Genomic DNA, 287,755 nt, shown 5'->3' with positions numbered 1-287,755 from the left:
GATAGTCGGGTGGGGACAAGAGGCACACACCCATCCCCTCCCAGTCCTAGGAGGAAATTACCCTCAGAAGGAAAAAGACCCCATCCTGTTAGGCTTTACTCAGTGCTCCAGCTTTTAGTCTTCCTACAGTGAGGACTTACAACTTGATCACAGAAAGGAAGGGAATGGCCTTGGGTGCCCTAACCCAGGCTCAGGGCCCAGCTCAACAGCTGGTGGAATATTTAAACAAAGAGTTTGGGATGCCTGGGTAGCTTGGTGGTTGAGCATCTGCCTTCAGCTCAGGTAGTGATCCCAGGAACCTGGGATCGAGTTCTGCATCAGGCTCCCCACAGGGAGCCTGCTTCTCCCTCTGCCTGTGTCTCTGCCTCTCTCTGTGTCTCTCATGAATAAATACATAAAAACTTAAAAAATAAATAAACAAAGTGCTTGATCTGGTGACCTGCTGGCATGAGGCCACAAAACACACCACCCTGGAAGAAGCCCCCCCCCCCCCCCCCCCCGTGATTAGTAAATGACAAAAACCTAATTGAATGACAGGCACATGGAGGGTTAATCAGATTAAAACAGCCCACCCACACCAAAGATCCCATAAAAACCCCTAGATTTAAACGCCAAACTGACACCCTCTCGGGTCCCCTCCTTCGTCGGGATATTTGTACTGTATCCCCCAATAAATTTTGCCTTGCTGCCCGCCACTCTTCATCAGGTCTGCTCTTCATTCTTTGAAGAGGAGTGACCAAGAACCGTGGGCACTAAAGGAAAAAAAATCCTACAATGGTTACACCTGTGAGGGCTGGCCTACCTTCCCCCAATTCATCTCACAGTCTCCTAAATGCTAGGGAAGCTGAGTCCCAGAGCCACGGTTCCAGAGCTAGAGTTCCTGTGTGTCTCTCATTCTACTGACATTCACTGAGCCCAGACCCTGTCCAGGTGCTGGGCCGTGTCACCGCGTCTTAGCCTCCCAATGATCCTGTGAAATAGACACCATACCCGTTTTATAGGTGGGCTGGTGGAAGTGCAAAGAATACAAGGCAATTGGTTTCAAGGGCCACAAATTTTATTATTATTTTTTAAGATTTTATTTTTAAGTAATCTCTACATACAACGCGGGGCTCAAGCTCACAACCCCTAGATCAAGGGTCACATGCTCTACTGACTGAACCAGCCAGGTGCCCCAAAGCACCACAATGTTTAAATGGCATAGCCTAGCTAGAGATCTTTGAGGTCTTCTACTTTAAAACCACCGGGCAGCCCGGGTGGCTCAGTGGTTTAGCACCTGCCTTCGGCCCAGGGCCTGATCCTGGAGACCTGGGATCAAGTCCCATATCATCGGGCTCCCTGCAAGGAGCCTGCTTCTCCCTCTGCCTGTGTCTCTGCCCCTCTCTCTCTCTGCCTCTCATGAATAAATAAATAAAATCTTAAAAAAAAAAAAAAAACAATCTATCATTACATCTCAGGTTGTCCAGCAGGCAGACAGTTGAAGTTTGTGCCCAGAGCAGAATAATTTACTGCCGGGCTCCAGCCTGGGCCTTATACCCATACCCATCTTCGGAAAGTTTGAGTCCAGTTTATAATTGAATTTGATGTTACTGGCACAACATAAAAGACCCCAAACACAAAGACAAGCTCACTAGGTGCAGCGTGCCTGGGGTAACTATCTCTCAGGAGACTTTCTAGAAGTAATCTATGCTAGAGTGAGATTTTGAATTTTCTTAAATCATGACATGAAGGTCCACAGCCCACAAAGCAGCCAAGCTAAAACGTAGTTATGATAAACCACCCCTAAACGTTATAAGATTACTGCCTCTGAAACTGGATTCAAAGAAGCATTTGAAGGGACCCACCGGCTTGTGTATAATAAGGTCTAACACGGGACTGGAAGGTAAGCAGGGCCGCTGGAGTATCCAGAGGGAAAGAGAAGCCGGGGAATGAGAGGCATTCCTGCTGAGCCCAGGGCTGTCTGCATTTCTGGTGGGGATCCAAGGTCCTGCCTTGATTTTATTAAGGGAAAGGCGGGTTCCCTGCAGGTGCTGAAATGAATCAAACTGGAGTGAATTTTGAGATACATGCGGAGCCTAGACTCTAGCCTTGAGTGCTTTCGAGTCTCCTGAGCATCTATTAAAATGCAGACTCTGGCTCAGAAGGTCCCCATGGGGCCCTGCAACTTGACGGTGCATTTCTAACAAGCTCCCCGGGGATGCCCAGGCTGCTGGGCTTTTGAGCACGTTTGAGTAGGTTGGAGAGGAATGAAGTTTTTGTTCACAGCTCCTCCAGCACACCCTGCAGACAGGCAGGTTGCGCTGTGTGGTCAACTGGCTAGCAAGTGGTTTCTTTTTTTTTTTTTAAGATTTTATTTATTTATTCATGATAGTCACACAGAGAGAGACAGAGAGGCAGAGACACAGGCAGAGGGAGAAGCAGGCTCCATGCAGGGAGCCTGACGTGGGATTCGACCCCGGGTCTCCAGGATCACACCCTGGGCCAAAGGCAGGCGCCAAACCGCTGCGCCACCCAGGGATCCCTTGCAAGTGGTTTCTGCTTGGCAGCTATTTTTCTGTGACTGTAGTGGCCTATATTTTACAAAGCTTGTCAGTGGACAAGGGCAATTCTGGGGCTCTCACAGCCTAAATAAAATAGCCCTTAAGACCATTCCGCTCCTTTGCTGGGACTCCACGGATTGCCAGACAACAACCCACTCATCCTAATTCTTGAGCGGACACTAGACTCCAGTATGAAGAATCAACCCTGCCAGCAGTTCTCTGGCTCTACACAAATTAATCGATAGGCCCCGTGAATCAGTGTTTTGTGCCCTTGGGTAGCAGATTTCCTCATGACCATAGGTGAACTGATAACACGGAGTTTCTGAAACTGAATTAGGGGAATGACCTCCTGTGAGCCTCACTGAGTACTCCAGGGAAGAGCAGCTGGATAGCCAGTCCCCGCAGACTGCCCCGGGAGCCTCCCCACCCGCAGACCCAGCCAGGGCTGGAGCAAGGGTAGGATTTTTTTTAAATGATCCAACACCACCATCAATCCCTCTCCTTCAAACAAAACAAACAAAAACTCTTACTGAGAAACTAAAGGGAAGCAAATATTAAATCACTCCTCCCTGCCCCCCTCCGACCCGTTCACACACCCACAAGAAATGGAGCAGACCACAAAGTATGCATTTGGCAACCTAATTTTGGAGTCTAGTTAAAGGTTGGCCGAGTAGGGCACCAGCCTTGACCTGCCTCCTTTTCTTCACCTCTCTGAGTAGGAAAGAGGAAGGTGGCTTCTGACCAGGGCACTCATACTTGGAACTGCAGATGGCTGGGCCTGGCACGGCGCAGGGGCATTGTTGGTCCTTGCCTGGGAACCTGCTCTCAAGACTAGCCTTTCTGCCCCGGGTAGTCTTGACCTAAGGCGGCCCAGGCCCACCAGGCCCCTCAGACGCCGAGCCCGCAGACACAGCTTCACCCTGTCTGGAATCTCAGTGCAGCCAGCTCCTGGGAGGCCGGCCCTTGCCCTGACCCACTTCTCTCTGGCGTCACAGCCCCAACCCAGCATTCCTCCTGGGTGCCGGGAGGCACCGATCTGGGCTCTTCTGCGTGGTATCAGCTCCGTCTGCAAGAGAGACTGTGTTGTCTCATCCTGTGTCTAAGCCTGAGCCTGCTCTGGGGCCATCTGTCCGGTCCTTATTCCCTGTCTGGAGGATGCTTCTGGTTTCCACGTGGTCACAGAATAGAACCAGTCTGTGAAGGAGTGAGCCTTTATGGTTCCTGTTCCCGCTCCTCTCCTCCTATTGATGACGTATTTAATGAATGTTTATGGAGGATGTGCTGTGGGCCAGGCCCTGTGCAGAGCCCCGGTGACAAACAGATGCCTCAGAATGCCTCCCTGGAGCTCCCGCTGGTCACTTACCCATCTCCCAGAGCCTATTATTGCATTTCTACAGCAATAAAGCCTTTGAAACATTACAAGAAGCATCCTTATTTCCTGTTTGGTTATCACTTAAAACAGACCAATGGCCATTACAACGGATCTATAGCAGTGCTTCATCGTTAATCTAATTTCTTCTTTTTTTTTTTTTAAAGATTTTATTTATTTATTCATGAGAGACACAGAGAGAGGCCGTGACACAGGCAGAGGGAGAAGTAGGCTCCCTGTGGGGAGCCCAATGTGGGACTGGATCCCAGGAGCCTAAGGCAGGTGCTCAACCACTGAGCCACCCAGGTGCCCCTCATTATCTAATTTCTAAGATGTCTTATAAAAACAAGCTGGTGGGATCCCTGGGTGGCGCAGTGGTTTGGCGCCTGCCTTTGGCCCAGGGCGCGATCCTGGAGACCCGGGATCGAATCCCACGTCGGGCTCCCGGTGCATGGAGCCTGCTTCTCCCTCTGCCTGTGTCTCTGCCTCTCTCTCTCTCTCTCTCTCTCTCTCTGTGACTATCATAAATAAATAAATAAAAATTAAAAAAAATAAACCAAGCTGGTCAATAGATATGTAAATGCTGTGAATTACCTGAGAGGTGTGTGATGAGTTGAAAGTCAGGTACCCACACTCTCCCACCTAGGTCTCTGCAATGAGGCTCCTTCTGCCCACTGTACAAATACCAGTTTGTGTCTCCTCTAAGTTCCAGATCTTTATTCCCACGTGCCCAAGGACACCTCCACCTGGATAACCCCCTCAAATTCAACCTATCCCAAAGAGAACCCGGCATCCTCCACCCCAAAGCTGGTGCCCCTGCCTCCTGTCTTCCCTGCTCTGGGACACTCACTGGGTTTTACAGATTTGGGAGACATCCTGACAGTTGTGGGGATTCTCCCCAGAGCCACCTGATGGGTGCTCCATAAATGTTTATGGGTGGAGCTTTGGCATCTGTCTGTTCCTGAGCTCAGACAAAGCCAGCTTGTCCATCGGATAACTTTTCCAAACCAGTTGGCCTGAAGAAGAGATGATCACAAAGTGGGTGCTGCAGGTGACTCGCACAGAATGGATTCTCCAATCTCCGTCTTTGTTTTTGTTCTTCCTCAGAGCTCACTCTTGAGAGAGTTTCAAGTTTCCCCAAGGAAGGAAAGGAGATACTGACACATCCCGCTTCGAGATCTCAGCCTGTCGTCCCAAATCCCTGTCCCCGAGGGAGAGAGCAAGGGTCTCACTGTGGCCTGGGGCCACGATATGTGGCCTGTGTTGAGAGAGGGTTTCTCTCAGCCGAGCACCAGGCTAAGCTGTGTGCGGAGGCCGAGACACACTAAACAGAACTGTGTCTCTGGAAGTATGTTGATGTGTACGTTAGTGTGTAGAAAACAGTCAAGAGGGAGACACACCACACTACCACCCCACTACCAGACACACACTTCTACCAATAATAGGGGAAACTGAGAGTGGAAGCTATTCAGGAACACTGTACTGTACTGTCTTTACCATGTTTCTACGAATCTAAAACTGTCCTAAAAAATAAAGTCTAGGGTTGCCTGGGTGGCTCAATTGGTGAAGCGTTGACTCTGGGCCTCAGCTTGGGTCTTTTTTTTTAAAAAAAGATTTTATTTGGGATCCCTGGGTGGCGCAGCGGTTTGGCGCCTGCCTTTGGCCCAGGGCGCGATCCTGGAGACCCGGGATCGAATCCCACATCGGGCTCCTGGTGCATGGAGCCTGCTTCTCCCTCTGCTTGTGTCTCTGCCTCTCTCTCTCTCTCTCTCTGTGACTATCATAAATAAATAAAAATTTAAAAAAAAAAGATTTTATTTATTTATCTGAGAGAGCAAGAGAACAAGGTGGCGGGGGGAGAGGACAGAGGAAGAAACAGACTCCCCACTGAGCAGGGAACCTGATGTGGGGCTCCATCCCAAGACCCTTGAGATCATGGCCTGAGCTGAAGGCAGACACTTAACCCATTGAGCCACCCAGGTGCCCTGGGGTCCCAGTTTGGGTCCTGACAGGGTTATGAATTCAAGCTCTGCATTGTGCTCTATGCTGGGCATGAAGCATACTATAAATGAATAAATGAATAAATAAATAAAGTCTGTTTGAAAAGGAAAAAGATTAGGGAAAAAAAACAAATGAAAAAGCAGACTGTGGGCAGCCCGGGTGGCTCAGCGGTTTAGCACCTGCCTTTGGCCCAGGTTGTGATCCTGGAGTCTCGGGATCAAGTCCCATATCGGGCTCCCTGCATGGAGCCTGCTTCTCCCTCTGCCTGTATCTCTCTGTCTCTCAAGAATAAATAAAGTCTTAAAAAAAAAAAAAAGAAAGAAAAAGCAGACTGTTAGAAGTTCAGAAGTTGCATAATAAATGCAAAAGCTGCAACTCAAGGCAAAATGTGCTTGCCAGGGAGCTATTGACAAAGACTAGTGGGGGTCAGACGCAGGGAGATTGGCCACAGACATCCAGGGGAGCTCCTGGAAGAAATGAGGCCTGGGGAATCCAGAAGGTTCCATCTGGGCAGACTGAGCACTTTGATACCCCCCTGCCTAAGCATAGAACATGTTCAAGAGCCCACAGAAAAAAAGAAGGTACCTTGGAACCAAACAAACCCGGGGTGGAATCTCAACTTAAGCTAAATGTCTTAGAGATACTTATCTCTAAAGTATCTTTAAATTCTCTAAACCTCTAAATCATCTCTTATCTGTAAAATGTGAGTAACGGTGCTCACCATACAGGTTTGCATGAAATAATGAAGTGCAGTGTTTAGGACAGGCGTGGGCACCTATTAGTGTGTTAGCTGTTGCGGATGCTCCTGTCAAAACTTCAGGTCTCAATGATTCCTAGACTAACTGAAGCCCCGGGTTCTTCTCTCCAAGCTTCTCACTCTCAGCTTCCATTCAGGTCAGACCCCAGTTGTTCTCCCCTCCTGACTTTCTAGACTGACTTCCTGTCTCTTTCTTCTTCTCTACCCCCTCTGGTTCAAGCACAGGGGCCTCTCTACCAGGGGGATCACCCACCCCTGCCATGGGCTCCTTCCTTGTTCCCCAGATAAGTTCTTATTCTTTTCATCTCTCCCATCACTGGTCATCCTGACCCCCTTTCCCCAAACTTGTCCTAGTACCTGTCAGTCCCACCGAGTGCCACTAAAGCTAGGACTCCCCATGCCATATTTATTTGCCCCTGTATTTAAGATACATCTCTAATTGGAATTCAAAGATAATAAAAAAGGGACCAATTTACCCTAAGACATTCAACCCAAATGTATACTTTTTCTCCTATAAACAACAAAATCAAAAGGGATAGCTAAGGCATTTTTTTAAATAGACATATATTATCTGTAGTCCCCTATAGCATTGAACTATCAGGATTATTGGGAAAGGGTGCAAAATATACGTGGCCTGGGGGAAATCTCACACAAGATATTGACATTATCAGTTCAGTGAGGAAAGAACTTTTCTCCTCTCTGACTATAGCCCTTTACTGTTAACAGAATGAGATGTCCTTGGACATCTGGTGTTTATAAGGTTAGCCATTGGCTGAGAGATTGATAAGATGAATTAAAGGGTCCATACCTCCCAGGCACACAGCTTTTGATCCATCAAAGCAGCAAAGAGCAAGATTAATAGAGGGCCATAAATTTAAATTTGGAGACTTTTTAGCTGAAAAGTCCTCTGTCATAATGTGTAAGAATTTTCATTTGTTGCTGGTGGGAATACAAAATGGTAGAGCCACTCTGGAAGACAGATTGGCAGTTTCTTATAAAGTTAAAAATAGTCTTTCTTGCTATTCAATCCAGCAGTCACACTCATAGGCATTTATTAAACAGCTTTGAAAACTTATGTACACAAAAATCCAAACACGAATGTTTAGAGCAGATTTATTCATGATCTGCAATAACTGGAACAACCAAGATAGTCCTCAAAAGATGAAAGTATGGGAAAAAAAAAACAACAACTATGGTACATCCATACAATAGAATACCACTCAGCAATAAAAAGAAATGAACTATTGATTCCTGCAACAACATAGAAAATATTGCTAAATGAAATGCATATTGCTAAGTGAACAGAGCCAGTCTTCAAAGGCGATTCCATTTCTAAAACATTCTGAAAAATGTAAAAGTATAGAACTATAAAATATAACAGTAGTTGCTAAGGGTTTGGGGGGTGTAGAGGGTTGAAGAGGTGAACTGTGTTTTAGGACAACAAAACTACTCTGTATGTTACACGAGACTAGGCATTTTTCAAATAAATATATTTATTCATCAGAGACACAGAGAAAGAGGCAGAGACACAGGCAGAGGGAGAAGCAGGCTCCATGCAGGGAGCCCGATGTGGGACTCGATCCCAGGACTCCAGATCACACCCTGAGCCAAAGGCGGATGCTCAACTGCTGAGCCACCCAGACATCCCAAATAAATAAAATAAAATTAAAAATTCCCATAAATAAAAGCTCAGGCCTAGATAGCTTCACAGGTGAATTATAACAAATATTTAAAGAATGAATAGCAATTCTTTACAAACTCTTCCAAAAAATAAAAGTGGAGGAACACCTTCCAACTCACTCTATGAGGTTAGTCTTACCCTGATAACAGAATCAAAGACTTTACAAGAAAAAACAGAGCAATGTCTCTTATGAATATAGATGTACAAATTCTCAACAAAATACTTGAAAACTGAAACCAGCAACATGTGAAAAGGACTCTACACTATGACCAAGCAGGATTTTTCCCAGGAGTGCAAGCTTGGTTTAACATCCAAAAATTGGTGAATAATATATACCATAATGATAGCATAAAGGACCAAACTCACATGATCATCTCAGTAGATGTAGAAAAAGCATTTGGCAAAATCCAGCCCTTTCATTATAAAAACACTCAAAAAACAAAAAGAAACTACCTCAACCTGATAAAGAACATTTACAAAAAACCCACAGCTAACATCATACGTAGTGGAGAGATGCTGAATGCTTTCTCCTAAGATCAGGAACAAGACAAAGATGCCCATTCTCACTACTTCTATTCAACATAAGGCAACTAGACAAGAAAAAACTAATAAATAAAAAGTACCCAGATTGGAAAGGAAGAAGTGAAACTATGTCTATTTGCAGATAATAACATTTTGTATGTAGAAAATCCTAATGAATTCACTAAAAAACTATTAGTATTTACATGTATATTTCTTAGTTCTGTCCACTGAGAGGGCCCAGAAGCAAGAACACGCAGGTACGATGAGCATCCCCAGTGCCCAGATCTTGGTTTCTAATACCATTCCCCAATAGAAAGAAAGTAGGCTTCTTGTGGAAATGTCTGGGGAGGGAATATACGACATAAATAGGGAGCATTTTCTGGTGCGGAAAGTAAGGAAGTGCTCAAAGAAAACCTACAAGGATATATCCATGGCACAGGACCCAACTGAAGGAGCTTCCAAGAGCCAAAATTGGAACAATGTTAGCAACAAAACAAATAGCATAATACTGGATTATGACTCAAAGTATAAAATACATATCCATGAGATGCCTGGGTGCCTCAGCGGTGGAGCATCTGCCTTCAGCTCAGGCATGATCCTGGAGTCCCAGGATCGAGTCCCACGTCGGGCTCCCTGCATGGAGCCTGCTTCTCCCTTTGCCTGTGTCTCTGCCTCTCTCTGTGTCTCTCATGAATAAATGAATAAAATCTTAAAAAAAAAATCCATGAGATCCTATTACTGAAATCAATAAATTATTGACTAAATAAATAAATAGAAAGAAGTCAAATCTCCTATACAGAAGAATTCCAAACAATATATGTAGATGGTATTTCATTAAGGAATTGGAGCGTGACTTCCTACCCTTAAAGTATTGGCTGTGCATAGTGATCTTTTTCAAAAGAATATGGTATGAGGTGGGGGGAGGAAACTTTACAAATAGTACCTCAACTAGGTGATCAAGGTCAATACCCACAGTGATAAGTTATGTTGATATTACCATTGATATGATGTGATAAGATGGCTCTTTACTTCTGTGGTTATCCTTCCCCAAACCCATTACCCCAGTCTAATGATGAGGAAAATATCAGATGAATCCCAATTGAAAGACATTCTACAAGATACTTAACCAGGACTTCTCAATACTATTAAGTCCACCAAAACCAAGAAAAGTCTCAGAAACTCTTATATTCTAGAGGAGTCTAACGAGACATGATCTTTGCATGTAATGTGGTCTCCTGGATGACATCCTAAAACAGAAACGAAACATAAGTAAAAACAAAGAAATCCAAAACCAGTATGGACTTCAAGTAAGAGCAATGTGTTGGGGTATCTGGCTGGTTCAGTTGGTAGAACAGCAGACTCTTGATCTTGGGGTTGTGAATTCATGAGTCATGTAAGGCATAAAGCTTACTTATAAAAAATAATTTGTCTATGTTCAATAGTTTGATAAATGGTTTCTTTATGTACCACAATGTACCACGGCAATGTAAGATAACAGTAGGAAAAACTGGGTGTGAGGCATATGGCAAGTCCCTGTATTATCCTTGTAACTTTCCTGTAAACCAAAAAACATTTTAAAGTAAAAAGTTTATTTAAAAAAAATATATGGGGGCGCCTGGGTGGCTCAGTTGGTTAAGCAGCTGCATTTGGCTCAGGTCAGGATTCTGGGGTCCTGGGATCGAGCCCTTCATTGTGCTCCCTGCTCAGTGCAGAGCCTGCTTCTCCCTCTCCCTCTGCAGCTCCCTCTGCTTGTGGTCTCTGTCTCTCTGACAGATAAATAAATAAAGTCTCTCTCTCTCTCTCTCTCTCTCTCTCTCTCTCCCTCCCCCCCCCTCTCTCTCTCTCTCTCTATATATATATATATATATATATGGATGAAGGGGGCAAAAGGTATAAACTTCTAGTTATAAAATAAGTTCTGGGGACATAATGTGCAGCATGATGACTATGGTTAATAATAATAATTGAAAGTTGCTAAAAGATACACACATATACACATAGTTGTCGGTAAGGAATAGAAGAAAAAACTACCAAAAAGTTAATAGATAATTTTTGAAACTTTTCTTTTTTCTTTAAATGTTCCTTAATGAATATGTATTACTTTGACCATTAAAAAAAAAAAAAACCTGTCATTTTCTCCCCAGCTTTGAGGTATAGCTAGCTGACAATTCAAAATTGTATATATTTAAGGAGTACAGTTTGATATACATGTGCAGTGAAATCATTACCATGATTAAGCTGCTTAATATATCTCTCTCCTCCCATAGTTAGCATCTTCTTCTTCTCCTTCTCCTTCTTCTTCTTTTTTTTAGATTTTATTTATTTATTCATGAGAGACACAGAGAGGGAGGCAGAGACACAGGCAGAGGGAGACGCAGGCTCCCTGTGGGGAGCCCGATGTGGGACTCCGGGTCACGACCTGAGCCGAAGGCAGGTGCCCACCCACTGAGCCACCCAGGCATCCCCCCCCCATTTTCTTCTTGTGGTGAGAATGGTCATGATTTACCCTCTCAGCAAATCTCAAGCATATAAAACATTCTTATTACTCATAGTCATATTGTTGTACATAAGCTCTCCAGGGGTTATTCATCATGCAGAACTGAAATTCTGTATCCCTTGACCAACATCTTCCCGTTTCCCTCCCCCATCACATTTTTTTAACCATGAAAAAAGAAAATGATTATTTATTTAAAAATAAACCCTGGCTTTCTCACGTCTATGTTATGTCCACTTTTATTACATAATAAGAAGAACACCTCTCTCTCATGCCGATCACAGTGCAGATAATAGATTCCTGCAAATAGCTGATTCATGCTGAGCACATACAATGTGTGCTGCGCTGCCTGTACATTGTGTCAGTCAATTCTCAAAACAAGCCGATGAGGTGGGCCCTTATGTAATCTTCATGCCCATTGTACAGCTGGGAAAACTTAGAGTGGTTAGGAATTTGCCCAATTAGTCAGATGTACAGCTAGAATTTGAATCCAGGTTGACTGACTCCAAAGCCCACACTGGCCTGGCCTAGGATGTAGCGCATGTGCTGAGGGCTGCCTGGTTGGCTAATACTCAATATTTGGGGGGCTTTCTGGTGCCCTCACCCCCACCCCACAGCGCAACCACTGCCGAGGCTTGGGGCTGGAGTGGAGCCTTGCCTTCCTCCTCAGCAGAAGGCCCCCTTTTTCCAAAGAGAGAGTGGGGAAGACAGGGTCTCTGCACAATAGTCACGTCTGTGGGTGGCGCTCCCTGGACTTGTGCAACTTGTAGGTTTGGTGGTTGGTAGCACCGTCTGTGAGAAAGGACTGCGGCCTCCAGCGAGCTGGGATGGGGCAGGGCAGGTGGACGCAGGCCCCCCAACCGCGAAGTCACCCCATGCCCTCGGCATGTGTATGCAGTAGCAGCTTCCCTATGGCAAGGGGTCTAAGCCCGAGAGCAATCCCATTTGGGAACCCTCAGGAGCACTGAGTATGCCAACTTTTTTTTTTTAAGATTTTATTTATTTATTTATTTATTTATTTATTTATTTATTTGAGAGAAAGAGCGCGCATGCCCCCGGATGAGACTGGGGAGAGGCGGAGGGAAAGGGAGAAGCAGATTCCCCGCGGAGCAGGCCCCCAGGATCCAGACCTGAGCCCAAGGCAGGCGCTGAACCCCCTGAGCCCCCAGGCACCCCCGTGAGTGTCAGTTTAATAATGAGAAAGGGAACCCAGAGCTCTGCCTTGGGACCACACTGGAGCCCTCTCAAGGCTTCACCAAATTCTTCTCTAGCCTCAGGCCGCGGCCTTCACTGAGGGACAATGAAAAGTCACGTGAAACTCCATATACCGATTAAGCTCCTTGTAGTTGCTGTGAGGGAAGACCCTTCAACACGTCACACACAGGGTCTGTCCTCTACGGCTCCGGGAATTTTTCTAGGGCTTCGGTACCAGAAAAGGCTGAACTTCTGATCAACTGGGTTGTTTTATTTTTGACAAAAATTTTGATGATTTTTTTATACTTAAGTATAACACGCATATACTAAAGTGCACAGCCCTTAAGTGTATGATTTTTTTTAAATGTTCTTACATACTAAAATCTGTATAATCAGTTCCTAATTCACAACGCAGGGCATAGCCGGCACCCAGGAGCCTTCCACCTGTCGCCTCTCAGGAGGTCACCCACAAACGTACCCGCTGTTCTGGCTTCTTCCATCACCGGTTTGCTTTTACTGCAGAGGTGCAGCTGGGAACCTTGTTCCTAATTGTGTTTCTGTCTCTACTGCTGCCCCAGGAACTTAGAATCAATCCTGGAGCACTAGCCCAGGGACTGTGCAGGACTTCAGGGCATCTGGTTACATCTTATTTCCCCTTCATCCTCAATAGGACAAATGGTTAAAGCAACAGCCTTGGAGGCAGTCCAACCTTCTGCATTTTGGTTCACCAATCGTGGGGCCTTAGGCCTCCTAACCTCTTTGCGAGCCGCCTCTGAGCTAGACTCTCTCCTACCGCCCTCCTCCTCTGCAGGTATTCATCCCGAGGGCATCTTCGATAAACTTCTTGTGTATAAATCTCCCTCTTGATCTGCCTCCCAGACACCCTACCTGCGACAATGGTCCTCATCTATAAGATAATATTATACCTACTTCACAGGGTTGTTCTGAGGATTAATAAAATATTACATTCGAGTCCCGCATCCGACTCCCCGCATGGAGCCTGCTTCTCCCTCTACTTGTGTCTCTACCTCTCTCTGTGTGTCTCTCATGGATAAACAGCCCAGTACACAGCCTAGGGGAAGACTAAATAAATGGTAGCTAATAGAATAATGTAAAAGTTGTATTGACCTCCATTGCTACCTCAAATCCTCTTTTGAAATGATAAAGGGGCAATGATAAAGGTAGTCCAGACTTGTCCCATGTAGCTCTGTGGGATAGCCTTTTCCTATTGAAAAAAAAAAAAAAAAAAAAACAAATATAATTGGAAAAGTACATGATAGAATGGATTTAAGCCAAGAGAAGTCTCTCTGGAGATACCCAAGACTGAAGAGACCTGCCTCATGTCCTCCCCATGGATAGGGTCACCCAGCTCCAGAGCTTCTCGTTCTAGGACTGGCTGAGGCCTTAGCGTCACCTGCAGCCCAGGCCAACCGCTCCTGACCCCGCTACCCTCCCTCCTCTGCAGGTGTCCTTAATGCCCGCCTGTGTGCCAACCTTCCTCTTGGTCTTCTTCTCAGACACCCTCTCTGTGACAATTGTACGGTTTGATTATGAAACAGCCCGACTCTGACAGTCTACTGTATTTGTCTCTGCAATAGGCATGTACCTTTCTGGGGCCCCTGACAGGACACCATCTCCTCCAGACTTGGTAATCTGTAGAAAATGATCAAAGTTGGAGACTGGGAGAAAATATAAAAGTCCTAATGTTTCATCCACTCTTAAGCAAGTGAAAACAATGTTTTTTTTTAAACAATCCCACAAACCACCGAAGAGGAACAATCCAAATCATACTTCTCAGAAGTATTTGTCATTAAACTTGCTTCACTCTGTAAGTCTCCTTAGTAAAAACCGCGCTTTTGTTTTTGCCCTGAAGTCTCAAGTTAAGCAAAAAGGAAAAGCCCACTGTTTGTGCTGAGTAAGAAAAGGGGCAAAAAATCTTCAAGACTAATCAAAATTTTAAGATTTTTAAAAATATTTTTAAAAATTATTTTTAAGTAATCTGTACACCCAACATGGGGCTTGAACTCACAACCCCGAGACCAAGAGTCATGCGCTCCTCCTACTGAGGGAGCCAGGTGGCCCAACAGTTTAAAATTTTTAATAATAAGTTCCTTAATGGAGTCCTAACAGGAGGGATTTAAGGAAAGAGGAAAACACAGAGGTGTCAAATTCCAGTTTGCAAAATGAAGCATGCCCCCTGAAAACACCAGGAGAAGTAATGCTGGTACTCCTGGGTACCTGGCAGCTCACTGATTCAGCTGCACAGATTAGAAAGAATGCATGAAAGTCTATGGGACTCAGGGATGACTCTCCTACATTTCTCTCTCTTTTCTCTTTTGCTTTAGATTCAATTTGCCAGGATGCCCGGGTGGCTCAGCGGTGGAGCGGCCACCTTCAGCCCAGGGCGTTGACCCCGGGATCGAGTTCCACGTCGGGCTCCCTGCATAGAGCCTGCTTCTCCCTCTGCCCGGGTCTCTGTCTCTCTCTGTGTGTCTCTCATGAATAAATAAATAAAATCTTTTTAAAAATAGATTCAATTTGCCAACATATAGTATAACACCCCAGTGCTCATCCCGTCAAGTGCCCTCCTCAGTGCCCATCACCCAGTCACCCCATCTCCCCACCCACCTCTTCTTCCACAAACCTTGGTTTGTTTCCCAGAGTTAGGAGTCTCTCATGGTTTGTCTCCCTCTCTTAATTTTTCCCATTCAGTTCCCTTCCTTTCCTTTATGGACCCTTTCACTATTTCTTATATTCCCTGTATGAGTGAAACCATATGAAGACTGTCCTTCTCCAATTGACTTATTTCACTCAGCATCATACCCTCCAGGTCCATCCACCTTGAAGTAAAAGGCAGGTATTCGTCCTTTCTGATCCTGAGGAATATTCCATTGTATCCATAGACCACATCTTCTTTATCCATCATCTGTCGATGGACACCAAGGCTCCTTCCACAGTTTGGCTATTGTGGACATTGCTGGTGTGAATACTGGGGTGCAGTTGTCCCAGCATTTCACTACATCAATATCTTTGGGGTAAATACCCAGTAGTGCAATTGCTGGGTCATAGGGTAGCTCTATTTTTAACTTCTTGAGGAACCTCCACACTGTTTTCCAGGGTGGCTGCACCAGCTTGCATGCCCATCAACAGTGCAAGATGGTTCCCCTTTCTCCACATCCTCTCCAACATTTGTTTTTACCGTCCTGCATTTCTAAGGAGAGTCCTCAGAAGTCCATGACACAGTTTATAAATGTGTACACATAAAGAGCCGACATGTCTTTAAATATGTATTTTACCACTTTTGGGGGGCCATAGTAATAATAATAGTAATTTAATCAGGAAAAATTTCCCAGTATGTATTATTGGGATGCAGAGCAGTTGCTCAAAAATGTGGAGCAGGTGAGAGAAGCTCTCTTCTCACTGGAAATGGCTGTTTCCTCTGGTCCTGTCATCTGGATGGCCAGTTTTAGCTTTCTTTATTTTTAGAGACATATGGTGTTGGATCTGTTGACCAAGCTCATCATGATAATCTATTGTCAGATAAGAAACGTTCTGGATTTCCAACTGACATTATATGTGATAGACACCAATTTCGTGCATAAAACTACTCTAGTTATCAAGATCACATTGGTTTTATTTTGATATAACTTAATTTTATTATTTGCTTTGACTTCTACCAGAAGCAAATATTCGTTTACTCTTCCTGTATATAAGTTAGATGGCATATCAGCCATTCCAATATACTACATACTTTATTAAATATCAAAATAGGCTTACCTTTTCAAGAATTTATTGCTAGCAGTGCCTCTACTTCAGTCTGTTTTTGTTGGTTATTTTTTTTTAAAACCTTCAGATTTATGTCCATAATTATATTTATTTGCCTACATAGGAAGATCCTTAGCACTCATCTTATCCCTCCCCTTATCCAGATGCATGGAACTGAGGTCCAGTGAGTTCCTTTGAAGATGGGGTAGTTGCTGGTGCAAGATTTTAGAAATACTGTAGTTGTTGGTAGGATTAATAGTGCCTACGTTTTTCTCCTGATGATGATTTTTAAATAATAGAATCACCTTACATAGATAAAGCAGGACTTGGAATTTCACTGGTGAAGCAAAGGTTGCAAACTCGGTCCAAAGAAAGGGTCCCTGTTGAGACAGAGGACCCTGGGGCTTCATTCTGAGAGATTGCCTTGCTGTCACTTGGAATTTAGTGCACTGCATTGATAATTGTTTGTACTTTTTAAATTAGCATTCCTAATATTTGTCTATAGGGCACTCTGATGCATCCATATCATGCATACTCTACAACTGTTTAAGAACAAGGTGGGCTTTCACAGTAGGGCCAACGACATTAGCTAGCACTCGCTCTACTCTCTCTAAAGGGGAAATAGAAGACTACAAGATGGACTGTATCTGCCTCTATTTCTAACAGACTCACATTCAACTCTCACTCACAAAAAAAAAAAAAATCCAGGAAAATCTTATTAATCCTTTAAAAAACAGTATGTAAAATTATAGCAAAAAAAAAAAAAGGGGATCCCTGGGTGGCGCAGCGGTTTGGCGCCTGCCTTTGGCCCAGGGCGCGATCCTGGAGACCCGGGATCGAATCCCACATCGGGCTCCCGGTGCATGGAGCCCGCTTCTCCCTCTGCCTGTGTCTCTGCCTCTCTCTCTCTCTCTCTCTCTCTGTGACTATCATAAATAAATAAAAAAAGAAAATAGGAACCTGAACTTTAGTAACACAGTTGGAACAATCTGCAGCGGCGGGAGAAGAAATTTAATTTAGTTGATTTTCTGTGGTTGGCGGTTGTTCACTAGTCTCACGGTGATGGAAGCTGCACATTTTTTTGAAGGGACCGAGAAGCTGCTAGAGGTTTGGTTTTCCAGGCAGCAGCCCGACGCCGACCAAGGAGCAGGAGATCTTCGCACCGTCCTGGGATCCGAGGGGGACATACTTCTGTAAGGTGTGCATTGTCCAATCCTAAGTGTGACAAAAACTGACAAGCAGGAAGCTTATGCACTCAGCGAAAGTAGCATGTTTATCTCCAAGAGACATTTCATTTTGAAGACACGTGGTACCAGCCTCTTGCTGAAAGCACTGGTTCCCCTGTTGAAACTTGCCAGGGATTACAGTGGGTTTGACTCAATTCAAAGCTTCTCGTATTCTCGCAAGAATTTTCTGGAAGTTTCTCACCAAGGGTATTCACACCTGAATTTCCAGGAAGAAATAGAATTTCTTAATGCAATTTCCCCCAAATGGAGCAGCATATTGGGACGTATGAATTCTGAGTGTTGGTACTTGTCTGGTTTGGATTTCCCAGAGACTCGGGTAACCAGTCAGCCAGATCCAACCCCGGAAATTCCGCCCCAGCAGTGTGGGCCCAGTTCTACATAAAATATGGTGTTACTGTGAAGGCTGTCACTTTTAAGAGTGGAATTCATGACCTGAGCTCAGGTTCTGTCATTGTTGCCACACTGTTCAATCCTCGGGGGTATTGGATGAATGGAATGAAATCGGATGGAACTTATTGGACTATTCACATCACTACACAACCAGAATTTTCTTTTTTTTAACATTTTATTTTATTTATTTATTCATGAGAGACACACAGAGAGAGGCAGATACCTAGGCAGAGGGAGAAGCAGGCTCCATGGAGGGAGCCCAATGCGGGACTTGATCCTGGGACTCCAGGACCATGCCCTGAGCCAAAGGCAGACGCTCAACCACTGAGCCACCCAGGTGCTCCTTAAAAATAATTTCTGAAATGACACGTTTCTGATAATGATTAGCTCTCGGTAGGAAAGAGGGAAAGATAAATTTGTTTTATTTATTTATTTCTTTTTTTCTTGAGAGAGAGAGAACAGAGCAGAATGAGCAAGAGAACATGAGTGAGGGGAGGGACCAAGGGAGAGGGAGAGGCAGCTCCCCGCTGAGCGGGGCTCAGTCCCAGGACCTCAGGATCATGACCTGAGTGGGAGGCAGATGCTTAACCGACTGAGCCACCCAGCGCCCCAAGAAATTTATTTTTTATTTTAAAGCTTTCTGTAGTATTGAGATACTTTCTTCCCCTTTGTAAGTGCCATTTTTTTGTGTGAGAGGAGTTTGGCTGCAAAGGCCTTCCAGGAGGCTTTGCTTAAACCCTCACTACAGTGACTTTATAATAAAAGGAATTTTTCATACTGGATGACAAAGAACTCCTCTAAATACCTCCATTCTACAACTGCAAGCATAGTGGACTACCAGCTTTGAGTGGTTTCTCTAGAAACCAATGGTTGGTTTACTAGTAAGCCAATTGTTTGGGCTGGATGACTGAAACATGGCCCAACTGATCTTAACCATACTAGCTTCTGAAGCACACAGCCACATGAAGCATTTAGTTGTTCATAAACACCTCTCTCTCTCCTTATGGAAAAGTAGAGGATCACTGTAGGATCTCAAGAAGAATTTCTGGACCATAGCATATCCCTGTGGAGAAATATAAGTAATGGAATGTGAACAAGAACCCAAGGATTACCACACCACACCAGTGCTTACCAGACTCACTTCACACTTGATCGTAGCCAAAAGGCCAAGAAGCCATCATCAGACTCATTTCAAAGGAAGTGGGTTTGGGAATCCCCAGTGACCCACAGACCCATAAACTATGTATACCCATGTGAAAGCAATCAATCAGGAAGCTAAAAAATATGTGGTGTTCTCAATAAATTCCTAATTAATGATTCAAAACATTAGTAATCTGGGCAGCCCGGGTGGCTCAGTGGTTTAGCGTTGCCTTCGGCCCAGGGTGTGATCCTGGAGACCTGGGATGGAGTCCCACATCGGGCTCCCTGCATGGAGCCTGCTTCTCCCTCTGCCTGTGTCTCTGCCTCTGTCTCTCATGAATAAATAATAAATAAATAAATAAATAAATAAATAAATAAATAAATAAAATCTTTAAAAAAACAAAACAAAACTTTAGTAATCTGTAATTTCCTTTTACCCCTATTCAGGACCTGCTTCTAGATAGGCCCACAGTAGGCACTAAATAAAATCTTGTAAAATTTAACCGAAAGAAGGAAGCCTGGTTTGTGTAGTTCCTGTGTGAGTTTAGAGACCACACACACATACACACACAATGTCTGTAACTTAGCACACCTTACCTAATGCTTCAAAAAACCCTCCCAAAGACCCCCCAAAAATAAATAAACCACCCCATACAAAAGATCTCTAGCTTGTTTAAAGATACAAAGATGAAAGGCCAAACTAGAAAACAATATAGAAAACAATCTTTACAAATTTGGAATAGGAAATGAGTTTTTAAGTATGCTATGGAAGGCACAAATCATAAAAGAAAATATTGATAAATTCTATCTCATTTGGGGGCACCTGGGTGGCTCAGTGGTTGAGGGTCTGCCTTTGGCTCAGGTTGTGATCCTGGGATCCAGTCCCTCATTGCGCTTCCCGCAGGGATCCTGCTACTCCCTCTGCCCATGTCTCTGCTTCTCTCTATGTCTCTAATGAAAAAAATAAATAAAATATTTTTTAAAATCCTATTTCATTTAAACTAAGAATTTGCTTTTATTAAAAGAATTCATAAAGCCAAAAAAGCTACAAATCACTAAACTGTGTAACCAATGTATTATTTGTATATAAAATATATGTTGTAATGCATTACATCATTTATATGTGTATATATACTATTTTTTAAAAAGATTTTATTTATTTATTCGTGAGAAACACAGAGAGAGGCAGAGGGAGAAGTAGGCTTCCTGCGGGGAGCCCTATGTGGGACTCGATCCTGGGACCCGGGGGTCACATCCTGGGCCTAAGGCAGACACTCAACCACTGAGCTACCCAGGTGCCCCAGTATATATACTATTTTGAGAACATATTTTACAGTTAAAAAAAAAATCAAGAACAACAAAATGCAGACTTGGAGCTGGAGGGAACTAAATCCCTGAATATCCTCAACTTCAGTTATGTCATGTTCTCTGTGACCTTAAGAGCTCTGCCCTTGCAGGGCTTCCAGACCTTTATTTATTTATTCTCCTAGAGCTTTAAGTGACAGTAAGTGTAGAACACCTGACACATGGCAAGAGCGCAACAAATGGTTAATGATTACAACTATAAATAAATAATAGTGTCAGAGCAAGACTGGAATCAAATTCAGCTTCTGATCTAAAACTGGACTGTTCCCAGGATGCTGGCTGGAGTCAGGTGGCCCTAGCTGTGGAGGGGAGGGGGAAGCAGGGCCTGCCCCAAGGAGCTCGGCCGCTAGGGACCTTCCCACTGCTGGCTCTGAAGCCTGAGCTGTGCGCCCTAGACATGGGCCGTGGCCGCCTCTCGCAGTGAGTCTCTGCCTAAAGCCACCAGCTGGGCTGGGCCCAGTTGGGGGAGGAGAGGTGGGGTGGGGTGGGGTGGGGTGGGGTGGGGTGGGACACTGACAAACATACTCGGGGTGGGTAGTCACCTTACATTTTTAAATTGGAGAAACCAAATGTAAAGCTCATGAGGCCCTGGCTCAGCCACACTGAAACCAGGAGCCCTTAACTCTAAACAGGTTTAGCCTCTGAGACAAATTCTCCCAGACTCTTGGCCCATTAAATTGTCTATTTTGTTTACACACTTTGAACTGTCAGGTAAGATCATGCAAGAGTGAAAAACAAGGGACTGGCAGAAAAAGAAAGAGAAGAAAGAGAAGAAAGAAGAAAGAAGAAAGAAAGAAAGAAGAAAGAAGAAAGAAGAAAGAAAGAAAGAAAGAAAGAAAGAAAGAAAGAAAGAAAGAAAGAAAGAGAGGCCTGAGTGATGCTTGTTTTGATGCTGATGCCTGAGACGATTGGGGCCAGGCCAGCAGAGACAGCCCAGAGCTCCAGGGCCACTTGGTTCTGGAAGCACCAGAATCAGGACCGCTCCCTCCCTGCGGGGACTGTGCAGTCAGGAGTCCCCTCCTCCAGACCTTTGCAATAGAAAGCTGGGTGTTCAGTGGCTGGGGTGGAAGGAGCAAGTGACTTCCATGGAACGAACAGACCGCTCCGTTCACACCACAAATAAGTTCTTATCTGATCCTCTATCTGTACGTTTTATTCCAAAAGTATAGTCACTATGACCCTTTCATTCTAGGGCTTTTTGAGGAATCATTTGTTTGTACAATGAGAGCTTAGGTCAAGGGAGTTTGGTTCTTCTCCAAAACACTGAGAGAAAAATGGGCTTATTGTGAATGGCCCAAGAACTGTCCTAAAGGGCACAGACCATGCAGTCCCAGTGCCCCACTGGCCATGGTTGGGGGGCAAAGGGTACAGTGGCCCCATTCACATTGTCCCGTGCTTAATAGCCAAGGGTTCAGAGAACTGGGGTAGAGTCAGCAGAACCCAGGAGTGGGAGCCACTCTGGATCTGCTGGGCTGTAGCTTGGCAGGAGGCTTCAGCCGGGACCAAGGGAGGCCCAAAGCTGACACTCAAGCAAGTCCTCGTCCTCCCTTGCGCCCTGGCCCTCCTTCTAACTGCCACTTTGGTCCCCAGCCTAGGCAACCCCTGCACAGAGCAAGGGCAGATGCGCTAGAAAGAAGAGGCATCCAGACCAGGCCTCCCAGAATGGCAGCTGGTCCAGGAGGTCAGGAGGCCCCAAGGTGAGGAGAGGACAGATTCACCTGGCAGAAGACTGATAGGGCTGCTTTGGGGAATTTCATGAGAGGAAGTTGATCCACATAGGCATGGTCTGGTAACTTCCTTCCTGTAAGCTGCTGCTAACGTTTTGCTGCTCTTTCAGTCTTTTTTTCTTCAGAGACCTGGCCCTGGTTCACAACCAGATGAGTTCTAGGTCAAGCTCCAAACATCGAACAAGTGATACATGCAAATGGACATTTTAGGGAGGTACAAGTAAAATCTAGAACTAGATTAGAATATCTGTAGAACTATCCCTCATATTCCTCCCAATGGATAATTTCTATGATGGTTAAATTTGGAGTGATTCCAAGAGTGCACTATTCAAGGATAAAGCCGTCTTTGGTTTCACCCCTTTGCTTGGAGAAGTTAAGTAGCTCTGGAGTTAAGTAGCTCTGGAGTTAAGTAGCTCTGGATATATAATGTAATTTAATATGTAATTTTAAACCTTCTAGAGGCCACATTAAATTAAATTAAAATAAAATAAAATAAACAAAAAGAAACAGGTAAAATTAATGGTAATAACATATGCTGTTTGGCCCAACATATCCAAAATATTGCAATTTGAACATGTATCTACATAATCCTAATGAGATATCCTACATTATTTTTGTCATGCAAAGTCTCAAGATACAAATACAAAAAGATGTATTTTGCAGTCGCAGCATATCTCAGTTCGGAGTAGCCAGGTCTCAAGCGTTCATAGCCACAGGTGGCTGGTGGAAACCATATTAGACATGCAGGTTTAGAGCGTCAAGTCTGAATTTTACAGCGTGGCCTTCCAGGTCCTTTGTAACCGGACCCCCATTCAGTGAATCAGTTGGATTTATTTTACTTCGGAACAGAGGGAGGGCAACGTAGAGAACTTCCCTCATCTTACAACTAGTCCCTTGTGAGCCCAGACATGGAAAATGAGCTGCTTGAGGTCACACAAATATTTAGTGGCAACACCAAGGACTTCCTGACTCCTAGAGCAAGTGGAACTATTGGAGCCAGTTAGCAGAGCACAGTCATCCATTTAAAAAAAAAAAAAAAAAAGTTCCTGGAGACAATGAATGAGTGAACCACACCTGCTCTGCGTTGGTGAGGGCTTTAGTTGACTTCAGTTTCTCAGAATTAGTCACCCACCCCAGCCAGTCCCATGACCATCTCAGTGGCACAGTGGACTGCCCTTTGGATGGCCTGGGGGGGGGGGGGGCTTGAGCTCTACGTGAAAAAGGAATTTGTGGAAGGTCCCCCGGGGGGTTAAGCGAGAGGTTCTACAGAAGGTGCGCACCAATTCCCTCTTCCAGGCAAATGCAATGCAAGGCCAAGGTCTCCCATGTGCCCCCACCCCCCACCCCGCCCCGTTGGACTCAAGCCGGAGGACGGGAAAGGGGAGTCACGTCCACACAGACTTGCAGAAAGCCGGGGTCAGGCTGGACAGGCCTCCCTAGCAGGCAGGAGGGAGACAGCACAGCAGCTCCAGAAGCCCCGGCCTGGAGACCCGAGGGCCAGAAGATCCCTGCCGCAGACAGGCCGAAGCCCTCCACTTAGAGATGCCTTCAGTACTCCTTTCAGGGGCCTGTCTCAGTGCTCCTCAAACTTGAATGCTCACCTGAGTCCTCTTGAGGATCTTGCTAAAAATGAAGATTCTAGCTCAGTAGGCTAAGGGTTCGGGCCTCGGATTCAGCCTCCGTAACCAGCTCCCAGGTGACCGTCACTGTCGTCCAAGGACCACACGGAATAGCAGGGGAGGGGCCGGTGAGTGGGGAGGCCCAGTCAAGCTAGATACAGCTGGGTTCTTTCTCCCCACCGAGATTTCTAGAACGGGTGATAAGGAACACCAACAAAGCGCAACCATTGCTCTGGGCCTTACCGCCAGCTCCCTCCCTTCGTCTTCACAGCAGCTTTGGGAGCTGGGGACTGCTACCATCCTCATTTATGGAGAAGGAAGCCAAAGCACCGAGAGAGTAGGTGACTTGCCTCCAGCTGGTAGGTGACGACGTTGGGACCAAAGCCAGCCGGCCTGCGCCGCCCCGCACACACACGAGGGCCTTGCACCACGAGCCAGTCTTGACAGACCGAGGCCCCTGCATGTTCTCTGGGCTGGGTGCTGCCTAACGTGCCTGTGGTCTCACGCAGAAGCCTTTCAAAGTGTGATGAGCTCTCCGAAGTTTGTTTCAAAATACGTGGAAGCCATTCCCTCACCAGCCTTGGCCCACAAAATACTTTTTATCTTAAGACAACTTCAAAGCTTGTTTGTTGTTGTTGTTGTTTTTACAATAAAAGTTTAGTTTCTTAGGAATTCTGAGAGACTCTTAAAGGCAATCGGTGTGGCTGAAGGAATTTTATCTTTAACTTCCTCACTCTGGGGGACAGGCCCTATTAATATGCTTCAAACGTTGGTCCTGTCTTCTTTTTGTTTGAGGGAAGGCAGGGCTGTGTCATCCTGTTGGGCCCGGTTTTCTCGTCTGTTCTCTGTTGGATCCGTGGCCACTTATAGTTACGACTGGAGTTGAGGATGGTGGGGCTGAGCGGTAGTCCTAGGGTCAGGCTAACCAGGTTCCAATCCTGCTGTGCGTCCAGGTGGCCATGTGGCCTGTCGGCTCACACTCCTTAGGCCTCCGTTTCTCCATGTGTTCCACAAAGGGTCTAGCCAGATGCTCCAAGTGCTAGTGCCTGGTATGGTCTTTCCCAATTAGCAATAATCATGCCTCAGATAAACCTCATCAGCTGTTACCATCAGTGTGCAAAGCTGGCACATTTGTTTTGAGAGTTCCTGACCTTTATAAGGTTTTTCCCAGGAGTTGCTGGTGTGACTGACTGTTCTCACCAATGGGATGACCGGTTCCTACCAAACAAGCAGTCCCCAGAGAAGGCCCAAAACAAAGGTGAATAATTCTTTGGTAAAAAAATTCTTGGTACTGCATCTGGCTCCCTCTCCGCAGTCTGGGTCCCTTTGACTCCTCAGCACTCACCCTTCCTTGTGGATATTTGGCTAGGCCTGGCTCAGGTGCCCACACTGGCTCCCTATTGCCTGCTCCACAAGTCCGCACTTACCCTGGCTCACAGTCCTCCAGATGCCTTCTCACATCCCAGCCCTCTCAGTGACGCCTCTGGCCTGCACCTTCCTTCCTGCCTCCATGCCATTTACACGTGCTACCCTCTGCCTGCCATGCCCTGCCTTCCCCTGCCTGCCTAGTAAACTCCTACTCATCCTTCAAGACCCTCCTCAACGGTGTTTTCTAAGAAGCTGGTTGTGATCCATTTGGGTAAAACAAGTCATCCACCTTTGTGCTTCACTGTATCTTCCGCGGCCCACCACGAGGTGCTTTCATTTAGTCCGTGTGTAGGCACCCAGCTGCAAGGAGCAGACATAATGGCTTAGGGCATCCGGGGCGGCTCAGCAGGTCTGCGCTGCTTTCAAGGCTTGGGTGCGATCCTGGAGACCTGGGATCGAGTCCCACGTCGGGCTCCCTGCATGGAGCCTGCTTCTCCCTCTGCCTGTGTCTCTGCCTCTCTCTCTCTCCTATGTCTCTCATGAATAAATACATATATATATATATTTTTAAAAGAACATGATGGCTTAAACAAGAGAAACATTTCATCGGCTGATGGCGGAGATGGTGACTCTCCAGGGTTGGTTCAGGGACTCCACTCTGTCCTCAAGGACCTAGGCTCCTTCCCTCCTGCCATCCTCAGCATGTTGGGCGTGACTTGCCTCATGGCCAAAAGATAGTGCCTGTAGCTCCAAGCGTCGCATCAGCACGCCTCGCATCCGAGAGCATAAAATGTCCCCTTGAGTCCTCCGCTGATGATGGCTGTTGTCTCCTACCCCTGCTCCCTGCACTCCATCAGATGCTCCAGGTTTAACTACTCAACCCGACCAGGCGCACCTAAATATCTACCCTCAAGGCCTGACCTTTCAAGTACCTCAGCTCACAGACCTCTTCTGTCCTTAAAAAAAAACAAAACAAAAAAACACTCCCACAGTCTGAAAATCTTGAAAGGTTTTGACAGGCCATTTATTCCCTTGTGAATAGCTCTGTTGTACGTGTGGCCTTTGCTGTGAGCCACCTCACCTAGGTTTTGGAAGTAGGTGTGGTATAAATAATAAATAAATCAATGAATATCTGGAAGTGTGGTTGTTTTTATTTTGTCTTGGGAGAGCGTGGTTAGCTCTGTGATAAGTCCCTCTGGCCCAGAGTAAACAGGATGGCATGACCCCTGTCTAAAACCTAAAAGCTGCCCGCTGGTGTTGGGGGTAGGGCCAGTGGTGGGTGGAGGTACGCGCGGCTGTTTGGCACTTGAGCTTACTTTTTTGTGTAGCTAGTTGGATGCCTTGTGTGACTTTTATTTTTTTTAATTAACTAATTTATTTATTCATGGGAGACACAGAGAGAAAGAGAGAAGCAGAGAGACAGGCAGAGGGAGACACAGGCTCCATGCGGGGAGCCCGACCCGGGACTCGATCCTGGGACCCTGGGGTCACGACCTGACCTGAAGGCAGCCGCTCGGCGGCTCAGCCCCCCCCCCCCCCCCGGGCTTCCCCCCTGTTCCTAGACCTAGCTAGGTCTGGTCCCCACCGAGAAGCTGGTGCGCTCCCCGTCTCTCCAGGCTGAGGGTGGCGGGGATTCCTGCGGGGTAGAGTAGTGCTGGGGGAGCCGGCAGCCCTGTCCAGGGAGCCCTCCAGGCCACCCGGCACCTCCGGAGCGGGTCGGCCACGTGCACAGTATAATCCCGGTCCCTGGTCCATAGCTGAGAAAATCAAGGCTCACTGCGACCACTCCCTTCCTGTTGTTTCCGTCCCAGGGCAGCACAAGGTTACCGGCTCGGCCCACGAGCGTTATCTCCCGCCCCGGGCAGACGGCAGGACAGGCCGCAGCCTGCACCAGCTGACCCCCTGCTCTGCTTCGCAACACCAAAGTCAGCTGTGGCAGGGCTGGGCTCCTTTCTGGAGATTTCGAAGCTGAATCTGCGTCCAAGTCCAGCTAGGTGGCAGGAGGCCTGGCCCCAAGGGCTGCCCCCCCCCCTTGCAGCTCCCCTCCTCCAGCCGCCTGCAGCCTTGGTGGCCGAGCTCCCTTTAGGTTTCAAAGCTCCCCGCCCTCCCCTCGGGCCTCATCTGCCTTCTTCCCTTGGCCACAGGACATCCTCTGCCCCTGGGCCGTGTGATTAGATCAGGGCCACCCTGATGACCCAGGACAATTTCCCCATCTCGCCTGTAAACCCGAATCCCCCGAGGGAAGTCACCTTGCCAGACAGTGTAGCGCACCCACGGTTCTGGGGGGAACCTGGGGGATCCTTCTGGCGCAGAAAAGTTTCCAAAGTTAGGGCTCAGCGAGGAATCGGCAGAGGCGGGACCCGAACCCACATCCTCGGTCCACAAAACATTTGCTCTCCCCGCCACGTGCCAGCTGTCTCGGGAACTTTCACGGCATCATTGAATTCACCCCATTTCTTCCAGGTTAAGACGCGGCCGCCCAGCCGGGCTCAGCAAGAGAAGGATGAGCAAGAGAGAACCGCGCGGGGGGGGGGGGGGGGGGGGGGGCTGGGTGGCGGTCCGGGAAGTCCCCCGAGATCCGGCCTAACGGGCCGCAGACGGGGCTAGGGTGGGGCGGGCACACCACCTGGTCCCCTCCGACGCCTCCGGACACTTGTCCCTGCACAGCAGGCAGGGAACGAGCTCCAGGTCCCAAAACTGGAAGCTCAGGCCGTGTGCAGTTTCCTCCCTCCTTCTGCCTCTGGCCCCACATAAAGGTGCACCCGCTCTTCCCCGCAGGAACTTCCTCCCTAAGCACCCCCTGTTCAGGTCGGTCCTTACCTTATCCTGCTCCGAGCCGTAGACACTCAGACCTATCAGTGAACAAGAGGGACGAGGTCCCTGCCCACCCGGGGGGGGGGGCATCTGGACGGTAAAAACCAGATGTAATAAACGAGCTCGTTATGTAGATTGTTGGAAGGCGAGAGAGCAATAGAAGGAGGCGCACAGGGCAGCATGGGGGTGCTGGAGGGAAGCAGCTGCACTGCCACACATGGGCACAAAGTGGGCCTCACTGAGAAGCGGACGTTTGAGCAAAGGCTTGACGTGGCCAGACGGGCAGCTGAGGGCAGAGCCTTCCAGCTGGAGGAGGCCGCCAGGCCAAGGCCCCGAGGCAGAAGCCTGCCGGATGCTTTTATTAGAGGAACCTGCGGAGCCAGAGCCGGGGGAGCAGAAGATGCCCTTGTAAGGAAAGGACTTAACTTTGAGTGAAGTAGGAAACCACCCTCAGGTTTTTGATCAGAACAACTTGTGAAAGAATTTGCACCTCCATGGAGTGTGTTGCCGGCAGCCAGTTAGAAAGGAGTTTGCGGATTGTGATAAACCAGAGGCAAGGGACGCCTGGGGGCCCAGCAGATGAGTGTGTGCCTTTGGCTCAGGGCGTGATCCTGGGGTCCCAGGGGGTCCGGGATGGAGTCCCACGTTGGGCTCCCTGCAGGGAGCCTGCTCCTCCCTCTGCCTGTGTCTCTGCCTCTCCCTCTCTCTGTGTCTCTCATGAATAAATAAATAACTTCTTTTAAAACAAAACAAAACCAGAGGCAAATGGCTGAATTGGAGTAAACATTTTATGTTTTGCATAGTGTAGCCTTGGGGGAAGTAAGGGAAGCTGAGGAAGGTGGGCCCTGGCCTCAGGCTAGCTTAGTGGGCTTAGTGGGTAGGTCGCCAGGTGGGGCCCATCGAGGGCTCTGTGTCAGCCTGCATGCTCTGCCATCCTGGACGGGGAGGACAGACACGGAGACTCTCCAGGGTCTCACAATGTGAGCGAGGCCCACAAATGGCCCAGTGCTCAAGCCGGGGACCCTGTTCCCAAGTCAGAGAATGAGCAGCAGGCTGAGCTGTGTGAGAGGGACACCTCTGACCTTCCTGCGGGTCACCAGCAGCAAAGCCACGCAGAATCACGATGGTCTCTCGGCAGCTGCGAGGAGGAGCCCGCAGGACCTGCTGTGTGAGTGAAGGATGCGCCCCCACGAAGGTGGTCACGGCGTCCCTTTGTGGAGGGTGCTGCCTCGGTTATTAATAATATCAATTATTATATATAATGATAATTAATTAATCATTAACAAACAAGAAAACATGATTACAGGGAATTTTATGGTCTTAATCTCAACTCTGTGCCTTTCTTCTCCACGCGTTGTTTCCTGAGCATTCAGTCCACGGTTGAGAGTCTTGTTCCTTGAGGGTTTTCAGGATCTACACTGCAGGCCGCAGTCCTCAGGGCGGGTCCAAGCCCTGCCTGGGGAGCCGGGCCCAAGGAGTGGGGCCAGGAGGCCTTTCCCTGGAAACTGGGGAATCTGCGCTCTTGACGGTAAACGAAGAGATCAGGATCCCATGGGCAGGCCACGGGGGATGCCAATATGCCCATGTATATGAGCTGCGGTATAGAAGGAAAATTAACTAAAAAAAAATATCTTAGGGGTTCAGGTTTATCAATCACGTTTTTCTTCCTCGGTATACATTTTTAGTTATATATATATATTTTTTAAGACAGAAAAAATTTATTTTACATTTCTTTCTTTAAATTTATTTAAAGATTTATTTATTAATAAAGATTTATTTGAGAAAGAGGGGGGGAGAGCACGGAGGGAGAATGAGAGGGAGAAGCAGCCTCCCCGCTGAGCGGGGAACCCAAAGTGGAATTCCATCCCAGGACCCCGAAGTCATGACCTGAGCTGAAAGCAGACATCCAACCACCTGAGCCACCCAGGCACCCATACATTTATTTATTTCTTAGCAATCTCTACACCCAACGTGGTGCTTGCACTCACGACCCTGAGATCGAGTCGCAGGAACCAGCCAGGCCCTCAGTACAAGGGTCAGATACCCCAGTGCCTGGAAGGGCTGGCACTTGCCTGGAGGCCTGGCGCGGAGCTGGTGCCTGCGGACACCACCTGTGGCCCTAGAACCAATCTTGCTTTTTTAATCCCATTATCCCCACACCTGGCAGGCTATGCCTTGAGCTGAGGGTAATGGAGCTGATTAGCGCTAGTTGACTGGGTTTCAACACCTGCTCTGTTTGAGGAGGGTTCCCTGTTCCCCCTGAGGATCCCTGGGGCCCGAGGTTTCTCCCCTAGGAATATTGCTCCCTGGGAATCCCAAGTGCTTTTCCCTTTAGTCAATTTACACCTGTCGGATCACACTACTAACCTCCATCCCTAGAGGACAGTGTAGATCTTATTTATTCTGATTTTCTTTTCATGTTTATTATCTGCACCAGCTATATTTATTGCAGGAAATTTTTCAAAAATAAGCAAAAAAAAAAAAAAAAAAGAGAGAGAGAGAGAGAGAGAGACACACACAAATCATCTGTAGGCCCACCAACCAGAGCTAACCAATATATTTTTTGTCTCATACTTAGATATAAAACAGTCAAAATGAAATGTCATCAAACACACTGCTTGGAAATGTGGCTTTTCGTGCAATATGTATCTCGAGCACCTTTTCAAATCTGTAAGTACGCAGGTCTCCACATGCCGTTTAAGGACTACATACCATTTCATCATGTGACTCAGGCCTTAGGAACCATCCCCCTGCGGCTGTGCAGGCTTTTTGCGGCTTTTGGCCTTATCAACAATGCTGTAATGAAAATCCTTGGACTCACCTTTGCTCTCACTTGTCATTATTTGCTTAGGCCAAATTATAGGAGATAAACTGCTGGTCTGAAGCATACACAATCTCTTTGGCATGCCTCTTTAAAACAGGGTGTTTGCCTCTATGGGCTCAGGGGCTCCCTGTCAGGCCCTCTCGGCCTGGTTTCTCTTCAGAGTCAGGGCTAAGGCCAGGATCTCTGCCTCTAAACCCTCTGGTTATTGGTCCGTTGTCCTAGTCACATCTCTTCTGGGTTTGAAGGGTGTTGACAGTGTGATCTTTGGCCAAAGAAGCACATCCCCTTCCCTTTCTCAAACTGTCCCACATGCGACTTCTTGACTTCTCTGCTCTCTTCTCCTCCTGAAATGATCCCCTTGGTTCCCCGCTCTGCTCAGCTCTGCAAGTGTCTATCATGAGGCCTACAACGCTTTCATTCATTCAGATGATTCAGTGAACAGTAAACATTCATGGAGCATTTACTCTGTGCTAAATCCTGGGAAATACAGAGGAGAGTGAGGAAAATAGAGTATTAAAGTGAATGTCTTCACTTAGAATTAACTTTTGTTATCCTGTTTCAAAACCAAATGTAGAATATATTTCTGAGTCAGTTGGGGAATAAGAGTATGGGCTGGTTGTAAGATGATGTGAAGGCACTGTTGTTAAGGGGGGGCACGTAACAGCAAGTAAATGTGTAATTTTAAAAATAAGCTTAACAATTAAGATGCTTACTGGAGCATTTACAGGAAAATGCATGTGAAATCTCAGATTTGCTTTTAAAAACCCCAGGACCAAACAAACAAAAGATGGAGAAAATTGGATAAACTAAATTGGCACAATGTCAATATTGTTGAAACCAGGTGATGTATAGGAACTCATTTCATTGTTCTCTCTGCCTTTGCATATCTTTGAAATCTTCTGGGATGAAAAGTCTAAAAACATCTTTGGGGGGTTCTTGCAGGCTCCCCTACCTAAAATTCCCTCCCCATCTAAGTGACTCTCATCTCGTCCTTTTCATCCCCAATTTTTGTTTTCCCTTCATGGCATTTTATTACTATCTCCCATACTAACCATGGTCTGTGTCATCTGGTGAATTGGGCTTGTGACCCGTCTCCAGCTGGAGTGTAGACTCCATCAGAACTTCTGTTTCTTTTTTTTTTTCTTTTTTTTTTTAAAGTATATTCTTTTGTTTTTTTTTTTAATTTTTATTTATTTATGATAGTCACAGAGAGAGAGAGAGGCAGAGACACAGGCAGAGGGAGAAGCAGGCTCCATGCACCAGAAGCCCGATGTGGGATTCGATCCCGGGTCTCCAGGATCGCGCCCTGGGCCAAAGGCAGGCGCCAAACCGCTGCGCCACCCAGGGATCCCCGAACTTCTGTTTCATTCACTGCTCTTCCAGTCAATAGTGACTGGCTACCCAAATAACTGGAACACAAAAAAATCACTGATAACATTTCAAAATTACAGATATTCATTTCAACTTAAATTTAACAGAAAGAAAAAAGATACTGTGGTAGAATGACGGCGTTGCTGAACATCAGGTCATCATTCCTAAAGGACTCTTCTAAAGAAAATTTGGACAAAAACTATCGAGGTTGGAGATGTTAGGTTTTTGTCTTTTTTTTTCCTGCTCATTTTATTTTTTAAGTGCCTAGCATGGGGCTCGAACTCATGACTCCGCGATCAAGAGTCAGATACTCTACCGACCCAGCCAGCCAAGGATCTCTCTCCTCATTTCTTTTCTTCTTTTTTTTTTTTAAAGATTATTTATTTATTTGAGTGAGACAGAGAGAGAGAGAGAGAGAGAGAGAGAGAGAGAACAGAGGGAGGAGGAGAAGAAGCAGACTCCCCACTGAGCAGGAAGCCACATGAAGGGCTCGATCCCAGGACCCTGAGATCACGCCCTGAGCCAAAGGCAGGCCCTGAACCGACTGAGCCACCCAGGTGCTCCTCTGCTCATTTCTTAATGGGCATAAATTTCCAGGCAGTAAGACTTAATAACTGCTTCATCAACATCAGCATAAATATCACTGATATTTAAAGAAACAAACACATCTTACTGTTTTTACTTATGCGTACACCAAGAGCAAAGTGGAAAACATATGCCTCCTTTTAGAAGGACTCTCGGGGTGCCTGGCTGGCTCAACTGGAGGAGCACATGACTTGATCTTGGGGCTGTAAGTTTGGGCCCCATATTGGGTATAGAGATCGCTTAAAAATAAGATCTTGGGGGGATCCCTCAGTGGTGCAGCGGTTTGGCGCCTGCCTTTGGCCCAGGGCACGATCCTGGAGACCCGGGATCGAATCCCACATCGGGCTCCCGGTGCATGGAGCCTGCTTCTCCCTCTGCCTGTGTCTCTGCCTCTCTCTCTCTCTCTCTGTGACTATCATAAATAAATAAAAATTAAAAAAAAAGAAAATATTTAAAAATAAGATCTTGGGGTGCCTGGGTGGCTCACTTGGTTAAGCCTCTGACTCTTGGTTTTGGCTCAGTTCATGATTTCATGGGTCGTGGGTGCTCAGCAGGGAGTCTGCTTGAGATTCTCTCCCTCTTCCCCCCACCCCCGTCTCTCTCAAAATAAATACATAAATCTTGAAAAAAAATAAGATCTTTTTTTTTTTTAATTTATGATAGTCACAGAGAGAGAGAGAGAGAGAGAGAGAGAGAGGCAGAAACACAGGCAGAGGGAGAAGCAGGCTCCATGCACCGGGAGCCCGATGTGGGATTCGATCCCGGGTCTCCAGGATCGCGCCCTGGGCCAAAGGCAGGCACTAAACCGCTGCGCCACCCAGGGATCCCAAAATAATATCTTTAAAAAAAAGAAGAAGAATGGACTCTCTAGACAAAACAAATAGGGAAAGGCTGATCCATGAGCGAAAGCCCCTATGAAATATCCCAGCTGAGGGGAGAAAGCCACCTGTTATGAAGAAATGATTAGAGCTACTGTGTTTCCTTTGTGGTTCTTTTCCTTACTTTTTGAAAGACTCTGTCCCAGGTTATCAGTCGCTAGGCAGCCTGGAGACAGGTACGTGGGCAGACCTAGTCAAGAGGCAGGTGAAAGGGCCCTCTTGTTTCCCCCTTGAGCCAACTTCCTTCGCCTTCTTCCCCACCTTGGGGAGCGGAGTCTTCCTTTCCAAAGTGCTCTCCATCCTCGGCTCTCTCTGCTTCTTCCCTCCTGACACACTGGTTTCCAGGCCCAGGGGGGCGGGGTGGGGGGCAGGCCCCCACCCTCCCTCCCTGGCCCCCTCTTGTAGAGCCTGCCTCTGTAGGTCTGCGTGGAGGTTGGGAGGCTCTTTTTTGAAGCCCTCCATGTAATTCTGATGCCGTCACCCACTGGTGTCTTTCATTCCTCATTACATGCCCCAGAACGTACCACTGTGCCTGGCAAATTGTAAGTGCTTAATAAATATGTAACAAATGAACCAAAGAATGCAAGTTTTAAAGTCCATGTACTAGAGCACCTGGGTGGCTCAGTGGTTGAGCATCTGCCTTTGTCTCAGGCATGATCCTGGGGTCCTGGGATCAAGTCCCACGTCGGGCTCCCTGCGTGGAGCCTGCTTCTCCCTCTGCCTGTGTCTCTGCCTCTCTCTCTCTGTCTCTCATGAATAAATAAAATCTTTTTTAAAAAAGTCCATGTACATGTGTACAGGAGTCAGTGTCACCTCTTTGGATTTTCACAACCATCTCATGAGGCAGAGAAGACAATGGATGGTTCCTGTTGCACAGCAGCTGAGAGATGGAGGAACTTCCCCCAAGGTCACAGATGGAGGACCCGAGGCTCAGGGAGAGGGCCAGAGCCTAAGGAGGGGACAGAGGAATTCCCCTCCCCATTACTTGGTGCGTAGAGGGGAGCAGAGGCAAGGCGGAAAAAGAAGAAAACAAATAAGGGACCAGAGAAGAAGTAGAGGAAGGTTAGAGGAGCCTCAAAGTATGGACACTTTCAAAAAAAAAAAAAAAAACACCCCAGAAAAGCAAGACCCCAATTCAGGCAGAGGTGGGTGGGGAGCTTGTAGGATTACGAAGGGGCGGGGAGCTGGAGGGGGCGAGGCCACACGACCTATTTGTAGGTGGCAGGCATGTGCCACTGGCGCCCAAGTCTGAGGGTTCTCTTGGGGTCAAAGTGCTTGGGGCAAAAGTCCCCACGGAGAACACATCCTTCATCCTTCTACTGACCGCGGCCTCTGCCCCCGGCCTCCTCCTCCTCCTCCTCCAGGACTGTGTGTTTAGGCAGCCGCACTGCATTTTTAGAACAATTTTTAACTTGCAGGCTGTACCTGTGGAACCAGAATGTCTGGTCAAGACTGGTTACATAATGCCCTCAGCCCTTCTGGGGGTGGGCCGGACCTCGTCTGAGGGGCAGGAGGTGGAAGGAAGGGGTCCCCTTCCCACCTGGAGACCTGAGCCCCCGCTGCCGGAGCAGGAAAGTTAAGTGGGACAAACCCAGGTGAGTCTTGTACCCAGGAGCCCCGAGAATGAAGCTTGTTCTGGTCTACAGCTTCCTGGAGGATGCGGGGGAGACCGAAGAAGGAGCGTCACCACTGAGCTGGGCAAACTGTTGCACGGAGGCTTCTGTGCCGATTAAGGATCCCCTGTGATGCACGCCCAGAGCAGGGGTGGGTGCCCTCCGGAGGACCGGCCCCCTGCGGCTCCTGGGGTTCGGGTGGATCCAGGCGGGACACCCAGATCCTAGGATCCGAGTGCTGGCCTGGGAGAGACCAAATTCCAAAAAAAGGTCTGCAGGCTTCAGAGGGGGGGCCAAGCTCCCTGCAGCCCCTGCAGCTCCGCAGGGCAGGCCTGAGAAGGGCCCGGGGGTCGGGGGCTCACAGCCCTCAGGGTGGCCGGCGCAGGACCCGGGGAGCCGCCGCCGCAGCCCCAACCCGTCCCCTCGGAGAAGTGACTGAGGAGTGACGCACTTGCCCGCGGTCACGTAGAGGAGAAGGCGACGAGGCTGCTGGCAGATGAGTGAGGTTAGGTCAAGGCCTCAAGGTCTTTCACAGGCCTCAGGAGGGCGGGGTGAGTCTGACCGTGGAGTGGGACTGAGGGAGGATTTGAGAAAGCCCTGGAGGGTTCTACGGGCTCTGGAGCTGAGCCGGGGGGCTCCCACAACGGGGGGGCATCCAGAGGCCTGGAGGACGCACCACAGGGCCTCCTGCGGCCAAACCGGGACCCAAAGGGGTGGTGGCCATCCCCACCCTGACCTTCCCCCCAGGCTCCCATTGCTACTGGCTCCCCCCCACTCCCCCGCAAAGGGAGGCCAGCCTCCAACAGGCCTGGAGGCCCCTCACTCACATCAGGCCCCCCACGGGCCTGGCCTCCCCTGGACGAGGGGCTGCTAAAGCACCAGTCTGCTCGCCTGGCTCTCTCGGAAGCCAGGCCCAGCCCCTGGAGCCCCAGGATAGCACTCTGCAGAGCTCCAGGATGCGCACCCCCCAGAGCCCCAGGATAGCACCCCCGGAGTCCCAGGATAGCACCCCCAGAGCCCCAGGATAGCACCCCCCAGAGCCCCAGGTTAGCACCCCCCCGGAGCCCCAGGATAGCACCCCCCCGGAGTCCCAGGATAGCACCCCCCAGAGCCCCAGGATACGCACCAGCTCCCCGGGGCGCGGGCAGGCCCTTCAGGAGCAGTCCCCCCCCCACCGGGTCCTGTGCTCACCCTGCTCGGGCTCTGCTGGGTAGCTTCCAGAACCCACTGCGATGCTTCCCACACCTGGCGTTCGGCATCTTCCCGCGGCCCGGGATGCTCTCCCCTCCGGGTGCACCTGGGCTACGGCCCACTCCTCTGTGGGGTGTCCGTCCACAGCTGCTGCTCCCGGAAGCCCTTCCTGCCTGGCGTCGCGGGGCGGGGGCAGCCTGTCCCCTGCGGAGCTCCTGCGGCCGCCGCCCTCGCCTCACCCAGGGCCCAGCTCAGCTGGTCACCAGCTGCCCGGCCTGGGAGGCGGCTCTGGGTGCGGGCCGCCGAGCCCCTGCCCCTTGGCGTCTGTCCGGCAATGCCCTCGCCCTGAGGCAGCCGGGCCTCGGAACCCTTGTCACCACAGGGCCTGGCAAGGTGAAGGGCTGTCACCTCCCAGACTGTATGTGGCTTCGGGTAGGTCGCCCTCGTTCGGGGAGGCCGCCGCCAGGGGCCTAGGCCGGGAGGGCCCTCGTGCTGCGGGCAGAGGTCTCCAGGCCGCAGTCGGGGCGCTCGAGGGCGGCCGCCGCTGAGTCACCTGGAAGCACAGCCCTCGTGGGGTGCGTGCCCGGGGTGCTGGCTCCGTGTTGCTGCGGGCGGCGGGCGGGCGGCCCCCGGCCCAGCTGTGCCCAGGTCCCGGACCCCTGGGAACTGCCCCTGCAAATGACTGTTGTTCAGGCCTTTAACCTCCGGGGAAGTTTACTACACAGCGGCGGGCAACCCCGACACATCCTCCCCGCGGGCCTCGACCCCCCCAGGGACCCACCTGCTCATCCTTGGAGCTGCTAGGGCCGCTCACTGGGGACAACGAGAAGACGAGTTTCGAGGATGAAAACAATTTTTTTAAAAATCAGTGACATCAAGGTTGCGTGAGAAGGGCTCCCGAATCAGAATGGCATCAGCTTTCTCAGCAGTGACCCTGGAAGTTAGAGTACGATGGAACCGGACCTTCCAAATTCTGAGGACAGCGATGTCTGACCCGCAGCAATTAAGTGGGAACATGAAACATTTTCAGGAAAGATCTCAAAAATTTGCCTTCTGCGCACCTAGCCACTGTCTCAGGAAGCCACTCAGGGTGTGCTCTGCCGAAACAAGATTGTAAACTGAGAAAGAAGAAGGACTGGGACTCAGCCGGAAGCCAATAAAATGAGGAGCAAAGGGACTGTCTAGCAGTTGATGAGGGAAGAGCCCAAGGCGGCAGCTGTGGCCAAGGCCTGGAAGGGAACTAGTCCAGATGGGAGTGGGTCAGAAGGCCGACCAAGGGACGGGTCCGTCCAGCACGACGCAACCTTGAGAGCAGCTGGTGTAATGAGCACATTGACTAGAGACCTGTACACAAACGGGGGTGGTCAGGGTTGAATTATTAACAGGTACATGGAATACTCAGCAAATGAGAAAAGTAAAGTGATTATTAACTCCAGCAAAAACAGTGTGTTGTACAGGAAACAGTGATCGTAGTATACTACGGAGGCCGTGAATAGAGTTTACAAAGACAAAAACATTAACAGTGAATGTCGATCTAAAGAAAATTACGACATAACTAAATTAGGAGTAAGCGGGGATGGGACGTGTGTTGTGCAGTGGGGACAGGGAGGGGAAAATGAGCTAAACCCTCATCTTCCATAGTGAGAAGTCCATAGACAAAGAATTAGCTGGAAAAGTGGAAAGTGGTTGCCTCTGAGGAGTTGGAAACGGGGTCTGAGTGGCAAGAGATCATTGTTTTTTTGGGTTTTTTTGGGGGATCATTGTTTTTCATAACAAGTCTTACAGAACTATTTAACTCATCAAACTACATGCAAGTATACTTTTAAAAATTTATTATTTTTTTTATTTTTTAAAGATTTTATTTATCCATGAGAGACACATACAGAGAGAGAGAGAGGCAGAGACACAGGCAGAGGGAGAAGCAGGCTCCATGCACCGGGAGCCCGACGTGGGACTCGATCCCGGGACTCAGGATCACACCCCGGGCAGAAGGCAGGCACCAAACCGCTGAGCCATCCAGGGATCCCTACTTTTAAAAATTTAACTTAAAATAAATGTCTACTGGGGCACCTGGGTGGCTCAGATGGTTAATCGTCTGCCTTCGGCTCAGGTCATGATCCTGGGACAGAGTCCTGGGACAGAGCCCCTGCATTGCTGCTCAGCAGGGAGTCTGCTTCTCCTTCTCCCTCTCCCCCACTCATGCTTGCTTGTTCTCGCTCTCTGTCAAGTGAATAAATAAAGTCTTTTTAAAAATTAAAAAAAAATAGAAGTCTACCACAATTTCTACATACAGAAGATGCTCAATCAGTGTCGACCATTACTATTCCCTCGGCATGACATCTTCATCAGACGCCTTGCCATACTCACAGGTGGATATGATGTGTTAGGACACTTGACTGCAGATGACGGAGCCTCAGCTCAAGCTGGTGAGTGCATAAACGAGGATTGCATTGCGTTGCGTCACAAACAAGCCGCAGTCATGGTTGGATCCAGGTGTTCACATGGCACCAGCAGAGATCTTTCTGTCTCCATTTCTTGGCTCTATTTCCTGTGTTGACTTCATTCTCAAGTGGGCTCTTCTCACACCTTGGCAAGTTGGTCTCACACCCCAGCTATCTGGGCTTCTATCCTGCCAGCTTTGTGATCCTAGGGGAAGGAGAGCATCTGTGCCTGGTATAGACACTAACTGATCTGGCTTGGGTCCCATGCCCATCCCTGAACAGATTACTATGGCTGAAGAGATAGAGCACAATGATTGGGTAAGCCTGACTCATGTGCCCACCCCTGGAACCATGGACAAAGTGAGGCGGAAATGGTCTTGTAAAGGAATTCTGGGTGCTGTTACTAGAAAAAGAGAGGATAAACGCTGCAAGACCAGTAGCTGTGTCCTAGCCTGAAGCCCGAGACTGCTGCTTGCCATCATCAGCGAGGAGCGGCTAGTTAGGAACCCCCTCTCTGAATACTATATAACTGGCCTGGGTCCCTTTACGTCACAAGAGCCATTCAGTATTTCAAGACATGTCCCATGTCCCCACATCTTGTCTCCAGGGAAACAAGCCTAGATCCCCTGATCTTCCTTGCACGACTGTTTCTAGGCTCCTCACCTTCCTGGCTCCCTTACCCTGGATGCTGAGTAGCGCCAAACACTAAAGTGTGGTACCCAGAGTTGAATGAAGCTCCAGATGTGGCCTGACCAGTGGATTGCTCCTCTCATTTCTCCTGGTCAATGGAGCATCTTAAAGGGGCATTAGCTTTTATAGCGACTGCAATGACTTGTTGGCTCATACTCATCTTTGGCCAACATATATGAGCTGCCATTAAGCCAGAGCTTCCTCATTCTGCATTCATGCAGTTGGTTCTTTGAACCAACTAAATAAAGGAATTTGTCTTTGTTAAACTTCAACTTATAAAATTTGGCCCATTATTGCAGTTTCTTCAGGTGTTTTTGAATATAGATCCTATCTTCGGTGCTAAGCATCTCTCCAGGTTTTGTATAACCTACCTATTTGATTGGTAGACATACTCCTGATTTTCATCCAAGAGAACAATAGGATAAATTAGGGTCAAGGATGAAGCCCTCTGTCCTACTACCCAAGTCCACATGATATCTTGTGATTGTGCAATCAGCTATGGAGCAACCCAGTTGTTTTAGTTTCCCAGGGCTACCAGAACACATTACCACAAACTGAGTGGTTTGAAACAACAGAAACTCACTCTCTCACAGTTCTGGAGGCCAGAGATCCTAAGTTAAGGTGTCACTAGGGCCACATCCCCTCCAAAGACTCTAGAGAAGAATCCTTCCTTGCCTCTTCCTAGTTTTTCTTGATTGCCAGCAATTCTTTTTTTTTTTCTTTACTCATTTGTTTTTATTGAAGTTCAATTTGCCAACATATAGTATGACACCCAGGGCTCATCCCATCAAGTGCCCTCCTCCTTGTCCATTACCCAGTTACCCCAAACCCCCGCCCTCCTCCCCTTCTGCAACCCTGTGTTCGTTTCCCAGAGTCAGGAGTCTCTCATGGTTTGTCTCCTTCTCTAATTTTTCCCACTCAGTTCCCCTTCTTTCCCTTATAATCTCCTTTATTATTTCCTATAGTCCATGTAGATTGTCAGCAATTCTTGACATTCCTTGGCTTAGCTTGCATCCCTCCATTTCTGCCTCCATCTTTACAGTGTTCTTCCCTCGGTGTGTGTCTTCCATGTGTTTCTGTGTCCAGATTTCCCTCTTATATGGCTACTGGTCATCAGGCTTAGCGCTTGCCCTGTTCCACTACGAGTTTGTTCTAATTAGATTACATCTACAAAGACCCTATTTCCAAATAAGGTCACATTTACAGGTACCAGGGGTGAGGACTTCCAATGTATCTTTTTGGGGGACACAATTCAATCTACTACACAAGTGGTATCAGACTTCATCTCTTATATCTCCTTCTTGACCTCCCAGCTCTATCCAGATGGCCATGGGAGTCCATGCACCCCCATAAGCTGCCACCCTGATATACTCACCCAGGTTGGAGTGGTATATGTGGTTGCTCTGTCCCTTTCCACCTTTCCAAGATTCTGACAGACTGTTCCCCTGGGGGAGGCCAGGATCTCCTGGACTGGGGGTAGTTGGAGGAGGGAGGCCACAGACTGGCATGGTTCAGAGCTTGGGCTTAGGAATGAGACAGACCTGTGACTTGGGGCTAGCTCACTCAACCTCCCTTGCATCCCCTTTTCTTCACCTGTAAAAAGCGAGTGATAAAACTTCCCATGCCTATAGGAGGATTAAATGACATCCCAGGATAGAAGTGGCTATTACCATGGTTCCTGCTGCTGCTGCTGCTGCTACTCCGGGTAGCTGCTTGGGATCCAGGTGAACCTAGATCTGAATCCAGATCTTCCGTGTCCCCTGAGGCACGTTCCTTGACTCGGCTAAACCCTTTTCAGGCTTCCGCATCTGTAAAATGAGAAACCTGCCTCTCCGGGTGTTGTGAACTCTGAGTACACCCGGCACACAGCCTGGGGCACAAAGCAGCATAAATCTTTGCTTCTTTCTCTCCCCTTCTGTGAACAAAGGAAGTAATGTTAGTCCGACATGACCTATTCTTAAGAAACTCACCGTGGCTCCTTTATAATAGCTCTATTTTCTCCGTCCTTGGGGAGAGACCTTGGATTTTATTTTGAGACCATCTTTGTAAAGACTCAAAATTGTTTTTAAAAACAAAACGCTAATTATAACTAGATATATATACCTTTCTCCACCAGGCCACTGAGTTCTTTAGGAAGCCCCCTTGATCACTGTTTTTATCTTTGTGCCCATTTACCCAAGCGGTAAGTAAAGGCAGGGGATTAATAATGGCCCTAGTCGCCAGATGGAATCAAGGGGTGATGGGGTGGAGCAGGGCTTCGATCCCCAACCTCCGACTCCGAGCCCTATGCTTTGCCTTTACACACAAGAAATTAGATTTCTAAAAATAAGCTGAATTACATATGTAAGTTAATTTTCTTAAAAAAAATTAGAACATTACTGCTAAACCTAAAGTTTCTTTGTCCATCACTTTCTATCAGAACTTGTCCTTGTCTGGGATGCCCGGGTGGCTCAGCGATGGAGCACCTGCCTTCCTCAGGGCGTGACCCCGGGGTCCCGGGATCGAGTCCCACGTCGGGCTCTGTGCGTGGAGCCTGCTTCTCCCTCTGCCTGTGTCTCTGCCTCTCTCTGTGTGTCTCTCATAAATAAATGAAATCTTTAAAAACCAAAAAAGAACTTATCTTTGTCTCCTCATCCCCAGGGGTTACTATTTATGGGTTTGATATGTACGCCCTAAAATTTAAAAAAATATAGACATTTCCGTTCCTTTATTTATGTATAAACCTACACAAAATCTATTGTAATGTGTTTTGGGGGGAGTGTTTTCATGGAGATGGCATCATGTATCCCACATGGTTTGGCAACTTGCATTTTTTACTCCACAGAGCATTTTGCGAGTTCTTCTGTTGAAACACATAAATCTGGTTTGTTCCCTTGGTCCCCGGGATTCCATTGAAATGTGCTGTGCTTGGCCTTCCCCTGATGGGTGCCCCGAGCCCCCACCCCATTTCCCACCGCTTCTGAGGGCTGGAGGCTCTGTGGAGTAGGTCCTGAGAGGCTTTCTGGAAGCCTCTTAGGCTCACACACTTGCTCAGCTGGCAAGGCCAAAATCCTGCGAGGTCGCTTTGAAAGCAGGACCACCCGCAGACCTTAAGTGTCTGGAAGTCAAGATCAAGGGCTTCCCCCAGGCCACCTGCTGCAGAAGTAGGAAGGCCCAGCAGAGCCCCGGGAGCTCACACCGGGCCTCCACAGCTCTGCTTGCCAAAAGGACCTGCTAACAGTGTAACATAAAAAGAGAAGTACAATAAACACGATAACCAGGCTGCTACTGAAGAACATGGCAGCAGTAAAACAATAAAAACAAACCAGCTAACTACGGAGCAAATACAAAAACAAAGAGAGATTAGACCGTCCTTGACTAGGCCTTGATCTAAATTAGGACTCCCCATGAGCAAGGCCTGAGGTTGGTGGCGGTGAGCACCTCCCCGCCAGAGGATTTCCTCTTTCCTGCAAGAATCCATCCTTCCTCCCAGAATTGAGTCTGGGGTCCTGCTGAGCCGTACGTGTGTACCTATGGGCACGTAGTCCTCGTTAGGGCCCATTGCAGTGAACTCCCAGCCCGGACTTCCAATTCGAATCGCCCAGGAAGATCGAAAACAAACAGATAAACCACCACTTTGTCAGTGGTTTGGGGGCAAATCCGTGCGGGGGTGGTGGTGGTGATGGGGTGGTGGAGAGCTATGAGTTCACACTCCATTAATTTGTGGTTCTTGCTGATTTCCAGGGTGTAAATACTACCCCCCTCCCATTTAAGTTGCTAAGCTGGTTTACCAACTGGCTTGCAAAACCATTCAGTCAGTATTCAAGACAGTGGCATCAATTTAGAACTCTCTGCAGCTTTTCTCGCTTTCCAAGAATTTCCAATATACACCGTGGTCCCTGGAAAATCAACCAATCAAATTTCAATGCTACTTACAGCCAAATCACTTACAAAGCAACTTCCATAAATCTCTTTCGGAAAGTTTACAGCAGAAAATATTCAAGGGGGGCTGCAGGCGTGTTTTATCGTGTTTGGTGTGATCTGCAGGGGCTGCCACGAGGAAGTGCTTCCGGGGCCTACGGCTATAGGAATCCTCCTCTGCACGCACCTGCCACCTGTTCCCAGGGCACCTTCACAGGGTCGGCGGCTTCTGAGATTCTGAGAGGTAAAGCAACTTGCTCCAGGCCAAATGGCCAGGTCTCAACCCAGGACTTGATCCCAGAATGAGGCCTCCCCCCAAAACACACGTGGAGTCCGAGACCTCGACTCAGGTCCAGAAGCTTTAAAGTCGGGGTACTCCCTCCCTTTGCTCCCGTCTGGCCCCTCAGCCATGCCCTGCGGGGGTTGATCCACTGGGAGCCCACACCTGCTGACACCCAGGAGGAAGCCTTCACCACCCAGCCGGCTCCCAGCCGCATCCCGGCAAGGCTTCCCAGGCTGGGAGGGGTGCCTGCGGGGCAGGAGTCAGGGGAGCCAGGAAAGCTTCCAGACCTTTTGCAGAGTGAGGAAGCCGCCGGGGTGGTTTGAGTCAGAGCTGCTGATCCCTTGGCCAGGCCCCCACACAGGGAGCTCTTCCCAGCAGCCCAGGTCGCCAGGCAGGTAGCCGGTGCTGCATAGGTGGGGGGCTCCCCTACCCCTTCGGTGAGCTTCGCCCCCTTGAGCTCCTTACAGACCACCCTTTCAGCGGCAAAGCCACCTTCCCCTTCTTGCACTGGGTTGGGGACCCCCTGCCTGGTCAGGGTCTCCTTAGCCAGAAGGAGGCATCCCCAAATAGCAGCTCAGGGTGGCCTGGGGTCCTGGCCTCCAAGGTCAGCACTGCCGCTGAGGACCCTGGAGAGGCTCTGCCCCCTGCCCTGGTCGCATGTGTCCCCGGGGGCAGGCCAGCTGGGCTTCGCTGGAAGGAAGACAGGGCGGCCCCCCGGCACTGGTGAGGGTGTCTGCTCCCCGGGCCCCCCGCACCCCCCCCCACCCTCAGATGACACGCGCATTAACAACACTCCGGCTGGCAAGAGCAGATGGAGTCGGGCAGATGCATGGTCAGGACGCTGGATTTCAGCCCCGCGGCTCTCCTACACCGAGAAGACGCAGCAGGCAGAAGGGGGGGGGACGTGTGGGATGAGGGGGTGTCTGTGTTGGTGCAGGTGCCACAGGATGCGGAGGGGATGCTGACTCCGTGCGTGTGATCGGAAGGTGGGTGTGCAAGGACTCATCCAAGGAAATGAGAACCTGAAGTCAGGACAGATGAGGGACCTGAAAAGCGGGGCCGAGTCTGAAGGCTGCGGCGCCCCCAGGCCCAGCAGGTCGGGTCAGGAGAGTAGAGGCCCGGCCTTGCTGGCGGCTCCCCAGCCGGGGGGTGGGGGGGGTGGGCGGGACAGGGGGGGCTCTTGGCCCCGCAGCTGCAGCCCCAGGGTACCCTCCTGGCCAACGTCTTCCGTGAAGATGCAACTAATGTAGCCAAGTCTGAGCCGAGAGTCCCTGGGAAAGAGCGCGGCCCCGCCTCGAGGATGGCAGGCCACGCGTGCTGCCACTGCGACGGTCGTCCCTCAGTCCCTGGTCTACACAGCAGCCGCCCCGCGGCTGTGCTCGACCTGCCCACCTGCAGGCCCGGAGGCGGGGCGCTTCGCAGGACTAGAGTCAAGACTGCTCAGGCTCTGATGCCCACACTCCTCGGCCTTTGGGTCTGCAACTATTTGCTGCTTACTGCCTGGGGCTCAGGTGGTTAAGCGCCGCCTTGAGCTCGGGTCATGACCCCAGGGTCCTGGGATGGAGCCCTGCTAGGGGCTCGGCAGGCGCCTGCTTCTCCCTCCCCGTCTGCCCCCGCCCCGCCCCCCATCCTACCTCCCCACCCTAGCCCCTACCCAACCAGCAAAGAGGCCTTTGAAGCCAGGCAGACCTGAGTGCAAATCTCCCCTCTTGTACTTGTCAGCTTGTGGCTTTGGGCAAGCTCCTGAGCTCTCTGGCCTCCTAACCTTAGAGGTCTTAGGATGGCGTGGACTGTGCCCTAGGGCACCCAGCCCAGTGCCTGCAAACGGCAGGGGTTTGATAACATCCGTGCCTTGCTAGAGACACAGCAACGTGGAAATTCAGCCGTGGAGCCACTCCGGTCTTGCATACTTCCCACTTCCCACGCATTTTCCTGACAAAATCTGACTCTATCATCAGGGGTCCCCTGTTTTATTTTCCTTTGCCGCTAAAGCACTGACTCGGCGTGAAGTCCCTGGCAGTTACTTCAGCTAACACGGAGCACCTGCCATGTGCTAGGCACCCCGATGCTCGGAGTGGGTCCTTACCCACTGCGGGAGGGGGTCTAGCCACAGAATGGCACACAATGGCAAGCAAATAGTTCTAAAACAAGGCAGGGTATAGTGAGATTCAAGATGCTAGGACTTAGGAGGCGGCGGGCACCATCTGGGCACGGTGTGCTCCTACCATTCCTTCCTCAAGGAAGAGTTCTGCAGGGCTCCCGTGGAAAAGGCAGCTACGTACTTGCTATATAACTTGCAGGGCCCCTTATTAAAGAAATGAAGAGTTTCAGTGATAGCAGAGCCTTAAACCAAGCGTGGAGCCAGTGTGAGCACAGGGCCCCTCATGGTGGTCACAGGCCCACCAGCCAGCCCTGAGTGCCACCTCTCCATGACTCCTGTGCCAGCCCCTCAGATCCTGCAGAGACAGCAGCTGCTGCCTCCAGGAGAGCTGGGCACAGGGCAGACCCTGTGGGCGATGGGCCCGCAGGAGGCCAAGCTAGTGATCATGCGTCACGGCTCCTCACTTCTCCCCAAGGAGACTCATTTCCGTCTGATGAGAGTCACTGGGGGTGACGCTGGGTTTCCACAAGCTGAAATGGACAGCAATTTCCTCGCCGTGAGAAAGAGCCACCCTGCAGTTGTCTCGGGGTGCTTGACAATGTCCTGTCCCTCACTGTGTCTTCTCCCCATCACCACAAACTACCAGCCCAAGGTCAGGAGCCAGGAAAAGCGACGGGAGCCACTGATGCTAACAACCCCTAACGTGAAAGTTCCATGGACACTCTGTCCTCAGACATAGATGCCATGCACGGAAACTGAAATAGGACTGTCATAAATAATACACATAAAATACATAAATATTTATTTGATACCAGCATAAAAGTGAGATATCAGGTGACATCCTTGTGCTGCTGGTTGGGCCCTCCAGAGGTCAACTAGGCCATCCCTCTGCCTCTAGCTATTTCAAGGCAAAAATAGAAAATTCTGTGATGCTCCACCTCACTGGGGCAGTAGTCGTCTAGGAGGCCATCTCACAGCTGCGGGGATGCACGGGGCTGCCGTTGCTGCTTCCTGCCCGCTGCTCTGCTGCCCGTTTCTGACTTATTTTGACCCTCTTCAGAGCCCAAAACAGGTCCCTGCTGATGCCTCAGTTTGGTTGAGGACCTTTTTTTTTCCCGTGCACTGCCTTTGGGAGCAGCTGCAGGCAACCCAGCCCCACTCCTTTTGCTCCACACCAGACGTCAGGCCAGAAGGACGTAAGGCTAGGCATGGGATCCTCCTGGAGTGACGCCACACGTAAGGAAACAAGAGGCGTACCATGTTTAATCATGCTGCACCTGCCAGGTCAGGCCTGACCTCCGCCCTCTACAGCCCTCACGTACAGAAAGGGTTATAACCCTGCTCTGCAGCCTCAGCTCTGGCATGAGGACATCCTGAATGCCCCTACTTTGAAATTAGTTTAGGGCACGCAGCCAGGTCCCTCCAGGGGCATCCCTAGTGATGGCTCACAGCCAAGACGGGTCTCCTGGCTGGTCTATAAGCTGCAGGGGAGCTGGATGCTGGGGCCTGTAGTGAGCCTCTGTGTATCCCCTTTGTGTGCAGCCCAGGAATCAGCATCGGGAACTCAGAAGGTAAAGGTAAGATTTCAGCGTGGCCTGCCCTCTTTAGAAATGACATTTTTTGGCTACTATCAAAAACCAGGAAAATAACATGTGCCAGAGCGTGGAGAGAAACCGAGCCCCTCGTGTACTGCTGGTGGAATGTAAGATGGTGCAGCTGCTACTGCAAACAGTACGGTGGTTCCTCGGAACATTAAACTTACCATATGACCCAGCAATTCCATTTCTGGGTATGTTTCCAAAAGAACTGGCATCTTGAAGAGATATGCGGAGACCCGTGTTTACAGCAGTAAGATTCACAAGAACCAAAAGGGGGAAGCAACTCAAGGGTCCACTTCGACACAAATGGATAAACCAAATGTGGCATACGCATACAGCGGAGTATCATTCAGCCTCAAAAAGGAAGTAAATTATGATACACGCTACGACAAAGATGAACCTGGAAGGCATTACGCGAAGTGAAATACTCCAGTCGGGAAAAGGTCAATACTGTACGCGTCCACTTACATCAGGTACCTGGAAGAGCCAAAGTCCTAGACGGAGGGTACAATGGTGGTTGTCAGGGGCGGGAACGGAGTGTTCTTATTCAACGGGTACAGGGCTTCAAGATGAAAGGGTTCTAGAGATTGGTTACGCGACCATGTGAATATGCATCATGTCACTGAACTGAGCAAACAATCCTAAAACTTCTCTGGAACCACAAAGACCTTGAATTGCCAAAGCAATCTTGAAAAAGAAAAACAAAACTGGAGGCATCACGCACGATTCCAGATTTCTAGCTCTATTACAAGATGGTAGTAATTAAAACAGTATGGCACTGGCATAACAATAGACGCACAGATCAATAAAATAGAACAGAAAATTAGAATTAAACCCACAATTATATGGTCAGTTAATCTTCCACAAAGGAGGAATGACTATCCAATGGGAAAATACAGTCTCTTCAACAAGTGGTGCTGGGAAAACCGGACAGCACATGCAAGGAAAGGAACCGGACCATGTTTCTTACACCACACACAAAAATAAACTCAAAATGGATTAAAGACCTAAATGTGAGATCTGAAACCGTAAAAATCCTTGAAGAGAGCACAGGCAGTAATTTCTCTGATATCAGTTGTAGCAACATTTTTCTAGACACGTCTCCTGAGGCAAGGGAAATAAAAGCAAAAATAAACTATAGGGACTACATCAAAATAAAAAGTTTCTGCACAATGAAGGAAATAATTAACAAAAAAACTAAAAGGCAGCCTACGGAATGGGAGAAGATATTTGTGAATATCTTTTATCTTTCTTTTTTTTAAAGATTTTTTTTCTTTTAAAGATTCTATTTATTTATTCATGAGAGACACAGAGAGAGAGAAAGAGCATGAGAGGCAGAGACATAGGCAGAGGGAGAAACAGGCTCCGTGCAGGGAGCCCGACATGGGACTCCATCCCAGGTCTCTAGGATTGTGCCCTGAGCTGAAGGTGGTGCTAAACCGCTGAGCCACCTGGGCTGCCCCCATCTTTCTTTTTTTTTAAGATTTAAAAAATTATTTTAGAGAGAGAGAGAGAGCACAAATTGGGGGAGGGCACAAGGAAAGGAAGAGAAAGAATCCTCAAGCAGACTCCTCCCTGAGCAAGGAGCCTGATCCAGGGCTTGATACAGGGCTCGATCCCAAGACCCCAAGACATGACCTTTGCCAAAACCAAGAGTCAGCTGTCTAACTGACTGTGCCACCCAGGTGCCCCTGCAAGTGACATTTCTGATAAAGAGTTAGTATCTGAAATACATAAAGAATTGATATATATAAAACCAAATAATCCAATTTAAAAATGGGCAGAAGGCATGAACAGATATTTCTCCAAAAAAGACATACAGAGGGCCAATAGGCACATGAAAAGATGCTCATCATCACTCATCAGGGACATGCAAATCAAAATCACGTATGAGATATCATCCCACAATTGGCGGAATGGCTAAAATAAAAAAAACACAAGAAACAACAAGCGTCAGTGAGGATGCGGAGAAAATGGAACCCCCATGCACCGTCGCAGAGAATGCGAATTGGTGCAGCCATTGTGGAAAACAGTATGGAGGTTCCTTAAAACACTAAAAATAGAGCTACCTTCCAATCCAGGAATAGCACTGGTGGATATTTATCCCCAAAATAGGAAAACACTAATTCAAAGGGATACACGCACCCTTAGGTTTATTGCAGCGATATCCACAATAGCCAAGATTTGGAAGCAGCCCGATGTCCACTGATCAAAGATGTGGTATATATCACAATGGAATATTTTTCAGCCATAAAAAAGAAAAAAATCTTGCCATTTGCAATGACATGGATGGAGCTAGAAAGCATAATGCTAAGGGAAATAAATCAGTTAGAGAAAGACAAATAAGCATATGACCTCACTCCTGTGTGAGATTAAGAAGGAAAACAAACAAGCAAAAGAAAAAAGAGAGACAGACCAAGAAACAGGCTGTTAACTATGGAAAACAAACTGATGGTGACCAGAGAGAACCTGGTGGAGGGGACAGGGGATGGAGGAAATAGATGATGGAGATTAAAGAGCACACTTAACTGTGATGAAAAAATAAAATAAACAAATAAACATAACAACAGCAAAAGACACTACTGAACTCTACACTTTAGAAGTGGTTAAGATGGGAGGCACCTGGGTGGCTCAGTGGTTGAGTGTCTGCCTTTGGCTCCGGGTGAGATTGAGTCCCGCATCGGGCTCCCCGCCAGGAGCCTGCTTCTCCCTCTGCCTGTATTTCTGCCTCTCATGAATAAATAAATTTAAGAATCTTTTTTTTTTAATTTATTTATTTATGATAGTCACAGAGAGAGAGAGAGAGAGGCAGAGACACAGGCAGAGGGAGAAGCAGGCTCCATGCACCGGGAGCCCGATATGGGATTCGATCCCGGGTCTCCAGGATCGCGCCCTGGGCCAAAGGCAGGCGCCAAACCGCTGCGCCACCCAGGGATCCCTAAATTTAAGAATCTTTAAAAAAAAAAAAAGAGGAGTGGTTAAGACGGTAAATTTTATATTGCATTTTACCACTATTAAAAGTATTTGCCACTATTAAAAATAAAAATATCAACAACATTCTGTTGTTTCTGCATATAAAGGAAATATTTATTAAAATTCTTGACCTGGGGTCCCCAGGTGGCTCAGCGGTTTGGTGCCTGTTGGCCCAGGGCGTGATCCTGGAGTCCTGGGATCAAGTCCCACGTCAGGCTCCTGGCATGGAGCCTGCTTCTCCCTCCTCCTGTGTCTCTGCCTCTCTCTTTCTCTCTATGTCTATCATAAACAAACAAACAAACAAATAAATAAATAAATCTTTATAAATAAATAAATCTTTATAAATAAATAAATAAATAAATAAATAAATAAATAAATAAATAAATGAAATTCTTGACCTTATACAAAGGTTTAAAGAGACAAAGATGCAATATATCCCATATATTACATGAAAAAACTCAGAATGAAATAAAAAACTACTACAACCCCACTACCCAGAGACAACTGCTTTTGATGACACGATAGACCTCCTTCTGCATTTGAACATATACCTGCGTATACATCTCTGTCCATCTATAATTTACAACATTCAATAGGTATAACTACATATGCCAACTTTTCACTTAATGCATCCTAAGTATTTCTGAAATCTCCTGTAACATGACGTCTTATGGCTTCCTGATATTTTAATCATAGGGACATAACCACAATTTATTCAACCTTTGTTCTATTTCTGAACATTTAGGTTGTTCCAAGTTCTTCAATATTTTAAATAATATTGTGATAAACATCCTTACGTATATACTGTTGTCCATATTTGCAGTCATTTCCTTAGAATCATTTCCCAGAGGTGAAGTTACTGAGTTTAAGGCTGAGTGTGGGGGATCCCCGGGTGGCTCAGCGGTTTAGTGTCTGCCTTAGGCCCAAGGCATGATCCTGGAGCCCCAGGATGGAGTCCCACGTCAGGCTCCCTGCATGGGGCCTGCTTCTTCTGCCTCTCTCTCTCTCTCTCTGTCTTTCATGAATGAATAAATAAATAAAATCTTAAAAAAAGAAAAAAAAAAGGCTGCGTGAGTTAAGCCTGGCAGTGGCACCCCCCCCCCCCGGGCCCTCCCTCACAGCCCTGTCTCGGCTCCCAGGGCCAGGGCTCACCCCGTGCTCCCCGCTGTCCCTGCCAGGGCCTCCAAGACTGGAGACTCTCTCTCCTTTCACTTCTACTGGATTTGACTCCTGCAGGTGCTGGGGAACTAGATGCTCTGGGATTTCGGCGAAGTAAAACAGGACCCCTGTGTCACTCTGGGCTTAACTTTGTAGGTTCAAACATCTTACAAAAAGTCCAGAATCTGTCGTGGGAAGGGATTTAGAGAGATGGCCTCATCCAACCCTGTCATTTTACTGAGCAGGAAAATTAGGCACACAAGGAGGATGATATTCCCTCAGCCCGATGGACAGTTAAAATGGAACTTGGCCTATCGCCCCAGGGAGGTTTGGGGTCACAGCAGGGAGCAAATTCTGCAGCTCACTGCATTGCCAGGCTCCATAACAGCTGTGGGGGCAGCTGAGGCCACCTTCTGACAGCCTGAGTGACAGCTGCCTGGTGACCACTCAGGAGCCATAAAACTCTCTCCAGAGCAGCAGCTCGGCCCCCCTGCAGTCAACTCAGGGAGCCAGGTCCCAGACGGATGACACTGGCAGCCCTACGTGGGCCGGCCTGTGGCTGTGGGGTCTGCATTTGGCCAGTGAGGGGCAGAGGGGACCCAGGCCTGCCTGTTCAGGACACGGAGCCGGGAAGGACAGGGACAGGAGGCCCCGTCGCCGAGCAGCTGCCGTGGGCCAGGTCCTGGTTTGCCCCCGACCCGAGCGCAGCCCTACCAGGCAGGCATTGGCCCTGTTGGCAGATGAGGCTCGGAAAAGGTCAAGAACTCGAGCAAATGTCGACCTGAGAGCAAGTGAGGACCGTGGAGCCGCTGGCCCTCTGACAGCGCAGTGTCCTTTCTTCCCCCATAGGCTCATTTATTTATTTTTTATTTTTTAAATCAAAATAACTTTCTGTTGAAGTCGAGTTGCCATGCGTAGCGTTAGTTTGAGGCGTACACCGTGGTCACTTCACAGCCCTGTACGTTGTGCCCTGCTCACCGCAGGTGGCCACCGCCTGTCACCACAGCGCGGGGATAGGGCCTCCGTGTGCTGCTCCATCCCCCCCCCCTGGTGGCCCCCGTGTCTGTGCCAGCCCGCTCATCGCTCACGAGAACCCCAACACACGTTGTAGAGTAAAAGGCACACACGTGATCACACACACACGTCCGCAGGCGGGTTTCAGGTCACAGTGCGGGGCGAGCGGGCAGAGGTCAGTGGAGGACGTCAGGAGGTGGCAGCGGGGTCCCCGAGTCCTGCTGGGACAGGGACGGGCCGCCGAGGGCCGATCCGCGGTGGGGAAGCCCGACGCACGGAGCTGGCAGCCGGGGCTGAGAACCGGGCCGGAACCACTGCACCCCCCAAGCCCAGCCCTGCACGACAATGGGACGCTGCCCTCATTTTCCTCCAGACACCACCCCGTTCCTCCACGGCAAAATTCCTGCAGAGTTGTCTACACTCTCATCCAAGTCCTTTTTTCTGATTCTATTTTTAAAATATGCCCTTATTAATGAATTACTGCTTTTTTTTTTAAATCTTTTTTTTTTTTTTTTTTTTTTTTTTTTTATGATAGTCACAGAGAGAGAGAGAGGCAGAGACATAGGCAGAGGGAGAAGCAGGCTCCATGCACCGGGAGCCCGACGTGGGATTCGATCCTGGGTCTCCAGGATCGCGCCCTGAGCCAAAGGCAGGCGCCAAACCGCTGCGCCACCCAGGGATCCCTGCTTTTTTTTTTAAAGATTTTTTTGAAATTGTATTTATTTATTCATGAGACACAGAGAGAGGCAGAGACCCAGGCAGAGGGAGAAGCAGGCTCCCTACGGGGACTTGATCCCACGGGATCATGACCAGATCAACCCCTGAGCCACCCAGGTGCCTCCTCTCCATTGACCTTTTAGGTATTTAAGGATCCCTAAACTTCTTATAAAGGGTATCTCGTTGTAATGTGTTCTGGCACTTTTTTATTTGGTGTGGATTGAATTGTGCCCCTCCCCCCCAAAAGACTGCTGTGAGTCCTGTGCTCACTACTCCGGAGAATGTGATCTGTAAAAGATCTTTTACAGAGATAGGGCCTTTGTAGAGGTCACTGGAGTGGGCCCTACACCAACATGACTGTTGTCCTTATAAAAGGGGGACATTTGGACACAGAGACACATATAAGGGGAGAACGTCCCATGTGGACTGGAGTTCTGGCCCAGGTGCGATCACAGTGGTGGGACACATCCGTCCCTGGGCTCTCAGAGTGAGCGCGGCCCCACCAGCACCTTGACCTTGGACCTCTGGCCTCCAGAACCGTGAGAGGACACATGGTCTGTGGTACTTTGTGATGATGGCCCCAGGAAATGAATACGTCATCCGCTACCATATTCTTGACATGCACTTGTTAACGAATGAGGCTGAATGGGGCCGAGGGTTCCTTGTTTCCTCTCCCCGTCCCATTATACGGTATACCCGGTTTATCCATTTACCCTGAAAAGCTAAATGGCTCACTTATGGGCTCTTTGACAGCGCAAAGGGCGGCGGCCCCATCCCCGATCCCGCCCTGCAGGGCCCTACAGGGGACGGGGCCCTCGGGTCCTGGCGCAGCAGTCAGAGCAGCAGCATGCATGGCGAGGCCATCCTAATGGCTAAACCCTTGGCCTGACTGGTGGGTGGAAAGTGGTATTTCCTGGTGTCTTCAAGTTGCATATTCCTGATTCCTAAGGAAGCTAAGCATCTTTCTCCGTGTTGGCTGACAATCTTTTCTCTTGCAAAACACATGGTCGCGTGTTCCTTGTCTTTTCTTCTTACTTACTTCCAGTTCTTCATGTATTCTGGACCCTAATCCTGTGCTGATTTATGTGTTGCTAGGATGTTCTCTTATTTCACACTTTTTTGCTTTATTTATGAGCGTCTTTAAAAAAAAAGATTTTATTTATTGGTTTGAGAGAGAGAGAGCAGGAGAGCAGGGGAGAAGTAGAAAGAGGCTCCCTGCCAGGCAGGGACCCCCAGTGATGCAGAGCTCGGAGCTCCACCCCAGGGCGCTGGGGCCATGACCTGAGCCCAAGGCCGAGGCCTAACGGACTGAGCCCCCGGGTGCCCCAAAGAGGCTTTATTTTCCAGGGCAGTTTCGGCTTTACAGAGCAGAGGGTACAGGCCATTCCACGCTGCACCCAGACCACTGGCAGCCACCGCACCCCCCCCCCCCAGCCCGTGGTGCAGTGGTGCATTTGTTACAATCCCTTTACCCACGCGGGCACATCATTACCGGCTTCTCAGTTTAACATAGAGACCTGTTCGCCGTAGCAGTCAGCGCTCTCCCTCCGGAGATCCTCGTCGGAGCCATGGCCCGGCTCCTGCTAGCTCTAGGCTTTGTCTTCGCCCCTCGCAGGCCGCCGAGCTGGGCTCCCTTCTGGGGCTGCTGCACCCGGGTCCTTACGAAGGTCAGAACAGGGGGCACGAGCAGAGGCGGCGGCCCCAGGACTGGAAACAACGCACAGATGCGGCTCATCTCACCGGAGGGAGACCGAGCAAGCCCTGGGCTGCTGCCCGCCCTTAACCGGTGGCGTGTTGGGCCGCCTCCAATAGGCCGCGCAGAAACCCCACGGCCGTCCCCCTTCTGAGCGGAGGACACATGTGGCCTTTGCAAGAAAGCAGGTTCCAGGAAAAGAGCTCGGTTGGTCTCCCCCTCCACCCACGCCGCCCCGCTGCACCTGCCACTTTACATGAGCGACGACGCTGCAAGTCTGGCCTGAGTCATAGGGAGAAGATTGAGTGACGCTCAGGAAATGCTGCTCACGGAAGCGCTAGAGTGGTGAGAGCCACGGAGATGTCTGTCAAAAGTGGCCAACAAGCCAGGCCAGCGAGCCAGGCCAGCGAGGCTGCGTCACAGGGGCCTGCCACACCTCCGCGCCATTGGGCAGCTCCATCCCTGTGCCCCGCTCCACCTGGGGCAGCTCCATCCCTGGGCCCCCCTCCACCTGGGGCAGCTCCATCCCTGTGCCCCGCTCCACCTGGGGCAGATCCATCCCTGTGCCCCGCTCCACCTGGGGCAGCTCCATCCCTGTGCCCCGCTCCACCTGGGGCAGCTCCATCCCTGGGCCCCGCTCCACCAGCACTGGCTGCCTGGGCAGCCAGACAGCCGTGGCTACACAGGCCTGTGGCAGTTGCCACCAGGGACACCTGCGGGCTTCCCAGGAGAGGCCACAGAACCCAAGGAGGGGGGAGGCAAGTCCAGGGAGCAGGGAAGGGGGAGGGGTGGGGGAGGCAGATCTGAGTAACGGAGGGGGAGAGCTGAGAGCTGGAGGAAGGACAGGAGCAGGCCCACTGGCAAGCTGGCCCAAGAGCAGAGGCCGGAGCTGACAAGATCGAGCGCCCTTTGACCCACAGGTTTATGGCTTGTGCTCCTTGAAGCACCGTGAGACAGAGCCAGGGCTGATGTGGGGCCCTGGCCAGGTTCCTGCCACTCAGGCCTGCGACACGGGCGGGGACTCCCCGGTTCAGGATGTGAGCCCTGGGGTAGGAGTGGAGGGAGGCAAGGCTACCAAAGGGGCTCGGGGACCCTTGGTGGGCGCTGCACGTGTGCTGTGTCTTCATTGTGGCGGCGGCTTCCCGGACCTCCGCGTGTGGCAAAACTTACCAGATTGTTCATTTTGTTATTATTAATTACTTTAAAGAGAAAGAGTGAGTGAGAGAAAGAAAGCACAAGCAGGAGGGGCAGACGGAGAAGGAGAGAGAATCTCAAGCAGACTCTGCGAGGAGTGTAGAGCCCGATATGGGGCTCGATCTCACGACTCTGAGCAGAAACCAGGAGCCGGACGCTTAACTGGCGGCACCACTCAGGCGCCCCAGATCATGCACTTTAAATATGTCCAGTTTAGTCAATTATATTTTTTTCTTAAACATCAGTGATTTCTTTCTCTTTGTTTTAATTTTATTTATTCATGAGAGACACAGAGAGAGGCAGAGACACAGGCAGAGGCAGAAGCAGGCATGCAGGGAGCCCGACATGGGACCCAATCCTGGCACTCCGGGATCACGCCCTGGGCAGAAGGCAGGCACTAAACCGCTGAGCCACCTGGGCTGCCCAGTCAATTATATTTCTAAATAGTTGTTAAAAATGACGAAATGAGGGGTGCCTGGGTGGCTCAGTCGGTCTTGATTTTGGCTCAGGCCATGGTCTCAGGGTTGTGAGAGTGGGGAGTCTGCTGGAGAGTCTCTCCCCCACCCCTGCTCTGTCTCCTGCGCACACACCCTCTCTAAATAAATAAATAAATAAATAAATAAATAAATAAATAAATAAATAAGTTTCTTTTTTAAAAACTACAAAACCTGTGTGGTGGCGATATTACATATGCCTCTTGATAGACGGAGGAAAGACAGGAAGGCTATTCCCCAAAATGTTCAGTGATTAGTTCTGGGTTGTGGGATTACCGAGAACTTCCATTTTCTTCTTTTCTATACTTTACAAATTTTCCAAAATAGGTATGTTCCACTTCTGTAGTCAGGAGAAAAAAGCGTTTACGTCACCATAAGAGCCGTCTCCAAGTTGCGGGGACCTTGGGAAGAGGGGCGGCGGGGGAGCCCGAGGCTGTGCGTGGGGGGGACGCTGGGTGCTCGGGGCTGGAAGAGCCTGGCCCGGAGGGAGCACCTGTCGCAGCCCAGCTCTGCCCTTTGCTGGCTGAGGGGCCCGGAGGCGGGGACTTGAGCATTCGGTGCCTCGGTTTCCCCAGTTATGACACGGAGAGGACTCCCGCAGCCTCCACCGGGGGCCGAGGGATTCCGGGCCAGGCAGGTGGCTCCCAGCAGCCTGGGGCCCCCACGGTGGAGACCCGGGAGCGGCACCTGCTGCTCCCCCCATCCTAGCTCCCAGGTATTACAAAGAAGAGAACTGACTTAAGAAAAGCTTTTTTACTTTTTTTGTTTTTTAAGATAAAAATAAGGAGGGTTGAGTAATCTCTGAAACCGAAAGCTAACTCTGGAACTGGAGGTTTCGGGAGGCTTCTCTTAACCGGTACCAGAGGTCCCTCTCTCCCAACCAAGCGCAACCCCCCGGCCTCCCGCCCGTGCCCCGCACCTGGCCACTGCACCTGCACCCCTGCCTCACCCGGTCAGGGTACCCGGGTACCAGCCACTGCTCCTCCTCCTCCTCAAGCCGCTCCCCCGGCCCGGGGTAACCTGTGCCTCCCCGGCCCCCGGGCCGTCTTCCCTTGGCCTCCCCCTGGGGGTCCGGGCGCTGGCCGAGGGCCTGAGCCGGTGCCCAGGGGGTTACCACGCTTCCCGGCCTCGTGCCCCTCATCTGTCTGGGGGCCCCTTACCTGCCCCCCCCCACGCGGTGTGCAGGAAGCCTTGCACACAGGCGTGCCCTCGGCCTCCTCGCTCACACCCTGCCCTTGCCTGCAGGTGCCTCCGGGCCGGGCGTCGTGCCCTCGGTTATGACCCCTCCATGGCCTGTCGCCTTCAAACCTCCCTGCAAGCGGCTGGCCGCGGGCGGTCACCTCGGGCTCCTCGTGCGGGCTCCCCGTCCTGGCCCTCGGGGGCTCCCTGTCCCGGGAGGCCAAGGCCGCTCGCACTCGGGGCTCGGCCCCGGCTCTGGGAGTCTGTCTGCATCCGGGCAGGTGCGGCGGCGAGGCGTGGCCATCGGGCAGGTGAGCACCGGGCCGTGCCCCAGGTGAGAGCCCTTGCCGGCAGTGTTTTCAGAGGCACCAGGCCCAAGGACTCTGATGGCTCTTCCAGCAGGAAGGTCCCCGCCCGAGCCCCCTGGGGGTGTGCGGGGTGCCGTCCCCAGGACGGCGTGGGGGAGCCGGGCAGGTGGGACGCACCTGCGCGGGTGCAGCCGCCAGGCCTCCAGTCCTCCCACCCGCCGTCGGGTCAGCTTCGGGGAGCCCCGCAGCCCGCTCTAGGCTGCACCAGTGCTCCGGCGGCGCCTGCCCGCGGCCCCCTCACGCCCACCGCGCCCACCGCCAGCTCCCACCACCCTCGCGGGCCGCTCTGCCCCAGGCCCTGCTCGCAGACCAGCCCGCCGGCACCTGCCCTGGCTCCGCTGGGTCGGGCCCCTCACTCCCTCGCCCCGCCACCGGGCAGCCGCCACTCTGTGCCCATCCTCGCCCCGGGAAGGGGCCAACGACACATCCTCCTGGATGCTTGAGAGCATCACATGGAAAACAGCATTTCCCCGACTTGAGACAGGGTTTCCATACCTGCACATCACCTGCTCTACCTTGCACTTGGGATGCGCCATCAAATCAATGTTAAACCACCTCATTTTGTGGGAAAATATACTTTGCTAAAGAACACAGAGCCTGGGAGGGGGACAGGGGGATGGGGTGACGGGCATGAAGGAGGGCACATGATGGGACGAGCACTGGTGCTATGTAAGCCCGATGAGTCACTGACCTCTACCTCTGAAGCCAATAATACATGATCTGCTAATTAATGGAGTTTAAATTTAAATATATATATTGGAAAAAAAAAACCACAGAGCCCACACGATAGGTTAATATATGCAGCCTCTCTTGTGCCTTTTAAATAACCCATTTATACAAACTCCCACTTTGGGACATCCAGGGGGCTCAGCAGTTGAGCATCTGCCTTTGGCCCAGGGTGTGACCCCCAGGGTCCTAGGATGGGGTCCCACATCGGGCTCCCCCGCAGGGGGCCTGCTTCTCCCTCTGCCTGTGTCTCTGCCTCTCTCTCTCTCTCTGGGTCTCTCATGAATAAATAAAATCTTTAAAAGAAATAAAAAAATAAAAAAATAAAAAAATAAAAAAAAAAAACCCCATCTCAAAAAAAACAAACAAAACTCAGTCTCCAAATCCTTCTATTCTTGGTCAGGGCAGGCCTCTCTTGAGCTAGATATATATTTTTTTTCCCATGGCCATTACAATAAATATTTACCTATTGAAATCCAACGTCCTCTGGGGGAGAAATGAGCAGGCCGTGGCAGCATGTTTTGGGAGACCCTGAGGTAAGAGGTGGGCAGCTTAAGGCCACACCCACTGCAGCAGGTGTGCAGGGGCTATGGGCAGGAGGACCTCTGCCTGGAGGACTCACTGGCTCCCCGCTGGAGGCCAAGGACCAGGTCCCCCACTGCTCCACTGGGAGAGGGGTGCAGAGGACAAGGCTAGGGCCTCACTGTGCCATGAGAAATTCACTCATCCTGGGAGTCCCGCCTTCAGGCCACCATCAGAGCACGTACCTCCTGCCAGTCGGTGAGCTCAGAATTTGGGACGTTCAAGCTCCGTGGGGCCTGGCCGAACCGGAACTCAGTAGCTGGGCGCTGGAGGGCACCTGGGGGGCTCAGTCGGCTCAGACGACTGCCTTTGGCTCAGCTTATGAACTCAGGGTCCTAGGGTCAACCCCACGTCGGGCTCCCTGCTCCATGGGGAGTCTCCTTGTCCCTCTCCCTCTGCTTGAGCTCTTTCTCTCTCTCTCTCAAATAAACAAACAACATCTTTTTTTAAAAAGTTTGGGGACTGGAGCTTTAACTCTTTAAAAACAGGTCAGTTGGGTATCCCTGGGTGGCTCAGCGGTTTGGCACCTGCCTTTGGCCTAGGGCGCGATCCTGGAGTCCCTGGATCAAGTCCCGCGTCGGGCTCCCTGCGTGGGGCCTGCTTCTCCCTCCTCCTGTGTCTCTGCCTCTCTCTCTGTGTGTGTCTATCATAAATAAATAAATAAATAAATAAATAAATAAATAAATAAATAAATAAATACATCTTTTTTTAAAAAAGCAGGTCAATTAAGTGGTAGAATGGGGGCACGCATATCGCAATTTCTTAATGGTGCCCTGCACCTTCAGCATAGAAAGTACGTCCACACCTTGTGCTTGGCACCTCACTGCCACCTCTGAAGTGGTCAGAGCCACTCCAGGACTGTTGACCCGGTTCACATAGGAAAAAGCTGGGGCTCAGAGAGGCTCAGGCCTGAGCCCCCAGGACAGCGTGCAGTGGTGAACAGCGTGGGTACTTTACTCCCTAGAACAGTACCCTGAAGTCTGGACGAGCAGCCAAATAAGCAGGGTTAGGGATCCCTCCCAAGACGTAGCAGATTTGAACTTGTTAAGAATTAACAGGCACCCCTCGAATTCCAAGTACATTGTATTTCAAGGTGGGGTCTAAAGACGCTTCACCCCGAAACAGGATTCGTAGGGTACATAGGCCCTCGGATTAGCCTGACGAGGGCCGGTTAACCCGCAGACCCCTGAACGCCCGCAGCGGGCTTTCAGAAAAATATTACCGGTGCCGGTAGTCAAAACAGGAAGGTGATCGAGTACTTTTTCTCTCCAATGCCTGCCTAAGATCTGAGGCCAGATAGAGGAATGCACATAATTTCCCCCTGCCGTCCTATTTTAGAATTAGAAGACAGAGGGTGGTGTGGGGGGCAGGGAGCAGGCTGGGGAAGCAGACAGTTGGGAAGCAAATAGGGAAGCTGCGAAAGGAAGCAGAAGGTCCCTGGAGCCAGCCAGCTCAGCGGGAGGTGGGTGGCGGGAGGGCTGGGGACCCTAGATCCTCTCCCATTCAGGAGGCTGCTTTCATCACAGAGATGACACGAGAGAGGACCTGCTAACTGCGGGGGGGGGGGGGGGGGCGGTCTGGGAGACTGAGAGGCCCCAGAACAAAGAGGGGAGAAGCAATCCTGACAGTGGGATTTTCTAGGGGAAGACAAACGGGTTTGCAATGGGCGTAATCAGAAATGGGTTTAACCCCCTGCTACTGTCTGCAGGCAGCCGGGGGGGGGGGGGGAACCCCTGCCTCGGCCCAGGGACCCCCTGCCTTGGCCCAGCTCTGCTGCCGGCCTCACCTGCTGCTGCACGAGGAGACGGTGGTAACTCGAACCTCCCTGCGGGGCAGCGGTGGGGAACGAATGACCCGGGCAGTGGGTGTCAGGCACGCAGGGGACACATACACACACCTTCCCCTGGCAGGAGGTGAGGCTGGCGCCCTCACCTCCTGACAGAGGCCTCGAGGCCACCGAGGCTGTGAAGGCAGCTGCTCTGTCACCCCCCCCTTGCACCCAGCCTTGAGGCCACAATTGAAGGGTCCAGGAGGCCTTTCATGATTCAAAATGGGGCTAAAGAGATGAGGGGTGTGATTCCTTTTTTTAAAATTTATTCATGAGGGACAGAGAGAGAGAGAGGCAGAGACCCAGGCAGAGGGAGAAGCAGGCTCCCTGCAGGGAGCCCGACGGGGAACTTGATCCAGGGACCCCAGAGTCACATCCTGGGCAGAAGGCAGATGCTCAACCCCTGAGCACCCCCGGGTGCACTGAACACATTATTTTTTTTAAAAATCATTAAATTACCTCCTGAATACACTGTAGTTATTCAGTATTTGCTGAATGAATGAAGTTTTAGTCCCACTATCCCAGGTCTGGCCTCAGTTTTTTGGTTAGCTTTGTTCAGCAGCTCTTCCCTAGATGCCAGCGCCAAGCCCTCGACTGGTTTCCCCTCTAGAAGCTCCTTTACCCAGACCCTCCCTCCGCCCCCCCACAGGAACCCTGGAGGCAAAGAGGGCCAATGAGGCTGCCCAGAGGTTTCCTCCCACTCTGCTCCCTCTTGCTCAAGGCCAGCTATGGGACACCTTCTGGATTCGGCTCGGGAACAGGCGGGGACACCCAGGCGCGTCTCCGGGGATCCAGGCCCTGGAACCCTGCTCAGCTAGCTGTTCCCTCAGGCTAACAAAGAGCTCCTCTCCCTCGATGGCTGACTTCATCTTGCCTTTCTCTCCTGTCCCCACTGTGCCGGGATATGGAGAGGCCCTGAGCCTCGGGTGGGACCCCAAGGGAACCATTCGACCAGAATAGTTCATTCATGAGAGACACAGAAAGAGAGGCAGAGACACAGGCAGAGGGAGCCCCATGTGGGACTCGATCCCAGGCCCCGGGATCACTCAGTCAGAAAAGTAAGGCCAGTTCAATGGGGAGAATCCTTTTACAGTGCATGCAGATCAGAAACTACCACGTTGTACACTGAATACCTTATAATCATATCTGTCACCTATATATACTCCAGGAAAACTGGAAAAAAGAAAAGAAACGAAGGCCAGAGCCGGGGCACGGGCAGGGTCAAGGCTATAGAGGGCAAGGGTGTGAGCTCTGCAAGAGGGGGCGCCGGACAGAGCCTGGTAGAGGCGAGTGGGAGGCAGAGCCGGAGGAGTCAGGAGGAGGCAGGTGTGTCCAATCCCCGAGGTCAAGGATAAAGGGAGCGTTTTCAGGGAAGAGGGCATGGCCAAGGGTGCCGACGCGGCGGAGGATGGAGGCAATTGCCTCCGCTTCCTGAGCTGGGTGGCCACGGTCCGCCCCTGGGACCACGTGCGGGGCCAGGCCCTCTGGCTGGATCCTGTACTGCGGAAACCTCCCGGTGGGGCTGGACGGGTGGACCCAGGAGGGTGCGGACCCACCACCCAACCCCAGGGACGAGTCCCTGAGACCCTACTGAGCAGAAACAGGGTGGGACGGAAACTAAACAAATTGTTCCTTTAAAGTCACCTGATATTTACGTCTCAGTCATGTTTGATTTTTGGCTTCTCTTTCCTGTGGCAGGATATTCAAAGAAAACAAATCTTTAGAAGCTTCAACTCCAAAGCAAAGAGGCCTCTGTGTGCCTACTTCTGGTCTCTGCTTTAGGAACAAACCTCCTTTGCTCTTTGGTCTGAATTGTGTCCAAGGCAGACAGAGCCTCCTGGCCAAGACGGGGTGCAGCCCGAGTGTCTGCTACAGCATCAGAGAGCCCGGCCGGACCAGCCTTGACACCTTGCCCGGGCTTCCACTCCAGGGGCCCAGACGGACCGACGGATGGTGGTGCCAGCTGGAAGCAGAGAGCACGGGGCCACATCCCTGCCCCAAACTGAAGTCCTGCCAGCTCACCCCCTAGGGACCAGATACTTGGTGGGGAAGACAGGGAGCTGAGAAGTCACCCAAGGAAGGCAACCCAGGCTTTGCCTGGGATTTGAAAACAGGTGGTCCATTCTTGGCTCTGGTCATTTCCAAATGACCCAAAAAGCTAGGGAAGGAGGCCCGAGGAGGGGAAATGGAGACAAATACTGGAGCCTAAGCAGGCCCTCCTCCTGCTCTCTTGACAGCAACCCCACAGCCACTGGGTTGTGGCCTATGCTAGGTGGGGACCATCCCCACAACGCCGCGAGGTGCCTCCGAGAGGCTAGAGGCTTTCCAGGGCCGCAGGACCCTAAGCAGCAGGGCCTGCTTTCCAACTCAGCCCCCCGATGCCCAGCCTGTGCCCTCTCCTTTGCATCGTCCCACTGCCCGGCCAGCAAGAGGGCAGGCAGGACAGCCTTTCGGGTCTTGTCAGTGGCTAAGGAACAGTCATCTAGTGAACACCGGGCAGGGGATTTTTGCAGAGCAGATGGCCAACGGTCCTGCCCAGGGATCAGGACCCTTGTTTGGTGACCTAATGTAGCCCCTGCAACGGGGGACAGATGAGGTTCAGGTAAAGGACCCTAATGTGTTGTTCAAAAAGCCCTGCCAGGGGCCCTATCTACCTCAGGGTTTGTCCCCACGCCAGGGACCCTCCTTCCTGGTCACTGCGTCATAAACTTCTAGGAGGTCAGGGCAAGAGTAGCCCAAGGAGCCTCCAGAAAATTCTGTACTTGTAGACAGGAAGACAGAGACCCGAGGCCCAGGGTCACGTCCACAGATGTAATAGCAGCACCTTCCTCGCAAGTCGTCTGAGGATTGAGACCCTGCAAGCCAAGCAACCCGCAGTCAGTCCTCCACTGTCCCTGGTGTCCTCATGATCTTGCCCACTGGAGCCACGGCCCTAGGGCTCTGGAAGGAAGGGTGCCTCCTGCTCTACAACACAGGCCTCTGACCCACCTGGCTGCGCAGGTGGGGTGACAGGAGGAGAGGGAGGGAAGAGGGAGGAGGGCTGGAACCTGGCCTCACCTGCCTCTACGTAGGAGGCGACCTGGGGGTGCCCTGCAGAGCCCCCCCCCCACCTGGTGCTTTGGGTTTCTTCTGGGAAATAAGCTGGCCGTTGAGGAGGGAGCCTTCGGGGCCGGGAGCCTCCAGCTGCACAGCAGGACTGCCCTGACCCGGCAGCTGAGAGCGCGGGCCTGGGGGGAGGAGGGGGCCCCACACGGCCGAGCCCCCCCACCCCAGGCCGCTCCGCCCCTGGCCGGGCCCAGAGCCTGCGGGTTCCCCACCCGCTGGGCTTCCAAGAATCACAGGCAAAGGTGTCACTTGACAGTTGGCAGACAGTTAGCTCTGTGTTCCTGGAAGCTGCAGTCCAGGAAGGGGGGCGGGGGGGTGAAGAGGGGGCAGGGCAGAGAGGGGCACGAGGGGAAAGGCAAGAAGCAGGAGCGAGGAGGGCTGAAGCCAGACTGAGACGCCCGCACCGTGCTCCGAGGCTGCCGGGAGAGGAGGCCAGGCCGGGCCGTGGCCCTGAGCAGCCCCACAGGGCGCAGGGGACTGAGTCCTCGGCCTCCTTCTCCTGGGCCACTGGTCACAAAATAGGAGCAACGTGGCGTCAACGGGAGACCCCGCAGCACGGGAGGCAGGGCCCGCGGGGGCCATCCTGCCGGTCCCTGGAGACGCACAGGCCTCCCCTCCTTTGGCCCAGACACACCAAGGCTGGCTGCTCCCCAGGGGGCACCGCGGACGCCCCTGCAGCCCGCCAGCGGGGAGCCCACAGCTGCCAGGCCGGCACATCGGGAAGGCCTGCCGAGGCCGCGTCCTATAGCCTCCCCCAGCCTCCCGCAGCCTCCTGCAGCCTCCCCCAGCCTCCTCCAGCCTCCCCCAGCCTCCACTGGGGAGGCCGTGGTCACTGCCTTGGATCAAGCACCTGCGGGGTGCTGAGCCGGCCCCACCCCTGCCCCCCGGGGCCGGTCCCCAGGACGCCCCCCCCCCCCGCTCCCCAGCAGGGCACCAGCCCAGTGGGAGCCACAGCAGCAGCATCCTCGTCCGAGGTCGCGGGGCTCAGCTGCCCAGGCCAGGGGCCGGTAGGAGGCCGCGTAGCCCGACATGACGTTGCAGCACTGACGCCACCGCTCAGGCAGCCTCGGGGGCTACCCCAGCCAGTGGGACGGTCTGTGAGACCCAGACGCGGCCTGGGGGGCCCTGGGTGGTGGACACCCTACGGCTTGCCCACCCGGTGGGCGCCCACCCAGCCCTGGGCCCCCGTGTCACAGGGCGGCCACCACCCCAGGAGGCAGTCTGCTCCCCCATCTCCAGGCAGCGGGGCACCTGCGGGGAGCTTGGGGTCGGGGCACAGGCCCGGACTGGGCACTCCTACTGGGGCCCTGCACACCGTCACCCCACGCTCCGGGCTGGGGCTCCAGGGGAGCATCCCTGGGTGCCAGGCTGCGCACCTGGGACCCAGCAGGCCCGGCCCGCCCCCACACGGAGGAGCCTCCGGCGCCCAGCACCTGCCTCAGAGGCAGGGCCCCGGGCGGGGCACCAGGCATCGTTATCACCCCCGGCGCAGGGCTGTGGGCAGGGCTAAGCCGGGCCCTCTTATCACTCCCCAGGCCCTGCACCGCAGTGCACTGCTGGCCCTGAGGATGGGGGGCTGCAAGGCGGGGCCCAGGTGGCTGCCCAGTTCCTTGCTCTTCTGGAACGGTCCCCGGAGCAGGAACGCGCCAGGCAGTCTGGCAAACAGAGGGAGCACGGCCCGGCTTGGACACCATGTCATTCTAGGCAAGCCCTTCCTTCCAGGGTCCCTGCCTGTGAAACTGGGGGGGAGGGGCTGAGGAGGGTCACCCCGGAGCCCCGTGTGTCTCTAAAGAGTTAGGGTCCTGCGACCAACCACCAGGGAGGAGGCCATGCAGAGGGAAGACACTCCGTCCCATAGCAGACCAGCTGGTAGCAGAGTGGCCCCCAGCCCAGTGTGCTTCCCGGCCCAACACCCTGACCTTCTAGAAGGCCTGTGGAGGAAAGGTTTGCAGAGGAAGGGATGGCTGCTTCCGGGCTCCCCATCCCAGATCCAATCCACACCACCAGGCTCCAGGTGTGGACTGGGAACATCTCAGAGGGGCTCATGGGGACTTGGCACCCTACCGGGTGGGCGCTCACTCCTTGGCTCCTGTCCAGGGACGGCAGGGCTTCCTGGGTGTGTGGAGAGCTGGCCCCAGAATTGGGCCCAGATAATAGCCCTGCTCTTATCAGTGGGCCAAGGGCTCCAAGGGGGGTGTGTCTGAGAATCAAGGGCAGGTTCAGCAGAAGAGGGTAGGGGGTGCAGACCAGCTGAGACCTCCAGCCTGGAAGGAAGGACTCCCTGAGGGCACATCCAAGGCTTCAGGAACTGGCGTAGTGGGAGTCAAAGGAAGGGGCAACCTAGGTCCCTTGAGGAGCAGGGAAGCCTGATCCAAGGCACCTTCCTAAAGAAATCCTAGGCATCTCAGGTTGGGGGGTTGAGACAGACCCAGAAGCTATGTCCCAGAGCAGAAGGGGTTATGGCCACCTTTGAGAACCTGAGAAAAGTTATGATTCTGTCCTTGCCCAGTGGGGAAACCAGGGCCCAGGCTTTCTGGAAGATGATTCACACTTGGCTTAAGCCTTGGAAGACCCTGGGGCGCCTGGGTTGGCTCAGTCAGTTAAGCAGCCGACTCTCAGTTTCAGCAGAGGTTATGATCTCAGGGTTTTGGGATCAAGCCTCACGTCAGGCCTTATGCTCAGTACGGAGTCGGCTAAAGCGTCTTTCTTCCTCTCCCTCTGCCCCTCCTCCCCGCCCCCCATCTGGCCCAGCTCACGCCTGCCCTCTCTCTGAAATAAATAATCCTAAGGAAAAAAAAAGACTTGGAAGGCCCTGCTAGACAGGGGCCGAGTCCCCTGTGCGGCTAGAGGTGCGGACCCCGTTGGCAGCGTCTGACGACCGGTCACAGGGCTCTGAAACCTGGTAGAGCAGCAGGGAGAAGGCAGGAGGGCCAAGCAGGACCAGGCCAAGGGTCTGGGGCTCCAGGCCGGCACCCCCTGGGTACCCAGCCAGCTGCCTCAGCCTAGGTTCCTGGTTTCTCTTCCCCTCTGGCCCAGGCTCAGACCAGCCCAAGGATGCCCATCTGGGAGGGAGCCTGGGCCTGTCCTCACTGCTGGGCTGCCTGAGCTGAGCTGCATCCTCTGAAACCCCCCAGCCAGGTGACAAACACAGACGTGTGTGCCATCCTGGGGTCGGGGGCTCAGGAGGCCTCGCGCCCTCTTCTCCGCCTGCAACCGGGGACGGCAGGCTCTCCAGACACACAGGACGGCTTCCTTATGTAGCGTGGGCCCAAGCGTTTTAAGCAGGCGGCGGGAGCTGCTTAGGACAAGGCCGAAAGCCAGGCTCCTTTCCGTAGGCCGGGGAGTAGCCTGCACCCCTTCCGGAGCCCAAGAACCCGAGTTCAGCGGGGAGGAGAGCGGAGGAGAGGCTTGAACGTGGAGGGGCCTGGGCACGGAGAGGCCCTGAGACCAGGGCAAAGAGGACAGGCAAGACCTGGAGGCCCTGGGCTTGGGTGGGGAGCCCAGACAGCCAGAGCCATGGAAAAGTGGGGGCTGGAGAGGAAGGGCTGAGGCCGCCAGGAACATTCCAGGTGGGAGCAAGAAGGAAGAGCGGCCTGGAGGGGCCCTGCACATGGAACACCGACGTCTCCGTCACCAGTCACCCACCTCTCCAGGCTGGGCTGACGCCGCCGGAGGGTGGGCTCCTGCCCCTCACCCCCATCCCAAGCACGAGCACGTGCACGTAGGCACACGCGCCACAGGACATGATCCCTCGGCGACATCCCTTCCTCTCACCGTCACCACACCCTGATTCCACCCGGACACCAGGATGGCAGGAAGCAGTGTGGCTGCTCTGAAACTTCAGGGTGGCAGCATCACAGGGGGCCCTTGATAAGACTTCAGATTCGGATTCCTGCCCCCCCCACCTCCGTCCCCGAGATTCGGGTCAGCATTCCAGGGACCCTGTGATCCCGGGGGCGGAGGCCCTCGGGAGAGCACGGGCTCTGTTAGCTGCTTGGCGGAGGAAGGGCCACAGCCACAGCGCTGCGTTCCCTGTGTGCCCACCGCACCCCTGCCGCTTGGCGCGCCCCCTGCTTTGTCCTCTGATGGCCTTTCAGGAAGTGCCACCATTTCTATCCCTAAAGTCACACACTGGCCTCCAGAGAGAAGCCTCAGTTTGAGGCGGTTCCCGCCCCTGAGCCCGCTTCCGACCCCGGGGGCTTGGGACCCGTGCCAGCGACAGGACCTGGACCAGCAGGTGACCCCCCGGGCAGGAGGCAGCCGTCAGGATGGCACCACTGGCAAGAAGGGCTGCAGAACTGTCCCACGATGGAGACCCCCCCAGGGATGAGGAGCCAGGGGCCCCCCCAGGGATGAGGAGCCAGGGGCCCCCCCAGGGGTGAGGAGCCAGGGGGCCCCCCAGGGATGAGGAGCCAGGGGGTCCCCCAGGGATGAGGAGCCAGGGGGCCCCCCAGGGATGAGGAGCGAGGGGGCCCCCCCAGTGGTGAGGAGCCAGAGGGTCCCCCCCAGGGAAGAGGAGCCAGGGGGCCCCCCAGGGGTGAGGAGGCAGAGGGTCCCCCCAGGGGTGAGGAGCCAGAGGGTCCCCCCAGGGAAGAGGAGCCAGGGGGCCCGCCAGGGATGGGCCAGGGGGCCCCCCCAGAGATGAGCCAGGGGGCCCCCAGGGGTGAGGAGCCAGGGGGCCCCCCAGGGATGAGGAGCGAGGGGGCCCCCCCAGTGGTGAGGAGCCAGAGGGTCCCCCCCAGGGAAGAGGAGCCAGGGGGCCCCCCAAGGATGAGCCAGGGGGCCCCCCCAGAGATGAGGAGCCAGGGGGCCCCCCAGGGGTGAGGAGCCAGAGGGTCCCCCCAGGGGTGAGGAGCCAGGGGGCCCGCCAGGGATGAGCCAGGGGGCCCGCCAGAGATGAGCCAGGGGGCCCCCAGGGGTGAGGAGGCAGAGGGTCCCCCCGGGGATGAGGAGCCAGAGGGTCCCCCCAGGGGTGAGGAGCCAGGGGGCCCTCCAGGGATGAGGCACCCAGAGGGCCCGCTCCCAGCCTGAGCCCCCCACCCCGAGGGCCCCCTGCGACGAGGCAGGCGGGGCGGAGAGTTCCCGGCGGCGGGCGCCCCCTGCAGGCGGACGGGGGTGCGGCGGGGCACAGCGGGAGCAGCGGCCTCCTCCCGCCGCGGCCCTCCGGACGACCCTCGCCCCGCCCCGCCCCCCCCCCCCCCGCTCCCCCGCAGCCCGGGCCCCCCAGGCCGCCCCCACGGCGAGGGGCTGGCGCCCAGCCGCCCACAGAGGCCCGGGGGTGCGGCGAGGGGCGGCACTGCCCTGCCCCGGGCACCCCTAAGGGCCCCTCCACCCGCCCTCCGTGGGGCCCGGAGCCGAGGCTGCCTCCAGGTCAAGGAACCCCGGGCGCTGGGGGCGCGGCCCAGCCTCAGCAGCCCCACAGCAGCGGGCCGGGCCTTACAGAGAGTGGGGGCCGCAAGTGCTGGGGCGCCTCTTCCTTCCTGTCCCCGGGCCCCTGGGCATCCTGGAGGCCTGTGACTTAACGTCCAGCACCGCTCAGGTGGAGCATCCCCCTCCCTCAAGGTCTGAGCGCCCCCCCCCCAGCCTCAGGGCCAGCCCAGCTCGGGGCGAGGGGGCCCCCCAACACCTGTACAGCCTGCAGGCGCCCCCACACACGCTCCTCACCTCCTGGAGGGCTGCAGCCTCACCACTCCCTGGGGGACCCGTCCCAGGCTTGCAGAGACCCGGAGGTTGGGCCTGGGGGCCAGGCCCGGGCCCTGGGAGGGCTGGGGGAGGGAGCGCCGAGGAGCACAGTGGCCCGTGCAGGTTCTGCTTGGGCACCCAGTCAGACCCCACCATCCTCTGCAGCCAGACAGCTTCGGCCATGTACCTGGGGAGCAACAAGCCAGATGAGAGGGGTCATGGCCCCCCGGCCTGGACCCCCTCAGCTTGGGGAGCACAGAGCCCAAGGCGTGGCCCTGCGGAGAGCTGGGACCATCTTATCCAGGCTACAGTGTCCCTCTACCCCACAACCTGGGGCAGGAACCCACAAGGGCAAGGAAGTGGGGGTCCCAGAGGCTCTCACATTGCCCTGCAGAAAACCCTGAAAGAAGAAGGGCGTATAAGGGCCAGGGGAGATGCCCCGGCTTCATCCCGCCCCCCAGCCCCAGGGGCCACCCCTCGGGCCTCTGGTCAGCCAACTCACTTGGGTCCCAGTGGTGCACAAATCGTTAAATACCAGTTGTTGGCACAGCCGCGATCGAAGGGGTTGTATCCCTGCAGGTATTGGCCCTAGAGGGGGGCAAGGGCCGGAAGGAACTCAGATCCAGCAGGACTGGGCAGCACCCCCCTTACCACCCCCCACCCCCCGGGCTGCAGCTCCAAGGGCAGAGAAGCAGGGACAGTGAGCTAAGGTCTCCATCAACCCACCTCTGAGTAGCTCTCTGTAGGCACCCACTTCTGCCTTCTCAGGGCCCCTGCCCCGTCACCTGTACCCCCTTTTGCAGTATCCCCCCTTTTCTGTTTCCTTTGGCCACACCACATCCTCCTGCGCTATACCTGCTTCCAGATGTACTTTCAGATCTTTCTTTTGTCACTAAACTGCTCCAAAGACAGTTGCACCCCTACCGCAACTTCCCTACTTGCCCACCTCTCTCTCTTTTGTTTTTTAAAGATGTCATTTACTGGGGCGCCTGGGTGGCTCAGTCGGTTAAGTGCCTGCCTTCAGCTTGGGTCATGATCCCAGGGTCCTAGGATGGAGCCCCACATGGGGCTCCCTGCTCAGTGGGGAGTCTGCTTCTCCCTCTCCCTCTGCCCCTCCCCACTGCTCAGGAGTGAGAGCGGGGTGCCCGAGAGCACATTCAGGGGAGGCTGCAGGCAGAGGCAGGGGGGAGGAGGGCGCCCCATGTGGGGCTCTGTCCCAGGACCCTGACATCATGACCTGAGCCAACTGAGCGACCCAGGTGCTGCCCCCCCACCTCTCATTTTTTCCAAACTTGTGTCTTCACTGAATTTCACTATCTAGAAGGGCAGTTGCGTGGGGCCCCCAGTCATACTTCCCTAACAAAATAACTTGGCCCTGGAAATCTGGACTGAAGTTCCTGAGCACAAATGCAGTGAAGGGCAAGGCCAAGGTCAAGTCCTCTCCTGGACATTCTTTTTTTTTTTTTTTTTTTTAGATTTTGTTTATTTATTCATGAGAGACACACAGAGAGAGAGAGAGAGAGAGAGACATAGGCAGAGGGAGAGGCAGGCTCCACGCAGGGAGCTCAATCCTGGGACCCCGGGATCACGACCTGAGCCCAAGGCAGATGCTCAACCACTGGGCCACCCAGGTGCCCCTATCTCCTGGACACTCCTAACCAAGTTCTCCCCCCACCCACCCAACAGCCTCGCCCTCTTCCTCCTCCCCAGCACCAGCTGATTCTCTCCCTCACTTCAAGAGCCTCAGCAACAAAATGTCTGTCACAGCCCACCCCCAGCTCCCTCGTGTCCCATGCCCCTGTCACCAAGATTTTGACCTTCACCACTATTCTCCATGAAAACCAGTCAGGACCTCATGGAGAGAACATGACACCTACGGGAGGAAAAGTCAAGATGCCTCCACAGTGTTCCACTGCTGCCAAAAGGCAGCACTAACCATTGAGATACTTTGAGTCCTGCCCACTTTAATATGTTTAAAGCATTTAAGGGAACCTGATATTCTATTTGCAATTTTAATTAAATTGTTAGAAGAGTTTGATTACATTTGCCATTAGAATTGTAAATTTAGAGAAAACTTTGACTTATTAGATGTACATGAAGTTTACAGAGGCATTGACTGTTCAACGCTTAAAGGCATGACAGTTGCCTAATGAACTCATTAGAACTCACTGAGAAGGGCAGCACTTTCCCCTCCCCACAGGAGAGCCTCTCAGATGTGAACAGAATCCAGCAGTTCAGAAGTCCCCTGACTGTCCTCTCTCACTGGCTCCAGACCCAGTTGTCCTGCTCGCGTCCCACAGGACAGTAACCAAGGTGGGCGCCTTCTCGCCCCATGCCCTGCGCCTCCCGGCTGCCTCTGCTCTCCGCCTGTCTTTCCCAGGATCAGGGCCTCAGGCTTTCCTCTCTTTCTCTCTCCCTCACTCTTGCTCTCCCAAAGCAGTTACCAGTTTCTTTGTGTATAGATTCACCCATTTGCTCATAAATATTCTGGGACCTCAACAGTGTCCGAGGCATTGCACTGGGGATGAGGACACACCATCAGCGGGGGAGTGATCAGGGCAGCACGGAGAGGGGATGAGGGAGAGGAGCAGGGAGCCGGTGCCAAGACTCTAAGGTGCAGGCAGAGGAGCAGCAGCCCTGGAGAGTAGAGAGCTGGGCCCTAGGGGGCTGGGGAAGGGCCCCGGCAGGTGCATGCAGCACCACGCTGCTGTGTGCAGCCTGGAGAGATTAGTGTTAGAGGCTGGGGAGCACTTGGAGAGCAGGGCCTCAGTGTGCCCCTGAGCAGAGGAGGCGCCGCATGGGCTGGAGAAGGTGACGAATGATGCCGGTGAGCACAGCCGACTCGTTCAAGAAATATGGCTCTGGGGGCACCTGGGTGGCTCAGCGGTTGATTATCCGCCTTCAGCTCAGGGCATGATCCCAGGATCCTGGGATCGAATCCCCCATCAGGCTCCCTGCGTGGAGCCTGCTTCCCCCTCTGCCTGTGTCTCTGCCTCTCTGTGTCTCATGAATCAATGAATAAATAGAATCTTAAAAAAAAAAAAGAAAGAAAGAAAGAAAGAAAGAAAGAGAAAGAAAGAAAGAAGAAAGAAAGAAAGAAAGAAATATGGCTCTGCTGGAGGGGAGGGTGCAACAGCTGGAAGGGAGGCTTGTGATGGAAAGGAGAGTTTGCTTTGTATTTAAGATGGAGAGACATGAATGCCTGTAGGTGATGACCGGAAGGAAGGTAAGGACAGCAGCGATACGAGGGCATTCGCTGTACCGGCCACTGTTGTGTGTCTTACGCTTATCGACCCACGCTGCTGCCTTTTACAAGTGGGACGACTGAAGCACCAGGCGGCTAAGTAACAGACCCAAGATCTCCCTGCTGCTGGGAAGTTCTGGTTTGAATTTCTGTAGCCTGACTCCAGAGCCCTTGCTATCAACCACCAAGCAAGCGGCCCCAGGATATGTGGCTCGAGGATGGAGGTAGGAAGGGAATGAATGCCTGAAACGGGTTCTGTGGGTAACAGGAAAGAGCCCTGAATGAATGAATCCCATTCATTACAGAATACAGTGATTCACAGAGTGCAGACCACATTTAGATTTCTTAAGACTGGAGATCCTGGGGCAGCCCCAGTGGCTCAGTGGTTTAGCGCCACCTTCAGCCCAGGGCGTGATCCTGGAGACTCGGGATCGAGTCCCGCATCGGGCTCCCTGCATGGAGCCTGCTTCTCCCTCTGCCTGTGTCTCTCCCTCTCTCTCTCTGTGTCTCTCATGAATAAATAAAATCTTAAAAAAAAAAAAAAAAAGACTGGAGACCACAGACTGGGAAAGCCCCATTCTGAGCAGTGGAGACAGGGCAGGCCAATGGTGTGACCAGGGACTAGAAGGCCCTTGGGACGTGAGAAGGGAGAGTGCTGCCCCAGAGAGGCTGAAAAGATGGGCTGGGGCTGGAGAGAGAAGGCTGCACAGAAGGTAATGTGTAGGGCTAATGGGTTAGAGCAGAGTCACAGGTGGGCTGGGAGCCAACAGGGGAAGGTTGGAGTGATTGGGTGCTGGCTGTAGGGATGGGAGGTGGTAGGCAACACCGGTGCCTCTGTCCTTTCAGCCCTCACCGTCTTCAGCCCCCCTCCCCCATCAACGCAACTAACTACACTCTTCCTAAAACAACCTTTAGTTGGGGCACCTGGCTGGCTCAGTCAGATCATGAATCACACGACTCATGATCTCAGGGCTCAAGCCCCACGTTGGGTGTGGAGCCTACTTAAAACAACAACCACCGTTAGTCAAGTCATTGTCCTGCTAAAGGAATCCTATGGCAAGGATGTTCACTTTTATTACTCCCACTCAACACCGTACTGGAGATCCAAGACAGTGCAGTAAGAAGAGAAAAAGAAAGAAATCCATTCATGTTAGAAAGAAAAAAATAAAACTGTCCTTATTCATAGGTGACATGATTTTCTATGTGAATCAACAAAAAAGCTATTAGAATAAGTGAGTCCAGCAAAACTGCAAGATTCAAGACCAATAAACAAAAATCTATTGTATCTTTTACAATAATGAACAAATACACATGAAATTTAAAGACATTTATAATAGCACAAAAACAAAATACTTAGAAAAGATCTAACACAATGTACGCAAGATCTATATACTGAAAACCACAAAACGCTGATGAAAGAAATCAAAGAAGCAAATAAGTGGAAAGGGGTTCATGGGTTCAAACACTCAATATTGTTAAGATATCAATTTTCCTAATTGGCCTATAGGTTCAACGTAATCCAAATAAAAATCTCAGCAAATTTTTTTGTGGAAATTAAGCTGTTTCTAAAAGGTAAAAAGAAAATCAAAGGACCTAGGATAACCAAAAGAACTCTGAAAAAGAAGAACAAATTTGGAGAACTCGCACTGTGTGATTTCAAGACTTGATACAAACCTACTGATCAAGACAGTGAGGTATTGGCAAAAGAGTAGGGAATCCAGAAATACACCCACAACTATTTAGTCAACTGATTTTTGACAAATGTGCAAAGGTAAATGGAAGAAGGATAATCTTTACAGCAAATGATGCTGGAGTTATGCAAAAGTAATAAATCTTGACCAATACCTTGCATCCCATACAAAATTTAGCCCAAAATGAATCATAGGCCTCAATATAAAATCTAAAACTATAAAATTTCCAGAAGAAAATATGAGAAAATCTTTGTGACCTCGGGTTAGGCAAAGCTTTCTTAATTACAACACCAAAAACGCAGAAAAAAACCAACAGTGCCCTTCATCAAAATTTAAAACTCCTGATCTTTGGAAGACACCATTAAAAAAAAATTGTGATGACAAGCCATACACTGGGAGAAAATATTTGCAAAACACGTTTCTGAATCCAGAGTAGGCCTCGTAGAACTCAATAGTTTTAAAAATCCCAACTTTTTTTTAATGGGTAAAAGATTGGAACATTTAGTCAAAGATGTGTAGATGGCGAATAAGAAAGTGAAAGGATGCTCACAAGATCACTCCTTGTTAGGAAAAGGCCAATTAAAAAAATCACCGTGAGATATCACTTCACATTTACCAGGCTGGCTAAAATTAAAAAAAAAAAAACAGAAAATCTTGACTATACCAAATGTGAGTGACACTGCCTCTAGGAACAGGAACCCAGCACCATGGGAACGCACCCACTTTGGAAGACACTATGGTGGTCTCATGAGGTTTAACATACAGTCACCTTAGGACTCGGCAATGCCACTCCTAAGTATTCACCTAAAGAGAAATGACAACCTGCGTTCACGTGCCTATCCACCAACGTTTACAGCGGCTTTATTTATAATCCCCCAAACTGGAAACCACCACACAGCCCTTAGCCCGGAAGTGGATCAACAAGACACTAGCCACAGGGATGGGGACGGGCAGCGACTCGGATGGGCGGCAGATGCTGAGCCGGAGAAGCCAGACTCAACAGGCTATGGCTGCGTTCACGGGAGTCTCGGGAGAAGGAAAAACTAAAGGGAGAGAAAACAGATCAAGTGGTTGCCAGGGGCTGCGAGCAGGGAGAGAAATTGAGGACAAAAGGCCCTGAGGGAGGGACTCCTGGGTGGCTCAGCGGTTGCGCTTCTGCCTTTGGCTCAGGTCACGACCCTGGGGTCCCGGGATCGAGTCCCACGTCGGGCTCCCTGCATGAAGCCTGCTCCTCCCTCTGCCTGTGTCTCTGCCTCTCTCTCTCTCTGTCTCTCATGAGTAAATAAAATCGTTTAAAAAAAAAGGGGGGGGGGCCTGCGGCAGTATTTTTTGGGGTGGGTGGAATTGTTGTAAACCTTGACCCTAGTGGTAACTACAGAGCAGGGCTGTGCGTTGGTCAAAGCTCATAGAGCTGCACTGAAACAGGGTGAATTTTACTGCATGTAGAAAAAGAAAAGAAAAGGAAAAAAAAAAAAAGTCCGGTCGTGGCTCCCAAGCTTCCCCTGAACCAAGACTCTGTTCTCCGCCTGACTTTCCAGGCGTTTCAGCTCTGGCCAGTCCCGGGCCGCCGCTCGACGTCCCAGGCCCGTCTGAGCTCCCGTGAGCACCGTGTCCCGCCCCGCAGCCCCCAGCCCTGGGGACTCGCAGGCGCCGCCCCTCGCCCACCCGCGCTGCTCCCTGAGCTCCGCCCAGCACACGCCCTTCCCGGGGCCCAGCCGCGTCGGCAGGGGCTCTTCTCCTTCTTTTTTTTAAAGATTCTATTTATTTACTCATGAGACAGAGAGAGGCAGAGACCCAGGCCGAGGGAGCAGCTGGCTCCACGCAGGGAGCCCGACGCGGGACTCGATCCCGGACCCCGGGGTCACGCCCTGGGCCGCAGGCCGGTGCTCAGCCGCTGAGCCCCGGACGCCCCGGGCAGGTGCTCCTCCGGTCGCACGGTCGGCGCGGACCGACACCTCCGCGCCCAGAACCAGGCCCCGCGGGGGGCGCACCTGCTCGAGCTCCGGGGCAGGCGGGACCCGGGGCAGGAGGGACCCGAGACGCGTCTGGGTGCAGCAGCGCCCCCGAGGGGGTCAGGCCGCCGGGGCCCCGGGGAGGGCCGGCGGGGGCGGGGGCGGGCGCCGCGTACCTTGCCCTCATAGGAGCGCTCGGCCGCGCTCACCGACGCCGCCTGGATCAGCAGCAGCAGGGACAGCGGCACCAGGAAGCCGGTGGCCGGCACCGCCACCACGAGGCTGCGCCAGCTAAGGAGCAGCGCCGCCCGCGTCCTGGCCCCGCCCCGCGGCCCCGCCCTCCGCAGTCCCCACCTGCAGCCCGCCCCCCTGCAGTCCACCCACCTGCAGTCCCTCCCGCCCACCTACAGTCCCCCCACCTGCAGTCCCCCTCACCTGCAGTCCCCCTCACCTGCAGTCCCCCTCACCTGCAGTCCCTCCCCTCACCTGCAGTCCCCCCCACCTGCAGTCCCCCTCACCTGCAGTCCCTCCCCCCTGCAGTTCCCCCTCACCTACAGTCCCCCCACCTGCAGTCCCCCCACCTGCAGTCCCCCTCACCTGCAGTCCCTCCCACCTGCAGTCTCCCCCACCTACAGTCCCCCCACCTGCAGTCCCCCTCACCTGCAGTCCCTCTCACCTGCAGTCCCCCCTCACCTGCAGTCCCACCCACCTGCAGTCCCCTTCACCTGCAGTCCCTCCCATCTGCAGTCCCCCCTCACCTGCAGTCCCACCCACCTGCAGTCCCCCTCACCTGCAGTCCCTCCCTCCACCTGCAGTCCCCCCATCTGCAGTCCCCCTCATCTGCAGTTCCCCCCACCTGCAGTCCCTCCCCCCCACCTGCAGTCCCCCCACCTGCAGTCCCTCCCCCCCACCTGCAGTCCCCCCATCTGTAGTCCCCCCACCTGCAGTCAGTGCCTCCCCACCACCTGCAGTCTCCCCCCCATAGTCCCACCCTCCCCACCCCCCCACCCCCACGGCCACCAGGGCCTCTGCCCCTGACTGCGCCCCCAGCCGCCCCCTGCGAGGCTCCCCGGAGGATACGCCATGGCTTTGTCCAGGGAGAAAGGCAGGTGGGTCGTGCGCCCCAGGAAGATGAGGCAGGTCACCAGCATGGCACCCGAGTAGAGGCATAAGGACAGGACCAGCAGCAGGAAGAAGCGGAAGTTGCGGTGACCAATGCAGTTATTAACCCACTTGCAGTGGTGGTCAAAGTCCTGGGTAAGAGGGAGGGAGCAGGAGTGGAGGGCACCCCCACATCTGAGACCCTACCCTCTCCCTCACCCCTGTTCCCAAAGGCCACCTGGCCTTGGCCCCCAAACTGGCTCCCATCCCTAGGGAGAAACCCAGCCACAGGGTCCCTAAGGCCAGCACTTCTATTACAGCGCTGCCGTCTCTGGGGCCCACGAGGGCACGCGGCAAGCGGCCTCTGGACGCAGAGCCTGCCTGGTCTTCTGGGAGACACATCCCGGTGTGACTGGGCTGGACATAGAACATCTCTGGGTTCTGTTTCCTCATCCATTGAATGAGGGTAACAGTACCCTTCCCAGCCGGCCTCTGTTTGTAGGGACCGGAGAAGACGGCACATCTGCAAACCTCTGCGGGCTGTGACACGAGACAGACAAGCCCTCAGAGCCCAGGAGAGCCTCTGGCCTGGACACGACAAGAAGCCAGGCGAAGCTTTCCTGGCCCGGCCTCCAGCCAGCCCGAGGCCCTTGGGCAGCCAGTGCCAGCAAGCCTGGGGTACGACGGGAGTGGACTTCTGAGCCCCCTGGACTGAGCAGGCCCCGCAGAGTGTCATGCGTCCGTGAGTGTCAGCATGTGCACAGGCAGGGGCTCACCTCCCTGGACAGGTGCAGGTGCCCAGGTAGTGGCCTGCACGAGTGACCAAGAGTTACGGGCCCCCTTGGCCTCTAGCCGTCCTGGGAGTGGTTCCACACTTGCTGTGGGCCCCAGGGTGAGCATGAAGAGGGCACTCACTTCCACACAGATGTTGCACCAGGGACAGTGGTAGGTCCGGGGCGGGCAGTGGAAGCGGCACTTCTGGCACCATTGCAGGCGGAAGGCTCTGTGGTTCACCCACACCACGTGCACCATCGTAGGGCCCTGTTCATTGGAGCCTGGGAGGGAGGAGGACGGCGGCAGCAGGAGTGTGCTGCTGGGGTAGGGAGGCCGGCTCCAGCTGGGGGCGGGGGTGAGGGGGGAGCTGGGCGGGGTGTCCCGGTCCCCACTGAGCAAGCTGCCCAAGCGCAGAGGGCACCAAAGGGACGGTAGGTCTCCAGCCCGGAGAGTTCTGTGAGGACTCAGCCCCCAGAAACTGAGTCGGTGAGGTGGGGAGAAGGAAGGGGGAAGTGAGGGCCTCGGGGAGCCAGCTTCCCGCCCCAGCTGCCGCGAAGCCCCAGGAGAACCTCCCGAATTCTGTTTTGCCGCGTGTCCCTGGCTCCCAGCGGGAAGTGCCAGAGGCAGGGCCCGGGCATATGGGCATATGAGGGTGCGCGGGGAAGGGTGCTGAGGCCTGAGGGATGGCCACCCCCTCGCAGGCCCAGCGCCTCACCTTGGTGCAGGATGCCGGGGTCTGAGAAATTGAGTGAAACCAGACTGAAGACCGTGAGGACGCAGAGGAGGCCCGAGACGAGGGGAAAGGCCCACTCCCCGTTCTGGGCCAGCCACCTGCACCTGAGACCAGCGCGGCGCTCAGCCCTGACCCAGAGGGCCTGAAGCCCCCCAACCCCGACCCCGTCACTGGGTCAGAACCCACACACGCCGGAGCCCGCTCCAAGTACCCAGGCTGGTGACAGACCCCCCCGGACACCCCACCGATCGTCACCGGGTGCGCAAGCACGGCCCCCAGGCCTCTGCACCTGCGTTCCCCGGCCTGGAGCACCCCCTCCCCTCACCCCGTCCCGCACTTCCCCTGCCTCCCTGCTCCCATTTTCTGCCTCGGTAGGGACCCCGCGGCCTGTGGGGGAGGGAGGCTCACGGGAAGGCGAAGAAGAGGCCACTGAAAATGAGCAGCAGCGCAACGTTGAAGGCGGCAAACAGGCTTGGGAGGATCCAGGGAAGCGGGGCCCCAGGCGGCAGATGGGGCGCCTTCAGGAGCGGCATGGCCCGACCGCCCTCGCCCCCAGGGGAGACCAGGGCCACCAGGCTCCCTCAACCCCGCTGGCTCTAGGAACCCCATGGCCACAGCAGCCTCGGAAGCCTAGGGTGGAAGGGAAGTTCCAGTGTGACATCACAGAGGCCAAGGAGAAGGGAGGCCAGGGCCCCCCCCGGCAGAACGCCTGCAAGTGCAGAGGGCCGCTTCCAAGAGCAACCCCCCCCCCACCGTCACCACTGCACCCCCTCACTTGTGCCACGGAGTGAGAGCTCCCCCCTGTGGGTTGGCTTTGAGACGCCTGAGATCAGAGGGACACACGGGGAGCAGGTGGGTGACTGTACTCATCCTCCCAGGCGTGGTGCCAGCCAGAGCGACAGTGGTTGCTGTCCACCCTCTCTCCGTTTTCTTCCTTTTTGTCATTACACCATGGAGGGGCAGCTAAATAATTCTCCAGGTTCCTTCGTTTCCAGGGTTGGCATCATGACACAATTCTGGGCAATGAGACATAATTAGAGGTCTGCTGAGGATTTTTAAAAAAGCTTTGCCTTGTCCCTTTCTTCTGGTCTTGAACCCACATGTGCCGGCTGGCGGTACCATCTTGAACCCATTAGGCAACGGCAACGGCAACACGGTGCACAGAATGGCATGGATGACATCGTTGAGTCCCTGGCCCAGACTTAAACTGGCTCTCTCTGGGCTACTTATTATATGAGAGGATAACTGGGTTTTCTGTTACATGCAGCCGACATTTGTCATTTGTTTTAGCTACTGAGCATCTGGACCCCTCTGCGCTTGGAGGATTCCCTGCACTGTACGTCTTCATGAAGGGCAAAGACCATTCCCCATATCAATTGGAGCCCAAACTGCCAGATACTCACATTCAAAGCCTCTCCTGCAGCTGGGGAATAGCCCTGTGACCCAGCGCCACCAATTAGCCTCAGAACTGCCACCACCAACCAAGTTGGAAATCTTCAGAGATCCAGCAAGCACACATATTTTCAGAGCTCTGTGTGTTGAAGTGTAATGGCCTTTTTGAAGGTCACTTTAATTTCAACAGTGATTGTGCTATTCTTCAACATGGGTAAGAGATGCAATGCCGGGGGTGCCTGGGTGGCATGGTCCGTTGAGTATCTGGCTCTCGGTTCCTGCATCAGGCTCCCTGGGGAGTATGAAGTGTGCTTGGGATTCTCACTCTCTCCCTCTGCCTCTCCTGTTCATGCTCTCTCTCTCTCTCTCTCTCTCTCTCTCTCTCTCTGTCTCCAAAATAAGCAAATATATCTTTAAAAAAATATGCAATTCTAAGAGATCTACTTTGGACTAAGTAGGAATTGGACTAAATGAACTGGAACATTTTGGGGAAATTAATTTGATGAAAAACAGAGTAAAAGTCCCTCGTCAATGCACAATTATTGTTACTTATATTTTCTTGTCTATAGATACATAGTTTTTCTTCATGACATTCAAATTACTGGGTTAAAATCAATGTAGTAAGAATACTATTTTTTAAGGGGGCACTTGGGCTGGCTCAGTCAGAAGACTGCTGACTTTTGATCTTGGGGTTGTGAGTTTGAGCCCCACCTGTGGTATAGAGATTACTTAAATAAATAAAACATTTAAAAAAGGGAATGTGGGCAGCCCCGGTGGCTCAGCGGTTAAGTGCCGCCTTCAGCCCAGGGCGTGATCCTGGAGACCCAGGATCGAGTCCCAGGTCGGGCTCCCTGCATGGAGCCTGCTTCTCCCTCTGCCTGTGTCTCCGCCTCTCTTTCTCTCTCTCTTTCTGTGTCTCTCATTAGTGAATAAATAAAATCTTAAAAAAAAAAAAGGAATACTATAATATACTTGATTGTATTTCAAATACTATGGTTTAAAATTTTAGCTATTTTCATTTGTCATAATTAAATATAACTGTATATGTATGCACATTTAAAATACCTACATATTTATATATATTACAATTAATTTTTTACCAGTATATGATATATATTACAATTAATTAATTTTTTTACCAGTAATCTATAATAGGAGAGAATTGGTAGCTTGGAAATGATCTTTGCATAACAGTCTGTTTTCTTTTTTTTTTTTTAAGATTTTATTTATTTATTCATGAGAGACACAGAGAGGCAGAGGGAGAAGCAGGCTCCCCACAGGGACTCGATCCCAGGACCCCAAGATCATGACCTGAGCCAAAGACAGACACTCAACTACTGAGCCACCCAGGTGCCCCAACATGATGTTTTCAACATGATGCAATAAAAAGTTATTATGTGCTTTCTGCCAAACTTACTCAGTGGTAGAGAATCATGATCTCACCTAACCTAAAGGAATGATTTAATGGGGTCTATTCACTTATATGCTTTTTTGTTTGGGGGAATTTTATGACCATTGACAATTATAAGCAAATAAATAGAATGATAGGAGATTGCTCACCTCTTAAAAAGACTGAAAATGCTGTCATGTTACCTTTTGCTATGCCATGTAAGACTGTTAGTCTGATTAATAATATAGCAAATACTATTTATTTCCTATCTCAGGCACCTGTACTCTCATATAGCAACAGTTTTTCTAAGATTTTATTTATTTGAGGGCAGCCCGGGTGGCTCAGCGGTTTAGCGCCACCTTCCGCTCAGGGCGTGATCCTGGAGTCCCGGGATCGAGTCCCATGTCGGGCTCCCTGGACGGAGCCTGCTTCTCCCTCTGCCTGTGTCTCTGCCTCTCCCTCTCTCTCCTCTCTGTGTATTTTCATGAATAAATAAATAAAATCTTTAAAATAAAAAAATAAATATTTTATTTATTTGAGAGAGAGAGCGTAAGCGGGGAGAAGGGGCAGAGGGAGAAGGAGAAGCAGGCTTCTCTCTGAGCAGGGAGCCCAAGGTGAGTGGCTCAGTCCCAGGACCCCGGGATCATGACCTGAGCCGAAGGCAGACGCTTAGCCAACTGAGCCCCCCAGGTGCCCCAATTATCAGTTCACCAGCTCTGCCATCAAAATAGAATCTCACAAGTCTAAGCCACCACCCTTCCTTGCCTGGGTATCGCAATAACCTCCTAACTGGCCTGGGCCTCTTCTGTTCTTGGCCTTTATTATTATTATTTTTTTTAAGATTTTATTTATTTGTTTGAGAGGGAGCACATTCGGGGAGCAGGGGCGATGGGAGAAGGAGAAGCAGACTCCTCACTGAGCAGGGAGCCCAATGCGGGACTTGATCCCAGGACCCTGAGACCATGACCCCAGCTGGAGGCAGACACCTAATCTACTGAGCCACCCAGACACTCCTGTCCTTGGCTTTCAGTAGACTCTGGAGTGGCCAGCACTCCTTCTAGAACTTAGATCATGGCCTCTGGTCAGAACCCCCCAACTCCTGCCCACCTCACTCAGAATAAAGTCCGAAGTCCTTACAGCGGCCTTCCCTGACCTGGATCCTCTAGCTTTCTGATCTCATTTCCTAACACCCAGCCCCTTGCTCGGGCACACGGGCCTCCCGGCTGTTCCTGACACACCTGCAGCTCCCATCCTGGGTCCTTCACACTTCCTCTCCTGTTTCCCTGGAGTTCTGTGGCAGAGCCTGCTAACTCACTTCACCCAGTGCTTTGTTCTCCCGGCGCCCCTATGCTGCACCGCCCCCCACCCCCCCAGCCCTAGAATACACTCCTCACGGCTGGATCTCGGGTCAATAAATGTGAACAGTTAAAACATCTTTTGCACAATTTGCAAGATGCTTTCCAGAAAGTTTATACACGTTTACTGTTACGAGCATAACCGTATCATAACACAAACACAGTAAATAGTAACATAAAGTAAGTTCTCGAATTTTACAGGTGACAAAGACACCTTGATCTTTTCATTTATATCTCCTTGAATTACTTCTGAAATTAAGTATTCTCCTACAACTGGAGGTCATTTCCTTACAGTTGTTTTGTGAATTGCCCTTCTACCTCTTTTGCTTGCTCACATCTCCATGTGGAAGGGTTGGCGTACTTTTCTTTTTCTTGTGTGATAAATATAGATAACATAAATTTTACCATTTTAATCACTTTTTAGTGTCCAGTTCTGTGGCATTAAGTACGTTCACCATGTTTTTTTTTAAAGATATTTATTTATTTATTTATTTATTTATTTATTATTTATTTAATTTTTTTTTTTCATGAGAGACACAGAAAGAGAGAGAGGCAGAGACACGGGCAGAGGGAGAAGCAGGCTCCATGCAGGGAGCCCAATGTGGGACTCAATCCCGGGACCCCGGGGTCACGCCCTGGGCTGAAGGCGGCGCTAAACCGCTGAGTCACCGGGGCTGCCCTACATTCACCATGTTGTGCCACTGTCACCACCATCCACTCCCGACCTTTCTCGTGATTCCAAACAGAAACTCTGCACCCACCCAACAGTAACTCCTCCCTTCCCCTCCCCAGCATCCCATAACCACTGTTCTACTTTCTGTCTCCAGGACTTTGACATTCTAGGGACCGCGCAGAAGTGGAATCATCCAATCTCTGTCCTTTTACGTCTGGCTTCTTCCACTCAGCATAGTGTCCTCAGGTTCCTCATTGGCCGTTAGCTGTCCTGAAAGCTGGTGTGTTCTAGCAGGTGTCAGAATTCCCTTCCTTTTTGAGGCTGCAGCATACTTCATGCACATTTGGTTGATCCATCCATCTGCTGAGACATTTAGGTCACTTCCACCTTTGGGCTGTTGTGAATGATGCTGCTATGAACATGGGGGTGCAAATAACTATTCAAGCCCCTGTTTTCCCTCCTTTAGGGAACACATCCAGAGGTAGAAGAGCTGGGCCATAGGTCATCTCATGTACAATTTGTTGAGGAACTGCCATACGGTTTTCACAGCAGCTGTACCATCTTACAGTCTCACCCCCAATGCTCAAGTTTCGAATTTCTCCACATCCTTGCTAACACTATTTTTTCTGCTTTCTTTCTTTCTTTTTTTAAATAATATCCATCCTAGTTAATGTCATGTGGTATATCTCATTTTGCTTTTGGTATAGCATTGGGCTTTTCTTCTTGATTGGTAGGAGCTCTTTTATATTAAAATTTTTCATTGTGTTTATTGCACATGTTTCCAGTCTGTTGTTTGGTTTTTGATTTAGTGTGTAATTTTCTAAAAAGATTCATTTATTTATTTGAGAATGAGAGCATGGACTTGTGGAAGCAGGGGAAGGGGCAGAGGGAGAGAGAGAATCTCAAGCAGACTTCACACTGAAGTGGAGCCTGACGTGGGGCTTGATCTCATCACCCTGAGATCATAATCTGACCAAAATCAAGAGTCAGATGCTTAACCAACTGAGCCACCCAGGTGCCCCCCTTTTGTGTGCCATTTTTAATGTAAACATTTTTGTTGTTTTTATGTAATCATCTATTCATTTCCTTAGCACCATTTTACCTTACTTCAAAATTTCCCCCTCCCCTTCTATCTGATGAATATTTAACTACATTTCTTGCCTTCTTTTCCATTGAATTATTTATTTTTTAAAAAAAATTTTTTTAAAGATTTTATTTATTTATTCATGAGAGACAGAGAGAGAGAGAGAGAGAGGCAGAGACACAGGCAGAGGGAGAAGCAGGCTCCATGCAGGGAGCTGGATGTGGGACTTGATCCTGGGTCTCCAGGATCAGGCCCCTGGGCCAACCGCTGAGCCACCCGGGCTGCCCTCCATTGAATTCTTTAGCCTGAAATTAATGTACAGGCCAGATAGAAGGTAAAGGTAACATGTCTTTTCTTCACATCATTATAATAAATTATTCCAGCATTAGTTTTGAGTAAACTGTGTTTCTCTCTCACAGCAGATTCTGACTTCTTCAGATACGCTAAGATCTCCGGGTGGCACTGAGAGGTGCCTCCCAGAAGGCCCTCAGGAATGAAGAACTCAGCCCCCAGCTGCTAGAAGACAGCCTCAGCTTAGGGGAGTGCCTCCCCTAACGAAAATTACTTCACCAAGGTCCTAGCACCTGCCACAGCAGTTTGCATCTAAGGAGTTATCAGCATGAAGTAGAAAGGCCCAGACACTTTGCCCCAGTGTGGACAATTCTGAAGGACCATCCAGCCCCTGTGTGACTACAAGCTGGCTGAGGCTGTTGTTGGGCCCGTATCACAGATTGACTTCTCTGCTCAGTCCTGCTTCCTTTCCTTCACTTTTACAGACATTGATCCCAAAATTATTTCCTAACAAGCATCCTGCATGCTAATCTCTAGAGACTGTTGCAAGCTTTTGTTTTATTTATTTATTGAATTTAGCACCATATATTTTGATGTTGGTGGTTTTAGAATCCAGGGGGCTTTTCTCATTCTTGGTTGTCATTATCTGAATCCCTAAACGTATGATGCTATGTGGTAAACAAAAAAACATAACATGAAAATGTTAACTAATGAATAAGAAATGAGACCCCGCTCAAACATCATCTTTCCTTCAAACTAGCAGCTTTCCTTTCCTCAACTACAATGCAAAACAATGCCAAGTACAGGTGCAATGATAATTTATTACAAAGTGACATTTAAAATCTTGCAAAAGAAGCAGAATTTTATGATGTTGAAAGAAGTGATATTAGAACACCGTTTAAGTCACCCAAAAAGGGGCACTTGGGTGGCTCAGTGATTGAGCGTCTGCCTTTGGCTCAGGGCGTGATCCCGGGGTCCTGGGATTGAGTCCCACGTCGGGCTCCCTGCATGGAGCCTGCTTCTCCCTCTGCCTGTGTCTCTGCCTCTCTCTCACTCTGTGTCTCTCATGAATAAATAAATAAATAAATCTTAAAAGAAAAAAAGAAGTAAAAATCCTCAGTGAAATACTAGCAAACTAAATTTAGCAGCATATTAAAAGATTATACGTCATGACCAACTAAGATTTATCCCAGGAACCTGAGAGCCGTTTTCAACATAGGCAAATCAGCCAGTGTTCCACTCTACATTAATAAAAGGAAAAGGGCAGCCCAGGTGGCTCAGTGGTTTAGCGCCTGCCTTTGGCCCAGGGCATGATCCTGGAGTCCTGGCATCAAGTCCCATGTCAGGGTCCCTGCATGGAGCCTGCTTCTCCCTCTGCCTGTGTCTCTGCCTCTCTCTCTTGGTCTCTCATGAATAAATAAATAAAATCTTAAAAAAAAAGAAGGAAAAAATATATGGTCATTTAAAAAAATATTTTATTTATTCATGAGAGACAGAGTGAGAGAGAGGCAGAGACACAGGCAGAGGAAGAAGTAGGCTCCATGCATGGAGCCTAATGTGAGCCTTGATCCCAAGACCCCGGGATCACGCCCTGAGCCAAAGGCAAACACTGAACCACTGAGCCACCCGGGGCGCCCCAATAGATGGTCCTCTTAATGCAGAAAAGGCATTTGGCAAAATCTAATACCATTGCATGATTAAAATACTGCACAGGCTAGGAACAGAAGGGACCTTTCTCAAAGAGCAGTTATAGAAAACGCAGAGCTAACATCATACTTAATGGTGAAAGACTGCGAGCTTTCCCTGTAAGATCAGGAACAAGACAAATACACTTGCTTTTACCACTTTCATTTATTTACATTATACTGGAAGTTCTAGCCTGAGCAATTAGATTTAAAAAAAAAAAAAAAAGGAGTAACTACCCACACTGCAAACCTCCATCTGCAGATGACACAAATCTGTGTATAGTTAGCCTTAAGGAATACACACACACAATCAGAGCTAATAAATGAGTTCAGGAAAGTAGCAGCATCATTCGTAACAGCCCCAACGTGGAAAGAACCCAAATGCCCATTAACTGATGAACAAAGAAACACAATATGGCCTAGCCGTACCGCGGAATGAGGGGAGCACAAGGAGGGGAGCACGGCTGTGGCTGTGCGCTCCAACATGGACAAATCTTGAAAACCTGCCGAATAAAAGAAGGCAGGCACCGAACATCACATGTTGTATGATAAGTGTCTATTTAGATAAGTGTCCGGAATCAGCAAATCAATGGAGAGGAAGTAGATTAGTGGTTGCCAGGCAACGGAAGGGGAAAAATTGGAATGGAGGTTTCTTTTTGGGCTCCTGGAAATATCCTGCAATTAGATGAATGGTGATAGTTGTACAATGTTATGAATACAGTACAAACCCCTGAATTATAGACTTTACAACGACTCAACAGGTGAGTTTTATGTTACCTGAATTTTGTCTCAACAAGACATTTTTTAAAAAATAGAGAATGGCCTTTAAATATCAAATGATTGGCGCCCCTGAGTGGCTCAGTGGGTAAAGAGTCTGCTTTTGGCTCAGGTCATGATTCCAGGGTCCTGGGATCAAGCCCCACATCGGGCTCCCTGCTCAGTGGGGAGTCTGCTTCTTTCTCTCCTTGCTTGTGCTCTCTCTCAAATAAAATCTTTAAAAATATATATCAAATGGTTGAGGACCCCTAAGGAAAACGGATGAAATTTATGGGCTTTTAATATTTTGATTTTTCAAAAAATGATCCTTGCACTGAGAGGGCCAAAATTGAAGTGACAGGCGTCCTATCTATGTAATCATACAATTTTGTGATTTAAAGTAAAAAAAAAAAAAAAAAAGAAGAAGAATGATTCATTCTTCTTGGGTCTAAAACTCAGTGTTTGACTGCAGCTGTCCAAAATTTAGAAGAATCTGAAAATTAGAAGATGGCCCAGCTCATCTTCTCTGGCCATACCTTAGCTAGGGATGGGCCAGCCTTGCATACTGGCCATGATGGCTCTGGACTAATCTGTGGGTCACACCTTCTGGAAGATAGAGACTCTGCATGCGGCAGAAGTACCCCCTCAGAGGAAAGGTCCTCCCTCTCACCAACACCCCCGTCGCTCCTCTCTCCACTGTCATCCAACCTAAGAAGTAGCCCGGGCCGCCCTCCCCGTGCCGCGGCCTCCCAGCTCCTGCTGCCCAGGTGCAGACACAGAGCGTCCGTCCTGCCACCTTCCCTTCCTGCCTCCCTCTCTTCCCAATTCTGTCCTGAAGAAGTTTCAGAGAACATCCTTGGCGCCCTGTTATCTGCTCTGGGAAGTCTAAAGTTCAGGGCTTGGGACAATTAAGCTCAAGGCCTCTCACCAAGCCAGAGATGAATGACCCAGGGAGCAAGTTGAGGCAGCTGAGTCAGCCTGAGTCTGTCGGGGTGGGGCCAAGGCGAGCCATCCTTGCTGGGTCAATGCCCTTGATTTCCTTAGGGTGCCCTCCCCCTGACCTTGGGAGGTATCCAGGACTCCTGGAGCACTAGACTGTCCTGTCCTGAGACTTCTACTTTGGGAGGAGGGTAGAAGAGGGACAGAACCCCGCCCGACCCTTGGGAGACATATTAGGTATCTGGGGACAGGAATGAGTGTCCCCTTGGTACCACACCAGTAACTGCTTCCTCTGGTTTTAGCTCCTTGCTAGCCCACAATCCACTCTCTTGACCCTCTCAAGGGCCCTTTTCTTATTCTCAAAACTCTTACCTGAGTCTCAGCAGAGCTCCTAACCTGGGTCCCTTTTGCCTCTCTCCACACTCTTCGTGGCTTTCTAGCCAAGCTGGCGTCAGAACCTCTCCAAGTCTGTTTCTTTACCTGTAAAATGGGAATAAAGACAGTACTGATGTCCCAAGAGCAGTTGTAGGGTTTCCACGAGATAAGGAATACGCTGCATTTTCTACAGCACTGGGGGCACCCAAAATGCTCAACAAACATTTGCTACTGCTGTTAAGCTTTCACTAGTTCATCAGTCATGTGGCCTCTTCTAAAGAGCACTCTGGGTATCGGGCCCTGTGCCAGGAACCCAGGGGTACTGTGCTTGGGCTCAATGGCTTTGAATCTACTTGGGGAGAGAAGAGAAATCACAAACAGGTAATTTGGCACAGCTTTTCAGAATCTGTCCAAATGCTCTGAAATCTCACTCAGCAACTCTGCCCTTTACATACACCTGCAGCTTTGCTACATCCTTGGCTGCTGTTGGGCAGGATAAGCCCATCATCGAGATGAGGAGGGCTGAGATTTGAGAAACCCGCATGGGCCTCGTCTGGCTTTTCCAGCTAGTTCTCCCCTCTGCATGCCAGACCCACGGTGCCAATGCCACCGGGGATTTGGCATTGACTCAGCCAGGTTCTGGGAGACCGGGTTTGAGGGCTGGTGCGACTGTAGGGAGGATAGACAACTTCATTCTACCACCACCCTAGATGATTCCTTAGAGGGGATGTAGGATGAGGGCTGGCAGGTGGCAAAGGGTGGCCAAAGGCACTTGTGGAGGGAGGAGGAAGGACCACACCTCGGGAGAGGGAGGAGTCAGGAACCAGGGAACTCAGCCAGCCAAGGGGATCAAATTCCTCTGGGGTGAACTCTGAGACAGTCTCTAGAGACCTGTGGGCAGGCGAAGTTTGAGAAAAGAGAGCCAGAGGGGAAGATCCTGCCTTTGCACCTACACGTGGCCCAGGTGTTGCTCTGACCAAGGCCAGCAGGCAGCAGGACCAGCGGGAGCCTCCCTCGGGGCCCTCACCTGCCTGCCCCTCCTTGCCCCTCAGTGCTTGCTGGGAAACCAGAGAGGGAGAGAAGACCATGGAGCCAGACAGGACTCAGATAAAGCTTGACCCCAGGTGAGTGAGGGCGGCAGGCCCAGAGCCAGGAGCCGGTTGCTAAGCAGGGGCCCCTAATACGCTGGCCGGTCCCTATCTCCTCGCCGGGGCCTCTGATTCTCAGGACACAGAATGAGGCCGACTCAGAGTGGTCTGGCTGTCCTTGAGGTCCTGCGGGCCGGAGTGTGATCCTTCAGAGCCTTGGCTTTGCATCTGAAGTGGGAAGAGGAAAGCTCCAGAGGCAGGGGTGGTGTGGGGCAGGCACAGAGCCCCGGGCAGCAGGGGACTCAACCCTGGTGCTAAGGGACCACTCTTCCTCTGGGGCCCTGCTCTTTCTGGTCAGTCCCTGAACTGCTGCCCCAGTGGAAGTGGAGAGAACGGACTGTGGACTCTTTGGGCACCAAAGCCAGGCCTGTCATAGCCTGGGTGGCACCTGCCTTACACACTAGCCTGAGCTAATTTGCTATTTCCTCAAGAATTGGGGCGTCGAGGGGAAATGTACAAACACCCTGAACTCAGGAGGCTTTGAGGGAGTGTCAAATAATTGGTGTTCCTTCCAGTACTCCCCCACGGCCCCCTGCCCATGTCCCCAAGTCCCCATATTCTGAGTGTAGGCTGGTGTCTCTACAGGTACACAGCAGATCTTCTGGAATTGCTGACAACCAATTACAGCATCCCCTCCGCCTGCTTCTCTCACGCTCCCACTGCAGCCCAGCTTCTGAGGGGTGAGTCGGGGGCCCTCCCCAGAGGGAACTGAGAGATGAGCATCCCAGCAGGAAGCCAGGACAGTGGGGTGAAGCTGAGGAGAGGTGGTCCTGAGCTGGCCAGCCTGGACAGGGTCTATCTCTCATGGTTGAGGCCTCAGAAAGAGGACCATGGCAACCTAGCCAGGGAGACAAAGCTGCGTGCTGGACCTCCCATGAATCCCAGCCTCAAGGCTCATTCACGTTGCAGACACTGGCCTGGAGCATTTTTCAAAATCCAGAGCCATCCAGAGGATTCAAGATGGTGTCCATATGATCCAAGCCCCAAAGAATCCCCTTGGGGTCTGCATATAGCCTCTTCGGGAAAGTGTCCACATCATTCTAGAGAGGTGGTCTTTTTTTTTTTAAAGATTTTATTTATTTATTCATGAGAGACACATACAGAGAGAGGCAGAGACACAGGCAGAGGGAGAAGCAGGCTCCATGCAGGGAGCCTGATGTGGGACTGGTTCCCAGGTCTCCAGGATCACGCCCTGGGCTGAAGGAGGCACTAAACCACTGAGCCACCCAGGCTGCCCTAGAGAGGTGGTCATTATGAATAATGTTCTTAAAACAGGTGAACCTGGAGGCACCTGGGTGGCTCAGTCGGTTAAACATCTGCCTTTGGCTCATGCCATGACCTCGGGGTCCTGGATGGAGCCCGGGCATCAGGCTCCCTCCTCAGCGAGGAGCCGGCTTCTCCCTCTCCCTCTGCTCCTGCCCCCTGCTCATGCTCTCTGCTTTCAAATCAATCAATCAATCAATAAAATCTTTTTAAAAAATTAGGCGAACCTGTAAAAGTATTCTGACAGTGTTGGCCAACTAGATCTTATACTGAATTGCTTCTGAAAGTGAAAAGCAGAAGATGGGACCCAGTTTATTCCCTGGCCACCTATATGACAACCAAATGACCCGAGCATCTTCACAACTGTGGCTCCCATCTAGATTTCATTTTGTTTTCCTACTGCGTGATTAAGCAACTCTTAGACGTTGATGAATGGGAGTCTATGTCTCTATGGTATCTTTTTTTTTTTATCTTTTTTTTTTTTTTAAGAATTCATTTATTTATTTGAGAGAGAGTGGGGAGCCTGATGCGGGGCTGGATCCCAGGACCCTGAGATCATGACCTGAGCCAGAGGCAGATGCTTAACTGACTGAGCCACCCAGGCATCCCCTCTACGGTATCTTTAATGTTTTTTCCCAACCTCCTTCCTGATGTTGTCACCTCAGTGAGCAAGCAGACTTTCTGAAACAGGATGTGGTCGGTCGAATCAGGAGGCAGGCACGGGCATGTGCTTGGACAACATTCAGTCTGGTTTCAGAGTGAATGACAACTGCCAGTGTCCGGAGAGGCTTTGCAGCTGTTCGAGGATTTGTGCCAGTAGGTAGCTGCTATATCCAGCTCTAGGAACCTCTTGCTTGGAGCGCAGCTTGTGGTGCAAGTGTTCCCTTGCATTAGCTGTTGTCAACCAGAAGTAAATTTGTCCCCCAAGGAATTTCTGGCAACGGCTAGAGACCGTTTCAGTTGTCACAACTAGAGGGTGCCATTGGCATCTAGTGGGGAGAGGCCCTGGATGCCGCCATGAGTACAATGGAAAGCACCCCCCTACACCCCAACCATAAGGAGTTACCTCGGCCAACGTGTCCATAGCGCTTTTTAGCCCGAGAAACCCTGCCTTACGCAGTAAACATGGATGTCACATTGCTTTGCTACAGATCGTGCAAATAGAAGCACCAGGGATGTTCAGGGCAGGGAGACCACTGTGGGTCTGATAGCATAGCGAGCTGGGGAAGCAGGGGACAACCTGGAGGCCTGTCCAGGTGAGGTGCGGCCTGATGCGCGTCTGGCAGAGGGGCTGTACTTTATCCTGTAGACGGAGGGAGCCGCTGAGGGCCCTGAGATTGGGAGCGGCCGGACGGTGCTTCGAAATATTAATCAGTAAACAGGGCGGACATCGGGAAGAAGGTCCGTGAGAGGCAGGGGTATACACTGGAGGTTGTCGCCCCAGCCTGGCAGGAGGAACAAGAGTCTGAGCCGGAACAGTGTCAGGGAAAGGGAGGGAAGGTCGGAGGACACAGGCAAGCCAAAGAAAAGGCAGGCCATCTGGGAAATAGCCAGATGGGGTGAGAGCGGGAAGGGGAGGCTGTAAGCAGCACCCTGGGGATGTGGGCTGGGCGAGGGCAGTGGCGATGCCCCTGAGAAACAGGAAAGCCAGGAAGATCTGAGGCTTTTGCCTGAGATCTGGCAAGACTAACCGCTGCACCTTAAATCAGATGCCATTTAAGGAGGAGCTATGGGGGGGGGGGGGGGGAACTCCTGAACCTGTTCCTGAAATCCCTGTGATATGATTGCAATTACAATCCCTACAGGATTTTTTAAAAAATGGACTCATCCAAACATTTCTGTGAAAGAGTGAAGTGCCAAGAAAAAGCCAAGACAGCTTTGGAAAAGTGTAAGGAGGGTACCTGGCCCACCAGGGATTAAGATTTATAATAAGACTAAGCAACAAGCAGTAAGTGCAAGGGGCCTAACAAGTAGATCAATGGAAAAGAACAGAGTGCCTGGAAATAGAGCCCACTCAGGACGCACCCTGTGAAGGGATGCCACACACACTAGAGGGCAGAACAGACACTTTTGAAGCGATCTGGACAATTTGTGCCTATGATGAATAAACCAATGTAAAAATAGCTCCAATGGCAGCTTTAATACGGGCAGCGAAAACACCTAAATGTAAAATGCAAATGTTTTTACAAAAGAAAATACAGAAAGATATCTTTATGATTGGGAGTAGAGAAAATGTCTTAAATAAAACGCAAGGAAGCACAAATGATTGTGGAGATTGACTCCGTAAGCAAACAAACTTCTATACAGTTAAAAACACTAGAAACAATGTTAAAATCCAAACCACAGACTGGGAGAAGGTATTTTCAAGTCTAACTAACAAGGGATGAGTAGACAGTGTAAGAGAAATCACCCAATGCAAAGTGTGTAAAATATGGGAACAGACTCTTCAAGCAGAAGAAACCCAAATGACCAATATATGTACAAAAAGATATTCTAGGGGCACCCGGGTGGCTCAGCGGTTGAGCGTCTGCCTTTGGCCCAGGGTGTGACTCTGGTCCCGGGATCGAGTCCCAGGTCGGGCTCCTCGCAGGGAGCCTGCTTCTCCCTCTGCCTGTGTCTCGGCCTCTCTCTGTGTCTCTCATGAACAGATAAATAGAATATTAAAAATAATACTCTATTTGGTTAGGAATTAGGGAGCCGTGCATGAAACAATATTTCACTATGGTGAATCTGAGGTGACAGTGAGGGCTCGCGGACCACTGGTGGAAGTATAAGTGGGAGAGCCACGCGGAGAGTGATCAGCTCTCTGCAGCACTAGAGTCTCATCTCCTCCAGCTCAGAAAATCTAATTTTAAGTGTCCACATAAAAGAACTCTCCCATATGTGCTAAGGAGAAACGTCCAAGAATACTTATTGAAGCATTTGTTTGTCATAATGAAAATAGTATCATTATAATGATCATAACGAATATCAGAATATAATGAAAATAATATCATGAAAACAATGTTGGGTGGAAAAAGCATTTTGCAGAATGATGCCATCTAAGCAGAATTTTTAAAGAAGGTTTTATTTATTTACTTGAGAGACAGAGAGCGGAGTGAGAGAGAGAGGGACAGAGAGCATGAGTGGAGAGAGGAGCAGAGGGGGAAGGAGAAGCAGGATCCCCGAGGAGCAGGGAGCCAGACCTGGGGCTCCATCCCAGGGCTCCACCCCAAAACCCCGGGATCCTGACCTGAGCCTCCGGCAGACTCTTAACCAATGGGGCCACCTAGGTGCCCCCATTTATGTAGATTTTGTAAAATGCCAAGCAATATAGAATGTTGAGTATGTACCTATGTTGTGAAAATTAAAACATAAGCAAAGAAGATACACACCACCTTCAGAACAGTAGTTCGCTCTGGGAGGTGAAGTAGGGAAGGGAAAATGATCCAGGAGGTATGTACGAGGGCCCTCAAATATATCTGTAATGTTTTATTTTTCTAAAAATAATTGTTGTAGCAAAATTGGCAACATTGGAACACTCTTTAAAATGGGTCACGGCGGGATGCTTGGGGGGCTCAGTGGTTGAGCGTCTGCCTCGGCTTAGGACCTGATCCCGGAGTTCCAGGATCGAGTCCTGCTGCTTTGGGCTCCCGAAGTATTGGGCTCCTGCATGGAGCCTGCTTCTCCTCCTTCTGCCTAGGTCTCTGTCTCTCAAGAGTAAAAAAAACCTTTAAAAATAAAATAAAATGGGTCATGGGCATATTCCCCCATGCTCTATTATTCTTTTTGAAATTTTTGTAACTTAAAAAATAATTAGAAATAATCATTTTTGACAGGCTGTGATGAAATGCTAGTTTAAAATGTACACAATTTTATAGTATAATTGCAGTAATACAATAGGTATGCCCTTTAACCAGGGTGGTTTTTTTTTTAAGTTACTTTTTATTGAACAAATACTACATGCCAAGTGCTGTGCTAAGAGGTTAATGAGAAGATGAATAACCTGTCCAAGGTCAACAGCAAACAGCAAGTGGGACTTTAATTTGAACTCAGGCGTCTCTGACTCCAGAGCCTATGCCCTTCACTCCCATGAGGACAAATGTGCAAAAATGAAAATAACTTTTGGTTAGGAACTGGCTGGAATTATGGGTGATAATCTTTCAAAATTGTAATGTTCTAATATTGTTTTCATTGTTTTAAAAAAAGTAATCTTTGCTATTTCTGACACAGTGGGAAATTTGCTAGTTGCTGAAGGTGTAATTGAATTCAAAATGGTCAGTTAGACAAGCATTTCCCAAAGTGTATCCCTCGGGATACTAACCTCAAGTAGTGCTTCATGAACACAGCATCAGTTTTGTAAAAGCTGTATTCTATAACTTCCACTAGGAAATTACAGTGTAAATCAGATTAAAAACTTGAGCATGGGAAGAAACAGGTTTAATTTTGTGTAAGGAACTTCCAAAAATCCTCTGGCCATAGGATACTTTTGTCCCATAAAATCTGTTAAGATGCAGAAAAAATAAGGTAGGGGACAATCTTCAAAGAAGATAAATGAGCTTCATGGAGAATAGCATCAGGCTATGGATGCTAAGAAACTTCTCCCTTTCTTAGCCTTCCTGCTGTGGCAGTGGATATTATGTCCTGTAGATACTATAAAGAAGAGAATTTAGAGTGGCACAGCCAGCAGTTACAAGAGGCTGCAAAACCATGTCTGTACTGAACAGTCACATATGCCCCCACCCCAGCTTCGTAAACTTAAACAACTTCTTAGGGTTGCATTTGATTGTTTATATCACTCCACATTTCCTCCCATAGCTATGTGAACACACACCAAGGGCTAGTGTGTCAAACACTTAAGAAGATGGGCTCCTGCATTCAAGCCCAGTCCCATGACTTCCAGACTGAATGACATGGGCAAAGTGCTCAACTCTCTAAGCCTAGTTTCCTGGAAAAGCCTATGAAATGGAGATGACAATAGGAATTCTCCTTTTTTTTTTTTGACAGATCAACAGTTTTTTTTATTCCTCCTCCTCCTCCTCCTCCTCCTCCTCCTCCTCCTCCTCCTCCTCCTCTTCCTCTTTGTCTTCTTTATCCTCTTCCACCTTTTTCCGGGCAACTTTTGTGGGACCTTTTGCACCATCAAACTTCCCTTTAGACTTATAGTCAGCGACATCCTTCTCATACTTCTCCTTCAGCTTGGCTGCCTCGTTGTAAGGCTGCTTCTCGCTGTCACTTAAGTTATTCCACATGTCACTTAAGTTATTCCACATCTCCCGAGCTTCTTCGCCACATCTCCAATGGAGATTCCAGGGTTTGTCGATTTGCTCTTGGGGCGGAATTCCGAGCAGAAGAGGAAAAATCCAGATGGTGGTCTTTTGGGGGCATTAGGGTCCTTCTTCTTGCCTCCCTTAGCGGGTCCATAATCCTTCATTTCCCGATCATAGTGCACTTTATCTGCCTTGGCCATTTCATCAAATTTCAACTTCTCCTTTCCAGACATTGTCTTCCACCTCTCAGAGCACTTCTTGGAAAATTCAGCAAAATTGACAGGAACCTCCAGGTTTTTTCTTCTTATGTTTCTTCTTAAGTGTGAGGTTTATGTTTTTGGTTTATTTGGTTTTGGGGGCATAGGATTATATGTCCAATTGTTCCAGGACCATTTGTTGAAAAGACTTTGTTTTCCACTGAATTTCTTTTTATATCTTTGTCAAGAATCAATGAGCCAGATTGGTACGGGTCAATGTCTGGACTTTCTCTTCTCTTCCATTGATCTGTGAGTCTCTCCCTTTACCAATACCACATCATCAAAGTTACTGTAGCTTGTATCCATCTTAAAAATCTATTAGTGCGATTCCTCTAACTTTATTCTTCCTTTTCAAAATTATTTTAACTTTTCTACCAATTCTGCCTCTCCATATAAGATTTAGAATGAGCTAATATATACACAAGTGTTGTTGGGATTTTCATTAGAATTCCATTAAATCTATAAAGTTTAAGGAGAATCACGTATGATAGTGAGTCTTCTAAACCCTAAATGTGACTTGTCTCTCCATTTATTTACATCTGTGGCTTCTGTCATCAGCATTTCGTAGTCTAAGTATACAGATCCTGGACAAATTTTGTTGGATTTATAGCTAAGTATTTATTTTCTTGGAACTATTGTAAGTGGTATTGTTTTTCTAATTTTGGTTCCCAGTTGTTCCTTGCTGGTCTACAGAAATACAATTGATTTTTGTGTGTTTAAAAAAAAATTTCTTTCATTCAACAAATGGCCACCATTGCTGTTCCAGGCACTTGGCGGTGGAACAGAGAACAAACAAGATTGACAAAGTCCCTGCCTTCCTGGAGTTTACTGGAAGGGGAGGACTAGGGCTGAGCAGCAGAAAATAGGCACCTAAATAAATATATAACTAAACTCAGTGTTGGGGGCGGATGGGGGGCAGTGTCCTACTGGGTGCTCAGGGAAGGATGGCTGAGCAGGGGCATGTGAGCAGAGAGCTTGATGAGCAGAAGCCAGCCACTGGGAGCCCAGGGAGAAAAGCTGAATGGGCAGAAACCAAGTATCATCAAGTTCTGGGGGTGGCACAGCTTACGCGTTTATTGGAGGCTGAAGGAGTGGTAGGGAAATCCTCAACCTCAATAAACAGGGAAGAGCTGAGCTGCCGCCTTTGAGATTGAGGAGCACAGGGCGTGGGAGAGGATGAGGGATCAGCCCAGGAGACCAAGGGTCAGAGCCCAGGAGGGGGACTCTGGTTCTGGCAGTGGAGGGGGGTCTATGGCCATACCACCCTGAACGCGCCCAATCTCACCTGGCAGTGGAGGGGGGCAGCTTTTCAAAGAGGAGGGAGCAGTCAAGACAGTGAAGACTGAGAAAGTCTCTGGCCTTGAATGGCTTTGGAACCGCTCTCCGTTTACTCCTGGCTCTCCCTGAGCTGGTGAGGACAAGGGTCAAGCAGGGGTGGGCAAGTCCCTTCAGAAGAGGATGATTCAGCCTTCCCACAACAGACAGTGGTTTTTAGAAATCTGCTGAACTGGGACACCTGGGTGGCTCAGCTGGTTGACTGTAGGACTCTTGATTTTGCCTCAGGGCTGTGATCTCTGTCGTGAGATTGAGCCTCCACTCTCAGTGGAGGGCGGAGCACCCTCTGCCACTCCCCACCTAGTGCTCTCTCTCTCTCTCTCTCTCAAATAAGTAAATGTATCTTTAAAAAAAATCTACTGAATTAATTTGGGTTTCTGCCTATCTGGACTTACCTTTTGTGTGTATTTTTTTAACTAAATATTTTTATTGTAAAAATAATTCAGGTACAGTAAATCTGAAAATCCAGAAAAGTAGACAAAGGAAAAAACTATATTCCCATCACTCAGAGAGAGGCACTGCAAATATCTTGATGGTATTTCTTTTTTTTTTTTTTTGCTTTTACTTAACATTAGTCGAAATCATACCATACCTCCAATTTTATGTCCTGATTTTGCTTTTTTTAATTTTAAAGATTTTATTTATTTATTCATGAGGGAGAGAGAGAGAGAGAGAGGCAGAGACACAGGCAGAGGGAGAAGCAGGCTCCGTGCAGGGAGCACGACTGGGACTCCAGGATCCCAGGTCTCCAGGATCACGCCTGGGCAGAAGGTGGCGCTAAGCCGCTGAGCCACCCAGGCTGCTCTCAATGTTCTTTTTTATCTGCCAAAGAATATCCAGTTAACCCAGAACCCTTTCTTGAAAAAAAATCTTTTTTTCCCATAAATTGTAGGAGAATTTTGACATAAGTCAGATGACTATATATGTGTGGGTCTATTAATATTTTTTTTGTTTTTTGAGTGCTAATAAGTTTTTTAAAAATATTACACATTTGTCACAAAGATTTTGAAGTAGCATCTCTGAGGGTAGGATCTGGACACCTAGTTTTTAACAACTGCTCCCTGATTAGTGAGGAATCTGCTTCTCCCTTTACCTCTCACACTGCTTGTCCTCTCTCTCACTCTCTCTCAAATAAATAAAATCTTTAAAAAAAAACCCAACTAGGGATCCCTCGGTGGCGCAGCGGTTTAGCGCCTGCCTTTGGCCCAGGGCGTGATCCTGGAGACCCAGGATCGAATCCCACATCGGGCTCCTGGTGCATGGAGCCAGCTTCTCCCTCTGCCTGTGTCTCTGCCTCTCTCCCTCTCTCTCTCTCTGTGACTATCATAAATAAATAAAAATAAAAAAAAAACCCAACTATTCAAATGATTGCAATAAACACTAAAAAAAGTTACTGGACCACATTTAATGTAAGACTAATTATAAGGCCAACGCGAGTCAAAAGTCCTTGGAATCTTTACTTGTATCCATTTCTCTTTTGTTAAAATCCCTTCCTAATGTCCCAGTTTCATGACATAATTTTTGTAATCAAATTTAAACAGCTCTAAAGTATACCATTAATTACATTCTGCTTTAATTATAATGTTAATTGGTCCACATCTGCTAGCATGACACCTTTCACTGGGAAGTAGTAAAGTTAAGTATGCACTGCCAACCTCTTAATTCAAAAAAATTTTTTTAAAGATTTTATTTATTTATTTCTGAGAATACACAGAGAGGAGAGAGAGAAGCAGAGACCCAGGCAGAGGGAGAAGCAGGCGCCATGCAAGGAGCCTGACATGGGACTCCATCCCGGGTCTCCAGGATCAGGCCCTGGGCCGAAGGCGACGCTAAACTGCTTGAGCCACCCAGGCTGCCCCTTAATTCAAAATTTTTGCTAATGAAGTGAAAGCTTGTTGGGTGTCTATCTCCTGGTTGAGGTAAGCCTTACCATGCCTAGAATTAGTCTCTCATCCATGCAGAAGAATGACTACTTTTCAGCTCCATGTTGGATACCCTAAGTCTAAGAGAATGCCATTCTTCTGCATGGGTGGGAGCCTAGACCAGATAATTCTAGATACAGCAAAGCAATTTAGATCCAAATGAAGAAGCCCACATCTGCTGTCCCTCAGTCCTGGACTTTAGCTCAGGAAAGTCTGCCCTTTCTTTCCACTTTAGCACTGGGCCCTGAGGAAATTGCCCTGACCGTCATTATGACTTTGTTCACCCTGGGCTCGGTCGTCATCTTCCTGGAGGATGCTGTCTACCTATACAAGAATACCCGTTGCCCCATCAAGAGGAGGACTCTGCTCTGGGGCAGCTCTGCACCCACGGTAAGGGCCTTGTAGCTGCCCTTTGGGAGGAACTCAACAAGACAGAGGAACCATTTTGAGAATTTCTCTAAACTCAGCAATTCAAGTTGGCAAAGGGTTGCCTGCTTCTACCCTCTTAGAATGGGGAGTTGTAATGTGATTTCCATTTGCAGTCAGGACCCTTTACTTGGAAGGCCAACGGGCAGTGGGACAGGGAGCTTGAATTCGTAGAGCCAAGAGACAGCTGGAGAAGCTGCTCAGCCACCAGCAGCCCCACTCACTACTTTCCACCACAGTATTACTGTTAAAAGCAGGCTTCTTTCCTGGACAGGAAAGCAGTGTTCCTCAGAGGGGAAAGAGGGAAAGATTTTTTTTCCTCCATGGGGACATATTCAGCTCTCCCCTTACATAGTAGATCTTTTTAACTCACTCTCACAGACATTATATAGGTCTCTGGCTTGCTCCCAGGCCATAAGACTGGATTTCGTTTCCTCCGTGGTAAGGTCTGCGTGTGTGTCTGGGGTAGAGAATGGAGCCTGTGAGGTCCTTTTTTTTTTTTTTTTTTTTTTTTTTTTAGCAGAGGACACTCAAGTCCTCAGAGATGCTCTAGTAACATGCGATGTTGAAATGGAAAGGTTGGATCTTGACTCACTCCCTCCTAAAAATGAACTTACCTACACTACTCCAGGGATAGAGGATGAGATAGTCTTCAGAAGAGTGCGTGACTTGGAATGCCTGGGTGGCTCAGCAGTTGAGCATCTGCCTTCAGCTCAGAGCGTGATCCTGGAGTCCCAGGATCCAGTCCTGCATCGGGCTCCCTGCGAGGAGACTGCTTCTCCCTCTGCCTGTATCTGTCATGAATAAATAAGTAAAATAAAAATCTTAAAAAAAAAAAAGAGCACCTGACTTGAGGTGACCTGCTGTCTCTAATCCTAGATATAGAAGGAACTGACCACTGAATATTTTTTTTTTTTTTTTAGGATTTTATTTGGGGCACCTGGGTGGCTCAGTGGTTGAGTGTCTTCCTTTGCTCGGGTCCTGGGATCAAGTCCTGCATCAGGGTCCCTATAGGGAGCCTGCTTCTCCCTCTGCCTGCATCTCTGCCTCTCTCTCTCTCTCTCTGTGTGTGTGTGTGTCTCTCATGAATAAATAAACAAAATATTTCTTATTTATTCATGAGGGACACACAAGAGACAGAGACATGGGCAGAGGGAGAAGCAGGACCCCGGGGATCACCTTCTGAGCCGAAGGCAGATGCTCAATCACTGAGCCACCCAGGTGCTCCCTGAACACTGAATTAAAAATAAATAAATAAAAACAAACCCAAAACTTAAAAAAATTAGTTGATTTATTTTTCCAGCTGACCACTTTTAAGTAATGATGCCTTACGTGTTCAGGTTTTGCCTCCTTGAGCCCTTGCCACAAAAGGTTTGAGAGGGTGAGCACAGAGGCTCCCTTCTCACCACAACCAGCTTCTTGCTTCTCTCCAAGTAGGTGGTGTCTGTGTTCTGCTGTTTTGGTCTCTGGATCCCTCGTTCCCTCATGCTCGTGGAAATGGCCATAACCTCGTGAGTGTCCTGCCCCGCCCCCAGCTCTGAGCTGGGTACCCTTTTGCTCTGCATTCACCCAGGACTCCAGAGTCCATCTCTTCTTTTATCCCAGATCCCTTCCACAAATCCCTGCAACCACTGGGATGGAAACCTGCTAATCAGGTTCAACTTCTTGAACTTCTGGTGCTGTTCATCCCGTCAACCATTTTGCTCCTATGGGCCCCAATTCCCCTCTCTCTCAGCCCCTGGACCCTGTCCTCTCTCCCTCTTGCTGGGTCACATGGTCTGAATGCGTGAGCCCTACTGTGACCCCCTCAGTGAGCACCCCCTCTGTTGCACCCTTTCCAGTCTCTTGGTCTGTGGTGTCCTCTCAGCTGGCTGCCACCTCCCACTCTGTGAGGCCACCTCTGCTCCCACTCCAGGTTTTACTCGGTATGCTTTTACTTGATGATGATGGCCATGGTGGAAGGCTTTGGTGGGAAGGAGGCAGTACTGAGGACTCTGAAGGACACTCCGATGATGATCCACACAGGTCCCTGCTGCTGCTGTTGCCCCTGCTGCCCTCCACTCATGCTCACCAGGTAAGGTGGGAGGGAGAGGCTCCCTCAAAGAACAGGTTGGCCTCTACCTGCACTCTCCCAAGAGCCTCTCCGGCCCCCTCAGCCCTGCTTCAAGCCTCTTGGGATCAGGCTTGTATGGAACAAAGCTGGTGATGAAAGGGTGGGCATCCCATAGCCAACATCCATGCACTGGGCACCCGTCCAGGGGTGAGGAGGGTAGAGGGAGGAAAGAGAACTCCAATTTCCATCATTTAAGCTCACTGCTGCCTACAAACTTTAGCTACATGGAGTAAAGTGGACTTTGGTCTACATACTTGTCCCTGCTGCCCATTTTGGTTGATGAGGCTGGGGTCAACATTCTGATAGTTCCTGCTCAAAAGGCAGAATTCTGGTCTGGGGCTGAGGGGGAGGCAAGACGAGGGTTCCCAGTGTTTTCCACATTCCGGCTTCTTCCTATATCCCCATCCATTTAGCCATTTCGTTATCTATTATGGCAGCCAAGCCTCAGCTCAAGGAGCCCAGGTGAGGGAGGTGGAAGGTGTTCTTGAGGTGGGCAGTTTGTGGGTTCATGTTTCTAACTCTCCTTTTCCTTCAGGAAAAAGCTTCAACTGCTGATGTTAGGCCCATTCCAGTATGCCTTCTTCAAGATAACACTGAGCCTGGTGGGCCTGTTTCTCATCCCCGATGGCATCTATGACCCAGCAGATGTAAGCCAGGAGCAAGGGGCAGCAAAGTTCCAGACTCACTTAGTACCTCTGAGCTCTGGAAGGAAGAGCCAGAGCCAACATCCCCTGCAATGGGGCCCCATAGACAGGGGAGGCCCCGCAATGTGTGGTTGTGGAAAAGTAGAGGCTTGGAGACTCTGGTGGGGGAGAAGAGTGTGGAAAAGGCCAAGGCTTTGGGGCTTTTTTTTATTACCTTTCCCACTGTGGAAGAGGAGAAATAGGAGGAGGAGAAAAGGCTTGCCTCCCTCACGGACTACTTTCTGATCTGCCACCAGATTTCGGAGGGGAGCACAGCTCTGTGGATCAACACTGTGCTTGGTGTGTCCACCCTGTTGGCTCTCTGGGCCCTGGCCATCATTTTCCGTCAAGCCAAGATGCACCTGGGCGAGCAGAATATGGGAGCCAAATTTGCCCTCTTTCAGGTAATTATACCCTGAGAGGGAAAAGATGGGTAATTTTAGAGCTACGAACAATTAGGGTTAGGAGGTGAGACTAATAAAGACCAAAAGTGGGTCTGGGAATCTTAAGCCCAGGTTTTCTATGAGATTTAGAAAATGTCGCCTGTTCCTTCCCAGTTTTTGTTTTTCTATGCTGTAGTAGTTTCTTGGTGCTGCCCTCACAAAGTATCACAAACTGGGTGATTTAAAACAACAGAAATGTATTGTCTCACAGTTTTGGAGGCTAGGCGTCCAAAATCAAGGTGTCCACCAGGCCATGCTCCCTCTGAAACGATAGGGGAGATTTCTTCCTTGCCTCTTCCTGACTTCCAGCGGTTTGCCAGGAATCCCTGGCTGGCAGCTGCATCACTGATTTTGCCTCCATCACGACATGGCATGTGTCTTGTGTCTCTTTCTATCTTCTTATAAGGACAACAGTATATCAGAATAAAGATCCACTCTCCTCCAGCATGACGTCACCTTAACTAATGACACCTAATTATGTGGTTTCCAAATATGATCACATTATGTACTTAGGTACCGGGGGTTAGGACTTCAACATACCATTTCAGGGGACCCACTTCAACTCATAAAATGTGTCTTATCGACCTTAAATTCTTCTACCTTTCCTTTTCTTTTTTCTACCCAGTACTTCCTAAAGCTCTATAACTCATCATAGTTATGAACTACCCACACCACACGTTAGGGACTTTTCATACCTTACATCTAAATTTTCACAATAATCTTAGGAGTCATTATTATTTCTATGCCTTGCTCAAGGTACGTAGGTATGGGGCTAGAATTTAAACCTCCACCTGTCTGACTCCCAAATCCGCATTCCTTCTTATCACATTGCCTCTTCACCTGCACACCTCTTCTGAAAGTTCTCTACAAGGCATGTTTGTTCACTTTTGACACTTTCCATTCTCTAAGGCCAGAGAACTTTCACCAAGTGTGATGCCTTCTGGCCCAATCTTGTTTTCCTTCTCTCTCTATTCTTTCTGTTCCTTTGCTAGGCCCTTCTATTCCCATGGCCTAGTGACTGCGCTATAGTCAACAGTGTGATTTCACATAAATTCTCATTTGATCTATGCAGATGCCTCTGAAATGTGGATTTCTGGGGAAATAGTAGGTAGAATTGAAGAAGAGAGAGGCCAGAAGAGCCTAAATGAGACAGGGACTGAAAGGGCAGAAAGGACTGGGCCCCAGAAGCTCTTAGGGTCACGCCACAAGGTCAAAGCTCGGTGACTGCCGAGCCTGCCAGTGACTATCATGGGGAAGCCTGCACATGCTGAGTCTGCCTTGAAGAGGCTGATGCTTCAGAAAAGTGCACTCAGCGAGGGCAACTACTAAGACAAATGGTGTTGCTGGAGCCTCTGGACAGATTCTTTTTCTTATTGTATTAAAATACACGTAACATTAAAATATACATAAAATTTACCATTTTAACTTTTAAGTGTACATTTCAGTGGCATTAACTGCATTCACATTGTTGTTCAATCACCACCACCACCAACTTCCAGAATTTTTTTGCCTTCTACACAGAAACTCTGTACCCATTGAACATTAATTCCCCTTCCCCCTTCGGCCTAACCCTTGGCACGGTAGAGATTTTTCAAAGAGCACCTTCATGGCCAATTGCCCATCATTCGAGGAGCAGGGATCTCAGGTCCTTGAGCCAGATGGAAAGTCTTCTCTAACCATCTACCTTTTCACCCATTGAGTGACTATTAGTAGCCATGGCTGAGATAGGGAAATAAACATGGATCCCTGATTAGTCATTATTTCTTGTCACCAATTCTCATAAAATATTGGGTAGAGGACAAGACTGCAATTTGCCTACAGATTAAAACTCCACAAAATTTTACTCAAGTGAGTTTCAGCCCTCTGTAAGTACACAGACTGAAAGTCCAGCAGAATGGATTGTGGAGAGATAAGCACAGCAGAGGGGCAGCTGGCCCCAGTGTCACTGGTACTGGGCCAATCCTGCCCTTGTTTCTCTTCTGTTCTGCAGACACTCCTCATCCTGACTGCTCTGCAGCCATCCATCTTCTCAGTCTTGGCCAGCAGCGGGCAGATTGCTTGTTCACCTCCCTTTTCTTCTAAAATCAGGTCTCAAGGTGAGCATGTGACTTCCTCTCATTCCAGAATGAGAGAAGGGAGGGTCAGGGAAGAGATGACCTTAGAATAGAAGCTGGGCAAGCCTCGTTTCTGCTCAGAATACTCAGAAAGGGAAATCCTAGTGAGGTTATAAGAAACAGTGACTTCTCTGACCACACAGAGGAGACCAGCAATCCCATAGCTTGAGGCCAGTCCTCATGCGCAACCCAGGAACCATCCTCAGCTTCTGGGAGAGTAATGGGTAGGGTCTGAAAGCAGAAAGTTATACTGATTGGGGTGCCTGGGTGGCTCAGTTGGTTAAGTGCATCTGACTCATGACTTCAGGGTTGTGGGATCAAGCTCCATGTTGGGCTCCACACAAGCATGGAACCCACTTGGGGTTCTCTCTCTCTCTCCATCTGTCCCCCCACTCACTTTCTCTCTCTCTAAAAAAAAGGTCACGCTGATAAAACACACCAAAAAATGGGGCTTAATGCTAGCCTCAGACTGCAGAAGTTAAAGCCAAGTTCTGGTTCTGGCTCTACCATTAATCTGCTATGTTACTTATGAAAGCTTAATATCTCTAGGCTTGGTTTGAGGACAAATTGGAGAAAGTGTTGCTCAACTCATATGCCAGGGCTACTAGTGGGATACCATCTATACAATTTAGCATAATTCATATCATATTTCATTGCATGCTACAGTGATGAACTGCCACCTGCTCGTATTGGAGACTTTTCTAATGACTGTGCTTACACGTGTGTACTACCGAAGGAAAGACAGTAAGGTTGGATATGAGCCTTTCTCTTCCTCAGACCTGGATTTGACCTCAAAGTCCAAGATGGATGGTTTGGACATTGAAAGAGACTCTACACATTAAATGGGCACAGGATTTCCTCACTGTCCCTCAACCTTGACCAAATGGAGATGAATTCATTTTCAGCACCAGCTGGCAGATTACATTTGACTAAAGGGGCAAAGGAGAATTATGGAATAGGAATTCCATAATAATAGGCAATTATTTTGGATCTTGCCTGGAGAAGTTATTTTAAGTTTTATTATAAACAGGATAGAGTTTAAAATTCTATAATTGCATACATTGCCTCTGTGGGTGATACTATTAGCCTTTGATGCTTATATATTGAAAAGTCACTCTGAATTTTCCCAAAGCCAACAAAGGGGAGAAAGTATACAGTAGTTTGTCTGTTATAAGAACAGGAACAGAAGTCAACCAGGCAAACCTCTGTTTATTGTAGCATTATTTACAATAACCAAGACACAGAAGCTACCTAAGTGTCTATCAATAGATGAACAGATAAGGAAATGTGGTATGTGTGTGTATGTGTGTATATATATATATGTATATATATATGTGTATATATATATAATGGAATATTACATAGTCATGAAAAATGATGAGATTGTGCCATTTGAGACAACGTGGATAGACCTGGGGGGATATTATACTAAGTGAAATGAGTCAGCCTGAGATAGACAAATACTATGATGCCACTCATAAATGGAATCTAATAGAAAATGAGTAAACAAACAAAAAGCAGAATCAGAACTCTAAATACAGAGAGTTGATGGTTGCCAGAAGGGAGGGGGTAGGGAGCTGGGCAAAATGGGTGAAGAGGAGTAGGAGATTCAGGCCTCCAGCTGTGGAATGAATTAGTCATAAGAATAGAGTATAAGGAATACAGTCAATGAGGGGCACCTGGGTGGCTCAGTCAGTTTAACATCTGACTCTTGAGTTTGGCTCAGGTCACAATCTCAGGGTCATGAGACAGAGCCCTACATCGGGCTCCATGCTAAGTGCAAAGTCTGCTTAACACTACTCCCTCTCCCTACGCATATATGCATATTCCCTCTCTCTCAAATAAATAAAATCCTAAAAAAAAAAAAGGACTATAGTGTATTATATTGTAATAGCAGTGCAATGGGACAGTTGGTAGCTATACTTGTGGTGAACATAGCACAACGTATAAACTTGTCAAATCACTAAGTTGTACTCCAGAAACTAATGTAAATAGTGTGTCAACTAAAAAAATCCAAAAAAACAAAAAGCCAACTTAACCAGGTAAAAGTAGTACAAACCTAAAGTCTCAAAAGAAAGCAGACTTTTGAAGAACAGATGGAAGGTATTCTTTCCCTTACAGATGTGTCATTAGGGCACTGATGACATTACACCTCATAGATCTAGATCAGCTTCCCTTTGAGGGATGATGGCTTTTTGAGCCTTCTGTGCAAAGCTGCAAAAGGATTTCCCTGATAGGGCAGCCCCGGCAGCGCAGCGGTTTAGCGCCGCCTGCAGCCCAGGGTGTGATCCTGGAGACCCTGGATCGAGTCCCACGTCTCTGCATGGAGAGTCCCTGCATGGAGCCTGCTTCTCCCTCTGCCTGTGTCTGCCTCTCATTCTCTCTCTGTGTCTCTATGAATAAATAAAATCATTAAAAAAAAAAGGATTCCCGATAATATGGTCATGGAATAGTTTTGAAGAAGATAAATTAGGATGCAAAAGCAAAGGAACTGAGAGTATAGGTAAAGGCCCCAAATACATAAAACATATACACATGTATACCAGGTCAGAAACACAGGAAATGGAACATTAGGTAAAACCACTTTGCCTTTATTTGGCTAAATGACAAAGGCCAAAATAACTGAACCAATTAATAACACTCACATGTAAAACAATATACTGAACACCGATTGAGGAAAACGCCCTGTGGATGCTGGCACTGGGGGTGGGGCTAACATTCACACCAAGGCCAGCGTTTCTTCCCAACAGCTTTTTTTTTTCAGGATAATCAATACAAAAAACCACCCAACCAATCAAGTCTCTGTGTTTAAAACAGTCAGTGCCCCCCTAAGAAGGGTGGGAAACCCCTTTTTAAACCTAGAGGAACACAACCTGAGTCATCCTAGTGTTAAACCTAGCACTTTTTTGTTTTCTACCCCAATCTGAGTATTAACGTAAAACTTTGGCAGACAGAAAATCTTTCTTCTTTCTTTTAAAGAAAATTAACATTTAATAGTATAATCCCAAGAACATGTTCTACTTAATTGGAAAAATAGAAGCTAGGGACCACTCTTTATTCCACAACAATCTATTCTATGAGCGAAAACAAGAACAATCATCGTATGACTTTGAAAAATACAACCTTTAAAAATACTTATATTGGTAAGCTTAAAAAAAATCACCATTAGTTAAAAACATTGTTAAGGGAGCTTTTTTTCCTACCTGTATTAGTTCCACTTCTGGTGAAAGTGTGAGCTGACAGAAAATGTAGACACTATGTATGGCTTTTAGGGAATTAAAGAAAAGCAGCAAAATAGAATTGATTTGGAAGGATTTTAGACAGGAGATCTGAAATGGTAAAAAAGACAATGAGCTCAGAATAACAAAAGCTACACAAATCAAGATAACCCAGGGACACAAAAACACTGTGAAGAACCATCACAGAGGGAACATCCCGAGGCCGCCTGACCAGTTGTGTGATCCCAAGTAAACTAAGAAAAATCTAAACAGGTGCTGGGTTATCAGCAATCAGAAAATGTCAATAAGTTCTCTTGACCTCCTTCATATTTTTTCTTATTTAGGATCTTCAACCTCCTCATATCTCCAACCTTCTTCCTCAAGCCTCAGCGAAATAACGGTCTTTGGCGCTGGCTACCAGAGACAGCTGCAGCAGACAATCTGTCTCTACTCCTCTAAAGTTTCAATCTCTATTCATTAGTGTTACTAGTTAGTATAAGAGAAGAGCAAACTTTCTGCCCAGCCATCTCAAGGTAACTGAAGTGGCACTTCTTCAGTGCCAGCTGCAGTGCCTGTCTCCATTTTTCTGTCTTGCAAACTGAGCTCTGAAGCCAACCAGTGTTTAAGGCTCCCCCATCTCTGCTACATTTGGCCTATTGCTTTGTGTGGGGGATTCAGGGAAATAGCTAATTAATAGTAATATTAGAAATCAGTATTAACAGTTAATATTAAAATTAATATTAGAAGATTTACAGATCACAGGCATGGTCATGGTAGGCAAACCACTAACTTCATTTAATTAGGCACAAATGATCAAATAATGCATTATCCCAACAGCTTCCTCCCTCCACCTATCCTTGGCTAGCACCTAAGATCACATTTATCCCAAAGTAGCGCATGTGCCACACCATTAAAGTTTGACAGCTTGAAGTCAAAATTATTTGAAGATGCACTAGTGTTAGAGGAGCGTGAGGCCAGAGAGGTTCACCACAAGGGGTGAGAGGGCTTTCCAAGAACATGTGCACATGCGGGCCGGGCAGTCTCACAGAGCTGATCAACACAGCGGTTATACTCCAAGAGCAGCGAATGCCAAAAGTAACCCACGGACAGAGCGGGGCAGCAGTCCCAGACAGTAGACTTGAGAGGAGTGACGTGCAGGGAGGAAAACCACATTCTGAGCATCTCCCCTGCCAAATACACTTGGCTAATATGTTCTTTGAGGGAACAGGTAGGTGAGCTTCAGTGATGACTTCCTCACCTTTCTGTACGAGGGAGAATAAAGCAGAAATACGCAGAATTCCCAAAGAGGGAAGACTGAAGCAGAGAAGTTAAAGTATGTGATCCTATGAAGCTGGTTAATGTAGGAAAACAGGGCAGCCCCGGTGGCACAGCGGTTTAGCGCCGCCTGCAGCCCAGGGCGTGATCCTGGAGACCCGGGATCGAGTCCCACGTCAGGCTCTCTGTGTGGTGCCTGCTTCTCCCTGTCTGTCTCTGCCTCTCTCTCTCTCTCTCTGTCTCTATGAATAAATAAAATAAAATCTTAAAAAAAATGTAGGAAAACAGTGATTTAAACTGTTCCCAAAAAAGGATTCCAAGCCAAAGCTCGTGTAAACTAAATCAGATTTGATAGCAAAGATAGCACTTCATACGAAGAATCAGAAATGTAGTTTCCTAAGCCACCATGACAACTAGAGATTTCCCTCTCCTATGTCTCTCTACTCTCTGGGTGATCAGAGTTTCAGGAAAGTAGGTAATCCTGCTGTGCAGGCAGGCAGTGCCTCTGATCCTCAGGCAGAAGAGCAGGTTTTACCAGAGTATTTAGGGAGGAGGCTATGAGATGCTCACAGCTCTAGCAGAGGGGCAAAAAAAGATAAAATGTGGTTTTCTTAGCTGAAAACACCAAAACTCCACCCCCACAAGGGGTATTTATGAGTGACAGGGTGGGGCCTGGACATAAGCAATTTTCCCCTGAACATAGCTACAAGATTATTGAAGATAGTCTGCTCGGTCATGTAGCTGCAGGATGCCAGAGGCTTAAAATGAGCTCACGATCAACTGCCAAGTGTGAAGCTTAGTATTTCTGATGTGAAGAATCCCCCTGGGCAACCTAACAGGGGAAGTGGGACCATAACCAGTAGGCACAAGCGGGAAAGCAAGAGAACCTGCCGTACTCTTGTATGTGAACCCATGCTTTGTGGCCTGCTCAGCGGCAGCAGAGGGACGTCCCTGTCAGCTGCAACTCTCAGAGGAAAAGAAACGTGACCTGGAGCACTAGTTCTAGTCAAAAACATTCTTGAGAGGGACAGAGTTCAAGATAAGGCTTTGGAAAGGGAGGTGTTTCCTTATAATTTTGTGTTTAAATTCTGTGCAAATCTAAATATTCAACATGGCTTTGAGCAACATGGATTAACAGATCATATCCAAACTGCAGACATTTACAAAGCATCCTCTGTAGAAAGCTAGGTAATAAGCATTGAAATTGCAGGGCCAGGGACTTACTCCCAAATGGGAAAATTAATCTAACCTGACCCTGTATAGGATTGAGTATCGTCCCACTCTCCTCCCCAATCACAATAAACCTGAAAGTGTTCCTTCCTTCAAAGGTAGACTATAGGAAAGAGATTGACAAGAGCTCCCAAATAACTGGGCAACAGAGTTTTCTGAGAAGATGAACACAGCAGAAAACCGCAGCTGATGCCATGTGGTCTGGTTCCATCCCCATCAGTGTCTTCCATGGACCCCATTGGGTCCAACAAGAAACTCCTCAGGGAGTAAGAAAAGTTAGGCTCAGATCTCCTTCTCATAGCCACATGGACACATGGGCCAGCAGTACATCTAGGGGATTCGTGACTGAGTTTACTCAGCTTTTCGTTTTTTTTTTTTAAGGACACCAAAATTATGCTATTTCCCCTCCCCCTGAAATCACTCATCAGCATGGCTCATTGCCTGAAGGGCTTGGCAAGCCACTTTGCCTCAGAACAGAAGGCAAACACTATAGTGTATCAAGAAGAAAAGGCCTCTGGGTAATACACCACGTCCTTCTGCCCACTCCTCAGGGGCAAAAAATTAGTTCTACTTACAACATTTGAAAGACTAATTTTTAAAAAATTAATAAAATTACAATTTCCCTGTCAAGATCACATGAACATAAACAGTAAAGCAAAGTCTGTAGGGAGGGCATATGGATGCAAAACAGGTTTCTGAGGTGTAGTCAGCCTCCTTCTTGGTGTGGATGGGTGATGCCTCTTGGAGGATGGGTTGTCTGATCCCATCCTAGGTCCTCTTGCCCCAACTTTCTTTCCTTTGTAGCTGTCCTTAGGTTTAGTGTTGGGATCACAATTTGAAATTCAACAGAGATCTTCCGAAGGTGATGGGACAGAGGGAGGGGAGGGGAAAAGAGGGATGAAAACTTAGTCTTCTTCATCCTCACTGATATCATAGGCTGCAGCCTTGTGCCTGGAGAGGTTTGCTGGGGAGGAAGGTGGGGAAGTCTTGCCAGAGAAGGGCCATCGGAAAGATGGGGAGGGGGAGCGTTCTCGCGTGGGGCTGCTGCTGGGGCTCTGCTTTGGACTGATGGCCTGCAGCATCCGGCCTTTCCCCTCTTTCAGCATATGTTTCTGGGGAAACCAAAAAGAAGAATTAGAAGAAACCTAAGGATCCTACTAAATCATCACTGGAGGTCTGATACTTCAAATTTTCACAAGTGCCCTGTGCAACGTCAAAAGTGATCAGATAGATACGGGAGGGACATATCTATAATTTTAAGCAATTTCATCCCTAAAGCAGCACTATACTACTTATCTAAGGGTTCCCACATACTATCCACGGTCACCCAATTCTCAACTTCTATGTCAAAGGAATTCTTAAATGGCTACTTGGTCTGCAGTCCAGGCTCCAGGCAAAAATCAAAAAACTAACTCAGACAAAAGGGTACCTATCCTAGTTCTAGAGCTTTCTGAAAAGGAAATTCAATATTCTCCCTGAATAATCTATTCTGGTATCAGACTCTTTCACAGTTAGATTCTCCCTGATATCTTAGGACTAACTTGCTAACTAACTACACTTCACCTTCTATTTGGTTTGTTGTCACTTCTCAAGGACAGAACTCTCACCTCACCCAGCAGCTCTGCAGCAGCTGTTTATAGTGGAAGCAGCTTTCTCTTTACTGTTCTTTGTTCTTTCTTTTCCTTTAATTAGAGCTATAATACAGAAGCAAGCTGGGCAAGGTTACTTGCTTACCATCAGACTTGGAAGTTGACAAGAGCTGGCAAAATTATTTAGGAGAATGTGTAACCTCTTTCTGTAAAGACTTTAAACAACTTTTTGGGGGTAGTTGAAATATAGTTCTGCCCAGTATAAGGAACAGATTAGGTAACTTCTTAGTGTTGATGTCCTTTTCTACAATGCTATAATTCTTCCCACAGCATGAGAATTTCCCTAAATTCTCCTGAAATTCCTTCCCTAAATTGTCCAATAGGAAAGAACATACCAGTGCTCCTTCTGGACCAAACATTTCCAGGAAACTTCCAATGAATTCTCGGGATTTCTCCTCCCATTTCTGAATGAGATCAATGCTTTTTTCCTCAACCTTCTGAACAAATTCTTTTGACTTTTCCTCCACGTCTTTCACTTTCTTCTTTACTTTGTCAACCCGCTCCTGCAGGTGATATTTCTTCTCCTAAGTAAAGAATTAATTGTTTTGAGAAATAATACTCTGACCTCCATTCCAAAGAGAGGAGAAAAAAACGTTTTGGCACTCTATTGACACTAGACTTCCTATCATTAGACTTTCACTTCACCCTAATCTATCCCTTGTTTCTCTAGCATAATAACAGATTAAATATACTCTGGATGGTCATCTTACACAAAAGTGTGATAATTTGAACATTGTGGAAGCCCAAACTGAACTAAATACATAAAGCAGGCTCAGTAACCGATGGGCATATAGCCAAATGAAGTCAGATTTTTTAAAGACAAAACATACACTTGAAACATAAACATGCTCAACATAACCCAAACCCCATTCTAGATGAAGATGTATAAAGAGCCACAGGATTACTGCACAGTATTTGCCAAGAATAAGAGAGCTATAATAGGTTGAAGTAGCAGATCTTTTACTTAATTTGTCTATTGTACTGGATTGTTTTCCCTCTATCATTGGCTTACTCTATGACTTTAGAAGAGCTATTTGTTTTATTTTTTAATATTTGGAGGTCTGTTTGCTCATTTGCAAAATGAGGATGATGCTTTTTGGTCCTACAAACTTCTCTAAACAGAAGAGAAAATGGTATGAACTCTATGGGGATGGGGAAGATGTTTAGCCAAAGGAAAAGTATTTTCACACACAATTTCTAGATCATAAAGGGGGAAGGAAATAGGTTTGGTATTTCTAAACACCTGAAAAAGATTTCGTAGTAGGTCGTTAACAAGAGCTAGGGTTTATCTACAAAGATAAATCATATTTAGATGAAATCATTTCACCTATTCATAATTCACAGAACTGGCAGCAGGTAAGGGAATACGGTAAACCACTTATGTAGGAGATATAATGAACAGCTTTCTTCTTTTAAAATCAACTTTATTAAGATACAATTTATATACAAAATGTATAGCAGTTTGTTTCTAAAATGCAATCTTAAGCTAATATAGACTTTGCTTTTATAAATCAAATTTTAAAACGTAGGTCCACATGCCCTGAGAAATTGCATGTAAAATGTGTCACTATCTACCCAGGGGCAGGATCTATAGCTTTCATTAGATTTTCCAAAGACCATCCAATTAAAAAAAAAACAAAAAACAAAATGGTCAGGAACTGCTGTTTTAAATATATTTGACATAAACACTGTACTATGTAACTAACATATTCTTATATAATTGGGTGTGTGTCTTTATATCAATGTGTTGATACTAGACCATAAAGGCAGAGAATGCATGCCTCTGTTTTATTCTTTGTAAAGAGCTTAGCACAGTGTAATCAGCAAAGAGGCATTCACTGAATTTTGGAAGTGATAATTACAGCAGACTGAAAAGCAACTTTAGCTTGGATGAATTGGGAAGCAAACATGTGTCCTATAGGACCAGGGAAGTCTGGGATGAAGTTGGAACTCACATTTATAAAGCTGACATTGAGTTCCTTTGCCGTGTAGCCCCTCTGTAGGTTCCGTCTGGCATACACATCATAGTCCCGGACGATTCGGGTGATAATGTCTGATGTAGAGATACCTTCTGTCCTCTGTGTTGGAGCAAACATGCCTAATCCAAGAACATATACAAAAACTGTGACATTCTGGTTAACTCAGGCAGTAGGACTAGATGGAAACTGGGAGCAACATTCTTTTCCTCAAAAAATAATCTTCTGGGATCCCTGGGTGGCGCAGCGGTTTGGCGCCTGCCTTTGGCCTAGGGTGCGATCCTGGAGACCCGGGATCGAAACCCACATCGGGCTCCCGGTGCATGGAGCCTGCTTCTCCCTCTGCCTGTGTCTCTGCCCCTCTCTCTCTCTCTCTCTGTGACTATCATAAATAAATAAAAATTAAAAAATAAATAAATAAATAAAAATAATCTTCTATTACTAAGTGAAGTTTGGAGATACTGACATACAGGAGGAGGACTGAATCAAAGACTAGGAATAAGGAAGGGAGGAGCTATATGGTCCCATTATTAAGAAAAATACGGGCCTAGGGAGAGTTTCCTAAAATTAAGAGATAGGGCAGCCCTGGTGGCGCAGCGGTTTAGTGCCGCCTGCAGCTCAGGGTGTGATCCTGGAGACCCAGCATCGAGTCCCACATCCATCCTTGCATGGAGCCTGCTTCTCCCTCTGCCTGTGTCCCTGCCTCTGTGTGTGTGTGTGTGCCTCTCATGAATAAATAAATAAAATCTTTAAAAAAAATTAAAAGAGATATCAAAATTAGGTGTTTAGACTGAGAATTGATGGATGTCAGTACTATGCTCACCTAAACCTCTTATCCGATATGCAACTGAAAGTAGATGTTGAATTTCTAAGGTATACATTTTCCTCTATAACATAGCGATGTTGTTGAATCTCTGTCGCTGCCCCTGAGACTCCGTAAAGTGAGGATGTACATCAGCTTACTCACCTGCTTCCTTGATATGCTTATAAACATCATCACTCCCAGCAGAAGAATAAGGGATGTCATCATGGGCTACAAAATCAATCTGAAATAAGGAAACATCATTTAAAACCCAAGATCACTGCCATCAGAAAGAATAAGTAAATATTCCCCCCAGAAAAAACTCTCCCAGACCCAGACAAAGGACAAGGAGATGCCAGGCCTCAAATGGATCTTTTTTTTTTTTTTTTTTAAATCTCTCTTTGCTTTCCTTCATAAATTCTGTGATTCATTCACAAGCCACCTAATCTAATTATCACTCATAAATATGAAGTTCACTAGTTTCTTTTTTTAGTTAATTTTCCTGGTCTACTAGACGTGCTACCCTCACACTGCACACCAGTCACCATGCTGTAGTAAATGACTGAAAGATTTGCTGGTGTGTTAGTTAGTTAGTTAGTTAGTTAGTTAGTTAGTTAGTTAGTTAGTTCCTGAGCCAGAGCTGAGGAAAGAAGAAAGGAAATCACCCCATCCTCCTGGGTCTAAAAGGATTGGTTAAATAAGGGTTTCTAAAAATAGGCAAAAGAGGTGGTCACTTCTTCCTTAGCTGGTTTCTCTCTCAGTCCATGAGATGAGCGGAAATATAAAAATAGCAACCAGGAGCTCTTTAAATAGAATAGAAACATCTATACTCCTGAGGAATGTAAAACTCAAAGCCATAAAAGACCTTCAGGTCTTGGGCTCTATCATTTGACTACTGTCAATACCTTTTGCAACAGTAAGAAGAGATCAATAGCACTGGGATCAAGAATCTTTCAGAGAGATATGCTAACCTTACTTAGTCATTCCTGAGTAGGCTATATTCCTTTCATTAATGTAATTGCTAACATGACTATATCCAATTCCCAGAAGCCACTGTACTCTGAAGGATGCCAATCAGGACTGTGTCAGAGACTCTTGGCTAATACCCTGATTACCTATGAACAATCTGTCAGGGATTGATAGGCAACAAAGTGAAAATAACAATGGTGGGCAAATAAGAATACTGGTTGAGGATACACTGCTAACAAGGAGAAAAGGGAAGTTAAAACTTCCTTTAACCTCTTGTGCCTGGGCCGGTCTGGCTGCGTTGCTGAGAATAATCTTATCACTTTTGGTACCACTGGCTGCCATGTATTGATATGGTCTTAACAAATATCCTCTAGCTTCAGGTCTACCCCCAAATATTGCTTTTGAAGCACTTTGGCTACTTTTGTTCTTTCTGCCTCATTGAACAACTCACCTTTAACATTCCACACACTCCTCCTGAGAACTGACAATATGCTTGCTTGCTGGTTCTTCAACCTTGGGAGCAGGGCCTTGGACCTGACCTAATAAATCCTCACCTTTTATACCTGCTTTTTATAGGAAACCTGTTTCTTTAACACATGAAAATTAAAAGGAGGTGAGGGGTTTTGTTTTACAATTGTAGCTCAGTGAGTAAAAATGAGAAACCTCCCAGTTTCTTTTTCTTTTCTTTTTTTTAAGATTTATTTTATTTTATTTATTTATTTATTCATTTATTTATTCATTCATTCATTCATTCATTCATTCATTCATTCCTGAGAGACAGAGAGAGAGGGAGAGAGGCAGAGACACAAGAAGAGGAAGACGCAGGCTCCATGCAGGGAGCCGGAAGTGGGACCCGATCCCTGGTCTCCAGGATCACGCCCTGGGCTGAAGGTGGCGCTAAACCTCTGAGCCACCCGGGCTGCCCGAAACCTCTTGGTTTCTGATCCCACACAGCTTCTAGCCCAAAATCAAAGCCCTAAAACTAGATTTCAGTCAATACAAGAAAAGTCTGTGTTTATGTCTTATTTCCTTGAGAGCATAACTGAGGCTCTGCATATCCTAAAGGACTGGTATGTTAGGAGGATGGACACATCCACAGTGTGGGGGTATAAAAATCACTTACCTGAAGAGTTCAGTTTCTAGCCTTGCTAGAATGTATCCTGGATCAGGTTATTTGGTTTCTCTGGCTCTGTTCTCATATGTAAACTAGAAATAATAGCTACCCAATAAGATTGTTTTGGGGAGCAAATGAAATATAGTGTATGGAAATGTGCTTATAAACCACCAAATCCCATATAAATGTTAGGGATATAAATGTCATTAGTAGTATGAATATCAGTAGTCGTCATATCACTGTCATCTCTTCTATATGAAATGTACATAGAAGGCAGAAATAAAATAAGGCTAGCAGAAAAGTACTCCAAGTCCCAGAAGTCGTGAGAGCTGGGGGGTTCCAGAACAGGGATGGGAATGCATGCTCAGCGTCTTACCCGGTGTTCAGCCAGGAACTCCGGCGTCAGGGTCCAGGGGGCGTTCCTCACCACCTCATCCACGTAGCGGCAGTGCTGCACTGCATCATAGCGCTCATTTTCATTCATCACCGTGAAGCCTTTGAAGTTGTGTGTAAGCTCATCACTGCAAACTGAGTTCACCACATCATAAAGTTCTAAGTCCAAGTCCCCTTTGCTTAACCATTCCTTAGTCACCAATCTCTCCCATTTCCTAGAACTGTAACCAATCACCCCACCTAGAGAAGGATTTTCTGGATATAGCTCAGTCTGGGGTAACAATGCTTTTCCTAATCCAAGATACACTTTCAGGAACAATATTCACTAAATAGTATGTTCACACTTTGGAGAGGAGAGGATACAACAAGGGACTAAGGTCCCTTTGAAATTAACCTGTTGTGAATTTCTGCATCACTTAAGTTTTTAAAAATGTTTTATTATATTTTCCTAAGACTATACTGGACCACATCACATTTGCTTAACAGACTTCTGTACTTCAGTTAATTCAAAATGATAAACTGAAGGATGCCTAGGTGGCTCAGTCAGTTGAGCATCTAACTCTTGGTTTCAGCTTGGGTCATGATCTCAGGGTCCTGGAACTGAGCCCCGAGTCAGACTCCAGGCTCAGCACAGAGTCTGCTTGTCCCTCTCTCTCTCTTTCTGCTTCTTTCACCCCTACCCCTCTCTCTCTCAGATAAATAAATAAAATCTTAAAAAAAAAAAAAAAGATAGGGTGCCTGGGTGGCTCAGTGGTTGAGTATCTGCCTTTTGCTCAGGTCATAATCCCAGGGTCCTGGGATTGAGTCCCACATCAGGCTCCCCGTAGGGAGCCTGCTTCTCCCTCTGCCTATGTCTCTGCCTCTCTCTCTCAGGAATAAATAAACAAAAATTTTTAAAAAAGAAAAAAAAATGATAAACTGAAATCTAGAATAAATGCTGTTCTTAAGTAGGCAATAGAAACAGCTAAAAACACAGATAAAAACTGGACATCTCATATCAAAGAGCTTGGAGCTTCATATACTTCATGTTTTAGAGAGGCTATTCTATATCTCTTATTTAAAAACCAAAATAAGGGGATGCTTGGGTGACTCAGCAGTTGAGCATCTGCTTTTGACTCAGGGTGTGATCCCGGGGTTCCGGGATCGAGTCCCACATTGGGCTTCCTGCATGGAGCCTGCTTCTCTCTCTGCCTATGTCTCTGCCTCTCTCTATGTGTCTCTCATGAGTAAATAAATAAAATATTAAAAACAAAACTAAACAACCAAAATAAAAACCAGTATTTATGTTACAATAGGAGAAAAATGCTACTATAATTTTTTTTTTCTGGAAAGCACCTAAAGTCATAAGATGTTTTCTTACCTCCTACAATGAGGTATGTATTAGGGAAAAGGTTCTTGGCTTGCATTAGAGCCCGGGCATGACCACAGTGAAATAAGTCAAATATTCCATCGGCATAAACTCTCACAGGCCGATCACCTAAATCCAAAGGAAAGAATGTATCACAAAACCACACTGAGATTCAAAACCTCTTATTTGACAAATGGAAATGGCACTGTGTTCCATCCTTGCATACCCCTCTCTCAAGGTGTTCTCTAGATATTCACCTAATGGAAGGATTGGTTGGAGTTGTGAGGAGTAACATCACAGATTTTTTTGGCTACAAAGACCTTTTGACATCACATCCATTGACTCTATGTTAGCCTGATTTCACCAAACTGCTCTGTAACTGGATTTCACGATTGCTTTTTCTTGAAGTTATTTTAGAAGTGAATGAATGGGAACAGTTACATATGTGTCCTAAACTTCAAAATCCTCACCTTCAGCTTATGTTTAAATTTCAGTCATGTTTGAAAAGAGTATAGTTAAGCTATTCTCTGGCTGCTTGCTCTCTCATTTTCAGGCTACCTTAATTACTTATAACTAAACTTTGCTTTGAAAATAAACCTCCCCTCAATTGCCCAGTGAGTAAGAAGTGATCCAGAGGGGTGAGAAAGAGAAAAAGGGTAGGTTACCAATTTACTGCTTCTAAGTCCCAGATTCACCCTCAATACCTGTGGTTACAGATGGGATTCCTTCAAGTATTTCTCCTTGATAGCGAGCATGATGTTATACTTTATCAGTAGATGGTGATATACTAAGTATTTGAAAGTCAAATATAAATATTATAGGACTTTATATTAGAGTTTTTCCTCTTCTCCTCTCTCTTAGTAGGAATAATAGAAAACAGATGGCCAATTTATTTTTAGTAGTAGTGGACTATGAAAGAAAGGCCAGGAAATGATCTCTAGGGGTACAAGACTAATACCAAACCCAAACAAATACGTTGAGAATGGAATTGACATAATGGTTCATCGTGTTTCAAATAATAAATCTAACAAGTCCTAGTAACATATTTCCGTATGTGAATAAAATAAGAGTATTCCACTATAGCAGCAGAAAATAACAGAGCAGCTACATCATTCTGGGAGCCTCATCCAATATAGGGGAGCCTCATCAAATATACCATACTGAAGGTAGGGATAAGATACATCTTTTCCCTCCTATCTTGAAGACAATGAATCAAGGGGGAGAAAACTGGTTCTCAGAAGGTATGTGGACTTCTCTTTCCAGATATCTTTACCTGTAAACAAGTAGCTTTTAAACTGAGGAATCATACACTGGTGATAGAAATATAAATTAGTACAATTTTTAAGAAGGGCAATTAGAGAGGTACATGGGTGGCTCATTGGTTAAGACTCTGCCTTTGGCTCAGGTCATGATCCTGTGGTCCTGGGATCAAGCCCCTCATTGGGCTCCCTGCTCAGTGAGGAATCTGCTTCTCCCTCTCCCTCTGCCCCTCCCCCTCCAGCTCTCTCTCAATCTTAAAAAAAAAAAAAAAAGTGTAATTAGACCATATCTCAAAAGACAAATAAATGCTTTTACCTTTTTTTTTCTGCAAAGTACCTAAAGTCATCAGATCTTTTCTTATCTTCTACAATGGTCCAACTATTCCAGTTCTAGGAATTTAACTCACAGATGTATTTGTAAATATGTATGTTATTCACTGCAACATAGTTTATAATAATAAAAATTGGAAACAACCTAAATTTCATTGGAAGGACTGAATGTACCATGATACACCTACTATAAGGGTGGAAGGGAGGGATACTGGGTGGCTGTGAGATAGTGATAATTTCACTCTGTACCCTGTTTGTACTTTATGAATGTTAGGCCATGGGAATGTGTTGGTTTTATAATACAGGAAATAAAATTTTTAAATAAAACAGATCTGCCAATATAATGAAAAACAAATAATATAAAATATTTAAGAGTCAGAAAGGTTACAGTTCAACTTAACAACCAGCCTCCTTCCTCTGTAATCTTAACCACTGTAAGACTCAGTTTCCTTATTTATAAAACAAAACAAAATCTGAGGAAAATAATCTGTCTTGTACATCCTAGAAATCATGACCACAAAGTAACTAACATACTTCTATCTTTCTGAAACAAATCAGCATGACTATGATCTTACTTTTTTTATCCTAAAAGATAAAGCATAGAATATAAAAATTAAGAGTATTTTGTTATTGTTTCTTTGACAATAGTGTCAAAGGGGCAAAGCAAGATGGGGAGGTGGGTTTAGCTCCATAAACACATTTACAGGATGGCGGAAATAGTACAGAATGCTGTTGATCAACTGGCTGTTTGCCAGCGTGAATTCTCCGTATCAGGCCAAGTCACCACCAAACCCTTTATCAGACCATCTCCAGACATACTTCTTGCCTTCTTCAGTGTTTCCCCAGCCACCCAAATTCTCAATTCCCCATGACTTGCCTCCTGCCAAGTCTTTAGCAAATCCAGGCTAATATAGTAACCAAATGGCCAGGAGGGGCCACTGTTAAATGAGAAAATGTAGGGACAAAGCACAAGTTATCTATTCTCTTACCAAGTGGCTAACTGGCCAGGATGGCCACCCAAACCCTGATTTATATGTTGTCTCACATATAAGAGCAACCCTCTTTCATTTTCAAAATGGTCCTGATTTGTATAAATTATGGGCCTTGCACTACTGCTGGCTAAATAAATATATGTTCTTTTTTAGGCAGAACAGACCTGTGTTTCAGTTTACTGTATCTTTTGATATATACTCTCAGATATCTATCACCAAAACATTTTGTCCGTAACAGATTCCATTGCCATTCAGATTTTGCCATTTTTCCTTTCTCCTAGAAAACATATAGCTGACTTTTTTCTTTCATCTTCCAAAAGAAATAAGCTTTTCATCTCTCAAGCTGTATTTGTTTTTTCTCTGGGTAGTGAGTTTTTTCCCAGATTATACCAACTCCTTTCTTGTATTCCCTTAACCTCCCTAGTGAAAACATGGGGGGGAGGGATGCCCCTTGTACTAGTTATTGGTTTAAAATTCATGAACTATGGCATGTGTAGATTCTTTATTGGTTTACTCCTTGTCCAACACTGGCATGAACAGACACTTGGTTACTTAACATAAGACTGGACAGACTGAACGAGATATAGGAGAAAAACTGGAGATAAATTAGACCAGCAAACTTTACAGGCTAATTTGTGACTTTTTGTTCCACTTAAAATGCAATCAATTTGCCGATGGTTCTTTATTATTTACAATTAACGTCTAAAAGGAGCAGCATCACTCCAGGGTAAAAAGAACACAAAGATGCAAAAACTTAAGATTTTAGTTTCAATTCCATCACTATCATTTGTTTTACTATAGGGGAGCTTTCACTTCTTAGTTTTTATGAACTTCAATTTCTTCATGTATATAATGAAGAGATGATATACAGTGGATAATCTCAAAAATGACTTATTTATAAAATTCTATTAATTCTAAAATTTTAAATATTAGATTAGTTAGTGCTTGTTAATTATAAGCTTTAAAACTTGGGAATAGTACATATGCACACACATACATTTTATGTACCACAGTGATTTTTGTGGATAGATTAGCAAAAGCTGGGTAATATGGCTAATGCAATCAGATCTGGGTGAGGTACTGCATTCTGAATGTGTGTTATTAGAGAGAATATGCAAAGATCTTGCCTTCAACAGGCTCTACCATCACATCTGAACGTGATCCTTGAACTGTTTGATGGCATTGTGAAATTTGACCTGCCACCACTACACCGTTTTGTTGTCATTTTACCGTGCCCCGTTGGCCTGCTTATTACTCAAGGGGAGCCAAGCCCAAGCCCAAAATAACCTTATTGTGAGTCAGAAGGTTTGTGATCAATATAAGCTACAGTTAAACACTTCTGTAAAAAAAAAGCATTCTCTGGAATTCTGAGGACTCAGAAACTATGCTCCATATAGCCAAGATATAGCTAAGGAGTACTGGGATCTCTGCCTGAAATTGTCCAGTATTCATGTCTACTCATATTTCCCTACTCTTCAATTACAACCGAGAGCAAACATACTAACACATTAAGTATGTGATTAAGAAGTAATCACAAATACCTTCTACACACTGGAAATGCATAGATTTGTGGAGTAAGTAAGGACAGCTACCTATAGGACTTTGTATTCCTAACACTCAAAGAAGTTTCTCTTTAGGATGATCCCTAAAGCTACTTGTCCAAAACAGGAAGAATATCTAGAACACATCTTAATAATTCATGTAGTCAAAAATTGCTAATTAATGATGTAAACTAAGCATGCAAATAGAGAATACAGGGTTTAAAAATAATAAAGTGAGTCTTTGAAAAAAAAAAAAAAACCCTAAAAAATTTTATCAGTAAAGTTAAGTGATAAGCATCTCCCCACTTAGGATATTTTTGTCCTCTATAAATCAACAGCATCATAGCTAGGATAGTAACCTATAGAAAGGGAGATCTGGAGGACAATTCTGAAGGCTATTAAAAATATGACATCCTGACATATTATTTGGACCTTTGTAAAAAACAGACAAGATTTTAATTCAGCTTGGCCTCATATCCTATTATATCTCTGTTCCACTATACCTCATAGCTATTTATAGTAGCCCAGGAAGCAAGTGTGTACAACTATAGCTCTTAGCTGTAACAACAGCTTGTTGTTAGCTGTAACAACATCCTAGGAAACAAGTTTATAATAATAAGAAAAAAATGAAACTTTATGGAATACAGTTATCTTCCCAAATAGAATAGCTGGGAGATGGGTGGAAACTGCCCCCCAACTAGCCTTTACAGGTAAACTGAGAAAAGAATATAAAAAGTACATTTATATTTGATAAAGTACAACTGAATGCTACAAACAAGAGTAAAACAACAAAATAATTAGGCATTTACTTACAAGGAGTTCCTCTGCTGGCTTCTTCCATAGTTACCCTGACATAGGGCTTACTAAAGTCTACTTCAATTTCGTCAGAAAAAGGAGCTGGCTGCTGTAAGCCCTTAAGAAGAGGAAAGTGAAGGAAAAGAAAGTTAAATTCAATGGTACAGACTGAAATACTAAAAACATGGCAGTTTTAAAGTACAATCAGTTATTCAATATGTTGGTGATTAAATTCCTCCTAAAACTGTAACATACAAAAGAAAAAAAAATTTCAAAATGACAAGTTGCAACCTTTTACCAAATTAATAAATCGGTAAATCATGATATGGAAGATAAATAAGTGCCTTGCTGATGATTTGGGGGTAATACTGAGCAAGGTGGCTGGGAAACTAAGCATAATCCCAACTAACTGGGTCCAGAATAATGGCTCCTTTGCCCTACAGCAGAACATCCGACCCTGTTCTACGTAATGAAATTGCCAAGGTTTTTAAGTACATTTTCACACCACGTCAACTAAGGAAGGCAAATGGCACTTGTATACTCTATTAAAGTATGATTATCATTGTATAATCCTTTACACTGTAGATATGTTCTAATGCTCATAACAGCCCTGTGAGGCAAGAAGTACAATAATTCTCAATTTAAAGGTGAAGAAAACAAGGTTCAAAGAAACTTGAATTATATGAATTACTGCATATGAATTATATGCAATTACTCAGAGGCAAAGATGAAATAAGAATGCATGGTTCAGTGGGTTAAGCATCTGCCTTCAGCTCAGGTCCTGATCCCAGGTCCTGGGATCAAGCCCTGTTGGGCTTTCTGCTCAGTGGGGAGTCTCCTTGTCCCTCTCCCTCTGTCCTTCCTCCCCGTTTGTGCTCTTTTCTCTCACTGGCACTTTCTCAAATAAATAAATAAAACTTTTGCGAAAAAAAAGAACGCAAGAATGCTCTTTCCTCTGTAGAGGAAAGACTTAAGAGTTTTTGTTAAATTTAATATTTTATTTGATGCTATTTTGAAGGGAATTGCTTTTATTTTTGGATTGTTCCTTGCTAGTATTTTTTTTATTATTCATTTATTCACAAGAGACAGAGAGGCAGAGAGAGAGGCAGAGGGAGAAGCAGGCTCCACGCAAGGAGCCCTATGTGCGACTCAATCCTGGGACTCTGGGATCAGGCCCTAGGCCAAAGGCAGGTCCTAAACCACTGAGCCACCCAGGCGTCCCAGATCCTTGCTAGTATATAGAAATGCAAACTGATTTATATGTGCAAATGTTGTATCTGTGTGTGTAATTTCAGATGATTTTTGTATATTGACCTAATGTCCTTGACTTTACTAAACTCAATTATTAGTTCTAGCACTTTGATAGATTCCCTAGGATTTTCTACATATGAGATCATGTTATCTGTGACTAAAGACGTTTTATTTACTCCTTACCAATCTAGATGTCTTTAATTTCCTTTTTATTATCCTTTATTGCCTTAGTTGGAATCTCTACCACAATGTTGAAAAGAAGTAACAACGACAAGTATCTTTGCTTTTTTCCCAATCTTAGGGGTGATCTATGTAATTTTCTACCACTAAATATTCTGTTAATTGTTGGGCTTTTGTGGATGCCATTTATCATAAAACTGAGGAATTGGCCCTTCTTTTTGCAATTTGTTGCAATTTGTCTTGTAAGTAGGTTTTGGATTTTGTCACATGCCTTTTCTTTGTTACTTATGGTATATTGGATTAAATTGATTTTAGGATGTTAAACCAGCTTTGTATTCCAGAGTGAAATCCCCCTTGGTCATGCTATATAAATCTTTTTATATATTCCTGAATTTAATTTGTTAATATATTGTTAAGGACTTTTGCATCTAAGTTTGTGAGAAATTTTGAACAATAGTTTCCTTTTCTTGTGCTTTATTTTTGCCTGGCTTTGATGTTTGGTTTCATAAAGTGGGATAGAAAGTATTCTCTCTTTTCTGAAACTCTTCAAAATAGGAAACTATTTCTTCCTCAAATGTTTGAAAGAATTCACCAATAAAGCATCTGGGACTGGTATTGTCTTTGTGAGAAGATTTTTAGAGACTAATTTGATTTTTTTTTTTTAACCTGGGATAGGTCCATTCAGATTTTCTATTTCATTCTGGGTTAGTTTTGGTAATTTGCCTCTTTCTAGGAATGTCGATATCATTTAAATTGTCAAAACTCACCAATAAAAAATAAATTTATAAAAAAAACAAAAAAATTGTCAAAACTTTTGGCATTTAGTTGTTCATATTCTCTTATAATTCTTTTAATTTTTGTTGGGTTATAGTGATGTCTGCTTAAAATTTTTAATTCTAAACAGATTACATCATGATTGGGCTGAATCCAGGCACTAGGAAAACACTTTTATTTTTAGATAAGGATGGATTTTTAAAGATTGGGTTTTAGATTTATTTATTTGAGAGAGAACAAGTGTGAGTCGGGGGAGGGGGCTGAGGGAGAGAATCCTCAGACTCCCTACTGAGTGCAGAACCTGACTGCAGGTTCGCCATGAGATCATGATCCAAGCAGAAACCAAGACTGAGCCTCTCAATTGACTGAGCCACCCAGATACCCCTTTAAGATTAGGTTTTAGGGCATCCCGGGTGGCTCAGCAGTTTAGCACTGCCTTCAGCCCAGGGTGTGATCCTGGAGACCGGAGATCAAGTCCCGTGTCAGGCTCCCTGCATGGAGCCTGCTTCTCCCTCTGCCTGTGTCTCTGCCTCTCTCTCTCTCTCTCTGTGTCTCTCATGAATAAATAAATAAAATCTTAAAAAAAAATAAGATTAGGTTTTACAATTTAAACAGATTTCTTTTGGGGGGACCTGGCTCAGTCAGTTGGGCATCCAACTCTTGATTTCAGCTCAGGTCATGATTTCAGGATTATGAGATCAAGCTCCATGTCAGACTCCCCACTCGCAGGGTGTCTGCCTAAGATTCTCTTTCTCCCTCTTTCTTGGTCCCTCCCCACCATACACACACTCTCTCTCTAAAAAGAAATAAATCTTAAAAAAAAAAATTTCTTGGGATCCCTGGGTGGCGCAGCGGTTTGGCACCTGCCTTTGGCCCAGGGCACGATCCTGGAGATCCGGGATCGAATCCCACGTCGGGCTCCCGGTGCATGGAGCCTGCTTCTCCCTCTGCCTGTGTCTCTGCCTCTCTCTCTCTCTCTCTCTCTGTGACTATCATAAATAAATAAAAAAAATTTATAAAAAAATTTCTTTTTAAAAAACACTTATAAGTTTAGTTTAAGATACGCTAAAGTTATAAGAGAAAACATTCATATTTAGGAGACATGGGTACATTGTGTGTGTTATCCTTTTTAAGAACATTTTTAAAGGAGATAAGAATAGACCAAGGACCCAAAAATATAGTTTTCTGTAGTTAATAGAGATTTCTCTACAGATTAAAGACAATTTATCTAAAGACAATTTATCCTCTAGAAGTTAGTACTCAAATAGTTGCTTAACAGTAGTTTGTGTTTCTAAAAGCATATGGTATTCACAAAATAATAAATATAATTTATGATTCTATCTATATAAGGCTAAAAAACAGGCAAAGCTAATTGATGATGACTAGAAGCCACAGGAAAAGGAGGGAGTTTAGGGAAAGTAGATAATGACAAGCAGGGATGTGAGAGTCTTCTGGGAATACTGGTGATTACATGGATATATACATACATAAAAATCTATTGAGCTGTACACTTAAGGTTTATGCACTATACTTTATGTAAGTTATACTTCAGGAAAACAAATGACACCTGGGTATAAAAAGGAATGTGATACTGATACATGCTACAACATGGATCCTGATATCCATGGTAAGTGAAAGAAGCTAGCCACAAAAGACCACTTATTGTATGATTCCATTTATTTTTTTAAAAGATTTATTTATTTATTTATTTATTTATTCATGAGAGACAGGAGAGACAGAGAGAGAGACAGAGACAGAGGCAGAGGGAAAAGGAGGCTCCAAGCAGGAAGCCCGACGTGGGACTCGATCCTGGGTCTCCAGGATCATGCCCCAGGCTGAAGGTGGCACTAAACCACTGAGTCACCCGGGCTGCTCGGATTGCACACTTTAAATGGGTATGTAAATTATACTGGTAGTGAATTATATCTCAATAAAGCATATATATTTATATATAAATCAGGTAAAAATCTGTAAGACAAATAGAAAAAAAGTGTTTATTAACAATAGTACATGTAGCTCAAAGATGAGCTTTATTGTGTCTCTGAAAGTTATTAGTAATGGTGTACTGGAGTTGCCTGTTAAGTATTCAGGAATTTTATGGAGCAGTTATTAAATCATTGGTAGTCTGAACTCAGCCACAGAAAATGGCAAATGCTACATTTCAGAGTGTTTTCCCCCCACAGGGAGCCACTTTACTATTATTATTTACTATTATTATTATTTTGCATACTTAGACCAGTTCAAGAATTATTATTGGGAGAAGAAAATGAACTTTGTGAAGGAAGAATGGCTAGGACATGGTAAAAAGAAAAAAAAATTGTCATTTGAATTTGAGAAGAGGCATTTACAATGAATTTTTAAACTGAAGAAAAATAAGATTGTAGTATCAGTAGCAGGAATGGGGAAGTTTTTTTTTTTTTTTGTAAAGATTATTTATTTATTTATTTATTTATTTATTTATTTATTTATTTATTTGAGACAGGGGGGGGAGAGAGAGAGAGAGAGAGAGAGAGAGAGAGAGAGAGAGAGAGAGAGAAGCAGGCTCCATGCTGGGACTCGATCCCGGATATCCAGGATCACACCCTGGGCTGAAGGCAGTACTAAACTGCTAAGCCACCGGGGCTGCCCAGAAGTTTTTTAAAAAGGACTTGAGATCAAAGAAAATGAGAACTGAGAAGTCTTTGAATTTGGAGATTCAAATGACTATTAGAGATCTTCTAGAATATATTAATAAAAGAACACCAGTGCCTTTAAGAAAATTAGACGAAAAGGCAATAGATTAGTAATAATCTCTCAGTAGAGATGTGTATCCATAAAAGGAATGAGAAAAACTGAAATGTACTTAGAGGAGACAGGAAGATCCAGTGGCATTTTTTTTTTTTAAGTTAAGGAGATCTGTACATGTCAAAGACAGAGGAAAGGGAGCCAAAGGGACTGAAAATATCGAGAAGGAAAAAACAGATATCTAAGGAAGGAAGAAGAGTCTAAAGAAATGGCAGGAAATGGCTTCAAAAGAAAGCAGTGGGGAAAGTATTAGCCTCAGAAATAAGAAAGATCACCGTTTTCTAAAAGCAGAATGAAAGGTGATAAAAGGACAATGTTAGATGTAAAGGAGGAAAGATACACAAATGTATATCTGATGTCCTTGATTTTAACAGTATAGTAAGAAGGACATAAATGTCCTATGGGAAAAAAATGTCCTATGAAAAACAGGTAGTTTGAAATGAGATTGGATGCTTGAGGAAAGTAGGAAATATGTGGAATAGCTGCTGTGAGAAATGTACCAGAGCAACACCAAATGACTAATGGAACTACTGAGTTTTGTTTTGTTTTTCAAGATTTTATTTATTTATTCATGAGAGACACACACAGAGAGAGAGAGAGAGGGACAGAGACACAGGCAGAGGGAGAAGCAGGCTCCATGCAGGGAGCCCAATACGGGACTCGATCCCGGGTCTCCAGGATCACACACCCTGGGCCAAAGGTGGTGCTAAACCACTGAGTCACCCAGAGATCCCCCGGACTACTGAGTTCTGTATTAAGCCTAGATCAAACTAGAAACATTAACCTAGAGAAGGCTGAGTTAACAGGTCTAGGAAGAGCAACTATGAAAGATCCTAGGTGAGGCCATGGAAAACAAAATGGGAGGGAGCAAAAGGATCTTGACATTTCTCCAAAGAAAATATACTAATGGCCAAAAAGCATGTGGAAGGATGATCAACAACATTAGTCATCACGGAAAAGTAAATCAAAACCACAGTGATAACCACTTCACACCCACTAGGATGGCTATGAGCAAAAAGACAGGCAATAACATTGACAGCAAGAATGTGGAGAAACTGGAACCCTCATACACTGCTGCTGTGAATGTAAACTGGTGCATAACTTTGGAAAACTTCAAAATGTTAAACACAGAATACCATAATGATCCTGAAATTACACTCCTGGGTATATAACCAAGTGGATGAAAACATAGATTTTTTATTATTATTTTTTAAAGTAGGCTCTACTGAACTCATGACCTTAAGATCAAAAGCTACATGGTCTACTGACTGAGCCAGCCAGGCGCCCCTGAAAACATAAATATTTTTAAAAACCTGTACATGAATAATGTTCATAACAGCATTATTCATGATAGCCAGAAAGTGGAAACAATCAAAATGTGCATCAATTAATGAATGGATAAACAAAATGGCACGTCTATATGTAATATAATTCACTCGTGAAAAGGAATGCAGTATTAATACATGCTACCACCTGGATGGACCTTGAAAACGGTATGTTAAATATAAAAAGCCAGATACAAAAGGCCACATACTGTATGAATTATTCCATTTATATGAAATGTCCAAAATAGACAAATAAATACTTAGAGACAAAAAGTGAATTAGTGATTGCCAGGGAGTAGGTTGAGGGGACGGGGGGGACTGCTAATAGATATGGGGTTTCTTTTTGTGGTGATGAAAACTTTGTGGAATTAGTGGTGATGGATGCATAATATAGTGAAAACACTAAAAAACCAACTGAATTGTACACTTTAAAATGGCTTAAATGGTGAATTTTATGTTATATGAATCTTATCTCAATATTAAAAGATACATTTAAGTATCCTATCTTTTGGGGTACTGGGTAGCTCAGTCACGTAAGCATCCAACTCTGGATTTCGGCTCAGGTCATGATCTCAGGGTTCTAGGATCGAGCCCCATATTAGGCTCCACGGTCGGCACAGAGTCTGTTTGGGATTCCCTCTCTCTCTCTCCCCCTCTGTCCTCCCTACCTCCTGTCTAAAATAAAAAGAAAGTTATTAAAGATAGAACATTTAAAAATATTTTTTTAAAGCTTTTATTTATTTATTCATGAGAGACACAGGCAGAGAAAGAAGCAGGCTCCATGCAGGGAGTCCAATGTGGAACTCGATCCAAGGACCCCAGTATCATGCCCTGGGCCAAAGTGAGACGCTCAACCACTGAGCCACCCAGGAGTCCCTAAAAAAATTTTTTTTTAATGTCCTATCTTTAATAACTGTTTCTTCAATCTTCTCTGTATACTATGTATGTTCCAAGGCAGAAGGCAAATGCAGATGTCCCTCCTGGCTAAGGTTTCAATTCCTCCTAAGTATAGAAAATGGTTCAACTACAACAGATCAGCAAAATCTTTCTCTGTCTAGAGTTGCCTCCAGTTAGAATGAATAGTATTTCTAAAAATATCTTTCTAAAAAGTGTTTCTAGAAGCTAAGCCTTATAAAAGTAGGACTAAGTATTTCTACTTAATTCTCCTAAAACATACCTCTCCTTCATTTTAACCTCAAGGGAATCTTACAGAATATTATTTTCAAGTCATTTGACTATCTGGTTGTGAAGCATAAATGAAAGGGCATAGATTGCAACTTGAAAAAACTTAGATCTAAATCCCAATTCTATCACTTACTTAATAGCTATGGAATCACAGCTTTCATCTTCTATAAAATGGAAAATACCTGCCCTATAAGGTGACTACAAGGATTAAATAAAAGATCATATCCAAGTAAGTAACTACCATAATGTTTCACATATAGTGGCACTCAACAAGTTTAGGTCATCATCAACATGAGCTCGTTTTCTCTCCTGTTCTGTGGAACACAGGTTTCATTATGCCAACAAAATTAACTAAATTGTATTAATCTAAGAGGATAGATTCTAGATGCTATATAAAGTTTCTAATTCTATAAAAATTATAACTGATATTATTATGATTAATGATCTATAACTGATATTATGATTAATGATCATCATCCCCAAATTATGAATGATTTTCTGAATGCAACACTGCTATCATAAAAACTTTTCCTGATTATGTTCACATATATTAACCACATATTCCTCCAAATTCCAGTGAAAGAGATGAGATTCTGGCGTCCTTAGGAATAGGAAATGGAAATAACTCAGAGTAACACCATGATTTGATACTGGCTTCCTAATACTCTATTTCCAAGGATTCTTAAACATTTTTCAGCAAAAGCTTTCAAAATGACATTTCCTTTTACCAAACATGCTGCATAAATGGTAATAGGTCTTACACTGAGATCCAATTTTTTTCCATAATGTTAAAAGAAAGGCTGGCTGTGAAGTCAAAAGGAATACCACATGGTATGAGAAAGAAAGGATAAGGAAAGAGCAAAAAGATTCCACTCCCTGGGGGAGGGAAGAAGGGAGAAAAGAAAACAATTCTCCCTGACTCCTACTGCCATTTCAATGAATGTAAACAATGAGCTCATTTATCTAACCAGTATTTGGATATCTCCTAGGATCTTTTTTTTTTTTTTAAGATTTTATTTATTTATCCCTGAGACACACACACACAGAGTGGCAGAGACACAGGCAGCAAGAGAAGCAGGCTTCTTGCATGGAACCCAGTGTGGGACTCGATCCTAGGACCCGGGGATCGCACCCTGAGCTGAAGGCAGACACTCAACCACTGAGCCACCAGGTGTCCCTCTCCTAGACTTGTAAGTTGAACTTGTACTAAATTAAACTCATCACCTTTCTCCTAACCGAGCTCTTCTTTCTGTATTTCTATATTAAGAAGCACTCCATCTACACAATCTACCTAAGACTGAAATCTAGGAGTCATCTTCAACACCTCTCATCCTTTACATACCAGTTTCCAAGAATTGTCTATTTTATTCCTTAAAATTTCAGTTTAAATTCTCATTATATCCGATCTGGATCATTACAACAATCTCACAACTAGACCTTTGGTTTCTGTCAATCCTGTTTCAAATTATCCTTCCCAAAACAATCAAGACGACTTTCTAAATTGCAAATCTGATCACATTATCCAAAGGATAAAATTTAAACTCCTTAGCAAAGAATACAAGATCCTTTATAATCAGGCCCTTGCTCACCCATGTATTGCAGATTATTTTTCTGAACTTTAAACACTAGTAATATTACTCATGGTTTGCTAAACATACTATTATTTCACACTTGAACTTGTATTCTATCTCTTGTCCATTTCTTGGATAAAATTTTTTTTTTTTTTAATTAGACTTCACAACTAGCATGGAGCCAAACTCACATCCCTGGGATCAAGTCCTGAGCTGATATCAAGGGTCAGATGCTTAACCAACTGAGCCACCCAGGTGCCCCTTGCTCATTTCTTGAATTCCTATTTATCCTTCAAAGTTCAGTTCAGAAATAATCTCCTCAATGAAGCTTTTCCAAAACCACTATACCCCTAGATCAAAGTTAATCTGTTGCTCCTCTAGGCAGCCATTGTACCTCTAACTTTCTACTTGCCCCTTTTCATTTTCTTTTTTTAAGAGACAGAATATGCGAACAGGGGAGGGGCAGAGGGAGAGGGAGAAAGAGAATTCTCAGCAGGTTCCATGCTCAGCACAGAGCCTGATATGGGGCTCAAACTCACAAGCCTGATATCACGAGCTGAGCTGAAACCAAGAGTTGGATGCTTAACTTACTGAATCATCCAGGCACCCCTCATTCTGTATCTTAATTATTTACTGATTTCCCCTGTCTGTGAGCTTAAGGGCAAGGTCATCTTTTCATCTTTGCACCCACAATGCATAGCAACTGGCACACAGATTTTCTCAATATATGAGACTGTGAACTCTATCTCCATTAGCGGAACTATTTCCAATTTGTGACTTATTCACACATATGATAAATATTAAGATAGGCTAAAAGTCTTAATCTCCATATTTTTGTGATTTTTTTATTGTACCTTTAGAAACATCTGTATCAGCAAATTCTTTATACTTATAAAAAAAAACTAGCCATAAAGTTATCCTTTCATTTTTCCTCTTTAATTCTTTTCTCTCTTCTTTCCAATTCATTCTGACCCACCAACCCAGCTACCTAATATTTGTTGATCCTTCCAATTTCTCTCTCCCTTGCCTGGAAAAAAAAAAGCCTCTTCTGAGCTCTGAACTATAGAGCTCCATCTTAGAGTCACATCTCTCAAAGGGAAGGTCTTATTTATATTTATACTCCTAGCATCTTCTGGCCATGTTGACACATTTTATGCAATAAAATCTTGGTTGGTCAATCAAATGTCAACTAAGGAGTGGGTAAGTAAAATGTGGTATGTGGAATATTATATGGATAGTGATGGAATATTAGATGTCAACAAAAAGAAATGAAGTACTAATACATGCCTACAACACTAATGAATCTTGAAAACATGTTTAGCAAAAAAAGCCAGCCATAAGACTATGCATTGTATGTATCCTATTTGCATGTAATGTCCAGAACAGGCAAATTTTTTTTTAAGATTTTATTTACTTATTCATGAGACACACACACAAACACACACAGAGAGAGAGAGAGAGAGAGAGAGAGAGGGGCAGAGACACAGGCAGAGGGAGAAGCAGGCTCCATGCAGGAAGCCCAATGAGGGACTTGATCCCGGAACCCTGGGATCACGCCCTGAGCCAAAGGCAGACGCTCAACAACTGAGCCACCCAGGCGTCCCCAGAATAGGTAAATACAGATACTAAAAGAGTGGTTTCAAGAGGCTGGGAAGTTAGGAGGTAATGTGAAGTGACTGCTAATGGGGATGGGACTTTTTTTTTGGGGGGGGTGATGAAAATACTCTAAAATTGGTTGTGATGACTGTTGCACAACTCTAAATATGCCCCAAACCACTGAATTGTACAGTTTAAATGGGTGGATTATATGATCTCAGTAGAGTTGTTATAAAAAAAAATCTTTACTTTTGCTACAGAGCTAAACAGGAATTAGAGATAGAAAGCACAAGTATACAATGGAGATGACAGACAAGTTTATTTAGCAGACACTCCTTACTAGGGTTGGTACAGCTTGTTGGGTGAGTGAATCTTTGACCATTAGCCCATGCTAAATAGCCAGTGCGTACTAGAGAGGAATGTGCAATAAGTAGCAAGTCACTCAACTGATTTGTGACATGCACATATAAAGCAAAGTAATTTAAAGCATTGAAATTCCGGGCAGCCCCGGTGGCACAGCGGTTCAGCGCCACCTGCAGTCCAGGGTGTGATCCTAGAGACCCGGGATCGAGTCCCACATCAGGCTCCCTGCATGGAGCCTGCTTCTCCCTCTGCCTGTGTCTCTGCCCCCCCCCCCCCCCGCCGTGTGTCTCTCATGAATAAATAAAATCTTAAAAAAAAAAAAAGCATTGAAATTCCTAAATTCTAAGGACCAATAAATTTAAGTCTTTTCAGAGACCATTCCACTAAGACTGACTTAGACTTTGCTCTATCCCTGGCTATTGTGACTGTCAACAAGTATCACCTACTTGGTTATAACTTGTCCCTACTCCAGGACTGATTGCTGAATTGGTGCTTACCACTGATCTCCTTAACCTGAATTCTCTAAGAAACATTCAGAAATTAACAATGTTCTGTTTTGTTTACAGCTGAATCATTTTCTGAGTATACTTGCTACAATGTATAGAATAATATAGAATAATGATCCCCTAAAGATGTCTACATGTTAGTCTCTAGAACCTGTGACTAAATTACCTTACATAGCAAAAGTGGCTTTGCAGATATGATTAAAATAAAGGACTCTGAAACAGGGTGATTATCCCAGATTATTCAGGTGTGTTCAATGTAATCATAAGGGTCTTTGTAAGTGAATGAGGGAGGCAGAAAAGTTAGAATCAGTGAGATGTGATGACATAAGCAGCAGTCAGAGTGATATGCTTGTTGCCTGGCACCACGAGGAAAGCAAAGAGGGCAGCCTTTAAAGGTTGGAAAAGACAAGAAAATAGATTCTCCCTTAGAGCCTCCAGTCCTATTGACACTGATTATAGTCCTCTGAAACCCATTTCAGACTTCTGACCTCCAGAACTATCAGATAATATCTGTATAGTTTTAGGCCACTAAATTTAGTGCTGTTAAACAGCAATAGGAAACTAATACACTTGCCCCTACCATCAATATCATCATCAATATCAGGCCTAAAGCATATGCTTCCTATTGATGGAGTCCAAGTGCTTTTATTGCTCAAGATAGAGTACTGATTTGGAACAAATATTAATTGTGTCAGAGTAAAAATGTTTTTCCCTTTGCACTACACAAAGCTCCAGAACTAACCAGTGGAAACTGCAGTTTGATCAATGGCAAATGGTCAACATGGGTAAAGAAAACACAGAAACATATAATCCTTTCACTGGAATTTTAAAAGATGGATTTCATTTCATTAACAATGATATATATTATCATTACGTATTATCATATGTATTATATAAATTATGTATTAGTAATATATATTATATATTAATAATAGCTTCAACTGTATATGTGTTCTTTGACATGTTTTTTATGGGAAGCTTTAAGAAGGATACCAAACTGGGGAATCCCTGGGGGGCTCAGCGGTCTAGCACCTGACTTCAGCCCAAGGCGTGATCCTGGAGTCCCAGGATCAAGTCCCACGTCGGGCTCCCTGCATGAAGCCTGCTTCTCCCTCAGCCTGTGTCTCCGCCTCTCTCTCTCTCTCTGTGTGTGTCTCTCATGAATAAATAAATAAAATCTAAAAAATAAATAAATAAATAAAATCTATTAAAAATTTTAAAAAATAAAATAATAAAATAATAAAATTTAAAAAAAGAAAGACACCAAACTGAGACAGGATGAGCAGTTTGGAGTGGTGTCTTTCATCGAAAGCTTGGCAGTAGTTAGCAAATACGAGATACTATCCCAGGAACAAAGAATTACAGGTAGGCAGTAATAGAAAAAGGCTTTCATCTAAGACATTAGCAGTAATAGAGTGAAGGAGTGATATCAGAGAAAACTAAACACCATGAGATGATATTAAGATCATAGAAAAAGGCTTTCACCTTAAGACATAAGCAGTAACAGAGTGAAGGAATGATACTGGAGAAAACTAAACACCATGAGATGATACTAAGATCAGATGACTGCTCCAATTTCTCTATTCCATTAGTTTTAATTTGATCTTTGGCCTACTATATACACAAATTCCAAATTTTCCCAACATTCTTTTTTCAGTTCCAATGTAAAGCTCTCTCGTAACTGAGCTGGGAGCTACAATTTGGTAAGAAAGCATAACATCTCCAACAACTGTGAAAATACTATTTACACTATTCATTCTTTCCATTATCTTAGAAGACTTGTCATACTGATATCATCAATTCTATATCAGTTTCTACCTTCCCTTGCAAGGTTAAGTGTTCAACAAAGAAATCTCTTCCTTACAATTGCACAGCGTGGCATTTTTGAAGAAATTCCATCTTCTTCTGTTGCCCCATTGGGTCCAGGTACCTCTTTTCTCCTCTTTCTTGTGTTCATTTTGGCTGAACTCTGTGCATCCATCTTCTTTTAACTGGTCATAGAAAATGAAAAAATTTTTTTCTCACTGAAGTGGAAAAAAAGTCTGTCACCAGTATTTCAGAGATGTTAACACAGATACACTCAGCAAATGATAGCACATATTTCACAAGATAAGCCAACTGCATCTGGCAAAAACAACAAAGCTTCACAAAACGCATGCTGTAATAGAAACACTGAAATGCCTCTCTGGAACAAGAGCCACAATTAATCACTTGACCTTGGAAATTATTACCTTGACCAACATAACCTGTATACTAACTGCTAATTTCATAACCTGACTAAATGTAAAAGACTGGAATAACGTGACTGAGAAAGTTAGTTATACAGATTTTTACCACTACCCCTTATAACATCCCTGGTGTATCTGGAAATATGACAAGTACAAGGAAATGTGAAAGGTATGTTTTTGGTGCAGATGGAAAAAGAGCTTTTTTTTTTTTTCAAAGAGACAGGCCATCACCAATTCCTGGCTTAACAAAGCTGGATTTTTCAACTCTAAATGCTCTGTAGATTTCAGAGACCACACCATTAGGATTAGATCTATGAAAACTGTGGAGTAAGTATCCTGAATATTTTAAATATCCGTCTTCTTCCTTTTCTACTACCCATTTCCCCTTCCTCTTTCAGAGTCAGCACCTTAATCTTGTTCAGAGCCTCCAACTATCAAAACCTCACCCAAGCTTCTTCTTCCCTCAGTGAAAACTGACTTATTACTGTCTTACTTCGCAGAGCTTCTAGCCTTACTTTCTTTCCTCTAGTTAAAATGGCTGGGATCCCCGGGTGGCTCAGCGGTTTAGCACCTGCCTTTGGCCCAGGGCGCGATCCTGGAGTCCCGGGATCGAGTCCCACGTCTGGCTCCCGGCATGGAGCCTGCTTCTCCCTCCTCCTGTGTCTCTGCCTCTCTCTGTGTATGGTAAATAAATAAATAAATCTTAAAAAAAAAAATGGCAATGTGACAAGATCTACAAGAAACCTGACCTAATTCTTAGAGACTGAAGGTGACATCCATGAGTCATAGCTAAGTATTAGGCTGATATGAAAAATATCAAAGTCTAAAGAGATAGATGAACACCACCCATAAACTTCCTTTCGTCACAAATGCAAATTAAAATGGAATAAAAGGGATCCCTGGGTGGCGCAGCAGTTTGGCGCCTGCCTTTGGCCCGGGGCGCGATCCTGGGGGCCCGGGATCGAGTCCCACATCGGGCTCCCGGTGCATGGAGCCTGCTTCTCCCTCTGCCTGTGTCTCTGCCTCTCTCTCTCTCTGTGACTATCATAAATTAAAATAAATAAATAAAAATAAATAAATAAACAAACAAACAAACAAACAAATAAATAAATAAAATGGAATAAAGGTACTAAACATCACCAAGTTTTCCAGGGACGATGAGAGCTTTTCTTCATTATTGTTATTCAATTTTCTTTCAAAATATCCAAAAGTTGTATTACTACTCCTATCTCACTGGTCAGGGAAGCCTACTAAAAGCACCTAATCAGTCCAACTAGTTATCGTTTCTGACTTGCATACAATAAGACTTTGCTTAAGTATCTATTAACTTTTCAGGGTAAGCAGACAAAATCCATTATGAGAAATGCAATCAGCAATCCTTTATCAGGCAGTTGAAGGTTAGGTAGTCAGTCACCAGTGAGAACTTAACAGTGTATAAGGTACTACATTTGAAGTAAAAAATTTTGAAAGAAGACTTCAATTCAGCCGAGGAAACCACATGCTTATGATACAAAAATGTTCCTTAGGATTCTAAAACCACTGGGGGAAAGTTTGTTAAAAACAGGATTACATAGTTTCAAAGTATCTCCAAGTATCCTGAAGCAATCCGGATAGATTACTTATTAATTACCTTTGAAGTGAAAAGAGTTACCTTTGAAATGAAAAAAATCTCTTAGCTAAGTGTTCAAGGTTTTTTCTTTTTTTTTTAAAGATTTTATTTATTTATGATAGACACACACACACATTGAGAGAGAGAGAGAGAGAGAGAGAGAGAGAGAGAGAGAGAGGCAGAGACACAGGAGGAGGGAGAATCAGGCTCCATGCCGGGAGCCTGACATGCGACTCGATCCCGGGACTCCAGGATCGTGCCCTGGGCCAAAAGCAGGCACCAAACCGCTGAGCCACCCAGGGATCCCCAAGTGTTCAAGGTTAATTAACATCACCAATAATGTCTCCTGATATGAGGCACTGAAGGCACTTTACCAACCAAAAAGATACAACCTGTATGGATTTATGAGGAACAAACAAACCTCAATTAAAGGACATTCTATAAAATAATAACCTGTTCTTCTTCAAAAAATGTCAATCATGAAAAACAATGAAAGGCTGGGGGACTGTTCCAAAGAAAAGACAACTTCATTTCTAGATTGGGGAAAAAATTGTTATAAAGAATAGTTATTAAGATAATCAGTAAAATTTGAATATGGACAGTGTATCAAATTATAACACATATCAATGTTGAAACATTCAATAATTATACTGTGTTATATAAAAGACTATACTTATTTTTAGGAGATAAAGGCTGAAGCACCTGGGGATATAGGGTCATGATTTATGCAGCTTATCCTCAGCAGAAGCAGAAGTAGGAGAAACAGAGCAGGAGAAGGAGAAGAGGAAACGGAAATAGAGGAAGCAGCAGGAGCAGGAGAAGAAGCAAAAGCAAAAGAAGAAATAGAAGAAGCAGAAGCAGCAGGAGAAGCAGCAGAAGCAGAAGTAGAAGCAGCAGAAGCAGCAGAAGCAAAAGCAGAAGAAGCAGAAGCAAAGGCAGAAGAAGCAGAAACAGAAGCAGAAAAAGCAGAAGAGGCAGAAGCAGCAGCAGGAGAAGAGGAAGCAGAAGAAGAAAAGAGGAAGCAAAAATAGAAGAAGCAGAAGCAGCAGCAGCAGAAGAAGAAACAGAAGCAGCGGAAGAAGCAGAAGAAAGGAGGAGGGGAGTGGGGAAGGAGGAAGAGAAGAAGAAAATTGTCTATATTATGTAATATAAAAAAAAGGCAAAGTAGGGGCGCCTGAGTGGCTCTCACTTAAGCATCTGACTCTCAGTTTGGGCTCAGGTCATGATCTCACAGGTCTTGGGATGAAGCCCCATGGTCGGGGCTCCACACTCAGCACGGGGTCTGCTTGAAGATCTCTCCCTCTGGCTCTACCCCAACTGACACGCTCTCTCTCAAATAAGTAAATAAATCTTTTTTTTTTTTTTAATTTAAGAAATGAAAAACAAAAAAAAAGGGCAGCCCCAGTGGCACAGCAGTTTGGCACCACCTGTAGCCCGGGCTGTGATCCTAGAGATCTGGGATTGAATCCCACGTCGGGCTCCCTGCATGGAGCCTGCTTCTCCCTCTGCCTGTGTCTCTGCCTCTCTCTCTCTCTCTCTCTCTCTCTGTCTCTATGAATAAATAAAATCTTTAAAAAAAATAAAAATAAAAAAGTAAAGCAAATATGGCAAAATGTTACCAATGTATAAACTAGATGGACATAAAGGAGTTAATTTTAATATTATAACTTTTCTATAGACTTTATATTTTTCAAATAAAAAGTTTTAATTTTAAAATATCCTATAACAATTTTCCACACAGATAGGCTCTCATATGAGACTGTCTTTCAGGTTCTCTAGAAATGGATTCCTTCTTTTTCTAAACTCTTTGAATTAGTATGAATGATACAAATATTCCAAGAAGTGTTATGTTCTAGTAAACCTCTTGCAAGGAAGTAAGATCATAACAACAACAGTCATAATAATGGCTATCTTTTTTGAATATTTTCTACGTGCCAAGCACTATGCTAGGCACTTTATATACATTATTCTTATTTAACCCATATAAGCTGAGATGCAGGTATTATTAGTCCTAATTTATAAATGAGAAAACTAAGGAACAGGGAAGTTAAGTAACCTATTCAAAAGATCACATCCTGGGACAGTCAGGATTTAAATCCAAATTTGTTTAATTCCAAATTCCTTACCACTATATTCTTCTGTCTCCCAGAAATTCGAGATTTTTTTTTTATTTTTTAAAGATTTTATTCATTTATTCATGAGAGAGACACAGAGAGAGAGAGGCAGAGACACAGGCAGAGGGAGAAGCAGGCTCCACGCAGGGAGCCTGACATAGGACTTGATCCAGGGACTTCAGGATCCCACCCTGGGCTGAAGGCGGCGCCAAACCGCCGAGCCATCCAGCTGCCTGAAATTCAAGATTTTTAAAAAGAAGCTGTTTCATCATCAATTCTGCTGCTTCCTTCTGTCAAGAACATTCTATGGCATAAGTCCCTTAAAGTTCTTGCAGACTTAAGTCAGTCCTAACTGCACAGTAAAATAAAAGGTCACAGTTACTTAAAGGTAAGCAAGGTCTCAGGACCAATCGAACAGAACTGAGGTGGCCATTGCCCTGATTCAAAGGCAGCCCAATTTGTCAGCTATTCAGATATGCAAATCTTTCCTACTGGATAGTTTTGCTAGGATTTTCTTATAAACTTTCAACTTAGGCAATAAAAATTTAATATGTTTCTCCCTCTTCTGACATTACAAATATGCCACAAATAGGTGGCATTTTATTTTTTTTACTTTTTCTAAAAAAGAGTTTATTTATTTATTCTTGAGAGACACAGAGAGGTAGAGACACAAGCAGGTTCCCTGCGAGGAGGACCCTGATGCAGAACTCGATCCCAGGACCCCAATATCATGACCTGAACCATAGGTAGATGCTCAACCATTGAGCCACCCAGGCTCAATAAAATGCTCCAATAGGTGGCATTTTAAAGGCACCTGTACTTTCCATTCATGATACAAAACAGTTTTAAGGATGTCATAATAAGTCCAGGGGATAAATGTCATTGTATTTTCAACAATTATTTTTCATAACTTCAAATTAAAATTCCTTAATGTTTAATAGAAAACTATTTAACACATCCAAAGACACGTTTATAGGAACTTGTTCAGAATTCTTCACTCTGGGATGCCTGGGTGGCTCAGTGGTTGGGCAGCTGCCTTCCATTCAGATCGTGATCCTGGATTGGGATCACTCAATCCTGTGGGATCCAGGACTGAGTCCCACATCAGGTTCCTGCAAAGAGCCTGCTTCTCCCTCTGCCTATGTCTCTGCCTCTCTCTCTCTCTGTGTGTGTCTCTCATGAATAAAAAATAAAAAATAAAAAAGAAGTCTTTGTGTATGTATGTGGGGGGTGTGTGTGGGAAGGTACATGTGCTACATTTTTACAGCTATATTGAAGTATAATTGATATATAATAAACTGTATTTAAAGTGTATAATTTGGGCAGCCCCGGTGGCACAGTGGTTTAGCGCCGCCTGCAGCCCAGGGTGTGATCCTGGAGACCCAGGATCGAGTCCCACATCAGGCTCCTTGCATGGAGCCTGCTTCTCCCTCTGCCTGTGTCTCTGCCTGTGTCTCTCTCTGTGTGTCTCTCATGAATAAATAAAATATTTTTAAAAAATAAAGTGTATAATTTAATGAGTTTTATCATATCTATATATCTGTAAATCATCAGAATTAAGATAATCAACATAACTATCACTCTCAGGTTTCCTCATGCCACATCAGAGTCCATCCCTCCCTAAATTTCAACTTTGATTTACTTTTTTGTTTTTTGTACTGTGGCAAAATATACATAAAATTTGCTTTGCTTTCTAACTGCTTACTACTTCTTGAAGTACTGAACCATCTTGTCGTATGATTCAACTTAACTAGACAAACATGTGGATATTATAGTACTAGAAAGAAGCAAAGGCTTTCCTTCTCAGAGTTAAAATATTGCCAGTGTGGTTTTAAGATATTTGAAAGCCAAACTGTTATCTGGGGTAACTGGACCTTGTGACACTGGATCTATTCCACTAGATTAAAAAGCATACAAAAAACATAAAATATCACAATGAGAATTCAATGCAAGAGAAAGGATTTCTATGATTAGTTAATTAAAGCTAAAGTAAAATCTACTGGGGATCCCTGGGTGGCTCAGTGGTTTGGTGCCTGCCTTTGGCCCAGGGCATGATCCTAGGGTCCTGGGATCAAGTCCTACATTGGGCTTCCTGCATGGAGCCTGCTTCTCCCTCTGCCTGTGTCTCTGCCTCTCTGTGTGTGTGTGTGTCTCATGAATAAATAAATAAAATCTTTTAAAAAAATAAAGTAAAATCCACAAACCATGAATCAAGTGGTTACTGTTATGTTACAAAGCCCTTTGGTAAATAATAGTAATACTAATATATTTTACCTGTATTTCAATTGAGTATATATAACAAAATCTCTCCATCTGCCTTATATAAGCACCTTAAATCAGATGTCCAAGGCAGTGTTTTTCAATATTTTTTACACATGCTCCATTTTAAGAAATACAGGAATTGTAACTTCACTCCACCAGCATAGTTTAATGATTAAGAGTTCAGGGCCTAAAATCAGAATATATAAATATGAATCCCATCTCTACTACTTACTAGCCATGAGAACTTGTACAAGTTCCTTTATCTCCAGAGTTGCATCACCTAACAAATAAGGTTCAAATGGAGTAATGTAAGCCTTAGTTCAGTGCCTAGCACACAATAAGTACTCGTAAGTATTAGCTACTATATTATTTAATAATAGTAGTTGTCATCAACTGCCTTAAAATTTGCCTTTTGTGTATCCCCTATATCCAAAAAGATTGTCGTTTTCCTAATATTACTATTATGAAAAGTACACTTTTAATGTAAAAATATGGTAAAATATGAAGTATGCTATATCTCCCCAACCCTTACCCCATTTAAGAATCACTGTTGTCACAAGAACTCTTTGAGTCTGATCGTAAGCAATGATGAGGAAAGAAACATTATCACTACTACTACTAACACTGAGCATTTACATAATACCTGTATGCCTAAATACCTTAAAAATATTAAAACTTTCTTAATATTCGCAACCTTTTGACATAGGTCTATCGTTTTTATCACTATTTTACAGATGAGAAAACAGGAACAGATGATAAGGTCACACAGCTAGTAAGGAGAGAATCTGGGAATCATGGGATCCCTGGGTGGTGCAGCGGCTTGGCACCTGCCTTTGGCCCAGGGCGCGATCCTGGAGACCCGGGATCGAATCCCACGTCGGGCTCCCGGTGCATGGAGCCTGCTTCTCTCTCTGCCTCCATTAAATCCACTTTTTTTTTAATATTTATTTATTTTATAGAGAGAGCAGGAGAGACAGAGGCAGATGCAGAGATGCAGAGAAAAACTCAAGCAGACTCCACGCTGAGCGTGGAGCCCAACACAGGACTCAATCTCACAACCCTGAAAACACAACCTAAGCCAAAACCCAAGAGCTGGATGCCCAACTGACTGCACCATCCGGCTGCCCCCAAGATCCACTCTTATAGTATGATGTAAAACACAGTAGAGTTTATGTTTAGAAAACAGAATAGAGGGATCCCTGGGTGGCGCAGCGGTTTGGCGCCTGCCTTTGGCCCAGGGCGCGATCCTGGAGACCCGGGATCGAATCCCACGTCGGGCTCCCGGCATGGAGCCTGCTTCTCCCTCTGCCTATGTCTCTGCCTCTCTCTCTCTCTCTCTCTCTCTGTGACTATCGTAAATAAATAAAAATTAAAAAAAAAAAAAAAAAAAAAAAAAGAAAACAGAATAGAGGGACACCTGGGTGGCTCAGCGGCTGAGCGTCTGCCTTTGGCCCAGGGCGTGATCCTGGAGTCCCAGGATTGAGTCCCATGTCAGGACCCCTGCATGAAGCCTGCTTCTCTCTCTGCCTATGTCTCTGTCTCTCTCTCTCTGTCTCTCACGAATAAATAAGATCTAAAAAAAAAAAAGAAAAAAAAACAGAATGGAGAATATATTTAGATTTCTTAATGATTAGGATATTCAATCAGATATAAATCTATTTTATTGCATTATCACTCTATCCACAGTTCTCTATCAAAATACCAAAGATTATAATGATCATGATTATAGCTAACACTTAGCTATAATTTCTGACCTATATATGTCAGGAAATATTAACCTTTGCATATATTAAATAATTTAAACCTTACAAAAATATTATAAGGTAATACTATTATCCTCATTTGGAAGATGAGGAAATTGAGGCACAGCTAAATTAAATGACTGAGGTCACACACCAAGGACAGGGAAAAAAGGATTTGAACCTAGGCATTCTGACTCTAGGGTCGTTGCACTTAATACCACCACAATGCTGTCTAGTATATAAAATGATCATACATGAATTTAATGAAAAACATATATTACAGGCAGCCCGGGTGGCTCCAGTTTAGTGCCGCCTTCAGCCCAGGGCCTGATCCTAGAGACCCGGGGTTGAGTCCCACGTGGGGCTCCCTGCATGGAGCCTGCTTCTCCCTCTGCCTGTCTCTGCTTCTCTCTCTGTGTCTCTCATGAATAAATAAATTTTTAAAAAATCTTTAAAAAAAAAAACATATATTACACTGTCAGGAATTTAATTTCATCTTTCATAAACAATGGGCTCCTTTCTCACAGGGCCTATCAATGGCAAACTACTCAAGAACTCTAGGGACTTGGTTTGGTTTGGGCCAGAGTAGAAGAGTAGAGAAGACACTGAACTAGGAATCATATCAAACTGGAATTTAATTCTAGCTCCTTCCAGTACCTTAACTTTAGGTTAAGGTAAGTCCCTTGATTCTTAGAGTTTCTCCATGTAATTAAGGAGGGCTCTAATATACTTAATTTCTAAGTCATGCTAAGGATCAAATGAGAAATTAGACTATAAATCCCTTGATGTAGTGGATATGTTGTTGGTCTTCCCCCTGTTCATTCCTCCTGCTTTGAAAAGAGCCCATTTTCATTTGGAGACTCACTTTCACTTGGTCTACATTAAGCTTCAACCTCAAACCCTAGCATCAGATCACATGTACCAAACTTAAACCAATCAGCTTATTACTTTCACCCAACCACAGATATGAGGGAAGAAGGGACAGTAATAGGTGACGTGACCTAACCCAGTCCAATCAGAGTACATTTCAGAACTCACCAGATGGAAACACTTGGATGAAGACTATCACTTCTTTGTGGATCTGAACCTAGAGCCATGGCTTTGGGAAGCATCCTGTGACAATCTAGTGGCAATCCTATCACCAGGAGAGCCTTTTTGAAAGCGTCAACATAAAGCAAGCTGATGAGGAGAATTCGGATCCTGAACTAATTGTGCCAACCAATACATCCTCCTTTTTGCTTAAGTTAGTTAAACTGGGGATGTCTGGGTGGCTCAGCGGTTGAGCATCTGCCCCCGGCTCAGGTCATGATCCCGGGGTCCTGGGATCGAGTCCCACATCGGGTTCCCTGCATGGAGCCTGCTTCTCTGTGTTTGTGTGTGTCTCTCATGAATAAATAAATAAAATCTTTTTTAAAAAGTTAAACTGGGGGATCCCTGGGTGGCGCAGCGGTTTGGCGCCTGCCTTTGGCCCAGGGCGCGATCCTGGAGACCCAGGATCGAATCCCACATCGGGCTCCCGGTGCATGGAGCCTGCTTCTCCCTCTGTGTCTCTGCCTCTCTGTGTGTGTGTGTGTGTGTGTGACTATCATAAAAAAAAAAAAATCCTTTAAAAAAATAAATAAAAATAAAAAGTTAAACTGGGTTTCTTATCACTTGAAACCATAAAAATCATAACTGGTGCATTTAATACCTAGCAATGAGCACATAGTAGGCACAATTACTATTTGAATAATACTAAGTATAGAAAACCTCCTTGAAATTTTGAAAAGCACTTTATCCATTACTATTTTGTTTTGATGGAAAGGAGTCAAGTTCTTGTCCATTTATAAGTGTATCAAAGATGGCACAACAAAGCTCCCATCCTGTTGAAAGTGTTCTTCCTTATCTGCTTACATACAGTACTCCTATTTTCTAAAGATGACTTTTGTGTCTAACACTGTATTTTTCATGATATTTTAAACTGAACATTACACATTAAACTCAGGTCTTAAGATTCCATGAATTTTTTTTTTAAGATTTATTTATTCATGAGACACACACACACACACAGAGAGAGAGAGAGAGAGAGAGAGAGAGAGAGAGAGAGAGAGAGAGAGGCAGAGACACAGGCAGAGGGAGAAGCAGGCTCCACGCAGGGAGCCCGATGTGGTACTCGATCCCGGGACCCCGGGGTCACGCCCTGAGCCGAAGGCATCTCATCTATTTACTTAGGAAACTGTAAAACACCAAGATCACACACATTCCTTAACAGTAACCAAAAGAATTTTAAAATTATAAAGAGAGTAACTCTCATCTTCCTTCTAGAACTACTAATATTTTTAAATATTTTGACTCTATAGGTCTCTCAAAAATACCATTTTTCACTGGCTCTCTCAGACCATCCTCATGCTCCCTCACATCTACTAACTTAGACACCATGAAAGCATACAGAATAATTTAATTATTTGTGCCTTTCTGGAAAAAAATTACCAGTTCCTCAAAAGTTACAAAAGATGCCTGCCAGGACACATCAGGTTTGCTAGTGAGAAAAGTAGTGGGAGGATGAAGGCATAGTGAGGATAGTAAATAAATGTTGGCTTTTTTTTTTTTTTAATTTTTATTTATTTATGATAGTCACACACACAGAGAGAGAGAGGCAGACACAGGCAGAGGGAGAAGCAGGCTCCATGCACCGGGAGCCCGACGTGGGATTTGATCCTGGTTCTCCAGGATCGCGCCCTGGGCCAAAGGCAGGCGCCAAACCGCTGCGCCACCCAGGGATCCCCTAAATGTTGGTTTTTAGTTCATTATACTGCAACTTAGTATACCTAAAACCACATCACTTTTACAACATTTACAATTGCCCAGTTCCTCCAACAATGAGAAACAATACTTCCCAAACTGTGTTTATGATAACTGCACCTTTGTAATCAACCAATACATTAAGTAAAAATGCAGTGATTTCCTTGGAAAAAGAAGGTAGCTTTAAACATCTACATTCAAGAGAGAAAAAATAAAAATGCACCTCCTCAGAACCAATATAGTGTAAGATCAAAATGGGGATGGGAAGCCGGGAATTACCTATGGCTTCCAACCATCGCATGCATGTTAAGCTAGGATGAGTCAGAATGAAAGTAGTTGGAGATAGGATACAGAGCCTCCCTCCCTCTTAAGCTCATTACCCTGTGCCAAAGCTCCCTGCTTCCTTAGCAGTTTATCCTACAAAAAAGTTTCTTTGTCAAAGAAACTACAACAAAGAGAGACAAAGGGAGCTGACAGCATTTGTAAGGCCTGATCTTCCTAACATTGCTACCTCTTCAGTCCCTAGTCACCTTATCTTTAGTCAAAATCCCCATTGATGCAGATTCTAAATAAAGACATAACTGCCACCACCACCATGCCTATTAAGTGAATTTGTGTTTCCAAATTGCTTTCAAGATACAGAATGTAGTATCTGTGCCTGCAGTTTTTACTCGGATTCACAAAATCTGGCTCCATTTCTGCTGACTCACCTCCCAATACACACTGCTTGCCTTGTTCTTCAATGTTCCAGTAAATGCTTGGTTGCATGCCTCAATTTTGCTAAGAAATACAGAGAAGTGGAAATGTGTGTGAGGTGGGAAGGGTGGCAGTGAGGAGATACTGAGTATAAACCTAGTGAATAAGCACTTTTCCAATATAAGTGTCCTAAAGGAAATAAAATTTGGGTACTGGTATGCCTATCCCTGTGTTTTATTTTATATTTTTAAAGATTTTCTTTACTTGAGTGAGCCAGAGAAAAGAACATGAGTGGAGGGGAGGGGCAGAGACAGAAGCAGACTCCCTACCAGGCAGGGAGCCTGATGAGGGGGCTCAATTCCAGACCCTGGGATCATGACCTGAGCGAAGGCAGACACTTCACCGGCTGAGCCACCCAGGTGCCCCATATGCTTGTGTTTTAAAGATGAAAGGCTCCTACAAGTGTAGTTTTAAGGACTCCCATCCAACCCCTTTTATTCTACTTCCTTATTGCTAGATCTAGTAAGCACCTAGTATGAAAGAGAAGGTAGATTCTGCTTCCTAACCTATGCAACAACCTAAGTAATAGCAAGTTGCAAGCACATATAGTCTTCAAGTTCCAAAAACTGAACTCAAATTTGACAGAGTACTACAGGGAACTATCCGCAAAAGGAGGAGACATGAATTTTTCCTTTGCATTCTATTCCTTCTTCTTCCATCTCTGGGACATTATCTTCCTCAGTGAAACCATATGCCCAGTAATTTTCTATTGGCAAACCAATGTCCAGTTTCAAAGCTGAGTGAGCAAGCATACTTTATATTTTGGATCCTTACCTGTTTCCATCATTATGAAGCTTAAAAAAGTGGTGCTCTTAAGAGGCAAGCTCTGTGGACTCCTAGGTCAAAGTGCATCTAACACTCTTGGCATTAATAATGTCATCTGCTGTGCACTTAGGCCATTTGGAAGATGAGTGCAATCATGTCACCCCTGTGTAAAGGCCTCTGAAGTTGGAGGGAGGATATGTCTAACCCATAGCAGGGAGAGGGCCCACTGCCTGCTTTTGTAACTGAAGTTTTATTGGAACATGACCATGTTCATTCACTGATTTACTACTGTCTACGGCTGCTTTTGTGCTATAACTGCAGAGGTGAGTACTTAGCAATAGACACTGTATGACTTATAAAGCCTAATACTTACTATCTGGCCCTTTACTGAAAAGTTTGCCAACTCTTATACTAAATGAAGAAGGAACCAGTATTTTTTTTTAATTTTTTATTTATTTATGATAGTCACAGAGACAGAGAGAGAGAGAGAGAGAGAGAGAGAGAGAGAGAGGCAGAGACACAGGCAGAGGGAGAAGCAGGCTCCATGCACCGGGAGCCCGACGTGGGACTTGATCCCGGGTCTCCAGGATCGCGCCCTGGGCCAAAGGCAGGCACTAAACCGCTGTGCCACCCAGGGATCCCATGGAACCAGTTTTATTAATAATTTGGTAGCAAATCCTACTTAGATTATGCAAACAATTATAAAGTAGAAATCAGTGCTAGGAATATGATTATTTCAAGAAACTGAAATTGGACTGTAACTTTCTGATATAGGACTACTACAGTTTATGTCACTGAACTGTATATTATCACACTGTATAGAATAAGTCATAGTAAGTATGCCTGATTTGGGAAATTCTAAATGGAAAGGTAAAAGTCACAATATAACCCACACTGACAGATTAGTTTTAAACCAGAGCTCAATATTACGGCTCAATATTGGAGGCTACTAAATTGCCACATCTAAGATCTTAGCTTTGAACTTGATCTCTTCCCTCTAATTTCTTCAGAGAAACCTTTATTCAACAAACATTGAGTGGGCACTTACACTGTGCCAGACCCTGAGCTCACCCTGGAACAAAATAAAGTTTATATTTGGGCCTGGCCACACAACAGAACATTTCAGGAAAGAGATTATCCTAAAAACCACAAGGGACACTTGGTTGAATAATTTTGCTCTCCCACTACAAAATTCAGTAAGTAAACCCTGTGTTTAGATTCTGCTCTTCCGGGGATCCCTGGGTGGCTTAGCAAGTTTAGAGCCTGACTTCGGCCCAGGGTGTGGTCCTGGAGTCCCGGAATCAAGTCCCACATCAGGCTCCCTGCGTGGAGCCTGCTTCTCCCTCTACCTGTGTCTCTGCCTCTCTCTCTCTCTCTCTCTCTCTCTCTCTCTCTGCGTCTCTCATGAATAAAGAAAATTTTAAAAAAAATTTTTAAAAAGATCCTGCTCTTCCTAGAGTGGGTTATGGAATTTATAGCTCTAAGGCAGATTCAGAGAGTCTGGGATTTTAACAAAAATATTTATATCTTCATTTTTACTAACCTCTGGCAAATTCACTATTTCCTTCAATTATGAAGATAAGCCATAACAGTAATAGATTTTGTCACTAATAGAAATCTTAGGTATTTTCAGATGATGTTATACTTACTAGAAATATCTTGAAATAGTGTTTAAATATATGATCATTTTTTTAATTTTTATATGATCATTTTTAAATTATATGATCATAAGATCCATTGATAAATATTATTTACTCTGCTAATAAAAATATTTGGTATTATATTATATTGATTGATTGGTTGAAGGTTCCACGCTGAGCATAGAGCACAACACGGGGCTTGAATTCCACAACTCTCAAATGACTGAGCCACCTATGTGTCCCTTATATCACACATTTTAAAAACATTTTGATAACTATATTTCAACATAGTTTCCTTTAGCTTGGTATAATAATATTATTCCAAAAGGGAATCCACAGGTTTTACCATACTGCCAAAGGGGCCCGTGGCACAAAAAAAAAAAATTAAGATTTCTACTCTAGGGCCAAAAAATAAACAAAGATAATCACATCTAAGATAATTCTCTTTAGATTAAAAAAAACTATCTAAAAAACAAAATAAAAAACTACCTGTTTTCTGTTAAGTGCACACACCCATTTTGTTCTCTAGCATAGAGCAAAGACCATATGTCACTATTTTTTTTTTTTTTTTTTACCATCCTTCACTTCAAACTGGTTTGCAAATAGTTGTGAATGTGATATAACAGCCTGGCAGATCCAGGGGTTCCCCTGGCTCATTAGCAGTCATTCTAGTACAAATATAGAAAGTATCAAATTAATATAACTTTTAACAAGAGAGTTATCAAAAGAAAAAGATAAAACAGAAACCAAAAAAAGCCAGCTATATATCTATCTACTAATCTGTTTTGCAAACAGTAAAATACAAACAATTCAATTATTTATATTAATGAGGTAATGTAGGTAAACAACATAGTACCAAATATTTGTTAGAGACTCACAAACAGTCATTTTTTTTTTCCCTTCTGGAATGGACTTCCTGGCACATGCTGTAATATATATTAAAAAAAATGTATATTCCCTGAATTTACTGAAAGAATTGTAGAAGAGGGAGTTCTCTATTAGTAGAAAAGCCAAAAGATCTGACTTCAGATCAGTTATGCAAATATATGAAAAGAAAAGCATAAGAAAATTACATTATCAGATATTTTCTCATTATCCAACATTAATAGCAATAGCAAATTACTATGTTTGCTTTTTCTATAAATATTTTAGAAATTAATTCTTATCAGCATTTATAACATGGAAAAGTTATTCAGCTCCCTAGGAGAATCAGGTCTAACCTAGATTTAGACAGCTCCACAGGGGAATCATGAATGGGGTCTGGTGGTTTACAAACTCCACAAGACTGAGTACAAAATTTGGTGAGCATGCCTATGTTTCAGATTATTAAAGACTTTAAGCGGAAGAACAGTTACCTCTGCCATAGTTAGAAAAGCTAAAACAAGAGAAAGCAAACAATTCTTCCCATAGTCACAGAGTGAGTCAGTGTTAACATCAGATAAAGTAACCTGGGATCTCTAAATCTAAGGCTCTGATTAGATTATTCTCCCTAAGGGATCACATATCCAAAGAGAAAGTCCCCAAGAAAAATAAAACCTCACCTACTTACGGGAAGAGAAATCATAGGTTCAGTAAAGAATTAAAAGATCATTCTTTATCAATCAGGCCATTATAACTGGTTTTTGAAGAGAATTTGCAAAGCAGGGAAGGTCAAGAAGAATCCTTTCATTTAACAAACAAAAGGACCCCAAAGGCAGTGCTGCAGTCCCCAAGCCTAAATGTCTTCTCTTCCAAGTCAGTTACTTTGAAGCATTTACAATTGACCCTTGAACAACACAAAGATTAGGGGTTCTGCCCCTCAACACACACACACTTGTTGAAAATCTGCATATAACATTTTTTAAGTTTTTTTTTTTTTATCTGACAGAGAGAGCACAAGCAGGGGGAGTGGCAGGCAGAGGGAGAGACAGAAGTGAGCTCCCCACAGAGCAGAGAGCCCAATGTGGGGCTTGATCTCAGGATCCTGAGACCATGACCTGAGCTAAAAGCAGAAGCTTAACCAGCTCAGCCACTCAGGCACCCCTGCATGACTTTTGACTCCTTCAAAACAAGTCTACTATTGACCAATAACATACATAGTTGATTAACATATTTGGATATTATACATATTATTGTATTCTTACAAAAAGTTAACTAGAAAAAAAAAAAAGGTTAACTAGAGAAAAGGTCATGGTCCTGGGGTCCTAGGATGGAGCCCCAGGTCAGGGAGTCTGCTTCTCCCTCTCTCTCTCGTTGCTTATGCTCTGTCTGAAATAAGTAAATAAAATCTTTAAAAGAAAATAAAATCGTAAGGGGGTACTTGAGTGGCTCCATTGATTAAGCATCTGACTCTGGATTTTAGATCAAATCATTACCTCAGGGTTGTAAGATGAAGCCCCAAGTCAGCTCCAAGCTAGGCGTGGAGTCTGCTAAAGATTCTCTCTCTCCGTCTCCCTCTGCTCCTTCCCTCCACCTTTCTATCTAGGAAGAAAGAAAAGAAAGAAAGGAAGGAAGGAAGGAAAGAGGGAGGGAGGAAGGAAGACAGACGCCTGGGTGGCTCAGTGGTTGAGCGTCCACCTTTGGCTCAGGGTGTGATCCCAGAGTCTCTGGATCCAGTCCCATGTTGGGCTCCCTGCAAGGAGCCTGCTTCTCCCTCTGCCACTGTGTCTCTGCCTCTCTTTCTGTGTCTCTCATGAATAAATAAAATCAAGAAAGAAAAAAGAAAGAAAAGAAAAGAAAAGAAAAGAAAAGAAAAGAAAAGAAAAGAAGAAAAAGTAGGCAGGGAAGAAAAAATACATTTATGGTATTGTATTTATAAAAAAAAAAACAACACATATATGTGGACTCCTGCAACTCAAACCTGTGTTGCTCAAGGGTCAACTGTATTCCGTTACAGAAATTCTTGAGTAATCCCTTTCAGTTACTAATGTTTTAGAAAAAGGTATAACTAGCCATTTTTTAGCTAAACAGAGTCTCTCTCCCCTGTCAATCACAACTCATTAGCTTACCATTCAAGAATCTTTCTGAACTCCCTTCCTCTATCACAAAGTGTATGTGTGTGGGATCCCTGGGTGGTGCAGCGGTTTGGCGCCTGCCTTTGGCCCAGGGTGTGATCCTGGAGACCCGGGATCGAATCCCACGTTGGGTTCCCGGTGCATGGAGCCTGCTTCTCCCTCTGCCTGTGTCTCTGCCTCTGTGTGTATGTGTGTGTGACTATCATAAATAAATAATTAAAAAAAAAGAAATATAAACATTAAAAAAAAAGTGTATGTGTGTGTAGGAGCTGGGGGGGACTATTGGGTCAACAAATATGTAGTGCCAGATCAATCAAAATTACCTCAAGCTTCTTCTATTAAATATCGCTTTAAAAAAACACCGGGTGGTACAATCGGTAGCACCTTCTACAAAGGTTTGTAGAGAGGAGGGAATGACACTCACTTTAGTTCATCTGCTCTGCTGACCACGCTCCTCAATGGGGATCAGGAGGGGATAAAGCCACCTGGTGAAACATCGCCCGAGCTACCCGCGGTGTTGGTGTTAGCAGTTGTTTTTTTTTTTTAAGATGTTATTTATTTATTCATGATAGACACAGAGAGAGAGAGGCAGAGACACAGGCAGAGGGAGAAGCAGGCATCATACAAAGAGCCTGACGTGGGGCTCGATCCAGGGTCTCCAGGATCACGCCCTGGGCTGCAGGCAGCACTAAACCGCTGCGCCGCTGGGGCTGCCCCGGTGTTGGTGTTATTCTCTGTTGGTCAGCCTTGGCTTCTGGTCGGTGAGTCTTCGAGCAGAGGGGTTAAAGACCTCAAAGCCTCTCCCACGTGGCATTCCAGTCAGCACTGCTGGCCTTCCCAGCATCTCCCTTTCCTCCCCGGGATGGTCGCCATCGACCTTACCACGGATTATTGCGCCAATCTCATTTTCAATTGGGATCTTTTTTTTTTTTAAGATTTTATTTATTCATGAGAGACGGAGAGTGGCAGAGACACAGGCAGAGGGAGAAGCAGGCTCCATGCCGGGAGCCCGACGTGGGACTCGATCCCGGGTCTCCAGGGTCACGCCCTGGGCCCGAAGGCGGCGCTACAGCGCTGAGCCACCGGGCTGCCCGACCGGGATCTCTGTTAGCAGCAATCCTGCGCACCTGCGGGACCACCGACTACCAAGGTGAAGGATCCTGGCGGCCCCATCTCCCCAAGCCCGCTTTGCTCCGGGCAGAAAGCGCCCTGTCGCTCTCTTCGGCTCCCTTCCCAGGCCCTGCCCTCGCTCCGCAAAGCTGCCCCTTCCTCCGTGTCTGTTCCTGGCAGTCTTTCCGCCCACAGCCCCGCATCCTCACCGCCACTACTGATAGCGCGGTCCCCACTTCAGCGCGGGAGGTCTGGTCCCGCCGGCTGGCACCTGGGGTTCGGGTCCTCGGTCACCTCGGGGACGCCTTCTCCGGGTAAGCCCCCCTGGTGGAACCTGCCCCCAGCCACGCAGCCAGTTTCCCAACTTTTTTTTTTTCTTTTTAAACAATATTTCATTCATTTGAGAGAGAGAGAGAGAGAGAGAGAGAGAGAGAAGAAGAAGAAGAAGAAAGAAAGAAGAAGGAAGAAGGAAGAAAAGAAGAAGAAAGAAGAAAGAAGAGGAGGAAGAGGAGGAGGAGGAGGAGAAGGAGGAGCAGGAGGAAGAGGAGGAAGAGGAAGAGGAAGAGGAAGAGGAAGAGGAAGAGGAAGAAGAAGAAGAAGAAGAAGAAGAAGAAGAAGAAGAAGAAGAAGAAGACGACGACGACGACGACGACGGCTCCATGCAGGGAGCCCGACGCGGCCTCGATCCCGGGACCCCGGGGTCACGCCCCGGGCCCAAGGCAGGCGCCCCCCGCCGAGCCCCCCGGGGATCCCGCAGTCTCCGCGCCTCTAAACAGTCCCCTGAACACAGTTCGCGGCCTGTCGCGCCGAGAGAGACACCTGGGACTCCCTCACAGCGCGTGCCCTGGGCTCCACCTGGGACCCACCTCACAGCGCCTCACGCCCGCAGACCTGAAGCGAGCGGCATCAAACACGGTTCCTACGTGGACACACGGAGGTTTCCTACTGTGCTCCATTTACAAAAAAAATAAATAAAAATAAAAAACAAAATAAAATAAAACAGCCCACCGCCTGAGGTGCCGCCCCGAGCAGGCCGGAGCCCGCAGGCAGGAGCCGTGAATCCGCTCGCAGGTTCCCAGGGGCGGCGCGGAAGCCGGGGCTCGGGCGCGAGCGCGCCTCCCCGCCCCGGGAGTGCGGCCGCGAAGCCCGGCCCGGCCCCGGCGCCAGCTCCCCGCCCGCCCGCCCGGCCCGGCGGACCCCACAGTACCGCGTCCGCCCCTCAGGGCCCGCTCGAGGCTCCAACGGCCCCTCGCCGCCGCCCGCCGGGCCCTCGCGGCGCGTCCGCTCCCGTCACCGTCCGCCGAGCCGGGGCTGCGCCCGGTGGCCGCCTCACTTCCCCGCGCCGAGTCCCTCGCGGCCCCTGGCCCGCGCCCCGGGGTCAGAGTCCGTCGCCCAGTCCTCGCGGGCGGCTCCTCCTCGGTCACAGTCCCTCGCTGTCACGACCCCGGGGTCACAGCCCCCTGGCGGGCGGCGCCCCCCCGCCCCGCGTCCTCCCGGGGAGAGGCGCAGGGAGACGCACGCCACGGCCCCTCACCTGCGGCGCACGCTCCCCCGGCGCCAGTCCCGGCCGCTCTCCCCGCGGCGCCGCGGCGCGGACCAGGGAAGTTGAGGAGGTTGCGGGGAGACGCCCGGGAAAGGCAGCTGGCGGAAGAGCACGCCGGAAGTCCCGCCCCCCCCGCCCCCTTGTCAATCCGCCCACGACGCTTCCCCGAAAACCGCGACCCCTGACACAGCAGTTCCGCCGCCACGGAGGCCCGGGGACAGCGTGGCCGAGCGGAAACCACCGGGCGCGGGGCGGGACGGGGCTGCGGCAGCCTCCGCGTGAGGAGATCCGGCTGCGAACCGACGGCCGGGCAGACGCCTCAGGCCCGCGGCCCCCGGGGGCCCGAGGCCCCCTCAGCGGCTCCCCGAGGAGGGCGGGCGGTAGAGGACGCCGGCAGGGAGCGCGCGGGAGCGGGCGGCGCGGGAGCCGACGGGGGCGGCCGGCGGCGGGCGCTCGGGGGGAGCGGGGCGGCGCAGCGCCGGAGGGGCCCTCTGGACCCCGCGCGACACGCGCCAGTCCCGGCCCAGGGCGTCTCAGGGCGTTGGTTCCCCGCAGCCTCCTGTCCTCACGCTTGACCTGAACGCGGGTGGGTTCACTTCTGCCTCGGCTCCAGAGCCCCGGGAGGCATCGGGCCGGAATCGGGACCCTTCCCCTCGGGACCCGGCCTGCCCCGGCGACGGCGGTGCGGGGAAGACCCGGCGCCCCGCGGCAGCCTCGGGCCTGCAGGGCCTGGCCTGGCCGCGTCCGCACGCCGCGGGCGAACCCGGAGGGAAGGCCGGCGCTCGACCAGTGAGCGCTGTGAGGCGCCGCGGGGGAGCCGGGCAGAAACCCTGGGCCGCGAGAGACGTGAGGGCTGCGCAAACACCTTTAGGCGCAAATAGTCATCTCGGTGTTAACTTAGAATAGTGAAAAGTTATCGTCAGTCCCTTAATACAGAAATGGCCAAGATAACTAACGGTATGACCCAGTGGGATGAGGGCAGCGATCCAACAATGCTTATGAAAATCGTGATGGAAATAAAATGACATAAATCCTGGCACACGGTGTGATGAGGAGTGAAAAATCAGGTTACAGAATTGTATGTACGCTTTTTTTAAACTCTGAAAATAAAAAAATAAACCACTGGTAGACAACACACCCAAATATTTACAATTGGTTATGCTTGAACAATTGAAATACAGATTTTTCCCCACTTTCCAAATACCATAAGAACATATTATAACAAAACACTCAAATATAAGACCTAAAACTGAATAGACTCAGTTGCCAAAATGCCCAATTACCTTTATTTTGTTGAGATCTTAACAATCAACAATATAAAAAAGTTTGTATTTCTTCATGGTCATATCTTTATCCAACTTTTCAAAGAATCAATAGTAGAAACACCCGAATGCCGCTACAACACAGAATAAACTGTCCTAAAATGCAAACAAAACAGAAAACACACACAAATCCAGAATGTTAGTACTAATGAAGTGCTAAGGACAGCAAAGGCAATCGAAATGAACATCATCTCAGATCCTTGCCAATTTTCAATCATGAAGGTTTTTTCCTTCTTCAATATGCAGAGGGTTCCCAGAGTCTAGCTATAATGTTGCTTGCTTGCTCAAGGGGTAGGATGGGTGAAAAATTAGATTTTCTGAAGATAGAAGTAAAATGCAAACTAATGAATTTTTTGTAATTCATACTCATAAGTATTCCCATTTTTCCTGATTTATCACAGAAATAGCAATTACAAAATGCTTTGAGTTTCCTGGAGTAAATGCGTAACTATAACATCACAGATAAAAATAACAGCATGTTGGGGTGCCTGGGTGGCTCAGTGGGTTAAGCATGGTCTCTTGATTTCAGCTCAGGTCATGATCTCAGGGTCATGACATCGAGCCCAAAACCACAATGGGCTCTACGCACCACATGCGTAGGGAGTCTGCTCAAGATTCCCTCCCTCTGCCCTTCCCCCTGTGTGTTCTCATTCTTTCCCCCTCTCTCAAATAAATCTTAAAAAAACATAACAGCACTTTGTCATAAATTCTTGGTAAGGGCAAATGGTTTCTGGGTGTTTATTCTTAATTGATAAAATTCATTTAGCCATCTTTTAACTCAGATTCACAAAATGTTTTCCAGATCCCAATTAAACTTGTTACAACAGTTTTTAGGTAATTATTATAGGAGTTCCACCTGCCTCAGAGACCAGCAAATCTCACCTCCAGCCTGGTGTATTGGGAAAAAAATCTGAACTCAAGTATCAGATTACCAGCCAAAATAAAATTCTTTGGCTAGCCCAGGTCCCTACCTCCTTGGGTGGGATAACTGTGAGCTGTGTACTACAACAGTGCTGTCTGTGGAGAGAAACTTGTTTTTATTTTTAATTTCCTGGCCCTTATGGACTGATACTTTTGTAAGATACAATAAAAATTGCTAAGTAGGAAAATGAAATGAAAAAAATAACATGCAAAGTATAGCTTCAACGTTTTACTATTAGATTTAATCAATATAAAATTGTCAAGTTCCTGTAAGAGTTTCTAACCTCTTACATTCTATTTATGTACTTTTATCATGAAGGATCTGTAAACAAACAGCCTAAGGACTGGCACTGGTCTGTGGATCCCACTTTGGCCACCGTTCTACAGCACTGCCCAGAATTCTTTTTTTTTTTTTTTTAAGATTTTATTTATTTATTCATGAGAGACACACACAGAGAGAGAGAGAGGCAGAGATAAAGGCAGAGGGAGAAGCAGGCTCCATGCAGGGAGCCTGACATGGGACTCGATCCCAGGTCTGCAAGATCATGCCCTGGGCTGAAGGCAGGCGCTAAACCGCTGAGCCTTCTGGGCTGCCCTCCTTATCTGTCTTATTCATCACTTTATCCCTAGCACCTCCAGGGGAGGATGGCACCTAATAGGAGCTCAGAATATTTGCTGAATGGGGGCACCTGAGTGGCTCAGTGGTTGAGCATCTGCCTTTGGCTCAGATCAAGATCCTGGAGTTCTGGGATAGAGTCCCACATCAGGCTCCCAGCAAGGAGCCTGCCTCTTCCTCTTCCTCTGCCCCCGCCCCCTCTCAAATAAATAAATAAAATATTTTTTTTAATAAATAAAATATTAAAAAAATATTTGCTGAATGAATGAATTGTATAAGGACTCAATAACTCCAAAAAGCAGGAAAAACCATCACCTTAGCTTGACCCTTCTCTTAGCTGATAAATGGAGATCTACATAGTACTTTCTACTATTCAGTCCTTGATCCCTAGGGGAGCTGAGTATAAAATGAAACTTTGGTAGGACCATAGAGTTTTAGAGCTAAAAGGTATCTTGAGATCATTGGCATAAGCAGCTTCCAAACCTGGCAGTAAGCACAATCATGTGGGGAACTTTTTTAAAAATTCAGATTCATTGATTCAACACTTATTTGATCAGAATCTACTTGAGTCTTGGCATCTGCATTTTAAGCAAATTTCCCCAATTATTTTTAGATAGCCACAGCCATTCTTTGGGAAAATCCAGTACAGCTTCCTAATGTTACTGATACAATCAGAAAAGTCCAATGATTTACCTAAAGTCATTCATTTAGAAAGTTACAGAGCTGGAAATGGAACGAACCCCTTTCCTAATCACTCAACCAAGTTTCTGTTCTATTCTACTATACTTCAATTCTGACTCTACTAATTCACAACCTAGGAGCATTTGGATAGAGAAAGGGATCATTTCTGGAAGCAAGTATAACAGCATATGATTAAAATAAATAAAACATTCAGTCAATAACATACCTATGTTTCAGTGAAACCTCTTTTTAAAAATTTCTCTTTATTTTTGCTTAGTTTTGAGAAACAGCTTTAAGATAAAATAATTTTATTACTGAATGAAAATCACCTTTGCTCGTGAATCCCTGCCACCCCATTATCTTTATAGTTAGCCAAGTGCCACATGTCTGTTAGCACTAAATAAACTATATGATATTCTCAAAATCAAACCTGTGAAGAGTTATGTCATCTGTACACCTACAAGTCTCCTTGCCTATCAGCAGCACATACTTCTGCTTTATTTTTTTTTTCTTCTGCTTTAGTAACACAGTAAAGAAACAGCAAAATCATTTCAACTAGAAGAAGTCTAAGACAAACATCTAAAACTAAAGTGTCCTCATATCTTATTAATTTGACTTGAAATGTCCACATGTCCTTGGAAAGGAAAAAAAAAAGCTTTCAAATAGACTTACATTCATGAAGATATCATGAGTGTAGTTGTCAGTGTCAGCATCCCAGAAACAGCGAGCAGCCATGCTGAAAAGTACAAGAATGAAAAACTATAAGTAATATAACAGGGATCTGAACTGTACCACCTATTTGCCATGAGCAAAAGTTTTCCTTGATACATTCTTATATATCAATGCTGCCAACTTTTCACAGGGTGGCACACAGAAAATCCTGTTCCTACAGCAGAATATACTGAGTAAACTAGAAGGGATTGGAATCATAGATGTCACTGGCAGTGACAGCCCAGGGGCTGTAGCAATCTCAGACTCTGACCAGCTGCCTGATAGCTTCAGGGGTCAATACTCTGAAATCTTTGGTATTCTGGATGGGAAGCTGTTACAGATTACTTCAGCCAAAATATTTTTGTATAACTTTTAGAGGAAGTAATACCTAAGACTTACAACTCAAATGGGCTCCATCCTGCATAATAATATGAAAAAAACAGGTCTGGAAAGGACCCAATAGATTATTTACATCAACCTGATAATTTTGTAGAGTTCCAGAAAAGAAAGGGACAAACCCTGAACTAGAACTCAATCTTCTAACTAGTTCTAAACCCAGTATTATCTCTACAGATTTCCTATGCTACTTCTGAATTCTCAAATTAGCCATGCTCTCCCCAAATCTTGAATAAGAATGTTATGCAAAAACAAAAGCTAATTAAAAAATGGAAACAATTGATGGGACACCTGGCTGGTTCAGTCAGTGGAATATGCAACTCTTGATCTCCCAGGTTGTGGGTTCCAGCTCCATGTTAGGTACAGAGATTACTTAAAAACAAAATTTTTTTAATAAATAAATAATGGAAACAACTTAAATGCACAGTAGTAATTGGTAGAGGAAATTATGATATTTGAGTCACACCCAAAGCCTGGACTCTACAGAAAAAAAAAATGCTATAATTCAAGTGTGTGTGTGTGTGTGTGTGTGTGTGTGTATTTGTGTCAAAAGGACTCAGAAGAAACATGATGGAACAGTTTGTAGCAGGCCAATGTTCCCACCAAGATTAATTAGCAAGGCTGGATAAAATGAATCAGAATGCAGCTAAAGCAAGTAAGACTAGGGGAGCCAAAATTCCAGGGAGAGGTGAACTGCAAGGAGGTTAAGCTCCTTTCCTACATCAGAATTCTCCCTGGGGCATTTGCCAAGTCCAGGCACAGGATTAGAAGCTAAGAACCCAGGCTTGGCTCAGCTAGACAATCAACTACTCAGGAAAAAGAAACCAACGGGACTGTTGGCAGACTTGCAGGGTTAGGGAGATAAAATTGGAGACTGGAGGGACCAAGATCACTGGAAAGCCATTCACATGGTTGGTTTTCCTCTCAAGACATGTGCTGAATTCTGAAACTGATAGCCAAGTGTGGCAGGCAAAATAATGCCCCTCACACTAAATATATCTATGTTCTGTCCCCCAAAACCCGTGAATGTTACCTTATATAGCAAAAAAGAGAGACAGTTTTACAGATATATGATTAAGGATCCTGAGATGGGAAGAGTATCCTGGATTATTCAGGTGGGTTCATTGTAATCACAAGGGTCCTTATTATAAAAAAAGAAGGAGGTGAGAGAGTCAGATAAACATTTAAAGATGCTATGCTGCTGGCTTTGAAGATGGAGGAAGGGTTTATAAGCTAAAGAATGCTATTTCTAGAAACTGGAAGAGTCAAAGGAATGGATTTTCCCACAGAACCTCCAGAAGGAATGCAGTCAATCCAATACCTTGATTTTTGCTGAACAAAACGCATTTTGGATTTATGATCTCCAGAAATGTAAAATAATATGTTTATGCTAGAGGGTTTGTGACAATTTTATTTACTTATTGTCATCTCTACACTCAACATGGGCTCAAACTCATAATCTTGAGATAAAGAGTCGTATTCTCTTCCGACTGAACCAGCTAGGTGTCAGTGATAATTTTTTACAGCAGCATAGGAAACCAAAACACTTAAGGAAAAAAACCTTTGAAGTAAAGAGTAGTTTTATAATGAGGAGACAAGTATAAAAGTTGGTACCTGAAAGAAAAAAAAAAAAAAGTTGGTACCTGATGGGGGTGGGGGTCTCAATGGGCGTGACAGGTTCTTAGTTGAAAGATCTGGAGGGCTACATTCAAGAAAGAAAGGTGAACTGAAGGTAGAGGGAACCTCAAATCAAAATTGCCACTAACCTCAATTCTGCTTAGTACCTGACCGGATTAAGGTAAGCAGTCCATAGTCTACCTGAATAGAAAAGGAAAGACAGGGATCCCTGCATGGCGCAGCGGTTTGGCGCCTGCCTTTGGCCCAGGGCGCGATCCTAGAGACCCGGGATCGAATCCCACATCGGGCTCCCGGTGCATGGAGCCTGCTTCTCCCTCTGCCTGTGTCTCTGTCTCTCTCTCTCTGTGACTATCATAAATAAATAAATAAAAATTAAAAAAAAAAGAAAGAAAAGAAAGACGAAACTTTCTCTGGAAGAAAATCACATTATCTGAAGGTTCTACCATTTTTTGACACAAGGTCCAAGATTTAAACCAGGCATGCTGACAGAGCCACATAAAGAATTACCAAGGAAAAAAATCAATGGAAAGAATCACACATGATCAAGATACTAGAGTAAGCAGACAACGACTTTAAAATAACTGCTCTGACCAAAATGTATAAACGGAGGAGAGACAGAGGATGAAAAACATAGATAAAAAAATAATTTCACTGGCCTCACTGATTGCTACCGGTGGGTCCAGGAGGTGATGCAGCATGTGCGGTGCTACAGGCCAGTGGTCAGAGCCATGACCATAGTATTCGTGAAATGCACAAAAGTGCAGACCAAAGAAGAGGAACGTGAGGACACTGGATTCGTTGAACTCTAGTGGTCTCCCAGGAACATGGTTTGAAGTACCCAACATTCACTGTCAATTTAATTAAATGCCAGGTGGAGCTAAGAGTGGACCCAGCCATCTATGAACCAAAGACTTTTAAATCTTTGGCTGCTTTGGCCAAAAGGAGGTGACAGGATTTGCTGCTGCCTTGGGCGATGAGAAGGAGACTGAAAGTGTATTTTCCAGAGTGGTCTGGTATCACTGAGGGGAATTCATTCCAACACTGCCCGCCCTTTGCAGTTTAGTGTCTTAGGAAAAGGTCTTTTCCTCTGATAATCACAATAACTAAAATAGGGGCTAAAAACTATTTGTCAACAGTGTGTAAGTTTGATCAGCAATCGTCTTTGTTTTTTTAAAGATTTTTATTTATTTACTCGACGGGGGGTGGGGGCATAAACAGGGGGAGCAGTAGGCAGAGGGAAAAGCAAGCCCCCCACATCCCCAATGTGAGGCCTGATCCCAGGACCCTAGGATCATGACCTGAGCCAAAGGCAGACACAAAACTGACTGAGCCACCCAGGCACCCCTGATCAGCAATTGTCTTAATTTATACTTTAGTAACAGGCATGAGAGAAAGGCCCCTTCTTCCTTCATTGGGGCAAATTCAGAAATCTCTTACATAAATTCTTCAAATAAACCTCATGTAGGAGTGCCTGGGTGGCTCAGTTGATTAAGCACCTGATTCTTGAGTTCAGCTCAGGTCATGATCTCAGGGTCCTCTGACAGAGCCCCACGTCAGGCTCTGCACTCAGTGGGGAGTCTGCTTGAGATTCTCTCTTCCCATTCCCTCTCCCTCTGCTCCCTCCCCCTGCTCATGCTCTCTCTCTCTCTCTCAAAGAAATCTCTTTAAAACATAAAAATAAATAAAGCTGTATGGTAGTCAATAACAATAATAATAATAAAATAATTAAATAATAATTAAATTATTATTACTATTATTTTACTAGAGAATGGAATCTATAAAAAAGAATTAATGGATATTCTCAACCTGAAAAATATAATAACTGATATTAAGAATTCAGTCAGTGGGTTGGATAACAGAAGACACAACAGAAAAGAGAATTAGTCAACTGAAAAGTCAATAGAAACATATCCAAAAGGAAGCACAGAGAAAAAAAACCCAAAAACTTAGAGAAGGGTATAAGAGACATGTGGAATACAGTAAAAAGGGCATCTCAATCCAAATATAGGTGATTGGAGTCCAAAAAGGACAACAAAGAGCAAATAGAGCAGAAGCAATATTTAAAAAGTTAATGGCCACATCTAGTGTCCAGATGTTAGTTTCTAATGTCATTCTCCAATAAAATGAACCAGAGCTCCTTGGAGAAATGGCTAATTATAAGGTTGGGGCAGGGAATGAATAAGATTGAGAAGCATCTTATAGTGCCAAAAAGTAAGGAAGTGCTCAAAAACCCCACAATAGGGGCACCTGAGTGGCTCAGTTGGTTAAGTGTCTGACTCTTGATTTTGGCTTAGGTCATAATGTTGGGGTCATGATATCAAGCCCCACAACACACACTGCACTCAGTGTAGAGTCTACCTAACGATTCTTCCTCTCTCTCCCTCCCTTTATTTACCTGGCCTCCCCCCTCCTTGCTCTCTCTCTCTAAATTAAACTAAATCTTAAAAAAAAAAAAAAAAAAAAAAAACACCCACAATAGTAGGGTATACCAAAGGGACACAAGAGGCCACCAAAAGAGCTGCCCATGGCCAAAGTTGGAACATGAAGCAATAAAATAAATACAGTAGTACTAGATTACAATCTAAAGCATAAAAATCCTGAAAATAAATAAATAAATAAATAAATAAATAAATAAATAAATAAATAAATAAATAAATAAAATAAAATAAAATAAAATTAGCAAACGTCAGAATGTAGGAAACTCTACATGACAAATAACCCAACTTCTTCAATTAAATTGCAAGGTTAAAAAGAGAGAAAGAGAAAGAAAATAATTGATTAAAATAAATGTAAGAGATGTATCAACTAAATGTAGTGTGTGGCCTTTACATGGATCCCGATCTGAACAAACTGAAAAAAAAAAAATACATACATATACATAGTTGATCCTTGAACAACTTGGGTTTGAACTGCACAGGTCCACTTATATGCAGATGTTTTTTCAATAAATACAGCACAGTACTGTAAATGTATTTTCTCTTCCTTATGATTTTCTTTTCCTTATGATTTTTTAAATAACAATACCATTTTCTTTTCATTAGCTTACTTTATTGTAAGAATACAGTATATAATACCTATATAAGATAGGTATTAATCCACTATTTATGTTATCAGTATTCTGGTCAACAGTAGGCTATTAATGTTAAGTTTTGGGGGGGTCAAAGGTATATGCCTATATAAAAAGTTATTTTTGACTGTGCAGGGGTTAGCACCTCTAAATCCCATATTGTGCACAAGAGTCAACTGTATATGAGACAACTGGGAATATCTGAACACTAACTGAATTTTGTATAATATTAGGGATCAACAATATTTTAGATGTGATGGTATTTTGTTGTGTTAAAAAGGGTTCCTATATCTTAGAGATATCATATACTGCTGTATTTACAAATGAAATGGTATGGTGACTGGAATTTGCTTCAAAATAATCTGGTGGGGGGATCCCTGGGTGGCGCAGCGGTTTGGCGCCTGCCTTTGGCCCAGGGCGCGATCCTGGAGACCCGGGATCAAATCCCACATCGGGCTCCCGGTGCATGGAGCCTGCTTCTCCCTCTGCCATGTCTCTGCCTCTCTCTCTCTCTCTCTCTCTATCTCTCTCTCTCTCTCTCTCTCTCTCTCTCTCTCTCTGTGTGTGTGTGTGTGTGTGTGTGGCTATCATAAATAAAAAAATATATAAAAAAATAATAATAATCTGGTGGGACAAGGAGAGTAGGTATAAATAAAACAGCATCCACATTTGCTGATAAACTTTGAAACTAAGTAATAATAAAAGGGAGTTCCTTAGCCCTTGTACTTTTGCATGTTTGAAATTTTAGATGATAAAAGTTTTAAAAAAGGAGCGGGGTGGCCTTGAATGCTATACTTTAGAGTTTGGCTTTATCGTGTTTAGCAAAGTGAAACATAACCAGTTTAAGGAGTTTATATTTGACAAGGCTTAAAATAAACTCTAAAGAGTTTACTGAAAGAAAATGAGAGATTGGTCTTGTATATAAAATGAATTGTAGAGGAGACAGACCAGAGTCTGGCAATGCTGATAAGGGGCTACTACGTAACCTTGGCATCCAGATCATAGTGCATGCAGTGGGAGAGTGTAACGGCTAACTATGACAAAAAAGGAAGTCAAGGTTGTAAGCCAAAGTTAACAATATTTTTCTAAGACCGTGAAAGACAGAGAAATGGCAGGCTAACTGATGGTGCAACTGATTTGAACATGTCGAATTTGAAGTGATAGAGTGGTAAAGTATTTTTTTATGTCTCTGAGGTGAAAATCTCCTGAAGACTTTTGACCAAATGGCAGGGGGAACAATGGTGAAGAGTCTGTGCCAGAAGCCAGAAGGCTAGGCTCTATTAGTTTACCTAACACCAGTCAGATAAATAATTTGGGGAAAATCATACTGACCCTCCTAAGCATCATCTATAGATTAAGAGGAGTATAAAAAAAATAAAAATAAAAAATAAAGAGTAGACACTAGAACATATTCACAGTCCCTTCCAAATTAATATTCTATAGTAAAAATTCTCAGTAATAATATTCATAAGGTATTTTTAAAATTCATTCAACAAATATTTTAATACTTTCTTATAAAATACTATACAAAGTACTGTTTGCAAAGGGAAACAGGAGATTTTTTTAAAGATTTTATTTATTTATTTGAGGGAGAGAGCAAAGTGAGAGACAGCACACAAGTGAGGAGGAGGCTCCCTGCTCAGACATGGGGCTCAATCCCAGGGCCCTGGGATCATGACCTGAGCCAAAGTTAGATGCTTAACCAGCTGAGCCACCCAGGGGCCCTGGGAAACAGGAGATTAACACTTGGGCATAGAAAAAGGCAGGAAATACAGATTTTGAACTCACCAATACACAAACGACAGTTTGAGGTCATGAGAATGAATGAGCTCATTGAAAAAGCACTGAGCAGAGCAAAAGAACAAGAACTGAACCTTGAAGAAAGCTCACAGCTGGCAATGTAGCGGAGAAAGAGGAACCAGGGAAAGAAGGAGAATAATCAGAAAAACAGAAGAGAAACAAGTTAGATAAGTGAAATCAGAGCCAAAAAACCCTAGAATGAATAGAAAGAAATAGAAGCCCAGGTCAAGAACAGAACTAAGAAAGGACTACTACAGATGCTAATAAGGAGGTCTTAAACAGGGCAGCCCAGGTGGCTCAGTGGTTTAGTGCCGCCTACAGCTCAGGGCATGATCCTGGAGATCCCGGATCGAGTCCCACATTGGGCTCCCTGCATGGAGCCTGCTTCTCCTTGTGCCTCTCTCTCTTTCTCCTCTCTGTGTATTCTCATGAATAAATAAATAAAAATCTTAAAAAAAAAAAGGATATACTTTTTTTTTAAAAAAAGGGAGGTCTTAAACAATTTTAAAAAAATTAATTTGGAATGACAGGCACAAAAGCCAGGCAAGAAGGAATTTAAGAAGAAGTATATGGGATCCCTGGGTGGCGCAGCGGTTTCGTGCCTGCCTTTGGCCTGGGGCGTGATCCTGGAGACCCGGGATCGAATCCCATGTTGGGCTCCCGGTGCATGGAGCCTGCTTCTCCCTCTGCCTGTGTCTCTGCCTCTCTCTCTCTCTCTCTCTCTCTCTCTCTGTGACTATCATAAATAAATAAAAAATTTAAAAAAAAATTAAGAAGAAGTATATATACACACTGCCATACTCTACTTAGGAGCATAATATACATAAACCCTAAAAGACGTACTGGCCCACAGATACTACAAAAAGTGAATCACCTCATGGAGCTCACCCACACTGTCAACCACACTGTTCAGTACCAGGATCTTTTTGGTTCACTGCCACATTTTGTTATGCTGTCCTTCCCTCTCACTCTTACAAATACACAATCTTACTAACTTGTCAGGAGAAAGAATACCTAATAAGAAACATTAATCTTAAAAAAAAAAAAAGAAACATTTAAGGGGCAGCCCCGGTGGCACAGCGGTTTAGCACTGCCTGCAGCCCAGGGCATGATCCTGGAGACCCTGGATTGAGTCCCACGTCAGGCTCTCTGTATGATCCCTGCTTCTCCCTCTGCCTGTGTCTCTGCCTCTCTCTCTCTCTGTCTCTATGAATAAATAAATAAAATCTTTAAAAAAAAAAAAAGAAAGAAACATTTAAGAATAAAAACAAGAAGGAAAAACCAAGTACTCACAATACTCCTTCACCTCTTTGTTCTCCAATCACTACTTGTACCACCATTTTATATCGGTCAAATCCCATTTCTAGAAAGAAAAATAAGAAAGGTATCTATAAGTAAAAGTGGTAAAGTTATTTAATGAAGGTAAATTTGCCTAGAAACGGACATAGGCATTCAGTCCACAAGCACTGACTAAGTAGGATGATAAGCTTGGGAGTCAGAAGGACTTGAGGACAAATTTTATTTGGTAAGTAAGTCAGTCATCTTACCAAGTACGTAACCTTAGACAAGTTGTTTACCTTCTTTGGCTTAAGTCTTCCTCATCTGTTAAATAGGAAAATTATTACCTACCTCCTGGGGGATGTTGTGAGGTGAGATGAAATAAGATCTAGCACACTGACCTTAAAAATAAAACTTCAGTTATTTTACCAGCAAAAATAATGGATTTAGTCGGGAAGGGCAAAGAATTGTTATTCAGGAAATGAAAGTTACAGCAAAACCATAGGCAAGTCCACAAAACAAAGAAGCAGCTAATTCTTTCATAGTGGAAAGGAGGAGGTTGGGAGGTTTTGTTTGTTATAACAAAAAGTCAACCAGTGGCTTTTCATTGCTGGAACTGTGACAGTCTCTCATTGGCAGGGCTATTGCTGGGGCAAGGAGAAAATCTCTCTTCCTCCTGCTGGGACCCTAAAAAGTACAAGCTTCTTCCTGTTGGGCTGATAAGGAGTGGTACAGTAGTAGAGCTCCCCCTTTTGGCTTCCCAGCTCCATTTTAGTGAGGTTGCCCTTCATTGATTTTCATAAGTAATATGTAAAACATCTAGAACAGTACTGATACATACTAGTTTCTCAATAGATCTCAGCTTCCTTCCTTTCTCTCCTACTCTAAGTCAGGTGCTGGTAGGTCCTCAAAACACAAAGATAAACAAGACACTCTTCTTGCTTTGAAGAACATATGGCATTTGGGAAGGCAAACATGAGGAATAAAATGAAAAAGCATCATATTAATAATTCTAAGAGTAGGGACGCCTGGGTGGCTCAGGAGTTGAGCGTCTGCCTTTGGCTCAGAGCGTGATCCTGGAGTCCCGGGATCGAGTTCCGCATTGGGCCTGCGAGAAGCCTGCTTGTCCCTCTGCCTATGTCTCTGTCTCTGTCTCTCTGTGTTTCTCATGAATAAATAGGTAAAATCTTTAAATAATAATAATAATTCCAAGAGTAGCATGTATAAATACATAGAACACAGAGCTGGCATCTCCTTCCCTTGTCTGGACAGTGGAGAAGGGACGACCAGAAGAGACTTCTTGGAAAATGTGATAAATGAGCTGAGCCTTGAAAGACAGATGGGAATTTATCAGGCAGACAAAGTCTCCATTCTACAGAGAGGAAATAGCATGTACAAAGGCACAGAGTATGGAGTATTTAGAAAACTGTAAGCTGTTCAGTAAAGGAGAAAAGAAAACAACATAAGATTCTGGAGTATACTGGTATAGCCCAATACAACTCCACTGCTTCCCCAGAAACCATACTGCTAAAGAGGCAAAATCCCAAAAATTTTCACTAACATCAAATTTGGAGAAAAGAAAACTGAGTCTCTTTATCTTCCTCCTTTTCTAACCAAGGAATAATAGAAACATTTGGAGAAAAGAAAAAGGAAAGGAAATGGACAAAGTTGAAACACAGCCAACTCTTTTTGATCAAAGTAAAGGCTCCAGGATTATATAGTAAATTAGGCAAACAATCTCAAGACCACAGGCCCCCTCCCAGGTGAGACACGAACCATAATTCAGGACCCTTAACAAAATCTCAGGAGACAGAGCCCAAAACACTGTACACAGCTCCATGGAGCTTCCTCCTTTCTCTACTCATTTCTCTTCTTTTTTTTCTGATATCCATGTAGCTAGAATATTAAATACCCAACCCTTAAGTCATAGTAGAGGGAAAAAATAAAACAATCTCAGATATGGTGGGAGAATACAAAAGAAATCCACCCATACCATGTCAGAACAATTATGAAAACAGCAAATTAAAAGATCTGAAAACCACACCACATCAGAGTAAAATGGAAGGAAGCTGACTGGCAATATGCAATAATGCAGCAAGAAAAACAAAAGAATAACAAGAAACAAACATACTGTTTAAAAGACAAAAGACAAAAAACAAAAACAAAAAAACCTCTCAACTTAGGATATAATATAAACCAAGAAACAAAGAGAAACTCCTCACAATTGATTCACTGTATAGAACAAAACAGCTCATAAATTCAACAAAATAAGAATTCAATCAGATTATAAACAAAAAAGATTATATAAAAAAATAAAAAAATAAAAAATAAATTAAAAAAAAGATTATAAACAACAGAAAGATGAAAAGAAAGATCACAGCCCTAAGAAACAAACTACTCACACAATATCAGAGCAGACCTAATAAATTGAAAATGGCAAGAGACAGAACAGTCACAAATGAAAATTGAGTTACTGGCTTAAGACAATTACAAGTAAATATCAAAAGAAAGGGAAGAAAGTATGGTACAGAAAAGCTCATAGATATGGAAGATAGGGATCCCTGGGTGGCGCAGCGGTTTGGCGCCTGCCTTTGGCCCAGGGCGCGATCCTGGAGACCCGGGATTGAATCCCACGTCGGGCTCCCGGCACATGGAGCCTGCTTCTCCCTCTGCCTGTGTCTCTGCCTCTCTCTCTCTCTCTCTGTGACTATCATAAAATTAAAAAAAAAAAATCTTTAAAAAATAAAAAGATATGGAAGATAAAAGATGATTCAACATATCAGTATTTGTTGTTCTGAAGAAGAGAATCTAATGAATGGAACAGGAAATGTTTCCCTGATATGGAAAAAAAAAAAAAAAACAACCACAGATTGAAAGATATAAAATGCTCACTATCAAGTGACATTCTAAAAAAGCTATTGAGCATCAAGGTTAAGGATGGGATTCTTTAGGCAGAGGACATCAGGTGGCCTTAGATTTAGACAGTAACTTTCAGTGCCAGACAATATAACAAAGTCTACAAGACTCTCAAGAAAATAAATTGTTACCTCAAAATATTATATTCATCCAAAATATATTCTGGCTTAAAAGCAAAAGGCTAACATTCTAAAACATGAAAAATCCCAGAAAATGTAGCATTCCTGAGCCCTTCCTCAAAAAACTTACAACAAAATCTCATCAGGTAATATCTGAACTAAAATAAATAACTCAGCAGGGGCACCTGGGTGGCTCAGTGGATTAAGTGTCTACCTTTGGCTCAGTCATGATCCCAGGGTCCTCAGATTGAGTCCCAAGTCAGGCTCCTTGCTTAGTGGGGAGTCTACTTCTCCCTCTCCTTTTGCCCTCACTCATGCTCTTTCTCTCTCTCTCTCAAATTAAAAACAGGAAAAATAAAGGGGTGCCTGGGAGGCTCAGTCAGTTAAGCAGCTGACTTCTGCTCAGGTCATGATCTCAGGGTCCTAGGATCAAGCCTCATGTAGGGCTCTTTGCTCAGCAGGAAGTCTGCTTCTCCTTCTTCATCTGCTCCTCCTCCCACTCATTCTCTCTCTCTCAAATAAATAAAAACTCCTTTTAAAAAAAAGTGAAAATAAAAATGCTAATATAGAAACAGCAGTTAATTCCAGGTGATAGAAATACATAGAATTGCTGTTTTCTTTGTACTCTTGTGTATTTTTAATTTGTAAAACTTAAATTAAGAAAAATGTATGCCAAAATATTAATAATAACTACCTTTGGGTAATGGAATTTTATATAATTAAAAAAAACTTATATCTGTACTTTTTCTAGATTGTCTAGGTTAATACAATGAAAATGTATTACTGCTACAAAGACATTTTCTTCCCTCCAAAAAATGTTCTATTTTAAAGAGGTAGATAGAAAGGACTTTTCAGATGGTATAATATTACTAACAAAAGAGGGGCACTTGGGAGGTACAGTCAGTTAAGCATCTGACTCTTGGTTTCAGTTCAGGTCACGATCTCAAGGTCATGAGATCAAGCCCCACCTCCAACTCCACACTCAGCACTGAGTCCACTTGAAGATCCTCTCCCTCTTCCTCTACCCCTCCCCCCACGTGTGAGCTCTCTCAAATAAATAATCTTTAAAAAGAGAGAGACAAAGAGAACAGAGAAAAAGCATGAAGTATTTTGTAGATGTAGAGGGCTTGCTTATCAAGCCATGACAAGTTAAGTATGGTGACTATTAAGGACTCAGCTGAAGAGAAGGGCTGAGGTCACACAGTGAGGGTATGAAGGACAGGCTACGGAATTGATATTTTGCTGAGAAAAACAACCAAGAATGAGGGGAGAAAGGAGCCCTTGTAATTTCTGGGTTTTCCCATACTGGAATTTCTCAGATGGTGCTTGCATACAATGTTTTATTTCACATGTTTAACTTTCCCACCATCTCTGCAAAAACCTACATGAGTAAAAGTTACCAGATAATTGAGAAGACCAGACATGGAAGAAATTACCTTTTAATTTGTCTTTAATGATTTCTGATAAACGTTTTGTGAGCTGAGGCATTTCTTCTGGAGAGTATTCAGCATTTGCCAGCTCCTCCTTAAGCACAGCATGGATACAGTCTTTAACCACAGAGGGTCTGAACCTAAATGAAACAGTTTGAAACATCTAGTTGGTAACTTCAAAACTCCAGTTTAAAAAAAAAAAAAACAACAACTCCAGTTTACCTTCACAGCTGAACTGCCCCCAGCTTTTTGTCACTAGAACAATCTAATAGTTCTTTTTCGTACTTTTTATTAAAGTGGCATACACAAATTAAGAACACTGTCATAGTCATGATTTATACCTCTGGCCTGGACCTTTCCCCTGAACTTCAGACCACAAATCCCAACACCTATTCCATCTGGGTGTCTAACAGACAACTCAAAGTCCATACATCCAAAACTGAGCTTCTAACCCTCCCCTCTCTCCAAAACTCTATCAGTCAATGGTAACTCCATTCTTTCAGTTGTTCAGGCCAAAAAACTTGAAGTCAGTCTTGCCTTTCTCTCTCACAAACTACATCCTGGTTCATGAACAAGTTTTATCACTTCTACCTTCAGAATACTCTAAAATTCAATCATTCTCACCACCCCACTGCCACCAGCTTCATCCAAGCTACCATCACCTCCTGTCTGGATTACAATGGCTCCTAACAAGTCCCTCTGTTTCTGCCTTTGCCCCCATATCCTGTTGTCACCACAGCAACTAGACTAGTCCTGTTAAAACACATGTTGGATCGTGGCCCTCCTCTATTCAAAATACCCCAAATGCTTCCCACCTCACTCAGAGTAAAAGCAACATCCTAACTGTGACTTGAACAGTCCCACATGACCTACCCCACCAAACTCTCTGACCTTGTTTTCTACTACTTTCCTGCCAGTTCTCCCCACTCCAGCCACTGGCCTTCCCTATGTTCTCTGACCATGGCAGGCATGTCAAGCTCAGCGCTTCTGCACTTGCTTTTAACCTCCGCCTGAAGTACCAGGCTGTTCTACATGCACACCTACCTCCCTCACCTCTTTCAAGTCTTTATGCAAGTCCCTTTCCCTAGCCGCTTTTTCTAAAACTTCAAATTGCCCTCCTACCACATCACTCTATATCTCACTTCCTGGTACTTATTATTATCTCATACACTATATAGTTCACTTCTGTAAGTATTGTTTGTTGTCCTTCTACCTAGCTAGAACATAAGCTCCTGAGGGCAGGGATTTCTATCTGCTCTGTTCACTGTTATCGCCTCATTTCTTAGAACAGCACCCAGCACGTAGTAGGCGATAAATACGTTTGGAAGGAATGGGTTATTGAATAAATGAGGACAGAGAAAAAAAAAATCTCCCTTAATTTCCCCACCTTCACACCACCATCCACATTTTAGTTTTATTTATCATAGATTACAACACCAGGTTCATTTTCTGGGCCATATACTCTTATCAGTTGATGTGTCTATTATGTGCCCAGCGACTAGAATGTTTTAGGTTTTGAGCTATATGTATTTTGGTAATCCTAGTGGCCCCTTATTACATTTTAACAGTATTTTCTTTGCTTTCTTGCCTGGTTATTGTCACAGATGAACTTTAGACTCATAGACAAATTTCCAGGATTTGATCTGTTCAGAAAGGGGCCTTCCTATTAACAAATATATTGTATCTGGCTCTTCCCCTTAATCCTTTCTCATCTTCAGCGAAATGTCAAAAGTTTTCTTCAAACAATTCACAAATAATATCATAGGATTATTCCTACGAATCTTGTTCTGCTTTTGTTCTGTTTTACAGCAGAATTGCAGGCCTTCTATGCATTTAGAAATATTTACCAAGATAACTGAATATATCTTTTTTTATGTCCATTCCACCCAAAAGAAAACTACTGCATGAAATTTTTTATTGCACTATAACCAAAGTTCCTGGCTTCCAGTATTTGCCAAGCATTTGATTCAGCAATCTGGTTTCAAAGCAAGAGAGGGGCTTTATTTTTCTCTTTAATTTTTTTTATCTTGTGAAAATGAAGTGAGTGATAGACCCTACAGCCCTAGCAGAAGGCCCTGCGCAATAGACCGCGTACTTGAATCCTGGGAAGCTACTGCCAAGAGCATCCGGACGACCCCTGGCTAAGACTTCGCGCACACACAGGTCCCATACCCCGTAGGAGTAGGCGTATTCTCGCACACGTATGCACACACTAACCCTGGGAAACGGCTGAATGGCAGTCGACGCCAGGCACTTCTTTACGGTTCTATTCCTTGCATCTCCTTTCCTCTGCCCGTGTCCCTGGGTGTCCCAGCCCACGCATTCCCACTGCCCCAGCCTGAGCGCTCCTGGCGCCCTAGCACTGCAACTGCAGCAGGTCGGTCCTCAGCTGCACCGAGCGGCTGGAGGCTCAAGGACCGCGCCCCACTCCCCCGCCACCCGCACTCCCCCACTCCCATCCCCCACCGCCAAGCCACATCCTCTCCAGGCCCGACCCCCTTCCTGCTCCCTCCCACCCTGCCTCCCCGCTCCACTACGATCCAGTACCTTTCTCCCAACCCTAACCCCGCCCGCTAGCCCCGCCTCTCCCGCCCCCTGCCCCGCCTCCCCCTCCAGCCCCGCCTCTCCCCCCTCCCAGCCTGTCCTCCAGCCCCCTCTTCTCCCTCCCCACCAGTCCCTCCTCTCCCTTCCCCGGGCCACTCCTCTCCCTCCCCACCAGCCCCTCCTCTCTCTCCCCGCAGCTCCTCCTCTCCCCCCCCCTCCCCCCCAGCCCTCCCTCCCCCCGCCTCCTCCCTCCCTCTCAGCTCCTCCTCTCCCTCACCTCCAGCCCCTCCTCTCTCCCCCAGCCTCTCCTCTCTCCCCCAGCCCCTCCTCTCTCCCCCCAGCCCCTTTTCTCTCCCCCAGCTCCTCCCCTCCCTCCTCCCAGCCCTGCCTCTCCCTCCCCCCAGCTCTTCCTCCTTCCCCCAGCTCCTCCGCCCCCTCCCCCAGCCCCGCCTCTCCCTCCCCCCAGCTCCTCCTCTCCCTCCCCCCAGCTCCTCCCTCCCCCCAGCTCCTCCTCTCCCTCCCCCCAGCCCCGCCTCTCTCCCCCAGCCCCGCCTCTCTCCCCCAGCCCCGCCTCTCCCTCCCCCAGCCCCGCCTCTCTCCCCCAGCCCCGCCTCTCCCTCCCCCAGCCCCTCCTCTCTCCCCCCAGCCCCTTTTCTCTCCCCCAGCTCCTCCCCTCCCTCCTCCCAGCCCTGCCTCTCCCTCCCCCCAGCTCTTCCTCCTTCCCCCAGCTCCTCCGCCCCCCCTCCCCCCCCCCAGCCCCGCCTCTCCCTCCCCCCAGCTCCGCCTCTCCCTCCCCCAGCCCCGCCTCTCCCTCCCCCCAGCCCCGCCTCTCCCTCCCCCCAGCTCCGCCTCTCCCTCCCCCAGCCCGCCTCTCCCTCCCCAGCCCGCTCTCCCCCCCAGCCCCTCTCCCTCCCCCAGCTCCGCCTCCCTCCCCAGCCCCTCTCTCCCCCAGCCCTCCCTCCCTCCCCCAACCCCTCCCCTCCCTCCCCCCCAGCTCCTCCCCTCCGGGCCCTCGCGCCTGTTCCCGACGCCCCGGCTTCAGGCGAGCTCTGCCCGCACGACCCGGGACCTGCTGGGAGCAGGACGCCCTTCCCGCGGCCCGTCCGTCCGTTACCCGCCTTTGCTGGAAAACAGGCCGCAGACTGTAGGTGTTCTCGGGCTCTCCCGAGTTCTTCTCAGCCCCCGGCAGTGCCGCGGCGGCGCCCACCGAGAAGGACGCCCCGGCCGAGGCAGCCATGGCCCCGCTCCGGCTCCGCGGCCCGAGCGGAGGCCGTCGCCAGGGCAACCGGGGCGGCCGCGCGCCTGCGCACTCCCGCCGCCGCCTCCCCGCGCCTGCGCACCGGCTGCCGGGCGGGCCGGGGGGGGGGGGTGCCCCTGGGCGGGGCCCGGACCCATCTCAGCGCTGCGGCCCCTGCGCGGGGACAACCTTGCTTTCGTTCTGCACGACTTAGGAACGGGTTTTATATTTTTAAGTGATCGAAAAAAAAAAATCAAACGAATATTTCGTGACACGCGAAAACAGTCGACCCTCGTGCATCCAGTGCAAAATTCAGAAAAAAGCAGACTCAAGGTGTATCCCCCAGTTGCTGGTCCTGTTTTAAAAGATTGCAGCACCCTAGCCTCTACACGCCTCAAAAACTAGGAAAAGAAACTCCCCCCACTATGCATTGGGCTTCCTCTGGGTTGGTTAACAAATTGCAAAACTTCCTCCTATCAGGATGCTAAGGGAGTAGTTTCTGTAAAAAGCCCCAGAAGAGACCAACTAATTTTACTATTCAGGGTTTTGGCTTCAGTCCGTTTTCTTAAAAAAAAAAAAAAAAAAAATCCGTTTTCTTGATAGTAGAGCCTAGATTGGTCTCCCTGACTCCAGGAAAGCCCTGAATTTCACCTTCCCAGTCCACACTGCACCCTGTCCCCAGAATGGCTTTCCTTTGTCACTGCTCTGCTTGAAAATCCTTCAGTGGTTCCTTATGACCGTCTCCCCAGCATCCACTCCAAATAAGACCTCTCATGATCTGGCCAGATTGCTGAGCCCTCCCCTGGCGCTGAGCAGCAGAGCAGCAGCCTGGGGTGGGTGCCAGGGCCTTGGGCTAGGTGTGCAGCCAGCATCAGCTAAACGCTGCCTGAACTCTGTCCGCTTTCGCTGCCCCTTGGCTCAGCAGCACCAGCCGCATCTTTTGCTGCAGTCGTGCATCCACTGACTAGCCTGGCACAGAAACCCAGTGTCCCCTGGGGGCAGATAGTGTCTGCTCCTTGCTGTTTCACCTGCCTTAACAAATCCCTTTTTTTTTTTTTTTTTAAGATTTTATTTAGGGATCCCTGGGTGGCGCAGCTGTTTGGCGCCTGCCTTTGGCCCAGGGCGCGATTCTGGAGACCCCGGATCGAATCCCACGTGGGGCTCCCAGTGCATGGAGCCTGCTTCTCCCTCTGCATATGTCTCTGCCTCTTTCTCTCTCTCTCTCTCTCTCTGTGACTATCATAAAATAAATAAAAATTTTAAAAAAGATTTTATTTATTAATGAGAGACAGGGAGAGAGAAAGGCAGGGACACAGGCAGAGGGAGAAGCGGGCTCCATGCAGGGAGCCCTACGTGGGACCTATCCCAGGTCTCCAGGATCACACCCTGGGCTGAAGGCAGCACTAAACCGCTGAGCCACCCAGGCCGCCCCACAAATCATACTCCTAATATGCAGACTCTCTCCTCGTTTCTTATTTCTTCAGTTATATTTTTCTCATCCTATCTACTATCTACTATGGTCCAACTACAAACACAGATTAGATGCATAATTTAATTCAATAAATATTTTATTATTCCATCTGTGCTAGGGCCTAGAGATCCAAAAGTGAGTAAAACCAAGATCTTGCCCTAAAGAGTGAACAGATTTTGCTGGGGAGCAATGGGCTGAGTGGAGCACCAATTGCTATAACAGAAAGCTGAAGGACAACCTGTTCCCAAGATGGGCTTACTTTTCTTGAGAGTGATCATAAACAAGGCAACGTCCTCCTTTCTTTTTTTCTTTTAAGATTTTATTTATTTATTCTTAAGAAACACAGAGAGGCAGAGACACAGGCAGAGGGAGACACAGGCTCCCTGCAGGGAGCCCGGTGCAAGACTCCATCCCGGGACCCCAGGATCACGCCCTGAGCCAAAGGCAGACACTCAACCACTGAGCCACCCAAGCGTCCCAGCCACGTCCTCTTTATCCCCTGATGATGCTTAAGAGGCATATACAAGGTAAGGGACAGGCAACTGTTTTCTTAACAAAATGTTAACCCTGTCCTGACGAATAAATTAACATAAGCCCCTTGGCCAAAAACCTGATTGGAGGCCAAGCCAAGAGCTAGTCGTGGCTTTCAACTGAGGAGAAACAGCCAGGGTGAAAGCCCGTTCTGAGTGTGAGGTGGTCCTGGGATGTGGGAGAAGGAAGGGGACGCAGGTGTCCTCTGGAGTCCCACAGGGGCAGCCAACAGCCAGGTGGGGGGGACTGGAGCCAACCGTGGGGCGCCCCAGCTCCTTCCTTGCCCCTTCCCCTCGCATTCCTGCTTTCCTCTCCTCTCCCCCGCCCTCCCTCCCCTGGTAATGGAGGGATTCCTGTGTTCTGGAGGCATCTGGAGCTTCTCCGCGACCTGGGGCAGGGCAGGGACAGCGCTGGGGCCCAGGGGGCTGTGGAGGGGAGACCGTGGCACCTGGGGCCCCGCTCCCTTCCTGCCTTTGCCCGCTCTGTGGCTCCAGAGCCCGGGGTGCCCCAGCCCCTTCCCTTGCAAGGACCCATCTCCCCATGTCTCCCCGTGTCTTCCCCGGCTGCTGCCCCTCCGATGTCCCAGCGGCTCCCCTCCAGCCGTCTGCTGACCCCGCGCACCACCCGGCACCACCGCCTGACCACCGCCCTGAGGTAGGAGATGCACCACGTGAGAAACAGCTGGCACCACAGCTCTCCACGCCCACCCCCCCCCACCCCCCGTGTCTCCCCTCTACTGAGGAATCCCTTCCACCCCTGTTTGCTGGGCTATTTCAAGAATCAGTTCAGACACAAGGGACCCTTCCTTCATCTCTCAAAGACCCCCTCCTTGGAGGTTCGCTGTTCCTCCGAACTCTGCATCCTGCTCACCTCTAACATGGCCCTTACCATATGACATTTAAATTCTCTGTGGGTGTGTTTGTTCCCCTAGATCTGACCATGACCTTTTCAAGGACAAGGCAGGGCCCAAGGCCAAGGACCATGTCTCGATCATCTTTGGATCCACAGTGGATACCCAGTGTTCAGCACTTACTTAATTGCACAGAAGAGTAAAGAAAAGAGCACTGGTGGATTACTCAGCCCCGGCTGCCCTAACAAAATACTACAGGCCGAGTGACTCAAACAAAGATCTTTATTTTCTGGATGCTGGAAGTCCCAACATGAAGGTACTAACAAAGCTAGTTTCTACTGCGGCTCCCACCCTTGGCTTGCAGGTGGCCACCTTCTGGCTGCTTCCTCATGTGGCCTTGTTTTCTGTGCTTGTGTGGAGAGAGACATCTAGTATCTCATCCTCTTCCCACAAGGATGCCTGTCCTGCTAGATTAGGGCCCTACGTTTATGACCTCGTTTAACCTTAATTAGGTTCTTAAAGGTTCTCTCTACAAATAGAGTCACATTGGGGGTTAGGGCCTCAACCTGTGAGTTTTAAGGACACAAAATTCCATCTATAACAACTGGTTGAACTTGAATTTAGAAGATAAGAGCTCAGGTACTGACTTTCCCTGAACCCAGTTGAGTGCTTTTAGGCAGCAAATCCATTATGCTCTATAAACCTCAACTTCTGTGACATGTGGCCAGTTTTATGGAGTCGTTGAGAGGCTGAAATGAGACCGTGGCTGGAGGACATTTTGTGAACTATAAATTCCTGTACCTGGTAATGATTTAATTATTCCTTCTACAACTATATCATCTTGCAGTTTACAATGTGACTTAAAACGTATGTATCCTTCAACAGATGTACAAGGAATCATTACTGTTATTATTACTACAGGAATACCTAAAAGGAAAGTTTGTTTATAATCCATACTGCAGAAAGGATTCAAGGCAGCTTCTGAGTAAAACTCTCACACAGGAGAGGGCATTACCTATCACTTCTCACAGAGGCTGTAGAAAAGGCCCAGGAAGCTGTTGATCAAATGAATGACCACCAGGAGAATCTGGAGGAGGCTGATGCACAGAAGGGTGGAGAAGAAGGACACGTGCCAAATGACTGCTTTAGAAGGCTCCAGGCAGACAGAGTTCCAGAGTGAATGATCATACAAATAATTCCTATCCCAAAAAATAAGGAGACCGGGGTTTGAGGAATAAGTAAGAAAAGCCAAGTAAACAACCTCAATAAAAACCTGGGGCCTAAAAAACAAAAACAAAAACAAAAACCCTGGGGCCTTCCCCAGCCAGGGTCATAGGCCTAGACTCTTCAGGGTGGCTATTGTGGCTGCATCTGCAAAATTCTGAGCATCAGAGAAGGGGGTGCTAGGGCAGCCCTGGTGGCGCAGTGGTTTAGTGCCGCCTGCAGCCCGGGGTGTGATCCTGGAGACCCGGGATCGAGTCCCACGTCGGGCGTCCTGCGTGGAGCCTGCTTCTCCCTCTGCCTGTGTCTCTGCCTCTCTCTCGCTCTCTCTGAATGAATAAATAAATAAATATTTTTAAAAAAAGAGAGAAGGGGGTGCTAGAACGTGTGACCAAGAGGAGTTTGTAGTCCATCTGTGTGTCTTTCTGTCTGTCTTTCTGTAACTCTCTGAAAAGACTGAAAATCCAAGTCTCCATCCACTTACCTGTTATGCAAGTCTTGGAATGGGTAACCGTATTTCCAAGCTTGTGTCTGATTGAAGGATGAGCCATCAAACATGCAAAATGGACCATCTTTCAGGGCTACGCCGGAAGTGATAAAGCAAATCAAGGCTCCAAGAGAAGCCAGGCCACTGGACAGCAGAGCAGTGAGTATCTGTAGAGGGAGAGAAGAAGCCATGAGGTGAGACGGGGTCATGACCAGGTGATGGAGTGATCTGGACAAGTTGAATTTCCCTGGCACTCAGGCTTTTCCCCATCGTATCACATGGGGATAATGCTGCCCCTGGCACATCCTTTAAAGAATAACCAAGGCAGGGTGGCTGATGAGCGGTCAGTGGATAGAGCCAGGAGGGGTGGGAGAGAAAGCCCTGAGAAGGGGAAGCAGTGGAACCTGGACCTGGGTCTCCCTGGCCCAGTAGGCTCTCCAGGTTGGCATAAAAAACTTTTATATTCAGGGGCCGCCTGGGAGGCTCAGTCGGTTACCGACTCTTGATTTCAGCTCAGGTCACAATCTCGGGGTCTTGAGATAGAGCCCTGCATCAGGCTCTGGGCTAAGCATGGCATCTGCTTAATATTCTCCCTCTCGTTCTCCCTCTACCTACCCCCTCCCCACTCATGCATGTGCTCTCTCTCTCTCTCTCAAATAAATAAATCTTAGGAAAAAACCTTTTACATAGCCTCTGGGTAGAAGGATTGGATGGTCATCGCCTGGCCATTTCTGACTCTTAGAAGGGAAAGCTGTATTCTCAAAAGTTCCAAACTCCTACCCCTGGTTCCTCTCTTTCTCAAATCAAGCATGAAAGGAAACAAGGGAGGTAGGAGGGAAGGGGTTAGAAAAGAAGGGAAGGAGGGAGACAGACAGAAATTACAGTCAGCTCTGAAGTGACTCCAGTTGTGTCATTGTACTTCTAGTCTGTGCACCACTCACTTCCCTCCCAAAACAAAACGAGTGCATTTCCTTGGCAGGATTCTAGCTTGCTTTTAAATTGGCTTCTTTCTGAGAATACTAGGTCATGTTATCCCTTCCAAAGACTACATATTTTAAGAATTTAAATAAAACATATATATGTGTATATATATGTTTATTTAAAGCTATATGTGTGTGTGTATATATAGCTTTTATACAGAATCGTGGAGTCTTCTTCCCACGATGTCAGGCTGGTTTGGAGGTTGGGAAGAGCCAGGGAAATGCTCAAAATGTGATCCTGGCCCTGACAGCATCACATCACCTGAAAACCTGTTAGAAATGCACACTTTCAGGGATCCCTGGGTGGCTCAGTGGTTTAGCACCTGCCTTTGGCCCAGGGCGCGATCCTGGAGTCCCGGGATCGAGTCCCGCATCGGGCTCCCAGCATGGAGCCTGCTTCTCCCTCCTCCTGTGTCTCTGCCTCTCTCTCTCTCTCTCTCTATGTCTATCATAAATAAATAATCTTTAAAAAAATGCACACTTTCTGGTTCACACCAACCTCTGAATCAGAAAAATCTAGGGGTGGAGCACCAGGGGGGTTCAGTAGGTTAAGCGTCCGATTCTCGATTTCAGCTCAGGTCATGATCTCAGGGTTGTGAGTTCAAGCCCTACATGAGGCTCAGTGCTGGGCCTGGAGCCTGCTTCAGATTCTTTCTCTTCCTCTAGCTCTCTGCTCCAGCCCCCTCCCTCTAAAAAAAATAGTCAACTCTTGTCTCTCCTACCTTCTCCTTTCCTCAGAGAATATATCCAGAGAGAGAGAGAGAGAGAGAGAGAGAGACTGTCTGGGGTGGGGCCCAGCAATCTGTTTTAACAAACCCTGCAGGGATTCTGATACACAAGTGTGAGAACCACTCACTCGCCCGGGGAAAACCTGACCAGACTGAGAACAGATAGTGAATGAAATGTGTGGGTGTTTATATTTAATTCTTTAACATGTAATTCTGAATCAGTGGGGTTTCCCATATGTGGGCTGCAGATATCAAAGTAGGCTGTAGAGTTACTGTAAGGAGTCCACAAATTCATGTGTCTGAGACTGAATAAGCAATATATATGTACTGAGATTTTTCAGATATGTATAAATGCCACTGTAATTTACTCTGGGCCTCAGTTTTATTTTCGGTAAAATGGAGGAGTTAGACTAGAATAAAGTCATTAGATGATTTCTGGAAAACCTTTCAACTCTAAGAAAAAATAACCAGGAAATTTTCTTTTTTTTCTTTTTATTAAGTAGGCTCCAGGGCAGCCCGGGTGGCTCAGTGGTTTAGTACCGCCTTCAGCCCAGGGCCTGATCCTGGAGACCTGGGATCAAGTCCCACGTCGGGCTCCCTGCATGGAGCCTGCTTCTCCCTCTGCCTGTGTCTCTGCCTCTCTCTCTCTCTCTCTCTCTCTGTGTGTGTGTGTGTGTATCTCTCATGAATAAATAAATAAAACCTTAAAAAAAAAAAAAGTAGGCTTCACACCCAGTGTGGGGCTTGATCACAACCCAGAGACTGAGTGCATTTCCAGCCAGGCACCCCAGGAAATTTTCTATCAATGACACATGACTGCAGTGCACTTAACTTATGTCCATATTATTCAATAGTCTAAAAATAATGGTAACAATTCCTCACATGTTTATAGACATTTCTGGCTCATTAAGCACTTATTCCCTTAATTTGATCCTGTTCACTCCCATTTTATAGATGAGGACCTGACGCTCAGAAGGATTAAGGAACTTGCCCAGCAGCTTAGAGTTGTTAAGGGGGTACAGTCAGGACCTGACTTCAAGCCCCAAGATTGAAATTGCCTCTTTACTCTACTTGTAGAGTAATAGAATGGGGGTACATTCTGGGTATTAGGAGAGTAGAATCTGGTGCTTACACTTCGGCAGGGCCAACTCTTACTGAAGCAGCCATATCTCCAGCCCATCAAGGAGATGAGGGTAGCTGCAGTGAGTACCTGGGAGAGGAGAGAAGAATGATAAGAAGACTTTGGGTAACTGACATTTCTAGCTGCACCTGTGGCTGTTGAAATAGATTGGTTGGGCACCTCACAAGGATTTGATTATCCCGTATCTTCCCCAGAGGGTTTGGCTTTGACTATCAGGATGAAATTGGATGACTAGCCTGATCGGACTCTCTGGATGGTAACCTTTACACCCAGCCTTTTAGTCCCAAGCCAAAGTTCACCAACAAGACTTGACAAGTCTTCCTAGGGTCTCCCATTCCTTGGAATTGCCATAGACCCAAGACTAGTTTGCTAGATCAAGCATCCTTTTCTTTCTTTTTTTTTTTTTTTGTTAAGATTTTATTTTTAAGTAATCTCTTACCCAATGGGGGGCTCAAACTTATAACCCTGAGATCAAGAGTCACATGCTCTGCCAATTGAGCCAGGCAGGCACCCCAAGATCAAGCATTCTTGCAAGGAACCCAAACACTACTTCCCTGCCATCTCCCTGCTCCACCTGAGGGGTGTTTGGGGAGTTCACACCCAGGGAACTCCAAACACTTACCATGAGGCCTCCTCCCCAGAGCCCAGAGCCCAGCATGGCATGCTTGCCAATGAGGCCCCTCAACAGGTAGGTCACATCCCAGTTAGGCAAGAGAAGCACCATGTTGGTTCCAGCAGCACACAGGGCAGTAGTCCCAAGGCTCAGCCCCAAGATGCGAGAGCAGGTCCGTGAGCATGCCATCACATCAGGAGACAACAGCATCCTGGAACCAATGGATGGAGGGTCATGGTAGCTCTGCTGCTGGGAGCATCAGGAAAGGGAACACCCATAGCAAGGGTGGGATGGGGGAAACAGACTACAGATACTGTCCCCTCCTGGGGTCAGATCCAGAGAGCCAAAGAACTTCCTTAAAATCTCTGCTTTTTATAAATAATCCCCAAAGGATAGGATTTTAATTCTCCATTTTCTGCCAACCCCCACTCATCCCATCATATTTTGCTTATACCTTTATATAGCCAGTGATTATCTGTATTTGGGGCAGGAAAAAATGTTTAAAGGTGTTTAACTCTCTTTGAAAGATGTCATTTTAAAGATGTCCACTGCCAGCACTTCCATTCAATAGTACAAGAAGTGCTATCTAGTACAATAAAATAAAAAGAAGCAAAAGTAATATAGATAAGAAAGAAAGAAATAAGGTAACATGATTATCTATGTAGAGAATCCAAAGTAATTTACCAAAAAGTTACTAGAACTAATAAGTGAGTATAGCAAGTAACACAATAAAAATATACAAAGATTCTCTTATATTTCTATATACAAGTAATAATAAATTATAAAAACTTTTAAAAACAATATTTAAATAGCATAAGAATAGGGATGTCTGGGTGGCTCAGTGGTTGAGCATCTGTCTTTGGCTCAGGTTGTCATCCCGAGTTCCTGGGATCAAGTCCTACATCAGATTCTCTGCATGGACCCTGCTTCTCTCTCTGCCTATGTCTCTGCCTCTCTCTGTGTGTCTCTCATGCATAAATAAATAAAATCTTTAAAAAAATAAGTAACATAAGAATAGAAAATATTTATGGATACATTTAACAAAATATGTGCAAGACTTGTACATTAAAAATAACAAAATATCGCTGAGAAAAATTAAAGACCTAAATAAATGGAGACATATATACCACATTCACAGATCAAAAGACTATCATTAACATGTCAATTCTCTCTCAATTGATGTGTAGATTCAATACAATCTCAGTCAAAATCCTAGCAGCATTTTGTTGTAGATAACAAATTGAATCTAAATTGATGTGGAAATGCAAAGGCCAAAATACTAGATTAGCCAAAATACTTTTGAAAAAGAGCAGAGTTGGAAGACTTACACCATGTGATTTTAAGACATTTATAAAGTTACAAAAAGTAAAGTACTGGTATATAAAGACATACAGACCACCAGAACAGACTAGAGAATTCAGAAATAGACATACACACATGAGCAAATGATTTTTGAAAAAGATACTGTTTCAGTGGGAAAAGGACAGTCTCCAACAGCACTAGAACAAACTATATGCAAAACAAAAAATATATACCATGATTATTACTGTAAACTATATTCAATAATTAGAAATGAACCATAGGTCTAAACTTACTAAATATTTAGAAGAAAGCAAAGGAGAAAACATTGGAATTTTTAAAAAACATTTTATTTTTAAGTAATCTCTATATCCAACATGGAGCTCAGAACCACAACCCTGAGATCAAGAGTCACATGCTCCACATACTGAGCTGTCCAGGTGCCCTGGGATCTTAAGTTAGGAAAAGATTTATTAGATAAAAGACAAAAAGTACAATCCTTAAAAGTGATAAATTTAACTACTTCAAAATTAATTTGCTCTTCACAAAACACTTTGGGGGCACCTGTGCGGCTCAGTTGGTTAAGCATCCAACTCTTGATTTTAGCTCAGGTCATGATCTCAGGGTCGTGGGGTCAAGTCCCACATACAGTTCCAAGCTGGGCATGGAGCCTGCTTAAGATTCTCTCTCTCTAAAAAAAGAAAGAAAGAAAGAAAGAAAGAAAGAAAGAAAGAAAGAAAGAAAGAAAGAAAGAAAGAAAGAAAGAAAGAAAAAAGAAAATGAAGAAGGAAACCCACAGACCGAGACAATACAACGTGTATTTTGCAAATATGTAGGTGAATGTGAATACATGCACATCTGATAACAGACTTGTAACTATACTATATGAAGAACTCTTAAAACTATACAATAAGACAAGCAACTTGATTTTAAAAATGGGAAAAAGAGGGCAGCCCGGGTGACTCAGCGGTTTAGCGCGCCTTCAGCCCGGGGCGTAATCCTAGAGACCCAGGATCGAGTCCCACATCGGGCTCACTGCATGGAGCCTGCTTTGCCCTCTGCCTGTGTCTCTGCCTCTCTCTCTCTCTCTCTCTGTGTGTGTGTGTGTGTGTGTGTGTGTGTGTCAAGGGAATAAAGTCTCTTAAAAAATAAAAGGAAAAACTTGATTAACTTAGCATTATCTGTTTATCTTAGGGTGAAGAGCCTGGTGCCAGGCACAGCCGTGAACAGGGTGGCTGGTGGTCTGTTCCGGCCTCTTCCACACCCCCCCCCCAATCTTTCCTTCCCCTAGTCCCAGAGTCCACGCTTGCCTCCTGGGACTCCTCCCAGCAGAGCACTTCCGGCTGCAGTTGCTAATGTTTCAATGTGAAGAGTTGCCTTCACCCTGTGCCCTCCCCCTCTCTCATGAGAACTCGCCCCCCAAAGGCAAGGCCTCCAGGACAGGGGCCTGCGTTGGGGGAGTGGGGGAAGGATATGAAGCAACAGTGACCCTTAGCCCAGGGACGGAGGAGGCTGGAGGGAAGGGTAGGGACGAGGAAAGAGGAGGGATGCTGGTCTCCCCCTAGCCGCCCCCTCCCAGATGGCGCACTCCTGGAGGCCCCTTTTCCTGAAATACTGGCTGCTGGGTCCTCGTCCTCCAGCCCCCAGGGTGACGAACGGGCCCTGCTGTCAGGAGCCCGGGCGCCTGGAGGAAGCCAGCCCTCGCCACAGTGTGCCCACCAACCTCCGGGATATAAACACACGGCTGTGGCCCCCCTCCCACTGTCCCATGAGGGCAAAGCTCCCGTACGTCCCTGTGCTGGAGCAATGGACGGTGTTAGCAAGTCAATGAGTCTAAGCCACACGCCCTCCCGGAAGACTGATACTGTGTCAGGGGCCCAGGTAAGGACCCGAGTGTGGCTGGACAGCAGCGGGGCCTGGAGACGGCGGCGCCAGGAACGCCTCACCCCACCTGCGAGTAAGGCCCGTGGGCAGGGACATCAGAGCAGACACCCACCCCCCCCACCCCCCACCCCCCGCCACGGTCTCTCCTATGGAAAATTCTGTCAGGGGAGAATTCTGTAGGGGAGGCTAGAGAGCATAAGCGTGTGAGGACGAGCAGGGAGCTGAGTGGGCCTGGGGGAGGGAATCCCAGACTCCCGCCGAGCGTTGACCTGGGAAGGCTTGGCCGCTGCGCCAACTGAGTCACGTCAGTCTGAACTTCACTTCCCCTCCCTGACCTTGTCACACAGGAAATCACTCAGGACGCAGGACGCAGGGCCATCCTCAGAAACACTTCCACGAACGTGAGCCTGGAGACGAGCAAACAGTGCGGCTAATTTGATCTCCAAGAGAACAGCGGGATCATGAGGCGAAGCCTTAAAACCGGGCCCTGTTCCCACCCGAGGTCCGGGCCGGCAGGGCCCCCGTAGGAGTGACCGGCGAGGCCGCGGGGAGACACTGCAGGTTGTCTGCGGGCCGACTCCTTGGCTGCCGCGTAGACGGCCTTGGCTGGCATTCGGAAGTGTGGGCACGGCCTCCAGCAGGCCTGAGGCGGGGCTCAGGTAACACACCCCGGTCCTTTCTTGAGGAGCTAAGCCTAACGGCCCACAAGCCCTGAGCCAGTGTGGAGCAGAGGTGTCCAGGGAAGGTGACGGAGGCCACAGCGGCACCTCATGTCGCCCGCAGAGGCGAGGCCCACCTCCTGGAAGGCTGAGGGCCAAGCTGAGACTTCCCCCACAGCGAGGCATCCCACAGACGCAGCCGAGGAGGGACAGGCATCTGAGCAGGGGCAGAAGGCCCAGGTGGACAGGCTGGGGCCAAGTGAGGTGGCACGAGCCGCCTGGAGGCGCCCGGGGGCAGAGGCAGGCCCAGGCCTGGTCAGCGAGTCGGCGCCGTGCCGGGCCTCACCTCCGCTTACCTGCAACCCAGGGCAGGAGCGGGACGGGACAGAAAGCGGCTGAGGAGCGCTGGTCTTCAGGGGAGGCCTGGACCCGGCAGCCCTGGTGGGAGCCCGAGGGCAGGGTGGCCCTTATGTGAGCGGCTCATGGCCCACGGCAGGAGCTGGCCTCCCTCGGAGAGCCCTCCCCGGATGACCCACGTCTTCATGTGACCCTGGAAGGAACCAGGAGGCAAGGCCTCGTGAGCGACGACGTCTCGGTGAGTCAGACGAGCACCCATGAGAAGTACCTCACCCTCCCTTCTTCCCCAGAGCAGCGACCCTTTCCCCAGCTGGCGGCCCTCAGCTGCCCCACCCGCAGCCCAGCTGGGGCTCTGCGGAAAACCAGCACCGAGCACAGCAGCCATCTTGTCCCTGTCACCTCCCTGCATGTGCACCAGTTCCCCGCTGGCTGCCCTCACCTTGCGCCAGTCACGCCGCAGTGCTGAGTGCGTTGTGCTGCTGGGTTTGGGAGGCCTCTGAGCCCCTTGACAAGCCTTCATTCAAGATCCAGCTCAACATCCGCAGGAGGTCTTCCCTGGTTTCTTCACTCCGAGTTAGGCACTTCATTGTTGCTAATATTAATATCAATATTATATTTAATATTGCTAATATTTTATTGATATTTTATTTATTCATGAGAGACAGAATGAGAGAGAGACAGAGAGAGAGAGAGAGGCAGAGACACAGGCAGAGGGAGAAGCAGGCTCCCTGCAGAGAGCCCGACGCAGGACTCGATCCCGGGACCCCGGGGTCACGCCCTGGGCCGAAGGCAGCCACTCAACCACGGAGCCCCGCAGGCGCCCCGAGAAGGGATGGTTACAACTGGCCATTACATCCTTGTGGACTACAGACGGCTGCTGTCTCTGTGTGCAGATATGTATGTGCCTGAAGCAAAAGCTGGTAAACAACTATTGAAAAGCTCATTAAGTAGAATCCAGTTTTCATTTTCACTGCAAAAGAGAATCATCTAGAGCCTACGTGAATTCCTGGGTCTTTGCAGAGAACCGAATTTGGATAAGAGATACTAGGTTGAGTACTCACAAAGCTTTATAATAAGAAGAGACACTTATTCACCTTATAAAACACATTTACAAACTCTCTCATTAGATCCTGACAGCAGACTTTCCAGCAAGTGACATAACGTTCAGTCAGCCTTGGGATGCAGACAGGGATGGTGGCGCAGAGGACCTTGCCCTGCTCGGAGCACCAGGGAAGGAGGCCGCAGAAACTCATCCTCCTGGACGCACCGCACGGCCCCACCCAGTGATGCCGAGGGTGTTTTCTTCTCCCCAACCCACATCCCAACTATCTTAAAGTCTTCTTTTGGAGGCAGTACCGGGGTGCTTTGGCACCGGAGGGGCCTGGGTCCCCGTGCCTGCTACGGGTACCTATCAGCTATGTGCACTTGGGTAGTTCGCGGAGCCCCAGAAATAACCTGGGCCTGTTTTTCATATAAAATGATGCCTACCTTGTAAGTTTATTTTGAAAATTAGGATGTGAGAGGCCTAGAATACATTAGTCCTCTCCTGCTCTTCTTGGATCTCAGCTTAGCAGAAGGATTTTACACGGGACACCCGTGAGAGCATCTCGTACTTAGACGATTAGAATGCTCTGATGGCTGAGATCTCGGAGGCTACCTCCATTCCCAACGCAGTGGCGTGTCTGACAGCAGACCCTCGCACATGGGTACCAGGAAAGTGGTGTGCGTGGAGCAAGGGGAATTAAGCAGAATTAGGCTTTAACCCCTTGAAGAACCAAACTTCTTTGGGGCTGTGCTAGCAGCTGTAGACCTTTCTTCCTTAGGGTAAACGTGAGACAGTTAATTCAACGGTTCGCCTTACAAACAAGACACTTCTTTAAGAAACTATATACTTGTGATAAAGAATTTTACTAGGCCAGGCCAGTTGTAGGTCAAGTTCTCCACTCTCCTTGCAGTAAACCTCTACGGTAACAGAGGCCTGACGAGTGCCACAAAAGAACTAAAGCATTACCTTTCTTTTTTTAATTTTTTTTTTATGATAGTCACACACACACACACAGAGAGAGAGAGAGAGGCAGAGACATAGGCAGAGGGAGAAGCAGGCTCCATGCACCGGGAGCCCAATGTGGGATTCGATCCCAGGTCTCCAGGATCGCGCCCTGGGCCAAAGGCAGGCGCCAAACCGCTGCACCACCCAGGGATCCTAAGCATTACCTTTTTATAGATGTGCTAATAATCATAGAATTTGGCTCCCCTGGGAGCGCCGGGGTGGCTCAGTTGGTTAGGTGTGTGACTCTTATGAATCTCAGCTCAGGTCTTGATCTCAGGGTCCTGAGTTCAAGTCCTGTGTTGGGCTCCACGCTGGGGGTGGACCCTACTTAAAAAAAAAAAAAACAGACCAAAAAAACGTGACTCCACTGGAGACACAGCTACTAGTTATCACTTTGGTGGTGATATCTCTAGGGAGAGGCAAATAGGCGTCTAGGAAGGGCACAAATTCAGAACGGAGCCTGGGTGGGAAAGCAATTTGCCTGGTGCCATAAACCGAGACTGAAAGGTTTAGGAGAAGAGGATAGACAGATGTTCCATTCTGAGGGATACTGTTGGACCTGGCGGTGGGATTCGATCCAGGAATAGAGGAAGTTGAAGGGAAGGGGAAAAGATGAGCATCAGGCCAGTGTTCCCCAAATAAGAGTGACGGGCTATCAGCTTCCTGTGGGTGGGCCCCCACCTCAGCTGACAGCTGACAAAACAAGAGAGCACATTCCCTTAATTGGAGGGAGGAAAAAAGGGAAGGTCAGAGGCGTTCCAAGCATTGCCATTTATACTCGTCCGCTGAAGGGGAAGTATTGGTTTTCTTTTTTATTAGTATAAAAATATCACAGGCTTCAAGCCACTCCCACCAGGCTTCTGTCTCCAACAGCACACGGAGATTGTCCTTGGTCTCCAATGACTTTTTGCATCTAATAGACACTTCACTATCCTTTTTACTAGGCCCCAAGACAGAATTAGCCACAGCGGGCCAATAGGTCCTTTTTGAAATTCTTGCTCTTGGCTCCCTAGACACCCCGCTCTGGTGTTTCTCCTCCCTCACGGACTGTCCCTCCTCGACTGGACCTCTTTCTGTTGGTGATCTCCAGACCTAGGTCCTGGATCCCCTTCTCTGACTTTCTCCTTGGATGAGCACATCCAGGATGATTTCTTCCCCACCAAACCTGCCTGTTCACAGCTCCCTGCCTCAGTAACCACACCGCTCCCTGCCCCCTGCTGGAATAGAGTCGTTCTTGATTTTTGCGGCCCTTCATCCCTCAAGTGTCACGCGGCAGTACGTCTTTCGTAACGCAGCTCTGATCTATACACGGCTTCCCGGGTGTGCGGCCTCCTCCGGTGCAGGTGACCTGTTTTACGGTTTGATCGTTGCAACATCTCTACTCTGGCTCTCCAGTCCACTGTCCACATGACGGCTTCTCATTGCAGCTGGACCGCGACCGGAGCTCCTTAGCAGGGCCTCATCAGGCCTTGTGTGATCTGGCTCTTAATCTGTGCCACTCCCTTTGCTCACTACACACCAGACCTACTTGCCTTCCCTAAACATCTCCAAGACATCACTTTCCTCCTCCCCAGCTCTTTGCAGTTGTTGTTCGGCTTGGCAGCGTTCCTCCTCATCTTAGCACGGCCACTTTTTTTGCATCCTTCAGGTCTCAGCCTAAATGTTAACTTCCCAACATCTTATTTAAAGCAGAATTCTCAGGCGCCTAGATGGCGCAGTCGCTTAAGTGTCCAACGCTTGGTTTCAGCTCAGGTCGTGATCTCAGGATCATGGGATCGAGCTCCATGTCAGGCTCTTTCTCTGTCCCTCTGCTCCTCCACCTGTCACCCTCGCCCTCTCTCTCAACCAAATAAATCTTTAAAAAATAATAAAGAATTCTCTATCTGCTCAATTTTTTTCACTGTATTTGAATCACATCTATTTTCTCGACGGTTGTCTGTATGAACCAAAAATTAAGTTCCTTGAGGACAGGGCTATGTAGGCTTTGCTCATCACCATGTTTGTATTAGTTGGCACATTAGTGAGGGTACTTAAATATTCTGTGGCTTGAGGAATGGGAAAGATACTTCAGCCCAATGTAGTATTTATGCCCAAACCCTGGTCCATCAATGCGGCCAGGGAGACACAGTCTTGGAAGAAGATGGCAAGTCCCATCAGGATATGTTGCTGAAGCATAGGGATGAGGACACTTCCACAAGAGGAAAAGAATAGCCCAAACTGGTTCCTGGGGTTACTGTGGGCTAGGCAGTGGTCTCAATTTCTATAACACAATAAAATCCTATCTCCTGGTTTTTCTCCCATTAATTTAGTAATTCCTTTTTTCCTTCACTTGTTTTGAGTTCTCAGTCATTATTCCTGGTCTGAAAGATTACATGCTGGAATTGCCCGAATGTGAGTTACAGAATCCTACTTTCCTAAAAATTAGCTAGCTTACCCAACGATTTCCTGACAATGTGCCCAACATTCATGGAGCATTACCATCAATGTTCAACATACTAGTAGTAGCAGAGAAGCGAGCAAACGTTATCCTTGATGATGCGACTATGAATTAACTTATGTCAGTAAATACTTGTGTCCTAAACATTAGGAGGGTAAGCTTTTGAAGCCTTAATTATATTAATTAAAATAATATTAAGGGAGTCTTATCTCACAAAAACAATTCCAAAAAAACTAATACTGAAAAGTTTTTATTTCCAAGATCAAATATTACAACAGGACATTTACATGTATTTATAAAAAAATGCAGCAGTTGAATTTATAGATCAGAGGTTTCCTTGAGTTTGGTCCCTCTCTCAGCACAGTGAGCTGATGTCTTCAAAAGATTTATCCCACTCCCCTCCCTCCCCCACCCCGAGTGCCCTCCCCACCCCCCCTTCAAGTTGCAGTACCAATATAAAGCAACTGGGTACAACACAGCAAATATATTCACAATTTGGTACAGCCAAAACCAGAGGATCACCAACTGAAAGACCCTCTCTTTAGAAATTATTTACCTGTAGAGTATGTGTATCTATAGATATACCACACCCAGTTATCTAAGATCTCCCTGGTTTTAGAGCAAGTGAAAGTTCCATTGAGTCTTAGCCAGCAGTACAGCTCTGCTTTATCTAATGGCATGTTTTTCTCTTCCTCCAAGTATACATTTTCCACTGCCTCCGGTCCTCACATTTAAGGCTTTCCCTAGCACCTTAATTTTCACCAACTAGATGTACAGGAGGGTCTCTAGTGTGTTGTGAACAAAAAAAATTTAGTGGATGATCCTTGCTCACTGGTCCCAAACCCTACTTCCCACTTTGCAGAAGAGCCACAGAAACAAATATCTCCTAGCACCATGGGATTAAAAGCCCAGAAAACTGAGAACTGTATGTGCATTTTAGAGAGCACTTGCCAGAACACTACAGTAAGAGCGCTGTCTCTGTCCATCTTCTTGGATTCAGTAGCAAAGTTACACTACAAATTAAATTTAGAGCCTGTCCTGCATTAAAAATGCAAATCTCACTAAGACTGCCACTTAGTCCAGAATAAGGATTCCCAGGGAATCTCTAAATACTGTTAGGAACTGCTTGAGAAACACTTTAAAGCAAATACCCCAAGCTGACGTCACTCGAGTCCCCACCCCACCCCCTTCCCTATTCCCCAAACAAATTTCATTCCTTGATTAACCTCTCTGAGTAAGATGGAAAGTGAAGTTTGGAAAATGACATGAAAAACGTTTAAAAAACACAACTAGTGAGGACACGCCGGAATTGGGACATCCCAGATGATTCAAAACGCATTATTTAAACTGAACTCATACAAAGCATGCACAGAGCCTACAAACACTCCTGAGAGTATCCATGGAACAATCAGAATCTACTCAAACAAGGACTTTTATTAAAGGGTTAAAAAAAGAGACACCAGATGCTTAGAAGTTGTTAACAATCAAAAGGAAAACCGTTCTAAAAAAGATTTTTAAAGGAGTGAAAAAACTGTATCTAACAGATTCATGCCAAAGCTTGGATGAAAGCCCCTCAGAAGTCTAAGTATCATGTTAGCATCAACTGGATCAACTGGTACTCATTTCTCTATACCTAAGACTAGAGGATTATATCATAGCTTTACTGTCTGTTTCCCAGCAAGAGTTTTAAATAGCCTTTCCAAAACTGAAGGGACAAACATAAGAAAGTAACAAGGCCCAAGTCCCCAAATGGGTAAGATAAACAGCCCCTGGTACAAGCCTGCTACACTCAGTAACTAAAAAGTGGGGGTTACATACTACTTTCATTCTAATTAATTAGCAAGTAAAAGGGGACTTTCTGGTGGCAATGGTAACTTCACTGAGGTTTAACTGAGAGGGAAATAAATCATCAAAAAGTTAAGAACATATGATTAGGGAAAAAAACTTATTTATATTTCAAATCACACCATTTAATTGATATTTTTCCATTATTAAGAACACAGAAATCTGAGAAAAACATACTATCAAACCATTTTGTTGAAAACATTAAGATACTCAACTGAGCATCAGCATTCCAATGTCATTAATTTGAAATAACATGTACTCTTCTAGAGCCAGCAAGCTTGACAAAAGAAGAAAAAAAAAACCAGAATGGCAGGGAATAGCTCCAGATCAAGACTCTCTCCCTTCTTAGTTAAGATGCTCATACTGAGTCTATGAAAGAAGCAAATAAAAAAGATTTTAAGAAAAGGAGAATAATTCCAGGTCAGAATGTATCCAATGATTTGAAATGCTCCCATTTTATTTACACCTTATAAATCAATGATTCATGGTAGCCCAGTTAGATAAATAACTCGTTTTGATACATATAAAATTTCCTTATGTTCAGTCCAGTGTAGCTGGACTATTCTTCCTATTTGAAAACTTAAGTGACCCTGTAAGGGATATAAAATCTCAGGGCATTTTGATTTCTGTACAGGAAATAAGCAACAACAAAAGTTTGTTGTCACAGAATTAAGTACAACAAAGCAACTTCCCATATTTAGAGATTAATGTGGGATTGTTCTTGGGCAAAATACTATTATTGATATTTGTATCTCTAATCCTACAAGTAAATCTGGCCATCTCTTGAAAATACTTTTCAGAAATGCTAACTCATTTTATTGAAGTAGTTCATATTGGATTGCTCAACTCTAGTAGGAGATCGTATGGCAAAGAATGGCATGAACCAAAAATTATCGTGTTTGTGACAATGACTGAGATTCTAAGCAGTACAACAGCATTCCGCAGGCCAAAAAAGGGGAAGGTGTCTCCTGGTGTTAGCCGTTCTGTATTTGGAACAAGAGAATTTTTAGGTAGACAGAGAAAATGAGCTATAAAAACATTTGCTTCAAATTGTTCCCTTATGCATTAAATTATGAAAATAATTTAAAATGTTACATACTCAAACATAGAAATGGAATTTTAAAAACACAGCTAATTTCATTAAAAATCATACCTAGTTTTCAGCGAATGAATGTCTAAAAAGACGAGAATAGAAAATGGCAAAGTAAAAGAGAAAGTAAGATGAAAAGATTTTCTCATTAACGGTCTCATCATCACATCCAATAATTTAATTACAAGTTTACTTCATGGGAAAATAATCAAGGTTGTCATAATCTCTATAAAAAAAAAATATTCCTGATTCTAAGCCGTCCAGCAGTGTTGACACATAGGTGAGTCAAAGACCAAAATCACTGTCACCGAAATACTAAATTTCTACATAACAGGAGAAATCAAGATAGTGCCTTGGTATTCTGTTGGTTATTCTCTGCACAGAAGAACATTTTTGCCACTGAACCGTGTACAATGCAATACTAAGTTTCAAGGCAAGTTGATATGCTACGCAAGGCAAATCAATGAAGTTGAATATTCATAGGACACAGCTGTCTTTAAGTAGCCTTTTCATCAAGGCTTGTAATATTGGAAAACTGCCACATTCATCAGCAGGGTTGGTTCTCCCGACTCTCATTTAGTTTTACACAAGTCATCACTTATTCATCAACCTGCATCCTATGATTTACTATTGAGTAGCTAAGTGAAAGAGAGCCAAAGAAAGACAATATGAATGGCATAATGGAGATACATTCTGTGAGATAGGAAGTATTTTTAAAAGTCAACCTCACCAAATCTTGAAAAGTTGTTTCTGCCAAAACCAAGTATAAATTCTGCAACTTATACAAATCAACAGTTGCTCAGCAAGTACAGTGCTTTGTTAAGCACACAGGTAAAATAAAATTTAACTCTGTTGTCAGTGAAATATTTAGCTCATTAATCACATTTTAGTCATACTTAATACAGATTAGAAACACAGCGTGAAGTTTTTTAAATTGATGAATTGTGTTTAAAAGATCATTACTAGGGCAGCCCGGGTGGCTCAGCGATTTAGCGCCGCCTTCAGCCCAGGGTGTGATCCTGGAGTCCTGGGATTGAATCCCACATCAGGCTCCCTCCATGGAGCCTGCTTCTGTCTCTGCCTCTCTCTCTCTCTCTCTCTCTGTCCCTGATGAATAAATAAATAAAATCTTAAAAAAAGAAAGAAAGAAGAAAGAAAGAAAGAAAGAAAGAAGAAAGAAAGAAAGAAAGAAAGAAAGAAAGAAAGAAAGAAAGAAAGATTGATTACTAGATTTAGAACTATGATACTCTTCTTTTTTGGAGATTTCAGTCATCACAGTGAGGTTACATAAAGTTATTGGGCAAATGAAACCTGGACACAGAAAAAAAGCAGAGGAATTGATTAACAAGTAAACTTTTAATTAGCCCAGGGATAATAAAGAGAAGAGAAACTAGAAGCATAAAATTTTAGAGTGGAAAGGACTTCAAAGATACTCTAATCGGTGGTTTACAATCTGTGGGTTCCTAGAGTTTTTGCAAAGGGTCTGCAATTCCATATGCACATTTACATTTTCTTTATCTATGGACTTAGTTATTAATACTTAACCCCACAATTCCCCACTCCTGCCAGATTTTAATAGTCCTTTTACTTGAGAAGACAGAGAACTATTGATCTAGCCCAATTCTCTATTAGTAGCAGGACTGTCACCCAAGTGCACTTATGCCCACATATAGTGCTTCTTTATACATACATTCGATTTGTAGGGGAGTAGAGAAATTAAATCATTCCTTCACTTTCAGTTGCCAGTGGCTCCCTCAGGTATTTCCGTAAGTGTCCAACTGAGATCCTCGCTAGCTAAAATCTTTAATTATAGGATCAATAATCCTTTCCTGTTTGGGTGCTGGGTGTACCTTATTGATAAAAGTCATGTCCTAAGTCTAGTAGTTACAAAAGGTGGAACTAGGACTCAATAAATACTTATTGACTTCTACTAAAGTCAAGGAAGTAGAATGTTACAGATTTAAAAACATACACATAGTTCAATAATCTGGTATGGATGGGACAAAGAAAATTGTATCTTTTCTCCAAAAAGGTTAAAAAAAAGATAAAATTATTTTTTTATCCTCTCCATTTATTCTTGGCAAATAATGCCACATATTTTCCTTTCACGTTTTCATCAGTGCATCATTTTTTTAAAAAAGCAATAATCAGTTCCTCAAAACAGTGGTGTAAATAATAATTTATAGGCATAGTGCAAATCCCACAAGCTTTAAGGAAACAAAACCAAATGTTAATTTACAGAGTCAAACAACAGGAAGATAGCCTTTTACGTAAACGGATTCCTCTGTTGTAGGGGACAACAGCAAGAGAGTGAAAAAAGAATGGACTCTGGATGTCAATTTTCATTTTGCCAATTACTAGCTGTGACATCCTGAGAAAGTTCTCCAAACTTCAATTTCGTCCTATCTATAAAATGGTGAGAATATGTACTTTGCAGAGTTCTTAGGAAGATTAAGGGAAAAAACACACAGAAAATACCTAACACATGCTAGTTACTCAAAATTAGTTCCCCATTCTTCCCACATTTAGCTGTCCTCTTCTCTGATTGCTTTCTAAATCAAATTCAAAAGATGTTTCCTTTTTCCCCACTAGTTTTCATTCCATCTCCCTGTATTTGTCACTCTTAAAGTCTATCTCATTCTTTTCCTCTCCACGTTTTCTTTCAAGCTGTTTCCAATACCTACAAAGAATGACTATTTTTAACTAATCTTACTAGTCTCATTTTATCTATTCAATAAAATCTCTCCTCCACAGAGCAAAGGAATTTACAGAGGAAATAAGACAAACTGGAGGAAGCTTATTACTTACTGAATTTGTTAATGAGCGAAGCAATAGTCCTTACTCTTCCCATAGTATCCATAACCCTCCCCCCATAGGCCTATGCATCAAGCCCAGGATAATTACATTTCTGCCTCAAAATAAAATAAAATCCTCTACATCTTGTACTCTAAACACCAGTTGTATCTAAGTTGGATCAGTATCTCATGCTCTGTGTCTCTGATATGCTTATTTAAATCATTTTATATATACTCGGGCATCTCACTGTAATCCAAGTTGAAAAAGTCACTTTGGTTTCTCATAAATGGATATGCCACGGCTGACCTCATCAAAAAGGTAGAACTACATCCTATCATTAATGAACATGCCTCAGGTTCTTGAGATATGTTTTATAAAGAGAACTTAACTTAGTAGGTAAAAGAATGAAAGAGTCCCACAGGGAAAATTCTTGACTTCACATTTCTGACAGATTTGGGCTTTAGCTGTGACTGCTGAGAGCGGAGATGGGTGCCATCATAGCACCAAAGCTGGGCATACCCTCAGTTCTTACCCTGTGCCTCCCTGAATTTTAAGATTTCTGACCTTGTCTACTACCAACAGTTTTTAAACCTCTACTGCACCTTTGCTAGTATATAGCTTTATTCTCAGATAGCAAGTGTATTATCCAAGTTCAGAGATACAACTGAGGAATTAACATGAAAACCATGTTTCCTCAATAAATCAGAAGCTGCTAGTTAGCCTCGAGAGCCTATGAAAAAACACCAAAATGGTATCACTCAGTCACCAATCTAAAGAGAGAACTTTGACTCAAGGTATAGATGAAATTGTAATTATATAAATATATTTATAAATATTTATACAATTATATACTTATACATAAGCACTTACACAGACTTAGAAAAAAATGTAAGAACATTAATTCAAAAGGACTCACTGAAGAATAAACAGAATTTTCCATGATTTCCTTGAGGAGATACACAACTCATTCTTTAGGAAGGGTCCCTCTAAATCCAACCATTAGAAACCATATTCTCTAATTGTGTACTAGCAACACGTAAGCATCTTTTTTTTAATCCCCCCATTGCCAAGAAAGTGATCTTAAAGTACATGGGAACCTAAGGTCTCTGAGCAATCGCAATTTATGTTCCTCAAGCAGAAGAATCAATTGATCCAAATTCCCAATTGACAAAATAGGCCCATTCTATATAACAAGGTTAGAGTCCTGATTTTGCCACCAGAATAGTTACTACCCCTTCAGAGGACTCTATTTAAAGCTCAAAATAAGAATTGAGCATACAGTGAAGGTGATAAGTCAAACAGTATTACATAGATTCACGATGGTCTCTTCTAAATACTGAAAAAAGCTTTCACCAACTATATTTTGAATGTGGCTTTTGTTGACAGAAAAACCCCACAAAATCTGAAGATTGCCAATAATCTTCTCCACCTCCCTTACTAAATGTCTTATAAATTGAATTTAAAGGCCTTCCCCTTATAAACTGAATTTAAAGGTCTTCCCCTTACAGAGGCTTTCAGTTTTGATACCTTTTGCAAGAAAACAGTAGAGGAATTAATAAGCTCATTCAGTCACCAGAGCCTTTTAGAAACTATTCCAACCAGGGGTAAAAAAATGAATCATTCTAACCGTAGGAACATGGTTAGCAACTCTCAGCCGCATATTCTTTCCCCCCCCAGGACATACGTAAGTATGCCTTAAAGCACATAGGACAATCAATAACCACAGTGGTTACAACTACAAGCCGTTGTACTGCATGATTATTGAACAGCTGCCTTCCCATAGATCACGTGCAGACCCATACAATGGAAGGGCCAAGGGAACTAATATGCTGTACTGGCAAAAACAGCAAGTACCTTCCTATCTTACTCACCATAATAGCCTCACCAAATGTCCATTTCAGGACTAGCAGGATCAATACAGTTTATAAAGTAATAATGAAGAAAGCTGTTTCAGGCTAGGATATTGAAAGCCACCCATGCTACTCACCCTACTACATTTAACACTCGTTCTGCCAATAACACACACCATGGAAATAATTCTAGCTGGGAACATGGGAATCCGTTGAAAAACTTTTAAATCTGATGAGCAATAATTATAAGGGATGCTTTTTCCATGTAAACAAAAGCCTGGATATTTTGTCACATGATATTTCTTACATGAACAACAAACAAAACATGTGTTATATAGAGTTTCATTTCCCTACCAAAAATGGGGCTTACAAAAACGGAAGGTTGTTCTTATTCTGAATGTAGCCATTCCTTTACCCAAGGAGTCTGAGGAGTAACATTATCAACTGATCCCAAAAAAGTGCCGTGCAAGAGACCACTTATTGGAACACACATTTCCTGCTGCCAGTACTAGGAGGTCTAATCCTTATACTTCCATTTGGTCACCAGATTAGGTAAGAAAGAAAGAATAGTAGGAAAAAGAAGAAAATAGAAGAGAGGAGTGAAAAGGTGGAGGGAGGGGGTAAACAGACTGAATATAGGAGAAAGCAAGAAATAAAAGAGAAGGCAGGTGACTTGCTTGCCCAACTTTGGCTCTATGGTTCTATGAGCCAAAATGCATACTTAGTGACATGGTATCTCACAGGAAAAGGGGAAAAAGGGGTAAGCTGAGAGAGGTCAGGCCATGATGTTAATTTCTTTCCTGTACAAAGACAGTCTCTTGAGGACAAAGGCCTGCCTCCTGTAATGTAATGTCATAGTCCAGATGAGAGAGTTTCCTTCGAGGGAAGTTGGTGAGAAGTTCAAAACGTTCATTTGGATATCCTTTAGACTGGACGTGCTTCACCAAAGCCTATGAAAAATAAGAGAAAGACAAAGCTGTTAGATGGAAATAAAAAGAAGGAATATTTAAAGAATTAAATATCTTATATTCATTTTTATATCAGATAAGATATGAACTTCAAATTATTCTTTCACATAACCAAAGCTTACCCTCGTGAAAGGGCCAATATAACTCTTTGGATATATGTTCTTCAGTCCACCTACAGACATCTCTGCCACCTGTACACTGAATTCCTTCTTGCCTTTTCAGAAACCATCCCACTACAATACCCCTTTGACACACATCTTCAACATCTCACTCTCTATAGATGCTTCCCATCAAACTTAAACATGCTCAGTTGCTCCTTCAATCATTTTTTCCCCTCTGATTATTGCCCATTCTCTCTCTCTAGCTTCAAAACCAAACTTCTCAAAAAAGTGATCTAAACTTGCTGTATCGGGATCCCCGGGTGGCTCAGCAGTTTAGTGTCTGCCTTCAGCCCAGAGCCTGATCCTGGAGACCTAGGATCGAGTCCCACGTCGGGCTCCCTGCATGGAGCCTGCTTCTCCCTCTGCCTGTGTCTCTGCCTCTGTGTGTCTCTCATGAATAAATAAATAAGATCTTTTAATAAACAAACAAACAAACAAACAAACAAACAAACAAACAAACTTGCTGTATCTACTATCTCTCTCCCATTCCCTTCCAAATACTAGACCAGGGAGACAGTTCTGGGTATCAGCACCAGAGACCAGAACCTTCTTGTACTTCAGTCATACAGTCTTGAAGAATCATATTAATTATCTCCAGCCACAGCAAGTGGCCTGACCCAAGGGGGATTCACTCATAGGCTAAGCTAAGTTAATTAGACCCATTCTCTTTTCCAGGAATTAGAAACAGAGGGAAGGCCCATCAGCTGTGGACTTTAGATGTAAAGGCTGATGCCCTCAGCATCACTCTGATAAACTATGTGTAAGTTTAGAGGTAAACAAAAACCACCAATATATATAGAGAAGAATGATGTGAAGCAGAAAATTGGAAAAGGGAAACAAAACAGATCCCGTGAGAGAAATACACAGGAAAACAATCTTGGTTCTTAACCACTTTGCAGTTTCAGCTACTAGGATACCCAGGAGCCCCACTATAATCTTCAAACAATCCTGCTCCCCTTTCCCAGGTAATAATTTCAGTTGGGTTTCCATCCCATGCAGCCATAGGATAGAAAATCCTTGACTGGACAAACCCTGTGTGACTTGCGTAAGATAATCTGAGAAGGAAATAAAGTTACCCGAATGAAGATTCACCACAATCTTCTAGAGGCCAGACTGAATACCTACCATCTATTTCAAAGAATCATAAAGCCAATTATGCCAATTAATTAAGTTTCTATGCTTCGAGTAAACACTGTCAATTAAATATACTTACCAGCAGTTTAGCTTGCTCTGGAAGAGTGATCTGTTCCCTTTTCCCATCTGGATACCGCAACATCAGTTGTGCTTTTGGTCCTAAAGGAAAGGTTTAAAAAAAAAAAAAAAGATAGTAAGAGCTTAAGACAGAAGACTAAACAAATCAACCCCATCAGTAACATTCAAGTTTTAAATAAAGCAGGTCTAGAATGTAACTCACCATTTACATCTATGCCCTCCACTATTCCATCTGATTTTTCAGGTGACATCTCTAATATTTCTGAATCCACAGCTGGCAATCCTTGGTGGTTTGTGGCTGTTCCAGGCTCAGTTCTGGCTGGGGGCTCAGTCAGTGGCCTTCTATTCTCCTCTTTTCTATGCCCCAGATCTTTGTGGGGAGATTTTCTGGACTTGGCAAGATTTTCTATCTCCTCTTCTTCATCAGAGCCACAAACGGATATGAACTCCTCACTGCCAGAAAAAAGTTCAGATTCAGATTCTTCATCTGAGCGGCTATCCTGTTTTGTCTGTGTTGAATCAAAGTGTGTCTCTTGCAAGGAGGCTCTGATGGCAGCTTCTAGCTGGCTGTCTTCACTTGCATCTATAAGGCTCTCCTGCGAGATGCAGTCATAAAACATGGGTAAAAAGAAAAAGAAAATCGTTAAACCAAAAAAACAGATAAAGTCAAATAGGAAATAAGAAACAGAACCAGGTTGCCAATATTCTTTTCTGCTGAGTGTATCTCTTTCCTAAATTTTAAGCTATTTGAGTGCTACAACTTTGTCTTACACAGCCAAGATGGAATGTATATTTTAAAAACAAAAATAAAAACCACCTGGTTTTTAATTATATATTAATAATTATACCACCTGGCATAATGGTGTTGCAAACACAGGTTTTCTTTGTCAAAATGAATAGAATCAAGAAAATAGTTTATTCTCAGCCCAGAAAAATATAAGCAGGCTTTAAATATACAGCAAAAACATTAGTTTTTAAAATGACTCCACATGGGAAAGGATGTCTACCTTGCTTATCACTATGTTCTTCACATAGCAACGCTCCAACAGAGAAGGATATCAATAAATTCAGTAATCATCATTTTGCAAAAAATCTAACATTCAAATCAAAACAAAACAGCATATGGAATATGAAAAAATGACAGCTATGTTTTCCCAAGCTTAATTACAATGAAGGGTTTCATTGTGATCATGAGAAATGCAAATTTCAACAGTTGTCCCCTATGTAAAGTTCTGTCACAAATATCACTAAGCTGACTGAATCACAAAATATCGGTTATTTCAGTGGAACTTATTTAGACCCTAACTCAAATTATTTTTAAAAAAATTTTTGTAAGGTAACCAAAAGTTGAACACTAGACATCTCATGATATTAAAGAATTCCTGTTAATTTCTTAAAGGGTGTGTTACTGGTATTATGATTGTGTTTTAAAAAAATAGAGTCTTTATCTTTTAAAGATACATGCCAGGGGGATCCCTGGGTGGCGCAGTGGTTTAGCGCCTGCCTTTGGCCCAGGGCACGATCCTGGAGACCCGGGATCGAATCCCACGTCGGGCTCCCGGTGCATGGAGCCTGCTTCTCCCTCTGCCTATGTCTCTGCATCTTTCTCTCTCTCTCTGTTTGTGACTATCATAAATAAATAAAAAATTAAAAAAAAAAATAAAGATACATGCCAAAGTATTAATGAATGAAAAGATGAATTCTGAGATGCTCAATTAATTCCTTCCACTTTTGTTTTCTGGGTTTTTTAAAAAAGATTTTATTTATTTGAGAGAGAGAGAGAGAATTAGTGAGAGAGAAAGCGAGCAGGGGATATGGAGGGACAAAGGGAGAGAGAGAAGTCAACTCCCAGCTGAGCAAGGAGCCTGATGGGGGCTTGATCCTAGGACTCTGAGATCACGACCTGAGCCAAAGGCAGACACTTAACCGACTAAGCCACCCAGGCGTCCCAAGTTCCTTCTACTTTTGAACATGTTGAAAATTTTCCACAATAAAAAGGTAAAAAATATATGTGTTGCTAACAAAAAACTAAAAGAAACTCATTTTGGCTTTTACTATCTGCTAATCATATAGTAAAAAATTTAAAGGAAAAATGTTAAATAAATTTAAGACTAATCTACTACCAAAAAAGGGCAAGTAAAATGCCCACATGACCTTCAATGGCTTTTAGGTGGATTGCAGGTTTACAATAATGACAATGCACAGCATGTAGCTTGATTTTATTATTTTTTATTTTTTTTAAAGATTTATTTATTTATTTATTTATTTATTTATTCATTCATTCATTTATTCATTCATTCATTCATGAGAGACAGAGAGAGAGAGAGGCAGGCAGAGTACAGGCAGAGGGAGAAGCAGGCTCCATGCTGGGAGCCTGACATGGGACTCGATCCCGGGTCTCCAGGATCACACCCTGGGCTGAAGGCGGTGCTAAACCGCTGAGCCACAGGGGCTGCCCATGTACCTTGATTTTAAAGACTGTCTCCATGGTGACACTACTAACTTCCTATCCAATATCCATTCTCTTCTGATTTCTTATAGAATCCTAATGATGTCTATAAAAGAAAGTATGTCCAGCCAAAAAATTCCATTTATTAGTTTCTCTTGTTGTAGCTAGAAAAATAATTGTGCTATGGAGTTAAAGAAGCACTTACAGAGAAATTATAGAACTCACAGATATAATAGAAAAGTCTGAAATTAATGACTAAGATTCCATCTTAAATAAAAAAGCACCCACACAGAAAAAGAAAATTAAGTCAAACCCAAACTACACAGAAGGAAAAAGAGAAAGGACAGAAATCAATGACCTAGAAAACAGAAGAGAAATCATTAAAACGTAGAGCTAGTTGTTTAAAATCAATAAAACTGATAAGCCTCTAGCCAGACTGTCAGGAAAAAAAGAATCTACAAATTACCAATAATAGAATTAATAGTATTATTAAGGATTAATAATGATTGCTACAAATACTACAGTCATTAAAGGAATAACAAGGAAATAATAATGAACAACTTGTCAATATAGTCAACCCCTAAGATAAAATGGATAAATCCCTACAAAGACAAAACCTACTAAAGCTCATTAAAGCACAAGTGGGAGTGCCTGGGTGGTAGAGTCAGTTGAGTATCCAACTCTTGGTTTCAGCTCGGGTGGTGATCTCAGGGTCATGGGATATATCCCTCGTGGCTCTGCACTCAGCACAGTCTGCTTGAGACTCTTCCTCTCTCCCTCTGCCCCTCCCATTCGCACACTCTAGTGCTTTATCTCAAATAAATAAATCTTAAAAAAAAAAACAGAAGAAATGGATAATTTAATCTTAAATGGCTCAGAACTGCTTTGTGCCATAATTGCATTTTTCTCTAATTTTGAGATTGCTTTAAAATTTTAAATAATACTTTAATCTGCTAAAGACCTTCAATGTCACAAGAATGTCAAACCTAGTGACCATTTCTGAAGAAAATAAAATATTAAAATATGTATTATCACTGTCATAAAAATTTATTTCCATGAAATAAAGATGTAAATTTTTATAGCAAATTATTATATCCTATTAACTTTATGTAGTAATCAAACTTTCTATTATTAAAACAAAAAGAAGAAATAGATAATTCCTAATCTATTAATTAAATTGAATCTATAGTTTAAAAACTTCCCGCAAAAAAAGCTCTAGGTCCAGATGGCTTCACTGGTAAATGTCATGTAACATTAAGGAAGAAAAAGTATCAATTTTACACAAACTCTTCCTGAAAACAGAAGCAAAGGAAATACTTCCCAATTCATTATGAAGCCAGCATTACCCTAATACCAAAACCAGACAAACACATTACAAGGAAGACAAAAGACAAAGAAACTACAAACCAATATCCCTCATGAACATAGGCCCAAGAATCCTTGACAGAATTTTGGCAAATGAAATCCAACAATATATAAAAGAGCAATCCATCAGTAACCAAGTAGCCTAGGTTTTTAAGCCTAACTTTTTTAGCCTAGGAATGTAAGCTTGGTTTAAGATTAAAACGCCAATCAATAGGGGCACCTGGGTGACTCAGTTGGTTAAAGCATTCACCTTCTGCTCAGGTCATGATCCTGAGGTCCTGGAATCAAGCCCCATGTCAGGCTCCCTGCTTGGCAGGGAGCCTGCTTCTCCCTTTCCCAATGCCCCTGCTCATGCTCTCTCTCTCTCAGATAAATAAATAAAATTAAAAAAGAAAAAAAAAAAGCCAACCAATAGAATTCGATAAAAAAAACAACAACAACAAACCAATGTTCATCTAAACAGACGTAAAAAACTTTTGACAAAATTCCCTCATGATAAAAACTCAGCAAACTAGGACTAGAAGGAAACTTCCCTCAACCTGATAAACTGTATCTATAAGAAAAATATAGCTAGCATCAAAGTTAATGGTGAATGAGTGAAGACTTTCACCCCAACACCAGAAGCAAATTAAGGAGGTCTAATCTCACTACTTCTATGTAACTTTGTACTGGAGGTCTTACCTGAGAAAAAGGCATAGAGATTGGAAACCTCAGGGTTGTGAGTTTAAGCCCCACATTAGATGTATAGTTTACTAAAATAAATAAACTAAACTAAATAACTAAATAAGCAAGCAAGCTCATGTGGATCTCTCTGTCATAGATCCCTCCCATGTTAAAAAAATTTTAAGATTTTATTTATTTATTCATGAGAGACACAGAGAGAGGAAGAGACATAGGCAGAGGGAGACGCACGCTCCTCACAGAGAGCCCGATGTCCCAGATCATGTCCTGAGCTGAAGGCAGGATGCTCAACTGTTGAGCCACCACCTTCCACTCAGGTCCTGATCCTGGAATCCAGGATCGAGTCCCCCATCGGGTTCCCCGCTGGGAGCCTGCTTCTCCCTCTGCCTGTGTCTCTGCTGCTCTGTGTCTCCCCTGAATAAATAAATCTTTTTTTAAAAAAAAGATTTTATTTACTTATGATAGAGAGAGAGAGAGAGAGAGAGAGAGAGAGAGAGAGAGAGGCAGAGACACAGGCAGAGGGAGAGGCAGGCTCCATGCCGGAAGACCGACGTGGGACTCGATCCCCGGACTCCAGGATCGCGCCCTGGGCCAAAGGCAGGCGCTAAACCGCTGAGCCACCAGGGATCCCCTATATAAATCTTTTTAAAAAAATTTTTAATTAAAAAAAAACAAAACAAAACTCATATGTGGAAACATAAAAGGCCTGAAATAACCAAATAACTATAAAGTTGAATTTACACCATGCAATTTCAAGACTTATAAAGCTACAGCAATCAAGACAGAAAATATCTGTGTAAAGAAAGATTTATCAATTGAAAAGACCCCAGGGATGCATGGGTGGCTCAGCAGTTGGGCATCCACCTTCAGGACGTGATCCTGGAGTCCCAGGATCAAATCCCACATCGAGTTCCCTGCGTGGGGAACTTCTCCCCTCTGCCTCTCTCTGGGTCTCTCATGAATAAATAATTTATAGGCAGCCCGGGTGGCTCAGTGGTTTAGCACTGCCTTTAGCCCACAGCCTGATCCTGGGGTCCCAGGATCGAGTCCCACGTCAGGCTCCCTGCGTGGAGCCTGCTTCTCCCTTAGCCTGTGTCTCTGCTCTCTCCTCTCTCTCATGAATAATAAATAAAATCTTAATAATAAAAAAAAAAAGAAGAAGAAGAGTCCATAAATGCACATATACATCTCCATTTGTTAACAAAGGTGCAAAAGGTAATTCAATGGGAAAAGGATGTGTTTTTAACAGAAAGTGCTGGGGAGGGCACCTGGCTCAGTAGGTTAAGGCGACAGCCTTCAGCTCAGGTCATGAACCCAGGATCAAGCCCCATTGCATCATGCTCCCTGCTCAGCAGGGGAACCCATTTTTCCCTTTGTCTGCTGCTCCTCCTGCTTGTGCTGTCAAATAAATAAAATCTTTCAAAAAAATAAAAAGAAACGTATAAAAAAACAACAAATGGTGCTAGGATAAATATACAGCCATATGTAGATAAACAAAAAACCCAAACTCAATCTTATCCTGACACCATATACAAAAATTAATTTAAAATGAATGGTTGACTTAAGAACTAAAATACAAAAAAAAAAAAAAAAAAAAAAAAAAGAACTAAAATACAAAAAATATGGGATAAAATCTTGGGTTAGGCTAAGATTTCTTTTTTTTTTTAAATTTTTATTTATTTATGATAGTCACACAGAGAGAGAGAGAGGCAGAGACACAGGCAGAGGGAGAAGCAGGCTCCATGCACTGGAAGCCCGATGTGGGACTCGATCCCAGGTCTCCAGGATCGCACCCTGGGCCAAAGGCAGGCGCCAAACCGCTGCACCACCCAGGGATCCCCTAGGCTAAGATTTCTTAGATAAGAGAGAAAAAGCACAAAGTATAAAAGTTTATGATTTGGGGGAATCCCTGGGTGGCTCAGCGGTTTAGTGCTGCCTTCAGCCCAGGGCGTGATCTGGAGACCTGGGATCGAGTCTCACGTTGGGCTCCCTGCATGGAGCCTGCTTTGCCCTTTGCCTGTGTCTCTGCTTTTCTCTCTCTCTCTCTCTCTCTCTCTCTCATGAATAAATAAAATCTAAAAAAAAAAAACGTTTGATTTGGATTTTATGAAAATTTTAAAATTTGCTCTTCAGAAGACAATTAAGAAATGAGCAAGTAAGCAACAGACTGACAGAAAGTATCTTCAAACCACATACCCAACAAAGGCTTACTATCTAAGAAATTCTTACAACCTAATAAGAGAAAAATAAAAAAATGAGCCAGAGATCGGAGTAAACACTACCAAAAGAGGGATAGCATAAGAGCATGTGAAAAGATGCTCATATCAACTTGTAAATTTTAAAATAAAGCTATAATTATTTTAAAAGATCTTACTTTATTTTGGACAAAGAGAGAACATGTGCTTGAGCATGGCCGGGGGTGGGAGGTAGGCGGAGAAAAGAGGGAAGGAAAAGAAGGGGAAAGAATCCCAGGCTGACTCTGTGCTGAGCAAGGAACCCAGTACGGGGCTCAATCTCAATCCTGAGAGCATGACCTGAGCTGAAACCAAGGGTCGAATGCTTAACTAACTGAGCCACCCAGGCACCCCCTATAACATTTTTTATTTATTTATTTATTTTTTAAATAACATTTTTTAAATAAAATGAACCCTATAACTTTTTTTTTTATAACTTTTTTTAAATAAAATAAACTTGGGCAGCCCAAGTGGCTCAGCGATTTAGCGTCGCCTTCATCCCAGGGCATGATCCTGGAGACCCAGGATCAAGTCCCACGTCAGGCTCCCTGCATGGAGTCTGCTTCTCCTTCTGCCCCTCTCTCTCTTGGATGGATGGATGGATGGATGGATGATGGATGGATGGATGGATGGATGAACAAATAAATAAAATTGAGGCTGACTTATTACATACACAAAAGCAAAGAGGTGCCTATATGACATGCAATGGCTTGGACTGACCATTGATAACACTGTGTACCATATAAGGTTGATTTTAAAGAATGACACTATGATGGACACTACTAGTTTCCTATCACACAATCTTCTTTGCCTTAACGTCAATTGCGTTTGGGCAAGAAATGTGTCCAGCTAAAATAAGCAGAACTCTTATCTGTGGCTGTTTACTTTTATATAGAGGCACTATCTCCTTCCTCCTTGTCCATGCTTGGATATAATGCCTGGGAGCACAGCATCTATATTGTAAACATGAGAACAAAAGCCAATATTAAGGATAGAGGAGGGGGTGGGGGTAAGAGGAGGAATCCGGTTCCTTGATGACATCCACAGGAGTCATGTCCTAGATTGCCTGCCTCAACTTCTTGTTGAGAGAAGTAGGTATCTTCCTTGTTTAAGTCATTATTGTTGGGTTTCTCTTGCAAACAGTTCACGAACATTTGTAACACAGAATTTAGTATAAGAAATGGAGTCTGAGGTAGGTACTAGTTACCCAAATCACCCCTATGTATTTGTCCAATGTTATGGTCCCACTCTTTCCCCACTAAAAGCCTTACTTTTCTTAGACCCAATGAAGTTGTAGACTCAATTTATGTTGTTGTAATTCAGAAACTCACAAGCTCAGGCTCTGGTTTTTGACAATATCAGCCTCATGACTACCAAGGGTAGAAACGCTTAGGGCAATTATAAAAATTCTCTGAGGGGACACCTGGGTGGCTCAGCGGTTGAGCCACTGCCCTCAGCTCAGGGTGTGATCCCGGAGTCCTGGAATCGAGTCCCACATCGTGCTCCCTGCGCGGAGCCTGCTTCTCCCTCTGCCTATGTTTCTGCTTCTCTCTGTGTGTCTCTCATGAATAAATAAACAAAATCTTAAAAAAAAAAAATTCTCTGAGTTTTTTTATGCCTTAAAAAGGTTTCTGGGTGGCCCAGGTGGCTCAGTGGTTTAGTGCTGCCTTCAACCCATGTCCTGATCCTGGAGACCCAGGATGGAGTCCCACGTCGGGCTCTATGCACAGAGCCTGCTTCTCCCTCTGCCTGTGTCTATGCCCCCACCCGTCTCTCATTAATAAATTTAAAAAAAATTTTTTTAAAGGGTTCTACATAAGTAAAACTTCTCAAAAATAAATAAATAAATAAAAAACACTTCTCTGAGTAATGAAAAAAGCAAACAAAAACCAAAAACCTCCCAAAATACTGTGTTTATACATAAAGATGAAACCATGTTTTAATTCCGCACTAATTTGTCTACCTAAATAAAACTTCTCTAAAGGGGAATAAGAATTCTATACCACTCCTTGGCAAGCACCCAAAGCATATTGTGCCTGGGGGTACTTTATTCTAGGTGATAACTTAAGGAACTGTTTCACAACTGCATGATATGACTGCTTAAGTCATATCCTCTAAAACTAATTTTATTGTCACTGCCATCAAATCCAAATAGCACCTACAACGAACGTGTGATTCCTGTATCTTTGAAGCTCTCTTACTTACCACTGATCTTGATTCTAAGTATCAAACAGGTCTGCCTCATAATAGCATATTATAGAAATAATCTCTAGATGGGCCAGAGAGCCAAGCCCCAGAGCTATGTAGCCAGTAATAATGCCCAGCTATACCATCATCAGAGTGGTCTACGGAAAAGAGCATTTCCACTGCTGCTTGGACTTGGATACCAAAAGTCCTAGCAGTGCTGCCCCTGAAGAAGTAGCTTACTCTGTCACCTGGCTTGCCATAGCAGTCCCTCCTGTCTACTGCTACATACTCACATTGTTTACTTCTAAATCCAAGTCTCAGGTCACTTGGCTGTACCCTAACTGCAAGGGAGACTGGGAATATGAATCTTGTAATTTCACTGAGAAGACTGAACCCTTATGTAGCAAATTATCAAAATACAAGGAGGGTGTCTAAGATGTGTGCAGCTGCAAACTCTGTCCAAAACTTATATTAGTATCTTTGCTGAAAACATTTTACACAAGACATTTATTATACAGTTAGACTTAACTGCCCATCACCATTCTCAGGCATACTTACTGAACGGGCACATTTTTTGGGGGGACTGCTAGAAAGTCCATCCAGTTGCCCATGTTCACCCAGAAATCCTGTCACTTGATCCAAGAAAGAAGATACATCTAACTGGTGCCACTCTACTAGCTTCTGACCTAAAAATTAAAAACCAGGATATATAATAAAATCAATACTCTTTCTGAACATTCTCATTAAGTATTTCTTTTTGGCATATGCATAATTAAAATTTACTAGGAACATACATTCCATCCTTCACCAGCATAAATTATATAAAGCTTCCATAAACTAGGGGATACAATAATAATAACCAACATAAGAGACTCCTAGGTATCATGACAGGGCTACTTTATCTGCTACTTTATCTGCTGATATCACTTTTTGCCATTTAAGAAGAAGAGATTCAGATAAAGCAGTATCTAAATAAAATAATAATAATAAAACTAGCTCTACCCACCCTCTGCTTCCCTGGTGGGATTACATCGTATAATTTAACAATATTAACATTTTAATAATAGGAAACCCAAGGGAATCCTTTATAAAAGGACAAGAAAGGTAAACAGCTATTCTTTGAAAGGACAGAACTGTACAAAAATATAAAATACTACCATCTCCTAAAGTTACTAGTAACAGACTGAAATACATACTTCACAGATTTTTAAACATTTCTCAAGGGCATGAACAAAACGCTTTAACTAAATTATTACAAATTTCTCTGAAACTGGATCCAAGAGAAATATTACAGATTATTGAGATAACTGAAAGATAAATAAGAGGTTAAAGACTATAAAGGGACATAAATCTTACCTGTCCGTGGATCCAAGATGGAGACATAGGGGAAATCCCCCAACTTATAAAACTGTATGTATCTCTGACCTTCTTCACTGTCGTGATAAACCTGTTAAATCATTGATAGTACAAAAAAGGTTAGCTTCTTTAAAAAGTGTCAACTATCTCCTTGTTATATACCAATAGCAATTAATTATCCAAATATACCTTTGGTATATGTTAGAATCTCACTCCTGCATTAAACAGAATATGAAAATTATCTGGTGTGAATTCTCTCAATTTCTTGCCCTGAATCCCTCTGGAAACTTACAGAAACATAGAAATCTGTTCTTCCTCCCTTCCCAGTACAAAAGAGGTATTACCCTTCCTGTTTAAGTTGTCTGTCCATCTATGTCATTCCTGACTCTCAACCATATACATATTAATAAATCACAATATATTAAGATCATATGCTTGAGTACCTAGCACAGTGCTAGACAAAGAGATAGCCAACCAACAGGTGCTGAATAAAAGGTTACCATTCAGAAAAATCATATTGAATTTAGTGGCCTACAACACATGAGAAGGCAAATGAATAATACTAATAGCATATCTTGCATTGGGAAAAGAATTAAGGTCATTCAGAAGTTTCTATTTTCAGTTAATTTTTCATAAATAAAAAATTAGAGTAAGGTTATCTAACTTTAGCTTGATAACTTATAAAAAAGAAAGTACAGGGATCCCTGGGTGGCGCAGTGGTTTAGCGCCTGCCTTTGGCCCAGGGCGCGATCCTGGAGACCCGGGATCGAATCCCACGTCAGGCTCCCGGTGCATGGAGCCTGCTTCTCCCTCTGCCTATGTCTCTGCCTCTCTCTGTGTGTGTGTGTGACTATCATAAATAAATAAAAAATTAAAAAAAAAAAAGTACAATCAGCAAGACCCTAAGGACATATGGATGGGGGAGTATCAAACTCAAGCTAAAATCCAGGCCTTAGTCAAATGCTTTTCCATTACTTCAAGAACTTCTATATCTGAACTGTCGATTACAGTAATCACTAGAACATGTGGTATTGAAGTACCTGAATGTTGCCAGTCTGATACTGCTAAGTATAAAATACACACCAGATCTTTAAGATTTAACACCAACAAACAAACCTTCAATATTTTATTTTATTTTTTTTTTTTAAGATTTTATTTATTTATTCATAGAGACACACAGAGAGGGATCCCTGGGTGGCGCAGTGGTTTAACGCCTGCCTTTGGCCCAGGGCGCGATCCTGGAGACCCGGGATCGAATCCCACATCGGGCTCCCGGTGCATGGAGCCTGCTTCTCCCTCCTCCTGTGTCTCTGCCTCTCTCTCTCTCTGTGTGACTATTATAAAAAAAAAAAAAAGAGAGAGAGAGACACACACAGAGAGAGAGAGGCAGAGACACAGGCAGAGGGAGAAGCAGGCTCCATGCAGGGAGCCCAATGTGGGACTCGATCCCGGGTCTCCAGGATCACACCTCAGGCTGCAGGCGGCTCTAAACTGCTGCGCAACGGGGGCTGCCCAAACCCTCAATATTTTAGTATTAGTTTTATATGAGAGAGCGATTTTAGAAATATATTAAAATTAATTCCACTTATTCCTTTTGATCTTTTTAAATGTGGCTACTAAAAAACTTTACTTATATGGCTCATGTTATATCTCTTCTAAATAGTACAGTTGTACATTCCATCAAAATATATAAACTTTTCTGAGATAAGAGTATTACATGGTTTATATGGCTTGGTTCTTTTTCGCCTCCTTCCCTTAGGAGTTCACTGCTGCCCTTATTTTCATTTGTCCTTATTATTTCAGCCATTATGGGCAGTTTTACTTTTTCATATGTCACAATTTAACTGTTATTAATTTTCCCCCATTCTATAACCTAATGCCTCCTCCCCAACATCCCATATTATAAAAGTAAAATACCATAAAAATCTTGATTAATGCTCCTCCTCACCTGCCAGAAAATGAAATGTTCCCGGATAATATTCTTCACAGCTTCATTGCTCCACACATCACGGTTGAGGCACTGGCATGCAAAGTCTTGTACATTTTGAATGTTTATCATTAGCCACTTATTTTGCATCTGGCCACACTCTTTGGCCTGTAAGAGTAAATTTATATATCATTTGTCAGAAATACTTTCTACTTGTAATTGATATGTTTCACAATTCAGAAGCTATCTTCATATTAAGTTTTTTTCTGAAGTACATCTAGAATTTTCAGTATCTATACATTATTTACATTAATTTGCATATTTCTATTATCATTGTACCACCTATTTTCAGCATTTTTCAAATTTAAATTAACTGTTTTTTTTTTTCATTTATACACCGTTACTTGCTTAATGGCTAGATTTGTGCTGTACATTTAAATATCTTTCCCTAAAAATGATTCCAGGGCAGCCCGGGAGGCCAAGTGGTTTAGTGCCGCCTTCAGCTTGGGGTATGGTCCTGGAGACCCGGGATCGAGTCCCATGTTGGGCTCCCTGCATGGAACCTGCTTCTCCCTCTGCCTGTGTCTCGGCCTCTCTCTCTCTCTCTATGTCTCTCATGAATAAATAAATAAAATCTTTAAAAAATTTTTTTTAAAAATGATTCCACAAGGGGATCCCTGGGTGGCGCAGCGGTTTGGCGCCTGCCTTTGGCCCAGGGCGCGATCCTGGAGACCCAGGATCGAATCCCACATCGGGCTCCCGGTGCATGGAGCCTGCTTCTCCCTCTGCCTGTGTCTCTGCCTCTCTCTCTTTCTCTCTCTGTGACTATCATAAATAAATAAAAATTTAAAAAAAAATGATTCCACAAACAAGGTCAACAAATCATATAATTATATTGTAATCTCTTCCAATCCCTACTCATAAATATCCCTCCTTCTAAACAGATGAAAGCAGTATGTATGTTACTTTGTTTTCTTTTTCAAAAATCCCATACACGGGGGATCCCTGGGTGGCTCAGTGGTTTGGCGCCTGCCTTTGGTCCAGGGTGTGATCCTGGAGTCCCGGGATCAAGTCCCACGTCGGGCTCCGTGCATGGAGCCTGCTTCTCCCTCTGCCTGTGTCTCTGCCTCTCTCTCTCTCTCTCAGTCTGTGTCTCTCATGAATAAATAAATAAAACATTTTTTAAAAAAAGAAAAAAAATCCCATACACGTCTATAAATACTTCAGAATGTGTTTTGCATATATAGTTCCAAATACCATTTTCTTCTCAATTATAAGGCATCTATTTTACAGAATCACCCAAATACTTCAGTAAGAGCCACCAAGGATGCCTTCTTTTTTTTTTTTTTTAAGATTTTATTTATTTATTCATGAGAGACACACACAGAGAGAGAGAAGCAGAGACAGGCAGAGGGAGAAGCAGGCTCCATGCACCGGGATCAGGCCCTGGGCCGAAGGCGGCACTAAACCGCTGAGCCACCCGGGCTGCCCAGGATGCTTCTCTTAAGGTTGTTATTCCTAAGGGTGAATTTCAAAACATGAGATCACAGGATCACAGAATATTTCAGAATGATCTCCAAGACTCCCCAGTGTATGGTACAAATAAATCATGAGTGTGCACTTTTTGCTTCACAGTTCCTCATTACCATAAAGACCTAGAAATGTTGTCAAATAGGAAAAGAATGGCAGGAAAGCAAATGAGCAAATGCTACCTCAAACCTCTGCATAGGAACTAAAATGAAGCTTTCATTAATTCAGATTCATTCATTCAACAAGTACTTACTGAGAACCTACCATGTTTCAGGCACAGTTAGATGGTGTGCTATAGCAATCATCAGAACACAAAACCCCTGCCGCCTTCATGAAGCTTACACTGCAGGGCAAAACCTTATACCAGCAAAAATACCTGAAGATCTATTAAGAAATTACTGCTAGAAGGAAGGAGCCAAAGCAGATACAAATTTCATGCAAAGCAACAGAGTCTGGACGAATTGTAAGAGGCTTAACAAAATCTCACTAAATAATACAAATTATATGAAGTCAAGGACTAGAGGTGAATATGACCATGGGACAATGATGAATCTTCCCTCTTGGAATCGATTAGGCTGTTCTGAGTCAATATTCAAAAGCCATGGGGCACCTGGGTGGCTCAGCAGTTGAGTGTCTGCCTTTGGCTCAGGTCGTGATCCCGGGGTCCTGGAATCGAGTCCCACTCCCTGCAAGGAACCTACTTCTCCCTCTGCCTGTGTCTCTGCCTCTCTCTCTCGCTCTGTGTCTCTCATGAATAAATAAATACAATCTTTAAAAAAAAGAAAAAAGCCATTATAGGGAGATCCAAGGGCAAGTGTGGCTATACCAAATAGAGAGGCTGTGATGGGATTTATCATGACAAGGGGGAAACAGTAAAGACTAATCCCTCAGTCCCAGACAGATTAGGAAAGTAACAATACTTCAATAATAAATATATATGAATAAAGCTAAGAAAAAATATTAAAATACTTTCTTATGGAAATGTTAATTATTTTTACCCACATTTATAGTAAGTACTTTTGAAATTAATAAAGTACTCTTATTAATTAGGAATAGGTACATGTGTAACTGACTTTAGTAAATATGGATTTATTAAAATAAGGAATATCAAGGAAATTGTTCTGATTCTTTCTGTACAATATACTCCAGATTATACCATTCATTCAATCATTTAACAAAGATTTAACAAGGGCCAACTATGTGCCAGAAACCCTTCCAGGCACTGTGGAACAGTAAATAAAACAAAGTCCCTGTGTTCACAGAACTTAAGGGCTAGGGAGAAAAATAAGAAAACCTAAAGGATGCCTGTGGATGGCTCAGTTGGTTGAGTATCCTACTCTGAATCTCAGTTCAGGTCTTGATCTCAGGGTTTTGAGTTCAAGACCGTGTTGGGTTCCATGCTGGGTATGGAGCCTACTAGGAAAAAAAAGAAAAAGAAAAGAAAACCTAAGAAATGTTCCATTGCCCAGGTCAGATCATTAATTCAAAGTACTTTGCTCACTCAGCTCCAGCTACATTGGTTTTCTTGGCTGTATCCGAACTAGGCCTAGGTCTTTCCAGCATCAGTACCTTTACACTTAATCGTTTTGTCTACTCTTTCCCTGGACCTTTCCATGATTCACACTCCCTCACTCCATTCAGGTTTCTATCAAATCCCATCCTTTCATAATCTTCCCTATCTAAAATAGTTCTTGTCCTCTCACAACTACAAACATATGTGAAACTTATAAAATCAATTTTGCTTTCAATTTACGAGTAAGCACAGTTGTACTTAATGGCCTGCTTCTTCCTTTGCCTGTGTCTCTGCCTCTCTCTCTCGGTGTCTCTCATGAATAAATAAACAAAAATCTTAAAAAAAAAAAAAAAAAGAAAAAGTGATATAACTTAACAAAATGAATAAAAGTTCAGATGACAGTATCAAAAAAGACTCACATTTTCCCTCAATGAACAAGCAGCAGAGTAACTGCTTTTATGAACCTAAAGTGATGGAAGTTAAATCAGGCTCACAGTTAGCTATTTCATCAAGCCCTACAGCAACTCAGTAGCTACTAAAAAATGGAAAATATGGCACAACAAACTCAGATCCTTTTTGTCTTTCATGTTGCTGCTATTCTCTCTGAATGGTTGAATTATCACCAGAAGAGTAGAAAGGATAGGCAGCTGCCATATTTAGATCACCAGGCAAAGAAAAAGAAAACACCTTTGACCTGACTAATGAACATCAAAGACTCTCTCAACTCTAGTCTTATTTACATGACAAAAATGAAATACTGGTTTGGTCAAATCAACATCATGTGGATTTTGATTTTGATTTACATTCAGTCAAACACTTTCAGGTTTTACAATTCAGAAAATTAAAACTGAAGAAGATGTTTACAGTTAAATTTTTAATCCTCAGTAGTTCATTTAGGCTACTCTAAGAGTCTGTCAAAGTACAAAATCTTTAAAAAAACAATAATCACTCATTTCCAAATATACAGCTACAAACATTTTTATGATTAATGTTTAAGCCTACTTTATCCTAACACATAAGATTTACTTGAAATTTAAGTGATTTCCATCCGTAAAAATACTATTCTGACTCAAAAGAGCGTTAACATGTTATTCAACACACAAAAGCAACTGTGGTTTGAACACTTCAACAGAAGAATATTTAAGATTGTAACCAAACCTGTTCATTTAACAAATACCTTGTTTCTATAAAATAGTAGAAACCAGGTACCAAGGATTACCAAAATAAAAAGAAACATGTTATCCCTGCCTTCATTAAGCTTATAATTTAGCAGACAATCAAATAAATGTGCCCTGGCAAGTTTTCCTTTGGCTTTAGCCAAATTAAAACCAAGAACTGAGCGATGCCTGGTGGCTCAGTGGGTTGAGCATCTGCCTTTGGCTCAGGGTGTGATCCTGGGGATCGAGTCCCACATCGGGCTCCCTTCTCCCTCTGCCAGTGTCTCCACCTCTCTGTCTCTCATGAATAAATAAAATATTTTGAAAATAAATAAAAATAAAACCAAGAACTGAGGGATAATACCTTCTACAACTATTTAGATATTCTTTTAAAATACAATAAGATCCCCATAGAAATATGGGCAAAAGATACCTACAATTCACAAATGGCCAATAAACACAGGCCTACTATTCTCAATAGTCATCAAAGAAACATAAACTACTAAAAAAAATTAAGTTTTTTTCCCAGAAACTACCAAAATGACAACAATTCTAAGCAATACCACACAAGGGTAATACAAGGATTTTATGAAACAATCTCTTATACTGCTGGTAGAAATATAAATCAATGCAACCTTTTAAGTACTTCATACTGGTGTCATACTTAAGACGCCAATTCTCTATAAGCTGGAAATTTTTTTTTTCTTAGATAAAAATGGCATTGAAAATGAATAAATTTATAGCTAAGGCTTACAATTTCCAACAACTTACTGTTTCAAAGCTGCCTTTATGCATCAAATCAATGGGTGGCCGGAATAGATCTGCAAGGGTAGTTAGTTTCTTATCTATTGCTCCTCCGTTCCTTAATTCCTGTTCTTGCCGAACTGCAACACAGGAGGATAGGAAAGTTTCAGTTAGCCAGAAAATAAAAGCCACGAATCTCAAAATAAAAAGAACATGCATCAACTCTAAGAATTACTTAACAATGTGCCTACTAACCTCAGGCAAATGCAAATATCTAATGCTGACTCTGAAAAAGATACAAAGCAAGATGGGGAGGGTCTCTTGAGACCTAGTGGTGCTCTCAAGCCAAACATAAAGGCAAAACCTGAAAATTACAGTAGCATCATCTAATCACAGTATCTCCCTTTCATATTCCAAGCCAATTTAAACACAGGAGAAAATTTTCATCTCCATTTATCCAGTTTGAAAGTGATTCTAAATCTATCTGTTGTGTGTAGGTACATTCCAATCTTTAAAAATTCTGGCAGTGAGGGAGAATGACCAACCACATGTTGTCACCTTCTCCTGGAAGGGCACAGGCTTCCCTGGATGACCTGTATCAGCCTGGTTTCCCCTTTAACTCATTCCAAAGTTACAAAACCTATCTGTGCTGCAATGAGCTCTCTATAAATCAACTACAAAATCAAGCAGAGTCCAACAATTTTTCAGATATTCTCTAGGCAACTTTCCTTCTAAGATTCCATTGCTAAATCACTACTAAATCCTCTAAAGATACAAGGCCAAGAATCTCACTCATCCTAACTTATTTCACAGAAAGATATAAACCTATTGCAAACAACTGTAGCCAAAATGTTAAGAGTGGCTGCTTTGGGTAGTGTGGCTTTTTCCTTTTCTGTTTATCAATCCCCTACAATAACCATTTTCATTGTGGTCATTCCTTTAACTGACATATATTAGGATTTCTTTTTGCTGCCGATTATACATTTATTGTTTTAAATTCAAGTGCAGTTGACATACAATACTCTTTTGGTTTCAGGTGTACAATATAGTGATTCAACAATTATACACATTATAAAATGCTCACCACTGTTAAATGTAGCTACCCTCTGTTCCCTCTGTCATTGTATGAGTTATTACAGTATTAACTGACTATATTCCCAATGTTGTAGTTTTCATCACCATAACTTATTTTATAACTGGAAGTTTGTACCTCTCAATCCCCTTCATCTATTTCACTTATCCTCCCACTCCCCTTTGGCAATCACCAACTTATTCTCTGTATTTAGGGGTCTCCTTTTCACTTGTTTTGTTTCTTAGATTCCACATACATGTGCAATCATGTAGTATTTGTCATTCTTTGTCTCACTTATTTCACTTAGCATAACATCCTCAACGTCCATAACGTTGCTGCTAATAGCAAGGTTTCATTCTTTCTTATGACTAATATTCCATTATGTACATAATACCACATCTTCTCTACCCATTCATCTATTGATGGACACAGGTTGCCTCCATAACTTGGCTACTGAAAATAATGCTGCAATAAACAAAGAGGTGAGTATTTCTCATTTTCTTAAGATAAATACCCAGAACTATAATTACTGGGTCATATGGTATTGTTAGTTTTAATTTGGGGGGAAGACCTGCATATTGTTTTCCATAATGGCTGCATCAATTTGCAATCCCATCAACAGTGCACAAGGATTCTCTATTCTCCACATCTTTGCCAACACTTCTTATTTCTTGTCTATTTCATACTGGCTATTCTGACTGATGTGAGGTGAGATATCAGGATCTTGAGGGAAACCATCTTTTTCTTTTATTAAAGTCAGCATTTAAGTGCTCATTCAAAAGCTAATTAACTTTGTAAATTACCAGATTTCTTGTATTTCTCTACCACTCTTATTATCCTTCTATCATCAGTTAGGTTAGCACTTTGGAACAATTCGGCTCAAAGGGAAGTTAGTAGCAATCACAGACTGAATTCATAATTTCCTTTTAAAATAAGGTAACTCGGGATCCCTGGGTGGCGCAGTGGTTTGGCGCCTGCCTTTGGCCCAGGGCGCGATCCTGGAGACCCGGGATCGAATCCCACATCGGGCTCCCGGTGCATGGAGCCTGCTTCTCCATCTGCCTATGTCTCTGCCTCTCTCTCCTTCTCTCTCTGTGACTGTCATAAATAAGAAAAAAAAAAAAAAATTTAAAAAAAATAAAATAAGGTAACTCATCTAAGTAATTAGGTCTGATATTAAACATCTTTTTAAGAAAAATTATGTAGCTTAGTGAAATAAGTCAATCGGAGAAGAACAAACATTATATGGTCTCATTCATTTGGGGAATATAAATAATAGTGAAAGGGAATAGAGGGGAAGGGAGAAGAAATGGGTAGGAAATATCAGAAAGGAAGACAGAACATGGAAGACTCCTAACTCTGGGAAATGAACTAGGGGTGGTGGAAGGGGAGGAGGGCGGGGGGGTGGTGACTAGGTGGCGGGGGCACTAAGGGGGGCACTTGACGGGATGAGCACTGGGTGTTATTCTATATGTTGGCAAATTGAACACCAATAAAAAATAAATTCATTATTAAAAAAAGAAAAAAAAACTATGTAAAACAAACCAGGATCTTGACCTGTAGGGAAGTATATGGGTGCTTTTCCATCTTGCGGTTTTCTATATGGGAGAGAGAGGGAAGGAAAGAAGGAAGGAGAAGGAGGGGGAGAGAGAGAGAGAATAAAATGGTCCAAGATACCTACTAGTTTCAGTTTGAAAATCACGGAAACCATCAAATATCGAACGCGCAGGCCGTCGTCTTTTAGGAGCTTTAAGGGAAAAAAACAGAAATCATATAAAAATTTAAACCTTAATTTTGCAGTAATTCTAAAAACTTATTTATCTGTAAGCATTTCTTGTTTTAAAACACTCATAGATTTATAAAGGTGTCCTCCTTCAAAAAATAAAATATTTAAAAATTTTCAAGTCATTCATATATAATTAACTCAACACTCTTCAGCCCAACCATACTGTTTTCCGAATAAGAAAATCAAGGACCAGTTAAGAGACTTACCCAAACTTGTGTAAAAGACAGGAAGAAAGAAGGTTTGAGGATGATTCCCCATGGTGAGGAAGCTACATACATGCTACAAATTTCTAATTCAGGTTAGCCTAAGGGATCTCACTATCCTTTGGTTTAACACTTGAGAGTGAAAACCAACCTACCTTCTAAACCATAATATTTAAGAACAGCTTCTTAGTGAATGGATACACATGTAGAATTATAAACACCAAATATATTTTTAATTTTGGAAGAAAATCTTTTTCCACAGCTATACAATGGTTTAGTGAGAGAAAAATGAACAGAACCACAGTTTTTTGATACCCAATATAGTGTATTACTCAATCCTTAAGTATTTTATAAAGTCTAGAAAGCATTAATAAAAATGTTATCTTCCTATATGTATATATATGTTCATATATCTGTCAGACCATTTATTTACAATACAATGAACTAGATCATTTACATACACTATAATAAAAATGACATTTAACCATTCTTTCAAATAGATCACAGTTATTAAATTGGCTTATGGCAGGACACCTGGGTGGCTCAGTGGTTTAGCATCTGCCTTTGGCTCAGGGCGTGATCCTGGAATCCCAGGATTGAGTCCCATGTTGGGTTCCCTGCATGGAGCCTGCTTCTCCCTCTGCCTGTGTCTCTGCCACCAGCCCCCCTCTCATGAATAAATAAATACAATCTTTAAAATAAATACAAAAATAATAAAAAAGGGAAAAAGAAACTTTCATGTTTTAGTTCTGTATTGAATTTTATTTATATTGAATTTATTTAAACTGAAATTTTTAAAATTTAAATATTGCATTATTTTCTCCTCACTTCCTCTCTCCCTCCTTTCCTTTATAAAGCACCAGCAAGGTATGCGTTATTTTCAATCTCGTAACTATTTTTAATTAAGAGTTCCTATTTCAAATGTATATGTTTCTAGCAGGAATAATATGGGCTCTCAAATAATGCCTTCTTAAAACTCACTAGCAGATACTTTTTAACCATGACAATTAAGAAAGTAAGGATATCTGAGGATAAGGCATAGAATGGCTGCCTCAACAGAGCATGTGATTATTGGGGAAGTAGTACATCAAAGTTTTGTTCTACTTTGAAAATGACAAGGCAGGCCACTCAATACTCTATTATTTCACACATAACCACCCACTTTTCTTCCCACTTTAGCCCTTCTATACCAGGGAGTCTCCAATTTCCTCTTTTGCTACCCTTAGACTCAACCCCTTTTATTTCCTGGGCTCATAACCTGCTCCCATTTGTTTCCTCTTCATTTATGCTCAGTCTAACCAGGAACCTCTCCTCAGGCCACTCACAACACCTCTAGCCCTAGGACCATTATTATAGGCATACCTCAGAGATAATGTAGGTTTGGTTCCAGACAACCACAATAAAACAAGTATCACGTTAAGAGGTGTCAAATGAATTTTTGATTTTCCCAGTGCATGTAAAAGTTATATTTACACTAAAGCTGACCATTGAGTAATACAGATTCGAACTTCATGGTCTATTTATATGTGGATTTTTTTTTATACAGTACAGTACTTTAAATGTGTTTTCTCTCCCTTATGATTTTAAACATTTTTTCTCCAACTTACTTTATTGTTTGGAATACAGTATATAATACACATAACATACAAAATATCTGTTTATCGACTATTTATGTTATTGGTAAGGCTTCTGGTCAAATGCAGACTATTAGTTAAATTTGGGGGACACCTGGGTATAGCTCAGCAGTTGAGCATTTGCCTTTGGCTCGGCATGATCCGGGGATCTGGGATCGAGTCCCACATCTGTCTCCTTGCATGGAGCCTGCTTCTCCCTCTGCTTAGGTCTCTGCCTCTCTCTCTCTCTTTCTGTGTGTCTTATGAATAAATAAATAAAATCTTAAAAAATAAAAAAATAAATTTGGGGTGGGGGTAAAAAGTTATATGCAGATTTCAACTGCTTGGGGGTCAGCTCTCCAAACCTGAAAGTTGTTCAAGGGACAATTGAATACTGTAGTCCATTATGTGTACAACAGCATTATGTCTAAAAAAAATATACACATTAATTTAAAATATTTTATTGGTAAAAAATGCTAACCATTGGAGCTTTCAACAAGTTGTAATCTTTTGCTGGTGGAGGGCCTTCCTTGAAGGCTGCTGATTGATCATGGTAGAGATTGCTTCTAGTTGGGAATAGCTGTGGCAACTTCTTAAGATAATGAAGTTTGCTGTATTAATTGACTCTTCTTTCCACAAAAGATTTCCCTGTAGCATATGATGTTGTTTGATAGTATTTTACCCACAGTAGAACTTCTTTCAAAACTGGAGTCAGTGGACGCCTGGGTGGCTCAGTGGTTGAGTATCTGCCTTGGGCTTAGGTCATGGTCCTGGGGTCCTGAGATTGAGTAGCATATCAGGTTCCTCACAGGGAGCCTGCTTCTCCCTCTACCTATGTCTCTGCCTCTCTCTCTCTCTCATGAATAAATAAATACACAAATTCTTTAAAAAAAAAAAAAAGAAAGAAAAACTGGAGTCAAGGGGCACCTAGGTGGCTCAATGGTTGAGTTTCTGCCTTTGGCTCAGGTCATGGTCCTGGGATCCTGGGATCAAGTCCTGCATCGGGCTCCCCTGGGAGCCTGCTTCTCCCTCTGCTTATGTGTCTGCCTCTTTCTCTGTGTCTCAAATGAATAAATAAATTTTAAAAATCTAAACAAACAAACAAACAAAAAACTGGAATCAACTAAGCAGCACCAGGGCTAGCTCAGTTGGTGGGCCATGAGACTCAATCTTGGGGTTGTGAGTTTGAACCCCACACTGGGTGTAGAGATTAAATAAATACATAAATAATTTTTTAAAGAATTGGAGTCAATCCTCTCAAGCCTTACTGTTGCTTTATCACTAATTTATGTAATATTCCTTTTTAAAAAATATTTTATTTATTTATTGATTTATTTATTTATTCACGAGAGATGGGGGGGGAGACACAGGCAGAGGGAGAAGCAGGCCCCATGCAGGGAGCCCAACGTGGGACTCGATCCTGGGTCTCCAGGATCACGCCCTGGGCGGAAGGCAGGCGCTAAACTGCTGAGCCACCCAGGGATCCCCTAATTTATGTAATATTCTAAATCTGTTATTGTCATTTCAACAATCTTCACAGCATCTTCACTAGGAGATTAGTTCTCAAGAGACCATTTTCTTTGCTCATCTGTAAGAAGCAACTCTTCATCCATTTAAATTTTATCAAGAGACTGCAGCAATCCGGTTGTATCTTCAGGCTCCACTTCTAATTTTAGTTCTGTTATTTCTACCCAGATCTGCACTTAATAGTTCCTCCACTGAAGTCTTAAACACTCAAAGTCATCCACGAGGGTTGGAATCAACCTCTTTCAAACTCCTGTTAATGTTGTTATTTCGAACCCCTCATGAATTGTGAAGGTTCTTAATGGCATCCAGAATGGTGAATCCTTTCTATGAGATTTGCAATTTATGCTGCTCAGGTCCATCAAAGGAATCACTATCTATGGCAGCTATCACCTTACAATATGTATTTCTTTAATAGTAAGACTTGAAAATAAAAATTTCCCTTCAATCCATGCACTGCAGAATGGATGTTGTGTTAGCATGCATGAAAACATTATTCCTATTTAACAATACCACCAGAATTATTATTATTATTATTATTATTATTATTATTATTATTATTATTATCCATAGAGATGCAGAGAGAGAGAGAGAGAGAGAGAGAGAGGCAGACACACGGGCAGAGGGAGAAGCAGGCTCCATACAGGGAGCCCGATGTGGAACTCGATCCAGGGTCTCCAGGGTCACGCCCTCGGCTGCAGGCGGTGCTAAACCGCTGTGCCACCGGGGCTGCCCTACCATCAGAATTCTTAGATGACCAGGTGTGTTGTCACTAAGCATATTTTGAAAAGAATCCTTTTTTCCAAACAGGAGGTCTCAACAGTGGGCTTAAAATATTCAGGGGATCCCTGGGTGGCGCAGCGGTTTGGCGCCTGCCTTTGGCCCAGGGCGCGATCCTGGAGACCCAGGATCGAATCCCACATCGGGCTCCCGGTGCATGGAGCCTGCTTCTCCCTCTGCCTATGTCTCTGCGTGTCTCTCTCTGTGACTATCATAAATAAATAAATAAAAATTAAAAAAGAATTAAAATCTGCTTCGGGATCCCTGGGTGGCGCAGCGGTTTGGCGCCTGCCTTTGGCCCAGGGCGTGATCCTGGAGACCCGGGATCGAATCCCACATCGGGCTCCCGGTGCATGGAGCCTGCTTCTCCCTCTGCCTATGTCTCTGCCTCTCTCTCTCTCTCTCTCTCTCTCTCTCTCTCTCTGTGACTATCATAAATAAATTTAAAAAAAAAATATTCAGTAAACCATGTTGTAAACAGATGTGTTGTCATCCAGACTTTGTTTTTTCATTTATAGGGTTCAAGCACAGCAGATTTAGCATAATGCTTAAAGGTTCTAGGATTTTCAGAATGATAAATGACCATCAGCTTCAACTTTAAGTCACCAGCTGCATTAGTCCCTATCAAGAGAGCCAGCCTGTCCTTTGAAGATCTGAAGCACTGACTCCTCCTCTCTAGCTATGGAAGTCCTAGACAGCATCTTCTTCCAATACAATGTTTTGTCTACATAGAAAAATCTGTTGGTTAGTATTGCTACCTTCATGAATTATCTGAGCTAGATCTTCTGGATAACTTGCTACAGTTTCAACATCAGGACTTGCTACTTCACTCTGCACTTTATGTTATGGAAATAGCTTCTTTCTTTAAATCTCATGAATAAACTCTGCTAGCTCAAATTTTTCTTCTATAGCTTCCCCACCTCTCTGAGCCTTCAAAGAATTGAAGAGAGTCAGTCTTGCTCTGATTAGACTTTGGCTTAAGGATATGTTGTGGCTGGTTTGATCTTTGATCCTGACACTAAAACTTTCTCCTGATCAGCAAGCAATAGGTTGTTTCACTTTCTCATCATTCATGTGTTCAACGGAGCAGCACTTCTCATTTCTTTCAAAAATTTTTCCTTTGCATTCACAACCTGGCTAACTGACACAAGAGGCCTAGCCTTTGGCCTATCTCAGCTTTCAATATGCCTTCCTCACTAAGTTTAATCATTTCTAGCTTTTGATTTGAAGTGAGAGACATGTAACTCTTCCTTTCACTTGGACACTTAAGAGGATATTGCAGGATTATTAACTGGCCTAATTTCAATATTGCTGTGTTTCAGGGAATAGAGAGGGCCAAGAAGGAGAGACAGGGAGTGGCTGGCTGGTCAATCAGTCCTATCAATTACGTCCACCATCTTATAAGTGTGGTTTGTGGCACCCCAAAACAATTACAACACTACAATCAAAGACCACTGATTATAGATCACTATAACAAATATAATAATAATGAAAACATTTGAAATATTGCAAGAATTACCAATATGTAATATAGGGACATAAAGCGAACAAATGTTGGTAAAATGGCACTAACAGACTTGTTCAACATAGGGTAGCCATAAACCATTCATTTGTAAAAAGCTCAGTATTTGTGAAGCACAATAAAACAAGGCATGCCTGCATTTCCACCTGCCACTTCAATAGGTGTTTCCTGACTCTTGCAAGCCATCTGCTATATAGCAAACATCCGTCCTTTGTATTCTCATTCTATTGACATAACAGGAATGCTGGTAACGGAGGGCAAAGAGGCTAAGCTACAAAGAGCTAATAAAAGATTCAAAAGGAGATTCATAGGGGAGCCCCGGTGCCCAGGCGGTTTAGCGCCACCTTCGGCCTGGGGTGTGATCCTGGAGACCCGGGATCGAGTCCCACCTCAGACTCCCTGCATGGAGCCTGCTTCTCCCTCTGCCCGTGTCTCTGCCTCTTTCTGTGTGTCTCTCATGAATGAATAAATGGAATCTTAAAAAAAAAAAAAAGAATATATAACAACATGGAGAAATTTAAAAAAAAAAAAAAAGAACACAGTGAATAGGGGGATCCCTGGGTGGCTCAGCGGTTAGCGCCTGCCTTTGGCCCAGGGTACGATCCTGGAGTCCCGGGATCGAGTCCCGCATCGGGCTCCCTGCAGGGAGCCTGCTTCTCCCTCCTCCTGTGTCTCTGCCTCTCTCAATCTTTCTCTCTATGTCTTTTTTTTTTCTCTCATAAATAAATCTTTAGGAGGAAAAAAAAAAAGATCTTCTAAAAAAAAAAAAAAAAGAACACAGTGAATATTCCTCTTCGATACTGCACCAAAACTCAACCAGTAGTAGTTTCTTAAAGGTTAATTGTAGCATGGAATCTAAAATCTTATCAATGCACTTTTCATTATCTGCTCCATTAAAATCCACTGGTCTATGTGGTAGGCAGTCTCTAGGATGGCCTCCAATTATCCTAATCTCCCAATATTCATTTCCTATATGTGAATATCTTGAATTCGGGCAAGTTCAAATAGAATGTGGCAGAGGTGATATAATGGGTTGTCACTTCTAAGAAAGAAAGATGGTGGCTTTTTTTTTTTTTTAAAGATTTTATTTATTCATTCATGAGAGAGAGAGAGAGAGAGAGAGAGAGAGAGGCAGAGGGAGAGGCAGGTTCCACACAGGGAGCCTGATGTGGGACTCGATCCCGGGACTCCAGGATCACACCCTGAGCCGAAGGCAGGTGCTAAACCGCTGAGCCACCCAGGGATCTGAGCTGCTTTCTCTTGTTCTCTCATTTGCTCTGTGGTAAGGAACTGATGTCTACAGCCAACCAATAGCCATGTGAATGAGCTTAGGAGATGCTCCTCTATTCAAGCTCTAAGATGATTATAGAGCTGGCTGACACCTTGACTATACCTTGTGAGGGACCCTAACTAAAGATATCCAGCTAAGCCACTCCTGGATTCCTGAACTATAGAAACCATGAAATAATAAATATTTGTTCTTTCAGGAAGCTAAATTTTGGAGTAATTTGTTACACAGCAATAGATAACTAATATACATCTGTGATTCATCTTACTGTCTGATCTTTTACCTATGTGCAATTTTGTAATATGGTGTACTGGTCACCCGAAAATATTTGTTCATGGGTGCCTGGGTGTGTGTATCAGTCAGTTATGGATCCAATTCTTGATTTTAGCTCAGTTCACAATCTCAGGGTTATAAGATCAACCCTGCACTGGGCTCATTGCTGGATGTGGAGCCTGCTGAAGATTCTCTTCCTCCCTCTTTTTCTGTCCCTTCCCTAACCCCCCTCCCTCTCTCTAAAAAAAAAGAGAAAAAATGTTTGTTCACTGAGATATACAAACATTTCAAACACCGACCATTTCATTACATAATAATAGTAATAATAAATCAACACCTGTTAATGCCACCACTAATCTCATCAGAAAGCCTTTAAGGATTAGGAAGTTACCAAGTTCCTAATTGTGGGAAATAAACTTTCTAAAATTCTAATTTTTGCCAGAATAACTGGTAACAATGCCAGTTGTCTGTCTCAAAGTGATAACAGGATTTTGTTCATCTCCAAGAAAATGTCTGCCAAATGCCTAAATAACCATAGTTTTTCCAGAATCTTTCAAGTAAAAATAAAGTTCCACAAGAAAAGCAGCTGGTTTAGCTCACAACTCAAACAACTATACAAGTGCTTTTCCTTAAAGTAACCACACTATACTTCAGTATGCAGAAGTGCTTTATGTATACATTCTATTTCATAGAAAAGAATAGTTTAGAAATATGTACCCAGGAATCCAGATTTAATGAAATCAATTTTTTCTTGCTTTATCAAGATCATTATTAAATAAAATAGGCTTTTTCTTTTTTTTTTTTTAATTCTGTGAAGAATTTACAGTTTGGTGCCACTGCCCTGACTTAATTAAGATGCAGCAGCAGTCTGACCTATCATTGTTTTTGAACCATCAGTTCAAATCTCAACAATGTAAAAAGGCAAATAACTTCTTCTGAAAATTTTTATGAAAATAGTTTTCATATTACAGACCCAAGATCACACTTTGAGAATCACACTTTAAAATCAATACTGTCCTAAGAAGAAAATAGTTCTCCAAAGACCTTTATCAAGTTATAGTAAGATCTAACAATGAGGGTGCCTGGGTGGTCCAACTGGTTAAGCCTTTGGCTCAGGTTATGATTCCAGGGTCCTGTGATCAAGTCCCCCATTAGGGTCCCTGCTCAGTGGGGAGTCTGATTTTCCCTCTACCCCTTCCCCTGCTCATAATCTCTCTCTCAAATAAATAAATGTTCTTTAAAAAAAGAAAAAGAAGATGTAATAATGAAAGTTAGGACTGACTTCCTAACTGTATATAGTCATTCTCATTCCCCTCTTCAATGTCTATTAAACCAGAGGTAAAAGGAGGAAAGGGATTTCAAATTAGAACAGTTTTGCCTCTTTACAACAGTAAGAGAGCATAGAATTTATTTCCTGTCATTTACCCCACTCTGAAATCCTGCCTTATTCCTTCAATAAAGAAAAGATAAAGTTTCCAAAGGCATCACCCCTCAATTCCAAAATCCATCCATAACATTTGTATGAAAAAACAAATGATGAACAATGCTTTATTACTTCTAATAAGCACAATGACTGCCTGAATCAAAGTCCAGAAAGCCTATATTATACTTCAATATTCAGTTCTTGGAGTTTTCTTCACCCCACTTTTATTTCTGAATCTAGACCGCATATTCTGTTATTTCTTACTACAGTAAATTCCAAAGTTGCCCAAATATTGATCTTAAAAAAAAAACCAAAAAACTCTCAGGACGCCTGGGTGGCTCAGTGGTTGAGCATCTGCCTTCGGCCCAGGGCATGATCCTGGAGTCCCAGGATCAAGTTGCACATCCCTGCATGGAGCCTCCTGCTTCTCCCTCTGCCTGTGTCTCTGTCTCTTTCTCTCTGTGTGTCTCCCATGAATAAATAAATAAAATCTCTGGGGGAAAAAAAACTCTCAATTATAGTGCTTTTTCAAATTAAAACATATCATTTATATTGTTTTCTTCATCCATTTCTTATAATTTATTTCTTCTCCTTTATTCAAATTTACCTACAAAACTTTATTTCTCTGCATTACTGGCCTCCATATGTACAATATAATACATTTCTATGACTTTGCCCACCCAGATTATAACTTTATTTTCTATTTTTTAATATATCTATTAATGCCTAAAATATTTAGCCTGCAAAAGGTAAATTAAAGTGCTTATTAAACTAAAACTAAATTTTCTTTAAATTTAATTAAATGTTCCATTTTATACCATCTTTCTATGCATCTAAACTGATATCACAATTTTTTGCATGGAGTAGGTATTATTTTCTCCCTTGCTCAAAATAGGGATAGAACGTTTAGAAATTTAGAAAGAGTAAAGACAAGACATATCAAGACAGTAAGAATATGGCAGTCAAGTAAGTGCTCCCCAAAATAAAAAGTAATCAGTCTTTTATTTAATGATAGCATTGTTTCCATTGCAAGGCAGTAGTTCTTTTTGCTAACTTTCTTCTTTTGGCCTTTTACAACAAATACCAATATTTTAATCTGGTTCTCTCCTTGGAAAGAAGCAACTCTGCAATTTTCCCAATGAGAGTACAGAATTACAGGATAAGACCTGACTGTACAACATTTGAAGTAAGAATCTCTGAGGAAGCCTTCACATCTTTTGATAGCTTCATTAAAACCCTAAAGATAACAACAGAGTCCAATAAAACCAAGGAAAAAGATGAACTTACCACCAAACAAAGGTTCTGGTTCCACCAGTATTTCCTGTTTTTGAGGAATTGGGGCACGAACTTCTTCTCTATCAAAAGAAGTAGGAAAATATCAAAAGGAAAACTTTTTTGCTTCATGTTCTCTCTATAACTATTGTGAAAACATCCAAATTAACAATACTAATACTAAACTTAGTGACTTTTAGGAATCACGGTATTAAATGACTGTTAGATGGTTTCTATAAAGAGGTCAACTAAAATAAAAGTACCTGGCATAGATAGCTCATATAATTTATAAAGAAATAGAACAAACAGAAAAAGAAAAAATATTTCCCATTTCCTCTCAAGTTCCCTACCCTAGGTTCTTTTCAGGAAAGAAAAAAAAGGGATGTGACAAAAAAAAAAACAAAACCCTCAGACAAAAAAATTAATGGAAGAATACAGGCATAATAAAAGCAGTATTACATTACATAATCATTAAATCACCCAGATATTAAAATACCTTAAATAAACAAGCAGCAAATTTTATGCTAGTTATGAAGATAGTTAATATAGGTACTACCTTGGATTATTTATTAAATAGACTCCAATATACACACAAAACAGAAAAGGTAATAACTCATCTCCTAAAAGCCTAGAAACTCTTCAAAGTTTACCTCCAGAGGATTTATTAAAAACCCACCTCCAAAAAAAAAAAAAAAAAAAAAAACCACCTCCTCCTGTAGAAAATACTCATTTAGAAATACTGTAAAAATGGTATATGTTCCTTTAAATACCAATTTAATTATTTTATAGTTTTAACTCCTATATTAATCTCTGCTGATTAATGTTCATAGCAAGGAAGAGTTATGTTCCAAACTTATTACTGTCCTGCTTACAATGTTAATTTAAGTTAGGCCTACTGTTTTGCATTCAGGTGTTTTCCAATAATATTAACTGAGTTTAAGGCCCTATTTTTTATATCTAATAGCTGGAACTCCAAAATATACTTAATGAAATAAGGTATGAATATTCATTTGTCAACAAAACATCCTATAATCAAAGAACAATTAGATGGACAAAGAAATCCACAATAAGCCAAAAGATGGAGGATAAAGGGTAATTCAAAATTATGCTAAGTATAAGTACATCAGTCACAGCTCACAGACAAAATTTCTGTAATCTGAAGGATAGACAATGCATCTATAAGAGGAAGCTCTAATAATATTCTTTCATCAAAGAGATAGTCTATTTTCTTACGAAAACTAAGAATTGGGCAGCCCCGGTGGTGCAGCAGTTTAGCGTCGCCTGCAGCCCAGGGTGTGATCCTGGAGACCCAGGATCCAGTCACATGTTGGGCTCCCTGCATGGGGCCTGCTTCTCCATCTGCCTGTGTCTCCGCCCCCAACCCCCTCTCCCTCTGTCGCAAATGAATAAATAAATAAAATCTTTAAGAAAAAAAAAAACAAAACTAAGAATTTAGGGGCCCCTGGATGGCTCAGTCAGCTAAGCCTTGGCCTTTGGCTCAGGTCATGATCTCAGGGTCCAGGGATTGAGCCTCACATCTGGCTCCCTACTCAGTGGGGGGAGTCTGCTTCTCTCTGCCCACTCTCCCCTTTGTGTACCTCTTTCTCTCTTGTACTCAAACAACTAAATCTTAAACAAAAAAAAGAAAGAAAACTAAGAACTTAGAAGATAGCTTTAACCTAAATAAATCCATTAAAAAATCAATCAATCGGCTCCCAACATGGAGCCTGCTTCTCCCTCTGCCTGTGTCTCTGCATCTCTCTCTGTGTCTCTCATGAATAAAAAAATAAAATTAAAAAAAAAAACAATCAATCAATGAATTATTGCTATTATCTGATTTTATACTTAGAGTCTGTGTGTGTGTGTGTGTGTGTGTGTGTGTATAACTCAGAAAACAAATCAATTAGGGGGCTGGATTAAGTAGTAGTCCCTATACAGAAAAACTTGATTGAGTGTATCTGTTCCAAGATTGTTAGCTACCTAACAAAATGAAAGAATGGATCAGAAAAAAGTGAATGGCAAAGAATGAAAAATTATAGTTTAGGAATTAGGAGTCATTATCAAAAGTCAAATTATAATGTAATTCAGTAGGAAAAGACATTCATTTATAAAACTTTTTAATTAAGTTTTTTTAAGTAGGCTCCACACTTAATATAGGGCTTGAATTCACAACCCTAAGATCAAGCATTGATTGCATCCTCTACTGACTGAGCCAGCCAGGCACCCTATATCAAAACTATTTTTTTAAGTTGGATTTTTTTTAAGATTTTATTTATTTATTAATAAGCTACACAGAGAGAGAGAAGCAGAAACACAGGCAGAGAGAGATGCAGGCTGCATGCAAGGAGCCCAACGTGGGACTCAATCCTGGGTCTCCAGGATCACACCCTAGGCTGAAGGCAGGCGCTCAACCACTGAGCCACCCAGAAGTCCCTCAAAATTATTTTTAAACACAATAAAGAAAACATGTTTTAAACAGTGAGAACAGTTATGCTCCCCCAAATCAGCTGTGAATATCTGTTATTCAAGTTTCTATAAACTAAATCATGTTTTCATATTGATTTCCATGAAAAATTTGAGCTATGTTGGGGGGGAATGGGATACCAACATCTGAAATATACAGGCAACACTGACAAGAAAAAACTTTATGAAGTATTAATAATAATCTCTAAAGTTCATTCTTCATTTGGAAATAATTAGTACTCTAAAATCTGGAACTAGATCAACAAAAGAGGCAACTATGTCTTGAAGGTTCTTTGGCTTTTTAAATCTATCTCTAATTTTAATACCTATGTCTTTTAGTCTATTCCCTAAAATTCCTCTTGTTTAGTATCTCATGTTGTAAACCCTGAGAGATATAAAGGGCTGTAAGCATTAAAGTCTTATTTACAGATCTCTTTAATTTTGTTTCAAAAATCAATGGTTTTCCTTCCAGTAGCATTTATCTCTAATATTTTCCAAAGACTTGGAATTTTGTACCTAAGGTATTGATTTCAAATTCTCATTGGTATCCAATGTAAAGGGCAAAAACACACAAATCTGTTCACCATTTATTATCATTCTCTACAGAGTACAGTTCCATATGCTAAAGATGTTTCTAATGATTAACTACATGTATGTAACTATCATTAAGGTATAAAGGACTAGAATTATTTTTCAAAAATTTTTGTGGCAACTCAAAACTCTCCTGGGACAACGTAAGAAAATCCAGAATTAAAAAAAAAAAAAAAAGAAAGAAAGAAAGAAAGAAAGAAAGAAAGAAAGAAAGAAAGAAAGAAAGAAAATCCAGAATTGAGAAATCTGAACTTTATTGGGCTTTGTTGCTACTTCTGCTATGTAACTGCTATCCAGCCTGGGAAAATGGCTATGCCTCTGCTTCCTTATCTATAAAATGTAGATACAAGGCCATTCCATAGGGTTCTTCTGAACATTAAATAATAGACATGACAGTGCTCTACAGAATTTACAGTATATAAGCATTAAAATGTCCATGTGACACTTTCTCAGATAGTTTCAACTCCTAATTTTTTCAAAATCAGAGAATTAACCTAACTGATAAAAATGCAACTGCTCAATTTAGGCAAGGGGTACCTCCTAACAATAAATAATAAACTCATACTCTGTGTGTGGTCTGACTGTGGAAACACTTGCTGAACTGGTACTGGGCTCTTCAGCAATTCCTCCACCATCCAAAAACATAGTAACTGCCATCTCCAGATTATTGTTGCAGGCTTCAAGCATATGTTTCCCTACGCTTTCGCTTGCACCTGAAATAGCAAAAAGACAGGGGAAAAGTTAAAAAAAAAAAAAAAGACATCTTATATTCAGTTCATATTAAAATATAGAATTCCCAAGCAAATGAATAGTATCTTTTTTCCTTTTAGGATGAATGGCTTCTTTTTAAAAACCTGTTTGCATACTTTTACAATGTTAGCTGATTAATACATATACAAAGCTAGAAAAGAAACTGACAACATTAAAATAGTACTCGTCCTTCATAATAAAACCAAACTAAATAAAGCATGTCTTTAAATGGACCAACCATATATCTGTTAATAAACTGAAAAAAAAAGAAAAATTAAAGATTACATTCTAGAAAGTTAGAAATATTTTGTAAGAAAGAATGCATTTCAGTTAGCATTTGTTTCCATTAAAAAGAAAGCATTTTTTAATAATAAAGGGAGAAAAGTGAGATGGGACATTTTTGTCAAAAACATAACCAAGTCAAAATCTGGTAAGAAATGTCAGTCTTCAGGGGTGCCTTCAGGGGTGGTTCAGCTGGTTAAGCATCTGCCTTCAGCTCAGGCCATGATACCAAGTCCTGGGCTGGAGCCCCACATCATGCTCACTGCTCAGCAGGGAGTCAGTCTCTCTCCCTCTGCCACTCCCCCCACTTGTGCATGCTCTCTCTAATAAATAAATAAAACCTTAAGAAAACATATCAGTCTTCAGGACACTTGGGTGGCTCAGTCAGTTAAGTGTCCAAACTCTTGATTTCAGCTCAGGTCATGATCTCAGGGTCATGGGATTGAGCCCTACACTGGGCTCAGTGCTGGGTGTGGAGCCTGTTTAAGATTCTCTCTCTCCCTCTCCCCCCACCTAACCCCACTCTCTTGAGTTCTCCTTCTCTCTCTCAAAAAAAAAGGGGAGGGGGGGGAGATGTCAATCTTCATCATTTAAAACTGACCCTACATATATTCATTTGTAAAGCCAGTATTGTCTGTTAGATGCAATGTAGATTAGTAAAGCCCTTTACAAAACCAATTTTACGACATGTATCAAAAAGTACTCCTTTCGGGCGGCCCCGGTGGCGCAGCGGTTTAGCACCGCCTGCAGCCCAGGGTGTGATCCTGGAGACCCGAGATCGAGTCCCACATCAGGCTCCTTGCATGGAGCCTGCTTCTCCCTCTGCCTGTGTCTCTGCCTCTCTCTCTCTCTCATGAATAAATAAATAAAATCTTAAAAAAAAAAAAAAACTCCTTTCTTTTTTGACCCAGGAATTTGCACTTATGGTCAAAAAACTTTTTTTTTTTTTTTTTGAGAGTGAGTGAGTGTAGTCTGTGTGTGTGTGCAGCAGCAGGGTAAGGGGCAGAGGGCGAGAATATTCAAGCAGACTTCATGCTGAACACAGAGCCCAATATGAGGCTCAATCTCATGGGATCATGACTTGAGCCAAAACCAAGAGTTGGACACTTAATCAACTGAGCCAAAAATCAATTTATTCTTTCATTTATTCCATATCAAACACTATGTGCATAAATATGTCCATATACATGTCCAGTATAGTTTCAATTAATATTGAGAAACTGGAAACATAGGGGATCCCTGGGTGGCACAGTGGTTTAGCGCCTGCCTTTGGCCCAGGGCACGATCCTGGAGACCCGGGATCGAGTCCCACATCAGGCTCCTTGCATGGAGCCTGCTTCTCCCTCTGCCTGTCTCTCTATCAAAAATAATAAATAAATAAATAAATAAATAAATAAATAAATAAATGGAAACTGGAAACATAAATTCCAATAGTACTAGAATCTAAATTGTAGAATCTATATGATGGACCATTTTGTGACCATTAAAACGTATCTCAGGTTTTTCCATCTGGGATGACTTTCCTTCTACAAGAATCACGTAGTCTTATAACTTCCTTCTAAAGAGTCTGTGTCTGTGTGTTCATGTGTATGTGTTTGGTCTGAAAATGTCTTTATTTTGTTGTCATTCCTGAAAGACAGTTTTACTATTTTCAGGCTGACAGCTATTTTCCCTCAGTAAAGACAGCATTCCAGTGTCCTCTGGCTTCTGGTGTTGCTACCGGGAAATCAGTTGCCAGACCAGAAAAAAATCCTTTTTATAGCAATCTGTTGTTTCTCTCTAGTTGCTTTTAAGATTTTCTCTTTGGTCTTCTGCAGTTTCACTCTAATTTGTTTTGGCTGATTTTACTTATTCTTGAGATTCACCGCACTTTCACTATGTAAGGATTGTTATCTTTTATCAAGTTCTAAGGCTTTAAATGAAGCCTACAATACTTCTTACCTGCATTACTACAACAAGCTCCTAAATGATCACCATTCTATCTTCCACCTTACTGCTGCGGTTATGCTCCAAAATACAAGTCTGATTCTCATTCTCCCTCCTTCCCTCTGTCTCTCACACAGTCTTTACCGGTTCTCTCACACCACAGTGTACAGTATAAATTCCCAAATCCTTATGATCAGGAAAGTCCTTTGTGATCAAGCCTCAGCCCATCTCTCTGGTTTTCCCTCTCCTCTTCCTCATCCTAACACAATTCAGTACAGTAATACTGAATTACATGCTTGGAATGCCCTTATCCTGATCTCCCCTTCATCTAGTTTGTGCATGCTCAAGAACCACCCTAAGTGTTACTTTGTCAATTTATGTGCTAAGCACTCTCTACACTATCTCCCCATTCCCAACCTTATGATACTTATTATATACATGAAAATGCTACCAAGCAGTAAATGCTAGTTTACTTTCTGGCTTCTAGGAAAGAGCAGAAGCTTCTTGAACACAGGGATTGCCTTTTGTCTTGGTATCCCCAACACTTAGCATTGTGTTTGCCTGCACACAATCAATGTCTAATAAACTGACTTAGAATGGTTTCAGTTAGATGGAAAACTGTAGGAATTGTTGGTTGATGGTATGTTTCCAATTGAAGGAGACAGAGAAGGGTTTAAAGTTTCTTAAATTTGAGTAATATATGAAGCCTTTTTAAAGGAAAAAGACTCCCTGGGTCTATGTAACTAAAATGACCATATATATATATATATATATATATATATATATATATATACCCATTCTGACCCATCTTTTTCACTCTATATCCATTGCTATAGTCTTTGCTCAAGCCTTTACCTCTTATGTGAACTAACTGCATCTCTCTGCTCTTGCTCATGCTCCTTTTGACAGACCTTATACACTGCTAAATAATGTAAATTTGATGGTCTCCTCTGTATCCATAGTTCTGCATTGTTGACTAGAAGGGATTTTTTGTTGTTGTTGTTTTTTAAGATTTATTTATTCATGAGAAACACATAGAGAGAGGCAGAGACACAGGCAGAGGGAGAAGCAGGCTCCATGCAGGGAGCCCGACATGGGACTCGATCCCTGTCACCCGGGATCCTGCCCTGAGCCGAAGGCAGATGCTCAACTGCTGAGCCACCCAGGTGTCCCTGCTGACTAAAAGTTTTCATCTCTCTTAAACTGCCAATAAGATCTGGCTCCTATATACTGCTCCCAAATGATACCCCTCTGCTCTCATCTCACCACTATACCATTCTCTCTACCCACACAGGCCTAGGTAATCTAGGCAGATCCCTTGGTGTTACTTTAAAATGCCATGCCTTTGCAAAATATGGATAGTTATATAAAATCAGTCCCCTCATTTTTCTTGACAACATACCAAATACCCAATTTTCTGTTAAGTTTTGGACCTTCCTCCTTTCTTCCTCACTCTGAAGTAGATATAGGAATAGATGTATACTTTTCTATTTAGTCTCATTCTCTATCCTTGTCCTGCTAGCTTTTCCACCCTGAAAACTTTAAAAACTCATTGAACTTGCCCAGTTTTCACTTTTCTCATATCAGTTTTCTCTCCCTAAGTTCTCAATCAAGCTGAACTCAAGTACTAGTAGGTACAAATTTACATTCTCACCATTAGGAAACACACTTCTAAAAAATGAAATTTTGGGCCACCTGAGTGGCTCTCAGTTGGTTGGGCATCGACTCTGATTTTAGCTCAGGTCATGCTCTCAGGGTCGTGAGATTGAGCCCTAGACTGCATTGGGCTCCACACTCAGCTGGAAGCCTGCTTGAGATTCTCTCTGCTTCTGCCTCCCTCACGTGGCTCTCTCTCTAAAATAAATAAATCTTAAAAAAAAAAAGAGAGAGAGAGAGAGAGAGAAAGAAATTTCACAACACAAACAAATGCAAATTTTTGAGGGGAAGGAGAAGTTCAACTATCCCAATAGCCAACCTTAGGTAATCCTGAGGCAAAACCAGCATAAATTTGATGAACAATTTTGAGACTCATGTGTTTCCATACTATTTGGCATAAAACCTGAAGCTTTGGTTTAGTGGCTTCCTAATATTTTTGCATTATACATCTTAAATGCTAGTCTAAAAGTTCAGTGTCTATTGTGCTCCATTTAACTTACATACACAGCAATTTCTAAAAGTTAAAAGGTTCCCACAGGTAGACCACTCTGGCTACCTGTTTTAGCAAAGATGCATGAACTGTTATATTTACCTCATAATGAACCCTAAAACCAGCTTCACAAGGTCTACTAATCTTTTCCTTTCAGAGAATTAAATCGCTGAGTTTGTATCATTTTTGGCTCTCATCTTTCTAGGTGCTCACACTGCACTAAATCACCATAAAAAGCACAAAAAACATCCTGGTGGGGGAGTGAAACTTCCTCTGCCATAACAGCGACCAATGCTGGCTGCTTTCACTCCTTCTGAAATGTATTCATAAGGAAATTCAACTTAAAATGACCGCTGCATACAAATAGTTGTTGTCATCCTCTCTACTACCCTCCAACTATCAGAACTCTAAAACCACTGACATGGGAACCCTATAAATAATTTGTGGGCTCTGAACTAAAATAAAAGATGTTATGGAGCAGCCCGGGGGGCTGAGCGGTTTAGCACCACACTTTCAGCCCAGGGTGTGATCCTGGAGACCCAGGTTGGAGTCCCATGCTGGGCTCCCTGCGTGGAGCCTCCTTCTCCCTATGCCTGTGTCTCTGCCTCTCTCTCTCTCTCTCTCTCCCATGAATAAATAAATAAAATCTTAAAAAAAAAAAGATTTTATGAAAATTGGGAACTTATAAAACCAATCCTCAGGCAAGCTTGCCTGTCAACAATATGGTTGCCTATCCTAAAAGTCTTTCCTAACTGCCTAAATTTTTTTTCACTTTATTATACTGTCTAAAATGCAACCACTGAAGAGATTAATCTGGGTAAACAAACATACTTATTTTTATTTTATTTTTAGAAGTGGAGAACAAAGGGAAAGGGGAAGAGAGTCTTAAACAGATTCCACATTGAGTACAGAGCCTGATGCAGGGATCTACCTCACAATCCTGAGATCATGACCTAAGCCAAAATCAAAAGTCGGATGTCTAAGTGACTGAGCTACCCAGGTGCCCCATCCTTTATTAACTTCTTCATTAGATGTTGAGCTACTCCCTAAAACCCTATTAAATTGAGGATTAAGAGATTAAGGGAGCTGGGTCTGGAAAAAAGAGACAGAAGTAGCTTTAGTACCCAAGTGCCTTTTGGAGGACAGCTAAGAAAGGCCTACAAGAAGTGCTGCATTGGTGGGTGGGAGGTACCTCAGAGCATGAAAAAAGATATGGGGTACCTGAGGATAGCGACAACAAGTAATTGGCATGAAGGTATCAAAATTTTTCCTTTGGCCAGTCCTATACACCATAAGGAAGAGAAAACATTCTTCATTTTCCCACCAGTTCTCAGGCTAGGGAGTATAGTATGGATATTACGAGCCTGGATACCACTCAGATAAACCAGAGTTTGACTTCTAGTTCTTTCACTCACTAGTTATGTGACTTTGATCTAGTTACTAATTTCTCTAGCTCTCAGTTTCCTCAGTTATAAAATGGGGATATTACCAACTTCATGAAGTGGTTGTACAGATTAAGAAAATTCACATTAAAGAAATTGGCACAGCTCTTTATTGGCAAATAGGCAGGCAGAGTAAGACATCTCACAGTCTTCTTTTCCTCACTCATGTGATGCTATGAACATTTGCTTCATTCATGTTAAACACTTTTTTTTTTAAGCAGGAGTATAACAAGAAATATCACTCTAGAAAAAAGTGAATGCTATAAAGTATAAAACAATACTAAAAGATGGGCTTCAAAGAAATCTGTAACTAAGCAGCATTCCAGTATGACTGAGAAGTACCAGGAGGTGATGTAGAGGCAGTAGAAAACTTAATAAAAGTATAAGTAAGGATTCCAAAATTTCCTAGGTCAACAAGTTTATTGAACTATACATTAAAAGAGAATTTATTAAAAGAGATTCTACACGGAATGACTTTAAGATACAAAAATAAAACTATAATAAAGGAAATAATAACTGTGATACTTTAAAGGCAGATGGTATCAACACTCAAGGCCCAGAATTGCCATCCTATTTATAATCCTCACTTAACCATTTAACATCAGAATCTAAGCTGTAGGCAGCATATCCCAGAGACAGCCCTATCATATCTCAGTTGACAATGTGACAGGATAACTTGCATTACTGGTGCTCGTCAGGACAGTGACCTCTAAGAGCATTCAAAAAAAAAAAAAAAGAGGGGCCTACGTATGAACCTACGAATATTTCTTTTAAAGGAAGCACACGCTAAATCCTGGCAAGACTGAAGAAGGTAGTATTAGAGAGGGGCCCAAGAAACAAAGTACTCCATTCACTTTCTTAAATAAAGCCAACTTATCTGAGTCATCCTGCTTGTATAATCATTCTTAATGTATTGCATGTATCACTTAGTGCATCATTTTAGAAACAGAAGACAATGGAGAGATAATTAAAGGTTCCAGTGGTTCTTAATGTCGGGAAGTAGTAGAGGCATTTAGCAATGTGAGAGACCATTTTTGGTGTTCCATATCCGGGGGCTGTGGGAGCACCGTTGGCGTTTAGTGGAGAGAAGCCAGGGATGCTGTAGTATGTTGAAAAAGACCTCCCTTCCCCCAAAGATTGCTCACACCTTCATTTCAGACTTATGACCTCCAGAACTATGAGAGAATAAATGTGTGTTAAGCCATTTGTGGTAATCTGCTGCAGCAGCCATAGGAAATAAACACAAGTGCTAAATCTTCTGAAATGGACAGAACAGTCCTACACAACAAAAACTGTCCCAGCCAAAATGCTAGTAACACTCTCACTGAACAAACAGAAATATGAAGTGAAGGTTAACTGAGAAGAAAGAGGAAAGCATGGAGATCTAAATGATATAGGAGAAAGGAAAAGTCATCAACAAATTTAATCAAGTTGCAAGTTTTACCTGTATAATTCAGAGTAATAACTATTTTTTTTATTTTTTTTTTGAGTAATAACTATTTTTGAAGGGTCAGCTATGACCTCAACTTCTACCTTACTATATTCAGCATAAAAAATACCTTTTTTTAAAATCTATCTTTTTTTAAAGGGTGGACTAATAACACAGGTTTGCAGATTTAAACTATCTGTACACTTGTTTAAATAGGCTTATTTTGGGAAGCCTGGGTGGCTCAGTAGTTGAGCGTCCACCTTTGGCTCACGGCATGATCCTGGAGACCTGGGAACGAGTCCCACATCGGGCTCCCTGTATGGAGCCTGCTTCTCCCTCTGCCTGTGTCTCTGCTTCTCTCTGTGTGTCTCTCATGAATGAATAAAATCTTAAAAATAATAAATAAATAAATAAATAAATAAATAAATAAATAAATAAATAAGCAAGCAAGCAAGCAAGCAAGCAAGCAAGCAGGCTTATTTTGGGACACCTGGGTAAATCCGTGGTTGAGCATCTGCCTTTGGCTCAGGGTGTGATCTCAGGTCCTGGGATCAAGTCCTGCATCAGGCTCCTTGTGGGGAGCCTGCTTCTCCCTCTCCTTGTGTCTCTGCCTCTCTTTCTGTGTCTCTCATGAATAAATCAATAAAATCTTTTAAAAAATAAAAGTAAACAGGCTTATTTTGAGGTCTCAGTATTACAGCCAGCAATAGGATAGCTTAATTTAATGCAGTGTCTTAGTGTTTTCAGGACACTCTTACAAAAATACCTTTGACTGGGTGGCTTAAACAACAAATCTCTCACAGCTCTGGAAGTTGGGAAATCCAAGATCAAGGCTCCAGCAGATTTAGTGCGTGGTACAGGACCGCTATCTGGTTCAAAGACAGCTATACTGGGATACCTAGCTGGCTCAGTCAGTAGAACACGTGACCCTTGATCTTGGGGTTGTGAGTTTGAGCCCTACACTGAGTGTAAAGATTACTTTAAAAAAAATAAAATTTTTTAAAAGTATATTTAAAAAAAAAGAAGAAGAACAAAGACAGCTGTCTTACTGTATCCTCACAGAAGGGACAAGGGAGTTTCCTGGGGTCTCTTTTTTAAGGACACTAGTCCCACTCATGAGAGCTCCATCCTCAAGAACTGATGATCTCCCAAAGGCCCCCACTTCCTGCTATCACCATATCAGGGGGCTAATATCTCAACATATGGGGGGGGCACAAAAATTCAATCTATAATCTGTGGCCGGAGCTCCACTTTACTATTTCTCACTATATGCATCCTTTTTATTTACCTGTTATCTTTTTCCCTTCCGTTTTAAGCTTGCTAATGGCACCAAAGTATGATTACCCAGCCTGTGATATACAATTTACCAGTGGCCATTTTCTTTGCTGCCGCCTCTCCTCTTAGTTCACACTCTCTCCCTAATGACTTAATATAGGAAATAGCCCAAAACCTATAATGCAGTCCACATCTCCACCACAGTTGGAAGAAAGAATCAAGAGATTTTCCAAACTATAGTAGCCCCTTATGCCTATTTTCTACATCACTTTCAGTGCCAAAAAAAATTAGTCTCTCCACTAATATCAAAGAACTAGAGAAGTCAGAGAAATAGAAAAGATAAATAGAAAAGAAAGAATCCCACTATAGAGCCCTTATTATCTCAGAAGGATAGAGACAGAAATGATAAAGACCCAAACAGACTGCTTTTTACTTCTACCTTTCCCAAATGCTAACAAAATAAGCTAGGCGTCCACCTAGGAAACAGGAAGGAGTGATAGTTGTAACAAGTAAGGTAAAAGTTAACCTCATCAGTCTCCCATCCTGAAGTTAGTTTTAAGCATTCAGGAATATAAAATATTAAATAAAAAATAAATAAATAAAACGAAACAAAGAAACCTTTATATCCAGAAAACTACATTTAGTAAATATAAGAGGAATGAAATGAGTTAGGGGACAGATTATACAAAGCTGATTTTTGTTGGATCAACAAAAGGCAAACTATAGTGAGGGTAATATGGTAAAAAATGCATAGGCCTAGGAGTTAAGACAACAGAATTCTAGGCCCTGTTGTGCCATTACCTAAAACCAGTATTATCCAAAGTATGGTCCTCAGACTAGCCATCTCATCTCTAGTTCATGACAAGATTAAAACAGAAATTCCAGTGTAAGCTTTTAGAAACTTTTGTAACAATTTGATAGAGTTATTTTATTTTTGTGGAATCTAATAATCAAAAAAGTTCAGGCTTGAAAGATTTACAGATGGCAAATTACCGTATGAAAATGCTCAATATCATTAGTCACTAGGTAAATGCAAATTAAAACTACTATACCATTACACATCTGTTAAAATGACTACCAAAACTTAAAAATACCAAATGGACAAATAATAATAATAATTAATAAAAAAATAAAAATATCAAAAGGACAACTCTCCTTTCATACATTGCTGATGGGAATGCAAAATGGTAATCATGACCTTGGAAAACAGCTTGGCAATTTCTTAAAGTAATACACCTATCATATTATCCATTATCCCACTATCCCAGTCTAGGAATTTATCCAAGGGAAATGAAAACTTATATTCACACACTTGTACACTAATGTTTTTCACAACTTTACTTATAATCTCCCAAACCGGAAACAGCACAATTATCCATTCATTTAGTGAATGGATAAATAAATTGTAGTATACCCATTCAAAGATAAACTATTCACCAATAAAAAGGAACTACTCATACTCATACCACAATGACATGAATGAATCTCAAATACAGTATGCTAAGTGAAAGAAGCCAGACTCAAAAGGCTACATACTGTGATTCCATTTATATGACATTCTGGAAAAGAAAAACAATAGACAAAAAGATTAGGCTATAGGTGGAGGGAGGGATTGATTACAAAGGGGCAGGAGGAATTTTCTGAGGATGATAGAACTGTTTTTGCAACTTCACTGAGGTTACAAAATTGTACACATTCATCAAAACTCAAAAATACATACTAAAAAGGGCAAATTTTACTGCATCCAAATACTTTAAAAAGAATTTGGGGGATCCCTGGGTGGCGCAGCGGTTTAGCGCCTGCCTTTGGCCCAGGGCGCGATCCTGGAGACCCAGGATCGAATCCCACATGGGGCTCCTGGTGCATGGAGCCTGCTTCTCCCTCAGCCTGTGTCTCTGCCCCTCTCTCTCTCTCTTTCTCTCTCTGTGTGACTATCATAAATAAATAAAAATTTTAAAAAAAAATTTAAAAAAAAAGAATTTGGGCTTATATTTTATTTTTACTTCATTTTTCCAGCAACTAATTTTTATTGTATTTTATAAAAGTACTAGTCCACAAAGACTGGATTTAAGAACGGAAAGGAAGGAAAGGAAGGAAAGGAAGGAAAGGAAGGAAGTTCCTTTTCCTCCAAGAAAGTTTGAGGAGCACTGACCTAAACATATAACAGTGTACTTCTCATTTGAATAACTCGGAAATGGGTCAAGATGGTTTTTAAGATATCTTCCAGCCCAGGGGGCTCCTGGGTGGCTTGGGCAGTTAAGCATTGGGCCAACTTCTTGATTTTGGCTCTGGTCGTGATCTCAGGGTTGTGAGAACCAACCAGCATCTAGGTCTGTTGGCATGGAGCCTGCTTAAGATTCTTTCTCACCCTCTCTCACCGTCTCTCCCTCCCTCTTAAAAAAAAAAATCTATGAATATTCAATGATTTCTGGTTTCTTCAAGTGCCTACAGAGTATCTGACTTATTGCCATACTCCTGATATTGGAAGTACCATTACATTCCCCTGGTTTTCCTCCTAAATCTGGTTTCTCTGGAATCTTCTCTGTACTTTCTTTGCAGTGTGTCAGATGTCCCTTCAGCTTTGTGTCCTGGAGCCTATTGCTTCCTCACAGTACACTCTTTCCTGCAAGGTGCCATTCACATTTACAGCTTCAACCACCATCGCCACAACTCAGGTGTTACTCCTATTTCTAGACCCAAATATTCATTTGCTTATTGAACAGTTCTGAAGTCTCACAGGCAGTAATTGATCTGAAACTGAACTGAATCATCTTCTCCCCAAACCTCTTCTACTATACCATAATCTTCACAAATAGCACCATTACATATACACCTAAATGCCCAAAACAGAAACCTAAGGTTCATTCTGACTCCTCTGACTTCTTCCCATATCTTTCTTCCCTTCACTTCCACTTCTCTGCCACAAACTTACTTCAATAAGGACACCAGTGTCTTTCTTGGATTAAAACAACAGTTTTCTACTGGTCTCAATGCCTCTCTTCTCCACTATAACCAAATAGCTCTTCCTAAAAAAATCTAAATCAGGTTTTGTCACTCCCCCAATTAAATTTTTCATGGACTCCCCACTACAGAGTACAGCCAACATTTCTTAACATGGGTTATAAAGCCCTTCGTAATCTGGCACCCACCCACTTATCTCTTCAGCTCAACTTACTGCATCTCCAACTAGTTATGCCCTATTCATTTGGAATTATCATCAACTCCCTAAACCTACTGTCTCTCCTTTCTTGTCTCGGTATGTGTATATATCTGTCCCTCTCTCCTCCAGGCCTTTACACATGTTCCTCCTGTCAGAAATATCTCTCCTCTAAGTTTTAGCTAAGAAATTATTTCTTCTAGGAAACTTTTCTTTACCTCCATCTTTTATGATCCCATTAACAGCTACCTACCATTCTCCCACTGTATTATAATAACCTATTTATGTGTCTGTATTCCCATTAAACTTTATGCTTTTTGAGCACAGAAACCTTGTTTTGCTCACAGTAATATCCTCAGGATCTGAACCATGCCTGGCACATAGGAGTCTATCAATACTGAATTTATTAGTAAGATTCCATTCACAACTCTAAACTTATTACCTCTCTGTAATAAAAATTCTGCTCAAACATCATCACCTTCTGAAATAGTTCTTAAAATTCCAAGAGTTTTCTCTTGATATCTAGAACACTTACCACCATCTTTCCTGACAGAGAACTTTAACACATTTTAATACTAACCCAAGAGAAATGTATTGTAGAAAAGAATATGAATGGAAATTGGCCACAAAGCCAATTACTACCCACACCACAGTTTCTAACATCAACTAACGCACATTCATTTAATAATTTTAGAGAGAGATTAAACTAAGGTCTCTTCTGTAACTGAGACTGTATAACTTCATTAAGTAAATGAATGTCTACTATGCACAAAGCTTTATGGAAATCTATACCAACAAACTCTAGTATTTCTGGGCCTCCACTTTCTATTCCCTCACATTTTTTCCTTACCTTCTATTGCCTGTTTATTTTTACCAATTCTATAGCATCTATAGATCCCTCATCATGAAATTATTCTAATACATCTGTGCATTCCTATGTGTGGATGGATGTCACCCCAGGTTGGTGTTAATGGGATACCGCCATGGGTCAAAACATTTTTAAAAACTGTTCTTTTGGGGGCTGTCAGGCTGGTTCTGTTGGAGAAGCATGCAACTCTTGATCTTGGGGTCATGAGTTCAAGCCCTGCATTGGGTGTAGAGATTACTTGGAATTACATTCAGATCCAGCAGCACATTCTTTCCTCATGTTTTGAGAACTGATACGATTTTTGAAAACAGTCAACAGTCATTCAAACCCAAGTATGATGAATATCAAGGGAGATCAAACTGAGTAATACTGTAAAATGTAGTGAACTATGAAGTAACAGTACTGGTTTTCTATGCAACTTCAAATGACTCTAACAACATCAATGGTAAAGGTATATAGTCTATCAATGCATTTCAAAGACTGTCATTTCCCTTGGCGAATTGCTTATCAGAGTTTGATCACAGAGAAAATATTTATGATGCAATATTAATTGAATAATCTTAGAATTCTAAATTATGTATACTATGGCCCATAATGTAAAAATTTTTTAAAGTATGCAAACAAAAATTGAAATACATAAAATAAGTAATATTCCTGTTGTGAGGATTAGTTTTTGCTTTTTTCAAAATCATTTCATGTTGCTATGATTTGTGTGTGTGTGTGTGTGTGATTTTTTTTAAGGATTTTCTTTTTTAACTCAAGAGTCAGTGTGCTTGGCTAGCCCAGTCAGTATGGCATATGACCCTTTTTTAAAAGATTTTATTTATTCATGAGAGACACAGAGAGGCAAAGGCATAGGAAGAGGGAGAAGCAGACTCCCCAAGGGGAGCCCAAGGCAGAACTCGATTCCAGGTCCCCAGGATCACGACCTGAGCCAAAGGCAGACGCTCAACTAATGGGCCACCCAGGCGCCTCAAGCATGTGACTGTTAATCTCAGGGTTGCAGGGCACCTGGGTGGCTCAGTGTCTGAGCCTCTGCCTTTGGTTCAGGTCATGATCCCAGGGTCCTGGGATCAAGTCCCTCATTGGGCTCCCCTGCAGAGAATCTGCTTCTCCCTCTGTCTCTCTGTGTGTATCTCATGAATAAATAAATAAAAACTCAAGGTTGCAAGTTCAAGCCCCACATTGGGAGTGGAGACTACTTAAAAAATAAATAAATAAAAATAAGGACGCCTGGCTCAGTCGGTTAAGTGTCTGCCTTCCGCTCTGGTCATGATCTTGGGGTCCTGGGATGGAGCCCAACATATGAGAGTCTGCTTATCCCTCTCCCTTTGCCCTTCCTCCTCATGCAGGCACCTGCACATATGTACACTCACACTCGGGCACACGCCGTCTCCCTCTCAAATAAATAAAAAATCTTTAAATAAATATAAAATAAAAATCAGAGTCATTATAGCTGAAGGCAATATAATTGTTAGTTGTACTCAACTAAAAAGAAATCAGTCATTACTTCATACTATAGAGAGATTTGTTCTACTTAGTGAAATAAGACTTAAAATTCTTTCAGTTTTCTATTTCTAAGCGTTACAGGAAAAGTCTGGCTCACATAAAAACTACAATTAAAATATATGTATACAGACCCCAAATTCTTTTTTTAAATATGTGAAAAAGACGATAGGGGTTAATCATGTGTTTATAACAGTTAAACATTATCTCACAAAAAAAAATCCCCAAAGTTATTATTTCCTTTAGTTTTTTTTTTTTAAGTAATCTCTACACCCAATTGGGCTCGAACTCATGACTCCAAGATCAAGAGTTGCATACTCTTCTGACTGAGCCTGCCAGAAACTCATAATACATCAAGAAAAATTTAAGGTATTTTCCGTTTTGCAGATTCCAGATACCATTGTCTACTAAGAGTCTCCAACCTGATTCAGGAATAGCAAGGCCTGTGGCCAAGAAATAAGCCATGTAAGCTAATATACAGAAACAGAATTAAAGCAAATGAGTGAGCCATTTTATCTCACCAAACTTTGGGTTTGTCCATATCTAACAAAAATGCTTACTTAGAAGAAATAATGTGAGGTTCTGAGCTCCTGAAGGGGTAGCAGTTAACATAAAAACGGCCTGAGTCGCAGAAGTGGTGGTAATTAATATAAAAAAAGCTGAAATTAAATAGGTGTCATCTTAAGCCAACTCTAGAGAAACTTAAAGAATAATAATAATAACTATCTCTGGGCAGCCCGGGTGGCTCAGCGGTTTAGCGCCGCCTGGAGCCCAGGGCTTGATCCTGGAGACCCAGGATCGAGACCCACATCGGGCTCCCTGCATGGAGCCTGCTTCTCTCTCTGCCTGTGCCTCTGCCTCTCTCTCTCTGTGTCTCTCATGAATAAATAAATAAAATCTCTCAAAATAATAATAATAACCACTTCTACATCTAACTCACTACAAAGATTTTTCTGTAAAAAAAGGTAATGCTGCAATATTAACTTGCATACACAAGAATTTTGTAATTTTCCCAGTAACACTGATCTGCTTAGACATTGGGAAATGCATTACATCTTTAACAGACCAATCACAAAAGTTTTAAAATATCAAGAAAAGCTGATGATTCCATTCTTCATTCCAATTTTCTTTATTTATTTTTAAAGATTTTATTTATTTATTCCTGAGAGACAGAGAGAGAGAGAGGCAGAGACACAGGCTGAGGGAGAAGCAGGCTCCATGCAGGGAGCTTCGACGCGGCACTCGATCCCAAGACCCCAGGGTCATGACCTGGGCGGAAGGTGGCGCTAAACCACCGAGCCACCCAGGGATTCCCTCCCTGATTCCAATTCTGCCGCTACTCTAGAAGCAATACTAAGTCAGGTACTTTATTTTATAAAGATTTTATGTATTTATTCATGAGAGAGTCAGAGACACAGGCTGAGGGAGAAGCAGGCTCCATGCAGGGAGCCCGACGCGGGACTCGATCCCAGGACCCCGGGGTCACGACCTGGGTCGAAGGCGGGGGCCCAACCGCTGAGCCACCTAGCGATCCCCCTTCATCCCAATTTTGTTGCGAATTTTACTTCACCAATTTTGACGCGAGGTTTCATGCCCACCAGCGAGATAATGCATCAAGCCTTTAGTCATTGCAAAGCAAAAGGCCAAACGAAGCTTTAAAGGATAAAACAGCAACCTGCATACGGCCTGTCTGGTTAGAACAATGTGAAATCTTACTCGACCAGACAGATCTTACACGTCGGGCACTTAGCTCCATTACCAGCAGAAACCTTCCCTAGCACCTAACAAACCGCCGGGTGAGGCACGGGTCTGCTCGGGGAGGCCACGAACATTTCCAAGCCTCCTTCCAAAATGACAAAACTAGGACGGCGAGATCACACTCAGGCACATGGAGTACTCTTCCCCCTTCAAATCACTCCACAGAGAACTTCATCATTTGCTCCGCCCTCTAATAACTCATGCAAAAAAAAGTTCAGCACCATCAGAGAGAAACAAGGCGTAGAGGAGAATTCGCAGAATGGCTCAGGGCCTTTTCCTCCAGGCGGCAAGAGGATCTGCGTGTGCCCTTCGCAGGGGTGGAGGGGGGCGGGGGGGGGAGAGGAAGGGGGGTCCAGAGGGAGAAGAATCGCCGAACATCTGGGGGATGCTGACACCCCCGAAGCTGACTTTCTCTCCAAGAAGTTTCTGCCGCCATCCCTATTTTATCAGCAGGAGGCTCCGGCGCCATCGTCCCAGGCTTTATGATTTTTATTATGGGGAGGTGGGAAACGCCACCCACGGTTCGTGCAGGCCTTCTGTGTGAGGGTGGAGGGAGGGGGGCTCCCCCTCGTTCTTCTCGGAGAACCTCGGTCTGGAAGGCAGTCCTCGGCGCCCTCGGCAGCGGCCCATCCCCCCGGGTCGGCGAGGCACTGCCGAGCCCACCGGCCTCGCCGTTCGGGCGGGAGGGCCCGCGCACGCCAGGGCCACGGCGACGGCGACGGCTCCGAGGGGCCCAGGGAGGGGAAGGGCCGGCGGGGGCTGGGGGAGGGCGACCCGGCCGGGACGCGGGGGAGCGCGGCGCGAGGATGCGCGGCACCCTAGGCCCGCGCGGGGCCGGGAAGGTGATGCGGGAGGCGGAGGGCGGTGCCCCGGGGCGCCCCCCCCCCCCGCGCGCCCGCCCGCCCCCGGGTCCCCGCGCCGGCTCGGCCCAGCCCCCGGGTCCCGGCGCACCGGCGGGCGGCGGGGGCGCGCGGGGGCGTCTCGGTCCACGCCGCGCGGACCCCGACACCGAGGTACGCGGTGCGCGCGGCGGCGGGGGGGGGGGCCGCCTCCCGCCCGGACCCCGACACCCGCCGCCGCCGCCTCAGGAGGGAGGACGCGAGCGGACGGCAGAGCCCGAGGGAGACACGCAGGGAGGCGCGGGGCAGCCCGGGGCACAACGGCCGCCCGCGGCGGGCCCCGCTCCCCGCCTTCCGGTAACCGCGTCTCTCACCGGTGATGGCGGTGAACTGCTGGATTAACCCCTTCAGCGCCGAGGACGCCGCGGAGCCCCCGTGGGCAGCCATCTTACCGCCGCCGCCGCCGCCGCCGAACAACAACACAGACACACACGGGCCGCCCTCCCCCACCTCGCCGCGCCGTCCGCGCAGGCGCACTGGCCGCCCCCAGGCTCCACCCCCGCCCCGCCCCCCCGGCGGCGCAGGCGCACGCGCACTCCGGGCCGCTCCGGGAGCGCCTCGCGCGCTGGCTGGCGGCCCGCGGCCCCTTGGGTCGCCGCGCTCGCGGGCCGGCCTCGGAGGTGCGGCGTCTCGGCTCCGCGTGCCCGCCTCGCCGGTTGCACCAGCAGACCCGACCGCCGGTGACCGCTTTTCCGTCTTTTCCTGCAGCTCCAAAGCCGTCTGCTACGTTTCCTGCAGCTCCTGTCAAAATGCAAATCGCGCATCGCCGCACGGAAGGGAGCTCCGCCAAGCTACCCTGAGCGCGACGACCCGTGTAAGTGAAGTCCCGGACCAGGCACCGCGGCCCCACGGAGCACCGGCGCGGAGCCTCGCGTGCAGCAGATTCAAATAAATGACGGTCCAGTCCACTTCCCTTCCGTCAACGTGCCAACCCATGTCTCCACTCAAGGTCTCAGTTTCCTCGCCTATAAAATGAAGAGGTGTCATTTATGTAAAAAAAAAAAAAAAAAAAAAAGTATATATATCTACATATATAACATGGGTATATGTGCATAGAAAGAGCACCGAAAAGTTGTTCTCAAAAAGATGCTAGTGACCCCTAGAGAGGGGAGCAATAAAGGGAATGGCAAAAGGGGACTTTGAGGATTCTTTTATCCCTTTCTTTTAAAAGATTTTTTTTAAGATTTTATTTATTTGGGCAGCCCGGGTGGGTTGCTCAGTGGTTTAGCACCACCTTCGGCCCAGGGCGTCCTGGGATCGAGTCCCACATCCCGCTCCCTGCATGGAGCCTGCTTGTCCCTCTGCCTGTGTGTGTCTCTCTCTCATGAATAAATTTTAAAAATTTTATTTATTTACTCATGAGAGAGAGAGAGAGGCAAAGACACAGGCAGAGGGAGAAGCAGGCTCCATGCAGGGAGCCCGACGTTGTGCTCGGAACCCCGGAGTCACACCCTCGAGCCAAAGGCAGATACTCAACCACTGAGCCACCCAGGCTGCCCCAAAAGATTTTATTTATTTTAAAGAAAAAGCGTGGGCACATTGGAGAGGCAGAGAGAGGGGCAAGCCGACTCAGGGCGAGAGCTCAGACAGTGCGGCTGGATCTCATGACCCTAAGATCATGACCTGAGCTGAAATCAGAAGTGGGAGGCTCAACCCATGGAGCCATTCAGGTGCCCCTCTCTTTTATTTTTAAATAAAGATAATATTATTAGTATATTACTTATGTTTTATATTTTTAAAACAATGATGAAGGGGTGCCTGGGTGGCTCAAGTGGTTAAGCCTCTGCTTTCCTGGACTCAGATCATGATCTCTGGGTCCTGAGATGGAGCCCCACCTGGCTCTGGACTCAGTGGGAAGTCTACCTCTTACCCGCTCATGCTTTCTCTCTCTCTCTCTCTGTCTCAAATGAATAAATAAAAAATCTTAAATAAAATAAAACAATGATGGGGTGCACTCAAATCTGATGATCCCTCCCTCTATAAGAATAAAATTAAGGAAACTCAATTTAGGTTCTAACCTCCTACCCACCTATTTTTCATCTACATAGGAAAATGGTCCAGTAAAAGATGAGACAAGAAAACTGACCCATTCTAAGAGTGTGTAAATGTGTTATTGGGGTGAATTAAGAAATAACCAGGTCAAATCAGGTATAGAGTTAAAGCTTCAGGAAAATATGATTGATATGATGAAGATATGATTGATAATATATCAGAAAACTGACTCCTGATGAAGAATATTGTCAGTTAAATGACAAAGATTGGTCCTAGGACCACCTCCAGGTTGCTGCAATTCTCTGGATGTGTTGAGAAATCCTAAGGACCAGTAATGGATTTGGGAAGCTGTTTGACTCACATTGACACAGAAGTGCAAAAAAGGAGAGGAAAACAAGGGCAAGAAACAGTTTGACCTCTTTTTACTATTTTTTAAAGCTTTTTTTTTTCTTTTGAGTAATCTCTGTACCCAATGTGGGACTAGAACTCACAACCCCGAGATCAAGAATGGCATACTCCATGGGGCACCTGGGTAGCTGAGTCTGTTAAGCATCTGACTCTTGACTATGGCTCAGATCGTGATCTCAGGGTCATGAGATGGAACCACACATCACCGGGCTCCATGCTAAGGGGGGAGTCTGCTTAAGACTGTCCTTCTCCCCTGCCTCTCCTCCCTGTGCTCTCTCTCCGTTCCCCCCACCAACAAAATAAATAAATAGATAAATCTTTAAAAAAAAGTCTCACACTCCAATGACAGACCCAGCCAGGCATGTTATCCTCTCCCTTCCTAAAGGCCTTCCTTAATCCTAAAGGCTGTATCACTATGGGCAACCATGTAAAATCAAACTCCAGGTAAAATGGTATAACACCACTGACTACAAAAACTAGGTGCGGTTATTACTGCCGTTACTACGGAACCTGGAAATTTATTTCCAAGATCTTAGAATTCAGATATGATGATGCGATTTTTCAATTAATCTTGTCAAAAAGTGGTCAAACTTGTGCTGTCCACAACTTTAGAAAAGATTTTGTGGAGATTAAAAAATAATCTAAAAGAAAATGAGGCAGGAAATTAATAACACAACTTTGAAAAGCCTTTTTGAATTGTTAACGCATATGAAAGATCCTTAGAATCATAAGAAAATATGTTTAAATACATTCTTCAGGGCAGCCCCAGTGGTGCAGCAGTTTAGCACCACCTGCAGCGTGGGGCATGGTCCTGGAGACCCTGGATCGAGTCCGACATCAGGCTCCCTGCATGGAGCCTGCTTCTCCCTCTGCCTCTGTCTCTGTCTCTCTCTCTCCCCCCTCCGTGTGTGTCTCTCATTAATAAATAAATAAAATCTTTAAAAAAAGGTGAATTTAAAAAAATACATTCTTCATATCATGGGAAATATGTTTAAAAAAATGGGCTATCCTCAGAAAAGAAACTGCAAAAATATATTAAATAATGAAAAATTAAAATTTTAGAACACAAAGAGCAAATATCCTAAAGCTAAACATCAGTTACTATTTGAATTATTTCACCAAATTATACTAGGATTTTGTTTTTAATTTTAGGTCTGATTTTAAGACTCCTTGTATCAAGACAATTTGTAACATGTTACTGTAATTTAATGGAATGACAGAGTATATGAGCTAGAAGGTATAGTCAAGATAATCTGATTCAACACTTGAATTTTATCATGACTCTCCTGAGATACAGAGTTTAAAAGAGTTCCTCAAGGTTACAATATGGTAGGATAGAGCCTAGAATCCAAATCCCTTGCATCCTAGACAGATGTACTACACTTTGATTATAAATGAGAATATTTCTTTTGCTTAAAAAACATGACTATATTAGATAGCTCTTATAAATCCATCTGTTGGGGATGCCTGGGTGGCTCAGCAGTTGAGCGTCTGCCTTGGGCTCATGGTGTGATCCCGGGTCCAGGGATTGAGTCCTGTCAGGCTCCCTGCGAGGAGCCTGCTTCTCCCTAAGTCTGTGTCTCTGCCTCTCTCTCTGTGTCTCTCATGAATAAATAAGATTTTTTTAAAAATCCATCTGTTGACACAAGACATACCAAAAACATAAGGATAAAGGTTGAAGGGAAAAGTAAAAAAGATATATAGAGGTAATATTAAGGAAATGAAACTGGAGTAGCTGTATTAATTTCAGATAAAATAGATTTTTTTTTTTTACACTGGGCCAAGCCCATTTTTTTAAAATAGATTTTAAAGCAAAATGTATCATTAGAGATAAAAAGGGTCACTATAGGGATCCCTGGGTGGCGCAGCGGTTTGGCGCCTGCCTTTGGCCCAGGGCGCGATCCTGGAGACCCGGGATCGAATCCCACGTCGGGCTTCCGGTGCATGGAGCCTGCTTCTCCCTCTGCCTATGTCTCTGCCTCTCTCTCTCTCTCTGTGACTATCATAAAAAAAAAAGGGGTCACTATATAATTACAACAAGAACAAACAACCAGAAAGATAAAATAATTCTAAACCTGTATGCATCCAATAACGTGGTCTCGAGGGTATTTAAAGAAAAATTAATGTTTACAGAAGAAATTTGATAAATATGCAATTATTTAACCCCTTTCTCTTTGGCAAAAGTAGTAAAGATACAGAAAATGCTTACCCTATTCAAGCATATGTGAAACAAAATAAAAATTGATTGCAAGCATGTCTCAACAAATGTCAGAGAATCATTATAATATAGAACATATTCTCTAAATACATAGCAGAGAAATTATTTAAAAATAACAAAACGGGGATCCCTGGGTGGCTCAGTGGTTTAGTGTCTGCCTCCAGCCCAGGGGGTGATCCTGGAGTCCCGGGATCGAGTCCTGCATCAGGTTCCCCGCAGGGAGCAAGCTTCTCCCTCTGCCTGTGTCTCTGCCTCTCTCTCTGTGTCTCTCATGAATAAATAAATAAAATATTTTTTAAAAATAAATAACTTAAAAAGAAACTCATATACCTGGAAAAGTAAAAATAAAAATAAAAAAAACTTCTATATAACTTCTGGATCAAAGACAAAATAAAAATGCTGGATAAAAAAAATAATAAAATAAAAATTAAAAAAAAATGCTGGATTATCCAGAGTACCAACAGATAACAGATGTCATTTAAATGATTTATAAAGGAGCAAATCTTAAAGGTGTAGGTGGGATAACGTGAGACTCAAGGAATAGTGGAGGATCTGGGACTTGCAATAGCAGAAAAGTTACAACCTGTAGGTCCAAAGAGATGAGAGAGCTGTTACCAGAATCCCAAAGGACAGAGAATCGTATTTGTAGAACAGGCCACCTTTTACAAAGCGTGACCTGTCGAGGGATATAATCAGCCTAAGGCAATCTCAGAGAAGAGACCAAGGGAAGACTACTCTGTCTTTGCTCTCCTCCTCTTCCATCTCCTGCCAGGAATCCGCACGGGCAGAAACAACCGGAAGACAGAGGGCACAGCAGCCCCCCTGGTGTCTATACGGGCAGCCTGTGGGCCCGAGAGCAGGGTAGAGGAGGGCGGAAGCAAGTGGGTCTGAAGGGGCAAGGGGGATAGGCACTCGTGGAAAATAGAAAATATTTAAAACTGAAGGATCACGGAAATATATACATCAAAATTTGTGGGGTATAGTTTTCACAGTACCTAAAGGAAAAATATGTAAACTGAAATGTTTATATTAGAGAAGATTAGAAAATGAGTAGCTCAACATCCAGTGAAGAAGAAAGGACGGGACACCTGGGTACCCCAGTCGGTTGGGCATCTGACTCTTCATTCTGGTTCGGGTCATGACCTCAGGGCTGTGGGACTGAGCCTTGTCTCTAGCCCCACAGTCAACAGAGTCTGCTTGTCCTTCTCACTCCGCTCCTTTGCACCCCCATCCTGCCCACATTTTCTCTCTCTCAAGTAAAAATAAATAAATAAAATGTTAAAAAAAAATAAGTTAATAAAGGAACAACAGAGTAAGCCTAGGGAAATTTGAAGGGGGAAAAATGCAGGAGTCAATAAAGGAAAGGAAAAAAAAAACAGGGAAAAAAAAGAAAAAAAAGAGGATCTGCACACCAAAATTTAAATCCTTTGGCAAATTATATTAAGAAGAAAAGAGGGGATCCCTGGGTGGCACAGCGAGGGGATCCCTGGGTGGCACAGCGGGGGGATCCCTGGGTGGCGCAGTGGTTTAGCACCTGCCTTTGGCCCAGGGCGTGATCCTGGAGATCCGGATCGAGTCCCACGTCGGGCTCCTGGTGCATGGAGCCTGCTTCTCCCTCTGCCTGTGTCTCTGCCTCTCTCTCTCTCTCTCGCTCTCTCTCTCTCTCTCTGTGACTATCATAAATAAATAAATAAATAAAATAAAAGAAGAAAAGAAAAAGACAAACAATATTAGGAATGAAAAAAAGGAACATAGCAGATACAGCAGTGATTTTAAATAAAAATATTATGAACAATTTTATGTCAATAAAATGAAAAAAAAAAGAATAAAATGGCAGCTTCCTGGAAAAATATAATTTGCCAAAACTGACTCAACTATGAGTAGACTTATGACAATTAATGAAGTTGAAATCCAGGGCAACCCTGGTGGCTTAGCGGTTTAGCGCTGCTTGCCGCCCGGGGTGTGATCCCGGAGACCCAGGATCGAGTCCCACGTCAGGCTCCCTGCATGGAGCCTGCTTCTCCCTCTGCCTGTGTCTCTGCCTCTCTCTGTGGGTCTCTCATGAATAAATAAATAAAATCTTTTAAAATAAATAAAAGTTCAGCCTCATTTAAGGTTTCAAAATATTTAATACAGGGATCCCTGGGTGGTGCAGCAGTTTGGCGCCTGCCTTTGGCCCAAGGCGCAATCCTGGAGACCCAGGATCGAATCCCACGTCGGGCTCCCGGTGCATGGAGCCTGCTTCTCCCTCTGCCTGTGTCTCTGCCTCTCTCTCTCTCTCTGTGACTATCATAAATAAAAATTTTAAAAAAATATTTAATACAAAAATATTAAATAAAAATTTAGAAAGCCAGTTGCACACCCTCATACATGCATGCACATATATATTTATTTTTAAATTGGATTTATCTCAGGAATGTAAGCATAATTTTACAATAAAAACATCTTTCAATGTAATTCATGGGTAGAGCAACTAAGAGAAGCCATTTGATCCGTTTGATCAGATATGGAAAAATCAATGATATAAATCAATATCCCTTCATAAAACAATGACAAAAATACTTCTTAATAATCTAGGTAGAGAAAGAAACTTTTTTCGACCTAATAAAATATATTTACCAAAAGCACAGAGTAAACAGCACTGTACTTAATAAAACATTTATTTTTTTTTATTAATTTTTTTTAATTTTTATTTATTTATGATAGTCACAGAGAGAGAGAGAGAGGCAGAGACGCAGGCAGAGGGAGAAGCAGGCTCCATGCACCGGGAGCCCGATGTGGGATTCGATTCCGGGTCTCCAGGATCGCGCCCTGGGCCAAAGGCAGGCGCCAAACCGCTGCGCCACCCAGGGATCCCTTAATAAAACATTTAAAGTATGCACTCTGTCACTATTTCAGTGAACCAATATACTGGAAAGTCTAGCCTTGGGAGTAAGCAAGAAAAAATATGCAAAAGAATTTTATCTCTTTTAGTTCAGGTATATTTCTGGATATAAAACCATATGCTGGGCAGCCCCGGTGGCGCAGCGGTTTGGCGCCGCCTGCAGCCCGGGGTGTGATCCCGGAGACCTGGGATCGAGTCCCACATCGGGCTCCATGTGTGGAGCCTGCTTCTCCCTCTGCCTGTGTCTCTGCCTCTCTGTGTCTATGGATAAATAAATAAAATCTTTAAAAAAAAATAAAATAAAATAAAACCATATGCTTTATTTTTTAATTGGCTCTATACCCAATGTGGGGTTTGAATTCATGATCCTGAGATCAAGAGTCACATGCTCCACTGACGGAGCCAGCGAGGCGCTACCCCCAGTATACATATTTTAAAACTCTATTCCTAAACATAAGCAGCAAATACCTTAAAGCTGTCATTTTAACTTTTTTTAGATGTTATTTATTTATTTGACCAAGGGAGCACACAAGGGCAAAGGGTGAGGGAGAAGCAGTCACCCTGCTGAGCAAGGAGCCCTATGGGGGACTCAACTCCAGGGTCCTGGGATCATGACCTGAGCCACCCAGGTGACCCTGAAGCTGTAATTAAACACACACACACACACACACACACACACACACACACACAATTCACAATAGCAACTAATAAAGTTCACATGAAGTATGTACCTAAGCATAGTTTTAACAAAAATACACAAAGTAAAAATAAATAAATAAATGCACAAAGTTTTATGAAGAAAATGCTAAAACTTTATTGATGAGCATTAAATGAAGAAATCTATATTCATGTATGGGAAGACACAATATTATAAAGATGTCAATATTGTATATATTAACAAATTCAATATAATTCCAATCAAAATACCACAGAGTTTCTCAAGTATTTTAATAAGGTGATTTTAAAATTCAAGAACAAAGGACCAACAATATAGTCCAGACAGTTTTGGAGTAGAACAAGGGATAAGTTTTACCCTACTACAGGAATTATTATAAAGGAATAGTAACTGAATGTGTGAGGGATTGATGGGAGTTAGATAAATAGACTACAGACAGAGAGGGGGACTAGACATAGGCATCTGTGGACACTGACGGAGCTGAACACGGATCAGTGAAGGAAAGGATGAATTAACCCATCAACGACCACAAGACCAAATAAAATTGGTGCCACCTCCATATAAGACACAAAAATAGGGATCCCTGGGTGGCGCAGCCGTTTGGCGCCTGCCTTTGGCTCAGGGCGCGATCCTGGAGACCTGGGATCGAGTCCCATATCGGGCTCCCGGTGCATGGAGCCTGCTTCTCCCTCTGCCTGTGTCTCTGCCTCTCTCTCTGCGTGACTATCATAAATAAATAAATTTTAAAAAAATTAATAAAAAAAGACACAAAAATAAATTATATATTTATCAAAGATTTAAGTAGAAGAACAAAACTTTACGACCTTCAGAAGAGAATATAGGAGTGTGGGAAAGACTTCAAGTGGAACAGGTTGGCACAACTTCAGGTGAAGCCATGGACTCTGCACTCCAGGGGGCGCCATTCACGTGGAACACAAGGTGGTTGGGAGGAAAGCCTTCAAGGGGGTCACAAAAGCCTGATCAAAGAAGGGAAATTTTTCTTAAGGAAGACATAAAATCACATAAAGGGGAAAAAATGATCAATTTGACAACGTTAAAATGACAAATGTCTGTAACGTAAGGGGTAAGACTAGATTTAAACCCAAACAAAAATGAGCTGACAAATTCTGGGAAGTGGTGTGTACAGGAACTATAAAAAGAAAATCCAACGAGTGAAAATATTTCGGTGATTTTTGCAGCATCTTTCAGGTGGACCCAGTGTTACTGCCTTCAGAAAGGTTATTGTGAGGACACCCCCGCTCAGCTGGCCTAAATAAGAAAAGTTGGGGCAGGTGTGTACCCCAGAGCGCAGGGCTCCAGCTCTGATTCTGTCTTGACTTCCCCTCACCTGTCTCAGCTCTGTCCTGAGCTGCCAGCAAGATAGCAGCAGTAGTTCCAAGCGTCACATTCAGATACAATAACATCCAGAGGAAGAACTCCTTACCTTATCTCTTCTAACAGGTCTTTTTTTTTTTTTTTTTAAATTGAGAAACAGTTTCTAAAAGTCCCCTGGGGAGATTTTGCTTCAGAATTTATCAGTTTGAGTTGAGTCACAATTTTGTTCCTGAAGCCATCCCTGCCAAGGGATGCGAGATAAACATAACTGGTTTAGTAAAGCATATGGTGTTGTGGAGGAAGGTGGATTCCTCCTTAAAGTCTGGTGCTTCTAGGAAGAAAGAAGGAGGGAAATGGATGTTAATTAGGGAATCATCAGAGTCTGCTCCATTCATAAAGCTTCACTCAGAGCACGAGGAAATATTCCTCTACTTCCCCTTTGTTCTGATTCTACCTTTACCTAGAACCACATGAGTGACAATTAGCCTGTTTCCAGGCTTCTTGATACCAGGACAGTGGTCTAACGGTATATTAATCTATACCGGAAACTTCTATCTTCTAATATGAGACTTAAAATTGGTATTTTGGTGTAGGGTTGGAGTTTTCTATTCCTATGGTTTTTATTATTTCCAGAATGTTCTACAAAGGAAATCATACAGGATATACCCTCTCGAGTCTGGCTTCTTGCACTTAGCATCATGTGTTTTAAGAGCCATGCATGTTGCTGCTGTGTCAGTATTTCATTACTTTATATTGCTGAGTAAAATTTCATAGTCAGGATGTGCCACAATCTGTTTATCCTTTCATCAGTTGGAGGTCTTTGGGTTGTTTCCAGTTAGGGGCAATTTATGAATAAAGCTGTCACAAACTCGCGTATGTAAGTTGTGTGAACATAAGTTTTCAGTTCTCTTGGGAAAATACCTAAGTGTAGAATTGCTGGGTGGTATGGTGAATGTATGTTTGAATTTATAAGAATCTGATAAACTGTCCAGGAATTTTTAAATTTCAGTTTGAGGAAGAGGTCTGGAAACTATCACTTTAACCAAGTGATCACACTTCATATTACCTAAGTATGAAACAACTTGATATTTTGTATTCCTATTGTGATGTGTTAGGAGATACACAGAATCACCTATGACATATTCTTGGCAAAATTGTTAGCCTGAATCTAATCAAGCTTCCAGATCTAATTTTCAGACTACAAGAAATACAGGAAAATCAAGAAAAAACTTACAGGGGCTTCTGGCTGGCTCAGTTGGTAGAGCATCTGACTCTTGATCTCAGGGTTGTGAGTTCAAGCCCCATGCTGCACACGGAGCCTACTTAAAAAAGAAGGTGGAGGAGGAGGAGGAGGAGGAAGTTAGACACTCTAAGGAGACACTCGGACAAATCCAGAATATAGGCATTCACAAGACAATTGTCCTGGTCTCTTCAAAAATACAATTTCATGGGGTGGGGACAGGCAGGAGGAAGGCCGGGGGATTGTTCTAGATGTAAAGAGAATAAAAAGACATTACAACTGGGACACCTGGGCGGCTCAGCGGTTGAGCATCAGCCTTTGGCTCAGGGTGTGATCCTGGGGTCCTGGGATCGAATCCCACGTTGGGCTCCCTGCAAGGAGCCTGCTTCTCCCTCTGCCTGTGTCACTGCCTCTTTCTCTGTGTCTCTCAGGAATAAATAAATAAAAGCTTAAAAAAAATTACAACTAAACGCAATGCCTTGATTGGATCCTCAATCTAAACAAACAAACCAAAAAAACAAAAACCCAAAAGACAGCTATAAAGTACTTTTTTGGGCAAACTGAAAATTTTAATATGAAATCAGTATGAGATGACATTAGGAAATTTTTAAAATTTTTAATTTTCTTAGATGTGACAACACTGTAATTATAAAAGAAATGTTATTTCTCAGAAATGCATTCTAACATGTTTAGAGGTGAAATACGATGTCTGTAACTTATTTTTAAATTATTCAGCATTGGGATCCCTGGGTGGCACAGCGGTTTGGCGCCTGCCTTTGGCCCAGGGCGTGATCCTGGAGACCCGGGATCGAATCCCATGTTGGGCTCCCGGTGCATGGAGCCTGCTTCTCCCTCTGACTGTGTCTCTGCCTCTCTCTCTCTGTGGCTATCATAAATAAATAAAAATTAAAAAAAAATAAATTATTCAGCATTTAAAAATTCTAAAAAATAGCTGTGATAAAATGTTAACAATTGTTAGATCTAAGTAATATATAGGTGTTCGTTTTACTGTTCTTTCAAATTTTCTGTATTTTTTAAAAGATTTTATTTATTTGAGAGAGAGAGAGAACTCTAGAAGGGAGGGAAGGGCAGGGGTGAGGGAGAAGCAGGCTCCCCGCTGAGCAGAGAGCCCAACACAGGATTTGACCCTAGGACCCCGGGATCATAACCTGAGCCAAAGGCAGACACTTAACCAAGTGAGCCACTCAGCCATCCCTCAACTTTTCTGTATTTTGAAACCTGTATGAAATAGCTGAGAAAACAATTTTTGTGTCTTTTTTTAATTTACTTTTTTTAAGTAATCTCCACACCCAGAGTGGGGCTCAAACTCACTACCCCGAGATCAAGAGTCGCCTGTTCTACCAACTGAGTCAGCCAGGCACCTCAAATAGCTGAGAAAATTTAATTACCATATTTTTTTCATTTCTGTAAGTTCTATTTATATTGAAAATCTGATTAGTCATTTCTTAAAAAACAATTTGTTTCTTGAAGCTGCTTTCAGGCTAGTATCTTACTTCTCTAAACATGATAATCCTAGCTATATCCTAGCTATTTTTAATCCATGTCTGATAATTCCAGTATCTATTCATTCTATCTGTTGTTTACACTGCTTTGCACACACAGTACCTGGGTTTCCGTGTGTGTGTGCCTTGTTTTTTGTTTTGTTTTGTTTTACTGTGAGGTACTCAGTTCTTGCAAAAACATTTGCGGGAATTCTTTGAGGTCTAAGCTGAAGGCACGTTTCTCTAAAGGAGATTTCCTTTGGTTCCTCCCACTCATTTAGGGGCACCACCATACTGGGAACAATTTCAGTTAAATGTAATATCACCACACAAGTGATATGAATTAGGGCTGCAAGTGAGCATGTGAGAGCTGGTCTGGGGCTACATGTTCTCACAGACGGCCCCCACCCCTCCACTACCCATCTCCAAAGCAAGTTCCATGCAGCCCTGTGCTGACAGGAGGTAGAAAGCATATTTATTTCTGGTTCTTTCTCTCTTATCAGAGGGGTCCTAGTGTTTAATATTGCACCCCTTTAATGGGCTGAACTGTGTCCACCTCTCTGCCCATTTCATATGTTTATGTTCTGACTCTTAGTACCTGAGAATGTGACTGCATTTGGGGATAGGGCCCTTAAAGAGGTGATTAAATGAGACCGTTAGAGTGGGTCATAATCCAATCTGACTGGTTTCCTATTGAAGAGGAAATGTAGACACCAAAGGAGACACTAGGAATCCCATGCACAGAGCAAAGACCATGTGAGGGCACAGGGACGTGGCAGCGCCACCTGCAAGCCAAGGAGAGAGGCCTCAGAATTCAACCAAAACTGCCAACAACTTGACCTTTGATTTCCAGCCTCCAGGACTGTGAGACAATGAATTTCTATTGTTAAAGTCCTTCAGCTGGGGCGCCTGCGTGGCTCAGTTGGTTAAGTGGCTGCCTTTGGCTCAGGTCATGACCCCAAGTCCTGGGACCAAGCCCCACCTCATTGTAGGGCTTCCTGCTCAGTGGGGAGTATGCTTCTCCCTCTGCCTCTGTGCTCTCTCTAGCTATCTTCTTTCTCTCTCAAATAAATAAATAAAATCTTAAAAAAAAAAGAAGTCTAGAAGAAAAGTGAATTTTCAGAGAAAATGACCATTTGGAGTGATCGCAAGACATCCAAGGGTGAGATAGGATAACATTTTTAGTTAAATGACAGCTACCGTATAGTAAGTATAAATCTTAGTGCACAAACTTCTAGAACAAAAAAAAACATAATTTTATTTTTCCATAATTCCATTTAATTTTTACGATTTCCAGACCAGGAATCTTCCTGTAGTCCAGAAGGAGAGTAGCCTGGTAAATAATTGTCAATCATCAATCTCCCAGATCTATAGCCCACGCTCTGAGGATTTTCTTAATTTTCTTTTCCTTTACCATCCTGAGGCCTAGGTTTTAAAATTCAGAACCCAAGTGACTCCTTTCTTTTTCCTGCTTCCTCTGTGTCTAGGCATTAATTAGGAACAGTTTCTGTCAATAGCAGAAGAGTTGGAACCAGGGGCTTGAGGAACAAGGAATTGTTTTTCTTACACAACTGGATGTCCAGAGCAGGCAGGCTGGTCCTGGCTTGGTGGAGGCAGGGATGATAACCCTTGGCCTTTTTCTCATATTTGCAAGATAGCTTTTGCAGCTCCAGACATCACATCTATGCTTGAGGCAGGAGGAAAGAGGACAAAGCAAAAACTGGCCCAGAAACCTCGAGCAGACGCTGGTGTTTTTCTCACTGGCTGTGATGGTGTTGTAGGGCATAATCACAGAAAATGACATCTCACCCCAAAGTCCCTGACCTTCATGATGATGGGACCTGGGTGTTTGTCCCAGATTTGATGCAACAACATACGAACTCCTCTTACCCAGCAGCTCGGTGCGTGTTCATGACTCTACTTGTGGTGGTTTTAAAAAGCATCTAAAAACTCTTGGACATGCCTCCCTTCAAAAAATGGCAACTAATTACTCTCCTCTTTAGGGTGGGCCAGATTTAATGACTTGTTTCTAATGGAAAGAACATGAAAGAAGTGGCAGCATGAGACGTCCCAGCCGAAGTCGTGGAAGGTGCGGGCGCCTTTGGATCGCTTGCCTGGTGGAAACGAGTGGCCATGTCAGGAGATCACTCAAGCAGCTCTGTGGAGAGAGCTTCTCGACAGAGGACTGCAGTCTTTTGCCAACAGCCAGCGCCAACTGACCTGCCAGCCTCAGTCAAGCCTTTCTTTTTTTTTCTAATTTTTAAAAAAGCTTTCATTTATTTTTTTAAAATTATTTATTTATAATAGTCACACACAGAGAGAGAGAGAGAGGCAGGACACAGGTAGAGGGAGAGGCAGGCTCCATGCACTGGAAGCCCGATATGGGATTCGATCACGGGTCTCCAGGATCGCGCCCTGGGCCAAAGGCAGGCGCTAAACCGCCGCGCCACCCAGGGATCACCAAAGCTTTCATTTATTTAAGAGAGAGAGCCCGAGACAGCAACAGAGATAGTGAGAGAGAGCCCAAGCAGAAAAGAGAGGGAGAAGCAGATCCCCCGCTGAGCAGGGAGCCGGCCACGGGTCTTGATCCCAGGACCCCAGGATCTGGGGTCAGACCTGAGCCGAAGACAGAAGCCACCCAGGTGCCCCTCAGTCAAGCCTTCAGATGACTGCAGCCTCAACTGACGTCTGACTTACCTGAGAGCCCTAGGCAGAACCACCCAGAATTTCTGACCCACAGAAACTATGTGAGATAATCACTGTTTATTGTCATTTAAGTCACCAAGTCTTGAGCAATTTGCTACATAGGGATCGATCACATTGCCTCTGGGCTCCTCGGATTCTTAGCAAAGCCCGCATCCAGGCCATGTGCTTTGCGTCCCTCTGAATGATACCTCATTGCTAGCCCCAGAGTGGACTTCCTCCTGGGCTTCGGTTGCGTTCCTTCCACTCCCCAAAGATATGGGCTTCCTCTGAGCTGGGTGAACCCTCTAATGGGCCTTTGTAGGCCTAGAAGGAAGGGTGGAGCCATTGATTCCTTTAAAAGCAACAGGAGCTGATGTTTTGGCCATGCCATCTGCCATCTTCCTTCTCACACGAAGCAGGAATGGGTACCAACCAAAGTGGCCATTGTGGAGACTCTCTGGTTTTTTTCTGGCTTCTGAGACAATGTCTTCCTGAAGCCCTGACTTAGCTTCTACATGAATAGCTATTTGGGAATTTAGAAATTTCCCATTTTAGCCACTAAGTAGTAGAGAGGCCGGGGGAGGGGGAGAGAGGGAGAGAGAGAGAGAGAGAGAGAGAGAGAGAGAGGTGCTTGCACCTCCCTAAACTCATAGCAGCAATCTTAAGATCCTAAATAATTCCTTATAACTCCACCCCTGGGTCTTGGGAGCTAGACAGTGCTGTGGAGACTAGGCTCATCCTCCAAAACTCAGTTTGTATGCCAGCTTGGAAAGGATTTTTTGGGCTTCTCTAGTCTGGCAACCGGGGTAGATGCCATTGAAATTCCTTTCTTTCCTAAAAAGAGGCTCAATATTTCAGAAATTCATCCTGAGATAAGGGTATTAGAGTGGCTGTATTAAATTCCTAGAGCTGCTGTAAAAAAAATGCCACAAGCTGGATTGCTTTCAATAACAGAAATTTATTCTTGGGCAGCCCCGGTGGCTCAGCGGTTTAGTGCTGCCTGCAGCCCGGGGTGTGATCCTGGAGACCCTGGATCGAGTCCCACGTCAGGCTCCCTGCGTGAAGCCTGCTTCTCCCTCTGCCTGTGTCTCTGCCTCTCTCTCTCTCTCCTCTCTGTGTATACTCATGAATAAATAAATAAAATCTTTAAAAAAAAAAATCAGTGTTCATTATTAAAAAAAAAAAAAAAAAAAAAAAAAGAAATTTATTCTTTCACAGTTCTGGAGGCTTAGAAGTCCAAAATCAGGGTGTCAGCAAGACCACACTTTCCTGAAGGTTCTGGGGAAGAATGTATTCCATGCCTTACTCTTAGCTTCTAGTGTTACCTCCACTCATTGACATTTCTTGGCCGACAGCTCTACAACTCCGGTCCCCATTTCTGTCCTTACGGCATTCTTCCTTCACACGGAGTTGCCAAGCAGATCCAACAGCCTTTGTCTCAGGATGACCTGGTTCTAGCCCTGGTCTAGGGTTAGTATTCAGTCTTCAAGCAGATATAGGCTACTCTGAATTCTAAGACATCCTGGGTGAGCCCCACAAATAGCCAATACTGATCATGAACCACAGTTGTACACCAGCATTGCTCCTCTATAATTCAATTTCTACTGAGAGCCCCTATCATTTGGAGGGGCAAAATTTCATTTCACTTAAGTTGGTTTCCTCATGCTTTACCTAAATTGTATCTAAGTTCTAAGGGGTCTTGCATTAGGTCCCCAGAGGGGATGAATGTCCCCTTGCTTGTCGTCTCTGCACATCAGCATCTCTGAGACATTGGCACAGCCTGGCACAGTGGGGTTCGCCCTTGTTCCCATCTGTAGAATGTCTTTGGGTCCAAAGGTGTGTCACATTGGAGCATGCAGGAAATGTTTTACTGCTCCCATCCACAAATGGAGCAATGGAAGCTCTAAGGTTGTCTCTTCTATTTCCATGTTGTTTTGAAACATGTTTCTGAGACACATCAGGGTCTGGGGCACGGGGTCTCTCTCTAAGGACACATATTACCTATACTTGTAATACTCCTTCTCCCCCTCTACAAGCCTAGAGATTCTTTATTTAGTCTGGGAACAAGGAATCCTGTCTTACTCATGCAGGGGAGGAAAAAATTTTCCCCTCTACCCTCTTAGTTCTTATACAGGGACCATGTAAATTATTATTTTTTTAAAATATTTTATTTATTTATTCATGAGAGACATAGAGAGAGAGAGGCAGAGACACAGGCAGAGGGAGAAGCAGGCTCCATGCAGGGAGCCCGATGTGGGACTTGATCCTGGGTCTACAGCATCAGGCCCTGGGCTGAAGGTGGGGCTAAACCACTGAGCTATCCGGGCTGCGCTGGGACTATGTAAATTAAATTGACAAAAAACAGATTAATAAGAGAATAGAGTTTATTTACACATGCAACACACATACATGCCAGAGAATTCAGTGATAAGTAAGTAACTCATAGGAGGTGTTAGAATTTAGGGCTTATATATACAGCCTTAACAGGTAAAGAGGAGTGGGGAGAGAGGCACTCACAGGAAGTTAAATGATTTTTTAGAAAGATAAAAAATGTTTGGGTTCTGGGGATCCCTGGGTGGCTCACCGGTTTGGAACCTCCCTTTGGCCCAGGGCGCGATCCTGGAGTCCCGGGATGGAGTCCCACGTCGGGCTCCCAGCATGGGACCTGCTTCTCCCTCCTCCTGTGTCTCTGCCTCTCTCTCTCTCTCTCTCTCTCTCTCTCTCTCTCTCTCTCTGTCTATCATAAATAAATAAATCTTAAAAAAAAAAGTTTGGGTTCTCAGGCGAACAAACAAGGTAAAAAAGCTGTAATAATGCTTGTCTATACAGTTATGAGTGGTCTTTCTGTCTCTTTCAGGGCTATAAAATTTCCCTGGAGAAGGAATTTAGGGTGGGTTTTGTTCTTGTTCTCCCTTCCGGGAGCAAATCTTCCCTGAAAAGTGATTTATGGCAGCCTTATTTCTTAGATGTTGTTGCTTTTAGTCACATAAGAAAGTTCTGAGAAGGCTGTTTTTCTGCAACTGTTGAATCTCAAAAGTCTTCAGCTTAAAATAGTCTTTATACTAAGTGGCATATTTTGCGGTGGGAAATTCTGATCCCCCTCACTCGGCATTAGGTATTCTTACAAATCTATCGTTCTCGTGTTGAGTTCTCTCTGAGGGCTAGATGTGAGACTTAAAAGCCTACAAGTAACTCTTTTTTCCTTTGTTTTTTCCTAAGTGAACTTTTCCTGAAGGAATGAACGTCAAATAGCTTTGATGACTAAATGTGACCAAAAAAATGCAAGGACAGAGTCAAGTATTGGTTAATATTTCAAAAACTGACCCTACCATGCATAGTCCATATCAGCACACCTTCTCAGCAATTCTGTGAGAAGGGGTTTATTATCCGTTTTGCAAATGAGGAAACCCACAGTTAGGACTTGACAATTAGAAGGTAAATTTGAATCCACATCTGTCTGATTCTAGACTGTGTCACCCTGTACTATGTACAGGCATTGGGAAGTGTAACCCGAAGGCTCCAAGCCTGGGGTTGGAAATGAGGTCAGCCTGGGGGTCCAAATGAGGTCACGTTAGCACTTACCCAGGTCACCCTTCACTTGTTCACAGGATCTCAGACCCTTCAAAATGTCTCCCAAGAAGATTCGCGTAGATGCTCAAGAACAAGTTTACTGGGTATCGCTGCCAGCTGGTGTCTCCTCCTCGGCAAGGAGAACTGCCCCATAACTGATGCTCGCGCTGCCTGCTGTGCCACGAATAATGAGGTCCTTTCTCTCTGACCCAGCAGTCTCAGCATCTGGGAAGCACTAAGGGGCTCACTTCTCAGCTTGTAAGGAGGAGAAAATCAAATCGCAGAGCTGACACCCGGCGCAGGCTGGAGGCCAGGTACTAGGTGGCAGCCACATGGGGCCGCTCGGAGCCCAGGCTAAGCTGGTTGCTGCAGCAGCGGCTGGAATAAGAGGCAGGTGAAGCCAGAGGAATCAAAGACGTACCGACATGTCCCTTCCATGTTTCTCTCTCCCCAGATCTTGTGCAGCCACCCTCCCGGCTCAACTCTCCGCTGAGAGTGAGTGAAGACTGCAGCCCTCCAGCAAGACCTCCATTGACCTGTGGCCACTACACCCACCCATACGAACATGTTACTCTGGCGACAGAACAGCCAACTCTCCTCCTTCTCAAGATCTATCCCTCCTTTCCTCTGTGTGTGTGTGTGTTCCTAATGTTCCTTCACCACTGGACCCTCTCCACGGGCACGTGAACATGCCCCAGCCCATCATAGCCACACACTCCTCACTCCCCACTTCCTTTCAATCAAAACTAAACTTCCCCACATTGCTGTCCATACAACCACTTCCTTTCTCTCTCCTCCTAACTCATTCCAGAACCACTCCATTCGGAATTCTGCTCACACTGCACCCAATCCACTTTTACTGGGGTCACCTAAGACCTCAAAGTTGCTAATTCCTGGAGATGGTTATCAGTTTTTATCTCAACTAAATTTTCAGTAAAATTTAGTATTTGCTTGCTCCTTCTTAGAACAGTCTCACTCTTGGCTTCCAAGGCACCATACCTGCTGATTTCCCTCCTACCTCTCTGTCCTGCCCTCCCCCTCTCTCCTCTGCAGTGTGTTCTTCTCCGGTAGCCATTCACTATGTCCTCAGGCCTGCTAGGACCTTTGTAGGACAGGAAATCTTACCATATCCTCAGCTTTAAGCACCAGAAATAGATGTGAATTACACATTTCAGGTGTTATATAAATACATTAAATCCTTATATTTATTTCCTGTCCACTTGTATATAACAAGGCAGCACATTTTGGGGCTCCTCGATGGCTCAGTCTGTTGAGCATCTGACTCTTCATCTCCGTTCAGGTCTTGATTTCAGGGTTGTGAGTTCAAGCCCCGCCCTGGGCTCCACGCTGGGTGGGGAACCTACTCAAAACAAACACACAAGCCAAAACCAACACCAAAACAAACAAACAAACAAAAAAGCAAGCAGCATATTTTACTCAAAATAAATGGGCTTTAGACTCTGATCTGGATATAAATTCTGACTTTTTCCCACTTACTGTCAGAATCCCCTTGGGAAGCATCAACTGCCCCATCTCAGGTGCTTCCTCTATAGAAGGGGGCATACCATCCCCTTATTAGGCAATCTAGAACTCTACACAATCCCTTCCTTTTTTCCTTCTAAATTAGATTATCACTTACTCCCTTTCTGAAGAATAGAGTCAGAGTCCAGTCTCTAGAGTCAAGTGTCCTGGGTTCAAATCCTTCCTCTGCCTCATTCTTTCTCTCTGACCTTGGGCAAATTACTCAATTTCTTTAAGTTTCAGGTTCCTTCATCTGTAAAATAGGCATAATAATAGCATCTACCTCATAGAATTGTTGAAAGGATTAGATGAAATGTTAAGTGCCTAGCATAGAACCTAGCCCATAGGTTAACTTAGAAATATTATCTCATACGTTTAGGCAGTCATATTTCAGTTTTTTTTTTAAAGCAATTCCATTGTGATTTTACATGAACCACATGAAATTGCTGACATTTTTTTTTTTAATTTACGATAGTCATACAGAGAGAGAGAGAGAGGCAGAGACACAGGCAGAGGGAGAAGCAGGCTCCATTCACTGGGAGCCCGACGTGGGATTCGATCCCGGGTCCCCAGGATCGCGCCCTGGGCCAAAGGCAGGCACCAAACTGCTGCACCACCCAGGGATCCCTCAGTTTTGATTACTTGCAACTCTAGAACTGTCCCCAGACAAGACGTAATTTAGAGGTGATGAATGAAATTGAATAGCTCAAGTAAGTTGGCACACGTTTTACTAAGGTTAATAATAGAATAAGTTAGACTCCTGAGTGTGACTCACAAGAGTATCTTAATCCAAAACTCAGACATTTGATGCCTGTAATTGGAACTTTTTTTTTACATATAATGATAAGTTAACCTATTAATTTTATTTATTTAAGTAAGCTCTACGCCTAATGTGAGGCTCGAGCCCATGACCCCTAGATCAAGTCAAACGCTGTACTCACTGAGCCAGCAAGCCACCCCAATAAGCCAATATTTTATTTTATTTTTTTTAAAGATTTTATTTATTTATTCATGAGAGAGAGAGGCAGAGACACAGGCAGAGGGAGAAGCAGGCTCCATGTCGGGAGCCTGACGTGGGACTTGATCCTGGGTCTCCAAGATCATGCCCTGGGCTGAAGGCAGGCACTTAACCACTGAGCCACCCAGGAATCCTTTTTTTTTTTTTTTTTTTTTTTTAAAGAATAAGCCAATATTTTAGAGTGAGGGTGGAGGAAGCTAATAGCCTGTGAATTTAACATGTTTACCTTTACACCCCAAAGTATGTGTTATTAGTAGTGCTGTCCTTAACTAACGTCCAAGCTATAATAAAGACCCAACACATCCAAAGATCACATGATTCCTTGATACTGCTCCTACATTCCTCCTCACCTAGAGCCCCGGTACCATAGGAGGCATAAATGGGAAAGGTGTTTTGAAAGGCAAAGACAGGGACACCTGGGTGGCTCAGCGGTTGACGGTCTCCTTTGGCTCAGGGCGCAATCCCAGGGTCTGGGATCGAGTCCCTCATCGGGCTCCTGCTTCTCCCTCTGCCTGTGTCTCTGCCTCTCTCTCTCTGTGTCTCTCATGAATAAATACATAAAATCTTTAAAAAAAAAAAGACAATTCTGGAGAAAGTGACTTGAGGGGAGAATGGATGCTGGGATCATCCCAGGTAAGGTCTCTCTTTAACAGCCTTTCTAGAAAAGCTCTGATTTTTTTTTTCTTTTCTTTAAATAGGCTCCAAGCCCAGCATGGAGGCCAGCTCAGGGCTTGAACTCACATCCTGAGATCAATATCTGAGTTGAGAGCAAGAGTGGGACATTTAACCGGCTGAGTCACCCAGGTGCCCCCCCCCCTTTTTAACTTGTCTTTAAATACCTGAAATTTTGTCATCGAAATGAAAAAAAAATATTTTGGACAGACTAAATAGTCACATGTGAACAGAGGTGCCTGAGTGGCTCAGTCAGTTAAGCATCAACTCTTGGTATTGGCTCAAGTTGTGATGTCAGGGTCATGAGATGGGCTCCTAATAGGGCCCATGTCAGCCTCAGTGGGGAGTCTGCTTGAGATTCTCTCCCTTTGGGCCTCTCCCACTCACACTTATGCTTTCCCTCTCTAAAATAAATGAATAATTCTTTTTTTTTTAATTTTTTTTATTTATTTACGATAGTCACACACACAGAGAGACAGAGAGAGGCAGAGACACAGGCAGAGGGAGAAGCAGGCTCCATGCACCGAGAGCCCGACGTGGGATTCGATCCCGGGTCTCCAGGATCGTGCCCCGGGCCAAAGGCAGGCGCCAAACCGCTGCGCCACCCAGGGATCCCTAAATGAATAATTCTTTAAAAAAATAGTAGGGAGGCTTGGGTGCCTCAGTGGTTGAGCGTCTGCCTTTGTTCTTACACACTTCTTCCATGAGACATAAACAACTGCCCCCTTTTCTTGCTTTCTCTCCTTTCTTATCAAAATGACCAGTTTAGGGATGCATGGGTGGCTCAGTGGTTGCGTGTCTGCCTTCGGCCCAGGGCGTGATTCCGAGGTCCCGGGATCAAGTCCCACATCGGGCTCCCTGCATGGAGCCTGCTTCTCCCTCTGCCTGTGTCTCTGCCTCTCTCTCTCTCAATCTCTGTGTGTGTGTCTTTCATGAATAAGTAAAATCTTTAAAAAATAAAAAATAAAATAAAATAGTACCTGTGAATAGGTGTCCTCTCCTCCTCACTAATGGTTAAAAATAGCTAAAATGAGGGATGGTGGAGATAGTAGAGAAAATAGATGATAGTCTCCAAATGTAAGTGAAACTGTCATTTACTACGATCTGCACACAGGATGGAGAAAAAGATGAGGTTCAATTCTCTTATTACCTTAAAATTATAAGCTTAAATAATTTTGTGGTAATAAAAAACTTTATTCAGAACAAATATGTGGAACTAGTATAATAAATTGAGGAAGCCATAAAGACTTTTTTTTTCTTCCCTGTTAACTATTTTCCTCTGTGGTTCAAAGATCTCTTGAGACACAGGGGAGCATGTAGGCAGGGGTGTCCTGTAATATGGGCGCCATGAGAAGGGTCATCAAGTGACCCATGGGAACCAACGGGCATGGGCTACAGACTTCATGGAATAATTTTTAAAAATTGAGATATTAAATAATTAATGACAAATTGAAATATAATTTACATGCAATAAAATGCATACATTTTGGGGCTCCTGGGTGGCTCAGGCCTGCTTCTCCCTCTCCCTTTACCTGTCACTCCCCCTGCTTGTGCTCTCTCTTATCTTTCTGTCAAATAAGTGAATAATATTAGAATCTTAAAAAAATAAAATGCATACATTTTAAGTGTACTGTTCAATGAGTTTCCAAGATATGGAACATTTCCATCAATTCCAGTAGCTGGTGTGCTTCCTCGTCTAGCTAACAGTACCACCCCAGGGACTGGCAAGAGATAGATGGCTCAGTTAAAACTAGATAATTTGAGAAGAGGGATTATTTATAAAGGCGTGGGCATAGTGTGGGGAAAGCACAAGATGGTTCCCTGTAGCAATGCCAGTGAGCTGTTACCACTCCTAGACTGGAAGGGCGGAGGGAGAGGCCGTTCCCAGACCCAGGAAGGAGAGGCTGTGTGGGGAGCTATGACTCAGTGGAGAGGTGCAGCCAGCGGCCAGCTGGGGGGGGGGGGGAAATCCTGCAGAGGGGTGCGGGAGAGAGGTCCTCCAATCATACTCCCCTGTCCCTCTTAGTCCTGCTAACTATAATCCAACCAGAAGTCAGAGGGTAGGCGAGGCCCCTTACAGGTTATCTTCTCAGGGCCTTCCTAGGACAAGAGTGAAGAGTAAAATCTGGAGGGGAAATCAGAAGATGTGTTATACTAATAAGTGAGTTTAAGGAAAAAGTAAGCAGACCTCTTGTGGGAGGAAGGTTTTTTTGGGGGGGTGGCGAGTGGGGAGGAAAGGCCATTGCAAACTCAGCAGTTTCTCGGGCCCCATGATTTGTGTGTGTTAACTACAGGTGCAAGCAACATAACTGCAGTGTCTTCAAACGACACACACATTGTTACATAGTCAAAAGCTGGGCACCGCTTCGCTACATTTTCTGCTTGGGGGGCTCACCAGCTGCAATCGGGGTGTTGGCCGGGGCTGGGTTCTCGTTCAGAGGTTCCACTGAGGGCAGGATCTACTTCCCTGCTTCCGTGGTTGTCGGCAACACACAGTCCCTGCAGCTACCCTGTAATACCCGGAGCCTCGGTTTTGCCGCCTCTTGGTTCAGCGCTGTTCCCAGCTCCCGGAGGCCGCTCACACTGCCAGCGACGTGAGTTTCCCCAGTATGGTTTCACACACTTCGCCAGAACAGCCAACCTGAGAAGCCAACAAGGTGCAGCGGGTCTGGAGGGTGCTGTTGGGCAAGAAGTGGCGATGCCAGGGGGCCCTGCAGGTGACAGATCTCAGGAAACCATCAGCAAGCTTCACCTTTACAAGGTGAGGGCTCCTATGGGGCAGAGACCTCCTGGGCCCAGATCTGGGAACCAACAGGGCCAGGCATTAGCATCGCAGGGGGAGGCAGGGAGATGCAGGGGAGGCAGGTGGGGAGGAAAGGTGAGAAAATCACAGTCTAGTGGTGGTGACTTTGGGAGGGAATCCCCTTAGAAAGCAGAGGCTTTCCCCTTAGCAGCAGCCACTGTGATTGAGGGAGAGGAAGCAGTTGGAGGCAAGAGACTGCCAGAAACAGAATGGGATTGTAGTTTATATGGGAAAATAAGACTAACCAGGATATTTGGGGGGGGGGGCAATGAGGGGTGACTTGCATCATAAAACTTCAGTAATCAAATCAGTGTGCAATGACCAGAACAGGAAATCCAGATACAGACCCTAATATGTTTAGCACGTGGTAAGTAGGCATCTCAGATTAGTCACAATAATGGGCTTTTTAAAATGTGATGGGAGGGAGTCTGGTGGCTCAGTCAGGAGAGCATGAAACTTTATCTCAGGGTCATGTGTTTAGGCCCCACATAGGGTGTAGCGATTACTAAATAAACAAACATACAAAAAAACTTAAAGAAATGGTGATGGGAGGGGTGCCTGCAAGGCTCAGGCCTTCAGCTCAGATCATGATCTCCGGATCCTGGGATCAAGGCCCACGTCTAGCTCCCTACTCAATGGAGAGCCTGCTTCTCTCTCTCCCTCTGCACAACTACCCCCAACACTTGTGTGCTCTCTCCCTCTCTCTAAATAAAATCTTAAAAAAAAAAAAAAAAAAAACAAAAAACAGTGATGGGAAAACTGAATAGACAATGGGGGAAAGAAGTTGGACCATACTTTCTGCTTACACCGGGTTAAGCATCAAATGAGTTAAACATTCCAATATAGGACATGCACACACGTTTGGGGGGGAAAAGGGGAACACTGTGGAGAAAATCCTTTTAACAAAAAGGAAAATCAATATTCATTTTTTAAAATGGTTGAAAAATTAAATTATATAAAGATAAAATATTTCGGCATGGCAGGAAAAAAGCCTATTAAAGTCAAATGACAAATTGGTGTAAAAATGTAAGATTAACACTCAATAGCTAAGACCTCAATGGACAGTTCTGTTGGTGGTCATGTGATCAATGATTCGCAAAGCAAACTGCCAAGCTCACGCAGGCCCGGGTGAGAGTACTGACTGTGTTGGCAAGGGTTTACTGGCAGCAGACCCCCGCCGATTAGCTGACTTCCAAAGCATAGGGCTGCCACGGATTGGTTGGCTTTCAGAGGTGTGGTCAATGAGCCAAGGGTGTCCTTGATTGATTAGACAGGCTTATAACCTGCTCTGGTAAGGTTACTTGTTACCATGGCTATGGAACAATCAATCTTTCTCTCAGAGTGTGTGTGGGGGGGACTGTCGTATTCCTGTTGGGAAATTTCTTTGTAACTTATTACAGAGAAAGAGTCAATCTTCCCAATACATAAAGAGCCCCTAGAAATTGAGAAGAAAAATCCAACAGTTCAATAGAAAAATAAGAATGCAAACAAAAAATACTGTTCTTAGAACATTAAAATGAAAAAAAGAAAACCCGTCTCGACCTCATTCAAAATAAGTGTTTTCTATAGTAACTGCTCTTCAGACTCTGGAGAAAAATGCAAACCACATTCCATAAAATGAAGGTAAAATGTCAAAATAACTTTTTTCTCTCCCTCCATCAAAATAACTTTTTGACATTTAAAAACAATTTAATGCAAAAGCCACCAAACTTAGAATAAATGGGACGCCTGGGTGGCTCAGTGTCTGCCTTTGACTCAGGGCATGATCTCAGGGTCCTGGAATCGAGTCCCTCATCCGACTCCCTGCAGTGACCCTGCTTCTCCCTCTACCTGCGTCTCTGCCTCTCTCTCTGTGTCTCATGAATAAATAAATAAAATCTTAAAAAAAAAAACCTTAGAATAAATGTTTTGGAAAAAATATGATACTCAAAGATGTTTAAGGATTTTTTTTTTTTTAAAGATTTTGATAGAGAGAGGGATAGTGACAGAGATAGTGAGAGCAGGCTCCTGATGTGGGGTTGGATCCCAGGACCCTGGGATCATGACCTGAACCAAAGGCAAACACTTAACTGACTGAGCTACCCAGGTGCCCCAAGAATTTTTTAAGCCAAGGAAAAGTGGTATGATTGGGTTCAGCTCTCATTTTTTTGGTTTCTTGTGCTATTATGTAGCATTAAAATTGCTGCTTCTCTTCCCTCCCTGCCCCTCGCCCCGCCCCCGCCCAAGACTTAGGTAATTAGGCCTCATCTATTTTTTGGTTTGTGACCTGCTCTTATCAGCAGCCCCCCCCCCCCCCCCGCAAATCTCTTATTTTTGTAAGCCAGTTACATTAATGTAATTTTTAGCTTTATGCAAATAAAAGCTTTAAATAAGCAGTTTGCTAAGCATTTGCCAATAGAAGGAATCAAGTAATCTTTTTGTCTACAAGATGCTTTTGCTAACAGTCATTCTTGAAATCCTGAGATTTTTTAAGTTTCCAATTCAGTAAATTCAGAATACAGTTGTATAAACCACAGCAGTCCTAGCTCTTTGGAAGTGGAACAATTCTCTCACACATTAAAACCAAATGATTAGATTCTTAGTGCCTCTTGCTAAAATTATACAATTCCTCTGTCATCGGACGTTTTTGTAATCTAGGTTTACTCTGGAGAGTTACTTCATGATGATCTACTTCAATTACTGAAATGCCCTCCTTTAAATTTTGTCCATGCGTTCTAATGCTATTATTACTGAGATGTACACAGAAATACATTCCAAGGAGTTCTGGGGATTTAGTGATGATGCCCGAGTCTTAATTTTCCAGACAAGAAACCTTAGAGTGGGGTTCTCAGCATCCCGTAGGCGAGGACCTGGGAGGCCTGCAGGGAGTCAGGACACTGGGGCCTTTAGGTGCGGAACTTTCTGAACTATCAACTCTGATCGAGACGGGGACGAGGTTAGGGGGGCAACAGAGACTGAATAGGTGGGAAGGTTACTTCCGTAGATCCTTAACACAGTTCTGCTTATCTGTATCTCAGCATCATTTCCCACACTTTATCTTGTCAGGGTAAGAGCTTCCCATGGTTTGGCCTTAGAAACTTCAAGGCATCTTAGTCCCAGAACCCACTGAGGGGCACCGGGTCTGGTGTGGTTCTCCCCGCTTCTCTCAGCCCCAAGCCCACTGTCCCAAACTCTGCAGGTCCATACAAGACGCCTCCTGGGGCTCTACTCGGCTCCTCTGTCAGTGAGCTTGCCCCTGGGCTCTATCCTAAGTACTGGGAAGAAAGGGGATCCCTGTGGTATTACCCCAGCAATGGCACTTGGCTCCAGCTTCCAAATTCCTTCAACTCCTCTAGGACTAGACTCACTGGACCCCTCAGAGCACCAGCAGCATTTAAGAGGTCTCTTCCTCAAAGGTCTGAACACCAACTCCACATGGCTCACCCTCCTCCACCTCCTAAGTGCCCCATTTTGTGACCCTAACTCTTTCCTCCTGTTTGCCTCTTTGAGGGCAGTAGCCACTTCCTGCAGTTGCCCTCTTTGGGTTATCTCGGGCTCCTTCTCTTTGTCTCCCACACCTGCCTAACCCATTCCCTACCCTGTATGCCCTCTGTTGAAATACTGATTGCAGGGTTTTTTATAACTGGACCTTGATCACTACACATCGGTCCAGTAGAAACTGAGCAGTGGGTGCGGTTCTCCTCCTCGGCCTGGGACTCAGGAAAGTGTGTGGCCAGTCAGTCTAACCTGCAGTAAAGAGCAGACACACAAACTTAGAGGGACTGAAGAGATGGAGAGGAGTGACACAAAAAGTGGAGACCCAGTGTATGATCCCCAGCTGACAGTTTCCTGAATTGAACTATTTCCAGGGACAGAGCCTAACTGTGGCAATCTGGGACGACAAAAGCAAAGTTGAAGAGAAAGGTTTAAGTAAAATGTAGAGTCCCCTCAGCTGGAACTCAAGGTTCATGTTGCTCCAAGTCCTGCCAAGACAAGGCGAGATATTCTGGGGGAAAAGAAGTCAGACTCAACATTTAGTCCTAATTTTTTTTTTTTTTTTTTAATGATAGTCACAGAGAGAGAGGCAGAGACACAGGCAGAGGGAGAAGCAGGCTCCATGCACCGGGAGCCCGACGTGGGATTCGATCCCGGGTCTCCAGGATCGCGCCCTGGGCCAAAGGCAGGCGCCAAACCGCTGCGCCACCCAGGGATCCCTAGTCCTAATTTTTTATTAAGACTTTTATGCAGGAATAATGGGCAAACATACAGAGGTTGCTCAACTCTCAGCTTTTCCGTCTCAAAGTTTTTAGTGTTTCTCACACCCTAGGTTTCAAACCTTTAGTGTTCTCACTCCAACTGTGAGCAGGGATTTGCAGAAGCCACTAGGGATTTCTGAGGATTAGTTTGCTCTGGGGCGAAGGGCTCTTGTGACCTGGGGGCTTTACAGGCAGAGGTCTCTTGCGATAGAGCTACAGACACACCGGGCAGAGGCGAGTGGCGTCTTCAGCAGTAGACAGATAATTGCAGCTTATTGGACGGCACATCTGGAGACTCGTGGGAGCACAAAAATCACTGGAGGAAGTGAGACTCTTCCAGAAGTGAGACTGGTAGAGCAGTGGGGGCAGACAATAGCCAGGGGGAGGAACCATCACTTACTCTGGTTCTTTTTAATGAAGGCCTGTGCCAGGTGCTTACCTCTTGATAGCAACAGGGTTGGTGATATTGATTCCCATTTACAAAGTAAGAAAGGGAGGTATTGATGGGGCACCCGGGTGGCTCGGCGGTTGAGTGTCTGCCTTCAGTCCAGGGCGTGATCCTGGAGTCCCGGGATCGAGTCCCATGTCGGGTTCCCTGCATGGAGCCTGCTTCTCCCTCTGCCTGTGTCTCTGCCTCTCTCTCTGTCTCTCATGAATAAATAAACAATAAAATCTTAAAGGGGGGGAGGGGAGTAATGAAAGGTTAAGTAGTTCACCTAAGATCATGCAAGCAGAGACCAAATTAAGTAGGCAATCTAGAAGTGCATCCATGGTTCAGTCTGGTAAGTGTCCAGCTCTTGATCTCAGGTCTTGATCTCGGGGTCCTGAGTTCAAGCCCTGTGCTGGGCTCCACACTGTTGTGGAGACTACTTAAAAGACAAAAAACAAAAACAAAAACAACCCTAACATTCTTAGCCCACAGCCTTATGAAAACAGGCAGTATGCAGATTTGGCACCTGGGATGTACTTTACGGAACCCTGTGCTAGAGCTCAGTGGGCTCCCTTCCCCTGGTAGGTCATGAATGCTTTGGTCTCCTCAGCAGTGGGAGCCTGATGACAACTCTCCCTGCTCTGCAGTTTTTCAGCCTTTTAGCCTCTGCCCTGAGCAGTTTCAATACTCTGCCATTATCTTGATGGGAAAATTGGCCTTGTGTCTGATGAACCCGCAAGTGTCCAATATCGTCATTCCAATTCATCAGAAGGCCAAAGCGCACCACTTGCTGCTCACTGGCAGCAACCCTGACTCTTGGCCTGCATTCAGAACAGGCAAAACTACCAGCAAAACCACGTTTTGGCTGCAAATATCAGTTCATTTTGCATAGACTCCCTTCTCTAGAATCTTAGCCCCAATTTTAGTCTTCATTGTTTCAGGAGCTCTCTGGCGCTGTTCAGTCGGCAAGCTTATATTTTTATTAGGCTTTTCTCATTGCTTTTAGCCAGAAATGTAGCTGCGATGCTACCTAGAAAGCATAGATCTTGCTTTTTAAATAATTTAAAAATAGTACCTTAAAGCTAAATACATTCAAATCAACTCACAATGCTTGTGTTTTTTCCACACTGAAAAAAACCTTCCTTCCTGAATTATGATTAAAATTTAAAGGCAAAATATGCCCTTTAGAGTGGTACAGATTGAGAATAATAAGCTCCTTTTATTTTGCAATGTATGTTTTTAGTTTGTTGTTTTTTTTTTTTTTTTTTTTTAAGTAATCTCTAATATCTAGTGTGGAGCTCAAACTCAACCCCGAGACCAAGTCTCACATTCTTCCACTGAACCAGCTAGGTGTCCCTATCCTGCAACATTAAAAAAAAAAAAAAAAGGATTTATTGATTTGAGAGTGTGAGGGTAGAGATAGGGGCAGAGGGAGGGAAAATCCCAAGCCCACTCCCTGTTGAGTGCAGGGCCCATTGCAGAGCTTGATCCCAAGAACCCAAGATCATAATAACCAGAGATAAAATCAAAAGTTGGTCGTTCAACCAACTGAGCCATCCAGGCGCTCTTATCTTGCAACATTTTAAAAACATTTAAATTTGGGGATGCCCAGGTAGCTCAGTGGTTGGGCACCTTCCTTTCAGTCCAGGGTGAGATCCTGAAGTCCCGGGATAGAGTCCCACATTGGGCTCCCTGCATGGAGCCTGCTTCTCCCTCTGCCTAGGTCTCTAATGAACAAACAAAATTTAAAAAGGATACGTTTTAGAAACAATGTATTCTGATAAATTATGTGCTGATTTCAAGACTTAAAAAAAAATATATATAGGGATGCCTGGGTGGCTCAATGGTTGGGTGCCTGCCCTCGGCTCAGGTCATGATCCTGGGATCCAGGATCGAGTCCCGCATGGGCTCCCTACATGGAGCCTGCTTGTCCCTCTGCCTGTGTCTCTTGTGAATAAATAAATAAAATCTTTAAAATTAAATTTTCACTAGATAATATATTCAATATGATTGAAAATTCAAAAAGGATAAAAGAAAATTGAGTAAAAAGTCATTATTCCACCCCTATCTTCTAGCTGTGCAGTTTGTCTCCCTGCTGGCAACATTTACTCCTTCTCTTTCTAGACATTTTATTGCAAATACATATGTTTATCTTTTCATATCAGTAGTTTTAACTGTTAAGTGCTATATATTACCATTCACTATACCATCATTTACTATCTAGTGATGTGACAATAACATTGTTTCTAAGCTTATGATTATAAACAATGCCATACAAAAAATGTCTTGTACCTGTCATTCTACACACATGTAAAGACAGTTTTAGGAAAT

General features: G+C 44.8%; 6 protein-coding genes, 1 long non-coding RNA gene and 2 pseudogenes across 10 annotated transcripts; 2 read left to right on the top strand and 7 right to left on the bottom strand.

The window, feature by feature from the left end:
• The first annotated feature begins 16,256 nt into the window (after positions 1 to 16,256).
• LOC129504026 (S-adenosylmethionine decarboxylase proenzyme-like) lies at positions 16,257 to 18,131 on the top strand (annotated as a pseudogene).
• Positions 18,132 to 29,874: 11,743 nt separating this feature from the next.
• LOC129503897 (uncharacterized) lies at positions 29,875 to 38,320 on the bottom strand. The gene is made up of 3 exons (XR_008663255.1): positions 37,237 to 38,320; positions 36,456 to 37,127; positions 29,875 to 31,294 (listed from the first exon to the last, which is right to left on the bottom strand). It is a non-coding gene; the product is annotated as an uncharacterized LOC129503897 (long non-coding RNA).
• A 21,709-nt stretch (positions 38,321 to 60,029) lies between these two features.
• ZDHHC19 (zinc finger DHHC-type palmitoyltransferase 19) lies at positions 60,030 to 80,209 on the bottom strand. Its single transcript, XM_055316560.1, has 8 exons — positions 80,085 to 80,209; positions 79,659 to 79,780; positions 79,085 to 79,224; positions 78,149 to 78,321; positions 77,245 to 77,350; positions 70,684 to 70,769; positions 70,164 to 70,368; positions 60,030 to 60,209 (listed from the first exon to the last, which is right to left on the bottom strand). The coding sequence occupies exons 1-8, from the start codon at positions 80,207 to 80,209 to the stop codon at positions 60,132 to 60,134; spliced, it is 1,035 nt and encodes a 344-aa protein (XP_055172535.1). The 3' UTR covers positions 60,030 to 60,131.
• A 10,493-nt stretch (positions 80,210 to 90,702) lies between these two features.
• SLC51A (solute carrier family 51 subunit alpha) lies at positions 90,703 to 107,509 on the top strand. The gene is made up of 9 exons (XM_055316252.1): positions 90,703 to 90,740; positions 91,350 to 91,444; positions 101,026 to 101,180; positions 102,654 to 102,727; positions 103,132 to 103,290; positions 103,865 to 103,976; positions 104,270 to 104,416; positions 106,446 to 106,551; positions 107,236 to 107,509. The coding sequence occupies exons 1-9, from the start codon at positions 90,703 to 90,705 to the stop codon at positions 107,409 to 107,411; spliced, it is 1,062 nt and encodes a 353-aa protein (XP_055172227.1). The 3' UTR covers positions 107,412 to 107,509.
• LOC129503991 (high mobility group protein B3-like) lies at positions 97,028 to 100,895 on the bottom strand (annotated as a pseudogene).
• A 1,630-nt stretch (positions 107,510 to 109,139) lies between the features above and the next one.
• Positions 109,140 to 158,646, bottom strand: PCYT1A (phosphate cytidylyltransferase 1A, choline). Of its 4 annotated transcripts, none has more exons than XM_055316000.1 (9): positions 158,530 to 158,646; positions 138,860 to 138,986; positions 125,479 to 125,578; positions 120,556 to 120,672; positions 119,179 to 119,330; positions 116,885 to 116,963; positions 115,897 to 116,039; positions 114,277 to 114,465; positions 109,140 to 113,404 (listed from the first exon to the last, which is right to left on the bottom strand). In XM_055316000.1, exons 2-9 carry the CDS (start codon positions 138,974 to 138,976, stop codon positions 113,198 to 113,200), a joined length of 1,104 nt encoding a protein of 367 aa, XP_055171975.1. In that variant the 5' UTR covers positions 138,977 to 138,986; positions 158,530 to 158,646; the 3' UTR covers positions 109,140 to 113,197. The 4 variants fall into 4 exon arrangements, with proteins under 4 accessions (XP_055171975.1, XP_055171974.1, XP_055171978.1 ...); XM_055315999.1 differs by lacking the exon at positions 158,530 to 158,646 and adding an exon at positions 158,203 to 158,476; XM_055316003.1 differs by lacking the exon at positions 158,530 to 158,646 and adding an exon at positions 157,862 to 157,883.
• Positions 158,647 to 159,801: 1,155 nt separating this feature from the next.
• DYNLT2B (dynein light chain Tctex-type 2B) lies at positions 159,802 to 179,265 on the bottom strand. Its single transcript, XM_055316004.1, has 5 exons — positions 179,096 to 179,265; positions 175,440 to 175,573; positions 170,984 to 171,053; positions 162,751 to 162,814; positions 159,802 to 159,956 (listed from the first exon to the last, which is right to left on the bottom strand). The coding sequence occupies exons 1-5, from the start codon at positions 179,212 to 179,214 to the stop codon at positions 159,909 to 159,911; spliced, it is 435 nt and encodes a 144-aa protein (XP_055171979.1). The 5' UTR covers positions 179,215 to 179,265; the 3' UTR covers positions 159,802 to 159,908.
• A 3,745-nt stretch (positions 179,266 to 183,010) lies between these two features.
• Positions 183,011 to 191,479, bottom strand: TM4SF19 (transmembrane 4 L six family member 19). Its single transcript, XM_055316434.1, has 5 exons — positions 191,435 to 191,479; positions 187,246 to 187,447; positions 186,615 to 186,692; positions 183,772 to 183,941; positions 183,011 to 183,265 (listed from the first exon to the last, which is right to left on the bottom strand). The coding sequence occupies exons 2-5, from the start codon at positions 187,444 to 187,446 to the stop codon at positions 183,085 to 183,087; spliced, it is 630 nt and encodes a 209-aa protein (XP_055172409.1). The 5' UTR covers position 187,447; positions 191,435 to 191,479; the 3' UTR covers positions 183,011 to 183,084.
• Positions 191,480 to 200,071: 8,592 nt separating this feature from the next.
• On the bottom strand, positions 200,072 to 256,676 carry UBXN7 (UBX domain protein 7). Its single transcript, XM_055316148.1, has 11 exons — positions 256,550 to 256,676; positions 239,363 to 239,510; positions 235,759 to 235,826; positions 225,741 to 225,806; positions 223,015 to 223,127; positions 218,065 to 218,211; positions 216,117 to 216,207; positions 215,319 to 215,446; positions 206,047 to 206,440; positions 205,846 to 205,925; positions 200,072 to 204,453 (listed from the first exon to the last, which is right to left on the bottom strand). Exons 1-11 carry the CDS (start codon positions 256,620 to 256,622, stop codon positions 204,292 to 204,294), a joined length of 1,470 nt encoding a protein of 489 aa, XP_055172123.1. The 5' UTR covers positions 256,623 to 256,676; the 3' UTR covers positions 200,072 to 204,291.
• Positions 256,677 to 287,755: the final 31,079 nt, after the last annotated feature.

This window comes from Nyctereutes procyonoides, unplaced genomic scaffold (assembly GCF_905146905.1).
Source record: "Nyctereutes procyonoides isolate TBG_1078 unplaced genomic scaffold, NYPRO_anot_genome, whole genome shotgun sequence".
Lineage (NCBI taxonomy): Eukaryota > Metazoa > Chordata > Mammalia > Carnivora > Canidae > Nyctereutes > Nyctereutes procyonoides.
This window is presented reverse-complemented; position numbering and strand designations above follow the sequence as displayed.

Bases quoted from the DNA above. Each gene is read 5' to 3' on its own strand.
- ZDHHC19 (XM_055316560.1), bottom strand. From the start codon at position 80,209: ATGCCGCTCCTGAAGGCGCCCCATCTGCCGCCTGGGGCCCCGCTTCCC. The intron at 79,225-79,658 runs GTGAGGCGCTGG...CCTCCCTCCCAG, and splicing joins CCCCGGCATCCTGCACCAAG to GCTCCAATGAACAGGGCCCT. The intron at 78,322-79,084 runs GTGAGTGCCCTC...CCTCTTACCCAG, and splicing joins GGTGCAACATCTGTGTGGAA to GACTTTGACCACCACTGCAA.
- SLC51A (XM_055316252.1), top strand. From the start codon at position 90,703: ATGGAGCCAGACAGGACTCAGATAAAGCTTGACCCCAG. The intron at 104,417-106,445 runs GTAATTATACCC...TCTGTTCTGCAG, and splicing joins CCAAATTTGCCCTCTTTCAG to ACACTCCTCATCCTGACTGC. The intron at 106,552-107,235 runs GTGAGCATGTGA...TGCATGCTACAG, and splicing joins TTCTAAAATCAGGTCTCAAG to TGATGAACTGCCACCTGCTC.
- PCYT1A (XM_055316000.1), bottom strand. From the start codon at position 138,976: ATGGATGCACAGAGTTCAGCCAAAATGAACACAAGAAAGAGGAGAAAA. The intron at 116,040-116,884 runs GTGAGTAAGCTG...TTCTTGGATTAG, and splicing joins TAAGCATATCAAGGAAGCAG to GCATGTTTGCTCCAACACAG. The intron at 113,405-114,276 runs GTATGTTCTTTC...TGGTTTCCCCAG, and splicing joins TTGGTCCAGAAGGAGCACTG to AAACATATGCTGAAAGAGGG.
- DYNLT2B (XM_055316004.1), bottom strand. From the start codon at position 179,214: ATGGCTGCCTCGGCCGGGGCGTCCTTCTCGGTGGGCGCCGCCGCGGCA. The intron at 162,815-170,983 runs GTGAGTACTTGG...TGTACTTTTCAG, and splicing joins CAAAGAGGTGAAGGAGTATT to CATGGCTGCTCGCTGTTTCT. The intron at 159,957-162,750 runs GTAAGTCTATTT...TTTGCATTTTAG, and splicing joins CTCATGATATCTTCATGAAT to GACAGTTTATTCTGTGTTGT.
- TM4SF19 (XM_055316434.1), bottom strand. From the start codon at position 187,446: ATGCTGTTGTCTCCTGATGTGATGGCATGCTCACGGACCTGCTCTCGC. The intron at 186,693-187,245 runs GTAAGTGTTTGG...CTCCTCTCCCAG, and splicing joins TCTGGGGAGGAGGCCTCATG to GTACTCACTGCAGCTACCCT. The intron at 183,266-183,771 runs GTAAGTGGATGG...TTTTTGGGATAG, and splicing joins TTCCAAGACTTGCATAACAG to GAATTATTTGTATGATCATT.
- UBXN7 (XM_055316148.1), bottom strand. From the start codon at position 256,622: ATGGCTGCCCACGGGGGCTCCGCGGCGTCCTCGGCGCTGAAGGGGTTA. The intron at 216,208-218,064 runs GTGAGGAGGAGC...ATGATTTAACAG, and splicing joins AACATTTCATTTTCTGGCAG to GTTTATCACGACAGTGAAGA. The intron at 205,926-206,046 runs GTGAGTTACATT...CCTTTCCTTTAG, and splicing joins GGAGGGCATAGATGTAAATG to GACCAAAAGCACAACTGATG.